This window comes from Taudactylus pleione, unplaced genomic scaffold, assembly GCF_031769625.1.
Source record: "Taudactylus pleione unplaced genomic scaffold, aTauple2 ptg000290l, whole genome shotgun sequence".
NCBI classification, from domain to species: domain Eukaryota; kingdom Metazoa; phylum Chordata; class Amphibia; order Anura; family Myobatrachidae; genus Taudactylus; species Taudactylus pleione.
In genome coordinates this window covers 6,669,138-6,957,495 of record NW_028284692.1, presented here as the reverse complement: position 1 = coordinate 6,957,495, position 288,358 = coordinate 6,669,138, and the positions used below count along the sequence as shown (strand labels likewise).

Below are 288,358 nucleotides of genomic sequence, written 5' to 3'. Positions count from 1 at the left end.
GCTTCACCCCTGCTTAAAGGAACTTATTATGTACAGTGTATATGATTGTAAGACACTACTAGGGTGACTGAATGATATTTTGGGATCTATTTATCAAAGTAAATCTGTTAAAGCATGGTTTCACTAGTGCTTCCTAAGTAAAGGAGGACTTGCAAAACCTTTGTGTTGCTATTTTTAACTATTTTTCTTCAGTCCTTACATTTGTGGAAAATACATCAGTATCAGATTAAATCTCAAAACCAACTTTCCAGGGAAATAAGTTCATGAGGGTGTAATGGAAAAAGAGCCACTTGCTGGTTCTATAGTAAGCAGTGCATAGTTCTCCATAAAAACCCAAATACTCACATGTTCAGCACTATTATGTCTATATTAAGTGAATCTCACAGATGCAGAGGACCGGAGCCAGATCTCAACATTGTGATTTCACCTGCTGCTGCCAGATTAGCACTAATAGTTTATTTTGAACCTTATACGAGTATGTAACTTCTCAAAATAATGCTGATCTCAAGTTCAAAGAGGTGAAACCAGTCTACAGAGAGAGGAAAAATAAATGGTCTTACAACTGTACAGTACTTGTGGAATAGCAAAACATTTCAGCGATTTTAAGTAAGTGGGCTAAACTAAAATAAAGTATTTGGTATTTTCATACAATTACATCATGGTTCAAAAATTATATATAATAGTAACAATGCACAAAGTGCTTCCTAAGGACCTAATTCAGAGATGGAGGTAGATGTGGCCACAGCCGCATTTGTTTGCCACAGTTGCGTTTGCATCTTTATGATAATGTTGCTACAAAGTCCTTCCCTGGTGCATCCGCACTGCGCATAAATCCCAATTTTGAACGTACAGAGTCGAGGAACGAATTTAGACGCACGGTATGAGGCGTTCCTGGGCAACTCTGGTGAATGCACATATGAAAAACATTGTTCCACTGCGTCTGACATTGTTACTGCATTCTACTCATAATCAGGCTCTAAGGGCCTGATTCAGAGCCGGACGCTATTTGCACTTGCTCGTTCAGAAAAAGGGGTTGGCTATTTAAATTGAGCGCTCGCTCTTTGCGGTCTGTTGACGCCTCTATGTCTGAGCGAGCGAACGAAACATGCGCTCGCTATTTTGTAAAGACGCCCCCTGGCCACTCGCATCCTACGTCATCTCCGCTATTTAGTTGATTAATCGAGTACATCGAAAGGCGTATGAACTGCTCGCAGTGCTTGTGGTTTGATTTTCCTACCGCAACCAAGTGACGTGGTCGATGACGCTGCTTTGTTAATTATGCACACCCTTAAAACGCCCGTTTGGCACCCCTGCGTTCGGATCTCCACTCCCCGTTTTCAAGCACCTTCCCCTGTTACCACCCACAAACGCCTCATCCTGTCACTCAAATTAGCAGGCACTCGCTATTTTTCGAGCCCTCGATTTCCTACAGCAGTGACTGGTTGGCGCATGCGCATTACGACCCATACGCATGCACAGTTGTGCGAACATCGCTCGGAGCGAACGAGCGGCCGCTTACGAGTGGCTCTGAATCAGGCCCTAAATGTGCTATTTTTTGTTTTGCTTGTGTACACAGCAAATGTAAAAGTGATGTAGTGTAGGTTAACTGAATCATATCAGAATATGTGTCTTGATCTTTAAAGCATAAAAAGCATTTGGTCTTTAAGGGGATAATAATAAGAAAAGTTACTTATTTTTGTGTAAATGCAAATATCCTTTTGAAGTAGTCTTTTGTGCTTTTCTAATTGTAAAAAGGGGATTTTGGATCTTAACTGATAAATTCCTTTCTCCTAATTCCATGGGGGACACTGGAAAACGCTGGACATAGATGGTGCTGGAGGAGTTTGGGCACTAAACCTTGACAGCACAGTATCCTCTTCCCCTATGACGCAGGGGGCTCAAAGCAGCCAGTTATTACTAAAAAGGATATAAACAAAGTGGAAGGAATGCTTGTTTGTGTTTGTGTTTGTGTACTTCACAAACAAGTGCTCCTTCCAGTTTCTCTGTTTATATCCTTACCCAGCAGGTAGCAGATCCTGTTTGTTAGGAGCTGCCAGTTTGGAAGCTTTGTATTGATTGGTTGACAGGCGCACCTTATTAAAGGTTCAAATGTCAGAGAGTAGGAGGAGAAGAGGAGAACCAGGCACACAGAATACACACACAGAAAGACAAACTAGTGGACCTGGACCAACCACAACCCAGGGAATCAACCCAGAGGAAAGCCAGGGGTGTATGGGCATCCAGTGTTCCCCATGGATTTCAGAGAAAATTATTTATCAGGTAAGAACCAAAGTCTCACTTTCTCATTCATCCATGAGGAAAACTGAAAACCTAAGAGAGAGAACACCCCTGTGCTGTTCATAGAAACCTTTACCCAAAGCTAGCATCCCTAGAGGCAAAGGCATTGAATCAGTAGAATTTAATGAAGGTGTGTGCCAACTGACCAAATCAAGTGGGCTATCACCAAGTCTGGAACCAAATTATTTACCAAGAAGTAAGTCTGGAGGATGGCCAGTTTTATCCAATGAGCAATGGTTTTCTTGGAGCAGACCAACCTCTCTTGAGGACATCATAAGTACTAATAGAGAATCCAAATGTTGGAAGTCCTTGGTCCTGTCCACATAAACACAGAAGGCCCACACTACATCCAAGGAGGCAAGAGATGAGCGTGGATCCTGCTGAGCTTCCACTGGAAGAGAATCATTACAATTTCCAGGTTTATATAAAACAGAGGCCTCCTTTGAAAGAAAATCCATCCTGGTGCATAGGACTGTGTAGTCCGGGGGAAAAATCAGAAACAAAGATTTAAGACACAAGACACTCAAGTCAGATACAATCCAGGCAGAGGAGATAGCAAGAAGTAACATTGTCTTCCAAGTGAGCCATCAGAGGTCTATTGACTATAAAGGCTCGATAAGATTGTTCTGAATATCCCGCAAGACCAGAGCAAAATGCCATGGGGCATCCAAGGGAAGAAAAGGGGGTTTTATGTGAAGCACCCACAGAAAGAAAGTCTGCATGGCAGGAATAAGAGCAATTTTGTGCTGAAAATAGACAGAGAGGGCTGAGAGGTGAACCTTGAGGGAGAAGGGATGGAGACCCAAGTTCAAACCTACATGTAGAAAGGACTGGAAACTGGCAAGGTGGAAAACTGCTGGAGCGAGCACCATGATGGAACACCTGGTGAAAAAAGGTTTCCTGGTGCAAAGCATGGTTCACACAACTGAGTCAGCCTTCAAGAGGAGTGTTTCAACTTCCACCTGGTCAAAGCTAGGTGAGGGTGATCCAGATGCAGGAACAGGCCCTGAAAAAGATCCAGGCTTAGAGGAAGATGCCAAGGGGGAGCTACAGACATCCGTCAGAGGTCCATGCAAGGCCAGTGTGAAGCCACCATTATGGACGACTGACTCTCTATTGTCTATGCTTTTTGTGGAGAACCACAAAAAGCATAGACAATAGCGGAAACGTCCATAGATTTGACAGGGCAACCACTAGCAGTGCTATGGCTCCCAAATTCTGAAGCAGTACTGGCCAGCTTACGATTTTAATAGAAAGCCATCATGTCGATGGAAGGATGGCCCCAGTGATCCACCAATGTTTAGAAGGCAGACCCCAAGAACGGAAAGCCAGTCCCAGCTGTGCCTTTCACGGTTACTGGACTACTCCTATACCTTTCATTGGATATAGACTGGACTGCTGTGATGATACAGTACATTAATATATTCTCCAGTCTCACTGAAGTCCTAACATTTCAAGAAGCAGGAAATACAGGAATTTCCCAGGAGGGACTGCACAGAGCTGCAGGAATAACCTTGCAGCCCCGGGTATCCTACTGCCGGTCAAACTAAACTATTTACAGTGGACATGATAATTTATACATCTTCTATTTACCTGCAAGCCAGGAACATTTTTATGCAGCCAGTGACCTCTCATTTAACAGCCAATCGGTTGGGTCTTTTATTTAACAGGTTATGCACAATGAACTTAATTTTATTGTGATTTAATTACAGTATACTATGTATTTTTACGCGATATGTGAAAAAATGTTTACATTTTAAAAAAAAATACACTTTCTCATATTGTGTATTAATACCGATCCATATTATTGTGCTGTTCCCTAACACATGTACAAACATTTGGAACACTATGGGATGGAGGGTCCACTCCCACGTGTGAAGTTACTGGTGACTGAGATAGTCTGCCTTCCAGTTTTTAACCCCCGGGTTGTAAACTGCCAACACAGCTGGGAGAAACCATTTTCTCATGGCTCCCTGGCTTCTTGCACCGCCCTGATGATTTATATACGTGATGGCAGTCACGCTGTCCAACACTACCTTTACCGCCTTGCCCTGAAGAAGTGGCCTTGCCTGCAAAGGGCCATGTAGATTCCCCTAAGTTCCAGACACAGATACCTGCAGCCAGGGCCGGCCCGAGCCTAATTTGTTTGGTAAGCGGATATAGATTTTAGCGCCGCCTGTTGAAATAATCCAGATTTTCCGGCGTGAGAAAAAGGCTATTTAATTGTACAGCCTTTTCCCATGCAGCGGGGATTTTTTACGGTAATTAGTCACGGGGGAAACCCTGTGGCTAATTGAATACCCCCCATAGGCTACCCATAAAGAAAGAAAAAACACATTATCCCCTACGTGAAAATAATTATGCTTTTATGCTCGCAAAAAAAAAACAGGCCCCACATGAAAATAATTAAACACACACATAGGCCCCCACATGAATATGTATGAAGTCCTTATACAGCAGGACCACCCTGGGTGCTAAGATACAATTATACCCAAAGATACATATTCAGGGACAGGGAAACAGCACTGGGTGATGGGGAGAGGGTGACAGCACTGGGTGACGACAGGAAGAGGGTGACAGCAATAAGTGACAGGGAGAGGGTGACATCAGTGGGTGACGGGGAGGGGGTGACATCAGTGGGTGAGGGTGACAGTAATGATTGATGAAAGGTAGAGGGTGACAGCAATTGGTGACAGGGAGATGGTGAGAGCAGGGTGAGAGCGACAGCACAGCAGTCAGTGTCAGGGAGAGGGTGACATCCAGTGGATGACTAATATACAAATCAGGCCACAGTATTTATATTTTCTTACCTGGGCCCAGAACTCTTCCTTGGACTTAACTCCGGGGCCGGTCATGAGATTGATCCCTCCATCCGTCCCAGCCATGCCTGTACTCAGGGCCGGTTCTAGACAATGTGGAGCTCATGGCGGAAATTCCCAGTTGCCCCGCCCCCTGCAAAAACGTCTTTGCAGATGTCGTTCCTCTGTGCAAGCCGCTTTCAAAAAGGGGGAGTGGCCGTTCGGTGATGGGATTTATTCCTTGCGGAACATCCCCAAATGATCACCCTTTCTAATACATTATTCCACACACGTGTAATGCCCTTTATAATGAATGATGCCACACATATAATGCCCTTTATAATAAAGTATGCCACACATATAATGCCCTTTATAATAAATGATGCCACACATGTAATGCCCTTTATAATAAATGATGCCACACATGTAATGCCCTTTATAATAAATGATGCCACACATGTAATGCCCTTTATAATAAATGATGCCACACATATAATGCCCTTTATAGTAAATGATGCCACACATATAATGCCTCCCCCCCTCTCCTCAGCATTCACCGCCTCCTAATCTTCCCGTTCCCCCAGTGACTTACCTGCGGTGGGTCCCTCCAGGCAAAGGCAGCTCTTCCGCGTCCCGGTCCTGCAGGCTGCTCCATGTCTACAGTTCTCTCCCCTGTGTCCCGGAATGCCAGGCGCCGCCGCGATGACATCACACGGTGTGCCGCACAGGCTTTCTGGGAGACAGTGGGAGGGACTGAGAGGGAAGGAGGCAGTGGTCATCATGGCGCCGCCGGATTAGCTGCGACCTGAACACTGTCAGTGATTGACAGTACAGGCTGTACTGTCAAACACCGACATTGTTTAGGCCGCAGCACGGGTGGCGCCGGCGCACAGCGCGGTGGCAAATGTGGTGGACAGCTGCGGGACACTAGACACGGTGCGCTTACAGCTTGGCGCCGTACGCAGCTGCGTACTTTGCGTAATGGGTCGGCCGGCCCTGCCTGCAACAGACCCTACACTGGTTGGGATAAGCTCTGAACCCAAGTAGGTTCAACTGGGGTCAGCTGTGGAGTGACTGGTAAAGTGGAGGATCCAGCTGGGGGACCATCTGCAGGGGACAGCCTGGAGCAGGAGTTTAACTGTTTTTCTAGCTCCAGCATAGCTTTGGACAGGGTGGAAGCCCATGCTGGCTGTTGCATTGGCCCTGATACAGGGAAACCCAGCTATTGAGTAGCAACAAAGCACTCATCACAGAGCCCACCATGATCCTGGGCTGCATTAGTGAATTTGTCCTGACAGTTTTTGCAGGAACTGGACTGTCGGCAGCGGAAGTCTGGTGGGATTTGGGTTTTTTGCCTGAACTGACTGACTTATTCGGCTAATTTGCAATAATAATTAGAATTCTTATGTCTCTCAGCAGGGTTTTGGTTTTACCTCCAGCTGAGTTTACTTGTACTATCCTTGCTTTTCTCTTATACCCACCCACTCCTCCACTCTCCTACTCTTTTCTCTTTCCATCTTATTCCTAGTTTACCCTCATATGTCTTTATGTTGCTAAATCTTATACATAATATGATGGTACCTTCTAGTTCAGGGTTGTAATGCAGTCCTACATTTACCTCAGTATTCATATTGTTACTACTGACCACCATCATAATTTCATTCATTCGGTTCACCTTATCTTTAAATTTTCCACATTTCAACACAGTAGGAACACACCTGACACATGAGCCAATTACTATGATGACAACCAGTATGAGGATCAGGAGTTTACCTATACTCGCAATCATTTCCTGGACCCACTCTCCTAGACAGGAGAACCATTTCACTGGGTTCAACCAAGAAACCCATTCCTCTACCTTTTCCTCTACTTCAGCCACTGAAGCATTATGGTTCTTTCGAAATTCCCATTTCAGCTGCAGAATTTCATCCATCTTCCGGTCTATCACCTCCTTGGGATCGCTGGTATCTTTTGGAATGTAAGTGCAACATTTTACACCAAATTGGGTGGCCAAAGTTACGCAATACCCTCCAGTGACAGCTGTTAAATAACTTAACACTAATCTATGTTGCACGAGTTCTTTCTTGTAAGCTTGCAGCTCCTTACCTGTATACCTGAATGTGTCATCATACATCTTGGTAATATTATCTATTAATTTAGCAAGATCTTGGATATATCTAAAATTTAGTGTACCCTAAGCGATCTTGGTGGGATCCAATGCTACCAAAACTTGAAAGCCAGTTGTCTCACTAATTAACTGTGTGGCTTTATGCACATCACCAGGTATCATATTTCTTTTGTCTCTGTGTTCATACTGTGTGTGAAGATATGGTGATGGTGTGTTTTTATGAATACCAAGCATTTCATCATGTGTAAGGGTCATAACTTCTGAAACTACTCTTCCCAAGTAACACAAACCTTCGGAACTCGGAGAGAGCCACTTATACGCTTTTCTTCCACATATAAAATATACATCATCAGGGAGGACATAAGGAATAGAATGCATCAGGATCATCCAACACATTTCCCTCACAAATGATCCTATCTCAGGTTCTCCCATCTGGCTAATACATGTTTCTGGTTGTATAACCCTAGCACAGTACCCATCTGGTATTCTGCCAACCATTTCTTTGGTGGAACTTAGTGTATATTTATACCGGAAGTGTCTTCCACCTGACCTAATTGTGCGTAACAGTTCATAATTCACAGGCTCACGATCAGCTCTTAGTGAGAAGGTCATTGTCTGGTTATTCCCAGTCACCTCCCAAATTCCTGGTTCATTGGAGTTGGTGATGTTTAAACATAAAAGTGTTTTAGCTACCTGGTACTGGTGGAGTTTAAAATGGGGTGGTTTGGTGTTGAGAAATTTTCCATCCAGTGTCTTCCGTTTTTGTAATTCTAAAATTTCAGAGACATTTAATGCTGTCCTTGGGGCACGTGAGACCACACCCAACAGTCGGTTTGGTTCAAAATTTTGCCCACCATGGTATGATAATCCTCTAAAGGATACCCATCCCAATACTGGTTATACTCAGGTTGGCACTGTTGGATGCATCTCTCGTTGACTATGGACCCACAGAACTCACACATACAATAATCCTCAGATGATAGACCTTCACACTGTCTCCGAGTATCCAGAATAGCAGATCTCTTAACAATTACTGTACTGGGTTTGGTCAGATACTCTCCTGGTAGGTTTAGCACTCTTTCTCCTGTTTCCATTTCATTGATATCACCATCAGCTCCCCTCTCCATCCTCTGTCCTCCATCACAGAAACCAGGGATCCTGAAACAACCCAAGATAATGAGAACTCTGGGAGAAAACACAAAGATAACCACAGCAGACCATTGCTGAAAACAAGGATCTACAAATTTCTTTAGCTCAGGTATCTCACTGTGACCTTTAACCTTCCCGGAACAGACTCGCAATTGACAGGTCTACGTTATCTGTCTCGATTGCACCTTGTTTCTCCACCTGTTGGTTGACCTTCTTACAGTGAGTGGAATGGACCCAGGTATCTCTCTCCGCCACCTTCAATGAAGTTGTACTCGTCAGCAACACCTGATAGGGACCTTCCCACCGATCAGTCAAACAACCTGAACGCAAGAAATTTCTGATCATAACAAATTCTCCAGGTTCAACATCATGACAGTTTGTTTCAGGAATATCATGTGACAACAATTTCAGTTTCTGCTGGTGCTGTTTTAACTGTTTACTCATTATTATGAGATACCTTACAGTTACCTCATTGTTACTTTTCAAATTTTCCTCGGACTTATAATCAAATGAGCTTGTCTAGCAAACAGTATTTCAAAGGGGGACAGATTGAGAGGGGGTCTAGGAGTTGTCCTGATACTATAAAGGACAAGTGGTAGTGCTTCTGGCCAACCCAGTCCAGTTTCCACCATGATTTTACTTAATTTGTTTTTAATAGTCCCATTCATCCTCTCCACCTTGGCACTGGCTTGTGGTCGGTAGGGGGTATGAAGTCTACTATTAATACCCATCAGCTTACACATATTTTGGAAAACATCACCTGTGAAATGAGTACCCCTATCACTCTCAATAATTTTAGGGATACCGTAACTGCATACAAACTCCAGAACAATTTTCTTGGCAGTAAACACAGCAGTATTAGTGGCAGCTGGGTATGCCTCAACCCAATTAGAAAACACATCCATGCACACTAATACATACTTGAGATTCCTGCAGGGTGGTAATTGGATGAAATCAATTTGTATTACCTGAAATGGTCCGTCGGTCAGAGGAATGTGGGTTGGTTCGGTAGGGATCGTTTTCCCAATGTTTTTCCTCAAGCAGGTCAGACAGGACAATGCTCTCTTTTCCGCTTGAGAAGAAAAACCTGGTGCACACCAGTATGCTCTCACCAATTTGCACATACCTTGCTTTCCCAAATGAGTCAGACTGTGCGCTGCCTCAGCAAGGCTTGGGTAGTACGCCTTGGGAGCCACTGGCTTACCTTGTCCATCTCTCCAGAGTCCAGAAGACTCCTGCCCACATCCCTTGGACCTCCAGACTGCCTTTTCCTGAATTGAACACAAATTTTGCATCTCAATTAATTTCAGCATGTCAGTCGTTTGAAAAGTCATCATTTGTTCAATTGGTATATTAATTTTTAACCCTGCCACCCATTTTGCAGTTTCGTCTGTCCTGTTGTTGCCCAGTGACACCGGATCATCCTCACATGTATGGGCTTTACACTTAATTACTGCCACTGTCTTAGGAAATTGGATTGCTGTCAGTAGTCCTTGTATATGTCTGGAATGTGCAATTGGTGTGCCTGCTGCTGTCATAAACTTTCTCAGATGCCATAGAGTGCCGAAATCGTGTACTACCCCAAAGGCGAACCTAGAGTCAGTGTAGATATTAGCAGATTTACCTTCCGTTAATTCACACGCTCTCTTTAGTGCCACCAGTTCAGCCACTTGGGCCGTGTATGGTGGGCCTAAAGGTTCGGCTTCTATAACGCCCTCGTCATTTACCACAGCACAACCTGTACATAACTCTCCAGTGTCAGTTTGTCTATGACAACTCCCATCCGTGTAAAATGTCACATCTACTTTTTCTAAAGGGCTATCCCGTATGTCAGGTCTTGCAGTAAAGGTTTGATTCAGATATTCCATACAATCATGTGCATCAATATACCTGCAGAACTCACCTTTCGCCAGCGACTCACCTCTCTCCACCCTTTGTGTATCATGTTGCACATATGGTATATACGTAGCTGGATTTAACGTACTGCACCTTTTGATGGTGATGTTTGCAGGTGCTATTAAGGCTAGTTCCCATTTTGTGAATCTAGCTGAGGAGACATGTCTGGTTTGGGCAAAGTTTAGCAAAGCAGATACAGCATGGGGAGTATAGCCAATCATATCATGGCCTAAAACCACATCCTCACTCTTACTGACCAATAGAGCAGTTGCTGCTACACTTCTTAAACATGTTGGGAGAGATCTTGCCACAGTGTCCAATTGTGCACTGTAGTATGCTACGGGCCTACTGGCATCACCATGTTTTTGTGTGAGGACACCTGCTGCACAACCATCAGCTTCCGTACAATACAAATCAAAAGGTTTTTCATAATCAAGTATTCCCAATGCAGGTGCTCTTGTCAGACTATCCTTAAGATTAAGGAAAGCCTGCTCTGATTCCTCTGTGTATATGACACGATTGGTCTTTGAGGTAGAGACTAAGGACCTCATTCAGAGTCGGTCGAAGAGGCCGCACGGTCATATGGGAAAAGGGGCTGGATATGCAAATGATTCCCTCGCAAGTTGCATCCCTAAGTTCGGATCGATAGCTGGCCGACCAAGGGGAGGAAGCGGCCGGAATTCAAAAAAATACGCCCCCTTCTCGTACCCATTGCACATCATCTCCAGGCATATAAGGATTAATCGAGACCATCGGGAACCATCGGAACTGGTCGTAGAGCTTAAGGTTGACCATACACTCTCTTAAGCTCTACGATCATGTCAGTGTAAAAACCTCCCATGTCACATGTGCCATGACGCTACTTTGTTAATTATGCACTCCCATAAACCGTATGCACTACCATAAAATGCCGTTCGCATAATTAGGCACGCCTGCGTTCGGATCTCCACTCCCCCGTTTTCAAGCACCTTCCCCTGTTACCACCCACAAATGCCTCAATCTGTCACTCAAACTACCAACCTGGCTGTGTTCAAGGAGAGAGAAATTTCTGATCGTAGCGGCAAGTTTGCGCATGCGCATTGCGAACTTTACGCATGCACAGTATAGCGAACATCGGTGGCGTACGACCATGCGGCCGCTTCCACCGACTCTGAATGAGGTCCTAAGTCCTGTAATGGCAAGGCCAAAATAGAAAAACCTGGGATCCACATTCTGCAATATCCACACATTCCCAAGAAGGTACGAATTTGCTGTTGATTCTGCGGCAGTGTCATGGTTTGTATGGCTTGGATTCTGTCATTTCTCAGATGTCATAACCCCTGGGTTAGGCAATGTCCCAAGTATTTAACCCTGGATTGGCATGGCTGTAGTTTGTCCTTAGCAACCTTGTGTCCTGTTTGCGAGAGATGAAGCAATAAAAGTTTAGTATCATTAAAACATGACATAAACGAATGAGAACATAACAATAAATCATACACATATTGTATTAGAACATATCCATTGGCAGGTTGAAAAGATTGTAAACAGTCATGTAAGGCCTGGGAGAAGATACTGGGGCTGTCTATGAAACCCTGGGGCAATCGTGTCCATGTGTATTGTACACCCCTGTATGTAAAAGCGAATAGGTACTGACAGTCAGGATGAAGAGGTACAGAGAAGAAAGCAGAACAGAGATCAATGACAGTGAAATGGGTTGCATTTGGTGGGATCTGCATAAGAATGACAGCTGGATTTGGCACTATGGGAAATTGGCTCTCTACTACCTTATTAACCCCTCTAAGGTCTTGTACCAGCCTATAACCCCTCCCACCACTCTTCTTCACCACTCTTCTTCACAGGAAAGATGGGACCGTTGGCTACACTTGCTGTATGGACTAAAATTCCCTGTTGTAATAATCACTCAATTATGGGATAAACCCCTAACTCTACCTCCTGTTTTAATGGGTACTGGGGAATTTTTTGAGCTTGCCTACCGCTTTTAGATTTACCATTACGGGAGCTACATTTGCCATTAATCCAGTGTCCTGTCCATCCTTGGTCCAAAGTGAATCTGGAATTTGGGATAACATTTGATCTACCTGAGATGGATTTTTACCTGAACCAGTAGAGTGAAACATTAACCTTTGGGGAGTGTTCAGTATATTCCTCACCTCATGCGCAACTCTCTCTGGGATATCTAGAAATATACCATCAGGGGTACAATAAATTACACATCCCATCTTACATAACAAATCCCTTCCCAGTAGGTTAGTAGAAAACGCTGCTGCCAGGAGGAAAGAATGCCTGGTATGCAATGGCCCGATAGCGACCTCTGTGGATTTGGTTAAAGGATATTGTTGCACTTTACCCGTTACACCCATTGCTGGTACTGTCTCGCTGGTCACCTGTAAAGTAGCTGGAGATTTTATCACTGATCTGGTCGCCCCTGTGTCTACAAGAAAAGGATATTTAGTACCAGCTACATCAACCATCATCACCGGTTCTTCCCTAGTACTTCCCGTTAACCTGACTATCTGTAGACTACAGGTATGCCCTGACCCCTATCGTTGACTCTCACTCTCCAATACAGCATTTAAGGCCACAATTGGAGCTGGTGGCTGTTGGAAATTTCCTGTACTCTGTGTATATCCCTTATGTGGATATCCAAGTACTCCCTGGATAGGGGGTCCTACCTTCTTCACCTTACAATTCCTACTTACATGTCCCACTTGGTTGCAGTTAAAGCACCTTTGTGAGTGGGGTGGGTGAAAGGATTGTTGTGTGGGTTGAGCGGTAGGGAAAGATTGTGGGTGTGGATAAGGATTTTGAGGGTAATATGGTGGTTGTGGATAGTATGGGTTTTGTGGCTGTGTGTGATAAGTGGGGTAGGGTTGTGTTTGCGGTGTTGCAGGATTGGTGAGGACTTGTAGCTGTACAGGTGCATGTGTGTCTGGTGGCTATGATGTTACAGTCATTCCTTCTAGAGCTTGAATACTAACAGCCATTAGCTTCTCGCTCTGGGTCTCTCTCTTTTTGAGGATGTTTTTATCATGTTCAATAGCGGATTCTATGAGTGTGTCTCCAGTAACTCCTCTCCAGCCAGGTAGTGAGGTCTGTACTCGGGTCTTTAGATTATCTTTTAGACCATCCATAAGTACCGTGATGATCATTCCCCTGTGATGAGTGCTATCTTTAATATCCTCTATCCCAGTGTACTGGGTGATAGCCTGCAGAGCTCGGGTACAATAATCCTCTGCAGATTCACTCTCTGTTTGTTTTATGGTGAAAATTTTACTCCAGTTAACTACTACTTTAAAATATACACCCAATTGAGTTATTATGCAGGTAATGTTACCTTGGTTACTCTCGTCTGTTAAGGGACCATCTCCATCCAATACGCAATCCATGATAAACTTTTTCACGTCGGTATTGTGTGGAAGATGAGCCCTTAACACCACTCGCCAATCTTTATTGGTTGGCTCGTGAGCGCTACCCAAATTTTTTAAAAATCTTTGGCATTTGGCTAATTCCTTTTTAGGATCATGGAAATCATTCATTATGGAATTTAGCTCCACTCTTGTCCAAGGACAATGCATTGCTACCTCCCTTGTGGGCACTACACTGTTCGCATCCGCATTCCCATTTGGAACAGTTATTGTCCGGATGGGATGCAGACCAGCCGCACTGCTACTTTTGACCTTGTTACCTGGCTGGGGATTGAGTCTATTACTGCTATGTATGTGGTTAACAACTTCCTCTACGGGTACAGTGGATGTTAACACTTCCTGTACTATCACTGATGAAGATGGGGCAACCACTTGTGCTTGTTGTGAAGGAGCATCTAACATGTGTACAGCATGGGAAATGGCAGACATAACAACAGGTTCATCATCTGCATCATAAACATTTTCTTTGTGATTACTCAAGAGGGTACAAGTTACTTGTTACATTTTTATGAATTTTTACAACGATTGTACCTGCACCCCCATCCGCATAGGGCGGTGGTGGTGCACGTGAACCACTGGCAATACCTTCTGCAACGCTACCTTGCTGCACATGCGCGCTATTTCGCAGCGCGCATGCACCACAGTTTAGTGCTGCATGTGCACTCTCCTGTAACGTGCTCGCGACGCTAGTTTGCGTCGCGCGCACACCTTTAAGCCACGCATCCCCCTCATGCTGCCATAACTTTAAACACTCGTTATATTTTACCTTTTTCATTCGAGAATGCACCCTACAGATGCTATCTCGGACATTGTTCAATACCTCCTTATCAAAGCTGCCAATTCTGGGGAAAGGTCTAACACTCTTCATCGTCATTTTAAACCATACATCACAGTACCTAGTTGCATAAGCACCGTACCTAGTATGCATAATATGCCATGCCGACCCAAGCGGCACTTCCAACAGTAGCTCATCATCTAACATCTCTAACGTTTGCTTGGCCCCCATCTGGGAGAACCCTAAGCTTTTCAATAGAGATTTAGACTGGTAAAAGACAGTCAAGATACTTTCACTTACCTGTGGATGATATTAACAGGATGCGCCCACACACCTATGGAAGAAAAACCAGGCTGCTTCCACGCACCTAATCCCTTTTTGACTACCTTTCAACTGCTAGCATGTAGGCATTCCAATAACACCTACCCTTTTCAGTGATTTCATCCACCCTGTACTCAGTTCACAATCACAATTTAGCCACAACTGTGCGGTTCAATTATAATGCTCAAATAACCCTAAATGATCACTGAATACTGCAATCACACTGAGAGCCGAAACTACAACAAAGACAACAACTACACCTGCTTATGTGTATAGACTACGGCATCTGCTACCGAGCCACTAGGTCGACACCAGGAGCCTAGCACTTAAGGGTCCTACGATACCCTTAACTAGGGAACATGTTACCCCTACCAACAAATACTCAATGTTGCACACCTTTTTCCTGCGCAGAAAAATACACGTTTTCCCAGACTATGGCAACACTGATCAAGAAACAAAACGTATTATTACCCTTACGCTATTGTGCGACTTCCCCTTTTTAACATAAAAAAAATCTATCAATGATGGAAAACAAACTTTTCCCTCCCTTGTCCTTGGATTCTAATCAGTGCTCCTTAAACCACAATAACGGATAGCGGACTCTCAGCAACAAAGTGGTAGCAGATTTTCGAAGTCACAATGCGTTCTCCTGCTATGGTGCCTCCACCCTTTTGCTGCGAGACCACTGACCCCGAGTGTTACCAAGTGACCAGTAGCGTGATTCACACTGCGAACCCCCAACTATCGATTCCTGCCTGTCTATACCTTCTAAAATTGTTGCTATTTAGCGTTATGAGTCGCATAAGAAATAAATGCTTTCAGACTTTGAGTGTACTTCCAAAGCACAAAAATGATTATTCAATATAAAAACAGATGGTTACACGCTGTGATCTAAATACAATTAGCGCAAATAAATTATACAGACCCAAGGTACAGTTGTTACATAGGCACGCGCTCTGGACCCAGATCCCGGCATCAAAGTAGAAACCTCCGTCAGCAGCAAAGCAAGCAGACTGGCATCCAGGTTTAGAGAGCCCACATATATACTCTAGCAGAGATAGGCAATACAATAGAACAGTTTGGCATGATTCCTGGTTCTTCTGTTACAGTACAGTTCATAGGTCAATTCGAATGGACACAACCCAGCCTCCAACAGCTCTTTGTGTCCTGTTTCCCGCTGCATAATAAATCTAAGCTGGCTACATTACAGAGTGTTTAACTCTCTATGGTCCATAGTTTGCAGACACATGTTGCGATCTTCTCACCGATGATACTGGAAATCTGCAAAGACACAGTGGATCAGTACAACACCAAACACGGTCTGCTAACCATGTACTAAACTTTAGATATCAAATTACATTTATTTCACAACATTAATAATACTGAATAAACCTTGAATATTACACTTTAATGCTAGGGAACCTTTTTATGCAAGTGTGCAGTGTGTAAGTATTGGGGTATTGAAAAAAGACACTAGTTAGCGTTGTGCGACTACGTGTTTGTGGAGTACACCAAAACCATGGTACGTGTTTTGCAGGGTTGATCATTTTATATGTGTTAATGACTGTCTGTATTTATATGGTGAGGACTTTTAACTTCTTTCTATTGCATGGAATCGCACAACGCTAAATAATAGCATCGCTGTATGTAGTTATAATGGGCGAGATTCACTAAAATGGAGCTGGGCGGCCAGTCACAAAATGGCGTCTCATTGTCATTCGCAAAATGGCGTCATGCAGATTTCATTTTAAACCGATCCTGTCTCAGCCAATTATCCGGCTTCGACGTTCCAGTTCTGGCATTGTCTCCAGTCATCCAGTCGAGCTCCAGTTCTCCTGTCTACTGTGTATTGTTATTCTGCCATTTGTGTCATCCAGGCGACACAGTTCGCATATCATCTACCTGCTGTTCATGTCATCTAGGCAGCATGGTCCACATATCTCTCCTCTGCTGTTTGTGTCATCCAGGCGGCACGGGTAGTACTCCATGTTCAGAGTATGCAGCCCAGCGTGCGCTGCTTGTGTCAACCCGGCAGCACAGGCCGTACTACAGAGTCAGCTGCTTGTGTCAACCCGGTGGCACAGGCCGCACTACAGCGTCAGCTGCTTGTGTCAACCCAGCGGCACAGGCTGCACTACAGCATCAGCTGCTCGTGTCAACCTGGTGGCACAGGCCGCACTACAGCATCAGCTGCTTGTGTCAACCCGACAGCACAGGCTGCACCACAGCTTCAGCTGCTCGTGTCAACCCGGTGGCACAGGCCGCACTACAGTGCCAGCTGCTTGTGTCAACACGGCGGCACAGGCCGCACCACAGTGTCCTCATTGCACAATCTTGCATACCAATGCCAGTGTCTTCATCACAGCACTTATCTTCATCTGCCACATTGTGCCAAGTTACTCCAGCCTTCAAGGCTGCTGCACGGCCCAAAGACCGCTTCATATCCTTCGGCCCACCAGCCACAGCAAGCCAAGGCATACCAGGCCTCAAGGTTGCTGCACAGCCCAAAGGCCGCTTCATATCCTACAGCCCTCCGGCCACAGCTAGCCAGGGCATACCAGCCCTCAATGCTGCTGCATGGCCCACAGGCCGCTTCTCATCCTTCGGCCCACAGGCCCATCAAGCCAAGTTACTTTAGCTCTCAAAGCTACTTCACTGCCGCATGTAGCCAAGAAATACGAGCCCACAAGGCTGTTGCAGGACTTTACCCTAAAGAGTCACGCCTATGGCTTAACAAGTGGCTGCTGTGTTGCTATTGCTGTGTCCATCCAGGGGCAGTGGCTGCTGTGTCCATCCAGGGGTTGCTGTTGCTGTGTCCATCCAGGGGCAGTGGCTTCTGTGTCCATCCAGGGGTTGCTGTTCCTGTGTCCATCCAGGGGTTGTTGTGTCCATCTAGGGCAGGGGCTGCTGTGTCCATCCAAGGGCAGAGGCTGCATGGGTGTATTCGTAAAAGTATATTGACACTATTAGTGGAAAGTAAATGCAGTGTATTCGTAAAAAATATTGTCACACTGTAAGTGGAAAACGCAGTGTATTCGTATTAAAATATTGACACTTTTCATGGAAAACGCAGTGTATTCATAAAAAATCTTGTGACAATAAGTGGAAACAGTGCATTCATAAAAAATCTTGTGACAATAAGTGGAAACGCAGTGTATTCATAAAAAATATTGTCACACTGTAAGTGGAAAACACAGTGTATTCGGAAAAAATATTGTCACACTGTAAGAGGAAAATGCAGTGTATTCGGAAAAAAAATTGTCACACTGTAAGTGGAAAACACAGTGTATTCATAAAAAATATTGACACTACTAGTGGAAACGCAGTGCATTCATAAAAAATATTGTCACACTGTAAGTGGAAACGCAGTGTATTCATAAAAAATATTGTCACACTGTAAGTGGAAAACACAGTGTATTCAGAAAAAATATTGTCACACTGTAAGAGGAAAATGCAGTGTATTCGGAAAAAAAAATTTCACACTGTAAGTGGAAAACGCAGTGTATTCATAAAAAATATTGACACTACTAGTGTAAACGCAGTGCATTTATAAAAAATATTGTCACACTGTAAGTGGAAAAGGCAGTGTACTCGTAAAAAATATTGACACTGTTAGTGGAAACACAGTGTATTCGTAAAAAATATTGTCACACTGTAAGTGGAAAATGCAGTGTATTTGTAAAAAAATATTGTCACACAGTAAGTGGAAAACGCAGTGTATTCATATAAAATATTGTCACACTGTAAGTGGAAAATGCAGTGTATTTGTAAAACATATTGTCACACTGTGGGTCATATTATTATGAAACACTTCATTCGTGTTTCATAATAATATGGAGAACAATCAGTTGAGAGGAGAGCAGGAACCACATACTAGTGGTGGAGCTGCTGCCAGTGCCAACAGTCATGATGATACTAGTCCATCCATAATCCTTTGCAATGGGGAACAAGTACAGTAGCAGACACCCAGTTGCACAGCGGATTACTGACGCCATAACAGCTATGCTGGTATTAGATGTGTGTCAAGTAACTGCCATTAATGCAGTGGGTTTTAGACAGTTAATTGAGGTCCTGTGTCCCCGCTACCATGTTCCTTCTAGATTCCACTTCTCTAGAATAGCAATTCCCACTGGGTAGGTGTATTGCCTCCAACAGTGCAAACAGCAGCAGCAGCATCTAACAAATGCCAGCTCATTCAGAGGCAGGCTACTCTGTGTATCACCGGTTTCACTAAGAGGCATACCGCTGAGAACCTCTTAGAAAAACTCAGGGAAATGATTGCAAAATGGCTTACCCCACTTGAACTCTCCTCGGGATTTGTGATTTCTAACAATGCCACCAATATTGTGCAAGCATTACATGTGGGTGAATTCAAACACATCCCATGTTTTGCTCACAAAATTAATTTGGTGGTGCAACATGTTTTTTAAACTGACAGGTGCATGCAGGAGATGCTCTCAGTGGCCCGAAAGATTTTGGGACATTTTTGACATTCAGCAACTGTGTGTCCTAGATTGCAGCACTAGCAAGTACTGTTGAATTTGTCTTGCCATCAGCTGAAACAAGAGCTAGTAGCTAGGTGGAATTCTACCCTCTATATGCTTCAGCAGATGGAGGAGCAACAAAAGGCCATCCAAGGCTACACTACAGCCTATGACATAGGGAAAGGAGCGGGAATGCACCGTAGTCAAGCGCAGTGGAAAATAATTTCCGTGTTGTGCAAGGTTCTCAAACCCTTTGAACTTGCCACATGTGAAGTTAATTCAGACCCTGACAGCTTGAGTCAGGTCATTCCCCTAATCAGACTTTTGCAAAAGCAGCTGGAGAAACTGAAGGAGGAGCTGAAACTGAGTGATTCCGCTAAGTATGTCGGACTTGCAGATCAAGCCGTTCATTCGCTTTGCCAGGATCCAAGGTCGTCAATCTCTTGAAATCAGATCACTATATTTTGGTAACCATACTTGATCCTAGGTTTAAGTCATACCTTGTGTCTTTCTTTCCAATGGACATAAATCTGAAAAGATGCAAAGAGCTGGTGGTGAAAAAATTCAGCTCAAGCGGCACATGACACAGCAGCATCTCTTCCTTCAGTTTCTGCGGTGCCAGGAAAAAACTCAATTTTCCTAAGAGACCCACTGCTGGTGGTGAAGAAGATCAGTCATCAAAACCTAATGACATCTGGTTGGGTCTGAAAGAACTGCCTACAATGAGTGACATGTCTACCGTGACTTTGTGTAATACGGTCACCATTCAGAGAATGGTGGATGATTATTTTAGGGATACCAGTCAAATAGGCATGTCACACAGAAAGCTGTGGTGTGTTGGTGAAACCGGGCGCTCCTGTTGAGGCTGAGCGAGCCTTAAATGGTAATGGGTTTTCTCTAGTGAAAACCAAAGGTTTGGAATGTTTGTCTGAAAGTGGGTATTACCATATGCCTAGACGCTACTCAAATATAAATGCTATGATGGGGTTGATCGTATAGACAATACTAGGTCAATGTAGACATAAGAGTACATTTATTTATGAATACAGGGAGGTGAATGAAACAGTAAAGCATATTAGTCACGAACATATATGGACAGATACTGTTAGTCCAATTGTAGATTTGAATGCTTTTTGTATCAGATGATGGATGGTGCAGACAATAATATCTGCCGTGGATATTAGAACATTGCCAAACATTTGTGCACTGGAATTATACGGTGCACAGACATTTGGTATAATGACATACACTTGTTAGGCAAAAAGTACAGGATGAAACAGTGGTTACAAATAGATAGGGACATATACTGTTGATCAAATGGCAGGTCTGATAGTTTTTTTAGCAAATAATGGATGTTGCAGAAAGTAGTATCTGCCGTGGATATTAAAATATTGTGCACTTAACATATATGGTACACAGATAAGTGGTACATAAATATACACGTATTAGGCAAAAAGTACAGGATATCATACCCGGTGGGGTTTTGAACTAAACTCAGACCTAGAAAACGCAAACAGAGAACCATAAAGAACAAACAAGAACCCCAGAAATCTACACAAAAGAAGAATCACTATAGTCAGATGGTCAAAAACATCTACTCCCTCAGATCGACACAATCCATGAGAAAACCCATCATTTGTAGAAGAAGAAAACACCTCCCAAGAAAACAATACACATAAAAGGAATGAGCTCCCTTTTCACAAAGAAAGGAAGGGCCAGAAAAAACGACGGTAGCAAAAAATAACAACAACAAAAAAGGAACGATGTGGCACAGGGGGAAAACCAAAAGAACAAGAGGCACAAGAGCTGGGAAACCAAAAACTAATAAGAAGAAAAAGGAGAATAAAACAAAAGAAATAACAATCAGAAAAAATAAACCAACCGAAGAAGGACAAATCATCTACAATTTGAGCTCTAGAATTCTCACAACAACTGAAGAAAACATGCTGAAAAAAGGCCTTAAATTCGCCCCAACTTGAGAAAAATTTTTGAACTAGCAATTGCGACGGGGAACAGCGCTTGCTCAGGCTACTAAGACCCAGAGCACAGTGATTGACAGGAAATGCCGTTTGTGGGTGGTGATGGGGGGTGGTCGGGCGAATGCAGGCATGCCAGTGTGTTCAATGCCATGGCAGGGGCATGCATAAAGTAGCCACTGCATGGCTATAAGCAGCCAAAGCACTAATAGCGTGCGTGGCTGTTAGCAATTTCTGAGTAAGGTCAGGGCTTGTGCAAGTGTGCATATGGGTTTGATGTCACTCGATGTTACTGATTGTTTCACTATGATCCCCTAGTATATAGATGTAAGGGACAGTGGGCGTACGTATGTTAGGATGCGATCGCAATGTGAATGCAAACATTTAAATAGCGCCGCTTTTATTAGTAACTGCGGTGCGTGCATATAAGCAGAATAGCGATCCATAGTGAATCAGGCCCTAAATTCCCATTTATCTATTTCGACCAGCAAATATTTCCGATTCTCCCAGCCTGTTTCTTATTATGTACCTTACAATAAATATTGTAGTCAGTGTGCTGGAAAGGCTACATGATTTGCTAATGATGTTAATGAATCATACAGATTAATAAAATGGGTTTTGGATAAATTATTCTGTTGTAAAGAATTCACTTGTACCTACAGTATCTGAATGACTGTAAGCTCCTTATATAAGGTGATAGACAAGTCAGATTTGCTTAAACTTGCTGATAGACTTGTCTACAGTTCATGCGATTGGCCATACTTTTCAATGGGCTGTAATTATTAATCAAATTAATTCACTAATAATAAATTTCTGAGATTTGTCCAAACCAGTTCCCCCAACACCACTGGAAAACGTTTTCCGAATAGTGTATCAGATGTCATATCAAGTACATTATAGACAGCTCTATTTTCTCTGCTAGTCCGTAATGGGCTATAAAGGATCATAATGTTAAAAAATAATTAGGTCTCTCCTGCTATCCTCTTGACTTATCGAAGTAATGATCACAGCAAGAGGTGAACAATGCCGACCCCAGGGTTCTGTAGCAGTGTATATATATACATATATATATTTATATCATTTTTTTAAAATCTATTTTGTTGTGCTCTGTTTTACATGTGAACACTTAGAACTGTGCAGAATAGTAACCTGTTTTACTTATTCAGTTTAAATTACGATAAAAGCAAATTTGTGACTTGTGAAGTGTCAAATTTTGTGCCCCAGATTCTGAACAAATGGATTTCCAGGTCCCTAAGGAGCATCTGCTGCCTTACTGAGGAGAGTTCATGGAGGTTCTCCCTATATTTGGCAAGCTGTGGAACCATTAACAGATGAGAAAACATATCTCACCCATCTAATCTGCTCGGCATCAGTTTGCCTATTTGTGCAGAAAGCAGCCATTTCTGGTACAAGCAATGCAGAAAAACAGCCATAAACCTCATGCACAGATATTTTCTTTCTTATTTATCTGCCTACCGAGAACTTAATCTTGCCAGGATTAATTTATTAAGTAGTGGGCAAAAGAAGTTATTGCATTAAACTGCAATGCAGTAGTGCTTTTCAAAATTTCATGGATCTTTCTATACGACCCTTTGGGGCAGATGTAATTATCAGCAAGTTACTTACTGTACAGTCCCGCATACATACTGAATGCATATTTTGCTTAAACAAAAAAGAAACTAATTCAATTACAAATGTTGTGAGCATTGCAGCGGTATTGCATGAAAGAGTGGGGAAATCATCCTGAACCCCCAAAGAGTAGGAGGCATTTAGAGGCCATAACAGTAGGAGGCATTTAGAGACCATAAGAGTAGCAGGCATTTAGAGGCCATAAGTATAGGGGGCTGTTATAAGGTGCATACTTCCCAACATTTTAACATAGTAAGGAGGGACAGGTCGCAGCTTGCCTGTCCGAAAAGGGGGCGTGGTGTGTGCAAAAGGGGCGGAGACTATGGAAAATGGGATGAAGCCTCGCTGCTTCCCCCGTTTTCGTCACTTTGGGGATGTGCCCAGCAGCCCCCAGGCAGTCCGTACACAAGAGAACAGATGCCATGCGCATGCGTAAGGCATCTGTTCTCCTCCTGCATACCCGCTGCTCTGCTATGCTATGCAGCGGTTTGTGCTCTCCCCAACTGGAAAAAAATGTAAATAAAAAATACTATTCAGCACTGTAAAGGCCCCTCCAACAAGCTTGTGCCCGGGTAATTATACAACAAAGAAATGCTTTTCATTTGTTTCCTTTCTGAAAATAGACTACTTTACTAATTTAAGGTAAAGAAAAATGGATATATGACTTCAGAATGTTTTTATTAGCATTAGTTTTTGTGCTACACTACTTGTGCTATATGTACTTCATTAATACACAGGGCTGGCCCTAGTCATAGGCATTATAGGCAAATGCCTAGGGGCAAGTGGAATGCCTAGAGGCATCCCAAGACTAGGGCCAGATGTAGATTTTTATTTCTTTGAGCTGGCTCGGGTGTGGCAAGCCGAGCTAAACCAGGAGGAGAGGTCAGGAGGTTGCAAGACACTCAGGGGTAGATGTATGAATCTCTGGAAAATGATAAAGTGCAGAGTGATAAACAACCAACCAATCAGCTCCCAACTGTCATTTTTCAAACACAGCCTGTAACATGGCAGTTGAGAGCTGAGTGGCTGGTGGTTTATCACTCTGCACTTTATCACTTTCCAAAGCTTCATACATCTGCCCCTCAGTCTCACACAGGCAGGAAGTGTGGTTACTTTCACTTTCGGCTTGAGGCGAGGCCAGGAAGCACCCACGGAGATGCTGCCAGACCCTGCCCCACCACACAGCATAAAGGTAAGAGCTGGATGAGGGAAGGCAAATACATCAGTGGGGGCTGATGACACTACTAGGGAGAGGGAAACAAAGACATATGGAGAGTAGGGGCTCAGGGAGCTGATGATAGTTACTGATATGGGGAAGGGGGAGACAAAGACATATGGGGACTAGGGGCTCAGGGAGCTAATGATACTGCTATGGGGTAGGGGGTGGTAGATATATGAGGGGACTGATGACACTGTTATGGGGGCAGAGACAAGGGTGTGTGGGATCTCAGGGATGCTATTGGGGGGAGGGCAGGAGGCAGTGACACATGAGGAGTGGGGGCTCAGGGTGCTTATGACACTGCTATGGGGGGGAAATATTGGGAGTTGGGGCCCAGGGGGATAGGACACTGCAATGGGCATGGGTGGACTCCATCATCTGCATTGGTAAGAAGGGACCCAGTGTGTGAATTAGTGATGATGATGGTCACCATGATAGATGGGGGTAGGTAGTAACAACAAGCTGCAGCCATCGGCTACCATTCTACTGAGATGGATGTGCTACAACAGCCTACATGGGTGCCCTGAAAACTTATATGCAGCAGGTGGGGTGTGGGGCTATGTCTGTACTGTGAGTGATGGGTGCTGACTGTGCTGTGCTGGGTGAGGAGTGCTGTGCTGGCTGAGGGGTGATGGGTGCTGTGCTGTAATCAGTGCTGTGAGGAGTGTGTTGCTGGGCGAGGGGTGATGGGTGCTTGCTGTGAGGGGTGCTGTGCTGGGAGAGGGGTGTTGGATGAGGGGTGATGGGTGCTGTGCTGGGTAAGGAGTGTTGAGTGCTGTGCTGTAAACTGTTCTGTGCTGGGAGAGGGGTGTTTGGTGAGGGGTGATGGGTGCTGTGCTGGGTAAAGGGTGCTATACTGGGTGATGGGTGCTGTGCTGGGAGGGGGTGCTTGGTGAGAGATGCTGGGAAGGCAAATACATCAGTGGGGGCTGATGCTACTACTAGGGAGAGGGAAACAAAGACATATGGAGAGTAGGGGCTCAGGGAGCTGATGATAGTTACTGATATGGGGAGGGGGAGACAAAGACATATGGGGACTAGGGGCTCAGGGAGCTAATGATACTGCTATGGGGTAGGGGGTGGTAGATATATGAGGGGACTGATGACACTGTTATGGGGGCAGAGACAAGGGTGTGTGGGATCTCAGGGATGCTATTGGGGGGAGGGCAGGAGGCAGTGACACATGAGGAGTGGGGGCTCAGGGTGCTTATGACACTGCTATGGGGGGGAAATATTGGGAGTTGGGGCCCAGGGGGATAGGACACTGCAATGGGCATGGGTGGACTCCATCATCTGCATTGGTAAGAAGGGACCCAGTGTGTGAATTAGTGATGATGATGGTCACCATGATAGATGGGGGTAGGTAGTAACAACAAGCTGCAGCCATCGGCTACCATTCTACTGAGATGGATGTGCTACAACAGCCTACATGGGTGCCCTGAAAACTTATATGCAGCAGGTGGGGTGTGGGGCTATGTCTGTACTGTGAGTGATGGGTGCTGACTGTGCTGTGCTGGGTGAGGAGTGCTGTGCTGGCTGAGGGGTGATGGGTGCTGTGCTGTAATCAGTGCTGTGAGGAGTGTGTTGCTGGGCGAGGGGTGATGGGTGCTTGCTGTGAGGGGTGCTGTGCTGGGAGAGGGGTGTTGGATGAGGGGTGATGGGTGCTGTGCTGGGTAAGGAGTGTTGAGTGCTGTGCTGTAAACTGTTCTGTGCTGGGAGAGGGGTGTTTGGTGAGGGGTGATGGGTGCTGTGCTGGGTAAAGGGTGCTATACTGGGTGATGGGTGCTGTGCTGGGAGGGGGTGCTTGGTGAGAGATGCTGTGCTGGGTAAGAGGTGATGTGTGCTGTGTTGTAATCTGTGCTGTGAGGGGTGCTGTGCTGAGTGAGGGGTACTGTACTGGTTGAGGGGTGATGGGTGCTATGCTGTAATCTGTGCTGTGAGGTGTGCTGTGATGGGTGAGGGATGCTGTGCGGTAATCTGTGCTGTGAGGGGTACTGGTATGAAATACCACCGGCAGCGGCAGCCCGACACTGGAACAGATCCCGGCAGTGGCAGGCCGACAGCGCTGGAAATCCCAATCATCGTAAGGTAAGTAATGACTAACCTAACCCCCTTGATCCTAACACTCCTTAGGGGTGCCTAACCCTAATCCCCCCTGTATGTGCCTAACCCTAACCCCCCCTTCCCCGCTGCCTAAACCTAAGTCCCCCAGGAGGGTGCCTAACCCTAAGACCCCCCGTGGGTGCCTAACCCTCCTTCCCCCTAGCCTAAACCTCCCGGGGGGGTGCCTAACCCTAAGTCCCCCCCGGGTGCGCCAAACCTAACCCTCCCCCCGTGGCTGTCCACTCGCAGCCCCCAGCATCCCTTCGATTGGGATGCCAGGCATCGGTCTCCCAGTGCCGGTGAAAATGAGCGGCGTCTACATCTAGACGCCGGGCATTTCACCCTCGCCGGGATATGACAGTCGGGAAGCCGGCTGTCGGTATAATGTCAGCCGGCTTCCCGATTGCATCCCGTGCTGGGTGTGGGGTGCTGTGCAGTGAGGGAAGAGGAGAATTTTTCCTGTAGAATGACTTCTGAGGTGGGGGTATAATGAACTTTTCCCTAAAACCAGCCCCTTTTTTCTTTAGTTACAGCAGTGTGCTGTGAGGGGAGAGGGGTGCTGTGAGGGGAGAACCTGGGATTTTCTGATGGGGGCACCAGACAAAATTTTGCCAAGGGCATCAAATTGGTTAGGGCCGTCTCTGGTAATATAGACATTGTGACAAGCAATTTTAAAATAATCTGACATTTTCTTGATACAACATACAGTAAATAACAGTTGTTTTATTTCAATCAATCACAAATAAGAACAAAAAATTAAGCAACATGCAGCAACTGAAAGTACTATTCCAAATAGTGGCCTATTCGTGACAGAGCTTTTTTTTTGCTTGTTGCTTGTACTCCACTTCTGGGGCATCTCTTGTCACTGTACGGTGTACTACAGCAGTCAGCAAGAATAGAAGCGTTCTACCTACCCTGATAATCGTCTTTCTGTTGCTGAAATGTCTTAGTGGAATCGCTCACTGTGCTCATCACTCACTGCAGCGCATTTGTCAAAGAAGTCCAGATTACAATCGAAAAAGTGGATTTTGAGTGACTTGTTGCAGCCTAATTGATGATACTTTTCTAGAAGGTTGGTCACAATCTCAACATAGTTTCCAGCTCTTTTGTTCCCCTAGAAGCCATGAACAACACATTTAAAGGCTTCCCAAGCTGATATCTCAGCTTCCCTGGATGCTTTGGTTTAAATTTTTATGCTTAACAAGTCAACAAATTTACTGACCAACAAAGATTCCTTCCTTAACTTTAGCATCACTCAGAAGTGGAAATTTTCCTCTCAGGTATTTATAAGCTTCTCCATCTTTGTTCATCCCCTTTACAGGTCCGAGTTTGATGTGTAAAGGGCACAGAAGAATTTTACTTCAAGCAACCAGAGGACTGTGATGGACATTTTTTTCCATGGCCTACAATGACTCAGCATTCCTGTGTTCAGTTTTGCCAACCTTTATTTTCTCTAGATGCCAAAATTCCCTTGTATTTAACAAAATACCCCTACATCATCAGCAATGAGCTGAGATTTTAAATGTCATAATCGTTCTTCACATGCTAAAATAAATTAGAAGTGACTATTTTCATGTCAGAAATATTTTTCATTGTTGCGCAGTGAATCAATACACACCCTCTCCGCTCCCCAGGAGGTATGTACCAGAGCTACAGTACTGCACTGTGTTCTGACATTTTTACCTTTAAATTAGGACTTTTACAAAGTTATTACCTACTCTGGAAGTGTAAACTAAAAGACACAATTTTTCCCATTGAAACCTGTGTTAACTTTATTTTCAATAGAAAAAACTCACAGCCTCGGTTTTTGCTGTGGGAAACGTTGAACATCCTAGTTCGCGGTTAATTGAATCTGCTCCTTTAAGTGCTTACCAAGATTATAAGATCTCAATTAGTAAGTAGTTTTTTTATGCATAACAGAAAACTTTACAGAAGGTGAATAACTGATCAAAATGATCAGGACTATAACTAGGAGCACGTGACCGCTGCCACCGCACCTGGCATTGCAGGTGGCACCATCGTCACCCTGTAGCCCTTGCTTCTGGTTAGCAGGGTGCCTGGAACGGTACCCGACAGCCAGGATCACTGCTGTGGTGCCATCAGAAGCCCCAGATAGGCGTCCTACAGTCTGTGCAGTTGATTGAAACGTTCTCAGGATGCTCCAGTCAGCGCTGCATTACACGTGACGTAATGATGTCACGCTCCCAATGTCATAATGTCGGGTGCTAGGAGGCGGCCTGGAACAGGGCGCATTTCAGCCCTGTTACTGCTCTGTAAATGTTGGTACCATTTATAAAGCTATAGAAACATACAATTTGACAATAGAGAAGAACCTACAGGTCCAGCTAGTCTGCATTTTTTTATCTTTCTGTTTTGTTTTATTATAAGAGTCCAGACCAGTGCTTATGTTACCTTTCAGTCTTCCTCCCACCAATTGCAAAGTCTGTATCTTGTTGTAAACAATCTCTTATCATAAAAAACCGGTCCATTCTCTCATCTACATTGTACATGTTCAGCTCTTGAAACTTACCTAATAAGATTTGTTATGCAGCTAATGCAACATTTGAGTGGCCCATCTCTCAGTTCATTCTTATTTTATTGATGTATATTTCAGATAAGACTTCCACAACTGTACATAGTACTTTTGGCGAGTGACTTTTAAAGTAACAACGGGGGATATATATTATTACAAGAGATGTGCGGTTCGGTTTTTCCAGAAATCCGAATCCACGCGAATTTTGTGAATCCGGACAGATCCGAGTCATGGTTCTGATTCCCGCTGGCTCCCGCTTTTCGGAATTCGGATTTTAAATGTGAATTTCGGGTTTTGGATTGCAAAAATTAAATTACATGATTTTAGCTGTTTTTGAAAACCCAGATTCAAAACTAAAACACTTGAGGGTGGTGTTGCAAAACCAAAATACGAAGATGAATCCAGATACAAAACCAAAACACAGGGGTCAGTGCACATCACTAATTATTACAGCACGTATTGTGCAGGTAAAGTAGCTCCAGCTTTGCCGTTTATCAGGTGATGCAAGAAACTATAGTATAGCACAATATGTATTAACATCTCAGGTGCTAGAGTGGGGGAAAGAAACCAACCATGCCCTGCGGTGATCTCTGCAAGTCCTGTAGTGAATCATCTTAGTTCTGATGCACGGTCATTGCTTTTGTCTCTTAATAAGTGCCCCATAATTCTATGGTAGTGGCGATATTTACACAAGCTAAGGTGCCACTGGAAAAATAAAAGATTTCTCCACGGTCAGTCTGTTTAATACATATTCGAGAATCAGTAATAACGGCTTCATTATTTTACATTGTCATATACAGTATCAGATCTATATTGCAAATTTGTATCTTCTTCAAAAAGACATACCTTCCATTAGAGATCACATATAGACTGGGCACTGTGGGTTGCACCATCGCCACCCACGCCCTTGCTTCTGGCTAGCAGGGTGCCTGGAACGGCACCCGGCAGCCAGGATCACTGCTGTGGTGCCACCAGAATGTCTTTTAGAAGCTCCAGATAGGCATCCTGCAGTCTGTGCAGCTGATCGAAACGTTCTCAGGATGCTTCAGTCAGCGCTGCACTTACGTGTGGCGTAATGATATCACGCGGCCAATGCCCAACGTCATAACCTCAAAACAATATATCGTCTAATGTGTACCCAGCCTACGTCCACATTCATACGCACAGATGTACACCAGGGAAGGGTTTTGTATTGGCATTTGCATAAAGTCACAGATGTGTGGCCGGCAAAAGACACAGACATGGATGCGGTTGCGTCCAACTCAGAATAGGGTCCAGCGTGTGTAAGTTTGCATGCACACTACATAGATCAGCTTATATACACACACACATCATGCATCCGGGTCTGATGGCATATAAGGGGCATGTGGAATATCCAATGGGCATGTAAGGGACGTGTGGGGGTCTGATCGGCATGACAAGAGCATGCCACAAAAAAGGGCTGTGGTCTCATGATAAAGGATGTGGTCTCACAATAGTACATCCAATTCAAATTATGCCACATAGTAGCACAATCTTATTCACATTACATATATACACACACGCACACATCATGCATGCGGGTCTGATGGCATATAAGGGGCATGTGGAAGATCCGATGGGCATGTAAGGGACATGTGGGGGTCTGATCGGCATGACAGGAGCATGCCACAAAAAAGTGGTGGCCTCACAATAGTACAGCCAATTAAAATTATGCCACACAGTAGCACAATCTTATTCATATAACATCACACATAGGGCCTGATTCAGACCCACTCGCAAGCGGCTGTCCGCTCGCAAGTGGGTCGATGGTGTGCACTGCGCATGCGCACGACGGAGGGAGCTCCGTCGTGCGCATGCGCGAGACGCGACGAGCGAAGACCTTCCTTCGCTCGTTGTGTCTGATCAAAGGGGGCGTGCTGTCGATGTTGATTGACAGCACGCCCCCTTTGGTGGGCGTGCCTGCCAGACGGAGGCGTTCCCAAGGGAACGCCTACCGTCTGAAGCTGGCCCCACTGACATCACTAGTGATGTCAGTGGGAGTGATTTTGGCTCTGATAGAGCCAAAATCACTCCTGACCTTGCGGTTGAGAAACTCAACCACAGGCTTCTGCTCGCACTGGCGATGGTCGCGATGGTCAAGACCATCGCGACCATCATCCTGCACGCTCATATAGGCTGTGGGTGGTGACCCACAGCTATACGAGCGTCCAGGAGGACGCTCCATATTTATGGAGGTGGGCCCTGATTCAGAGCGAGCGCTCTGGTCAGAGCATCCGGCTCTGAATCAGGGCCATAGTGCCCCTTATTCACATTATGCCACAAAGTAGTGCCCCTTATACACATAATGCCACAGTGGTAGTGCCCCTTGCACACATAATGCCACAGTGATAGTTTACCTTATACACAAAATATCCACAGTAGTACCCCTTATACACATAATGCCCACAGTAGTGCCCATTATACACATAATGCCACAGTAGTATTGCCCCTTGCACACATAATGCCACAGTGGTAGTGCCCCTTGCACACAATGCCACAGTGGTAGTGCACCTTATACACATAATATCCACAGTAGTTCCCCTTATACACATAATGCCCACAGTAGTGCCCCTTATACACATAATGCCACAGTGGTAGTGACCATTGGACACATAATGCCACAGTGATAGTGCCCCTTATATACACATAATATCCACAGTAGTGCCCCTTATACACATAATGTCACAAACTAATGCCTTTTATACACATAATGTCACACAGTAGTGCTTTATACACATATTGTTACACAGTAGTGCCCCTTATACACAGTGCCCACAGTAATGCCCCTTATACACATAGTGCCCTCAGTAGTAGTGCGCATTACACATTGGGCCTCATTCAGAGGCGGTCGGAGGATGCAAGCAGTCGCTCAGAAACTGGGCGGCCACTTGCATCCTGACCGCCTGCCTCTGTTGTGGTCGTTAGGCTGTGGGTTAACACCCACAGCTCTAACGACCGCTCGGGTGATGGTCGCGATGGTCAGAGACCATCTCTACCATCAGGGCTTACGACGAGACCTTAGGGTAGGTTCTCACTTGGCGTAAGCCCCGGAGAGCTTCTGGCTCTGTCTGAGCCGGAAGCTCTCCACTGACATCACTAGTGATGTCAGTGGGGCCTCCCCCAAACGGTAGGCGTTCCCATAGGAACGCCTCCGTTTGGGCTGCCACCCCCCCAGCCCGCCTTCCAAACGGGGTGAGCTGTCAATCAACATCGACAGCTCGCCCCCTTTGGAAAGAGATCCGCTATGAACAGCGATGTCGGTCATAGCGGGTCTCACGCATGCGCACGAGGGAGCCGGCTCCCTCGTGCGCATGCGCACTGGCAAAACATTGAGGCGGCCGTGCGGTCGTAAACCGTACGGCCGTCTCTGAATAAGCTCCATAATGTCTTCAGTAGTAGTGCCCCTCACACATAATGCTTATAGTAGTAGTGCCCCTTACTCGTAATGTCCACAGTAGTAGGGCTTCTTGCACATAATGTACACAGTATATTATAAAATGCCCACAGTAGTAGTGCACCTTACATAATGGCCACAATAGTGCCCTTTACACATAATGCCTACAGTAGTAGTGCCCCTTACACTAATGCCCACAGTAGTATTGCCCCTTACACTAATGCCCATAGTAGTAGTGCCCCTTATACAATGGCCATAGTAGTAGTCTCATACACAGTGCCCACATTAGTAGTGCCCCTTCCACAAAATTCCCACAGTAGTAGTGCCCCTTACACATTATGCCACACAGATAAGCAATACTGTACTTACTGTACCTGAAGGCCTGTTCCTGGCCCACCGCTGTCCAACAGCTCTTCGTGCTCGGTAATATGGGACATCATGAGGTCTCACCCTACACACACGGGAACCAGAAGGTGGAGCTCAGGAGTATCTCATGGACAACTTTACATGGCCCTTTTGCATGTCATATCAAATCAAGTTTTGAAGTGCAGCCTCCTGGTCGCTAGCTAAGCTGTGGGTTACCACCCACAGCTTTAGCGACCGACCAGGTTGATGGTCGCGATGGTCAAGACCATCGCGACCATCGGGGCTTGCCACGAGACCCTAAGGTTGGGTCTCAGCAACCGCAAGTCCCAGGGAGCTTCCTGCTCTGATCGAGCAGGAAGCTCCCCACTGCCATCGCTGCTGTCAGTGCGGCTGCCCACAAAACGGCAGGCGTTCCTTAAGGAACGCCTCCGTTTGTGAAACCACCCCCCCGCCATGCCTACAAAACGTGGCAAGCTGTCGATCAACATTGACAGCCGCCCCTTTTGTAGTGATCTCTGGCGCAAGAGAATTTCTCTCTCGCTCCGGGGCAGGGCCTAAACATCGACCCGCTTGCGAGTTCTCGGCGCTTGCGAGCGGGTCTGAATGAGGTCCTAAATCTTTTCATGTTGACCTCAAGAGAAAAAGCAACTAATGTCATCTACAAGGCAACCTCATAAGACCTCAGTTAAAAAGACTATTGCCGTAAATTCAAATTTGTTCCCGTGCAAGGCCGGAATGGCTTGCTAGTTAATATATAAAGTTTTCATTAGAATTCTCGCTGGAATTCTCTGGGGAAAATTCAATTGTTTTTGCGAGTGCCCATCTATAATGAGAAGGCAATATTCAATCATTTCAGATTTTGCGTTTGCCGCCAAGATAAACCGGGTTTAGCTGCGTAAACGGGCTATACCCATATAAAGAGGGACTTTTTGTCAAATTGTGCTCGCCACCTCAGGAAGCAGTGAGCAGAAATCTTGCATTTGTGCCCATCGTCAGAAACAATTGACTACCTACGATGGGCCCGTAAAAATAATTGAATATCCCCTATGTTAGTTATGTTTTTCCATGTGATATAAGTTAACCTAAATTGACCTTGATTTTAAGGAATAAACAACAATAATCTGTAAAAACCCAGTAAATTAACAATTTGTTCATTTACCAAAAAAAATTATTATGGTATCCCATAAATGAACACACCCCTCTTACCTTATTTAACGCTATGCACATAGTTTCTCACCTCAGAGTATCCAATTCTAATGGTGCGTACACACCGGACGATTTTTTGAACGATTTGTCGTTAACGACAAATCGTTCAAAAAATTGTTCAGTTTCTGAGGTATAACGATGAGCGAAAACTACAGATGCGTGCTCCCGTTTGTAGTATTCGTTCATCTTCCGAACTTCCTGTCCAACCTGACGATATTGTCAGGTTGGACATGTTCAGGGATGAAGGAGGGAGCCCGGCACTGAACGATTTCATGTTAACGACACTGAGCACAAACTGCCGAGGACACACGGGACGATGTTTGTTCAGGGAGCATCATCCCGTGTGTATGCACCATAACTCTTTAAAAGCCTTTACCCACTGTACATTGTAATATCATAAAGTGTTCAGTACAAATTAGGCGGCACATTACCTTAGCATTTTAAGAGCAAAGCAGCTCAGACTAGTTCAAACCAGAAACAGAACACCCATTTGGAAATTAGTCATCCAATCAGAATCCACCATGGCTCAAAAGCATAAAATTAGAAACTTTTTATGATTATCTGAGAAAATGAATGTTTTTTTTAATACTTTAAATCTTTAAATGTTCATTCACTGGTAGTGTCCACTCACTGGCTGATTCACCCTATATGCTCTGTAAATGGCCGTACATTCAACTCCATATTCACAATATTGGATTGAATTACCAGAAAAAATCTAAATACTCAGTGATACTAAACAATTCACCAGCAAAAATTAAGCATCAATTCAGCACCGTAACAGGACGGAAGTGCACCCAGTTCCAGGCCCGCCCCATAAACCCATAAACCATAAGCCATGACCTCACCCCATAGGGACGGGGTCGCCAGCTCTGGGAAGCAGAACACAGCCTGAAGTGTCCTAAAAAGCATCCTAAGGTTGCAGGGTGCCTACCCGGAGCATCCATTGGACGCCACAGTAGCAATACTGGCTACAGTGTGCGGTTCCAGGGACCATGCTAGTCACATGTAGGTGCCGTGGGGCAGTGATGTTGCTTCCTCCAAGGTCCTGTGTGACGGCACTGCTCACCCTGCAGCCATTAAGATGGTCAAGATTGCAAGAAAAAAAAGTGAGTTTATAAGATGTCTGTAAATGTTAGCAAATAAATGTTATTGAAATTTATTGTTGTTTTTTTGAGCATTAAGTATATATTGTGGAGATGAGCGGGTTCGGATCTCAGATATCCAAACCCACCCGAATTTTGAGATCTGGGCTGAGAACCGAACGTGCGTTCGGTTCCCCCGCCGGCCGCGGATCTCAAACCGCGAGCTTTTGTCTCTATATATAAGGGACCACGTGGCGGCCACCATTTCACTTCGGCTGTGGAGACTGAACAGGGAGGGTGGGTAGTGTAGGGCTGGGAGGTACTTACCTGTGTGTGCTGGTGCTGTGCTGTGGCTGTGCTGTTTGTTGTGTCCTGGGCTGGTGCACTGCTGATCCATCTGGTGCTGTCACTCCTGTGCTGTATTTTTTTGTCTAATATTTTTCTGTGTGTGCGTGTTAGGCTTAGCCGCACAAGATACAGCAAGTCAGCAACGCAACCTAGTGCTGCCTGACTCTAGTCATCATCAATCTGTGCTCTGGGCCCAAGTTCTGGACGAAAATTTTATTTTTTTTTAAAGTGTCTTTTTTTGTCTAAATATTTGTGTGTGTGTGCGTGTTAGACTTAGCCGCACAAGATACAGCAAGTCAGCAACACAACCTAGTGCTGCCTGACTCCAGTCATCATCAATCTGTGCTCTGGGCCCATGTTCTGGACGCAATTTTTTATTTTTATTTTTAAAGTGTATTTTTTTGTCTAATATTTGTCTGTGTGTGTGTGTGCGTGTTAGGCTTAGCTGCACAAGAAACAGCAAGTCGGCAACGCAACCTAGTGCTTCCCAACTCCTGTCGTTATCAATCTGTGCTCTGAGCCCTCTGTGTTCTGGACCTGAAATTATTTTTTTTTTTAAAAAGTGGGTTTTTTGTCTAATTTTTTTTGTGTGTGCACAACTGCACATGTGTAAATTTTGTAACCATACCTTGGCCACACTATTGGTGCTTGTGACACTGCTTCAAGACCACAGAAAATATGGAGGGCTGTCACATGACAGGAGAGCAAGGCCAAGAACCACATGTTGTAGCTGCCGCCAGCAGTTCAAGGCCGTCAACCTCCTCGTCCTTTATGAAGGCCCATGCCCCAGGGCTTAAGTCACACCATTGATATGGTAAAGGTACACAAAGTGGCAAGGAAAGGATAAGGTCTTGGCCTTTATTTTGATGACTGCTGGTTCTGATTCTGATAGCCCTTCTGCTTGCAGTAGTAGTGGTGGTGGTACCATTAAAAAATTGAAATTTGTTAAGATGAGTAAGACAGCTGGAGAAAAACCAACTGTGTGCCCTGAGAAATTTAAATCACAAATCCCTGAGGAGAGTGCAAGTGTGTCCGCGGTTGCCATTTGTGAGCCAGACCTAAATACTAGTGTACTGGAGGATCCTCCAAGTTCCAACATTTGTGTGCCCTCTGTAAATGTCAACATCTTGCAGACTTAGTCAGTGAGGATGCTTCTGTGGAATTGCACATGGAGGAGGAGGATATTTTGGTAGTTGAAGGGGCAAAGGATGATGAGGATGTTGATGATGAAGATGTTGGTGATGAGGATGTTGATGCCGAGGATGTCCTTTGTGTAAGTAAGGCAACAGCTGTTGCCCATGGATTGAAAAAGCCAAAGCCCATTGTTGTCATGCTGGGGCAAAAGACAAAAAAATCCACTTCTCACATGTGGAATTATTTCCACCCCAATCCAGACAACAGTTGTCAAGCCATATGTAACCATTGCAAAGCAAGAGTGAGTAGAGGGAGGGACCTAAACCACCTAGGAACCTCCTCCTTGTTACATCACTTGGAGCGCATTCATCAAATATCAGAGTGTATGTCGCCAAGTTCCAAAACTCAAATGTAACAAGTCCATTGTTACCTACCTGCTCCCTCTCTGTGGGATCCAAGCGCCTTCGATCTCCAACACTAACACCTGCATCATCGACATCCTCATTCGTCATCAGGAGTAGTCCTGCTGCATCCAATGTTGTTATTCGAAGCATGATTGACTCCTCTCCTATCCGTGATTCCTCAGAAGGATCTTTGATGACTACGCCTGTTGCTGCTGCTGTTGCTGTGAGTGGATCTTCATCCCAGAAGGGGATCAGGAGGAAGACTTCTTGTAACATATCCTTCAAAAAACAATTAACTGTCAAACAATCGTTTGCAAGGGCAAACAAGTATGACAGCAATCACCCATTTGCACAGCGGATTACTGATGCCATAACAGCTATGCTGGTATTAGATGTGCATCCAGTATCCACCATTACTGCAGTGGATTTTCAACAGTTAATTGAGGTCCTGTGTCCTCGCCACCAGATCCCTTCTAGATTCCACTTCACTAGAACAGCAAATCCAAGTCTGTATAAGGACATAAAAAAAACCTTATTAATGTTCTCAGAAATGCCGTTGTACCCTCTGTCCACTTGACCACTGATATGTGGACAAGTGGGACAGGGCAAACTAAGGATTACATGACTGTGACAGCCCACTGGGTAGGTGTATTGCCTACAACAGCAACAGCAGCAGCAACATCTACCAAAAGACAGCTGATGCAGAGGCAGGCTATTCTTTGTATAACTGGTTTCACTAAGAGGCATACCGCTGAGAACCTCTTAGAAAAACTCAGGGAAATCATTGCTAAATGGCTTACCCCACTTGGACTCTCCTCGGGATTTGTGATTTCGGACAATGGCATTACGTGGGAGAATTCCAACGCGTCCCATGTTTTGCTCACACAATTAATTTGGTGGTGCAACATTTTTTTTAAAATAACAGGGTCGTGCAGGAGATGTTCTCGGTGGCCCACAAAATATCCGGACATTCTAGACATTTGGCAACCACTTGTCGAAGATTGCATGACCAGCAGGTACTGTTATATTTACCCTGTCATCAGCTGAAGCAAGAGGTAGTAATTTGGTGGAATTCTACCCTCTATATGCTTCAGCGGATGGCGGAACAGCAAAAGGCCATCCAGGGCTTTACAATGGCCTATGACATAGGCCGTGGAGGGGGAATGCATCTTACTCAAACGCAGTGGAGAATAATTTCCATGTTGTGCAAGGTTCTCAAACCTTTTGAACTTGTCACACGTGAAGTTAGTTCAGACACTGCCAGCTTGAGTCAGGTCATTCCCCTCAACAGACTTTTGCAAAAACAGCTGGAGAAACTGAAGGAGGAGGTGAAACAGAGTTATTGTGCAAAGTGTATCGGACTGGTGGATCAAGCCCTTTATTCACTTCACCAGGATCAAAGAGTCATCAATCTATTGAAATCTGCAAAATATAGTTTGGCGACCATTCTGGATCCTAGGTTTTTTCCAACAGACCGAAATCTAAAACTGTGCAAAGAGCTGTTGGTAAAAAAATTGTCAGCTGCCTGCCGCACGTGAGACACCATCATCCCCTTCTTTCGTTTCTGCAGCTGCCAGGAAAAAACAATTTTCCTTACAGAATGCCTGCTGGTCATGCAGATCATTCACCAAAAAATGGCCTGAGAGAACTGCCTACTAGTGACATGTCTTCTACAGGTGACTATGTGTGATACGGTCTCCATCCACAGAATGGTGGAGGACTATTTCAGAGATAACATCCTAATAGGCATGTCAGACAGTCCCTTTCAGTACTGGCAGGAAAAAGAGGCAATTTGGAGTCCCATACACAAACTGGCTTTGCATTACTTAAGTTGCCCACCCTCCAGTGTGTACTCCAAAAGAGTTTTCAGTGCAGCTGGCAACCTTGTCAGTGATCGGCGTAGGAGGTGACTTCCTCAAAATGTGGAAAAGATGATGTTCATTAAAATGTATTACAAATTCCACAAGGAAGACCTCTACCAACAATTACATGAAAAAATTACAGAGGTGTCTATGGTGGATTCCAGCGTAGATTAATTAATATTGTGTGAAGAAGAGGAAGTACACACTGATGGGGATGATGAGGACGAGGATGATGACAACTTGTAATGTAAAGCCAGTTTGTGTATGGGATCATTTTCATTTCCATGTCCAATACACATTGGCAGCTTGCTTCATGGGGGTCCAAATAAACCAATCATTTCAGCCACAATTGACAGTCCTTGTCGCTGAAATGATTGGTTTGTTAAACTGTGAATGTCCTGTTTCATATACAACATAAGGGTGGGAGGGTCTAAGGACTATTCCATCTTGCACCATTTCCTTTCCATTATGTGCTAGTTGGTGCATTGCTGCCTGACATTTTAAATTAATTTTATGGTTGGTTTAGGAACCAATGATTTGTTTTTTAATTAATTTATTATCAATTTTACAGCCAGGGGCTCACCAATGAATTTATTTTTATTAATTATTCAGCCAGGGGCTGCACCCAATGAATTGTTTTTTAATTCATTTATTATCAATTTTACAGTCCTGGGCTGCACCAATGAATTTCTTTTTATTATTAATTATTCAGCCCGAGGCTGCACCAATGAATTGTTTTTTAATTAATTTATTATCATTTTTACAGCCAGGGACTGCACCAATTAATTTATTTTTAGTAATTATTCAGCCAGGTGCTGCACCAAGTTAATTGTTTTTTAATTAATTTATTATCAATTTTACAGCCAGGGGCTGCACCAGTAAATTATTTTTTAATTAATTTATTATCAATTTTACAGCCAGGGGCTGCACCAACTATCAACTATCAATTCTTCAATTCTCAAGGGTATCCCAACCATCATCTATGCACAGTCCTCAACTCTATTAATAATAATATCAATCAGTTTTGAGCCAGCAAGCTGGATGCAACCTTTAGGCCCTCTAACTAGATGAAAAAAAATCAATATCGTGAGCTGTGAGGTGGTCAAAATTGACTGGAAACAACTGGAAATAAATGTTATTGAGGTTATTAATACTGTATGAACAAAAAAATGCCCATTTTATGTAATTTTAGCTGTTTTTTTTTTTTTTTAAAGAAAAAAATCCAGATCCAAAATCAAAACACGAAAACAAAACACGGAGGTGAGGTTTTGACAAAACCAATCCAGATCCAAAACCAGGGGAGATCCAGATCCAAAACCAAAACAGGATCAGCGCACATCTCTAATATATTGTCTCCAATTTATTTCCAAAAGAGACTGTTTTCTTTTTAGTTCATATGTAGACCTTCTTTTAAGATAGGGGTCGATTCAATTAGAACCGTGCAAGTACGTGTGGCTATATACTGCATGTATGGTAGCTCTGATTTATGCAAACAAATCTGCAAGTCCATGGAGCGATCGGGATGCAAGATGATGTGCCATTGCAATGGTGTGGAAACCGACCCCTCTTGCAGCTAATTGAATCAACCACCTAGAATTCCTTTAAAGTTAAAAATACATTTCAAAACTTTGGAAAAATTAAAAGTCTATATCACTGTTTCACAGGTGAATTGCTCCCATCTGATGTGAACACAGAGTAAAATGTGATTCAAATCATTGAATGAAAGAAAGCAATTGTTCTTCTAAAGCAAAACTCCACTGTTCACTTCCAGATTTTAAAATTATTATTACAGCCACAGGAATAAAAAAGGGAGAGCAGGCTATAGATGTATAATTTTACACATATAAATGAATTCGGCCATAAAATATAATTAAACTTTTTAATAAACAATATTAAATATATCAGTCACACACATAAATTCAAGAACTCATTCCAAATGCAATATAGATAGAATCAATTTAAACAAGACTTGTCTTTTAATAGTAACAAGCTCAACTGCAAATAATGGGGCTGATTCTGAAGCGCACACTGCTTTGACCACTTTAATGTCTTATGCCATAGTAAAAGCGTCTGTGTACGCAACAGCGACACACCCACAACACTCCCATAATACACCCATAAAAAAAGGACCATCTCTGCGGATCTGAATAGCCACCTCCTAGTCACAGCCCAGGAACACTCAGCACATTTCCAGTACATTCCTGATACTGTGGGTCTCCTCAGTGCGCACACACAGTGTAATGCATTTTTCAGGTTTTTCATGCACACACAGTAGCATAAAACATTCAACTCGCAATCAGGCCTAATATTTCATGCAAAGTATATACAGTATCTGGCTGGCTTAGGGATAACAATTCAATGCGTCAATAACAGCATTCTCCGCTGCACATGCACCATGCAAATGATTATAGACCACCTGAGGGACAGACAGGGCCAATGTGGAGTCCAGGGTGAAAATGAAAAAAAAAATGACAGGAGAATGCTTTCAATGGTATGCCTCTTCCACCAAAATCGCTCTTCTCAAATGGGAAAACGCATATCTATTGTACAGTATGTATATAAGTTACAATATAATTAAAACATTAAGATGTATTCGGCATAAAGGAGGCTCCAACAAGCAGTGTGCTAGGAAAAAATTGGTACAGTAACAAAAAATAAATAAAAGGGATGGCCATTAGCATTAGTTATTTTTTCTGCCACTCAGTTTTTTATGGGGACCCCTGCAACAAGTTTTTGTCACTGGAGTACCCATTTTTTTATATTTTGCAACCCCTGTGTATCCCCTGTGCACAAGAGTCTTTTCTTACATATATAGTGGTTTCTCTGCACAGTAGAAAATTAGCCTCCCTGGGCAGACAGTGCCTTATGCCAGTATTCAGTATACGTTTAGGTGATCATGTAGTACGTAAGCCACCTGTTTGCGTCGGAATAATATGTCGTCTTTATACAACAGAGGTTCAATCAGATAATACATAGTAATAGAAGTTTTAGGGTTTGGCAAAATGTGAACTAATCAAACATCCTGGAGAGACGCCATCCTCCAGCATCATCCCTTTGCATCTTTACATCGCCATCATGTGTCTCTATAACGCCATCCCCTGTGTCACTCTTCTTTTCCCCACTGCATCTCTCCAACTCATTCCCCCTATGTCTCTCCAGTGCTATCTCCCATGTTTTATCCAGCACCATCCTCCTGTGTCCCTCCAGGACTATCCTCCTGCTTCTGTCCAGCTCAGCTCCCTATGTCTCTCCAGCTCAGCCCCCTGGGCTCTAAAGCACAGCCTCCTACATCTCTCCAGCACACACCCCTGCATCTCTCCAGCTTGCCCCTGTGTCTCTCCAGCTCCCCTTCTGTCTCTTCAGCTCACACCACTGCGTCTCTCCAGCTCAGCACCCTGCATCTTTCCATCTCCCATTCTGTTTCTCCAACTCAGACCCGTGTCACTCTTGTTCACCATCCTGCGTCCATCCAGTGCCCCCCACTGGTGTCTCTTACCTTCTTGTCTTTGGACCAGCACAATGACTGGACAGGTGATCCCTTCTCATTTTCATGGGAGCAGCATGGCATCATGACATCATGTATGCCACACCATAATAAACTGAAATCCAAGGATCCACTGTGCCTAGAATGGCACCCTGCAGCCAGTAGCACTGCCTCCTGGCAGTTCTAAACTATTTCCTGGTGGCAGCCCGTCCCCTCACATGACATAATGGGTTCAGGGGCAGGGCAGGCACAGGGCAGTAGTGAGCCTTGCTCTGTCACTGGTGAGAAATGACATTAACCACTTTAAGAACATCTTTATTGCATATTTCACCATAGCTAGTTGCTTCTGGTTAGTACAGTAACAATGTAAAGAAACCATGTTGTCACAATTGGTGTCTGTGAGTTACCTGTCTCAGGTGATGAGCTGGATTCAGCAGGGACCGGCTTGGCTGGAATCATGGATTACATTAATAGCTCTATTGCATAAGAATTGTGTAGCAGTTAAAACTGCCTTTGATGATAAATGACAGGAACTAGAAACTTGAAACGTAGGAGTGGGACCAGTAGGAAACTTGGAGGAACTGGACCGGGACCAGCTGGGAAGTTTACTGAGCTGGACGGGGTACCAGCAGATGGGCTTGCAGATGGACAGTAGGAAACTGATGACAGCATGGGACTGTGCTGATGTAGCAGTGATGTGCTGATGTCACTGATGAAGTGATGGTAACTCAGGAGCTGCTAGGTGTGGCTAGGAAGCCAGAAGAAGGATGATGGTAGCACGGAACTACTTGGTGTGGCTGGGAAGCTGTAAGGTGAACGATGGTAGCACGGGAGCTACTTGGAGCGGCTAGGGAGCCGTGAGCTGAACAACAGTAACACGGAAGGTACTTGGAGTGGCTAGGGAGCCGTGAGGTGAGTGATGGTAGCACAGGCTACTTGGTGCGGCTAGAGAGCCGTGAGGTGAACGATGGTAGCACAGTAGATAACTGGACTCCAGGTATAATGGAGGTCGGCTGTAACTCCGGATAGGACCAAAGGGTAACTGGACTCCACGTGTAATGGAGGACGGCTATAACTCCGGATAGGACCGGAGGGTAACTGGATTCCAAGTGTAATGGAGGATGGCTGCAACACCGGATAGAACCAGAGGGTAACTGGATTCCAAGTGTAATGGAGGATGGCTGTAACTCCGGATAGAACCAGAGGGTAACTGGATTCCAAGTGTAATGGAGGACGGCTGTAACTCTGGATAGAACCGGAGGGTAACTGGACTCCAAGTGTAAAGGAGGACAGTAGTAACTCGGGTTAGGACTGGAGGACGACTGGTAGCAGGATTGCTGAATGTACTGGTCTGGGAACGCAGCAGGATTTCTGGATGCACCAGAGGTTGCTGTCAGCAGGAGCCTGGGATACACTTGTACACAGTAGACAGCTATAGCACAAGCTGTACACCACGGGAAGTAATGAGATGTTCAGGCCCAGAATGCTATCAGAGGAGGATATATATACCCTGGGTCTGGCAGCAATTGGTGGATACGGACAGGTGGTCTGGTAGTAGCACTCTGAGTGGTGGAGGGCACAACATGCAGAGGAAGTGATCATTTCTGCAGTACTGAGAGTCAGAACCACACCTGCGACTCCAATCAAGGCTAGCAGTGTTCACAGACAGAGGAGAGCCAGGTGAATAATCACTGTGGAAAGGAGAGCACAGTCCAACACAGAAGTGTTACAGCCAGTATGATTCAGAGCAGATCTCCCAGGCGAATTGCACACAGATCCACAGAGCAGCTGGCAGAGGTAAGTCTCAAGGCAAAAAGTAAAAACTAGCCAGGATTGTGACACATGTTTCATGTAGTAGTGAACTGCAATGTATACAGGCAGACTACAATCTGACGGGAGTCATCCAATCCCTAAGTAGTGGTAATACAATGCCTTGGGTGAATCCCTTGTGTCAGTGGTTCCCAAACTGGGTGCTGTAGCACCCTGAGGTGCCTCAGGGCACTTGCAGGGGTGCCTCGGGATTGTGGTCAAGTACTAAACAAAATTATTTTGTCAGTTGTAATGGCTGCCAATCGAAAAATATGTGGCCAAAATGAAGTGCAGCCCTGTCACACCACCACATAACTGAACCTAAGGGTGATATATAAGCACAAGGGTGCCGTGGAAAAAAATGCTGATGCTCTAGGATGCCATCATTCGGAAAAGTTTGGGAACCACAGCCCTATGTAGCTCTCTGCAGGTCATTGCTACATGAAAGTTTGTTGCATTACATTGTTACTAATCAGAAGCAAGCAGCTACAGTATATTAAAATATGAACTTATGGTGCATACACACGGTCAGATCTGTCAGACGAACGATGAACTATGAACGATAAACGACAAAAGATTTGAATGATTTTACCAACGATTTCATGAACTACGAACTACGAAAGATTTTTAACAGTATTAAAATGAATGAAAATCAACCAAATCTGACTGCAAACACATCAGATGTCAGATATCGTTATCTGACAAACGGGATCGCGCATCGTTCATTGTTGCAGGGACACATGTTATATTTTCTTTCAGATATGAACAATTTTTAAAATTGTTATTGTACAAATCTGAAGGAAAATCTGACCGTGTGTATGCACCATAACACATGGTTCTTGTTCAGGCTCTACACAGGGGACCTCATTCAGAGTCGGTCATTGCAGCCGCATGGTCGTACGCCACCGATGTTCGCTAAACTGCGCATGCGTAAAGTTCGCAATGCGCGTGCGCAAACTAGCTGCTATGATCACAAATTTCTCTATCCTTGAACACAGCCAGTAGTTTGAGTGACAGAATGAGGCGTTTGTGGGTGGTAACAGGGGAAGGTGCTTGAAAACGGGAGAGTGGAGATCCGAACGCAGGCGTGCCTAATTATGCGAACGGCGTTTTATGGGAGTGCATAATTAACAAAGTAGTGTCATGGCACACGTGACATGGGTGGTTTGTACACTGACCTGATCGTAGTGCTTAAGAGAGGGTATGGTCAACCTTAAATTCCGATGGTTACTGATGGTCTCGATTAATCCTTATATGGCCGGAGATGACGTGTAATGCGTACGAGAAGGGGGCGTATTTTTTGTCTTACGGCCGCATCCTCCCCTTGTTCGGCCAGCTAACGATCCGATCTTAAGGACGCAACTTGCGAGTGCATCATTTGCATATCCGGACCCTTTTCCCTTACGACCGTGCGGCCGCAACGACCGACTCTGAATGAGGTCCAGGGTTATTATTCTAAAGCAGCTGTTAAGAAAGTAGTCAAACCTCAATACTCAAAATCACAAATAAAAAATAGCAGCTAATAGTTTGTCCACAAAGGTGCAAAAATGCAAGACCATACTTCCGCCATAAGCCTACTATCACCAAAGGATTGTAATGCTTTGCAGGATCCTACTCTGCTATTAAAGAATCCTTCAGCTTATTGGACTGGATGGTGGTAAATATATACAGCTAAATTGATCTATGCATTACAATAGAATTAGTATGACATTCCAATGACTGACGGTCAATTCCAGGAGGCTGTAATAAGAACAGGTCTTGCACTTTTGCACTTTGCATTTTTGTGAACAATCTATTAGGTGCTAATTTACCAGCTGCTGAGAACAGTCATCAGTTTAATTCACATATACTGTATACCTATGATTATTTATTGAGCTACTTGGCTACCTATTGGTGTTTTTATTGTATTTACTCTAATGTTATATGATTGCTTTTATATTTTAAATATATATATATATATATATAATATTATGATTAACAATCCATTCCATCCCATTCAATGTATTTATTTTGGTTAGCATTGTTTATTTTTTATTTAAACTACAGTATATTATTGGTGGCACTAGATGTGTCTCCACCAGCAAAATGGTACTGGAAATTAATGAGAATGGAATTGTTAAGTTCCTATTTGGCCCAAAGATACTAGTAACAAATAAGTCATGTGTACAGTACATCTATCCTATTGGATAAGTTCTACTTCTTAATTGTAGTAACATGGATTCTGCTCTGTGCCTACACCACTCTGCATGGAAATGTCCTGCATCACTATTGGTTATTTAATATAAAGAGAAAGCAACACATTTATTTAGGACACCTGAACGCTAACTTTCTAAAAAGTATACACAACTAATTTGGCTTGTCCATCTGTAGCGAGAACAGTTTGGAAATAAATGGCCAAAACCAGGAGCTAATAATTTATCTTAGTATGTGCGCCCACATGTGAAATGGTGAACACCTCCCAATATGTGCCATCTCCACCATTGCCAGCTCATTTAAATAATTCCATCCCTCAAAACACAATCTTTTTTTTGTTTTTCCATTTGGAACAAGTGCCAAAGCATCATAGGATGGTCATGATGACAGTGTAAATCAGCAATAACAGAAGATAAGCTTCCCTGTCATTAAGAGATATCTCAGGCACAGAAAATCTAGAAATGGTGTTGCTGATGCCATTTATTTTGAGCATACCTTGAGAGATCCCAAAATAGTCTCTAAGGGTTGTGGGGATTAGGGATAATATTGCTGAATGTGTATAAAGGGATTTTGTGGATGACTTCACTCTGTGACTTCAGTACAGTGAGCTCAGACAATTTGAATAGGTAGTATTAACACAGTGGGCTAGCAGCTTTTGTTCTAATCCAGTTCTCGACAGAAGAAGGTTTTTGTGTTACAGCTTTTATCCAATTAGAATACGAGCTGCTCACAATACCAAGCTCAATTCTATTGTTTAACCATTTTATTTATATTTAAATCAGGTGAAAAATAGTTCAGCATATAGTAGGCAGACTATAATTAGTGATATAAATCCATTTTAAAAATATTGATGAGGCTCCTTTTCCCTGGTCAAATAGCTGGGTACAGTAAGGATAGAGGGAGTCATGTTCCCAGTGTCAGGATGTGGCCTGGGATCGGCCGCTACTCACCTTTGCTCCGGCGTTATTGGGCTTAGGTGTCCAGTCGCTGGGAGTGGAGGTGAGTGGTGTCTGAGCATTCTCCCCAGTGTCTGCTAGAGCTTCCGTGCTAGCGTCCCAGTTTCCAGGGTGCTGGGCATGGGCGCGGCCATGTTAGTCTATATCACCTGACTAGTCTCTCCCAATTGTAGTCCTGTGGTCACTCAGCTGATCCTCTGATCCAGTGACCAGCTATCCAGGGGTATTTAAGTCTGACTCCAGGAACAGGAAACTGCTGTTCAATTTCGCTGTTCCAGTGACTTGTGATACTCACCAAGTGTTGCTCTGTGCTATTTCCTTTGGAGTGTTACTTCAGCCTACTCATAGTTCTCCAGTATTTCTTGTATTAGCTCCCATGCTAATTTGCAGTTTGAGACTTTAGTTCTCTCAGAAGTCCAGTGTTTTATGTTGTTTTTCCTGGGTGTCTTGTAGTGTGCTGCAAGCTCTTCTGCAGCTTCCCTGTGTTACTGAGGTGTCAGGTTTCCTGCTAATTTCTAGTTAGTTCTCAGCTGGATCTATAGCAATCCCTAGTACATGCCTGTGTCCACTTCTCTCTGTGCAAATCAGCACCTGAATCTGTAGCAGTTACCAGTACATTTCCCTGTGTTCTCAAGCAAACCTGCAATTAGGATCTCTTCATTCTCTGTTCATCACCAGTGTTCAAGTATTCCATTCATCACCAGTGTTCAAGTATGTAGTTCATCACCAGTGTTCAGGTATTCTGATCATCACCAGTGTTCAAGTATTCTGTTCATCACCAGTGTTCAAGTATTCAGTGCATATCCAGTGTTGAAGTGTTCAGTTCTTTGCCTGTATTCTGTTCATCTCCTGTTTACTAGTTACAGTGTCATCCTTGTTTTCTCGTCTCTCACAGGTACCTAGTCAGAAGGCCGCGACCTGCTCACTCGGTGCAGCGAAATCTACATCCCAATTGGAGGGGTCACTGGTAAAGACCACCAAGTGGGTTAGACTCCGCGCCTCTGGCTAGGTCTCGCCAACACCTTGACCTTTATTGGGGAAACTAGGATTGTCACTTCCCTAGCCATCTGAACCACCCGGCTCACCATCCTCCACAGAGAAACTCTTGCACCAGATTGTGACACCCAGTCACATGTTTTAGTAGTATAAGTATCATCATCAGCAATGTTATAGTCATAGACTCTAACACAGATGCACATTAACTAAGCAAGCATATGATAATATTACAATAAATCATATAGTTCAATATGGAATACAATATATATGGATAGTTACTGACTTTGTGTGTCTGAGGTCAAGATTCCAGGTGGTGCGGTATTATGCAATGCATCATAAAGCCCCCAAGCACACCCACCCACTTCACTGCAGAAGTGAACAGGATGCTCGATGGTTTTCTACTCTCCCAGGATCCCTGGAGAGCTCTGTATAAAATCGGGAATCTCCTGGGCATTCTGGGAGAGTAGGCAAGTATGTATATATGTAATTTAACAAGTTATTGGTAAAAATGTATATCATGTTTATATTATAGTTATCATTAAAACTAGCAGATATAAAGGTGTACAGTACATTAAAATGTAAAGTGATACCCTTTCTCTCATTTGGTTTAACCGACACTTCCAATACTACCCCATGATTGTATAAACTCTATCCACTGGTGTTTTAAAAAAATCCAGTATTTGTTTGGGGAATAAAAGTATTTAGGGCCCCATTTAACAACACATTTTATTACCAGTGGCATATTTAGTTTAGTATTGCAGTGGTACTAAGGAATATACAACTGCTATTCAACATTACTCCTCCAGGGAGGTCCAGCTACGCTCCCTTCCTCGGCGGCATCCACCACTCTGTTACTTGCAGCCTATCAGATTACCGCTTTTTGTTAAATATTGAAAGGAGGACATGACCCCTTTAACAAGTGCTAAATGGGTTAAGTCTCATTATTAAATGGTGCCCTTAGAGTTTTGAGTGAGGATGTTTGTTTAAACTGAATTAAATATACAGTATAACAAACCTTTTTTTCTAAGTTATAATTTCTAATTTTTTATTTTCGTTGATCAAAACAGATAAGTCAAAACTGCATTAGACAGGTAATAAAAAAGGAAACATCATGTGAAAAGTAATCATAAGCATAACATTGTTAATTCAGATTTTTCAGGTTCAACAGTGCTTATTTCATTATATTATATTCACCATATCTGTATCCACTGCAGTTGCAGCCCAAACATTGCAGATAACAGATGGTTGAAAAGGCTTTGTTTGATGTAACATCTCTACACAGCCATTCTAAGAGAGAGAACTCTTCCAAATGTCACACATTGCTCATACTGACACGTATGATAAGTCAGACTAATGTTGCTCCCTCCCAAATGGGGCTGTTCATGTTGTGTGATAAATGGTGGGTACATAAGCTTGTGATTAATAACTCACCTGCTAGCACAGAGCTATAAACTGCCTATACACGTCTTATACTGTAGGTGTAACTGTACTGTATTAGAGGTGTTACAGTAAGTTAACCTTAAATGCCTTAAAAATGTATAATACAAGTCTTTTTCAGTAACATAAATGCCTTGTGTTACTTAGTAATAAGACTGAATGTAGAACAGCAGGGTAAACGCTATTCATGGATTTCTTCGAAATAAGTTGAACTTTAACAACATTAAAAAAAGAAAACACAAAGGGGCTGAAATGAACACTCGAAGCGGTCTGTATTACCTACAGGGTGCTTTCTCAGATTCATTTGTATTTGAAGAATTAAAGCATAATTATGCATGTTATTCCAAGATATCCCTGTCTACAGCCTGTAAATGGAACATTTATTCTGCATTTGTTAGAATGACAGCTACACTTAACTTGTTAGTATTACAGTCAGGGCCTTAACTAGGGGTGTGCGAGAGGTGCTGTCACACAGAGTGCAGAGCTTTGTGGGCAGTTCCGTCGCTGCCACACAACCCCTGCATCTGGCTAGCAGCAAGCCAGTCTCATCTCACACAGTGAGTACTTAAGGGGCGTATACAATCGCAGTGGCTAATTTATGTAAGCCCATGAAACGGCGTTCAAATGGACACACGCCTGTATTTTTCTGACAACTCCTCCATTACCTGCCCCCAAATGCTCACAGCCTGTCACTCACTCTGCGATGGCTTCCTTTGTGCGTCCTTAATCGCAGTGCAGCTTTTACACATGCGCACTAGTAAACAATAGACACTTACCGGAGGTTTAGGGATAGACACTTACTCCGACGGTTAGGCACCAGGAGGGAAGGTTAGGGTTAGGCACTTACCGGAGGGTTAGGATTAGGCACTTACTCCGACGGTTAGGGTTAAGCACTTACCCAGACGGTTAGGCACCAGGAGGGATGGTTAGGGTTAGGCTTAGGCACTAGAAGGGAATTGTAGCCCTGTTATGGGGCTGTATGCAGCACACCACCACCTTACTGAGACACGTGACACCGTAGATTGAGGAATGTTGAATGTCCACACAACTTCGGAAATGGAATATCCCATCCGTCAGCCACCCACATGTCCCATTCAAACTCCGATAATTCACGTCGCCTTGCCATGGGTAGCCTAACCGGTGTTCAAACGGACTCTCCAGATGTCAGATTACAACTGATGCAAGTCTAGGATATCCAAGACCTCACAGTTTCACAGTAAGGTGACACCACCTACCTTATACATGATATAGAAAGATATATATATATGTATATATATATATATATATATATATATGTAGAAATAACGCCGGCACTCCACAGTATAATCAGTACCTGCCTGGGTGCCCTCTAATGGTACATGAACCAAGTATATAGAGAAAAACAGCGGCACTCACAGGACTTGAAAAACTGTTCTTGATAAAAGTCACACCGACTGAAACGTTGGACGCTGATCCTTTGGAGTCGTGAGTCTCATTTATTTTTCAAGTCCTGTGAGTGCCGCTGTTTTTCTCTCTCTCTCTCTATATATATATATATATATATATACATATATAGATACACTTACAGATATACATACTATATATATATATATATATATATATATATATACTTACAGGTATACATACTATATATACATACTTATATAACCATACACTTACAGATATACATACTACTTATACATACAGATATATACATACACTTACAGATATACATACTCACACATTAGTCATAAAGTGTTTTGAGCTACAAAAAAAACATTTGTGTTACCATGTCCATTTTAAGCCACTTTATTCATGTTTTCTAACTGAATGTATGTTTGCAGACCAAGTGCTGCTATTTAAGTTTGACACCTGTACATGCCATAGGGTTTGTGATTGAAAAGGTGACCACACTCATCTGCAGCTCAGTAGGCAGACAGGACTAATTACTGTTTTACACTTTGTTGAAATAATGTTACAGTTCTATGACATACCTTATTGCTACACATATGGTATGATGTAAAATTCAACAATTATATTTCAGCCATAAGTACGATGAATAATACTGGGGGAGATGTACGAAGCCCAGAAACGGTATCAGCGCACGTTATGTGCGCTGATACCGCTTCTCCCCGATGTATGATCGGGGGTCTGGGCGGTAAATAACAGGGGCGCTGTGCGCCCCTGTCATTATCAGCGCTGCTATCTATAAGGTAGCAGCGCCGACGGCAGGGCCATGTACGAACGGTCATAACGCATGACCGTTCGGCCGGCTGTAGCTGTCGTTATCGACAGCAACAGCCTGGCGTTAGCCTATCCCCACAGCAGGGACAGCGCTGTCCCTGCTGCGGCAGCTGCCGGCTCCAGGGCTCCACGCGGGGATCTCGCGATACTTGCGAGATCCCGCGCATGCTCAGTGGAGCCGGCCGGGAGAGAGACACAGTGCATCAGCACTAGGCTGATGCGCTGCTGTCTCTAGCGGGTAGCGCCAGAGGGGGGAGTTAACGATCCCCCTCTCCGGCCGATGAGATGTTTATACATCTCATCGGTAGTGCTTCCTGCTTCGCCTCGGTAAAGAGGCAAAGCGGGAAGCGTTATATCGGCACGTTAAGTGCCGCTATAATACATCTACCCCACTGTGTGTAAATCATGTTAATATTAGGTGGAGATAGTCAGGTTTTAGGATTTAAAATGGACACACTTTGTTTTAGCATTTATTATGTACAGCACTTCCTGAGCCTTCAGCACTGCATAGGAACAAGTATCACTTGCACTTCTGCATGTTTTGTGTAACAAAAAAGCTTTTCTGACCTGCCACATTGTAGGAGGGAGGCTGTATGCCCGTCTGCTATGTGACTTGTCTACTTATCCTGGTCCTAGGGTCCAGCTTTCTCATTAATTAGTATTCTCAAAACTCCACTACATAATTCATTGTGTGCTTCCCTCCTGAGGCATTGTAACACAGGCAGATAAGGCTTCTAGCTTTGTGTGCAAAACACATTATGGCATTTTTCATAATTATCCCTAAAGCAATTAACAGACAGAGAATTAATGAAAGGGAATGTGATGTGATACCAATAGAAACAGTGAAAGGTAACTGTGAAATGTAGAGCATATGAAAGATCTGTGCTGAAAATGACAGAACCATCGCCAATCTGTCCTAGTGGCTTCTAATAAGGACCTGTGGTGAGGAGAGTGGGATGATTCTGCAGATGATACATTATTAGGGAAGAATCTCTTGTTGAAAATTGTATATTGATGTTAATGAGCTCTTTGGGATATTTATGAAAACCTACGATATTCTGCACAGATTACCATTGGTCAGTGGGATAAGGAATGTTAATATGTTATGGTGAAAAGAAAAAACAGAATGCTTACCTTCATTTTTTCCTGTTTGGCCACTCCCTGAACCTCATCTTGTGGACAGTGGCGTAACTATAGAGGGTGCAGGGGGTGCGTTTACTCTGGGGCCCGGCAGGGGCGTAGAGAGCCCTGCCGGGTCCGGTTAAAGAGGGGGCGTGGCCTAATCATGGGAGGCGTGGCGACTCCCCCTTGAGCAAAAAAAACCCCCACTTCTGCAGCACCACGAAGCAGTGCTGAGCGCTGGGGCACTGTGAGCCTCTCAGCCTGGTGCAAAGCCAGGGGGCGTGATCCGTGTGATCGCTGCCCCCCACAGGCATAGGAGACTGCTGTGGCTGCTGCTCAGCAGCCACGAGCAGTATTCCACTGCAGCTCACCACACACTGTGTGCTGGGCTGCTGTGAGGGAGGAAGAAGGGAGGGGGGGTGGCGCCGGGCCCCTCAGGAAGCCCGGGGCCTGGGTAAATAGTACCCGCTCCACCCCCTCTCTGCGCTCCTGGGGCCCGGTGGCTTAGGGGGCCCCCAACCCAAAAAGCATCCCCCTGCACCCTCTGTAGCTGGTGCAACTGGGAACGCTGGTCTCTGAAGCGATCAGAGACTAAAGACACCTCTTCAGAGGCCAGCGTTCCCAGTGATGCAGTGCGCGGGTGTGCATCACCCGACATGTGAGGAGCCTGCATGCCTGCTGGATCTAGTTAGATCCAGTCAGCGGCAGGCACAGTCGCTGGAGTGAAGCTGGAGCACTGACAAGCGTGAAGACTGGTAAGTACTGCACAGCAGAGGGGCATTACCTGAGACACAGCATAAGGGGCATCACTGGGGGCTCAGCATAAGTGGCATACCCAGGGGCACAGCATAAGGGGCATTACAGGGGGCACTACTGGGGGCACTGCATAAGGGGCACTACTACAGGGGGTATTGTATAATGAGCACAACTACAGGGGCACTGTATAGGTAGACCTATGGGGGCCCCAAGGAAATTTTGCTATGTGGCCCCCGTACCTCTGGTTACGCCCCTGCTTGTGGGTTTTGTGGTTGTCCATCTTTTTAAAGGCCAAGTCTCTTTTGTTCTAGAACAAACAATTCATGATTATGTTGCTATACACAGTTTCATTATAAGATGGAGAAGGTAGCACAAAGGTGGTGTACTTACCATATTGATGTTTAAACAAAGTTTCTTGGTGTCCTTTGTTCTTTGTGTTTCAAGCCATGCCATCATGCTTGTTTCTTTTTTCCCCAAAATTTTGATCCAGGATGATAATGACTCTTTGATTGATTCCTTTTTTTGGTAGTTTAATTTGCAAAGGACTTCTTGATACATTCGTAATCGAACTTATCAAGAATTTAGACCATCACTTTCATCTCCCTGTCAGTCATGGGTAAAACTTTTTTAAAAATTGACTTTCTAGACCTCCTTCCTTCTGCGGTAGCAAGTGACCCACCAAAGACCTCATCTGCCTCTCTAACCCTCTCCTCAATTTGTTTTTTCTTAAGAACTCACTGTTCGTTATCAGACAGACATAGGTGTAAATGTAATAGCCTGCGGACTGAAGGCATTAGTGAGTTCCGTGTGAGACTATCGATGTTGATTTTGTCTTTTAAATAACTGCTACATTAAAACATCGGACAGTCTCTCTCTTCACAGGGTTTTGGTGTGAAATCAAGGAGCCATGACTCCAGTTTTCTGGTGCAAACTAGCCCACTAACAATCTAAGATTTATTTCTCACAAATGGAAACGTAAGGGCATATTTTCAAGATTCAAGAAACGTTTCTGGCAGTTTCGGTTGCTGGATTTAAAGGTGTAATATACTTCATAGTATCAAATAATATTGGTAGGAGGGTTCACTGAGTCTAGTGACCATCAGTACATGTGATTTAAAATACACATACAAATGCAGAAATGGACCAAAACAAAGATCTTAGATATTAAAAATGCTGACATAAATCAAATTAGAAATCACTTATGTGAATCTCTAGACTGAATGAAGAAGAGCAGGAGCAGTGAAGTAAACAATGCATTATTAAATGCAACAGAACTCTGCCAAATATTTTAAGGAAGAGAGAGCAGATATGGTTCTCCAATGAATTGGCAGTTGTACAAGTGCTAAAAATTAGGATAAAAAGCATGTAATGCATTAATGTAACACACACTAAAACAAGCTAATGCACAAACTGAAAAAATGTCCGCTAGCAAAATAAAGGGTGTTTAAACATTTATAAGGTACATTAGTGAGGAGAAGGGAGGAATAGTAAGGACTAAGGGGTCTATTTACTAAGCAGTGTTAGGAGACAGAGTGAAAAGTGATAAGAAAGTGATACGGTGCCAGCCAATCAGCTCCCAACTGCCATCTCACAGACTGTGTCTGAAAAATGACAGTTGGGAGCTGATTGGCTGGCACCTTATCACTTTATTATAACTTTTCACTCTGTCTCCTAACACTGCTTAGTAAATAGACCCTTAAAAAAGTGAAGGGGTGGATATGTTGAAGGAGACAAAAATCATGCATATAAGAGTTGAAGATCTACCCTACTGTACTGTAGATAAAAATAAATTTACAGCAAAATAGTCATTAAGGGGTCTATTCATTAGCCCTTAATTACTATATCCTAAAGTGAAAATTAACATATTCATCTACTTTGGTAGAAATGAAGTAACAGGCCATTCATTATAAAGGTAATGTCACAGATATTTTCTGCCTACCTTTCGGACCCGCTCTGGCCAGCTGTCTGCATACAGTAGTATAGGGACATAAATCAAGCTCCGAAAATACTAAATTTCCCAAATGTGACAGTGGGAATCTATGCAATCGTCAGATGATGTTGGTTCCCGGACCCCAAAAGAAGGTCCAGGTTGGGCAAAGGAATCCTATCAGATACCTCCGCCCCCATTTGAGTCCCTCCATAGACCATCGCTTATCTTCATACGTATGTGTGAACTGGTCAGGGACAGCAGTGCAAAGTTTTTCTGTTGCCAGAGCAGTGTCAGAGATCGTGGGGAGAGATCAGCTGTCCATGCACTGGAGCAATAGAATTGCTTCGGTAATTTAGTATCCCCCACTGCAACTCGCAGCAAGTTGGACACTGAATTAGCACTGTCACTCTGCTGGATGTGATGAATAGACCCCTAAAGATTAAAAGTAGAGCGTGGTTCAATAAATAAAATAACAAGACCTCTCATTGTGTTAATGTATTCAACTTGTACATAGAATTATAATGTATGGCCTTTCTTACAGTCCCCGTACTGTCTAATTCTGGGCATACACTATACCATTTCTTTTCAGGCTTCTGTCCAATCTGACTGGTTGGAATGAAAACCTGGTAGTGTATGGGAGCAAATGACAATCGACCATTTGCTCACAAACACTGGAAAATGGACAGCAACAATTGTTCAAATTGGTTAATTTCATTGATTTAACCAATTTTTCTGAGCAACCATTTTTGTTTGTTTTCCAGTATTTGTGAGCAAATGGTCGATTGTCATTTGCTCCCATACACTACCAGGTTTTCATTCCAACTAGCCAGATTGGACAGATGTCGGACAGATAATTGTATAGTGTATGCCCAGCATAAGCATTTGTTCCAATGGTGCACCAATGCATATATTCCAGCATAGAAGAAATCAATATCAAGCACCTGAAGCCAGGACATGATGGCTTGCTGAACTTCACTGTCGGATGTGAATCGCCTTCCACCCAGATGCTTCTTCAACTGAGATGTTCAGTTCGTCAGCAATATCACTAACTCGTATGTATCTGTCCTCTTGAATCAGACCTTGAATGCGGCACAAATTGTCACTTGTAGTGGATGCACTTGGCCGGCCGGATCGATGCTCATCCTGAACGTCTGTCCTGCTGTTATCAAAGGCAGTGCACCAAACCCAAACCTGTTTCCATGACAGGACGTTATCATCGTACACCTTGACAAGTTGGCGATGAATTTCAGCTGCTGATGTGTCCTTTAGATGCAGAATTCAGATCACACTATGCACCTCAATGTTTGGCCATGTTTCTGCCAACCCCGCCATCTTACAGCTGATGTTGGGACAGTGTGACTGATATGAAGCACAGTCTAATGGCCGTGAGGGGAAGCAGTGCTCTATCTGCTATGGTGGGAAATTAGACTGAAATAGAGAAGAATGCACACGTGAGAAGTCTTGTTACCTTACTTATTGAACCACCCTCATACATAAGGTCATTGGGTTCAGATGGTATACAAGAGTGCCACAAATAAAACTAATAATAATAGTTGCAGCACCATTACCAAACTTTTTAACCTATTGTTGCTGGCAGTGGCAGGTATAGTTCTAGGTGATTTGAGAATGACAAAAGCCCATACACTGTAAAAGACAATATGTAGTGTAACTAGATATCTTTATGTCTCACATTACAGTATAGAAATTAAATCACTGTAGAAAAATTACTTAGAGAGAAATAAATTCTGCTACAAGATATCTGCAATTGGCAAACGTTCCTCCTCATTCTAAACCCAGAATTAGCCATTTACTACATTTTTTTTTTTTTTTTTTAGAAATGTAGGTGGTGTTTTTTCATGACATCTACCCCGATAGATCCATAGCTCAGTTTCATTCACCACAGGACCTGGCAGGAGAATTGCAGACTGGAGCCCCTGCACATGCAAGGTTGATAACTACACAATTTATGTATAGCAGATACAACAAGAATAGCACTGTGTAAATGCCAGTTGATAGTACATGAAACCAAACCATCTCTCATTTTGATGGAAAGAAGGTAAACTTTACTTACACCCCTAAACTTAAAGCTCCAGCACAGTTCTTATTTGCACAAATACTTTCAACATTCTGTATAATATGTAACTGTTATTTAATAAGTAACTGTTATTTAATATGTAACTGCTTATTTAATATGTAACTGTTATTTAATAAGTAACTGCTTATTTAATATGTAACTGTTATTTAATAAGTAACTGTTATTTAATAAGAAACTGTGAAAAATGATATTCACCTATTTTTCTTGCAGAATGTGATGCACTTAATAATAAAATAAGCGATCTGCACTGTATGTAAAATGTAAGCTGCTCAGACCAGAAATATAACATAAACAGAAATAATTGAGCGCTAATGTATATAGTAAAAAAACCTGTGATTGCAATTTGTGAATGTCTCTATTGTTGACCAACAGAGTACTCACAGAGGGCCTGATTCATTACCGATCGCAACTGTGATTATACACGCAATCATCCGATTGTTGCGTACTGCGCATGCATCGCAGTGCACATGCGCCACTGCGAGCCAGCCATTGCGATCGGGATTGCGATTGCAGTGAGCATGCAGACCCATCGCAGAGTGATTGACAAGAAGTGTCGTTTATGGTTGGTGACGGGGGGTGGTCAGTGAAACGCAGGCGTGCCAGTGAGTTTGAATGCCGTTGCAGGGACGTGTATAAATTATCCACTGAGATGACTTACGCAGCTTGAGGACTCATAGCGTGCGCAGTTTCTGAGTAAGGTCAGACCTTGTGCAAGTGGCAAGTGTGCGTGGTGCTGCAATGGAACTCAATGTAACCGATGGTTTCGCAGCCTTGCTAAACATTACGGATGTGTGTAATGTAAGGTAGGCGTCCTTATGTTATGCTGCGACAGCATAGCAATCGCAATGGACTAGCATACTATAGCAGTTGAACTGTGTGCGTAATCGCTATTGTACACATTAGCGCTCGAGTAATTCTATTAAGTCCCCCTCCTTTCTGCCCAGGTCCCACCAATTACATTTCTGCAAGATCCCCCCAACTCCTCTGATCAGATTGAATCCTCCAGTCACTCAATTCTACCCCTAGTCCAATGATGTTTCACTCCTTGTCACAGAGGGACACCCTATCACGTACACTTAGTGTATGCCACTGGAGACATTGTGCCTCAATCTCATCACAAGTGAGGGTCATTACATAAACCTTTTAATGAGAGGGTCCTCTCTCCCTATTTTTTTGTCACAATTTTTTCTCAATCGTCTCTCTGTCTATTTCTCTGTGTCTCTCTACAGTCTCTAGCTGGCTCGCTCTGTTGCTCGCTGTATCTCTTGCTCTGCCTCTGTCTTGCTCTGTTTGTCTCTCGCTCTGTCAGTCACTCTCTCTCTATTCTCGCAGCTTTTTATAGAATAGTAGAATCAGTCAAACAGAACCAATAAGGGGAAATCTTACTAAAAGTTGAAGGAATTCTGTGCTAAATACCAAATTCTATCAGAAAAAATTTTCTGCAGAGTTAATAAAATGTTTCATGGACATGCTAAATTATGTATCACACTAATATGTATCACACTAATATTAACTTAAAGCTGCTGGACTGGTCCCATATCCTATTGGCAGAGTAGCCTAGCAGTGTGGAGTGCAATGGAATGATGCTAGATATATTTATTATCCAGACAGACTGCCAACCAGAATGAAATACACTTGGCCAGAATATATGTGGTGTTAGACGTATTTGTGCAGGTGTTTGGTGCTGGTAGCAGTTAGTTCATATGTGACACAGCTTAACCAGTTCTTAGGTTTATTGAACCAGGTAGAACAATAGGTAGCATAAGACACAGAGATATGATTAGTATAACAGGAGTGTAGAAGCAGCCAGAGCTTAAGGGTATTGATGGGCATTGTAGTACAGCGGGCGTCTGGGTGGTAAAAACACTGGTGGATGGTAGCACTATGCCTCTTAACTGTAGCAGAGTTGGTGCAGTATACTTGCGATGGAATTGGTATGATTTACCGCCGGACGCATGTCCAGCGGTTGGAATCCCGACACCAGAATCCCGGCAGCAGTGGAAATCCCGATTGTCCTCAGGTAAGTATTAGCTAACCTATTTCTACCCCCTAACCCTAACCCTCCCGTAGGGGTGCCTAACCTTAACCTCCCCCGGGGTGCCTAACCCTAATCCCCCCTTCCCCTAGCCTAAACCTAACCTCCCGGGGGGGTGCCAAATCCTAAGCCCCCCCGGGAACTCTAAACCTAACCCTCCCCCCGCGGGTATCTGCGCTCGGCGCCAGATGTCCCTTCGATCGGGATGCCAGGCGTCGGGCTCCCGGCGTATGTCTAATGACAGGCGTCGGCATATGCTGACGTCTGTTTTTAAACCCTTGCCGGGATATGACAGTCGGGAACCCGGCTATCGGGATTAGGTCCGCCGGCTTCCCGACTGCATACCCTCCAGACAACTTTACAGGCTCTGCACACAGCAAACTGAAGGAGAGTCTCAGGGTTACATCCATCCATGAGGAACGCCTGCGAGAACGAACACCTTCTATACTGGAAGGCAGAATAATGATGAAACCCTGGGCATCAGGGAGCCTAAGATCAAACACAAGGGTGCCCCTTGAGAAAAATGCATAATTAGAAGACAGATTCCTTCTGCCAGGTTAGGATATATATGATACACAGGAAATCAAATTATAAATAATCATGATTTCCACTTTGTTTCATTTCTATTGTGTCTCATCAGATTCTGGTTCATTTCTTCTCCCTGGATCGACTCAGGTTGGACAGATCAGGGGCTGACGCAGCTGTTCACAGGAGGCTCATTTATTAATCGTGGCATCAGAGCGTCCTGTTCCCTGCTGCTAACACAACTATTCATACAACAAACAAGCGCTGTCTCAGAAGTGGGTCAGTTGTGTTAATCCTCAACCAGAGAGGCAGCTAGATAAATGCACCTGACACTGCCAGAAAGCAGGGAGGGGGTGAGGGGGAAAAACAGCGATAAGAGAGGAAAGATTGGTTGATAGAGGAGTAAAGTAATAAAAACAAAGTTAGAAGGATCTGAACCATAGAGCATGAGATGATTGCATGAGGGAGAAAAAAATGTGATTGAAAGAAGAGCAGCAAGAGAAGTGAGGGGGAAAAGCAAATGGGAGAACGTTATGTAATAATAGAGAATATGATTATTAAAAGACTAGAGCAAACGCTTCAGAAACCTTTGGCATTCTACCTATTATACATGTAACATGATTGACGCCAACTTTCAGCAATTTAATTGTTGCTAATGCACATCTCACATGGGGACTGATTCAGAGATTAGAGCAAAGCAAATAAAAAGTAACTTTGTGCCTTGGTAAAACCATGATGCACTGCATGTGGGGCAGATTTAGGGGTCTATTCATGGTGTTAATTATCGCGGTCTGAACGGATCCCGATAATGAACATCTTAACTTATCGCGGACGCAGGAGCAATTCATCATTGCTCCGTCGCAGACACAGCTGATCCAAAAATCAGCTGTCCCCGCAAGCGGCTTCAATACTCCTTTTGGAGTAGTGAATCTTTTCACTGCTCCTTTCGGACACTAATGGGCATGCGTGACCTACAGGTCACGCATGCGCACAAGATCTCCGGCGTCTGGCAGAAGGAGCTTGATCCTTTAGGATCCCTCTTCGCAACCCAGGGCTCCTTCCCATAGGGAAGTAGCAGATTACGATCCCTGGAGCGGGAGCACTCACCATCTAAAGATTGTGAATTCTTCCGCACTCAAGCTCTGAAAATATTGTATTTTCGGAGCTAGATGAATTCTGTCCCCATACTAGTGTATGGGGACAGCGGGCCATTCCGCAAGAGGAAGCTAAGTAGGAGATATCTCCTGCTTTACCTTCTTGATAAATGGCCCAATAACTTAATTTCTACAATTGCAGGTGAAAATGTGCATTTTCACCTGCTTTTGTAGAAATTAAGTGATGATGAATATACCCTTTAAAGAGAGCTTCAGATTTGTCTAATCTCAAATTTAATTGCAAAATTAAAACAGTCCAGCATTTGTGGGCTATGGGCCTGATTCAGAGCCGCTCGTAAGCGGCCGCTCGTTCGTTCCGAACGATGTTTGCACAACTGCGCATGCGTACGGATCGTAATACGCATGCGCGAACCAGTCAGTGCGGCCGAAAATCGTTTGTTCGCTAAATAGCGAATGCCTGCTACTTTGAGTGACAGGAGGAGGCGTATGTGGGTGGTAACAGGGGAAGGTGCTTGAAAACGGGGAGTGGAGATCCGAACGCAGGCGTGCTTAAAGGTCAAAACGGGCGTTTTATGGGTGTGCATAATTAATACAGCAGCATCATTGACCACGTCACTGGGTTATTTTATAGTCAGAACTGCTCGCAAGATTGCGGTAGGAAAAACCAACCACAAGAATAGCGAGCAGTTCATACGCTGGTCGATGTACTCGATTAATCTAATAAATAGCGGACATGATGTAGGATGCGAGCAGCCAGGGGGCGTAGCTTTCCAAAAAACGACCGCATGTTTGGTTCGCTCGTTCAGACCTAGAGGCGTGAACAGACCACAAAGAGCGAATGGTTCATTTGAATAGCCACCCCTTTTTTCTGAATGAGCGAACGCAAATAGCGTCCGGCTCTGAATGAGGTCCTATGTGCAAAAGCAGCCAGTACTATTTACCCTGCATGCAAATTGCAAAAAAAAAATATATGTTTGCACCCCTTGCACTGTAAAATGGTTTGTTCCAGGTACAAAGTTACTCCTTTGCCATACCTACCAACCATCAAGATTTCAGCAGTTCTGCTTTTCAGCTACTGACCTGTTGTCCCACCTGCGTGCTGTAGAGTCCCACGGGCAGGGGAGGTTGGTTGGGCACTCTGTCACAGTGGCTCTATATAGCAGAGCAGCGGTGGATGGATGATGCACACATGCAGAGAGAGGCTGGGGACCTCCCCAGCATGACAAGATCGGGGCATAACACAGGGTTACATTCCCAAAATGTGCACAACAGGGGCCTGGCCAAGCACATCATGAGACCACACTATTTTTTGGGCAAATGCACAACATTCCAAACCCCGTCCTCCCCAATGTTTGGAGGTATGGCTTTGCTCCCAACTCAGGATCAGGTCCATGATGCTTAGATAGTGCCGTGTAAGTCCAGGAATGCTGAAGCTCCCAGTGCTCTTTATTATAGGGATATTGAGACGGGGCAACTAAAACTTAAGTGCAAATTGAATTAGACAGACAATGTTCAACAGAAGTAGAAGGGATGACATATGGATCATGAAGAATGAGCATTTGCAGACAAGTCTATCCAATACTGTCTGAAGGACACTTGTGAAGGATAAACTGTTCCTTGATGAGAATATCAGATTACATTTTGAAAACCGATATGGATGGGAGAGGAAAGATAAGAAATGAACAAATGGAAACTGACTAAAATTTTTGATAATATGTAGTAAATAACACAGTATAAGAAAAAAAAACATTTCATTGGCCATTACTAGTTAACAGCACTGAATCTTAATGCATAAAACAATTAGAACAAGGCAATCTTATCAGAGATCTATACTATGAACTGAATAAGATTTCATTCATAAAACTCCTTGGGACCATTTCCAGCAGCTACTTCAACACAGGTCATCCCTCACTGCTACCAACAGGAGAACGTAACAGGTTCCCAGAGGAGGGGGAGGTGGGGGCAGAGATGGGTGTAAACAGCATTGACACGTAGTCACAGCTGTAATTACTGCTGCAACAATCTATTCACCTGACAGCATGCGCTGTGTAATAGAGGGAGAGGCAGCAGCTGCTGGAGCAGCAGAAAGTAGGACAGCTGAATACAGTACATTAGACTGAGGGAGGGATCAGAGAAAGCCAGAGACAAATAGAGTAAGACAAAGGGAACAGAGATGAGGAAAAAAATTAAGATGCAGAAACTACTGTAGCTTCTAAAATAAGAGAGAAGGGAGAGGGATGAGATGCAGACAAAAATGTTTTAATATCAACAGCATGAACATGGAAGGATGGAGGGATATAGAGGGGTGTTCAAACAAGGGTAAAACTCTGGGAAGTCACTGGCATAGTTCTAGAGCTTGTGATCTCCAGGGGAATCCTCCCTGACCAATTCACCTGTGCAGTGACTTGTGTGAACGCTGCCAAATGCTGAGGCATGATTTGCTAAATTCAGCAGTTATGATACTGCAGGAGCTTCATGGCTGAACAGAATAATACCTGGAACCCCCCAGAGTGTGTGCTCACAGTCAAGCAGATTTGCGGATATGAGCAGCTCTCATCTGAAATGTACATGTGACCAGGAGAACTTATTCAAATTAGATTTGAGCAAGGAATTCAGACCGTGACAATGTAATTTAGTACCTGATACCACACATTACGGCTCATTTTCTAATAGTCCATATAGGTGCGAGAAACAACATCAGCAAATATCTATTATCTGTCTTGTGCAAGTTAAGCTAGGTACACACTATGCTGATCACTGGGCAGATCAGATAACGCGATTATCCGATCAGTGTGTACCCTGTGGGTACAAACTGCTCATAAGATGCCATTTATTGGCTAATACTCCTGCATACACTCGTACAAATATCAGGCGGATCAGGCGATATCGGGTGATTAGCTCACTAATTGTATAGGTGTGTACCTAGCTTTAGACAATGAAAGAAATTGAAAATAAAATAAAAAAGAAATTGAAAATAAAAGACTAGGGGGGGCAAGGTGTGTCGCAAGAGGAAAGTGAATGATGGGGACAGATCAAACAAGAAGGGGGAATATATGTGCGATGGGAAGTCAAATAGGATAAGGGGATAGAGGGGAAGAAAGAAAGAGACTGGCGGGTAGAGGCACACATGGGGAGAAGTACAGAGGAGGTAGACAGAAACACACCTGTGGAGGGAGAGCTGAAGCTCTCATGGGAAGGGGTGATAGAGACATACATGGAGAGGGGGGCATAGGTACACATAAGGTGGAGGACAAAAGCATACATACAAAACTGTTAGCAAACACAGAGGCAGAGACAGATGCGCAGTCGAAGGGGACAGATAGCTGTACACATAGAATAAGCTTACTCTGCAGATATTCACATTGCTGACTTCTTAGAAAGGAAGGAAGATTTAAGGGGTCCATGTACTAAGTGGAGATAAGGGGGCAGAACTAAAAAGGCAGAGAAAATCCTTGTATATATCGATTCTTGTTATGTAATAAATGATTTTCTCTGCCTACACAGACCCTCCAACATGTCGAAGCCAGATGGTTGGCTAAGACAGAATCTGTTAAAATCAAAATCTGCACGACAACATTTTGCGAATGGCTACTCAGCGCCATTTTGCGAATCCTATACAGTATACGGCACTATGTTATTAGTCGTGCATTTCCTACACAATAGAACACTGTTAAAAGTCCTTACAAAAACAATACGTACATTTATTAATACACATATATCAGTGATGACAGACAAAGTCTTGTAGACATGTCTGTGACAAATTATTAAGAATACACAAAGATACTGTGAGTGTTTGCTCCGCATATAGAAACAGTGTGGCAATTGAAGTATAACACAGACACTGATATGCTCAGAGAGAGTAGATTTAGAAACAATTATCAGACGTTTAGCTATCATTAGAAATTGTAGGCCTTGTGTCCCATGCTGATGTGGTTAAGAGGGACTGACAATTGTATTCTGAATAAACATAGGAAAGTCTTTTGTTAAAATTATCAGACTGTTTGCTAAGGCTTGCTCCATCTATGAACAGGACAAACCCCATTGTCTATCATTTTTTTTGGCTCAGACAGAAGTAATATTGATAGTAGCCAGTGACTGTTTGAAGCTGTATATATATATGTATACTTAAAGGATAGCATGTGCATCCACAATGCGTGCACACATATATACAGTTGCTATTGTAAATCGAAACACACACAGTGGATGTTTGGCGCTGTACAGCGCACCTTTTTACACTGCATGTAGACACACAATGCATCCTTACATATAACCATAAATATACACACACTCATAAAAGGTTCCTGCACATTATGGTTTATATTAAAGTTATTAATTATTATGTAAAATGCATGTATTTGATATTAATGGTATACAACATGATAGACATGGCATGTTTGGTACTAAACTGACACACTGGTTATTTCCAGATATCCAAATCCATCAACAAGGGAGCCGCATCTTGCGTTCGATGGTTATGGAATATAGGAAATTATTGGTTAGAATGTATACACTGTAATGTAGTGTCTCTATCTAGTTTAAATCAATTAAAGAAAGACAATGTAATCTGGAGAATTGGGACATACCCCTAGTGAACAGTCCTATGAACTACAGCGTACTACGAAGACCAAGAGCAAGAACCAATGGAATTATGTTTGTCTGTCTACATTGTTGTTATCATGATCTGTTAGGGTATATAGCCTGTGTACCGGTCCCAGTTAGTAGCCATTCTCTTGGATGACCACAGACCTCTGGATAGATGACTGTAACTGGGAACGGTGCACCTGCATATGTATCAACCGTACCTTGTTTATGTATAATCTTTGCGCTAATTGTATTTAGATCACAGCGTGTAACTAAATGCTTTTTATGTGAATAATAACTTTTTGTGCTTTGGAACCACACTCAAAGTCTAGAAAGCAATTATTTCTTGTGTGACTTACAACGCTAAATAGTGATTTAGGGGGTATTGATTATTAGGTATTCATAAACAAGACCCTTTCCACCAGGTACAAAATGCTCTGCTCCTGGACTTCCCTCTTAATATATGATTGCAGCCACCTGTGTTGAACTGATTAATTGATGAGAATGGAGTTTCAGCACAGGTGACTGCAATCATAACTTCAGTCCAGGAGCAGCTAATTTTGTACCTGGTGGAAAGGGTCACGTTGGAGGCTATAACAGATCAATTGCCACCATTCTGTGAAGTTTTCATCCAAATCAATCCAGTGGAAGGCCCAGAACAGGCTCCCTGGGTCAAAGTTCTGCTCAGCGTCCCCGGGTCAAAGTTCTGCCCAGCATACACCACCAGGAGGTCCAACTGGGACCTATACCCTCTAGTATGTCTTTTGAGATCCAATGTTACCACTCTGTGAAGTTTTCGCCCAAATGATGTGATGTCATCCAAATCCATCCAGTAAAAGGTCAGAACAGGCTCCCTGGTTCAAAGTTCTTCCCGGCGCACTTTCCGCTGTGAGGTTTGACTGGGATCCCAACCACTCTATTAGGCATCCCAGACCAATTGCCACTCCTCTGTGAAGTTTTCATCCAAATCTATCCAGTGAAAGGCACAAAACAGGCTCCCCAGGTTTAAGTTCTGCCCAGCGTACACCAACAGGAGGTCCGACCGGGACCTCAATCCCCTAGTATGTTTTCTGGGATCCAATGTTACAACTCTGTGATGTTTTCATCCAAATTATGTGATGTCATCCAAATCCATCCAGTGGAAGGCTCAGAACAGGCTCCCTGGCTCAAAGTTCTGCCCGGCGCACTCCGACGTGAGGTCCGACCGGCACCTTAGCCACTCCATTAGGCATCCCAGACCAATTGCTACCTTTATGTGAAGTTTTCATCCAAATCCATCCAGTGGAAGACCCAGAACAGGTCTTGACCATCGCGACCATCATCCTGGCCGCTCGCAATAGCTGTGGGTGGTCACCCACAGCTATGCGAGCGGCCAAGAGGCCGCTCCAAAAAAAAAAAAAGCCCGGCCCTGATTCAGAGCGAGCGCTCTGTCAGAGGGAGCGGTTCTGAATCAGGCCCTGAGTACATTAAAGAACAAATCCTGCCAAGTACCACTGTGTCACCATTGCTAGCTATAGCATATACTCCTCTGCCACCACTGGATGTACTGTATATACCACCTGCATTAACCCCACATGCTCCTGGCTGGACTCAGTTGCACTTGTATTCTTGAATTGTGTACCTACTGCATTAACCCTGTGTTAACCTGCATCCTGTGTTCAACTTGGTTAAAAAACCAATGCTGGTTAAGCTATCCATCATGTGGACTGACCTCCACCACTGACATCTATATTGAGACATGATCTATAGGTTCTGCCAATGCATCCACCATCTTTCTTTATTCTTTGTAAACGACTGCAGTAACTGATATTAGACTTGAACAGAATCCTACCATATTTATGAATTACAGATTTGCAAAACAGTGTACAGTATCAGTATTTACACTACAGTGTGATTTTTGGTTTAATAGGACTTTGGATTTTTCTTAGTAATTTGGCATGGTGCCAGTCGATTTCTTGGCTCATGAATACTGGAGGTTTGCACTTTTTAGCCAGAGAAGCTGTGTCCAAAGATGCAGACACTGGCCTCAGCACTTCCACGAAAATGGGGCCGATACACCCCTGTATTCTGGGACACTGGCTGATGCCGCCCCATCCCCATCCCCAAATGGCCACAGCATGTCAGTCATTCTGATACTGTACCAAACGGCACCCATCAAAATTGTATGCAAACCATATATCTATTATTTTGGTTTCATCCCCTCGGATGGTGCTAAACAGTGCAGTCCGGACCCCCCTAGTGATGCCACTGCTTGTGGCTGTGCCCGTTCCACAGCAGCATTTTCCCCACATGTCCCCTTGTGTGCCATAAATCCACCCAATGTCTCCCTGACAAACCCCCTCCACAGCAGTGTGTTCTCTACATGCCTCCCTGTGTGCCCCAAATGCCCTCATCATCTCCGTCACATGACCTGCAACATCATGTTCCCTATATGCCCCCATGTGTCATGCAAATACCCCAAGTATCTGTCACATGCCTCCTGTGTGCCCCACATGCCCCCTGAATCACCATGATATGCAGTATAACCGATGTCAGACTGAAGTTTGTTAAGTATAAAGGTCAAATGTAATCCTGTAGGGGAGGAGAGTCCATACAGCAATCAGTCTATGTGCAAAATAATTTATTTGCAGTGTTGTGGATAATGCTAGATACGCATTACAAACAATATTCTTCCAGACTGAATAACAATAGAGAGGAAAGAGGGTGAATGTGAGCTTTTCCGAAACAGTTAAATCTGGTATATTATAGCACTCAAAACAAGAGATGTGCGCCGGGTCATTTTTGCTGGTTTTGGTTTTGGATCTGTATCTCCTTCTTGTTTTGGACCTGGATTTGGTTTTGCAAAACTGCCCTTGCGTGTTTTAGTTTTGGATCTGGATTTTTTTCTAGAAAATCATAAAAATAGCTGAAATCATATAATTTGTGCCTGTTTTTGTTCCTACAGTATTATTAACCTCAATAACATTTATTTCCAATCAGTTTTGACCAGCTCACAGCTCACAATATTGATTTTATCAAGCTTAGGCCAAAATGTTGCACCGAGCTAGCTGGCTGACTAAGCTAAGTGATAGCAGTGGGCGTAACAAACATGCAGCAGTTCAACCTATAACATGGAACATCTAGGAAACAGAGTGACACTGCAGTGGTAGACAGTATGGCAGTTTAATAAACTATATGATCCCATAGAGAAACCAAGAATGTTTTCATTAATCAAGAACTAGATCAGAGACCCGAAGGAGGTGGAGCATGTTTATGGAGTAGTTGCAGGCAGGGAAAGAAAGGAAGGATTGATTAGTTTGTACATTTATTTTAATTTTAATTCACAGTACTTGTATGGATACACTGGGGTACAACCTGCAGATTCACAGCACTTATATGGATACACTTGGGTACAGCCTGCAGTGTCACAGTACTTATATTGATACACTGGGGTATGATCTGCAGCATCACAGGGCTTATATAGATACACTGGGGTACGGCCTGCAGCGTCACAATACTTATATGGATACACTGGGGTACGACCTGCAGCATCACAGTACTTATATAGATGCACTGGGGTACGGCCTGCAGCGTCACAGTACTTATATGGATACACTGGAGTGCACCCTGCAATGTCACAGTGCTTATATGGATACACAGGGATACGGAAGCATACACTGTGGAACGGCCTGCAGCATCACACAGTGCTTATGTGGATACACTAGAGTACAGAAGCATACACTGGGGTACGGCCCGCAGCGCCACAGTGCCTATATGGATACACTGGGGTACGGAAGCATACACTGGGGTACAGCCTGCAGCATCGCAGTGCTTATATAGATACACTGGGGTACAGCACAAAAAAAATACTTTTTAACTTTTTTTTTACTTATTATTTTTTTAATTTTTTTTTACTTTTCTTTACTTTTTTTACAGCCCTTGATGGACAGCACACCCCTGGATGGACAGCATATCCCTGTATGGACAGCAAAGCACAGCCCTGCATGGACAGCACAGCCCTCCCTGGACGGGGCTCAGCAAGCAAATGGCGCCGATCACCAGGGGAGGGACTTATATACAATCCAAAAACCACAAGAATCCAGCACGGGATTGATAACGTTTTGCCTCGTTTTGGGTTCCGAGTCAGGTGGGAAAACCCCCGAGTCTGACTCGGATCTGACTCTGAATAGCGATGTTCGGTTGAGTCCGGTTCTCAGAGAACCGGACCTGCTCATCTCTTCTCAAATATGCATTGTGTGTTTTTGAATATTCTGGATATTGAGAGATATATGCAGTGTAACCTGATTCAGAGGTGGATGCAAAGGCAGTTGGTGCTGCTGTTATCTTCGGTCACAGCAAATGTTGCAGGAGCATTCTTTTGTAAGAAGACACCCACTGGCAGCTTCTCAGATCCACCGCTTACATCCAAAGACGCAGCATCGGATGAACATCAAGAACATTGGTCACACCATCAGACCTCTGAAAAACCCAATGGTTTCTCAGAATATCCGTCGCAAGTGAGACACCAGGGTCAGAACGTCTGCTGGCTTCAAGACGCCGCCAAAGTGGAAGAGATACGCTTGCATTTTAGTCGTAATTCCCCATGACCTCCTCCAAATGGTCACTGGCTGTCAATCAAACTGTATCTAAATGTACCCTGTGACTGCCGTCGCAAGACCATCGCAGCACATGCGCAGTTTGCTCAGACGTATGCGCAGTAGACAAAATATCAGCCAGTTGCAAAAGAATCGAAACTGCGTCTGCCACTTAAATAGGCCCAAAGTGAATTAGAAAGGGACATATATATATATATGCACTAAGACACTTTAGTAAATATACCCCCTGGTGTCTCTCTCTTCAAACTCAGCAGGCTACTGTTTATGAAGTTTATTAAGTTTACCTTAAATTAACTACTCCTTAATGAAATTGCTGCAAGGCAGGCCACTGGTGACTCCTCTGATATTCAAGTTCCCTACACTGGCGCTGAGTTGCATCAGTGCAGCGGAGAACCACAGAGGAGCTGGTGCCGCCTGACAGTATCAGACTGTCACGTCTTCAGCAGCTCTGCTACTATCTGGGCTGTCATTGTGTATGAGCTAAGTGGCCAGTGCTCGTGCCCTGCTACTATATTGACCACCAGGGGGAGGGGGTGCCTAGAATTGTCAACTGCCCACTTAACCTGTACATAAAGACAGCCCTGCTGTCGAGTCAGGTTCGGCCGTGTTGATTTTCACAGCTACAGAGTAGCAGTGATAGGGTACAAGGACAGCTGATCTTGTTGAATTGTTCTGGAGTTTTAGTATCCACCGCTGCTACTCGCAGCAAGTTGGATACTTAATTATCAGGGTCCATCCCCACTAATGAATAGGCCCCCCTGATAAAAGAAGCACTTTGACAGTAGAATCTCTATGTAATAGGGGAACTGTGGGCTTGATTTATTACCGATTGCAACTTCAATTCCACACGCAATCGGCCAATTGTTGCATTCAGCACATGCGTATGCATCACAATGCACGTGCGCGAAGACTCCACTGCGATTGGACTGCAATTGCAGTGACCACGCAGACCCATCGCAGGGTGATTGACAGGAAGTGACCGTTTGGCGGTGGTGAAGGGGGGGTGGTTGGCGAAGCGGGCGTGTCAGTGTGTTTGAACACAGTAACAGGGGTGTGCATAACTTAGCCATTGCGATGCCATACGCAGCTTGGGCTTTCACTGTGTGCAATGAGGTTAGCAATTCCTGAGTAAGGTCAGGTCTTGTGCAAGTGTACGTGAGGCTCCGATTGTACTCGATGTTACCGATGGTTTAGCAGACATACAAAGTATTACGGATGTGTGTAGGGTAAAGTGGTCCTTATGTTAGGTTGCATATGGCATTGCGATCACAGAGGATTAACATATGATCGCTATTGTAATCGCAGTTGCGATCTGTACTAAATCAGGCCCTGTGTGCCTTATTTTCTTCCATCTTACACTGAGCAAGTGTATCTCAGCCTCTCCTTATATTCTCCTTATATTCAAACACTGGAGTTTCCTGGTCAAAAATGAAAGCTTTCTAAATCTTCTTAATGACCTTCCCCTTCTGGTGATTTGGCATTTGCAGCTAAATTTAACATCTGCCTTTCCCTCTACAATATTGTATTAGAGATGTAAAACACTCATGCAGAGCTGGAAAATGAGCTGGAAACCCAGAACCTACATAGACTTTAATGGCAGGGAAATGCTGTCATTTGCTATCTGCGAGGTTATGCCTGTGACATTACCTGCACATTAAGATCACAATAACTTTATCAGCTGTATTTTGTCCACCAGCATTTACATTCTTATTATAAGAATCTCCCCTATTAAAATGGAAGGGTTTTCTGTTCTGACAGCATTAAGGACCAGCAGCAAAGCAGATCACTCTGGGCCTGATTCACTACGGATCGCAACTGTGATTGCAGTAACGATTACGCACACAGTCTCACTGCGATAGTATGCTAATCCACTGCGATCGCTATGCCATCGCAGCACAACATAAGGACGCCCTCTTTACATTATACACATTGTAATCCTTAGCAAGACTGCAAAACCATCGGTAACATCGAGTACCATCGCAGCCTCACACACACTTGCACAAGGTCAGTCTTACTCAAGAATTGCTGACTTCATCGCACGCTATGAGGCCTCAGACTGCATAAGGCATCGCAGTAAATAATTTATGCACACCTATGCAATGGCGTTCAAATGCTCTGGCACGCCTGCGTTTCACTGACCACCCCGTCACACTCACCACCCACAAACGGCACTTCCTGTCAATCATTCTGAAATGGGTCTGCGTAGTCACTGTGATCACAGTCCCGATCGCAGTGGCCGGTTCGCGCACGTCCACTGCGATGAATGCGCACTATGCAACAATCGATTACGTGCGTATTACCAGTTGCGATCCTTGCTGAATCAGGCCCCCTGTTCTTTACAGAAGTCTGTTGTACCGCCTGCACCTGTCACACGTCACGCTAAACGGAAACTATGTTACACCGCCGGCCAAAATCCCAACAGTGGAAGTCCGGCAGGTGTGAAGATCCAGACAGCGGATTAAGGTAAATAGCCCTAATCCTACCCCCCCTAACCCTAATCGTCCCTTAGGGGTGCCTAACACTAACCTCCCCCCCTAAGTGCCTAAACCTAACCCCCCCATCCCCGCAGCCTATACCTAAGTCTCCTGGGGGGGGGTGCCAAACCCTAAGTCCCCCCGGGAGCCCTAAAACCTAACCTAACCTAAAACCTAACCCACCCACGCGGCTGTTCCTTGCCCGGCTTACCTTCGTTCGGTATGCCAGGCGTCGGGCTCCTGGCATAGGTATAATGACAGGCGTCGGGATTGCCATTAGTACCCTGCAGGGATATGACAGTCGGGAAGCCAGCAGTTGGCATTTCGACCTTGGGCTTCCTGACTGCATCCCCCCTAAACAGCTCCTGAAAAACTTATTGGAACCATACACAACATTTCAAGCAGTATATAAACAGGAGTTATTTCGGGCTGCACCCACTCTGTGGAGAACCACCCACAAAACCTCCTTAAGCTATCCCATACTTGCCTACCCTCCCGATTTGGTCGGGAGCCTCCCAAAAATCGGCTGCCGCTCCCGGCCTCCCGGAAAGGTACAGTATAATCCCCGTCAGCGGGGGGGGCGGTGACGCGATTCGCGCTGAATCGCGTCATCGTGGCCCCGCCCCCTGCTTCATAATGCTATTTATCTCGGCATTGTGAAGAGGGGGCGGGGCCACGATGACGCGATCCCGCTGTCACGCCCATGCCCCGCCCCCATTGTCGAGTCATTTTCTGGGCCACGCCCCCTTTTGATGTGGCACGCCCCCCTGCTGAGGACGTCCGACAGCTCCCTCCCGGAAGGAGGGAGCTAGAAGTCGGCAAGTGTGAGCTATCCTACCTAATTACATCCCCTCTATACAGTCCACACATAACTTTACATATTTTCTTTTTCTTCACTTTACATCATGTCGACTGTAGGACAACATTCCTGTGTGACCTTATCATACAGCCTACCAAAATCCTCTGCAATCTGGCTAAATCAATATGCACTTATCCTTGTGTATCAATTTCTATTTCCCCACAGATTGTAAGCTTGCGAGCAGGGCCCTCTTACATCTGTGTCTGCCTGTTATTACTAGGGGTGTGCACCGGCCACTTTTCGTGTTTTGTGTTTTGGTTTTGGATCTGGATTGGTTTTGCCAAAACCACCCTTCCGTGTTTTGGGTTATGGGTTTTGTGTTTTGGATCTGTATTTTTTTTTTTAAAAAGCATAAAACCAGCTAAAATCACAGAATTTGTGGGTTTTTCTGCTCCTATGCTATTATTAACCTCAATAACCTTAATTTCCACTCATTTCCAGTCTATTCTGAACACCTCACAATAGTGTTTTTATGTCCAAAAGGTTGCACCGAGGTAGCTGGATGACTATGCTAAGCGACACGAGTGGGCGGCACAAACACGTGGTCCATCTAGGAGTGACACTGCAGTGGCAGACAGGATGGCAGTTTGAAAAACTAGGCCCCAAACAGTACATAATGCAAAGAAAAAAAAGAGGTGCAAGATGGAATTGTCCTTGGTAATTATGTTGTATAAACAGGACATGCACACTTTAACAAACCAATCATTTCAGCGCCAGGGTCTGCCACACGACTGTGGTTGAAATGATTGGTTCGTTTGGGCCCCCATAAAACAAGCTGGCAATTAATCTGTCCCTGCACAAACTGGCTCTACGGAAGCAAGATGTCGTCCTCATCCTCCTCATCCACCGATTCCTCATCCTCTTCAGTGTTGTGTACATCCTCATCCTCACAGAGTATTAATTCTTCCCCGCTGGAATCCACAACCACAGGTCCCTCTGTACGTTCTGGAGGCTGGTCTCCCTGGAAGAGTTGATAATTCATTTTATGAACATCATCTTCTCCACATTTTGTGGAAGCAACCTCCTACGCCTTTCGCTGACAAGGTTCCCGGCTGCACTAAACACTCTTTCGGAGTACACACTGGAGGGGGGGCAACTCAGGTAAAATAGAGCCAGTTTGTACAGGGACCTCCAAATTGCCTCTTTTTCCTGCCAGTACAGGTACGGACTGTCTGACATGCCTACTTGGATGCTGTCACCGATGTAATCCTTTAACAGACAGACGCATGCTTGTCGCTGCTGCTTTGAGGATGCAGGTGCGGCTACTGCGTATACATTTCACACACAAAGACAGAAAAAAAGAAGAGTATTTTATTTTGGTTGGAGCGCTGCTCCTTTGTTGATGCACATGCAGCTACAGTGCACACAATTCACAAAGACAGAAAAAAAAGATTTTTTTATTTTTTGTGGAGCGCACTTTGAGGGTTACACCACCCTTTAACAGACAGACGCACGCTTGTCGCTGCTGCTTTGAGGAAGCAGGTACGGCTACAGCCCACACAATTCACAAAGAGAAAAAAAAAGAAGAATTTTGTATTTTTTTGGAGTGCACTTTGGGGGTTACAGCACCCTTTAACGGACAAGCCAGCCAGCCCTTTACTTATGACACAGGCGCACGCAGTCGCTGAATGGCAAAAGTGGGCTGAAATTTTTCGGGCCACCCAAAGCGTCTCCTGCACGCCCCTGTCGCTTTTCAGAAAATTCTGCACCACCAAATTTATTGTGTGAGTAAAACATGGGACGTTCTGGAATTTGGCCAGATGTAATGCCCACACAATATTGGTGGCGTTGTCAGATATCACAAATCCCCAAGAGAGTCTAAGTGGGGTAAGCCACTGGGCGATGATTTCCCTCAGTTTCTCTAAGAGGTTGTCGGCGGTGTGCCTCTTACTGAAACCGGTGATACACAGCGTAGCCTGCCTTGGAACGAGCTGGCGTTTCTGAGATGATGCTACTGGTGACGCTGCTGTTGTTGCTGCGTAAGGTGATACATTTACCAAGTTGGCTGTCACAGTCATATAGTCCTTAGTCTGCCCTGTTCCACTTGTCCACATGTCCGTGGTTAAGTGGACATTGGGTACAACTGCATTTTTCAGGACACTGAGGACACTTTTTCTGACGTTTCTGTACAGTCTCGGTATCGCATGCCTAGTGAAGTGGAATCTAGACGGGATTTGGAACCGGGGACACACTACCTCCATCAATTGTCTAAATCCCACTGCACTAATGGCGGATACCGGACGCATGTCTTACACCAACATAGCAGTCAAGGGCTCAGTTATACGTTTTGCTTCAGGATGACTGCTGTCGTACTTCATCCTCCTCGCTAAGGACTGTTGGAGGGTCAATTGTTTAGTAAAAGTAGTGGTGTTCCTACTTCCTCTCTGGGATGATGAACAACTCCCAGCAGCAGCAACAGCACTAGGAGGAAGTGGTTCTTGATCTTTCCCTATTTTATTTTTATCGGAGAAAGTTTGGTCTTCCATTTATGTTATATTGATATATACGTGCGACTAAGGCGCACACAAACACAGAAAATAATTTTTTATTTTTGTTGGAAACTAGTGCACTTTGTGGGTTACACCACCCTTTAAGAAATGAGCCAGCCGGCCCTTTACTTATGGGACACAGGCGCACGCTTGGCGCTGCTCCTTTGTTGATGCACGTGCAGCTACAGTGCACACAATTCACAAACACAGAAAATATTTCTTTATTTGGTTTGGAGTGCACTTTGGGGGTTACACCACCCTTTAACGGTCAAGCCAGCCGGCCCTTTACTTATGACACAGGCGCACGCTTGGCGCTACTTTATTGATGCACGTGCGGCTACTGCGCACACAATTCACAAACACAAAAATATTTTTTATTTGGTTTGGAGTGCACTTTGGGGGTTACACCACCCTTTAACGGTCAAGCCAGCCGGCCCTTTACTTATGACACAGGCGCACGCTTGGCGCTACTTTGTTGATGCACGTGCGGCTACTGCGCACACAATTCACAAACACAAAAATATATATTTTTTTATTTTTTTTGGAGTGCAATTTGGGGGTTACAGCACCCTTTAATGGACAAGCCAGCCGGCCCTTTACTTATGGGACACAGGCGCACGCTTGGCGCTGCTCCTTTGTTGATGCACGTGCGGCTACTGTGCACACAATTCACAAACACAGAAAAAATATTTATTTTTTTTGCACTTGGGGGGAGCACCCCTGATGGACAGAGCACCCCCTGGACAACACTACAGCACCCCTTTAGGACTGGGACACTGCACAGGACTTTGGAGTGGACACAGCCCCTATGGACAACTGACTGCACAACACAGTCCAGCCAGCCCCTATGAACTTTGGAGGAGTGGACACAGCCCCTATGGACAATAGCAGCACAGCACAACACAGCCAGCCCCTATGGACTTTGGAGGAGTGGACACAACACTACTCTACACTGCACTACACTACACTACACAGCCCAGCCAGCCCTAACTCCCACCCTCCCTCTTCACTGTCCACAGCCGAGTGAGAAAATGGTGCCGACGCGGGTACCTTATATAGGATCCAAAACCTGCGAAACCCGGAAGGTGGGATGATGACGTTTTGCCTCGATTTCAGATCCGAGTCAGGTGGGAAAAGTCGAGCCTGACTCGGATCGGCCTCGGATCGGGGGGGCTCGGGGGGGTTCGGATTTCAGAAATCCGAACCCGCTCACCCCTAGTTATTACCCAGTCTTGTTTCAGTATTTTTTTGTTCCCAATTATAAAGCGAAACAAAATATGCTGGCTTTATAATAAATAAACATCACCCTTATACTGCTTTTAGCCTTATATGTTTATATAGCAAAATTGTGGAAATGTATGGACTTGCTGAGTAACTAAATAACACCTGGAAAACAGTCATTGTTACATTTGATCTTTAGCTGAGACCAAACTACTTTTTCAAGACAAAACATCACTTACAGCACAAAACGATACAAAACAGTTCTGTGTCCACTAAAGATAACAAGTGACACTGGCTGCCTCGCAGGTATTATCTGATTATTTCAAGAATCACATCATTGCCTATGTACTGTACACAAGCTTACATTACTAGCTACTCTGTTAGCTTGGAGATAAATTGTGCCTGCGGTAGTTCAGGGGAATTCTTCTGGGAGACACAGCTTCACTGAAAGTATAATCTTAAAAAATTAAAGGTCATGCTCCCAAGTCTTGGACTGTAGTATGTAGGGGCTACCAGTACACTGAGTTGCAAGGCTCTTTGAAAATAATACATTTCAGGGAGCACATGTAATAAACATACCCAATAATCTACAGTATGGACGAAGGTTAATAACCATGTAATATATCTTGAATATGGGATACAGTTTTGCCACTGCATTTTAACCAAAACATATGAGTACTCGTGAGTCGTGAGTTTAGAGCCGGTCATCTTCATTGCAGAGGCGTAACTAGGGTTGATGGCACCCAGCACAAATTTTAAAAAATGTCCCCCATTGAATTTTTTTTATTATTTTTTACATTGTGTCTGAAATCATATATTAGTAATCATATAAGCACAAATTAGGGAAACATGAAAGCAAAGTAAAATATCAATACAACAGAGATCAATACAGTATTGCACACTTGATACTACTCACTTCCTTGGTGAGCTAGGAATAAAACCCCATGGGGCTACAGTGAGACTGCCCAGTTTTACAGCAATACCTGCTGTCAGGCAGTCCTCTCGGCATGTAGACGTAGATTGAGAACATTGCCTATCCTAGGGACTAGGACATGGAAAAGAGAGATATAGTAGGATGCCAGTGACCACACTATTGGTTAATACCCCAGCTTTGTGTCCCTGGCATGCATTTTAATAGGAACTGGTCAGCATTAGTTCCGAAATAAATAGCGGCAGCTGGGCTCTGTGATCCCCCACAGTCAGGGCTCATGAGTCCCAACCCCCAGAAAGATGCTTCCGTGCTGACAGACTAGAAATCCAATAGACCATCATCAGGCTGTTATTACTGAGCCCTGCCTGGCAGGTCTCTTTCCCATACTCCCTCTTGTCCACATCAGCTGAGCAGAGATTGGCTCCGACATGCTTAGGGACACTGCACCCATCAATGCAGTGACAGCCAGCCAGGAATTGGCAAACAAACAGTTTGAACATTCTACAAAAAGAAATGACAGAAGAATAACTTCCGGGGAAACAAGAATCCTGACAGCCTAGGCAGCTCAGTCTCACTGCTCCAGCTTTACATTGCACTGCATTGTAACATCCACCAGTTTTTGGACTGTGCAGTAAGTAGATGCAGTGAGCAGAGCTATGACAAGGGCACTGAGCCTGCTTCAACCCCTTTGCGCATGACATCCTGATGTCGCGCATAGGGGACAGGGCCGCCGGCATCCGGAACTGCAGCAGTACCCGAAGAGTCTTGAAGACACTCTGGGACAGTGACGTGCCATTTGTGTAGGAACTAAAGTTAATGGCTGGGGAGGTACACATGTATAAAAACAGTTTTTATATCAAAACTCTGGAGCATTACAGAGAGTATGATAGTGGAGGGAGTATGACCCCGATAATTAACATAATAAATAGATGAGTTCAAATATTCTAATGGACACTTGAAAAATACAGCAAATGCCTAACACTTTAAAGTCTCCGACTCTCAGCATGCATGTTAACTGAATTAGAAGTCTCTCTCAGAGCAAGATGTACAGTACTAAGCATCGCATCTGCGAAGCAGTACATCCCGCCTCTTATCGGGTATATATCAGGGTTAATTACGCGGTTTGTACTTAGGGATGCAATTTAAATTGCAAAGGACAGCTCTCCCGAGATAGCCTCAGCTAGAGGAACTTCCGGGTTTAACACCGCTGGCGTCCTTCTGTGCAAACGTAGAAGGACTCACGCCCACAGGGGGTGCTGGAAGGGATCTGATTGGATCCCTCTCAGAGGGCTTCCCAATAAGAAGCCCATAGGCTTCTATTGAGTAATGCCATCTGAAGATGGCGTTACCCACCGGGACGAAGCACCGGAATGCATCACATGAGGTGCTTAGGCCCTGATACAGAGCCGGACGCTCTGAAAGAGCACTCGCTCTGAATTAGGGCGTTTTTGGGGGGGTTTTTTTGGAGCGGCCTCCCGGTGATCACCCACAGCTATTGTGAGTGGCCAGCAGAACCGGCCCTAGCCAATTTGGTGCCCTAGGCAAAATTTTGGATGGTGCCCTCTAGCAGATAGTCCTACCAGAAAATATATATATATATTATATATATATCGATAAGGGGGAGAGGTGGCACCCAGGGGTTTTATATAACCAGGTAACAAAGCTGCTCGGTCAAGGCAGTGCCATTAGAAATATCCGATTTTTTTATATTTTTCATTGATGAGTGCTGGAAGCCTGCAGCGATAGATAGATAGATAGATAGATAGATAGATAGATAGATAGATAGATAGATAGATAGATAGATAGATAGATAGATCCCTGATGATGGGCTCCGGCCCAAAACTTTGGATTAAAACTTGCAGAATTTACATTAAGACGCTGAGTACCACTAAAGAGGGTACCGGTGCATCTTTACATGAGAATTACACAAAAGAGTGCCACAACTGTGCTACTATATTTTCTACTTTTATATCTTGTTATTTTACTTAGAGTGCCCATTTCTCATATGAATATATAGTATGAATATATAGTAAGTGTCCTGTTTTCAGCTAAACAGGATACTTTACTGCTTCATGAATAGACCCCCAAGTTTTCTTTATATATCCTTTTCATGAAATCCAGTGAGTGCCCATTGTGTTTCTTTCCTTGACTATAGTGGCACACGCTAGTATGTTACACATTTAATGTAATAAATGTCCCCCACCCCTTCCCCTATATATATTTAATCATTTTGTACCTCATGTACCCCTTCCCTTATATATTATATAACAGTGTATACCCTTTTATATATCTTTTTGTGCCCACCTCTCACACCTCATTCCCTCCTTAGCCTTATATATTTTATACCTATCTTCCTTCCCTTATATATTTTATACTGACCACCTCCCATTTCGTATATGTATTTTGCACATTGCCCCCCTATATATTTTTAACTACTCGTGTAACTTACTTTTTGCTGGGGGTTGTAACTTACTTTTTGCTGGGGGTGGATTGACAAGTTCCAGGGCAAGCGCTGCTGTCTGCACAATAGTCCACATTTCTTCTTCCACAAGCTGGACTCAGGAGGCGGAGCTGCCAGGATAGATAAAGGAGGAAGCCAGGGACTTGCGAGGGGTCAGACACAAAAAAGAGAGAGGAGGAGATTAATGGGAAGGAGAACTTGGTGGGAGGGGATCACATGATGCCGGAGCACTCGGAGCAACGGAAATGCCATGGGAGGAGCTGCTGCTGCAGTTTTGCATGCGCAGTAGCCTTCCCACGGCCATTCATTGTACCTTAGGTACAAACTGAGCGGCCCTGTACCGCTTCCCGATCGGAGCTCATTTGAGCTTCGATCGCGGTAGCCATCATTCAGCCCAGCAGCAGTGTGAGCCAGCCCACAGGGGGAGAGCATGTGACAGGCGGCCGGGAGACAGAGAGAAGAAGCTCCCCGGCCGCTCTGACTGTATGAATAACATAAATGGAGTGGTCGGGGAGCATCTTCTCTCTGACTCCCAGCCTCCGGACATGTGATGCAGGTGGCGGCCCCTAACTTTACAATTGTAGCGGTCCGGGGGGCAGATGTCACCCTGCCCCCCAGCACAGCCCGCCACTGGTTCGTCATGACGCAATTCATATGAGCAGCAGTGCGGGGACTGGACAGTGGTTAGCGCCGGAGAGGGGGTCTGAATGGGGGTTAGCAGAGAGGGGGACTGGATGGGAGGTTAGCAGAAGTGGACAGGACCTCCTGAACGAGGGAGGGAGCTGCAGAGCCGAATGCCCCTAGGCATTTAAGTCACCCCTAGGCATTTGCTTAGAATGCCTATGCCTAGCTCCGGCTCTGGTGGCCAGGATGATGGTCGCGATGGTCAAGACCATCGCGACCATCGGGCTTGCAATGAGACCCTTGTGGTAGGGTCTCGTGGCCGCAAGCCCCAGAGAGCTTCTGGCTCTAATAGAGCCGGAAGCTCTCCCACTGACATCACTGGTGATGTCAGTGGGGCCACCCACAAACAGCAGGCATTCGCATGGGAACGCCTCCGTTTGTGAAGCCACCCCCACGACACGCCTCCAAAATGGTGCGAGCTGTCGATCAAAATTGACAGCCGCCCCCTTTTGGTGCGAAACCCGGAGCGACGGAGCGCCCGTCGCTAGCCGGGTCTCATGCATATGCACGTCGGAGCCGGCTCCGATGTGCGCATGCGCAGTGGCCTAACATCGGCCCGCTCACGAGCGGGTCTGTATCAGGCCCTTAGTACATATGGGAGATGCAGTAAAACCCCAAAAACTGCATTTTGGGGGGTTTTACCACATTTTTTTTATCTCAGTACATCCTGCCCTCAATCACAATGTGATCACCGTTAACTTTATTGAAGATCTCCTGATGCTGTTCACCCAGCTGGATGAGCTCTGCATTGGCTTTCTCTAACAGTATCAGCTTCAGGTTCACACTGCTCACGATTGCTCCATAGCTTACTATGCCTGGTGCCACACTCTCCTCTGCAGATTTGCTCCTCAGAGGCATTTCTAATATGGCCCCTCTCCTAGGCAGGACTGACTATGTGACTGCAGTCAGCCTCCTGGCTTCTCCCTCCGTCTGTTGCTCCATACACCCCAATTGGCACCAAGGTAGTCCTTTTATAGCCTCTGCCCAGTGGTATAACTATAGAGGGTGCAAGGAGTGTGCTTGCTCTGGGGCCGATGGCTTAGGGGCCCGCCAGCCCAGCAAGCACCCCCTGTACCCAGGGCCGGATTAACAATGCCACCGTTCGGACCACGCATAATACTCTATCGCTAGCTAGGAGGTGGGCCATGTACTTGTCCGTGTCCTCCCCTCCACTGAGCCTGAAGCGAGCCCACGAGGGGCCAACTTTTTTTTTTTGGTGGACTGTGTGGGCAGGAAACTGCACTTTCGCCCTCAGTCCACATCACTTCTAGGTACAGCTACTGAAGGGGAAATATACCTTTCCAGCGTGCCACAGCTAGGTGCCCTGTTCCCTCCCTGGATCCTGACAGTCCCCCCACTCACTGGCTGCAATGTCCCAGCAGTGCACACGTTACCTGACATCTCCTGAGATGATACTGTATGGAAGAGTATAAAACCACTTCAGTAGCCGTACCTGGAAGTGACGTCTGTGAGGGTGGAAGTGGAGGTTTCTGCCCACACTTTCCAGGAAAATAAGAAAGTTGGCCCCTTGCAGGCTCACTTCGCTCACCATGCTGCAGGCTTGGTGGCTCGCTTCGCTCACCACATGATTATATTCCCCTTCTGTGCCCACTTGCATGGTAGGGAATGACACTGGCTGATGATGTCATCGTACAGAAACGGAAAGGGTTCTATCTCATTCCGATACTGTACCTCGAGGAGCGGCAGTTACAGCACAAGTCTGAGGTAACATATCGGGAAGGGGGAGGGTACACAACAAGGCATTGAAGGCAGGGAGAGAGGAGACAATACAAGACATAGAGGGCATGGGGGGGTCAATAGAAGACATGGGGGGAGAACAATACAAGACATAGAGGGAATGAGGGAGGGGACAAGTACAATAAAAAGACATAGGGGAGAACAATAATAGATGTCCAGATTATCTTAGTTACTGTAGGACTACATGGGATCTAATCTGACAACAGATCCAACAGTCCCACTTCCCATTTCACAATGGACACATCAAGTAGGAGGCCCATCGACAAATGGGGGTTTTGGGGTAAGTATTACCGGGCTGGGGGGCCCCAAGGGCCCCATACCTCTGGTTACACCTCTGCCTTTCTCTTTTCTGCCAGCGTCTTCTACACAATCTCCGCACATGTTGACCACACTGCTCTCTGCTTCACTCCCAGACAAAGCAATGCAAGCTCTATTGTCTCTTTGACGGTCATCTTGGGAAAGTGCTTGCTGGGCACCGCCATCTTTGGTAGACCCATACACAGTCAGTGCCTGCAGTCCCCTGGTCTTAAAGCACCCGGCAGACTGGGACATTTAGATACATAACTATGTAGAACTATATCAGGGGCAATACAAATGTCTGGCTAATAAGCTTTTCATTGGAATGTGCAGGTAACAAGGGAAAAACTTCTCCAACTGTTCCCCAACAGGATGCTCCGGGCAGGGGCTGCCTAGCAACTATTAGCCTGGGGGGCAAGTCCAGAGCACTAACCCATAAGTATGGGCCCATCCTTAAATGGAGGTTATTTTTATGATAAAAAGTGCACTTATTGTTTTTTGACAACATCTGTATGGTTTCCATCACCATACAATGGTGAGGTGAAGTCAGATACCATAGAGAAAAGTGATTTTTTTTTTTCTGCTACGTTACCTGCTTTTATACATAGGGGTGTTTAATGTAAAGGTCAAATAGCACTGGCTACAGATAACCAATATTGTCATTGCATTTCAACTGAATGCTGCATGAACAACCTCACAGTAAGCGTTACCAGAATAACAGTGAATAATTACATTTTACTCAATGCGGATAACATGATTGGCCACCTTTACAATAAAATAACAAATGTATATACAAATACATGTAACATTTTAAACATACATAATCTTTCAACACTGAAACCCCTGTCCAGATCACACTGTTACCAATATATCACAATTATGCAGCTGGAGAAATCTATATTACCAGTCTCCTCATAAAAGCAATGTAACTGCAGGGATAATAAATACATGTACAGTAAGGAGAATACATTCCACTAATAGCTCTAGCACACACTATTATAGGACGTCAGTGATGCACACTTCACAAAATGAAGCAATTTCCAGAGTACTGTCTTACTAGTGATCAATATATTTATATACACATTTGCTGAACACCACGCATCCCGAAAATATAGCAGTACCGATTTGTTGCTATCAGGGCCTGCCACTCGCATTGCTCAGACAGCCAGACCTCCCCAGTGACCCCTGGGTTGGGCAGGGTAGAGAGGTAGGCGAATGTAACAATGTAACATGGGTTCCAGTAGGATAATAATCACCTGCCAGCAATGCCTCCTGCAGGGTGAGGTGACCCTTGGCATTTGGGTGGGTATGTAGGGTGCTGGCTCTCATTAGTTTTGGGATGTAATGGGGTGCAATAGTATAACATGGGTACCAGCAGGGTTTTAATCACAGCTGCCAGCAATGCACCAGCAGGGTGAGGTGACCGCTGGCTTTGGGGAGGGGGTGCAGGAGCTAATCTCATTGGTATTGGAGTGTAATGTAACATATGGGCACCAGCTGGACCCCCTCCTCCTCCCAGGTCCCAGAAGGGAACTGTGCAATCCAAATTGATATAAAGGCCTGTAATTGTTGCAATACTACTGGTACCCCCTCCTCCTCCCCAGGATGTGTAACTGTACTTTTGCAGCAATAACAGGTCTATCAATCAATTTGGATTGCACAGTGACCCCATCCCGGACCCTCTCCCTTCCGGTTAGCTTGCTGCCCGCAGTTACCAACACAAGGCACACTGTAACCTGACTACTTACACTTTTGCGTGTTTGAGTGTAGAAGCCTCTGATGCTGATCCTGCAGCAGGCACTCATTCACATGCTCTGCTGCTGTGACTGTGAGGCGGCCACCGCTACGCAAACCCCCGCGGTGCATGGCTGAATGGCCGGCCTATACATGATGTCAGGCGGCCAGGCCACGCCCCCTGCATATGCAGTCTTGCGCATGTGTGGCCCAGATTTTTTACGGGCAGTGGAGTATCCGGGAGATATAATTATTTTTCCGAGGCAACAGGAGACTGTAATTACAGTAAGTGGGACTCTCCCGCGAGATAAGGGAGGGTAGGCAAGCCTGCCGCACATGCCGACAGTCACAAAGAGAGTAAGATCGTGGCTGCGGCCACATCAACCACTGGACCACCAGGGTTTTTTTACTGCTGAGGAGGCGGCCCAGGACACCAAGTGATAGTGCAGCCCGGGGGGTACATGGCACTCTGCTCCCCGGTCCAGCCCGCCTCCGGGGGACTATAAGGGCTGCAGTGTGCACATCTAAAACATCCTACGGACGCTCTGCTGCAGAGATTCTGGCTATGGCAACGTGTTAGCTGAATGCACAGACCATGGGTGAGGAATGGTACCGCCCACAGGGTCTGCTCTCTGTGCAGCAGCACTGCTCACACACCCCTTGCTATGGCCCTGATTGGTGAGGTGAATCTAAGGAGCAAATCCAATTGCCTTTTAAGAGGTCAGCAAGGATTTTTTTCCCCTGTATTGATAATAAATTGTAAATTGCCTAGCTGGTGTTTTGTCTGCCTTCCTCTGGATGCACACACTTAGTCCATATAAGCATACGCTGAAATTTATGAACTTTTGCCTTTCAATCATCCTGTTTGTCTTCCTTGTATTGTCCACATCAACCCATGCTGTATAGTATAGTACTGGCTAAGGGTTTGGGTTGGTCGACTTTGCTACCCTTTTACAATTTTTTCTTTGTTATTATACTGTTTAAAATTCCTATACTGCATATACAGATGTACATACAGATTACATCATAAGATGTTAGGAGCATTTCTACATAAGCACCACCTGCTGTTTTAAATTAGTATTGCAGGTCCAACAAAACACTAGCTCAGAGGTTCCCAATCACGGTCCTCAAGGCTCCCCAACAGTTCAGGTTTTAGAAATATCCATGGTTGAGCACAGATGATTTAATTAGTACCTCAGTCAATTTGATTTAACCACCTGTGCTTAACCATGGATAGCTCTAAAACCTGAACTGTTGGGGAGCCTTGAGGACCTCGTTTGGGAACCTCTGCACTAGCTAGTTGATCATGATACTGTGGGCCTGATTTAGAGATGCACGCAATGCCCATCGCTGCTACGATCCTGTACTCAGTTGACTGACGAAAATATGTTAATTCAAAGTGACAGCCACAATCAGCGTCTCATATCTGCCGCTTACGTACAAAACCAAAACCATCTAATATAACTCCGAGCAGTCTCAGATTGAGCGTCTTACCTAAATGCCATGGCCTCTCCAGCTGCATATGAATTCACAGAGGCTCTCTAGGGCTTGCGAAGAAAACAGACCTGACACAACTGCATTTTATTAGCCATCCCGTTACCTCCCCCAAACGCTGCCTACCTGTCACTTTGCAAAAAAATCCTCTCTGCGACCACTCCACCACATCCGGCATATGCACTGCGTGCATCGCTGCATCAGGTCCTGTATCTCTTAATGTGATATGGGGTGTTCTGAAAGGATAGTTAATGGAGGATACATCTGTAGCTGCATGCCTGAAAATAACTCTGCAATGGGTCAGATGCCAGAACTGTAATAAGAGGGCCTTTTCATTTCTAGTTTTGTGTATCCTCCAGATCAGCCTTGCAATATCCTTTAGTAGAGCACCACTGCAATTTTTACCAATGTAATTGCTTGATATAGCACAACTAGGTCATTTTCCTTGGGTTCCCAACATGAAAGGGGGGGGCCCGGGAAACTATTTGTCATAAATAAATATGCTGAGTCTGTATAAATATTATAATTTTTTGACTGATTCAGCTGTTCGAGTTTCTGTTCTATAAATACAGGGTTTCATTCTTATTGAAATTGAATGTTGAGGGTCTCAGCTTTTTTACCACTCTGCGCCTGTTCTAGCACTGTTCCTCCTTTTTACTTTTAGCTTCTTACATATAAAATATCCTTTCAGCTTTGACCTATGTTTTGGGTTTGGGGGCCTGTGATAAGAGTGGGGTACAAGGCAAGGCTAGGCCCACTTGTCACTTCCTCTCATCACCATTTTGCTCTTACATATGTTACATGTAAAACTTCTAATTACTTTTTAAAATGACATACAACAGCCATAGCCACCCTGGGAACTTTATATCCATCAGAGCTTCATAGGGTTCCTTTTGCTGAAGCCTGGTAGACACACTATCATTTCAGTTAACTGGACTTTACATACCTCAAAGCGGGATTGGGGAATGATTAAAAGGTGTGACCACGTCACTGGTAGGCAAGGCCACTGCCTCCATGGTGTACGGCACCTGTATTCCTTCCATCCCAATGCAAGCTGGGACTACGTCATTACTGTGAGACAGTCCTCCAAAATCAGAACTGTCCTGCCAAACTCAATACAGATGGGAGATATGACTTTACTGGAAGCGTCCATTAGCACAGAGTTCCAAAAATCACCAAATAACCACTACAAAGTGTACTAAAAATTATCAAGAAAGCCATCACTCACTCCTATCTGCTGTGACTGTACTCATTTGTGGTACAAAGATAGTGCCCACTGTACAATTCCCTTATTTCCTGACTTTAGGGAGCCAGATGGTCCATCAGGTCCATGTGCAGAGTCTGGACACTAAACCACCCACAGAAGATAAGGACAACCAATCAAGGCAACCAAGGAAATTGGCTTTCCCCTGACACTCACAACTGAACTCTGCAGAAACTGAAGGGGGTATAAAAACACTACCTAGAGCCAACAATAGACTCTTGGATGGATAGTGCTGGCTGAAGATTTGGGTTCCTGCTGGAGTGTCCAGAAGAGATAACTTCAGGACTGAGAGAGGATATCAGTAGGATCCTTGCTGAAACTTCTGAATCTCTGCCTATCTCTGCACTACTGAGTTCCAGCCAAAAGCGGTGCTTAATCACTGCCTTGCTGGCTGGACCAACACCTGAGACTGCTGCTGGAAAACCTGTCTCTGACATAAGTTTCCAGAGTAGCATGTTGAGTATGGCTCTATGTATTGTATGTTCACTACTTTTAGTGTATAGTGTATGCAGGAGTAGATTAAAGGGGAGATGTATCAAGCCTTGGAGAGAGATAAAGTGGAGAAGTTGCCTAAAGCAATCAGCACACAAATGCAGGTAAGTAGTTTTGAGAGATTATGACACTTCCAAACTTTTACGACTGGAGAGTTTGTACTGGAGAGGGAGGGGGTTTTCTAATGTAGTCCAAGGCCATGTCTGTGTAGTTGTAAACAAATGATTACTGAGAGTCAGACGTACACAGACATGGTGCAAGCCATATTATGTGTGTGTGCCTGGGGACTAATGCAAATGAATAATGTTGATGATGATGATGATGACTGTCACCAAGACTGGCGTACTGTTTCTGAGTACCCATACACTACCACAGACCGTGATAGCTCAGCCAATCAGAGCTCTCTGTCCTATCTGTGCATTGCTTACAGATGGCCAAGAGGGAGCGGCTGTGCATACCCAGTAGCAGCAGCTCCTTAAATTGTCCAGCAGCCAGTCTTCTCCTCTCTTCATCTCCATGTATGAGTAAGTGTGTATGTGTGTGTACTGTATGTATGCATGTGTGCATGTACGTATGTATCTGTGTGTCTATGCTACATATGTGTATGTGATATAGCACATATACAGTACTGTGCAAAAGTTTTAGGCAGGTGTGGAAAAAATGCTGAAAAGTAAGAATGCTTTAATAAATAGAAGTGAATGAACAGAAGAGAAATCTAAAGCTGGCCACACACTAGACTTACATCCAACCAGAAAACTAGTTGATTGGTTGGAATGAAAATCTGGTAAGGTATGGGAGTAACTGATGATCAGTAATTTGCTCCTAAATGCCAGAAAACAGATGAAAATGGTCGTTCAGACAAGTTTGTTAAATGTTTGATCTAAACTATTTGTTCAAACAACAGTTTTGGTCCATTTTCCAGCATTTGGGAAAAAATTGCTGATTGTCATTTGCTCTCATGCCTTACCAGATTTTCATTCCAACCAATCAACTGGTTGGCTGGTTGGACAGATAATCTTTAGATGTGTGGCCAGCTTTAGTCAGCTCAATATTTGGTGTCACCACCCTTTTTTTGGATTATAGTCAGGTGTATGATGAACCAATCATACCAAACAGGTGATAATGATTATAATGAAGGTTGAAACACAGTCATTAACTGAAACAGAAACAGCTGTGTAGGAGGCGTAAAACTGGATGAGGTACATCCAAATTCTGCTATAAAGGTTGTGGAAGACAGTTTCATGCCACAGGTCATACACCATGGCAACAAGACACAAGGCATCAGCAAGGTCACCCCCGGAAAAGATTTCAAAGCAGACTGGGGTTTCAAGATGTGCTGTTCAAGCTCTTTTGAAGAAGCACAAAGAAAAGGACAATGTTGAGGAACGTAGACACAGTGGTCGGCCAAGGAATCTTAGTGCATCAGATGAAAGACACAGCATTCTTACTTCCCTTCGAAATCGGAAGAGGTCCAGCAGTGCCATCAGCTCAGAACTGGTAGAAACCAGTGGGACCCAGGTACGGGTGTGGATTAATAGATCGTCCGTGTCTAGATAGACAATAAATAGGTCGACCACGCTAGTTAGACAGTGAGTGTAGATCGACTTACCGTAGATCGATAGTAACATTAGCTAGTCTGTAATATAGTCGAACGTGACAATAGATCGATATGTAATATATTGAATATCTAAGGTCAGGTATATAAGGGCGATAGTACTTAGATCAACAACTAATAGTTAGACAATGTAAAGTCTGACAGTAACAATAGATTGATGCTTCCTAGATCGACATATAAATAGGTTGACACTAGTTAATAGATCGACATATAAAAGATCAATGAATCCAAGTTCGACACCAAATAGTTCGACAGTTAATAGATTGACATATCAAAGATTGTTATTCCCAGAGTGATGACGTCCCCAGATCCAGGCATCCAGGCTGCCGTCTAGCTTAAGGCGCTGCCAGGGCAGCGTCTTAAGCTAGACACCTTGTTATTGCCGGGGTGCAGATGCCCCCAGGCATCCAGGAATAGCGGGAAGCACAGGGAGGGGGGGTGATGAAGGGGTCCACTGCAGAGCATGGGGGTGCCCAGCGATTAGGGACAAGGGCTGCAGGGTGGATGTTGGGCTTGCACTGCCAAGAGCGCTTGCAGGTATGTACGGGCTGGCTGGGACCTGTAGTGCCATGGTTGAAAGTAGCAGTGGGGGATGTTCTATTAGCGGGGCAGCATCTAGGATGTATACCTTTTTGTATTGTCTAACTGTAACGTGTCGATCATTTATTTGTTGATGTATTAACTGTCGACCTATTTAGTTTCGATCTAGGACACGTCGATCTTAGATATGTCTATCTATTAACTGTCGAACTATTTGGTGTCGAACTTGTATTCGTCGATCTTTTATATATCGATCTATTAACTGACGACCTATTTAGTTTCGATCTTTTATTATGTCTATCATGTGTGTTGTCGATCTTCATATTGTCAGTATACTATGTTTTGATCATATGTAGTGTCGATCTAATGTCCGTGTTGATCCCGTGTTTGTCGATACAGAGGTGCGGTCGATCTATAGTTTGTCAATCTATAGTACCTGTCGGCCTCGATGGAGTTAATGTACGGTGGTCGATGTATGTATTGTCGATCTAACTGAGGTCGATCAGACAACCAGATACACCCATCTACTATTCAGAGAAGTCTGGGCAGAAGTAGTCTTCATGTAAGAATTGCACAGTATTGTACATAACCCTATCACCACCAGCCCTACAAATACTGTGTTACCCCTGTTCTGACTGGCTAACTGAATGTGCTGCTAACACTAATAGGTCCTTTCCTTGTTGTTTGCAGACCCTCCAAAATGACCCGTTTTATTGGGTAAATATGCTCTGCTCCTGGACTTCCTTCTTAGTTTATGATTGCAGCCACCAGTGTTGAAATGCCCTTCTCGTCAATTACCTAGTTCAACACAGGTGACTGCAATCATACATTAGGTGCAGGAGCAGAGTGTATGAGATGAAGTGCAGAATTTACGAAACAGCTGCTTCTGTAAGGCGCTGCATCCCGGCGGGTTGCAGGTGAATATTTTAAACAAATTAATAAGAGGTGGTATCTGAAATTATTCACCTCAGGATGCGCTCACATAGACATAAGGATACATATAATACAATAAAATATTTTATTAAAAATACACAGTATTAACATTTATAAATCAGCATCTAAATGGCCATTCTCACATATTCATCATAATGGATCAAATGTCCACCTGTATATATAAATAAGTATATTGATCTCCTTTAAGGTTGTAATTATGTCCAAATAGAGCAATATTGCACTCGCGTCCCATCAATAATTATGCTCCTTATTAGGGGGGGGGGGGGGGTAATGAGATTTCCAAAGCAAGTTTCAGCTGTTAAATGTCCACTCCAGTAATACCTGAGGTTTGCCAATCAACACTCTCTGCAGCCAACCAACAGGTGATTCAAGGTAGCTATTTCAAAGAGGGTGAAGATTTAGTGGTACAGTCTCTGTATATTTACCCAGCTCTCCTCTCCCTGACGTCAGTAGGGGCACTGCTGGTCCGAAATGCTGCTGTTATCTTGCTATTGCAAAGGTGTAAAATTCCTTTCTCCGTATGGTTGCAGGGGGATAGATGTCTGTGTGTGCTCTCACCTCACACAGCAGGTTCCCGTTCTCACTGCAGAGCCACGGCTTGGGACAGGAGACAATGTTGTAATCCGGATATGTGAGAATATCAAATCCCTAACGCGTTTCCCCGTCACGTGATGGCTTCTTCAATAGGGTGGTATAATAGGATCTCTATTGGGGCACCTTATATACCCCATCTAGTTAGTCTTAAACCAATGAGATCACTGATTAGTTAATTGAAACAGATGTATCCTGGAGTCATTCTTCCATTGCTGTTTTAACACTTCATTTGCATTGTAATGATAAATTCAGAGTTAAAATAAACAACTTCCTGTTCAGTGTTTACAATACATAAAATATATCGCTTATACAAGGTTGATTAAAAAACATTACATTCATTATATTCCTAAAGACAGAGATGGGTCACTTCTATGAGAAACTGTTAAATACTCCAAATGGAAATAAAATGCAGCTATGGTATAGCATAGCTCAATGGGCTAATGCTCCATAGCACAGTGTGGATGTCCTGGGTTCAATTCCCAGTGAAGTGTCTTATCATTCTTAATATTTTTAAATGTCTAAATATAGACCTTAAAACAACATCTAATGTGATAAAGCTCAGTGGCTCAAGAGGCTAATACCACAGACACAAAACTCAGATGTCCCAGGTTCAAAACCTAGTAAGATAAATTTTATTTTCTATATTCATTCTTTATCTAAAATGGACAATTCAATTAATAACTACTAATCAAATACAATCCCTATTAGATTGGGTCCCATTTAGGGATAATAAAGGCACAGAAACACACTCCAGTGCTAATTATTATTCATCTCTATGTTTTCATTTAGACCCCCAGGTGTAAGAGTACCTAGGGCAAATATCCAAAATGCTTCTCTCCTTGATAGTTGGCTAAACCTATCTCCTCCCCTTCTAGTGGGTACAATTTGTTCAATGCCTTGTATAGACAAAGCGTTAATATTACCTCCATGTTCTTGCACAATGTAGCGGGATACACTATGAAGTATACTCTTCTTAAGGACATTTCTACTATGTTCCAAAAAACGTATGTTCATTGTTCTAATAGTACATCCGACATACTGTTTACCACAAACACAGGAGAGTAGATAAACCACATAGACCGATTGACAGTTAATGAAACTGTCAATGGTGAATTTAGCATTCAATGACACAGAACAAAATTCATTACCTTTCTGTTTAATAAATGTGCAGGTAATGCATGAGCTTTTACCACACGTGAAACAACCATTAGGTATTGTAGACAGCCAACCTCCCGTGGTTTGTCTCTTGGGCATATCTCTGACAAAAAAACTAGGGAATAGATGATTCTTCAGGTTTTTAGCCTTCCTAAAGACTACTAATGGGTCCTTATCCAAATAAGGTGCTAGTATTTTGTCCATTCTAAGTTGGGAATAGTTCTTCTTCACAATTCTTTTAACTTGATTGGAACAATTATTGAATTTGGAAATGAATCCCAGATTAAATAAAAAATCGGATGCTTCCTTTCTATTATTACCGGATGCATGTGTATTGTGATCCACACATACAAGCTCAGACCTATTCATAGATTCTACAGTTCTAAACGCTTCAAAAAGTAGGTCATCTGGATATCCCTGTTCTCGTAAAGCAATAGTTAATTCTTTAGCTTGTTCATAGAAATCTTTCACGTCTGTGCAGTTACATTTAATCCTTAAATACTGTCCCTTAGGGATATTACTTCTCCATTTTAAATGATGGCAACTTGAATAATTTTGATAATTGTTACAGTCCACTTCCTTTTTGAAGGTCTTAGTAGAAATACAGTTATCCCTGATCGAGAGGGCAATGTCCAAGAAATTGATGTGTGAAGGGTGAATAGTATGTGTAAAAGAAAGACCAAATGTGTTGGAATTAAGGTGTGAAACAAAAGAAGAGGCTGATTCTAAATCCCCAACCCAAATAATAAAGAGGTCATCTATAAATCTGCCATAAAGCACCAAGTTCACCCCGAATGGACCCCCCCACACGTACTCCTCCTCTAGGAGACCCATGTAGAGGTTCGTAAAACTCGGGGCGAACTTGGTGCCCATGGCAGTGCCAAGTGTCTGGAGATAAAACTGTGAGTTAAAAGAAAAAGAATTGTGTGTCAAAATGAACATAATAGAATCCAAAATAAATTCACGACGTCTGTCCCCCAGGTCCAGATCAAGATTCAAGAAGTGACAGCTGGCTCTCACTCCACCCATGTGTGGAATGTTCGTGTACAGTGACTCGACATCGCAAGTCATTAACACGTAGCCAGCTCGCCACTTCACATCACTCACTAGTTGGAGAAAGTGAGTGGTATCTCTGATATAGGACCTGAGGGAGATGACGTGTGTCTGTAAAAATGAATCCACAAAAGCCGACAGATTAGTTGTGAGGGATCCTACACCCGAAATAATAGGACAACCAGGAGGTGATTTGAGGGATTTATGTATTTTGGGTAGGTGATAATAGATGGGAATAAGGAGTAAACATATAGTGAAATTCATCCTTAGAGATGGCCCCCTCAATCAGGGCCCCATCCAACAACAATTTAAATTCCTCCAAAAATACCTTCGTAGGATCTGAGGGGAGTTTTCTATAAAATTTTCCATCATTCAATAATCTGTGAGCTTCTTTACAGTAATCTACTGTGTCCTGAATGATTATCCCTCCCCCCTTAGCCGCAGCTTTAATAATTATGGACCTATCATCCTTTAGAGCTTTAAGTGCCTTTCTTTCATTAATATGGAGATGATCAAATCTCTTTCTCTTTTTATTATTGTTTTTTTCACAAAGACTCCTTAGGTCATCAAGAGTTGATGTATAGAAAGATTCTATGTTTGCACTCTTGAATTGGGTGGGGTAAAATTCAGACTTCTTTTTAAAGATTTTAGTTGTATGTGGATTGTTTGTATCATATAATTTGATTGGTTCATTATCTAATGTATTATTCTCTACCAAAAGGTCCTCTAGAATTTGCAAAGCATTTTCATCTTCTATGTTTAATACCACAGGTGCCCCTTCAATTCCTTTCTTCTTAAGTGATTTGTTTAAAAAATATCTCTTCCGGCACAGATCCCTAGTATACTTGTTACGGGCTACAAAGAGATCAAAGAGATCCGGATTGGAAGTTGGGGCATATTTCAGGCCTTTTGTCAATACAGATTTTTCATGTTCTGTTAAAATTCTAGAGGATAAGTTGTAAATACCCCTGTTTCTTATCTTAGTTTTATATTTTTGGATCGATTTCTTTTGACCTCCTCTACAGCCCCTGACTCTTCCTCTCGAGCCCTTTTGGGAGAGTGTGTACTTAATACCTTGTATCTGTTGGCATGTCTGTTTAGAACCCGGCCTCGTCCTAGAAAATGATCACTGTGTGGTGAGCCTTTTGTATCATTAGCTCTGTTCCAAACAGTTCTCTGTTTGGGTCTTGCCCCTTTAAGATCATAGAGATTCTCTTGGTTAACTGTTTTTTTCCTCTACGTATTTGTAGACCTCATGGGATGCATATTAAAGGTTTCCCTATCATTCTTTGGTGATCTACCATCAGAGATTGTTAGGTTCTGAGGGTATTCCCCATAAACCTTTTTATGATCCCCTCTATCTGTTGGAACATAAGATGTTTGCTCAAACCTGTTAGATCTCCATTTTCTATCAAATGTTTGCTTATTTCTATTGTTATTGTATGTTCTTACTTGATCATTATCATAATCTCTACTGTCCCTTGCAAGCTTTTTATTTTTATTGGAAACTAGAAGTTTCTCATGATCCTCAATTTTTTTATTTAATAACTGATCTCTCTCTTTAAATTCTTTGTAATTTTCAAAGAGTTTTAAGAGGTTCTGTATTTTATTTATCTCTTTGGATAAATCATCAATCTTTTGTTCTCTATATGCAATCAATAATTTAATTAATGAAAAGGAGCAACATCAAGGGTTTTATTCCAATTACTGATCGTTTTGAAAAGAACAGGCCTTAAAAATACGTAGACCTCTGGGGATCATTTTGTTTTCCACATATTTGGTAAGCATTACTTGATCCCACCAGTGTCTAGTTTCTGCTTTAAGTAATGTCGCTAGATTGTTAAACAATTTATGCATATCTCTATTCACATTCTCATCACCGTTAATTTGTAAAGTACTTGAACCATCTAGCAACAGTTTCCTTCTCAATACTCTGTCTGATTTAGTAGTGAGTGACGCCATCTCTGTCTCTAAACTTTAAAACACACAATTACAAGTGCTGTACCTAAAAGCTAATTAAATGCACGCCCAGAAATAATCAGAACTTATACCATAAGAAAAAAATATATAAACATACAACACCAGGCGCTATTTTAAATATAAAATAAAAGTTGTTGGTAAATAATGTATAAAGAGTCGCTACCCAATAAATAGCTCTGATATTACTACTTCACAATATACAAATTAATAAGAGGTGGTATCTGAAATTATTCACCTCAGGGTGCGCTCACATAGACATAAGGATACATATAATACAATAAAATATTTTATTAAAAATACACAGTATTAATATATAAAAAACATTTATAAATCAGCATCTAAATGGCCATTCTCACATATCCATCATAATGGATCAATAATAGCGTGTGTGAACAATCAAATGTCCACCTGTATAAATAAGTATATTGATCCCCTTTAAGGTTGTAATTATGTCCAAATAGAGCAATATTGCACTCGCGTCCCGTCAATAATTATGCTCCTTATTAGAGGGGGGGGGTAATGAGATTTCCAAAGCAAGTTTCAGCTGTTAAATGTCCACTCCAGTAATACCTGAAGTTTGCCAATCAACACTCTCTGCAGCCAACCAACAGGTGATTCAAGGTAGCTATTTCAAAGAGGGTGAAGATTTAGTGGTACAGTCTCGGTATATTTACCCAGCTCTCCTCTCCCTGACGTCTGTAGGGGCACTGCTGGTCCGAAATGCTGCTGTTATCTTGCTATTGCAAAGGTGTAAAATCCCTTTCTCCGTATGGTTGCAGGGGGATAGATGTGTGAGTGTGCTCTCACCTCACACAGCAGGTTATTTGGATAAGGACCCATTAGTAGTCTTTAGGAAGGCTAAAAACCTCAAGAATCATCTATCCCCTAGTTTTTTGTCAGAGATATGCCCAAGAGACAAACCATGGGAGGTTGGTTGTCTACAATACCTAATGGCTGTTTCAAGTGTGGTAAAAGCTCATGCATTACCTGCACATTTATTAAACAGAAAGGTAATGAATTTTGTTCTGTGTCATTGAATGCTAAATTCACCATTGACAGTTTCATTAACTGTCAATCGGTCTATGTGGTTTATCTACTCTCCTGTGTGTGTGGTAAACAGTATGTCGGACGTACTATTAGAACAATGAACATACTTTTTTTGGAACATAGAAGAAATGTCCTTAAGAAGAGTATACTTCATAGTGTATCCCGCCATGTTGTGCAAGAACATGGAGGTAATATTAACGCTTTGTCTATACAAGGCATTGAACAAATTGTACCCACTAGAAGGGGAGGAGATAGGTTTAGCCAACTATCAAGGAGAGAAGCATTTTGGATATTTGCCCTAGGTACTCTTACACCTGGGGGTCTAAATGAAAACATAGAGATGAATAATATTTAGCACTGGAGTGTGTTTCTGTGCCTTTATTATCCCTAAATGGGACCCAATCTAATAGGGATTGTATTTGATTAGTAGTTATGAATTGAATTGTCCATTTTAGATAAAGAATGAATATAGAAAATAAAATTTATCTCACTAGGTTTTGAACCCGGGACATCTGAGTTTTGTGTCTGTGGTATTAGCCTCTTGAGCCACTGAGCTTTATCACATTAGATGTTGTTCTAAGGTCTATATTTAGACATTTAAAAATATTAAGAATGATAAGACACTTCACTGGGAGTTGAACCCAGGACATCCACACTGTGTTATGGAGCATTAGCCCATTGAGCTATGCTATACCATAGCTGCCTTTTAGTTACATTTGGAGTATTTAACAGTTTCTCATAGAAGTGACCCATCTCTGTCTTTAGGAATATAATGAATGTAATGTTTTTTAATCAACCTTGTACAAGCGATATATTTTATGTATTGTAAACACTGAACAGGAAGTTGTTTATTTTAACTCTGAATTTATCATTACAATGCAAATGAAGTGTTAAAACACCAATGGAAGAATGACTCCAGGATACACCTGTTTCAATTAACTAATCAGTGATCTCATTGGTTTAAGACTAACTAGATGGGGTATATAAGGTGCCCCAATAGAGATCCTATTATACCACCCTCTTGAAGAAGCCGTCACGTGACGGGGAAATGCGTTAGGGATTTGATGTTCTCACATATCTGGATTACAACATTGTCTCCTGTCCCAAGCCGTGGCTCTGCAGTGAGAACTGGAACCTGCTGTGTGAGGTGAGAGCACACACAGACATCTATCCCCCTGCAACCATACGGAGAAAGGGATTTTACACCTTTGCAATAGCAAGATAACAGCAGCATTTCGGACCAGCATTGCCGCTACAGACGTCAGGGAGAGGAGAGCTGGGTAAATATACAGAGACTGTACCACTAAATCTTCACCCTCTTTGAAATAGCTACCTTGAATCACCTGTTGGTTGGCTGCAGAGAGTTGATTGGCAAACTTCAGGTATTACTGGAGTGGACATTTAACAGCTGAAACTTGCTTTGGAAATCTCATTACCCCCCCCCCCCCTATTAAGGAGCATAATTATTGATGGGACGCGAGTGCAATATTGCTCTATTTGGACATAATTACAACCTTAAAGGAGATCAAAATACTTATTTATACAGGTGGACATTTGATTGTTCACACACGCTATTATTGATCCATTATGATGAATATGTGAGACTGGCCATTTAGATGCTGATTTATACATGTTTTTTATATGTTAATACTGTGTATTTTTAATAAAATATTTTATTGTATTATATGTATCCTTATGTCTATGTGAGCGCACCCTGAGGTGAATAATTTCAGATACCACCTCTTATTAATTTGTATATTGTGAAGTAGTAATATCAGAGCTATTTATTGGGTAGCGACTCTTTATACATTATTTACCAACAACTTTTATTTTATATTTAAAATGGCGCCTGGTGTTGTATGTTTGAATATTTTAAACGGCACTCAGTCAGTGTAAAGCACATCGGGTTTTACACTGACTCCGGGTGCCGTTTTAAATATTCACCTGCAACCCGCCATGACGCAGTGCCTTACAGAAGCAGTTGCTTCGTAAACTCTGCCCGAAGAGTTATATCTGCTGTATTAGAGAGGGTTTTCTTTGAAGCCTGTTAGCTATGGTGATGAATACATTTTAATTTATAAATAAATCTTTTGAATTCCCTTCAGAAAGGCAAAATACTGTATTATAAATGCAGCAATCCCTGCAATGTTCTGTAGCACAGATAACAAAATTGAAGTCACAGTGTATAACTTGGTGGATAGTGACACATGCCTAGAAGCTTTCTTTAATTTATATTCATCTATTGTAAATTGTAATGCTGATAGATGTGATCCACAGTCAGGCAGTTCTGTGTCATTTAGTCAACTCACTGCATGTTATTTAGAGGAACTGTGGGCCTGATTCACAGATGCACGAAATGTCGATGTTAGACGCAGTGGAGTGATTTTTTTTGCTACTGCGCAAGAACCAAAGCCGCACTGCGCACGTGCTGTAATTGGGTAGCAACAGCATCGCAGAGAGGATTTATTTGCAAAGTGAGTGACAGTTAGTCAGCATTTGGGGGAGGTAATGGGTGGCTAGAAAAACATGGGCTACAAGTACTGCTCAGTCTAGCCTCAATTACTGTAACTTAAACATGAGCGTAAGACAGGGCCTGTCCAAGCCTAATCTTTTTGGCTAGTGAATATAGATTTTGGTGCCCCTTAGTGGAATAAACAATATTATACACAGATAAAATTAAAACACTATGCGGACTATTTATCAAGACAGTTTGTCATAAAATTATACAGAAACTCCAGTTTACATTTTATGCATAACCGCTATGTATAACCGCTATGTATAACCACTACGTATAACCGTTACGTACTAACAGCCTAATACAGGAGGTTTCACAGAATTCTCCTGCAGAAGGCTAACTATCGGTGCAGATCGCAGTCCCCATTATTATCAATGGGAACTATGATCTGACCCATACGTACCAAGTTTGGTCCCACTGGTTTACATTATCCTGTCACTGTTGTGTTTGGATTTTTCTGTGGGTCAGGACTTAAGTCTCTGGTAGAAGTGGGAGTCTGGATACTGGCTTTTCTGATGTAGTTTCTGCTTATAGGACCTGGTTGGAACTGGTTGGAATATAACCAGAAGTTGATTTCTATGGCTTCTGAAGAGTAAGGATGCTGGAAGTATACCCGATATAACACTGGACTGTACTGGATACTGTAGCATCAGAATGGAACCGGAATGCGATCGGATAGCTGGATCACCGGGATGAAACTGATGGTGCTGGTTATCAGACTGGAACCAATAACACAGGATATCGGAATGGAACCGATGGTACTGGTTATCGTACTGGAACCAATGGTACAGAATATTGGAGTGGAACTGATGGTACTGGTTGTTGGATTGGAACCGATGGTAAAGGATATCAGAATGGAACTGGTGGTACTGGTTATCAGACTGGAACCAGTGGTACTGGTTTTCAGAATGGAACCAATGGTACTGGTTATTGGACTGGAACCGATGGTATAGGATATTGGAATGGAACCGATGGTACAGGATCTCCCAGATGGAACTGGATACTGGAGCTAGGGGTGCAGCGAGATGGAAATCTGCACAGGAATCACTGAGTAGGATAGAAAATCCTCAGGAGCTCTCTGTAGTGCTTCTACATCAGGGCTGGCAACAATGTACTGGCAAGTGCTGTGTGCAAGGAGAATCCTTAAATACTCCTGGCTTGTCAGGGATTGGCTGCAGACATAATGTGACCACATACTGGTCTCCTGTTGGTGGAGATCCAGTCACCTGATCCAGAGTGTCATGGCTGTGCCCAGCAGCCAGCACTGGAGGGAATGTTGCATGTGAAAACTGGGAAGACTGCAGGAGGGGAGAAGAAACTGCAGCTGTAGTCTGTTATGGAGCTGGATCATGGAGCGGGGAACCAGGTACTGTAAGTGACCTGGCAGCTAGTAACACATCCTTGTTATTAATTACAATGCAAATATGCTATAAGCTCTAGTAATGAGGGAAACTACATCCAGGTAAACTGAGCACAAAAGATTTTAATATGAATGATGCCCCTTAGGGCCTGATTCGGCAGTGGACGGAATTGCAAAGCTGCACGCAAGCAGCTTTGCAATTCCTTCCTTGCAATCAGGGTAGTGCGGCCGGTGCCATCGCACAGGGCACCACAGGTCAGGGGGTGCTGTTTGGGCCTGTCAAATTTCTGTTTATTATCATTCTTGCTTGTAGCTTCCTCTTATTTCATCCCCAGCATCTCCTGGCCTCTCCTATCTCTTCCCTGGCCCTTACCCATGAAGCCATGGCCCTTTTTTTGGTGCATTATGTCCAATTGAAAAATGAGGGGGGCGCCAATGCTCTTTCTTGCACAGTGCACCAAAAAGTCTAGTTACGGCTCTGCTTGCAATTATGGTAATGCAGCAGGAGGCATCATGCTTCTTGCATGCATTAATATTCCAAGCTGCATCCATGGACACAGCATCAGAACATCTGGGTGTCCTCCAGCCAGCTGAGTGACCATTGGGTCAACACAGGCTGGCAATCACAGATGAGCGAAAGAGGCCAGGTAATCTCTGTCAGCTGACAGAGATCCTGGCCTCTTCCCTCCCTCCCAGAGGCGACGACACGTCTCCATTTTGGCAAACAAGGCTGTCTCCCACCTGACCCCGAACGGCAGCAGACTGTCAATCACTGGCAGTCTACTGCCACTCTACGAACAATCACTCAGGGCGCATTATGCACATGCGCAGAACGGTCCTGCACACATGCAGATTCCCGATTATCTGCTGAATGAGGGCCTCAGTCACACAGATGCTCAATTTTGAAAACTTGCTCATAGAGATAGCTGTGTATCTGATTGAAACCAATTAGACTTTATATTTATATGATCTAATTAGTGGCGTAACTAGGGCAGGGCGAGCGGGGTGCGTGCCCTGGGCGCCGTTGGACCGGTGGCGCGGGGGGCGCCGCCGGCCATGGTACCGGCCCGCCCGCCCTAGTTCAGGGTTGCCTACCCTCCCAATTTGGGCGGGAGCCTCCCGATAATCGGGTGCAGCTCCCGCCCCCCCGGAAAGGCAGGCAAGCCTCCCGGCGGCCGCCGATCGCCGCTGATCCCCAACATCCCCGACATCCCCCCGCAATTTACACCTAACCCCCGCTGCGGGGGCAGCCAGTGACGCGATTTGTGTCATTTTGGCCCCATCCCCTGCCTCACAATGCCTGTATTATTGGCATTGTGTAGCGGGGGCGGGGCCAAAATGACGCGATCACGTGACCCCGCCCCCGTGACTCCTACAAATGCCAGGCTCCTGTCCGGACATGCCCCTTTTTTGGCCACGCGCCCTGCCGATCTGGCTGCTCCCTCCCGGAAGGAGCAGCCAGAAAGTCGGCAACTATGCCCTAGTTAGCCAGTGTAGCGCCGACCGCAATGAGTGCGGTCAGCGCTACACATTTACACAGGACTGTCGCTAGGCTTCCAGCGCCGGTCCTGTGCTTCACACCTGAGCCCGTTCCCTCCCCCTAAGCACTTGCCCAATAGCGCTAGGAGGCGGGCTCAGGCTGTGCATAACACACGCATCGCCGCCAGCGCTGGCGGCGATGCGTGTGTTAAACAGCAGCCAATGAGAGTCAGATAGACTCTCCATGACTGCTGCAGCACCCACTGCAAGAGCCGGACTTCCGTCCGGCTCCTGCAGTGGGTAATGGGACTGACGTCATGACATCTGCGAAGGCGCGTGCACATCTCAGGATGTTTGGGGGGGCTCCCTTTTCAAATTTGCCCATGGCTCCAAATACCCTAGTTACGCCACTGGATCTAATACACTTTCACTTCAGCCCTATATATGATATACATTCTCCCATACAGATCACAGGTGCAGGCTGTGGGAAGACGCTGGCTGACTTGATGTAGTTGGAGTTGATTGGTGGTTACCAGGACAAATCACCATATTACAGATTAGTACTGAACACTAGTTGCTGATTCAGGGCCTAATTCACTACGGATCGCAATATTGCGTATGTATGTAGTTCAACTGCGACAGTACGCTAATCCATTGTGATCGCAATGCAAACTCAGCATTACATAAGGACACCCACTTTACCGTACACACATCTGTAATGCTTAGCAGAATATCGAAACCATCGGTACAATCGAGTACCATCGCAGCCTCACGCACATTTGCACAAGCCCTGACCTTACTCAGATATTGCTAACAACCACGCACTCTGAGACCTCAGGCTGTGTATGGCATTGCAGTGGCTAATTTATGCACGTACCTGCAACGGCATGCGAACGCACTGACACACCTGCATTTTGCCCACCACCACCACCCCCATCACCTCCCACAAACAGCGCTTCCTTTCAATCACTCTGCGAGGGGTCTGCTTAGCCTCTGCGATCGAAGTCCTGATCGCAATGGCTAGTTCGCGCAGAACGCAACAATCGGTATGAAGGATTCCATGGTGCTGACAGCTCCAATAGGAAATGTATGTGAAATGCAAACACACCTATCTCTGTATACCTACATTCATTTTTAGGGGTGTGCACCGGCCACTTTTCGTGTTTTGTGTTTTGGTTTTGGATCTGGATCTTTCTTCGTGTTTTGGATCTGGATTGGTTTTGCCAAAACCACCCTTCCGTGTTTTGGGTTCTGGGTTTTGTGTTTTGGATCTGTATTTTTTTTTTAAAAAAGCATAAAAACAGCTAAAATCACAGAATTTGTAGGTTTTTCTGCTCCTATGCTATTATTAACCTCAATAACCTTAATTTCCACTCATTTCCAGTCTATTCTGAACACCTCACAATAGTGTTTTTATGTCCAAAAGGTTGCACCGAGGTAGCTGGATGACTATGCTAAGCGACACGAGTGGGCGGCACAAACACGTGACCCATCTAGGCGTGATACTGCAGTGGCAGACAGGATGGCAGTTTGAAAAACTAGGCCCCAAACTGTACATAATGCAAAGAAAAAAAAGAGGTGCAAGATGGAATTGTCCTTGGGCCCTCCCACCCACCCTTATGTTGTATAAACAGGACATGCACACTTTAACAAACCAATCATTTCAGCGCCAGGGTCTGCCACACAACTGTGGCTGAAATGATTGGTTCGTTTGGGCCCCCACAAAACAAGCTGGCAATTAATCTGTCCCTGCACAAACTGGCTCTACGGAGGCAAGATGTCATCCTCATCCACCGATTCCTCACCCTCTTCAGTGTGTACATCCTCATCCTCACAGAGTATTAACTCGTCCCCACTGGAATCCACCACCACAGGTCCCTCTGTACGTTCTGGAGGCTGGTCTCCCTGGAAGAGCTGATAATTCATTTTGATGAACATCATCTTCTCCACATTCTGTGGAAGCAACCTCCTACGCCTTTCGCTGACAAGGTTCCCGGCTGCACTAAACACTCTTTCGGAGTACACACTGGAGGGGGGGCAACTCAGGTAAAATAGAGCCAGTTTGTACAGGGGTCTCCAAATTGTCTCTTTTTCCTGCCAGTATAGGTATGGACTGTCTGACATGCCTACTTGGATGCTGTCACCGATGTAATCCTCCACCATTCTGTCAATGGTGACAGTATCATATGCAGTGACAGTAGACATGTCAGAAATTGTTGCCAGGTCCTTCAGTCCGGACCAGATGTCCAAACTTGGTCCTGCCTGCCCTGCATCACCGCCAGCAGGTTGCTTAGGATACCTAAGTTTTTTCCTGGCAGCCCCAGTTGCGGGAGAAAATGAAGAAGGAGCTGTTGACGTGTCACGTTCCGCTTCAGCTGACAGTGTGTTCACCAGCAGGTCTTTGCACCTCTGCAGGCTTGTGTCGGCCGGAAAGAGAGACACCACATAGGCTTTAAACCTAGGATCGAGCACGGTGGCCAAAATGTAGTGGTCTGATTTCAACAGATTGACCACCCTGGAATCCTGGCAAAGCGAATGAAGGGCTTCATCCACAAGTCCCACATGCCGAGCGGAATCGCTCCATCTTAGCTCCTCCTTCACTTTCTCCAGCTGCTTCTGCAAAAGCCTGATGAGGGGAATGACCTGACTCAAGCTGGCAGTGTCTGAACTGACTTCACGTGTGGCAAGTTCGAAGGGCAGGAGAACCTTGCACAACACGGAAATCATTCTCCACTGCGCTTGAGTCAGGTGCATACCCCCTCCTTTGCCTATGTCATAGGTGGATGTATAGGCTTGTATGGCCTTTTGCTGCTCCTCCATCCTCTGAAGCATATAGAGGGTTGAGTTCCACCGCGTCACAACCTCTTGCTTCAGGTGATGGCGGGGCAGGTTCAAGAGTGTTTGCTGGCGCTCCAGTCTTCGGCACGCAGTCGCTGAATGGCGAAAGTGGCCAGAAATTTTTCGGGCCACCCAAAGCGTCTCCTGCACGCCCCTGTCGCTTTTCAGAAAATTCTGCACCACCAAGTTTATTGTGTGAGCAAAACATGGGACGTGCTGGAATTTGCCCAGATGTAATGCCCGCACAATATTGGTGGCGTTGTCAGATATCACAAATCCCCAGGAGAGTCTAAGTGGGGTAAGCCACTGGGCGATGATTTCCCTCAGTTTCTCTAAGAGGTTGTCGGCGGTGTGCCTCTTACTGAAACCGGTGATACACAGCGTAGCCTGCCTTGGAATGAGCTGGCGTTTCTGAGATGCTGCGACTGGTGACGCTGCTGCTGTTGCTGCGTAAGGTGATACATCTACCCAGTGGGCTGTCACAGTCATATAGTCCTTAGTCTGCCCTGTTCCACTTGTCCACATGTCCGTGGTTAAGTGGACATTGGGTACAACGGCATTTTTCAGGACACTGAGGACACTTTTTCTGACGTTTCTGTACAGTCTCGTTATCGCCTGCCTAGTGAAGTGGAATCTAGACGGGATTTGGAACCGGGGACACACTACCTCCAGCAATTGTCTAAATCCCACTGCACTAATGGCGGATACCGGAAGCACGTCTAACACCAACATAGCAGTCAAGGCCTCAGTTATATGTTTTGCTTCAGGATGACTGCTGTCGTACTTCATCCTCCTCGCTAAGGACTGTTGGAGGGTCAATTGTTTAGTAAAAGTAGTGGTGTTCCTACTTCCTGTCTGGGATGATGAACGACTCCCAGCAGCAGCAACAGCGGCAGCAGGAGGCGTAGCAATGCAGGATCCTCCGGAGGAATCCGGGATAGGAGAGTCAGTCATGCCAGTGACATGGCCTGCAGGACTACTTCCGATCCTGACTAAGGAGGAAATTGACGAGGAGGGAGTTGACGGTGTGGTTTGCAGGCGCTTGGATACAACAGGACAACGGGATTTAGGTGTCCCTGGACTGCTTACGGTCTTAGCCAAAGTTTCTGAACTTGACAGTAACTTATTATGAACGCGCTGCAGGTGCCGTATAAGGGAGGATGTTCCTAGGTGGTTAACGTCCCTACCCCTACTTATTCCACCTTTACATAAGGTACATATGGCAAGACAGTTGTTGTCCGGATTTGGATAGAAATATTGCCAGACCAAAGAGGTGGAATGTTTGGTCTTCTGCCCAGGCATGACCGTGATGGGCTTTTTCATCCCACGAACAACAACTGTCTCCCCCAGAGCCTGATTTAAACAAACCACATCACCATCAGAATCCTCCTCGCCAACTTCCTCCTCAGCGCCAGCTACACCAGTATCCTCATCCTGTTGTACTTCAACAGTGACATCTTCAATTTGCATATCAGCAAGTGGACTGTGGGTGCTCCTTTCAGCACTTGCAGGGGGCGTGCAAATGGTGGAAAGAGCCACCTCTTCCCGTCCAGTGCTGGGAAGGTCAGGCATCGCAACCACCACCACACTTGGACTCTCCTTGGGGATTTGTGATATCTTCTTAGAAAGCACAGTTCTTCGCTGTGCTTTTGCCAGCTTAACTCTCTAGATTTTTTTAGTGGGAGGAGGGCTTCCATCGTCATGTGAAGCTGAACCACTAGTCATGAACATACTAGGGATCGACCTTAGCCATTCCTTGCCACTCCGTGTCGTAAATGGCATATTGGCAAGTTTACGTTTCTCTTCAGCTGATTTTAAATGTTTTTTTCAAGGTCATTTTCCTGAACTTTGTCATTTGGGATTGTATGTGCCCTCTATTATGACATTGGGCATCGGCCTTGGCAAACGACGTTGATGGCATGTTATCGTCTATGTCATGACTAGTGGCAGCAGCTTCAGCACTAGGAGGAAGTGGTTCTTGATCTTTCTCTATTTTATTTTTATCGGAGAAAGTTTGGTCCTCCATTTATGTTATATCGATTTGATATATACGTGCGGCTAAACACAGAAAATATTTTTTTATTTTTGCTGGAGAGTAGTGCACTTTGTGGGTTACACCAGCCTTTAAGAAATGAGCCAGCCGGCTCTTTACTTATGGGACACAGGCGCACGCTTGGCGCTGCTCCTTTGTTGATGCACGTGCGGCTACTGCGCACACAATTCACAAACACAGAAAATATATATTTTTTGGTTTGGAGTGTACTTTTGGGGTTACAGCACCCTTAACGGTCAAGCCAGCCGGCCCTTTACTTATGACACAGGCGCACGCTTGGCACTACTTTGTTGATGCACGTGCGGCTACTGCGCACACAATTCACAAACACAGAAAATATATTATTTTTTTAGCACTTGGGGGGAGCACCCCTGATGGACAGAGCACCCCCTGGACAACACTACAGCACCCCTTTAGGACTGGGACACTGCACAGGACTTTGGAGTGGACACAGCCCCTATGGAGAACTGACTGCACAACACAGTCCAGCCAGCCCCTATGGACTTTGAAGTAGTGGACACAGCCCCTATTAACAACAGCAGCACAGCACAACACAGCCAGCCCCTATGGACTTTGAAGTAGTGGACAACAGCAGCACAGCGCAGCACAGCACAGCACAACACTACTCTGCACTACACTACACTACACAGCCCAGCCAGCCCTATCTCCCACCCTCCCTCTTCACTCTCCACAGCCGTGTGAGAAAATGGCGCCGACGCGGGTACCTTATATAGGATCCAAAACCCGCGAGACTCGGAAGGCGGGATGATGACGTTTTGCCTCGATTTCAGATCCGAGTCAGGCGGGAAAAGTCGAGCCTGACTCGGATCTGCCTCGGATCGGGGGGGTTCGGATTTCAGAAATCCGAACCCGCTCACCCCTAATTTTTACATCGGTGTACCATCTATTGAAGAAATCACTTTGCATATAATTACTAGCATAAAGATTTGTGGCTATTTATTTTAGTGGTTCTTGTTGGATATTATTTAGAACTAATGTTAATATGTTTCTTATTTGAATCTGTTTTCAATACATGTGACCCCGGGCGTCTCTATAATTGTTGTTGTGTACTGTCATTTTATAGTAAGCTGATATATATTGTGGCGTAATTCACTAGCCACCTCACAGCATACAAGTACTCTTTTACTTGGCATATTATAAATGAAATGACTGCGATTTATTACAGTCATTTTCAGTATTTTTTTATTTTGTGAAAGAAATAGAATTGCAGTTCTCAGATCATCAAAAGAAAGCTTTGATAGCACTAACTGTAATCCCATCTGCTTTCATTAAAAGCAATGACTTTCCAAAGTCTCCTTAATTTCATTGCAAACTGTGACGATGACCTTCCCTCTCCAAGAACACTGAATGCTGAACTGTAGTTATGGAGAAAGTATTGGAAGAGTGGAAAGTCTTCCTGTTACTCCATTTAATCATATAATGATCTAGAGCATGCTGATTAATTGGCTTATTCCAACATTAATGCAAATATACATACATGTGCAGATTTTCTTGCATCTTTTGACTTTTGACTGGAGATGTGAAAATGAGACGGAAAGCAATGAGGTCATGGGTTCAATTCCCAACATGGTCCTAGCTTTGTGGAGTTTGTATATTCTCCCTGTGCTTGCGTGGGTTTCCTCCGGGTACTCCGGTTTCCTCCCACACTCCAAAAATATACTGGTAGGTTAATTGGTTCCCCACAAAAATTAACCTGTGTGTGCGCATGTGGTAGGGAATATAGATTGTAAGCTCCACTGGGGCAGGGACTGATGTGAATGGCCAAATATTCTCTCTGTAAAGCGCTGCGGAAAATGTCTGCGCTATATAAATAACTGTTAATAAATAAAGAAGTTATGCAATACTTTAGTGCCACTAGTTCATACTGTGAAACATTACAGTGACCCTAGTTCATATTATGTCACATTACATCACATCGTTTGTAATCAAAGAGAAGTTTACTCTGGCGATGGATCATTTCAGTGTGGAACTTTCCTGGAAGGAAAAGACAGAGATTGCCACCTATGAGTGCTCACAAGTTGCCCTTTGAAGGCCGGGCAGCAGAAAGGACCCAATTGCTTAGCAGGCAATTACAGGAATTTATTAATGACCTGGGTACGGAGCCCCCTAAACCACTGGGGCCCCATAACAATTGCACCCTCTGCACTCATTCTAGCTACGTGTATGCAAGCAGCGATATGTGCTGTAAAGGGGTCTCATTTTATTATTAGCCACCAGAAAGAAGTCTGTTCTGTATTCTAGCCATTAGCAAGTGTTGCATTGTATACTGACACAGTGGGCCTGATTCAGAGGTGGACCTAGTTGCAGCTGCAGTTGCAATTGCTTGTGTTGTACACTGATGTGCGTCAGACTTTCCAAGTCGTGAGACGCCCTCTTTCAATGTGCGTGGACAGTGTAACGCCACCGGTGCTTCTGAACACTCTACCATCAGTGCACCATGGACACTTGGACCAGCCCATGGCTGAAACAGTGTTTCCTTCTGCTAAACATGGCTTCTGTGGAAACACAGTCGTGTATCGTGTATCTAAAGGTCTGAGCGCCCCTGGCAAAATAGGGGCCTGGCGCCCCCCACCCCATTGGCAGTTAGTAAACAGACACCGTAATGGCTGTACGAGTGTCAATCGCCAAACCCCCCCCCCCTCCCCTCCCTCGCTGTCCAGCAGTGATGCTTATGACTGAGATCAGACTTTTAGCCGAACTGGCCAGTGGCGAACGCAGGATTTTTATTGGGGGGTATATATATATATATATATATTTTTTTATTTTTTTTTTCTTTACCTCCTTATTAATACTTGCCTCTGCCACTATAAGGCGCTTGTCCTTGTCTCCCTCTTTTATTTATATATATATATATATATATATATATATAAATGTATTAATAAGGAGGAAAAGCACACACACACACAACATTCAGTACAACATACACAGCATTCACAAAGCATACTTACAAACACACACACACACAGAGCATACTTCCACACACGTGTGTGGGCTATGCTGCTTGGACCTCCTCCAAGGTGCCGGGCTACTGGGCGGCCGTGATACTCCTTCTCCCACGATGACATGCTCCCTCAGAAAGACTGCAGCACAGGCGCGCTGCCCGGACCCTGCCGGTTCAGGTGTCAGTGCTTCCGCATCAGGTGGTATGACACGGAAGTGCTGACAGCTAAACAGGCATTGGCTGGGCAGCTCTGATTATGGTAGGTGGCCTGTGGCCGGTGGAGAGACGGAGACAATTGTCTCCTTCTCTAAGAAAACAATTTGGTCTGTCGGGGGAGAGTTCCGCTACTGCTGGCCGCGGGTGGCACTGCTGGGCGGTGCCAGCGCCCGCCAACCGGCTGGCGCCCCTGGCGAGTGCCATCCTGGCCAATAGGGAAATACGCCCCTGGTGCTCAATGACGCACCCGAGACTGCATTTATTTACGTTCTCTTCAGGCCACAGCACAAGAACTCCAGGGTTTGCCTCGTTGGTACCAATGCCAACGCCTCTGTACACAACAATGGTCCTTGCATACCCTCAGGGCAATGCATGCATCATATGGGGGCTTTCAGGACTTTTTTTTTTTGCATACACAGTAGCAAATAATCGCACAACTGCGCAAAAATCGTCTTTGCGCCCAGGAGTTCTTTGTAATCACATGTTTCCATACAGTTTTATTTGCAATGTTCAACTTATAGCTGATTTTAGCTTGATAGCAGGACGCAGCACTCAATATGCATGTATTAGCATTAGAGCAGGGACCTCTTCCCTCACATGCTTCTCATTACATTTTCTTTTACTCTATACTCCCCATAAGGGCACCTTACACGTGACTGGCCAGCTCCCGGCTGCTTATTGTGAGTGCTTTAATCGCTATTGCAGCAATGTATATAAGTCGTGTCCTTGTCCTGCACTGTAATGTACTGTAAGTTACTTGTTTCTTGTTTACTTATTAGTTTTATGTACTATGTAAGGCGCTGCAGAACACTTGTGGCGCCATATAAATAAAGGATAATAATAATAATAATAGAGATGTGCGGTGCAGTTCTCCAGAAATCCGAATCCACCCGAATTTTGTGAATCCGGGTAAATCCCAGTCGCGGTTCTAATCTCCTGAGGAGATCTGGGTAAATCCAGGTCGTAGTTCTGATCTTTTTGCGGTTGGGAATTCGGATTTTAAATTTCGAGTTTTGGATTGCATAAATTACATGATTTTAGCTTTTTTAAAAACATTTTATCTATTTTTTATTTAAAAAATCCAGTTCCAAAACCAAAACACTCGAGGGTGGTTTGCAAAACCAAATCCAGATCCAAAACCTTGAAGGAGATACAGGGCCTAATTCAGACCCGCTCGCGAGCGCTGAGCGCTCGCAAGCGGGTTGATGGTGCCCTAATGCACATGCACACGACGGAGGGAGCTCCGTTGTGCGCATGTGCGAGACCCGCATAGCGACAGCCAAGCTGTCGCTATGGGTCTCGCACCAAAGGGGGCGTGCTGTCGATGGTGACTGACAGCACGCCCCCTTTGGTGGGCGTGCCGGGGGCGTTGCTGCCCAGATGGAGGCGTTCCCATGGGAACGCCTACCGTCTGGGTCCGGCCCCACTGACATCACTAGTGATGTCAGTGGGAGTGCTTTTGGCTCTGATAGAGCCAAAAGCACTCCTGGGCTTGTGGCAGCGAGACCCTACCGCAGGGTCTCGTCGCAAGCCCGATGGTCGCGATGGTCTTGACCATCGCGACCATCTTTTTGGCCGCTCGCTATAGCTGTGGGTGGTCACCCACAGCTATGCGAGCGGCCAGGAGGCCGCTCCATGTTTAGGTAGGAGGGCCCTGATTCAGAGCGAACGCTCTGGTCAGAGCATCCGGCTCTGAATCAGGCCCAGAGATCCAAAACCAAAACATGGGGGTCGGCGCACATCCCTAATTAGCATGTGTGAGTAGCCCAGTTATTGTATGTGTATCTAATATGGACTTTTATTTACATTGTATACATTTCAAATCAGTATAATAAAACCTGAGATCTGATTTGCTGCTCTAGGTTACAGCGTGTCACTCTTCTTTGCACGATGTTGTCAAATGAGCTGCTGTGTATAGATGCACCTGTCCAGCATGAGGGAATCTCAGTAATGATGTATTCACATGCGTGAAATTATAACTATAACAAGCATGCTGATCTTAAGATAAGGATGAGATGAGATAAAATGAGGGATTTCCATATTAGGGAAGACAGATGTCCTTACTTTGACACCACCTTTTATTTATAGAGTAAAATTGTTTGTACTACCAAGCTTCTCATCCCCAGTGGTGTACCCGCCTGGAACAGCTGTGCAGAGCACTGTGTATCTGATACAGCCCTCTGGCTCCCCCTCTGGGATCTCATTAGTTTTACAGAAATGTAATTGCAGTGTGCGTTTCAGAGTCCAGGCAGCAGAAATTGGCAGGAGACAGCATATTACCTGGATTTAATATTGGTTAGATTTCTCTCAGCTATCCTTTTCTTATGCTTCTACCTCCTATGGAATTGTGCATGGAGAGAGAGAGAACCTCACCATGACCAAATAATTATAGCAAATTATTAAGTACAGCTACAAACTAATGACAAAATGAGTGGTAATTGCTGTGTGGCACTGAATGTACAGTGACTAAGATCTCCCATTCAGGGTTACAGAGTGCATATTACACATCAGACATGTCCCAAACGTGCTCATCAATTATTTTTAGAAATGTTTTTATTTACTACATTTTGTATCATTCCTGAATGTATGGTTTCACAGCAGGGGTCCAAGGGGGGGAATAATTATGCATAAATACTTACATTTAAACACATTCCCAGGGACATTTTGCTGTTGGGCATGTCACAGGTTTCATCGTCCTGGTGGGTCTTTGTACACAACAATCTCTAACATTAAATGTTTAGGGAACCCGGTTATAATAGATTTTCTGCCATCTAAATACCCTGTGGCAAATATTAAGTTATATAGCCCATAATAATAATAGATACTGAGCATTTAAGTCAATATACATGATAAGATACAGTTTACTATGCAATTGGACAATATTGAAAAATAGGCACATTTCCTTGGACAAATGTTTAAAACTTTGTATGGTGGCTTATCTGTATATACATTATCTGGCCCCAGTTTTATCCAAGCGCTAGACCCAAGCCCCGTCTGGCTCCGTCCCAAATAACATTTTACTTAATATCTGCCACAGGCAGAAGCTCATCATCTAATTACTAAGAGCAAAATTAATGGAATCAATCTTGAAAATTATTATTTATATTCAAAAGAATATCATACCATATAAAATATTGTTTTTTTTTCTTTTGAATATTTGTCAATTATTTTAAAAAGAACTAGTTCATTTATTTTTTCCTTAAAATTAAGATTTGTAATTAATTTAGCACAGGGGAAAAAATGAAAGGTACAGTAAGGCAAACTGGTTATTCAGATACAGAGATTTCATCTGGATCACTTCATTACAAAAATAATATATTACAAACTGACAGTAAGGTCAAAATTAATAAAAAATTAATCAAAATCTAACTCTACCGATTTGATAAGTCCCTCAGGGTGGAAGCTTCTCATTTGATGTATCCAATATGATTCTTTTAAACCTAATGTATTAAACTTGTCCCCTCATCTAATACTCTGTTGAAAGCTTTCAGAAATGCTGTTAAGTAATTCAATATGAGGTCATGTGTTTATAGCAGTTGACCAGGATAAGGCTTGCCCTTTCAACAGGGTTAATATCATGCCCACAATCAGCCAGTGGTGAATCCAGAGGGCACAGGATTCTCTGTTTGACCCTCGGGTGTCAGTCACGTCTATATAGTTTGCGGCCACAGACAGCCTGGCCCTGTTAGGGAGCGAGATTGCCCTGATCATCTCTCCCCTGGATTAGTCACTGCTTTCAAAGCGTGCTGAGGGCATCAGCTCCACAGGGAGGGTGGTGTGGAGAAGCAGGGCGGGATTAAGGTCTGGGGGGGGCCCTGAGCAATAACCTTGTGGGGGCTCTTACCAATTACTATATAATATACTGTACATTATATAATATGAGGAGGACTGGACTGGAGGCAGCGATATGCTGTACTTTGGGATCCAGGTACCAATTGTGGAGACAGTGTGTGTGGGCCCTTTATACGGTATGTGGGGGAGAAGCCCTCTCTACGGCCCTGAAGTCCTCATGTAAGTAAAAGTTTGGGGGGTATAAAATGATTAAATACATATAATAGATAAACATTTGATTTTATACAAATAATAGAATGGTGCATTTACAGTGTGTATATATACTTAAAACTAGAGAGAGAGAGAGATAGAGACACTATATATACAGGATTATTTTTCAGGCAGAACGGTCCAGAATGCCATTCCTGAAGGTCTTTTGAAAGATGACATCAGCTTTGGGATTCGGGTGGCATTGACATTCTTATTGGCTGCTAGTCTGCAAGCTGTGATTGGCTCGCGGTAGGCACCATATTCAAAATGCTGTTGCCGATGCGGCTGTCTCTTCATGACTGTCACTAGATGACTGCCTGTCCGCGACTGCAACCAGCTCATGGCCAACACCAATCCTCCCCCTTCCACATTACATGCATACTCCTTCAATTGACCATAGCTGCTCTGTGCTCCCCCTAGTCCCAGTGTTCCCTGCCATTTGCCCCCCCAGTCCAGCATTCCCTGCCATGTGCCCCCCCAGTCCAGCATTCCCTGCACTGTGCCCCCCCAATCCAGCATTTCCTGCCGTTTGCCCTCCTGTCCAGCATTCCCTGGCCTGAACCCCCCAGGTCCAGCATTCTCTACCCTGTGCTATCGCTGGTGAAAACCCTGACAGCAGTCAAATTTGCCAGTTTTCGTCAGTAAAGGCTTCCCCGTATGAACTCCATAAGTGTATTGGTGGTACTTGTATCGCCATAATACATATTTTATGTGGATCTGGCTTTTTCAATGTTTTTTATGTGGAACTTGGTTTTTCAAAGTTACTTTTGTGGATCTGACATTTTCAATATTAATATGAATCCTGATTTTCTTCTATATGCATTTTTGTGGCTTTCCCAATATATTTAGTATGGGTTCTGGTTTTCTGTGGGTGGGTGTGAATTTACAGCAGTTTTCTTCTCTCCTATATTTCTGTATTTGTAGTTATATATACTATATATACTTATATGATATCTTAATGTTATTATAACACCCACCCCTACAACTCAATCTTTGACATTTTTTTTAATTGGTTATGCATCAATTGATGCCCCACTGTGCCCACAGCTCAGTCCACCTCACTTGTTCCAGACAAGAACCATGTTGTGAAGAGCTCACTTGCTGACCCTATAAAGTGTACCATCCTGCTTTGCACATCAAACTTGGACTTTGTTAAAGCAATGGATAAAACGCAAACTGGATTCACAAACTAGAGAAATAAGTTTTCCTGGGTCATTGGTACAAAGATTAAAGAAGGTTTTTTTGAAGGTCCATAAATCAGAAAACTGTTAAGAGAAAGAAGATTTGAAGGAGGGTTAAATAAAGTTGAGAAAGCTGTGTGGCAGAGTTTCAAAGGTGTCTACACAAAGTTCTTGAGAAACCTGAAACAGTGGGTGATATTCTTACATCTTACAAAGCAATGTGGTGCAATATGTCATTAAAGGCTCTTTTCGTGGATTCTCACTTGGAAAAAGTGGGTGCGATTAGCGATGAACACAGTGATCATTTTCATCAGGACATTTCTAACCTGGAAAAGCATTACCAAGGCAAGTGGATCCCTGATTTACTGGCTGACTACAACAGGCAATAGAAATAAGAGAAATTTCACAATCACAAATGAATTCAGCACAAAATATACAATAAATAATAAAGCAGTGGTTCCCAACCTACCCGCGTAGAACTAGCAGGGGTGCCATGGGTTGGCAGTTCAGGACCAAATCAAATTATTTATGGGCATTGTAATATGAAAAACCAGTGCTGTGGCTAGCAATTATAAAAAATGTGGACAACCCCTGTAATACCTGAACCTAAGAATGAGAGATAAGCATAAGAAGGTTTTGGCCCAGGGGCTACATGAAAAAAATGCTATTACTCTAGGTCGACATGATTCAAGGATGTTTGGGAACCACTGCTCTAAAGATATTTTCATCCTTTGGGCACAATTTTTTTTTTTTGTTCTTCCGTGTAATAGATGGTAGAGACCATTGTAGTATTTCCAGGTGATTCCCAGAAGCAGAATGTGCCTAATGCTGGGTACACGATGTGAATAAATGATGCGATGGTCATTCCAATTTCACTAAATACCAGAAAATATATAATATACAGCGTACACGCTATCCAATCTTCCAAATGATGGCACAATATATAGAGTCAGGAGATTGTATCCAATTAATCGTATTTCCTTTACACTACTGTATGTGCATTCGTGCATACACTACATGATGCACACCACATTGTTCATCGCATCGTCCCATCTGACGAGCAGCATAGCAGATGGACCGATGCATTGACCGTCACATGGGAATGACGGATTTGGCATACGCACTTTACTATGTGTACGATATATCGTTTAGATATGCGACAGAACAATATATTGGATGATAGAATGTTTAGTGTTCACCTTGCTTAAGAATCCAAGGACAAACTGTAACACTGGCAAACACTACAGCCTAAAGTCTGATGCAAGAGGCAAGGTTAGATAGTGATGGTCAGTCAAAGCCGGCGTCTAGTACACAAATAGCAATAAATGAAACACTAGAAATGTAACAAAAGGAGACCGAACACATGGTCTAAGGGAGACTGCAGTCGGCAATATGATAGGCATGATGACTAAAGGTAGACATTGTTATATGAACGTAATAATCGGCAACACCAGGGCCACGCCCTGTGTAGAGCGGGAATGAGGCGCCCGTTAACCCTTTCCAAAAATGGGGCGTGGTCACACCCCCTTAATTACGCTATTTGGGGGCGTACCCGTATGGCATGCCTCCCATTTAATGTCAGGCTGAGGGCGAGCCCAGCACTTCTTCAGTAGCTGGGCTGCCCCCAGCCCTCTTCGAGCACCAATGCGCAAATCATCCATTCCTCTTCTCCTGGGTCCATCACTGCCGCGCAGCTGGGCGGTGGGGGTGCCCAACCTCCCTACCTCTCGTGGGACACTTCGGCCCGTGGGTGAAACAGCGGGGCAGTGCCTGAAAAACAGGACTGTCCCACTGAAATCGGGATGGTTGGGAGGGGTGAGCGCTCTATGGGCAGGGCCGTAGAGAGCCCGGCCGGGCCCAGGTACAGGGAGCGTGGCCTAATCGCGGGAGGCGTGGCAACACCCCCTTGATAACATTTTTTAAAAGAAATCAGATTTGCGGCACTGCACGCTGTAAGCGTAAGCCCCCCAGCCCGGCACTAAGTGGGGGAGGTGCGCGATCAGTGTGATCACTCTCCCCTATAGCCATAGGAGACTACTCCGGCTGCTACAGCAGCCGCGAGCAGTCTCGCACTGCAGCACAGCACAAGCTGTGTGCTGAGCTGCTGTGAGGGAGGGGGGGGGGGCGACGCCGGGCCCCTCTAGCAAGCCTGGGTAAACTGTACGCGCTCACCCCCCCTCTCGGCGCCCTTGTCTATTGGGTGGCTCCCCTGTTTGGCCGCACTTGTCGAACATGCCTTGAGCCAACCATGGGCAACATAGTGGCTGCGTTGCCGGGTATATAGTGGCTGCTGGTGTCAGTGATGATGTTACATTGGCTCAATAAGAACCCCTTTAGAATACCTATGTGATTTGTTCTGCCTCTTGAACGGTCACTACACCTCCCATGTTTTAGATTATACATCAACAAAGAACCCTTTCTGTGATACATGACAAAGAACATTTAATACAGATTGACACTGAGTGCACCTGTAATGTGATGAGGAGGCATAAAGGCTGGTCTGAGTAATGCTCTGATCTCTGACAGACTGTCTCCAGGGCCAGAGACCATTCTTGTTCACAGGCTTTGACCAAAATACATTGTAAGTACCAAAGGTCTCAGCACTATTGATGACCAAATACAAGATAGGATTTTGCAGAAGCTAAATTTTATCTAGTGCAGGTATAGGCATTTTAAGAGAAGAGGGGGCCTGTGTGCAGTCTCGTGCAGACTACCTATCTCACGCCTGGGCGCTGGCATTCAGGAACACAAGCATTAGTTACCCTTCTAAGGGATGTGTCTAATGGCATGCACTTTGCCACCTCAGCCCATCATCACTTAGGTAAATTGTTTCCCCTCACTGATGCTGTTTTCATGCATTTTCTGGATTTTAAAGATGGAAGATTTCAAGGTAATTAAATAAAACGACTGCAGTTGTCACCTGTCTAGACATCCTCTGCCGTGACCCAAGCCCCCAGCTGGTCACTTAGCAAAGTAAGTTGTTGTCACATTTTCATGCATAGATTATTGGTACTGAGGGGCCTATTCATCATCACTTAATTTATACAAAAGCAGATGAAAAATAGCATTTTCACCTAATTTTGTTTAATTTAAGTGTCAGGGTTTTTCATCATTCATGTAGCGCAGGAGATATCACAGATATCTCCTGGTTACAATTGTGCCTCGATAATTTCCACAGTCCCCATACTATTGTATGGGGATATAGAAATTATGAAATTCAGCAAGTTCCGAAAAAGCATTTTTTTCGGAACTTGACAGTGATGCTGAACGCCACTCTGAGATGGCGTTCAGCATCCGATACAGCAGAGGGATCTGAAAAGATCTCTCCTTACTGTGTCCACTTACCTTCCTGACGCTCCGTCCCGGCTCCCAGAGCAGTCCTTCTGTGAGCCGGGGCCAGGAGGGGGTACAGCAGCAGCTGTCAGCGGTGGCGTGGGTCCCCAGCGTGCAGCTGGTGTGATGGGGGCGGGCCAAGCCTCCGGCGGAGTGTGCAGCTGTGACGTGCAGCAGGGGGGAGACACACACAGTTTCCGGCGGCAGTGGCGGGTACGGCGGCCACAGCGGGGTGCATCCAGCAGCTATTAGTGGGAGGGGAGGGGGAGGCTTCGGCATTGGGGGTAGCCAACAGCTTTAGAGGGGGGGGTGTGACAGATGCCGGCAGGGTTATTTGGAGGAGGGGGTCTCAATCTCTCTTCGCAGCCTGTTTTTAAATTGCGCAATTGCAGCTTGAAGACAGGCAGCGAAAACTGAAGAGAGGCAACAGAAAAGTCTCTTTCTTCCGAAAACTGCTTCGCAGAAATAGCAGTTTTCGGAAGTGATAGTTTAGGGCAGGAGCCATGATGAATGCCTCCTAAACGGTGTTTGAACTCGCAACGAATTCAAACCATAATTATCACAAGTGATAATTATGCTTTGATGAATCGGCCCCCAAATGTTTTAGATGATACTAACTACTAGGGATGTGCAGGCTCGGATAGGTTCGAGTTTGCACGTGGAGTTCGGATTTTTACCTCCAAAAAACCGGAACTCAGAACGAGGCAAAACGTCATCTTACATGGACGAACATCATCATTCCTGGTCTTTTGTCCAGGAATGATGATGTTCGTCCATGTAAGATGACGTTTTGCCTCGTTCTGAGTTCCGTTTTTTTGGAGGGAAAAATCCGAACTCCACGTGCAAACTCGAACCTATCCGAGCCTGCACATCCCTACTAACTACCACTTCATTGTTTGCATTTGAGGATATATGGGGCATATTAGTTATCTGGACTACTATGGTGGCACAGTGGATAGCATTACTTCCCCACAGCGCTGAAGCCATGGGCCAATTAGGTGCTCCAGCTTCTTACGAGAATAAAAAGAAAAAACATACTTGTATTGTAGGCTATTTGGCTTCTTACAAAATTAACCCTAAAAAATGTGTGGTAGGTATTTAAGCTGTAAGCTCTCATGATGCAGGAACTGATGTGAATGATTAATTGTTCTCTTCATAGAACCCAATAGGACTATTTCACACACAACGGTTTTGACCGGCCAGCAAAAAACAGGCTGTTTTTTTGCCGTGTACTAACTTTAGTGAACTATGAAAGTAGATGGGTCCTTTCAGACGGCACAGACAAGGCAAGGTCGCCGTGTTACAGCCGGGAATATCCAGTGACAAGGACGGCTGCCATGCAGTGTCCATGCCGTCACTGCAAGTCAGTGTAGTACATGTTGCTATGTTTGTTTTCACACACGCACACCGGGTTTTCTGAGCTTCTACCCACCCACAACTCCATCTTTTCCAAGTGTTGTGGTACCTGAGTGTCAACATGAGTGACAGCTGTGACATAGATACTGAGAGGCTGATATCATTAGTAGAAGCCAGACCAGTTTTATGGGACAAAACGCAAGATATTTATAAAGATAGAAATGACACTCGAATGGTGTGGCAAGAGGTTTGCATTGAATTGAAAGAAGATTTCAATGTGTTGGGAGACAAGGATAAAGAGATATATGGTTAATACTTTTATTTGTAGTACTGTTTTCAGTTATTGTGTATAAACTAGTGCTATCTCTGAATAGAACTGCTGCTGCGCATGTCTACGACATTAAGAAAACAAAAACTGTTGCATGTGAAAGGCACTGATTGCCGGCAAAAACCGATGTGTATGTGAAATAGCCCATAATTATATAAATAAAACTTAGTAAATAAATGTGAAGCTATATGCAAATAATTTCACTATTTTGGGACATTTTGTCTGTATTTATGCATATGAAGCGAATATTGTGTCTGCATTATATTTCTTTTTGCCATAGTTTGTCCATTAAATATTGACATTTTTCACCATATTAAAATATTGTCCTCTTTATACAAAATAAGTGCATTGTTTTGCTATACTTTGTATTTCGGGTTATTTTGTATGATTACATTATTGCTTTAATAAAATGCTAATATAAAATTTAGGTGGCTGTAATGTATTTGCACATTCATTAAGCAGTGTGCAGGATACTACAAATATCTTATTTGGTCTAACAGCATGTTCATTTAACAGCATGTTTTGTGCTAATTTAATACATTTATTTAGTGGTAAACTGTGGTAAATGGGGATACAGTATGCTTTGTGCTCTATACTAAATTAACCCCATAGTGCCACAGCTCTGTATGTTTGCAGATGGTCTTTACTGTTTACAATATACAGTATGTCTTCTAATGTATGCATGTACCCAGAGCTATTTTTCAGCAGGAACTCAGGGCCTGATTCAGAGCCGGACGCTCTTTCAGAGCGCTCGCTCTGAATCAGTGCCCACCTATTGTTTTTTTTGAGCGGCCTCCTGGCCACTCGCATAGCTGTGGGTGACCACCCACAGCTAGTGCGAGCGGCCAGGATGATGGTCGCGATGGTCAAGACCATCGCGACCATTGGACTTGCAACAAGACCCTTGTGGTAGGGTCTCGTTGCCGCAAGTCCCAGTGGACTTCTTGCTCTTACAGAGCAAGAAGCCCACCCACTGACATCACTTGTGATGTCAGTGGGGCCGGCCCCAGACGGTAGGCGTTCCCATGGGAACGCCTCCGTCTGGGCAGCCACGCCCCCGGCATGCCACCAATGGGGGCGTGCTGTCACTCAACATCGACAGCACGCCCCCTTTGGTACGAGACCCGTCGCTATCCGTGTCTCGTGCATGCGCACGACGGAGCCGCCTCCGTCGTGCGCATGCACACTGGGCCAACATCGACCCGCTTGCGAGCACTCAGCGCTCGCAAGCGGGTCTGAATCAGGCCCTCAGTTCCTGAGCCTATGACGTAATGTCCCGGGCCAAAATGTTTTTTCCATAAGATACATTTATTTTAAAGGCCTTAATGAATGGCTTCTTTTCTAAATACTATACATATATATGTATATATAATATATATATAGGCAACAACCAGGGCCGCAACTAGGGGGGGGCTAGAGGTGCACGTGCACCGGGTGCCGGATTGTAGGGGGTGAAAAAAACTGACTCGAGGTGGCTTGGGGGCTGCAGATTCAGAAAACAGCCATCCAAAAATGGCCACCGCCAAAGAGGAGACAAATGCTAAAGGTCCTTACTGGCCCTCTAGTGTCTGTCTCCTCCTTGGCGGTGGCCATTTTCAGCAGATTCCATGCGGACTAGCCGTCCGCATGGACTCTGCTGAAAACGACCATCCTCTGCTGAAAACGGCCATCCAAAAATGGCCGCGCCTAGGAGGAGACAGATGCTAGAGGTCCTACTGGACCTCTAGTGTCTGTTAGGCCAGTGCAAGGCACACAGTGTTCCCGGCACCAGGAACGCTGGCGCTGCCGGGAGAAGAGGCTGAAAGCTGCATCTTCTCCCGTGAAATCCCCTGGCAAGGAGCATAAACTCCCTGGCAATGAGCATAAACCCCATGGCAACGAGTATGTAACCCCTGGCAATGAGCATAAAACCCATGGCAATAAGCATGTAACCCCTGGCAACGTGCATAAAACCCCTGGCAACGAGCATAAACCCCCTGGCAACAAGCATAAACCCCCTGGCAACAAGCATGAAACCTCATGGCAACAAGCATGTAACCCCTGGCAACGAGCATGCAAATGGTAATGAGCATAAAACCCCTGACAACGAGCAGGTAATTTTAAAGCAATTAGAAGCCTTACTGTGGGGTATAAAATGGTGTCGGGCACTTTGGTAACAGGGAGAGACAAGAAAACAAGAAAGAACATTTTCACTGTTCACAGAATCAGGGGAGGAAGTTATACCACTTTGTGTGATATAAGAGACTTTTTTGTCACGCACTACTTCACTATATATGTTCTTGTTCTTGTCTCTCCCTCATCTGCAAGATTTTATATAAGAACCACCATTTTATCCATCCCTATTGACAGCTCCATATGAGAAGAATTATCATTCCATCTATCATATTGCACATTTCCTATTGACAGTAAGATAACCCTATTTTGTTATTGTATCTTGTATTCCAATGGAGTGCGCAGAGTAATAGGTTTGTCCATTTTTCTATTTTGTGATATTGTATGTGGGGGCTGGTGATCCCCCCACGGTCAATCCTACCTTTGCAGCCCCTGTTTGCGCAGTTGTCCGCCGTACCTTTTTCTCGTTTACTTTGGTAATAGGCATTACAGTGTGTGGCATAATGTGTAATGGGCATTATGGTGTGTGGAATAATGTAAGTCACTATACCAGGGACGTCTGAGTAGTGCACTGTCTTATGGAGGAGCAAGGACAAACTCCAGGTACAGGAAGGGAGGGGGCGCAAAATTGCTGCCTTGCACCAGGTGACAGATATCCTAGTTTCGGCCCTGGCAACAATCATTTATTTTTACTGACTTGCAAGGACAGCAGAGCGAAGGCAGAGCCGTGGCTACAGCGCTGATATGGAAATCTACATACCTCCGCCTCTACACTGACCAATGCCACTCACAAGCTAGTGTCAGTCGATTACAACCCCTAGTGCCGCCGTCGCCACCCGCCTGCCAGTGTGTGCAGTGTGCCAGTCCCCTGCGAGCAGATTTCCCCCTGCCCTGGGCGGCTACAATTTTAAAGTTAGGGGCCACCGGATGGCTGCAGTCTCACAGTGCATCACAAGCACGGCGGCCGGGAGACAGAGAGAAGATGCTCCCCGACCGCTCCATTTATGTTATACAGTCAGAGCAACCGGGAAGCATCTTCTCTCTGTCTCTCGGCCACTTGTCACATGCCTGTCCTGCAGCCTCAGCGTCCGGCTGTGTTTGGCAGAATGCTGATTGGTGGCTCTAGTCCCATCCACCAATCACGGTGGTGGGTTGTCTCCCCACATTGATTGGTGGATGGCTGGAGCTATCCACCAATCAGAATTCAGAAGGCTGCAGGAAAGACGAGAGGGGCTGAGTGCAGCAAAGTAAGTATGGCTGGGTCGCCTCATAGATCTGCACTATTTGCAATGAAGGAGAGGTATAGATTTGGACCATGACTTTTAATAAAAAAAGGAGGCAGATTTTGAAGAGAATTGTGTGTGTGTGGGGGGGGGAGGGTGGTCATATCCAGTGGCGGGCTGGGCCGGGGCCCAGGGTGCCATGCGCCCCCCGGGCCGCAGCATCATACGGGCCGCGGGTCGCGGGTAGTCTGTGTCACTGTGACACCGACTGCACCGCGTGTGTAGCGCTGACCAGAGGGAGTTCGGACAGTGCTACACAGCACAAACAGACAGCCGCCGGAGCCGGCAGCTGTGTGCTTGCTGTAATCAGCAGCCGCTGAGAGTCTGTCAGACTCTCATCGGCTGCTGCTGCTCCCACTGCGGGAGCCATCTTCCGGCTCCCGCAGTGGGTAATGGGAGAGAAGTCTAATGAGTAATGACGTCTCTCCCACGCAAAGCGGCCGGAGGAGCTGTTAGCGGCGGGACCAGGAGCGGGAGTTTCAGGTAAGTGATTTTTTTTTTTTTTTATTGTCTCTCTACTGGGGGGGGGCTACTGGGGGAACTACCAGGGGGAGGATTACTATGGGGGCACTACCAGGGGGGGATTACTACTGGGGGCGCTACAAGGGGGGGGACTACTACTTATGGGGGCACTACAAGGGAGGGACTACTACTGGGGGAACTACAAGGGGGGACTATTACTACTGGGGGCACTACAAGGGGGGCTACTACTGGGGGCACTACAAAGGGGGGGACTACTACTACTGGGGGCACTACAAAGGGGGGGACTACTACTACTGGGGGCACTACAAGGGGGGGACTACTACTACTGGGGGCACTACAAGAGGGGGCTACTACTGGGGGCACTACAAGGGGGTACTACTACTACTGGGGGCACTACAAGGGGGGGACTATTACTAGGGGCACTACAAGGGGAGGGGACTACTACTAGGGGCACTGCATAGGGGGAGGGGACTACCACTGGGGGCACTGCATCGAGGGACCACTGCTGGGGGCTCTATATAAAGGGCAATACTGGGGGTACTGCATAGGGGGGAGACTACAACTGGGGCCACTATTTAAGGGGCATTACATAAGGGTTACCACTATTGGGGGCACTGCATGGGGGGTGGACTGCTACTGGGGGCACTATATAAGGGGCACTGCATAGGGGGTACCACTATTGGGGGCACTATATAAGGGGTTTACTACTGGGGGCACAAGGGGCACTGCACAGGGGGGACCACTACTGGGGGCACTATATAAGGGGCTTACTACTGGGGGCACAAGGGGCACTGCATAGGGGGGATCACTACTGGGGGCACTACTGGAGGCCTGCATAAGGGTGTTCTCTCCTGTGGCACACGGGGGCACTGCATATGGGCACTACGACAGGGGGCTGCCCCTAATCTTTATTTTACCTTACATTAATCCCATATGGACCCGCTTCCTCCCTGAAACATTTGAGGGGGGGGGCACCGTAGCACGCACGTTCTTCGGGCACCCTGGCTACACGCTACTCCTCTGCCAGGGCCGCCTGCATGCATTTGCCCCCCAGGCTAAAAGTTGCCAGCCAGCCCCTGGTCATATCTGGGGTATGATTTTTAATAATGGAGGTTTGGTCAGTGAAATCTGGGGTCTGATTCAGTGCTCAAAGTGTGCCGGTATACAACAGTATTGTATACCGGTACTTCAAGCACTGCGCTGCCCGTCAGAACATCTAGAGAGGTATATGGAGAAGGCGCAGCCGCTGCCTTCTCCATATGCCGGCCGGGCGCCCGCTGAGATTTTGTTACCAGCCCAGTGGCTCCCTCCCACAATTGGAGCTCACTCCTGATCTCCACCTTCCAGCTCCTACAGTGGGTGCTAGGAGAGACGTCATGTGCAGGGTAAGGAGCGCTCAGACGGTGGTGGGCGAAGGAGTGGGGCTTCAGGTAAGTACTGTTTGTGTGTGTGTGTGCGTGTGTGTGTTTGTATGTATGTCATTATGTGTAAGGGGCACTACTACTATTGTGGGCAATGTATAGGGGGCACTACTAATATTGTGGGAAGTGTATAGGGGGCACTATTACAAGGGGCACTACTACTGTAGGCAATGTATAGGCGGCACTACTACTATTGTGGGCACTGCATGGGGCACTACTACAAGGGGCACTACTACTGTGGGCAATGTATAGAGGGCACTACTACTGTGGGCATTGCATAGGGGGCAATACTACTGTGGACATTGCATAAGGCGCACTACTATTATGGGCCTTGTATAGGGGCACTAGTACTGTGGGCATTGTATAGGGGGCACTACTATTGTGGGCCTTGTATAGGGGCACTACTACTGTGGCCACTGTATAGGGGCACTACTGCTGTGGGCATTGTATAAGGGGCACTACTTTTATGTGGCATAATGTGTATAAGGGGTACTACAGTCTGGTACACTACACTGATGAAAAAGGGACACGCCTTAAAAACACGCCTCATTTTAATGGGCATGCCGCTTTTCCCGACGCGCACATAAGAACATCGTTAGATTTTCCATACCCCACTTAAAAATTTCCACTTTGACCACTATATATAAGTATATATAATGTATATATAATTGTTTATCTATAGCCCCAAACCCAGTAGCTCCACCCACAGCTCCTGAACCTATTTATCCAGAAAAATAGCCCTGCATGTACATAATGTGTTTGTCAAGTGTGTGATGGCAGCAACTACTGTGAAGGACAGGGAGGCAGTGATAAATAATTATATAATTACTGTACATACATACATATAGGGGCATATGTAATTGGGCGCGAGGTTTCGCAAGGTTAAAACCTCGCGTCCCTCGCGCCCATCTTAGAAATACCGCGGGTATGCACGCTCCCTATACCCGCGGTATTCAATTAAAAAAGTACCGGCGCGGGGTTTTCAGCTGTGAAAACCTTACGCCGCGTATTATTTAAAAAAAAAAAACATCCACCTACCTGGCAGGCGTTCTCCAGACGTCTCCACGGCTCCCAGTGGCCTCCCCTCTTTCTTCTTACTGGAGAGGGGGCTGCTGGGAGTCCCAGGGGCTGGTGGGAGGGGCAAGGGCTGCTGGGAGATGTAGTTCTCCCAGCACCCATTACAGGGGGCCACACTAACACTGCGGGGGCACATTGACAGAGCGACACACACACTCATACAGGGCTGCCATCAGAAATTGTGGGGGGGACTGAGTTCAATAGGCAGGCAGGTCCCCACCCCACACCTTCCCACATAATGCAGCCGCACACCTCTCCTTATGTACGCACTTCAAGATGCACATGCAGCATATGTGCCAATGATATGCCTCCAGATTTTATATATATATATATATATATATATATATATATATATATATATATACTTAGTGTGATATACAGTAACAGCGCTATTTTAGCGTTATGCAGTAATTTCTAGATTAAAAGTGACAATTTTAAAGGAAAACCAGGTTGGGTGCTCCAGTGTCTGCAAATAGCAAATAGCAAGCTGCTGAAATGTATTTGGTGCTATAGGTATTTGGTGCTCTGGAAAGATATGAACAAAACTTCTGTCAGTATGTAGGGAAGCAGGGACAGCCCTGTACACTAAAGTGAAAGCTGAAAAGGAGTAATAGAGGGATTGCTGCTGATTGCTGGTAGATGTATATTGTTTCTAATAGGTCTATGTGAGCAATAAAGTTATGTTCTGTCTCTCCAGCACGCTGTTTCCAGCCCCCTTCTGCCTATGAATCTACTTACCCATCTTCTTCTGTGCCAGACTGCTGCTCCTCAGGTCATGCCGCGGCTCCTCTTTCTCCTTCAGTGGCGCCCGGTGACGGCGCCAACTAAACTTTATTGTACGTCGGCAGAGGGGAGTCGGGGACAGTCAGCAGGGACGGATCTCTTTGACAGAGTTCTCCTTTTACCTCGACAGCGAGGCAGTAGCGGCTCGGTCAGACGGGGGGACCCTTTAAAATTAAAGTAGAAGCCCCTTTCACAAGACCGGTAGTAGTGACGGCGGGTGGGAGGTAGGAGTGGGCCGGGCCCCACTTTTCTATCGAAGTGACTGGGCCCGGGACAGTAGTCTCGACTGTCCCCCCCTGATGGTGGTCCTGCACTCATACACACTTAGATACACCACACACACTGACATACTCACCGCTGCTGTAGCCGCCTCCCGACGCAAGATGAAGAAGACAGCGCAGCAGGAGGTAAGTACTTAAGGACTAATTAAGATAATTGGATACTTCCAAATGCTTAATTAGTCCTCAGGGGGGGTGCCACGGGGGTGTCAGAGCAAGTCCCGGTGATTTCTCCTAAAATCATCATTTTTAGGAAAAATCACGCTTGCTCAGGAGGTGCGAGAATAAAAACGTCCCGGCGCGTGTTTTTAAGAAAACACGCACCTAATAGAATAGCAAAAAACCCGCACCTGCAGGAATAACCTTGCAGGTGCGGGTTTTTTGCTATTCTCGCACGCTATTGAATATGCCCCATAGAGTGGTATATATCTATATACGAGTATGTATATAAAATAAATGTCCTGACTGACTGACTGACTGATCAACGCCCAACCCAAACCCCTGGACCTAGAAACATTACGTAGATGCCCACTAATTCGACTATTAAGGGGGTGAAAAGGGCTAAAATGTTTCCTCCCCTGTGCAGTGTCCTCCCTCACTGTCTCATCGTGGCTGTAGCACAGTTCATATTCAAACACCAACTGTCACCCCAAGTACCGCCACACATCACTGGCAGTTGGTGTGGCTCCCCTATTTATATAGTTAGTGAAGGGTTGGGGGTAAAGATACAATGGCCCCCATTTAACAATGAGGTCAAATACCGGTGGCATTTTTCAACAAAAAACAAAACAAAACACTGTGATGCCAAAGAAAAATTCACTGGTATTTACCAATACTTACCCCTCCGGCGTGGTCCCGCAAAGTCTTCGTCCTCGGCGAGGTCCTTCACTGGGCTGCTGGCAGCCTAAAGCCACATATCCATTACATGATATAAATGAACAATTGAACGATAATGATATCATTATCATTCAATCATTTATTAATCGTGCAGTGAATATGCCGTCAATGACCAGCATTGCGCTCCCGCAGGTCATCGCCCAAACCTGCTGTCCAACCTGATGATATCATCAGGTTGTGCAGGTCCGGGGATGAGGGAGGGTGCCCACACCGTTCAGTGTGGGCTCAATGTCCACTGCACAATATAATGAACGATTGGACGATAAGAATGTCATTATCGTTCAATTGTTCATTAGTTGTGTAGTGGATATGCGGCTTAACGCTGTCATCGACGGGGTACAGTGTAATGCGCATGTGCGACGGTCTGTGTGTTCATGTGCATGACATTGGGACCCGGCAGTGCCTGGAAGGCTTCGCTGCAGGCAATGTGACCCGCATCTCTCTCGCCATCTAAAAGATGGCGAGAGCGATGCTTGACAAACAGCAGTAATCATATGCGGTAATGCCCAGATTACGCAGTGTGCAGCAGGGGGCTCAGCCATGATGATGCGATTTAGCACGAATCACATCATCGGCTCCTCCTGAAACACACACTTGTATTCCCCTGTGGAGGGGGGGGGGGGAGATTGTTCGGCAGCAGGAGGGGCCTAACTGATGTTCTGGGAGAGTAGGCAAATTTGACTATGCCACACAGTAGAAATACCCCATATACATAATGACAGCTGTCAAAGCACTCACCAGTCCACCAATCTGTGAGCACAGTCAGCCTCACTGACTCAGTCACTGTCAGTCTCTACTCTACCTGAAACTGCCCAGCCACTCCTCAATCAGCTCTGTGTTGCAGCATCAGTCGCACCACCCTAGTTATAGCCCTGTGTATGTATGTATTTATACTGTATGTATATATATATATACACACACTTGGATGCTCTCTGTACTGTGATGTGCTCATTATTATGCTCAATGTACTGTTGGTGGTCACTGAGATGCTCAATGTATTGTGTAGCAATACCTGGGATGCACAATGTACTGTATAGTGATCTGTGGGATGCTGTCTGTTCCGTATAGCAGTCCCTGCAATGTTTTCTGTACTGTATGGCGATCATTGGGATGCTGTCTGTATTATATGGTGGTCCAGGGTTGCTGTTTATATTATATGGCTCCTATTTGGATGCTCTGTGTACAGTATGGCAGTCACGATGATGTTCTGTACAATATGGCAGTCACGTGTATACACTCTATTGTATGACAATCATATGGATTCTCTCTGTATTTAATAACTATCATGTGGATAGTCTCTGTAGTGTATTGTGGCTAAGGCTAACAATTTGCTAACCTTGCCTACATATTTGCATATTTGTTGAGTCAAGCCTATTTAATTTGATCCTGTCTACATAAGGTTACTTTTATGTTTATTCTCATGGACACTTTAAACTCCTTCTCTGCCCCTGGTTAGGGCCTCCATGATAAGTTTTATAATTGAGTCAATGTATCTTTACCTACTTCATTTATACTACAATAACAGTACATTACTTATGACTTAAGACTGGATACTGCAAACTAGATGTAAAGTTTCACTTTTCCTTATAAAATCAACATAAGCCAGAGATTGATTTTAATATTAGTTTAGTCCCAAGTTTCCAATATATATGAAATAACATTTTGTTCATACTTACCGACATTTGGCCAGCCAGGTCAGTGCAACGGAGCGGGTGGAGGCGGTTTAGGCAGGCAGAGCAGGGGCTACGCTGACGCAATACAGGGCAAATCACGTCATCGCACCCCCAGACCGCCCACTTTCATAGCGATTCGTCGGGGGCCCTCCACCTTTCCAGGGACTTGCCTACTCTTGCAGGGTGCCGGGAGCGGCACCCGATGTTCGGGAAGCTCCCGGCAGTCCAGGGAGAGTAGGCAAATATGATTTTGTTGCATACACTCAGAACGATTTATGTTGGGGGGGGGGGCAAGATATAATTTCATTTTGGTGCCCCTTCTTGCCCTTCCTCCAATTTACCTGTTGCTGGGTGGAGATGGGTCAGTAGCACTGTGGAGAAGGAGGCCAGCACCATTGAAGAAGGGGAGGGCGGGACTACAAAAGAGGAGTAGTAGGCGGCAGCATAGTGGAGCAGGAGGCAGGGGCTGTGCATGATAGCAATAGGTTACACGGCCCCTGCACTACATGAAGGAGGTCTAATGTGCGGTCTTTTAACTTAAAGACACATTAAACCTCCCCTCTTTTGTGCAGTGCAGGGGCCATGCAGCCTATTGCTATAATGCACAGCACAGCCCCTGACCGTCCACGGCCGCCGCTCCACTGGCGCCTCTGAAATATTTTGGGGGGGTGAGCTGCACTCTTGCCCCCCATGATCCTATGCATACACTGGATAAAATGTCTGGCATTCCCTGCCTGTGCGAGCTCCTATCCTGTACATTTAGGTTATTGTTTTAGTTCTGGTTATTTTAGCCATTAAGTACCTCACTTGTAAATTTCAATTTGCAGTTATAAGTAGCTTAGCACAGGATTAGCAAAGGCCTTATTAGCCAAGACAGTCTGTCAAATGTGTGTACCTTTAGGTAGCATTTCTGTAAGAAATCAATGTGAAAGCCTAACTTGCAATCTGGGTCATGTGAAGAGAGCAGGAAAGAGTCTCTGGCTCTGTAACATAATTTGCCTTTTTATGATATCCTTTCACTTTCTCCCCCCTCCACATTCTCACTGTAAGGTCTGTGCATTGTCTCCACAAAGCAGATGGGAATGAAAAGCAAACAGCAAGATGTGATCGCTGTCTCTATAGAAACACAGCCCCAGGAGTGTGCTTGGTTTTATTTGTCCCAGCAGACGTCAGAGCATAGAAGCCAATATCACATGTGAAAAATGGATTAGTATACCGAGGAACTCCCCTCTTCTACCTCCTCTCAGGAGCTTTTCTTGCCCCGAGCCCTCAACCTTTCATTCAGCAAAACTCTGTCACTGCATCTCATCCTGACTCCACATGATATGGCAGAATGCTTTGTCTGCACAACCGAAAGAGCTGACAGCGGGAAATTCTCAGGTTTAGACAAAATATCTGCAGTGCTGAGGTTGGCATGATCACCCCTTTATTGTGCTCAGCTGTCTATCTATATTGAATAAACTGTATCTGGGACACAGCAGCAGTGAAGCACAATCATATGATGAGTACTGGGACCAAAAGTAAATAATTTAGATGAATTCCAAGAGGAAATAATAACGTATGTGTGTTCCTATTCCTAACAATCAATCAGACAGAAAACCTGCACGCTAACTAAACAGAAACTGTACTGAAACAATCCTTACATGGGTAGAAGTACAAATGTTGGATTGTGTTGTTAATAAAATATATATTTTTGTATATATATATATATATATATATATATATATACACAGTATATGGTCGCTGCCATTATTTTTATATATATATAGACACAGATCTCACAAGCATGTCTTACAGTAATAGGAGTGAAAAATATAATTTTGTAAATACATTATATAGAAACTATCTGAAACATTTAACAGGTGCAAAAATGTGATCTTGTGTCTTCAGTGTTTCCATGTTTTTATTTTGATCACCTGAAAGTCTTTTTTCCCTAATAGAAACTTGTCTTATATTATTTATAAATTTGTTTTGTGGTTCCTTTGTATGTGTATCCATGACCTGGATACACAAGCAACTTGTCAGATATATAAGGCATAAATTAGAGGTGCACGTAATGTCGATGACACACACAAGCGGCCAATGTTTTCAGTCTGCCCATGTGTAGGAGTAATATGTCAGCACAATAAGGCCTACCATTTTATACACTAGTCAACTTACTGCATGGAATGAGGGACTACTTTTTTAACTGATACAAAATGGGGAAGAGATGGGCTTTAGATCCCCCCAATCCGTAGAAAATTGTATTGTTTGTATACTGTTTCAGTTATTTTCTAGTGACAATAACTACTAAGGGGCCCCTTCCCCATCTACAGAAAACAATTTTTTTTTACCGTTGGGCAATATTGTCTGGTGACAATAGATGGTAAGGGGGCCCATCATTTGAAAGAGGGGAATCCCCTCTTTCATATGTGAGTGACTCCAGGTGTAATTTACAGGTGTCATTTTGGGTGTGATAGGGCACTATGGGCCTGATTCAGAGATGGGAGCTGTATAATAGCTGCTGCATCTTTGTTAGCAACAGCTATGCTAAAATATACAAAAGCCGCATGAGGCATCTTAAGTAATAAGACGCCCACTGCTAGCTTCTCTGATCTGATGCTGTTTCCGGAAATGCAGCCATCAGATCAACTACGTAACCCTCATACTCAGGATGGCCATGTATTTCATGCTGCCAGGGCCAGTGAAGCTGCGTCCAAGGACGCAGCCACTGATCTCGGCATGCCCCAAAGATAAGCCCCCTTTTCTTTGGGCCGCTGGTCATTGCCACCACTTCCATGACCCTAAACGACCACAGCATGTCAATCATGTTGCAGCTTAGGGGGCACTACGACCGTCTTCACAGACACTGGTCTGCACATGTGCAGTACAGATCTTGTGCATGTGCAAATTGCAAAACATCAATGTTGTAGGTAAACCATCGGGTTTGTGTACAACTCTGAATCAGGCCCTATGTGCCCTCCCACCTGTATATAATTATAAAAACGTTTATTTTCCGTAGTGCAGCTGATCACCAGACAATGGCCCTGATTCAGAGCCGGACGCTCTGACCAGAGCGCTCGCTCTGAATCAGGGCCCACCTCCATAAATATGGAGCGTCCTCCTGGACGCTCGTATAGCTGTGGGTCACCACCCACAGCATATACGAGCGTGCAGTATGATGGTCGCGATGCGAGCAGAAGCCTGCCGTTGAGTTTTTCAACCGCAGGGCCAGGAGTGATTTTGGCTCTATCAGAGCCAAAATCACTCCCACTGACATCACTAGTGATGTCAGTGGGGCCGGCTTCTGACGGTAGGCGTTCCCTTGGGAATGCCTCCGTCTGGCAGGCATGCCCCCGGCACGCCCACCAAAGGGGGCGTGCTGTCAATCAACATCGACAGCACGCCCCCTTTGATCAGACACAACGAGCGAAGGAAAGTCCTTCGCTCGTCGCGTCTCGCGCATGCGCACGACGGAGCTCCCTCCGTCATGCGCATGCGCAGTGCACACCATCGACCCACTTGCGAGCGGACAGCCGCTCGCGAGTGGGTCTGAATCAGGCCCAATATCTGCAAGCGGGCCACATAATTTGAAAGAGCGAATGCCCCTCTTTCAAATACGGGTGCCCACAAAGTTGCCAGTGTCAGTATAGGGTTGAGAAGGCACATTTACGGAAAACGTACATTTTCTGTTGCGCAGAGTAACATTGTCTGGTGATGATGTGTGATCACCAGACAATAAGTAGTAGGAGGCCACATTATTTGAAAGAGGAGACCCCCTCTTTAAAATGTGGATGACCCTGATTTTTTTGGATGCCAGGTTGGGGAGAGACCTTTTCCCATTTCTGGACTCCATGATTTTTTTTGTAGTATAAGGTTAATGCCTGGTGATTACACTGATCACCAGGCAGTAATTTGTATGGAGTCACCTATTTTGAATGAGCTTCTTTTTCATGTGAAGCCAATGTGTGTGTTTTTTTCATGCAGGGGCATCCATACCACGATGCGCTCGCGTCGCGGGATGGATGAATGTGGCTACATCTCTATGTGTGTTTTTTCTTATGTGGTTGTGAAGCCAATGTTTGTTTTTTTTTCTTATGTGGTGGCCTCTTATGTGGTGCAGGGGCCTTTGTGGGATTTTTTGTGCAAAACCAGTGGGGTATCTATAATGGGTGCAGTGTGTTCGGTGGGGGGGCCCCACACCGCACACCATGCACCCATATTAGTTTAAACCTAATCGGTTTAAACTAATATGGGTCGGTGGTCCCACGTCTGGTGCCGCGGCCATTTTTCCGGTGTTCTGTGCATGCATAGAATGCCGGAAAATGGCTGCCGTGGAGTATACTAATGCACCGGTGGCTTGCCCCCTCCTCTCTTAAGACGTGTGTTTTTTCTCATGTGTGGTTCTATGTGTGTGTTTTTCTCATGTGGGGGCCTATCTGGATCGTAGAGAGCGCCACCGGGCCCCGGTAAAGAGGGGGCATGGCCTAATCGTGGGAGGCATGGCCACGCCCCCTTGAAGAAGAAGAACAATTAAATAAAAAACATTTTTGCAGCGCACGCCGGGGAGGGGGCGATGTGAGCTCCTCAGCCCGGCGCAAAGCCAGAGGGGGGCGTGATCAGTGTGATCACTCCCCCCCTCAGGCAGAGGAGATTGCTGTGGCTGCTGCTTAGCAGCCGCTAGCAATCTCCCACGTGCTGGGCTGCTGCGAGGGAGGGAGGGAGGCGGGAGGAAGGGAGAGGGGGGGCGGCGCCGGACCCGGGTCCCCGCCGGGCTCCTCTGGAAGCCCGGTCCCGGGTAAAGTGTACCCCCCCCCCCTCTCGGCGCCCCTGGGGCCTATGGGCCTGATTCAGAGCCGGACGCTATTTGCGCTCGCTCGTCCAGAAAAAGGGGCTGGCTATTTAAATTGACCGTTCGCTCTTTGCAGTCTGTTGACACCTCTATGTCTGAACGAGCGAACAAAACATGCGGATGTTTTTTTGTAAAAAACGCCCCCTGGCCGCTCGCATCATACGTCATCTCCGCTATTTATTAGATTAATCGAGTACATCGAAAGGCGAATGAACTGCTCGCTATTATTGTGGTTGCATTTTCCTACCGCAATTATGCGAGCAGTTCTGGCTAAAAGACACCCAACTGACGTGGTCGATGACGCTGCTTTGTTAATTATGCACACCTTTAAAACGCCCGTTTTGACCTTTTGGCACGCCTGCGTTTCGGGTCTCATCCTGTCACTCAAATTAGCAGGCACTCGCTATTTTGCGAGCACATGATTTTCGGCCGCACTGGCTGGTTCGCGCATGCGTACTAACCCATACGCATGAGCAGATGTGCGAACATCGCTAGGAGCGAACGAGCGGCCGCTTACGAGCGGCTCTGAATCAGGCCCTATGTGTGTGTTTTTCTCATTTGGGGGCCTTCTTGCAGCAGCCATGCACACAGTCGGGGGAGGAGAGCAGCAGACATGAGCATAGTCAGTTAATGTGTCGGTAGGTGCATTGCTTTGCCAACGGCCTTCACTGCTATTAAGACTGCCCTAGGCACATATAAAGGGTCAAATGTAATAGGGTGAGAGTTTAGAAAATGTGAGATAAAACTGTCACATTTTTAAACTCAGCCAATGTAATAAAGTCACAGAACAGGCAAACTCGCATGTTTTTCTGACTCAAAAAACTGTCAAGATTTAAACTCTCATCCAGGTGTTTCCTGTTTTGAAAATTCAACACGATTAATGTATTAGTATGAGAGTTTTACTGCTACACTCTCACATTTTCTAAACTCCCTCCCTATTACATTTGGCCCATAGTATTTATGTGTGCCCCACATGCGGGTGTATTATCCAGCGGTAGTGAGGAGTGTGACCTCAGATTGGAGGGGAAAGGGATGCATCGTGCACATGTCTGTCATAGTGATCTGTGGGCCTGATTCAGAGCCGCTCGTAAACGGCCGCTCGTTCGCTCTGAGCGTTGTTCGCACAACTGCGCATGTGTATGGGTCGTAATGCGCATGCGTATGGGTCGTAATGCGCATGCGCAGACCAGTCATTGCGGTCGGAAATCGTGCGCTCGCAAAACAGCGAGGGGCTGCTAATTTGATTGACAGAATGTACTGTTTGTGGGTGGTAACAGGGGAAGGTGCTTGAAAACGGGGGAGTGGAGATCCGAACGCAGGCGTGCCTAACGGTCAAAATGGCGTTTAATGGGAGTGCATAATTAGTAAAGGAGCGTCATCGACCACGTCACTTGGTTGTCTTTTAGCCTGAGCTGCTCGCAGTGATAGCGGTAAGAAAAACCTACCACAAGCACTGCGAGCAGTTCAGATGCCTTTCGATGTACCCGATTAATCTAATAAATACCAGAGATGACGTGTGATGTGAACGGCAATGGGGCGTCATTACAAAATAGCGAGCGCATTTTTCGTTCGCTCGCTCAGACATAGAGACGTCAACAAACCGCAAAGAGCGAGCGCTCAATTTAAATAGCCGGCCCCTTTTTTGGAACGACCGGACGAACGACCGTCTGCAAATAGCGTCTGGCTCTGAATCAGGCCCTGTGTCTCCAGTGTAGTGCTCCCACCCCGACTCATTGTGTCTGTGTGTTCGGTCACTTCGGTGAGAGCAGTGTACATACACACATGCTCATCCCTGATGTGTCCTAATGAAGATAAAGGTCAAAGTAATTGTAAAGCGTGCTCCCCGGGGCATAAAATATATAAGGGGTGATGGGCATAAAATATGTGCATAGGACTGGGCATAATGACAAAGAAGAAGAGTGTGAAATTTGAAATGAAAGGGGAAAAAAAGGGATAGAAGAAGCAAAAAGGTAGGAATGGATACACAAAGCTATGACGTAAGGTCATTGCCTTAAAATGGGAGGAGCCAGGATTGCAAGTGGGAGGAGGAATAAGTAGAGAGGGGAGGAGTCATGATTCGTTCTTAAACCACCCCTACTAAAAGAAAAGTCTAGATCCTCCCCTGTTGTAGCCTCATTTTCATGTTGTCAAATGAAAGTATGTGGAATCCATTGCGGGGCACTGCTGGGTGTTTACTCACCTGGTTGTCTGTGAGGGCTGCAGCATCTTTCATTGCATTGTATTACAGGCCCCTGGAAGTACGCCAGCATATATAGCCAGGCAGACATAAGTATGGTAGGGTATAGGCTGGCGGTTTATATGTTCCCCTCTTTGCCCTTACAGGTCTTGGTCAAATTTTTAGGCTTTGGAGCTAGGTGCCCTCTACTCCTGGTAATCCAACTCCAGTAGTATCTGCAAACATGTGGGACAGCCCCATGGATACTCACTGGTGCAGAGGTACTTATACTACCTTCATCCCCCTGAAACACTAACTGCTAAAGGTACACTGGGGTCAGCCCCTTGGGCACTCACTGCTGAAGGTGTAGCTACACTGGGGCCAGCCCACTGGACTAACTGCTGAGAGGGTAATACACTGCAGTTAGCACTCTGGGCACTCACTGCTGAGGAGGCACCTATACTGGGGGCAGCCATGAGCACTCACTGCTGAGGGGGTAACTACACTAGGGTTAGGCCTCTGTACACTCACTGCTGAGGGCATGGGCGGATTGGCCATAGCTTCACCAGTAATTCCCAGTTTACTGCTTTGTGTTTTTATTTTGTATATACTATAAATAATATTTTTATGTTGCCCAGTGGTGTAACTTCCCTATGTGCAAAGAGGCTGCATAACACAGTCTGCACTGTACTGTGTAAATGTATCTGCCCCCCAGCTGACCACTTGTCCTGCCCCATTGAAGAATAAGTAGCCTTGCTTCTCCTAATCTTGGCTGCATTTAGGCTGTGTACACACATAAAGATTATCTGTCAGACCAGCCAACTAGTTGATTGGTTGGAATGAAAATCTGGTAAGGTATAAAAGCAAATGACAATCAGCAATTTGCTCCCAAACGCCGGAAAATGGACAAAACTGTTGTTTGAACAAATTGTTTAGATCAAACATTTAACAAACTTGTCTGACGACCATTTTCATCTGTTTTCTGGCATTTAGGAGCAAATTGCTGATCATCAGTTACTCACATACCTTACCAGATTTTCATTCCAACCAATCAACTAGTTGGATGGTTGAACAGAAAATCTTTACGTGTGTATGCAGCTTAAGGGCTACATGGGCCTGGGGCAGTAAATGTTCAATGGTCCATATTGAGAAGGGGAGAATCTGTGACCAGTGCTGTATGGGTGTGCCCAGTGCTGTGGGTGTGATCAGTGCTGTATGGGTGTGCCCACCTCCTACACTCTCAGCCCCACTGTCTCCCTATATACATAAAAAAAGAAAAGTTGCAACATTTTGTGAAAAAATTAGAAATACCATATTAATAGTTAAGATATATGGCCGAATATTTGATGCACCTGGTCATCATGCTGCCATGATGATAAACCTATTTGTATGTGGAGGCCTTAAGCTGTAGCTCCATCCACCCCATTGTTAATCTGGCCCTGCTGACAGGAGTAGAACAAACGCCCCAAGTCCAGCAGTTGGGAAACTCCCTCACAGAGAGGAAAGTCCTGTCTACTTGGTCACCAACCAGCTAGAGGATTCACCTCTGGGGATTAACAGAGTGGGTCCCAGCCAAGAAGACCTCCCCTCCTCTACATTTAATTGACTCCTCCTCTCTCATAAATGGGGTGAGGGAAATATTACGTAAACATCCAAACACACAGCGCACATATGAAGATTCCTTTATCAAACTAATAGAAACACAAACTATTTATGCCAGCAATGAAAATACAATTGTGATTAAACCAACTCAGGGATACTTAATTTGGCAATCTCGTACTCTAGTCTGCAAAATACTAAGTGTAACTAGTGGCAAGTTATGAGAAAACATACCTCTATATAATAACTTATATCAAAATACTAGCTAATTTTACTAAACTATAGGAAACAATTACTTAAAATACTGATGTAGACCAGAATAACTAGCAGGGTGGATTGGTCGTAGGCTTCACTGGTAGATGTATTACATCTGATTTGTACAACATGTAACAGGAATTGGGCAACAAGGGTCACTCAAGTATGGTGAACACCCATGCTGGTCTCCACACAGTATGTTGGACTTGGGCTATGGCCAGAGTGCTGTTCCATGAGTTTGTCATCCAGAAGTGATCAAGCTACAAGTCTGGGGTGCTATGTACATTATGATGTTCTGTATGGCATCACCTTGATGCTCAATGTACTGTATGACATTCAATGGAATGCTGTCTGTACATTATAGCAGTCACTGGGATGCTGTATGGTGATCATGGGATATAGTCTTTGCTGTATGGTGGTAACTAGGATGCTGTTTGTGCTGAATTGTCACTAGGATGCTCAACTTAATATGTGGCAGTCGCTAGAATGATCTATGTACTTTATTGTGGTAGCCAAACAGGTCTCTATTCTTGTGGTGGTGATTGAGATGCTCTTTGTACTGTATGATGTTTACTGGGATCAGGGGAGTAGCAAGACCTATGGGGACCCAATAGCAAAATTTCCAAAGGCCTTCCATTCCCCCGGGCAAATTATTTTGCAGTTTATCCACTTTGATTGTAAATGAGCTAATATCTACCTACTTCGCTGACATGCAGGATTGAATAAATGGTAATTAGCATATAGTAAGCATTATAAACAAAAAACATTACAAAAACAAAATATATATAGTCTCTTTATTCCTAAATGTTTCTTATACAACATGGTATATAAGAAGGCTATTATTCATTAATAAATCAGTTAATTTAGAGAGATGGAGGCAGAGGCAGCTGGGCCAGTGACAGCAGATGCCCTGGAGCAACAGGACAGGCTGGCCCCATAGCAGCCCCATTCTCTGTACCTACTGTCTGAGATTTGCTGCAAAATTGGACAGCTATGTAGACATATATTGGGTGTTTTAATCTGCGTCCAGGTCTCCAGTACGATTGTATTAATAGTCTGGCCTGGAGTTAAATCCTCAGAGGATTGAACAAGTGTATATCCATCTTAATGGAGCATACACACGGTCAGATTTTTCTTCAGATCTGAACGATAACAATTTAAAAAATCGTTCAATCGTTCATATCTGAAGGAAAATCTGACATATTTGTCAGATGAACAATTTGAATAATGCGTGTTCGCGATGGTCAGATAACGATATCTGACATCTGATGTGTTTGCAGTCAGACTTGGACAATTCCATTCATTTTAATGCAGTCAAAAATCATTCAAATCGTTCAAATCTTTGGTAAAATCGTTCAATCGTTCATCTGACAGATCTGACAAATCTGACCGTGTGTATGCTCCATAAGTCATGCAGTGTCATATCAGATGAAGATTTTGCTTTATGCATTGTTTCTAAATTAAAAACCATAGATACAATGGAGGGAGATGTCTGAAGGGGTAAGGATGACAGGCCAAATTTTTTTTTATAAGTTCCTTACCTGAATATGTTGTTCAGTTTCTTTTTCTGAAAATGTTGCTGTTCAGAACCTTATTGGGAGATATAATCCAATGTTCATATCAGTAGTCGTTATATAAAAGTCACCTAAAGCAGGAACTACTCAGAGAGTATCAATGTAGCAAAATGTCACCACAAAATGGCTGCCAGTAGCTGGGCATCCTTTATATAGGGCTGTGACCTGCAGTGTGACATCACAATGCATGCAGGCAGCATCTAGAGATGGCTGTAACTTGGATAATCTCTGGATCCTGCAGCAGCACTCTAGTGAAAATAGAAAAGCCTGGGCTGTGGGTGAGGGTGCCTGTAGCAGCCACACTCTCCTACTATAGCTACACCCTTGACTGGGATGCTGTTTGTATGGATGGCAGGCACAAAGGTGCTCTCTGTATTGTATGGCTATCAAGTTGGCTGTTTGCTAGCACAACTTCTGAATGTTTTGGGGCACCTGCAGTTTAAATTTGAATGTGGCCACTCTCAGAATTTTTTCCAGGGCCACTTTAAGTTCCCAATCCGCCCCTGTATGATATATATCACACCAACCCATGACATGTTAGCTCTCCAACTGCAATGGCAGTACAAGTCACAGCACATACTGTACAGCTGATAATGTGTGCTGGGACTTGTAGTTCCACTACTGCTGGATGGACAGACACAGGGAATTGACACTCCCAAACTTGCAGATCCCCATACTGCACACCCCTACATGCATCTGCTGCTGACCGGGCACAGTCACACCAATTACTTACAGTTACAGGGCTGGGATCGCATAACTCCTTGTAGCCGCGCCGCGGGCGCTGCTCAAATATGGTGATATGTACCATGCGGTGCATGTGCTGCTGGAAGGAGGCGGGACCCAGGGCGTGTGCAATTTCTCCGCCCTGGAGCCCAGACAGCCAGACAGTTCGCTGACTGCATTGTAACAAAGCAATAGGAGGATTTAGGGGAGGAGAGAGGCGGGTGGTGGGCTCTCATGCTGTGTTACACAGCACATGTGAGCACTTATGCTGACAGCGCAAGCACGAGCAGCCACAGCTCTGAGACCAGCTGCTGCTGGCTATGTGTGTGATAAAGGTGAAGGTAATGGCCTAGGCCACAATGGGGTCGGACGGGACAGTGGTTACTATGGCTTATTAAACACACGACCATAGCCAGTGACAATGGGCTCTATTTACTACAATCCGCATTTGTAATGCAGATTGCATACCCTCCAACATTTTGCAGGTAAAAACCGGTACATGGGCGTGGCCACATATATCAGGGGCGTGGCTACTGAAAAAGGGGCGTGGCCATGGGTACTGTACATTGGAGCAGCTGGTGCATATTGCTGGCTGTTTGTTTTCAGTGCCTACGATTATACATATATATATATATATCACTTGGGGTGTTTATAATTTATTTACATTATTATATGTAAATACTGGGCGGGCGGACTACCTACCTCTCTAGGGAAAAAAGTGCATTGTGATTGTGCACTGGTTCCCCTACAGCCACCGAGGAGTTGCAGCAGCCGTAGCTCTCAGCCTCGCAGTGAGTCATTGTCTCGCGGGATGATGACGTCATCATCTCGCGAGACTTTGACTGGAGAAGGTCCTCGGCAGCCTGCTGCAAGTAACAGCCGAGCTGAGAGAACACGGAGGTAGGAGCCGCCTGTCACTTAGCAGCGCTGCGGGAGTCTGTGTTCCCGCAGCGCTGCTATTGATATCTGGTCTTTTTACTAATTCGGTACAAACGGTACAGCCCCTGTTTGCCGGTACAGACCGTTAAAAAACGGTACTGTACCGGCTAAATCGGTATAGTTGGAGGGTCTGAGATTGTAGTGTGATATTATCGACTGAATTCGCATTGTGAATTCAGGCAATATCACAGGGATTTACTACAAATCCTTTGCAGGGACAGAGCTTGCGATAAAGCTCTGTCCCTGCGAATCCCCTCCGCACACTAGTCACGGTATTTTCGCAAATATACCACAAGGGGGGAACCACTACTGAAGGCACTGCAAGGGGGTGACTACTACTAATGGGTGCAATACAAGGGGGGGACTACTACTACTGGGGACACTACAAGGGGGGAACCACTACTGGGGGCACTACAAGAGGGAGGGACTACTACTGGGGGCACTACAAGAGAGAGACCACTACTGGGGGTACTACAAGGGGGAGATCACTACTGGGGGCACTACAGGGAGGGGGCACTACAAGGGGGAACCACTACTGGGGATTATAACTGGGGGGACTACTACTGGGGGCACTACAAGGGGGGGACTACTACTACTATGGGCACTACAAGGGGAGGGGACAACTACTAGGGCCACTGCATAGGGGGGAGGGGACTACTACTAGGGACACTACATAGGGGGGAGGGGACTACCACTGGGGGCACTGCATCGAGGGACCACTGCTGGGGCTCTATAAAAAGGGCAATACTGGGGGTACATAGGGGGGAGATTACAACTAAGGCCACTATTTAAGGGGCACTGTATAAGGGTTACCACTATTGGCATTGCAAGGGGTGTGGACTGCTACTGGGGGCACTATATAAGGAGCACTGCATAGGGGGTACCACTACTGGGGGCACTATATAAGGGGCTTACTACTGGTGGCACAAGGGTCACTGCAAAGGGGGGACCAATACTGGGGGCACTGTATAAGGGGCACTGCATAGGGGGGATCACTACTGGGGGCACTACTGGAGGCCCGCATAAGGGGGTCCTCTCCTGGGGCACACGGGGGCACTGCATATGGGCACCATGACGGGGCTGTCCCTAATCTTTATTTTGACTTTACATTAATCCCATATGGCCAGCCTCCTCCCTGGAACACTTGAGGGGAGGGGGGGGGCGCCGTAGCACGCACGTTCTTCAGGCACCCTGGCTACACGCTACTGTTCTGCCAGGGCCACCTGCATGCATTTGCCCCCAAGGCTAAAAGTTGCCAGCCAGCCCCTGGACCCGATCACCTGACGACTGGGCCCCAGTGCACCATGGGAGACCAGCTGACCGGAGGGAGAACATCACCGGAGCCCAGATCACCGGTCCATGGAGTCAGGTAAGTAATTTTTTTTTTTTTACAGTGTATCAGCTATCGGTCTGTTTAGACCACACAGCTGATCACTGGGACTGGCTGCGGGCTCAGCTCTGCCTTTTAGAGTATGGCATTATTATCACAGGGCTTTCCCCGGGATTTTTTTACAATTTATTTTTAGTAACTTTGGTCGGATCACATTTCCCATTACGATTATGGGAAATGCGATCTGCTTACTAAAAATAAGTGATACTATGGGTTGGAGTAGAATTTTACGAATTCTACTCCAATTGCCCTATAGTAACTGTAGGTGATACTAAAATAATGTGAAAAGGGTGTGAAAACACCCTTTTTCACTTTATTTTAGTAAAAATAATGTTAATAAATAGAGCCCAATGCCTTAATGTTTTAGTTATTTTCACTTTGTGGTCTCCGAAGCGCCCTCCAGTGGCCGGCACCCTTAGGCAGCTGCCTAAAGCTTCCTAATGGAAGCGCCTGAGAATTGTAGAAAGGAGAGACAAGAATTTCACATCAATGTTAAGATAGAAAACTGATAAAACATTGCTGGAGATGTGTTTATGCAGGAAATCTAGAGCCAGTTAGAAATTGATCCATTGTGACACAATCACCTTCTGCGTTAAGAACATAATTGCTTTTGAAAAAGTATTTCCTGGAGATTGTGAAAGTGACACCTATGAGCGCAGCGGTAATGCGGACATGTACTGCTACATCTGAGAGACGTGTCATAAAATGACTTACATCCACATGTAAATGAGCCCCAAAGCAGTTAGTAAGATCTACTTGTTGATGAAAACACACTGATACTCTTTAGGGCTTGCACATGTGTTGTGTGTTACAAGAGGCTCCATATAAGTGGCCAAGAGAAGCCTTATATGAAAATGCATGTAGCTATAGGGATCATTGGCCCTCATTCAGAGCCGTACGCTCTGAGCAGAGCGCACGCTCTGCATGAGGGCCGGGCTCCTTTTTCATGGAGCGTCCTCCTGGACGCTCGTATAGCTGTGGGTCACCACCCACAGGCTATACGAGCGTGCATTTTGATGGCCGCGATGGTCGTGACCATCGCGACCATCGAAATTGCGAGCTGGAGCCTGCGGTTGAGGTTTTCAACCGCAAGCTCTGGAGTGATTTTGGCTCTATCAGAGCCAAAATCACTCCCACTGACATCACTAGTGATGTCAGTGGGCCGGCTTCTGACGGGAGGCGTTCCCGTGGGAACGCCCCCATCAGGGAGGCACGCCCCCGGCACGCCCACCAAAGGGGGCGTGCTGTCAATCAACATTGACAGCACGCCCCCTTTGATCGGACACAACGAGCGAAGGAAAGTCCTTCGCTCGTCGTGTCTGGCGCATGCGCACGACGGAGCTCCCTCCGTCGTGCGCATGCTCAGTGCAGACCATCGACCCACTTGCGAGCGTACAGCCGCTCGCGAGTGGGTCTGAATCAGGCCCATTGTGCATTATAACCGATGCATTATAACCGATGCAGGGAAATTCTACTAATGACTCCTTTTGAATGTATGTATACTGTATATCTCTGTCGCATTGCAGAATGTGTCTTAATGGGTTAAACTGTTGTCAGATGATGGATGTAACCATAAGTTCTTTTAAACAGTATTTTCTCAAAAATAAAGACACAGCTTTATTTATTTGCAATAATTAGTATGGTGGCAGCGGAAAGAATGGCAAACCAAAGAGGCAGAATATCCTTACAGCATTACCGATACTCCCAGTAACCACTCCCCCTTAACAACAAACAACCTATCCCTGTGACTTTAACAACAACCAATCCTAAATTACCCCTCTTTTCACTTGATTTACCCCAGGTTTATATGCCCTCTGTTCTATGCAAACCTCGGTTATCTTAATGCACATAATAGTAAAACAATGATAAATAGACCCCAAATGTTTGTTTATTACTACTTCTACCATACTTCCTGCCAGGAGCGTAGTCAAAATTTTGTGGGCCACATAGCAACATTTTGAAAGGGACCCCAAACTAATGTTGCTAGAGAGACACCATTACTCCTTCACGGGTACCCTCCTCTCAGTCCGGCGGCCGGCAGCGTGGACAGCGCTGCACTTATAGACTGGGCACTAGAGTGTGCCCAGAGTCTATAGTGCATGAGCAGGTCACCGAGAAAATGGGCGCGGCGGCCATTTTCCCTGTACTGCGCATGCGCAAAACAATGGGGAAATGGCAGCGGCGGCCATTTTCCGGCCATTTTTACAGCCCTGACACCGGCTTCGCCATGGGACTCCAGAGAGGTAAGTATACTATGGCTGCAGGGTGTGCAGTGCAAGCCCCCCTGGACCCACACCCTGTACCCATTATAAATATGCCCCTGCTCATAGTAGTGACCTAAATCATGATTCAGAGTATCACGGTAAGCAGTCGCAGACACTACTTCTAAATTATACTAATGCTTGCAGGAGGTATCTGAAGGACAAACCACCTCCTGCCAGCATCATACTGTAGATCCAATGGCATAAGGCCTGATTCATCGCGGCTCGCAATTGCAACAGCATACGCAGATCAGTCGATGGTGCATACTGCGCATGCGTATGCACTGCAGTGCGCATACATACGCCGGTATTGCGATTCCACTGCGATCACATACGCAGATACAAAGCCATTGCAGAGTGAATGACAGGACGTTAGTGTTTGGGGGTGTGACGGCGGAGTGGGCAGAGAAACGCAGGCGTCTGTTTGAACACCATTTCCTGGGCGTGTATAAACTAGTGCTCAGTGTGTACAACAAGAATTGCAATTTCTGAGACAGGTCTGACTTGCTGTAATTCTGCGTGAGGGTCCGATGATACCGATGTATATGCAGGATTGCGAGGTATTACGGATGTGAGAAAACGGTAGTGGGCATCTCTATGCTTACTGAGCGGTTGCAAATAGTAGCATATTTTCACAGTAAAAACATTCATGAAGCTCGTTTGCACATCTCAACTTTTATTTAACTTACTTACTTGTACAGCAGCCTTGTGTGCATGGTCTTTCTCACATGGCAGGTATGAACATTTCTGCACATATGCAGTTGCAATTTTTGTGTGTGCAATACTAGAGGGAAACACCAAGTGAGGAGAGGAGACCAGTCGGTATATTTAAGCAGCAGGTTTTCAGGCGCCAATTGCCGATTTTGTCCAAGGGATTTAAAACGGCAATTCTATGTAATGCAATACAAGGTGTGTTCTGCATTCGATATTATTGTCATTTTAAATCGTGCTGGCATAACCACCTACAGTCGACATCTTTGAAAACCTTAAGTGTACTCCTATGGGCCCTACTTATCTTTAAATACAGAGCTGGCCCTAGGCATAGGCATAATAAGCAAATGCATAGGGGCGACTGGAATGCCTAGGGGCATTCCAGGGCTCTACCGCGGTTCCCCCCACCACCACCGGCGCTGCTTGCCCCTCCCCTCTACCCTGCTGCTGCCGCGATCGGAGCTCAGCTCCGATCGGGCAGCGCAGTGGCCAGTTGAGCCATCCAGGTCAGAATGAGCTTCAGTCCAGAAGCTCATTCTGGCTACAGGAGGAAGCAAGATGGCCACGGGAGGGCATGCTGCGCATGCCCAGCCACGTCCACTCCTCTCGTGGGCCTTTGCGGAGCAGAGCCGTGACTGACACGGCTCCGCCTCCGCCTCCATTTTAGCCATCCAGCTGCTTCCATCGGACCAGGCGCACGGCGGTAGTGTGGACCGCACATAAGTGCAGTCCGCACTACACTGCCAGGAACAAACACACAAGCGCCGGCAGCTGTATGTTTGTTTTAGCAGCCGATGAGAGTCAGAGAGACTCTCATCAGCTGCTGCGCCCACTGCCGGAGCTCACTCATGAGCTCCATATTCCAGCTCCCGCAGTGAGTGATGGGAGAGACGTCATGACGTCTCTCCCATCATGCAGAGCGGGCCGGCGTGGGAGGACGCTGGACGGAGGAGCAGATGTTGGAGCGGGGAATAAGGTAAGTGGAATTTTTTATTTTATTTTTTTCCGTGTGTCTGTCGGGCACTGCTGGGGGGGGACAGACAACTACTAAGGGCACTGCTGGGGGAGGAGACTACTAGGGGCACTGCTGGAGGGGGAGACTACTAGGGGCACTGCTGGGGGGGACCACTACTAAGGGCACTGCTGGGGAGGACTACTACTAGGGGAACTGCTGGAGGGTGAGACTACTAGGGGCACTGCTGGAGGGGGGAGACTACCAGGGGAACTGCTGGAGGGGGGACCACTACTAAGGGCACTGCTGGGGGGGGAGGACTACGACTAGGGGCACTGCTGGGGGGGGACCACTACTAAGGGCACTGCTGGGGGGGAGGACTACTACTAGGGGCACTGCTGGGGGGGACCACTACTAAGGGCACTGCTGGGGGGGTACTACTACTAGTGGAACTGCTGGAGGGGGGAGACTACTAGGGGCACTGCTGGGAGGGGACTACTACTAGGGGCACTGCTGGAGGGGGGACCACTACTAGGGGCACTGCTGGGGGGGACTACTACTAAGGGCACTGCTGGAGGGGGGACTAATACTAAGGGCACTGCTGGAGGGGGGACTACTACTAAGGGCACTGCTGGGGTGGGACTACTACTAGGGGCACTGCTGGAGGGGGGAGACTACTAAGGTCACTGCTGGGGGGAGGCCACTACTAAGGGCACTGCTGGGGGGAGGACTACTACTAAGGGCACTGCTGGGGGGGACCACTATTAAGGGCACTGCTGGGGGGGTACTACTACTAGGGGCACTGCTGGAGGGGGGAGACTATTAGGGGCACTGCTGGGGGGGACTACTACTAGGGGCACTGCTGGAGGGGGGACCACTACTAGGGGCACTGCTGGGGGGGACTACTACTAAGGGCACTGCTGGGGGGGACTACTACTAGGGGCACTGCTGGAGGGGGGAAGACTACTAGGGGCACTGCTGGGAGGACTACTACTAGGGGCACTGATTACTGGGGGACTACTACTAGGGGCACTGCTAGGGTGGACTACTACTAAGGGCACTGCTGGGGGGGACTACTACTAGGGGCACTGCTTACTGGGGGACTACTACTAGGGGCAATGCTGAGGGGGGACTACTACTAGGGGCACTGCTGGGGAGGACTACTACTAGGGGCACTGTTAGGGGGGGACTACTACTAGGGGCACTGTTGGGGGGGGGACTACTACTAGGGGCACTGCTGGGGGGGACTACTACTAGGGGCTCTGTTAGGGGGGGACTACTGCTAGGGGTACTGCTGGGGGGGACCACTACTAAGGGCACTGCTGGGGAGGGTTACTACTAGCGGCAATGCTTACTGGTGGAACTACTAGGGGCACTGTTAGGGGGGACTACTACTGGGGGCACTGTTGGGGAGGACTACTACTAGGGGCACTGCTGGGGAGGGACTACTACTAGGGGCACTGCTTTGGGGGACTATTACTAGGGGCACTGTTGGGGGGGACTACTACTAAGGGCACTGCTGGGGGGACTGCTTGGGGAGCTACTACTGGGGGCACTGTTGGGGGGGACAACTACTAGAGGCACTGCTGGGGGGGACTATATATATATGTATATATATATATATACACACATATATATGTATACACGTGTATATATACACACACATACTGTATATACATATATATATATATTGTGTGTGTGTGTATATATATATATATATATATATATACAGTATATATTCAGTATATATATATATATATATATATATATATACATACAGCACTCTGAATACATTTACTGGTAAAGTGATATTTTGTCACAAATCACATAGGTTCTGTTGATGTTTCAGGACCCATTGGTCCTGATGAAAAGACAGATGGGTCTTAAAATGTTGACAGCACCTACTGAGGAGAGCCACCTGTTTTTTTCCTGAGGGGCTGTTCAGCTCGGTATGGGAAGATGTTAGGGGGCACCAGTCAAAATTATGCCTAGGGCACCAAATGGGCTAGGGCCAGCTCTGTTTAAATATTTGCAGTATATTCACCAAAAATACCAGCTTTAGAGGGATACCTGCAAATATTGAGTATCCCCCTGATGTACTATGGAAGGATATCTGCTAAGGTCCTTCCAATCCTTACAGCAGCAGCCAGAGTCGTAACTAGACCCACCCATTTTTTAAATATGGACAGAAGATACTGCACCTGAATAAGGGCCATGGCCTCATGGGGAAGGGCCAGGGAAGAGATAGGGGAGGCCAGGAGATGCTGGGGATAAAAGAAGAGGAAGCTACAAGTGAGAATGATAATAAACAGAAAATTGATAGTCCCGAACAGCGTCCCCTGCCTCACGGTGCCCTGTGCCATGGCACTGGTCGCACTACCCTAGTTACGATCCTGGCAGCAGCAACCCCCATAGGCAGGGCCGGCTCCAGGCATGTTCCACCTGAGCAGCCACACAAGGGAGCCACCTACAGTGGGCACGCCGTTTTTCAGCAGCCTTTTCCCCTGGCTGGCCCGGCCCTGTCACTGTCATGTCGGGCTCTGCCCAGCCCACCCACCCCGCTGCTGCACTTTTGCCCTACCCTATAACACCACCACCAGCCGCTGAGCGCTGACAATCCCTCCTCTTCTAGATTGGGCCGGGTGTGGCATCACACGCCATCCCTGCCCGCGCAGGTGGTGGCGACTGTGTGGACGACATGGTTGACCGTGGATACCACAGTGGGCACTGGCTGCTTATGCTTCACAGCTAGCGCGGGCGGACGACCGGCCACCAGACTGGACGAGTGTGTGGGGCTCACCGTGAGTGCCAGCAGCAATTCAGCGTGTCTGAACCCTGGTCCCTGAGGCTGGGATGCAGAGGCCTGGACGAGGCGACAAGAGCGTCCGTGCGAAGGAGAGACAGTAAGTGAATGCGCTCATCACATCACCATGGACTCAGGCTGGCTGCTGGCACTGGCAGGGCAGACTGTGTGTGTGTGACAATGTGCCCGACGTGCCGCACCCCACCGCATACAACCTGCCTGTCAGTGCCAGCAGCCAACCCATGAGTAAAAAAAACGGTCCCGGAGTCTGAATGGATGCTGCGCGCATGCGTGCGGCTTCCATTCAGTGACGGGAGAGGGCTGGGGGAAACCCAGCTAGTGAGGCTCCCCCAGCCTGACGTTATTTGGAGGCATGCCATGTGGGCACGCCTCCAAATAATGTCACATCGGGGGGTGTGGCCTATGGTAATTAGGACATGCCCCCATTTACGGTCACACGCTCTTAAGAGCCAGCACAGGGTGCTCTGACCCCTGGAGTTGTCCCTGCCCATAGGTTTCTATGGAAAATGCAATGCTACTAGATTTACCAATCCCCCGCAGCTTATGCCATCTGTACATGATGTTGTGTTGCTGTAGCCTATGGGCTACACTTTGCAAAATTTACTGGGAAAGGGTTCTTCCTGGCAATGGCCGCCGTGCATGAGTGGTTTGTTGATCGCGCATGCGCAGGAGTCCCGAGAGGGGGAGTGAAGAGACGCTGATGTGGTCACTTCACTCCCAGCATATTACAGGGTCCCTGCGCGTGCTCTTTAATTGATTTGGGTGCTAATATCACATACTGCAATCCAATCATATCGCACCCAGACAAATTAAATATGTGATTATTGATAAATGGGCCTCTAAGTCCTAGATAGGACACCTTTCCAGACTTTCTATTAGCTGGGGTAAACTTGTAATTAACGGGAATATTATTGCTGCTGTTGTTGGCAACTTTAATTCAAAAGCATTCTCTCAGGGTCAATAAATATTTCTTAAAATGAACTTTTATGAGTAAATGTAAATCTTAATACAGGATGGAGGTACTCAGAAAGGATGTTGCTCTTAGACAAATGACATATACAAAACCTTGGTATTACAAAGCCTGAATCCAGTAAAATGATTGTTGCTGTGATTCAGCAATTATGTTAATAAGCTCGGTAATAATAGCAATTTGACAACTAAGTATTGTTACCCTAAATCTCATCTCTCTAAAATGTTCTGTTCCACTTAGCAGTGACCCAGATTCATAAATATTACTCATTAAAAAATAATACCACATAACGACCTCATAATTTTAGAAATAATTAAACTCACATATTGAACACGAAAAATAATTTGTTTCTATTGAAACATATAGTTCATGATTTGTAAGCTGTAATTACACAGATTTATTGCATTTACTTTCAGCCTGTAATAAGAAATGATATTTGCAGTACAATAGGAGATGCTCTCAGATACAGATAATAGAACCGACCCCACCCAATCAGAGGAAAGGATTATTAGCAGCATGAGCAGAGTTGGGGCTAGGCAGCATTGGTTGAGGTAAGGGGGCAGGAAGTTGGTTCAAGGCTGTCACTGGAACATATGGTAAATTCAAAGAGGGATAGAGGCTGACAGAAGGGGGGAAGTTATGAAGCTGCATCTGGAGCGGTGTGGCAGATGGCACTGTGAATCCCGGTATTGGTGAAACGGTCCTTAAAGTATTAATTGAAGTTTCCGTTGAGTTAGTCGGCAAAAGACAGGCATTCTGCATTGGCAGTGGTGCTGCTATAGATGTAGGCACAGGAGAGGCAGCCCTCATTTGGTTTAGTGAGGGTTTCTGATCTCCATATTGAAACGGGTTGGTAGGTGATGGGGCCCTCAGACCTACGAGACAATAAGAAAAAGGATTTAATTTAAGCATAGGAAAAAATACTATACATAATTTCAAAGGGCTAGCCACCAAGGCCATGACCTTAACTGCCCCTAGTGCAATGGTTCCCAAATGTTCTCAATATTATAAGGTTTGAACTTTTTTCACTACATCATTAACTTAAGATATTGTCATCAATAAAACCGTATACATGACAGAAATGTAATAACAGAGCTTTAGATAAATACTCTTTCCTCCATTCTTAACAATTGACCATCCTCATAACAATTTCTTCACCATCCTGCAAGACCTTCGAAGTGCATCAAGATTTATCCAACATGTTGGACTTCCGATGCCTGCTATATGGGGCCCATTACTCACTGACTGGGAATCACTGCTTGGGGAGATGTACTAAGCTCTGGAAAGTGATCAACTTGAAAGTGATAAACTACCAGCCACTCAGCTCCTAACTGTCATGTTACAGGCTGTGTTTAAAAATGACATTTAGGAGCTGATTGGTAGTTTATCACCTTCCAATTTATAATTTTCCAGAGTTTAGTACATCTCCCCCTAGACATTCCTTGCAAAGTACAGAGTAGGCATATTGGTGTGCTTAGATTTGTGAGCTTATCTAAATGAGATAAATGGGTATAAAGGGCACATATGGGTGTTACGTGCTGTGTGGAAGGCACAGAAAAGTAGGCTAGGGCTGGTTAAGCTTGAGACTAGATAAGAGTCCTGAATTTGTATAATTGGCTGGAGACTATGAACCCGTTACTAGTATTTTTTTTGCTATAGGTGGTTTTTAGCCTATCTTGGTAGGCTTGGTTTAACTGGGTTTATAAATAGGGGGTACTTCAGCAGTCACCATCTTTTTCAGTTTGGAAGCCTCACTCTCCTACCCAAAGCTATTACTTAATGTTAACATTTTGTTGTGTTTTTATTGCTCTCAGGTGAGGTGCAGCTAGGCGGGAAGACGCTGCAGATCAGTGGCCACATGTGTCGAAAAGAGGTTGTTGTGGGGCACTTGACCCTTAGAAGCCCAGGTGTCCTACTTATGTGGGGGGACCTGGGCACTTCTTTGGGGCGCTCAGTCTGTGCCCGAGCAAGGGGAGGTGGATCCTTTGCAGCACAGTTGCATCTTCAGGAGGGGCGTTTTAGTCATCCCTCACCATATGTATATTTTAATTGGCTGGAGCTGATCCGATAGCGTCTTCTTTGCCACCTCTCAGAAATATAATGCGGCCATAATTAATAAAAGTTGTGACCTTTTAATAGAAGCACTTGTTGTCCGTTTGGTTATTTCAATTTGAGCTATAAGGATTTTTTATCTCTTTTTATTGCAATAGTGAATGGACGCCTTAGACCACTTTAACTACAAAAATCTTCTAATGAAAATATACTATAGTGGAACGTTTCTTGCACCTTCTATTTACACTTCGGTAGGGAAGCTCATGTCTTTGTGAGCTTTGTCCAATGTAAAACAAAGCCACAAACACACAAAAGAGTAACATGTATGTAAGCTGTTCCAATGTAAGATAATTGAGCATAAACCGAGCACTATTTTAGCTGATAAACTGGAAAGTGCAATTTAATTATAAACTCATTCTTGTTTAATGTAGTTGACAAAATGTATAATGCAGATTAAGAATCTTAATCTGCATGCACTCACCGGAAAAGAAGGGGTTTTTGTTTTTGACAGTAGCTCCATGGCTGACGAGGCTGTCTAGGTTTATCAGTGACAGAGCAGCTGGTTCCAGAAAGGACTCTGGAGTGTTGCAGCGACTCCGAGGTTTGGCATTGGTATCAGGGAGAGAATCTTCAACCTTTAAATCCAGATTATCACTAGCTGGCTTTGTGGGAGGTACAAGGTCTCCAAAGAGGTCCATATCTGTAAGAGAAGGACACTGTTCTAAGCCCAATACATAATGAGTCACACACTGTGCAACTGGCACAAGATATCTTACCAAAAGAGTTTTCTGCTGTGATGACTGATGGTGATTTAAAATCTGTGCCAGCTGTTGAAAGAAAATCACAATTCAATTTCCAATAAATTGTTAATGCTGTATTACCAGCTAAAGATGTGTGAGGAATAGTTAGAGGGAGAGGACCCTTAAGAAGATGCAATGTCTGTGATTGTGTCTTCTCATTGGTCCTTCCACTCACACACCCCTAGAGATGTTACACAGCTCTGCTTTTCAGCCAGGATTGTGAAAACAAGGCAAGGAGCCCATGAAACATAGTTGTATGGACAGGCCCCCATTCACCATGGAGGGCGGGGCTATTATCTTCTTTTCCACCCTAAAGCTGGGTAAACATTAAACAACTTGCAAATTAAGCAATGTCGTTAACGATTTCCACTGAACTCCCAGGAACTCCTGGACTAACAATATAGTGCATACACACTGCAATTTTAACGTTCGGCATTAACGATTTCCAAATATTTAGATTGTTAACGATATATAGTCTGCTTGCCAAAACACCTGATGACCATCTTAAAGATTTCTTCAAAATGTAAATAATGGGCTGTACTATGAGACACAGATGCATGCATAGATCAGTGAGATCCATGCATGTGTGTAAAAGCTTGTAAAGTGTTAAAATCCCCCCAAAAAATTACACTGGATCCCCCCTAAAAGCACAACCAGCCCCAGACTTTTCAGAGCCAGTCCTGGTTGTAAAAATACGGGGGAGAAAAGACGTAGTGGTCCCCTGTATTTTGCACAACCAGCATTGGGCTCAGTGAGCCGGTCCTGGTTTTGGAAATACAGGGGGCAAAATGAGTAGGGGTCCCCTGTATTTTCCATAACCAGCACCGGACTCTTTCTAGCAGAGGTGTAATACCATAGCCAGGGGAACCCTCTCACCGGTTCCCCTGGCCAAAGCATTACACCTGACCACTAGTCAGCCGAGGCCGGGGGTCCCTGGGGAGTTGGGGACCCCCCAATAAAGGGGTCCCCTTTCCAGCGCACCCCAGGACTGGGCTGGTAGCTCAGGGCTATCCCCGGCACCCCTGGCCAGTGGGTGTCGGGTTAATTGTGTATAGTGTGGTGCAAAAAATAGATGTAATAACATTGTCTTGTACAGGAGAACTAGAGGCCCAGCAAGCTTCCACTGCATGCTGGTAATTGGAGAACCACAAGCAGGGCCGGATTAAGGGGGGGGGGCGACAGGGGCGGTCGTCCCTGGGCCCCCACACACAGAGGGGCCCCCACTAGCAGCGGTGCAGCCGGTGGCTGCACCTGCTGCTAGTGTCCCGCTGCTAGTGTAGACCGCGCAGGGAGCGCGGCTACACTACACAGTGACATACACACAGCCGCCGGCAGCTATGTGTTTGTTACAGCAGCTGATGAGTCACACAGACTCTCATTGGCTGCTGCTTCAACGGAGGGAGCCGGCTGGAGCTCACTTATGAGCTCCGTCTTCCGGCTCCCCCCTGGGTGATGATGGGAGTGAAGTCATGACGCTGACGTCTCTCCCATACTGCAGGAGAAGAGGAGCTCGAGCGGACAGCGGCGGTCGCGTCAGGAGCGGGGTTTCAGGTAAGTTGTGTTTTTTTTTGCGTGTGTGTAAGGGGCACTGCATAGGGGGGGCCGCTTCATGGGGGCACTGGGGGCAATGCATAGGACAACTACTGGCGGCACTGAATAGGGGTGGGCTACTACTGGGGGCAGTGTATAGGGGGGGACTACTTCTGGGGGCAATGCATAAGGGGGGACTACTGGGGGCACTATATAAGGGGCACTGCATGGGGGGGCCACTACTGGGTCTGGGGGCTCTATATAAGGGGCACTACTGAGGGCACTGTATAGGGGGACCACTACTGGGGAGTTATATAAGGGGCACTGCATAGGGGGGACCACTATTGGGTCTGGGGGCACTGTATAGGGGGACCACTACTGGGGCATTATATAAAGGGCACTGCATAGGGGGACCACTACTGGGGGTACTGCATAAGGGGTATTACTACAGGGTACGGTGGTATATAGGGGCCCCCACAAGTTTGTTGCCCAGGGGCCCCCACAGACCTTAATCCAGCCCTGACCACAAGTATTAGCATGCGGGGCATTAAGGGCCCGCTGGTACCTTTATTTCACCTGCAAAAGAAATATTAAACAAATACAAGACACACACACCGTGACAGTAGAATTTTATTACACTCACCCATACTCACCTACAATCCCTGGACAGGTCCTCTCCTCCATGTAGGCATCCACCGTCTTCTTAAAACAAAAAACGCCAAGTCCCGAGCCACGAACATAAGTACCGTACTCTGAGGACAGTGCTTCTCGAATGACAGCTCAGCCACTGAATTTCTCTTTAGAAATGCCTGGGCTGAGCGTTCATCGACTGAGAGTTGACTTCAATGGTGAGAACCGCTAGGTTACTAAAGTTTACCTAGAGGACAGTACTTATGTCTCTGTGGGTCGGCACTTGGCGGTTTTTTGTTTTAAGAAGACAGTGGATGCCTACATGGGACAAAGAGGACGTGATTTACGCTAGGAATGGGTGAGTATGGACTTTTTTTTACAGGTGTCGTGGATTCTACTTTACAAGGGAACGTGAATGGCTGAAGGGATTCTAGTTGAGTATACGTGAATGTAAGTGTGAGTGTGCATATATGTTTTAATAAACTTATACTATCACAGCGTGTGTCTTGTGCTTATTTTAATATTTATTTTGCAGATAAACTACAGGTACCAGCAAGTCCTTAATGCCCCGCATGCTGGTACTTGTGGTTCTCCAAGTACCAGCATGCGAGGGAGGCTTGCTGGGACTTCTAGTTCTCCAGCAAAAGACAATATTCTTAAATCTAATTTTTACACTACACTTTAACACAATCAACCTGGCACCCACCGGCCAGGGGTGCCGGGGATAGCCCCGGGCCATCAATCCAGGCCTGGGGTGCCCTGGTTAGGGCAACCCCCTTTATTGCAGGGGGTCCCCACCTCCCCAGGGATCCCCGGCCTGGGCTGACTAGTAGTCATCTGTAAATCTTTGGCCGTGAAAGGGTTCCCCTGGCTGTGGCATTACACCCCCACTAGAAAGAGTCCAGTGCTGGTTCGGAAAATACTTCCATCTTTTGTCCCTTATATTTTCACAACCAGGACTGGCTCTGAAAAGTCCAGGGCTGGTTGTGCTTTTAGGAGGGGATCCCACGTAATTTTTGGGGGGGGATTTTAACACTTTGCAAGCTTTTACACAGATCCATTCACGGATCTCACTGATCTGTGCATGCATCTGTGTCTGAAGCTGGTATGGGAGAGGAGTGTCTATGGGAATGCCTGTCAAGTGACGGCCGCATCGTGAAGGTCTGAACGTCATATCATTCGTCGTTCGGTAGTGCGTACACACTACACGATAACAGGGGAATCATTAACGGGATTGACAGATCTTCCTACATGTACAAAATGTCTGAAGATGCGACCAACGACTGGTGGGAGCACGCATCGGCATCATGACACACTGGATGATATAAACGATTTGTCATTCCAGTGCGTCGGAATCGGCCAAATCACTCAAGATATCGTCTAGTGTGTAGGGGCCTTAAGTGATAGCTGTAAGGACTGTGTACATTTTTCTTAAAAACTTAGTAAATAGGTCATAAGTTGAATAATGTCACAAGATTAGACAGCAAGTTTCTGGATGGCAGCAAAGAGAAGAAAATGTCTTTAAAAATAAATTTTAATTTTAGAAAGGTTACCTCCTACTATTTCACAGTTGGATAAAAGCAATGCTAATATGAAAAGGTTGGAAAAAGTAATACTAGCTTGAATAAAAAGGACATTTTTCTAGGCCTTCTGTTTTCCATGGGACATATGTATTCCCCAAGTTTTTCTATAGTATTATGGCTTTTACTATTTTTAAACTGTAATGGTCGAATCATTATGTTAATTATTGGGGTCCGTTCGGACTCCTTACCATATTTCCAAGAAAGCAATGTGGGCGCTTCTGAGGCCGACTTGCGTGCACACTACGAATTAGCCCCTTAGTATCCATCACTTACGATGTAGCCACAAAATAACAATACTAGCGGAGTGGTCTTAAAAAGTTTACCAGAAACGAAATCAAACAATTTTACTATGCATTCAAGCTCTTTTTTGCATGTATATTTTATTCTAGATGCTGCCATTAATACCAACAGGCTTAGTGCAAGCTTCATGCTCCAAATACTTTGCAGAAAAACAAAACAGGAAGAGCGCTCCTTCAAGTTTATTAGATTATAAAGCAAGTTCTTAGGCTCAAACTTAATTTATTTCTTGCCATGGCTGTACATGTACAAGTACCATTCAGGTATAACTTGGAAGATCTTGCATTATAACATAAGTTTATGCATTTCATATGTTTCTATGCAGAATTCTGGTCAGACCATTTATGATTAAACTGACAGCTCATGATGCAACACATGGATGTATCTATAATGTACACATCTATATCTAGTATCTATAATGTACACATCTGTATCTATAATGGGTGCGTCCTTGGATAGTCAGGGTGCCAGAATTCCAGTCCAAAAGTCTTTACTATAGTCTACTAGTTCTCATCTGGTATATAAAGAAACATAGAAGGTAAAAAAATGCACAACTAACGGTATTATAAAACAACATATAGTACAAATTGATTTAGGCCCCATAGTAGTTGGGTCCTTGAGCAGTTGCATGACCTGCATTCCTGGTTAAGCAAATAATAAATAATGCTTGTTTGTTACAGCAGATAACATGATTGCCCAATGAGTAGTGATTCCCTGGGCAAGAGTCGTAAAATCTATTAGCATAATCTAAATTGTTCAATAAAAGAGAAATATAAAAAAGGAGCAATCAAGTAAATGCCAAACATTATGCAAGAACATCTGTTTATGATACTTTGACGTTAAGTACTCCTAATAAATTCACATTCAAAAATCAGTGTCTAGTGAGGACTCAGGAAAGACGGAAGAGAAAGTGAAATGAATGATTTTTGGTGCAGGATTTAATGTGGAGATTTATGCTCTTTTTTTTTTTTTTAAATGCCCTTTTAAATTTCTGCGTCTTTCCATGTAGCACTACTCCAAGGGGAAGATGTATCAAACCTTCAATGGAGATATGCAGAATAAAGGGGTATATTTTCCAAAGTTCGATTTTACATTCGATTTGATCTCCGATTTATGTACAAATCCCTGCCAAAATTCTACATTTACTAAAATTCGATTTTAGAAGGCTTTTTTAAATTGAATTCAATTCGGTTCGATTTTGAACAGTGCTTTGAAACAGTGCAAATCGAACATCAAATCCCACTCAAATATACCTGCTTCATGCTTTTGTTTTTAGCATGTGCAGGTCTAATTGACACAGATGCATGCACAGATCGGTGAGATCCATGCATGCATCTTTGTGTAAAATGTTTGTAGAGTGTTAAATTTAAAAAAAAAAAATGACATGGAGTCACCCCTAAAAGCACAACCAGCCCCGGACTTTTCATAGCCAGTCCTGGTTGTGAAAATACAGGGGACAAAAGACGTAGGAGTCCCCTGTATTTAGCACAACCAGCACTGGGCTAAGCGAGCCAGTCCTGGTTTCCCCCTTAATGGTTAGCATTACTGCTTCACAGCACTGAGGTCGTGGGTTTGACTTCCACTACGGCCCTAACTGTGTGGAGTTTGTATATTCTCCCTGTGCTTGCATAGGTTTCCTCTGGGTACTCCTTTTTTTCCCACATTCCAAGAATATACTGGTAGGTTAATTGGTTCCCAACAAAATGAATCCTAGTGTGTATGTGTGTGCATGTGATAGGGAATATAGATTGTAAGCTCCATTGTGCCAAATATTCTCTGTAAAGCGCTCTGGAATATGTGTGCGCTATACAAATAACTGATAATAACAATAATAATAAGGAAGGTAATAATAATATCTTTACAATTGCCTTATAATACTGTAGGGTCATAATGAATGGCATGTGCGTAATATGGAGGTGGACGGCAGTGTGCTTAGAACAATGAGATGGTATATAGTTTATAATATATGGGTAATATAATTTTTCAGAATGCAAATATTTTCAAAACACATTATAATTATCTGTGCAGCGTATAGCTTGATAAATATAGCAAGTGTAGATATATTGTAGTAATAATAATAACTGTACCATAGAATACCTCCATTTATAGTTATGAACATTTTGGGATGGGTTGGGTTGAATTAATAGACTCACCACTGCTGTTATCCCCCCAAGGATCAGATGTAGGGCCCTTTACAAATGGAGGCTCCTGCCAGCCTGTTGGTCCTTCACAGCTGAAAATGATACTTTGACTATTGTGATCCGCTCTTAGCTGAGTGGCATGAGGAACTGGGTCCCAGGGCAGGGGAGAGCTGCTTACGTTGGCATAGTGATCTGAATTGAGAACAGGATTATAATTACTAACTAGAGTTATGCATCATAGAACATCAAGAGTTTGTGAATTTTCACACCTAGCAAACTGCAATAAATGATATATATATTACACCGAATTATGGGCAAAGAGATTAGAAACATCTACAAAGCAGTAAGCAGATCCCTGCAACTGGAGAAGGTAACTGAAATATATCCAAACATTTATATCTGTATTTATTGTTAAAATATTTAATATCTAAAAAGATCCCTGAAAACTGCCCATACTACAGTAATCATATACGTAAAAGGCAAGCATTACTGTGGCTTCTAGTTCAGACCACATAAATATGAGCAATGAGGATGAAAAGTAGGGCTCAAAGCACTCACGTCCATGTCCTCAATCCTTCCATTCCCAGGATAAGCAATCCACCTATATCCCAAACTTGCCTTGTCCATGGGCCTAATCCAGAGATGGACACTAATGCCGCTGCCGATGCGGATTTGTACGCAGGGGCTGTGCGAAAATATGCAAATGCCGCAGCCTCTGGGATTTGAATTGAGGCTCCCACCAGCAGCTTTGCAAATCCAAGTGACTGCGTACAAAGATTTAGCAGATCATTCGATAATCGGTCTTCTAAGTAACCCTATTGTCACGCCGAATGGCCGTGGGATCGCATATGCAGACTGTGATATGCTGCCACTGCGAGCAAGTACGGTAATGGAACTTAATGCATGTGCAGACTACGATAATCGCTCAACTGCGTGAACAGGGCCATTGCGTCCATCTCTGAATCAGGCATATGTCCCATCTAGTAGAGCTTGTCACTTTTGGCCGCTGTCATGTAAAAACAGACTTTAGAAAAATACGGTATGCTGTGGAATCCTGTAATGACTCTGGGCTGGTGACACAGCCCCATTCTAAATAAATGTACAATTGTCTGAAAGCCAACAAACCAATATTAGCAGTTGTTGCAAAAGATTCAGTGGATGCTCATTTCTGTGTTTTATATTGTATCGGTAAGTCTATTAAAAATACATTTACTTTGCTCTACAAATGCAACAAAGTGTAGTTATGTTTATATTAATATAGTCCCTCTCTAATCGTTAAAAGATTATAATGGTTGTTTACGTGAGTGCTATGTACTATATTCCATTTGCACTGGGCGCAATAAAAAAAATTCTACTCCTTACAGCAAATATTGGGAAGTAGAGGAAAAGCCAAATCAGGGTGGATCTTTCAAAAGTGCCAATATTTTAGCTATTTTGATGTGCAATTTAGAAGTGCAATTTTTATAGACAAAACCAAGCTGTGATATCTTATAAAGTCAAAATCAACCTGGTTTGCCATTAGGTATGCAGTCGATTAGTTAGCATTCACACTGTCAACATTCATAATGTCAACCATTGTGATGTTTACAGTTAAAATGTCAACATCATAAATGACGACAAATAGAAAAAGTCATCATGGACAGAATGTCCACATTGTGAAAATGTCAACATTAGCATTAGGGTTAGGTTTAGGGGTTATGGCTGGAGTTAGCCTTAGAGTTTAATGTTACCTAAAACACACATTGTTGTCATTCTGACCATGACGACACGGTGATTGATGACATAATATACTATCATGCCTTTAAATCCTGCTGCAAATTCACAGGAAAATTGCCAATTTTGCCAAATCGGGTTCTGCTTCCCCCTCAGGATTTAGCAGATGAGTTAGGAGCTGATTGGCTGATACTTTATCCCCATCCAAGGCTTAGTAAATAGACTCCTAAATCCTGTTCCAGTCTGTTACCTTGGACACTATGGACCCACTAACATCCACTATCTGGACCAGTCCACACCACGGTTATCAGCCTTCAGCAACTCTCACCATCAGCCACCATCATACTGCGAGATCTCCTGCTAATAATACGGTATAGACATTTCCATTCAACAAGCTGGTAATATCGATACCTTCTGCTGGTTATTAATGCGGATTAGTTTATACATTGTGTTTCTATCATCACATCTGCGACCAGTCCATATGGACTGTTGGATACAATTGTTATCTCGGGGTTCCCATTTGTATTGATTTTTCTTCTTCTTATCACTATGTTCATGTGTTATTTATACCCAATGTGTGGTTTAGTATTAAAAGGTTTAATCATATACATAACAAAGCCGTATACACTTTTCCTGTAATTAATATTTCTATAGAATATTTATAGCGCTGTTAATTCTTTTCCCTATTGATTACAATTAGATTGTAGAGTCTGACACACTCTTGTTTGACAGCTCCAATCTGCTTATTTCTGTAGCCTGCTTTGAGGGAAAAACATATATACAGCAGGTGGAAAGTACATGACATGAAATCACTAATATCAGGATGCAGGGGGCGGGCGCCAGTGCTCCATCTCGCCCAGGGTGCTAAATTGAGAGTTATGGCTCAACTAAAGCATAATGTAAAGGGATAATGAATGCTATCACTTTACTTCTGGGTTCGGACCTGGCCGGCCTGATGTGCATATCTCTATGTTAGGGCTTATGTATAAATGGTACTTACCAGAGAGGGATCCCTCAGATCCATCTACAAAAAAATGCATTACTGTAGCCCAGAGGTTACAATAGTTAATGGGGTAAAGCTCCGAGAACTTAGCTTTTTGGAGCTAAGTAAATTGGGTATAATCACAGTTCCTAAAGACAGCTATGGGGACTGATGCTGCTATCTTTAAGATGGGGACCACAGCAGATATCCGATCGCTGCTGCAGCACCCTCTTCTTAAATTGCCCAGGTCGTCACAGCAAATTGCAGCAATCCTTCAAAAACAGATGTCTTGTAAATGCCATATGCAATGCAATGTGCTAGTTCCAAAATACATACATCTACCAGAGATTGTGACCAACTTGTCTAATCCATGGATCCAAACACTTGGCAGACATCAGGTATGTTTGTAAGGAATATTGTCATGATGTCATATAAAGACTTTCAAACTTGATCACACAATCTGTTGACACTTACTTGCTGGTCCGGACGTTGGAAACAAAGAGGTTGTTGTACTGGGCAGTGGAAGAGAACTGACATCATGGCAATCCCAGGTGTTTGAAGAATTGGTTTGAGATGGGCCAAATATATCAATAAGTTCCGATATGTGTGTCTAAAGAATGATTAGTAGTAATAATCATTAATTACTAGTAACTCATAATAAAACTTTTTTCCCATGTATGAATATTGATCATTATCTAAATTATAATCAGAATTTTGTCCTGATCTCTAGAATATTAGAGTCCCAGGGTTTGAAAATATGAGCTCTCTTTCGCATACTACTCCCCCTTCATATTACTGCAGGGGAATAAAACGCTTTCCTTGGCATAGCAGAAATTATAACAGTCATTTTATAAACCATCATCAACATTGGGTACAAGGATTATTGCATAAATGTCACCATGTCATGCAGATTTAAGATACCCGGACACGCCACCCTATACAGACTATGTAGCTGAATGGGCTTAAAGTGACTGCTGAATCCGATCAGTGCTCTAGGGAACTATGAAATGTATATGTACTGTAGGTGTGTACACTATGGCCCTCATTCAGAGCCGTACGCTCTGAGCAGAGCGCATGCTCTGAATGAGGGCCGGCCTCCATGAAAATGGAGCGTCCTCCTGGACGCTCGTATAGCTGTGGGTCACCACCCACAGGCTATACGAGCGTGCATTTTGATGGCCGCGATGGTCGTGACCATCGCGACCATCGAAACTGCGAGCCGGAGCCTGCGGTTGAGGTTTTCAACCGCAAGCTCCGGAGTGATTTTGGCTCTATCAGAGCCAAAATCACTCCCACTGACATCACTAGTGATGTCAGTGGGCCGGCTTCTGACGGGAGGCACGCCCCCGGCACGCCTACCAAAGGGGGCGTGCTGTCAATCAACATCGACAGCACGCCCCCTTTGATCAGACACAACGAGCGAAGGACTTTCCTTCGCTCGTCGCGTCTGGCGCATGCACACGACGGAGCTCCCTCCGTCGTGCGCATGCTCAGTCCAGAACATCGACCCACTTGCGAGCGGACAGCCGCTCGCGAGTGGGTCTGAATCAGGCCCTATATCCAGTTGCCAATTACCACATCTGATGATGCCAGCAGTCACTAGTTCCAACATGAAGCTACGGCACTGGCAGGCAGCCCGTGGCTGGCAAAAATGCTGGCATATGCATGTCCTCCACAGCTGGTAAGCCATAAGTTGCTCAAGTCTTGACTAGAAAATGATTTATTTCATAAAAGTAGGCATCATTTTTTGAATATATTTATTTTTCTTATTAACTCCTTAAATGGCTAATACTTTTTCCAACAACCGGTCAAACTTTTTTTTATGATTGAATTAGGCCACGGACATTTATTTATAATTTATCCAACACAATTTTATAAAAAAAAATAAATGTAAACACATAACCTTAATATCGATCTTTTAATTATCGGCAATATATTGGAAAGTCGATCATCGCAACACTACATTTCCCCAGCGGCTGCTCCTCTCTGCAGCCACCAGATGAGGGTGCTGCCAGGCTGCGCGATCAGCAGAGATCAGCTGCACAGCAGATACTGGGGGAGTGTACAAGGATGCAGAGGGGCAGACAGGTCCCGCTGAGATTGGCGGCTGCTGGAAGATTGTCTTCTTATTACTGGGCGTTTCTGACTGGTCGCAACTAGATGTGAACATGTCAGGGAAAGCCCAGCCTTTGCATCTGATGCGACCACGCCAGGCAAGTGGTAATTGTTTACATTTGCTCTGCGTAGGTTGGAGCCTGGTAAAGACATAAGCAGAGCAGTAACTAGACTTTTTGGTGCCCTGTGCCAGAGAGAGCATTGATGCCCCCCCTCCATTTTTTAAATAGGGACTTAAGATAGTGCACCTGAAGAAGGGCCATGGCTTCATGGGGAAGGGCCAGGGAAGAGATAGGGGTTCTCCTGGGGAAGCCAGGAGATGCTGGGGATAAAAGAAGAGGAAGCTACAAGTAAGATGATAATAAACAATAAAATTGACAGGCCCACACAGTGCCCCCTGCCATGGCACAGGTCGCACTACCCTAGTTACGGCCCTGAACATAAGCCAGTGTTTTCGTCATCATATTGAAATCCAATAAAGATCTTAGAGCTGACAAATTTCCCACTACAAGCTGTAATATTGATACATTTTGTATGATAATCATAAATACAGTAGTAAGACTTTCACAAGTTTCAAGAACAGTCTAAAAGCAGGGTTTACCTGTAACAGTGAAAGAGATACAGGAATAAAAAGTACCTACAATGGGCCACATTCTATGTTATTATCCTTTTACATGTTTTTAACAGGGCATTGCATAATCAGGTGTAAGCTTGAACCCTTCACTATATATTATGGTCAATACTGGATTTTCGATTAAATCAGACTAGTCACATTCTAGTACCATGTGTCAGGAGCAGGGACGGACTGGGACTGTTGAGCCGCCCTGGCATCTCTCTGTGCCACATCTTTACTGTGTGCACACGGAAAAGGGGCATGGCCATTTCTCATGGGGAAGTGCTGAGAGACACGGGGCCTGGCTTTGCTGCACGCTCCTGTCTGCATGCCAGCCCAGCAGCCCCAGGAGCAGGAGAGCAATTGTCTAGGTCTCCACTAACTCAGTATATTAAACTATTCTTTTTTATACCCACATCCAGCAGGAACATGAAACATAGGGCCTGATTCTGAGTGGGGAGCAAAGTCTGAAAGAACAAGTAACTGTGCACCTTGGTAAAACCATGCTGCTCTGTAGGTGGGGCATATATAAAATGTTCAGAGGGATTTCGATTTGGGAGGGGTGTGTCCAAACTGAGATCTAAATTGTAGTGTAAAAATAAAGCTGTCCGGCATTTTTGGGCTAAATTTAATAGCAGCTGTATTTACCACACATGCAAAAATAACAAAAATGTATTGTAACATGGTTTGTTCCAGATTAGAAAGTTACTTGCTCTCTTTGCTTTACTCCCAACTAAGAATCAGCCCCATGATGATAACTTGGCTAGCATTATATTCCTGCTATCACAAATGCTATAGACACTTGAAGGTCTGATTTATCAAATGTGCTTGTAGACAGGTCTGTCATTACCTCCTGTTTCTTCTCTGCTCCCTGCTCATCATAGACTCCCGACAAGTGCGTCTCCATCAGAGCCTTCTCAATTAGGGATATCTCCCCTTGATGAATCCTCATTTCCTAAATGGAAACCAATCTGTATTACTGCTCATCAATCAATTTATATAGCAGACAAGCTGAGATACTGTGCATATAGGGCTGCGAGAATCACTATATAATTGTGTCATCCAAAACACTAAATAATGGTATAAAAACAACCAGTTAAAGACCACTCACTTTTAGTGTAATTAAATACCTTTTCATATTCCTCTTTACTTTGATTCAATGCTGCTTGCAGCTGTAAGTCTTCTTTTTCATCAGGTGCTGAAGGGACAACTTTCTGTAATGAAATACATATAGAAGTGATTACTATATTTGTTTATTTTACTATTGAAATAAAAAAAGGAAAAGTAAATACCGCACAATTGCAAAACTGAAAGTGACATACACATTTAAAATTATAATAAACAAATAAGAGTATTAAGTGAAACACAGTACACTGTGGGTCCTTTCTGTACACTGTGGGACACATACAGTTAACTGCAAACGTTTCTTCTGCTGCAAAAACTCACGGCTATAACTTTTTGCTATTGAAATAGAAAATTGCATTAAGTTAATGCAGGTTTAAAACAGAGAAATTACAACTATTAGTTTGCGTCTCTAAAGTAGGTAATGACTTTGAAAATGTCCTTCTTTTTATGTAATAATGTCAGGACACAATGCAGTACCTCTGGTGCACCATCCTCCTGATGAATAGAAATGTATTTAAAGGTGTTTAGGTAGTAAAATACGGCCAATCAAGACATTTCATTTTTCATGTAATTTTCTTAAAAAGCAGATATGGAGTTAATGTTGATGAACACATATGTTGTGGTGATGTATTGATGGAAACTGGGCTTTAGAACATGCATATGGGAGTTACAAGTGTTTTGTTCTCAATATATTACTAACTTGTATATACAAACTTATAAATCACAATAGATGCATTTAAATCTACCCCACAGTACTCAAAACACTTTTATTAAAGAGCATTAGCTGTTCCGGTTGTATTAGTAAAATGATCACTCGATACTTGCATATTATTAATGTGGGACTTCACAGTGAAGAACCCACAGCTAACTAAATCTGCCCATAAAGTCACATATAGGCTCCCAGGTATTTGCCACATTTCTTGCACATTATGCACTTATTAAGATGCATTTGTGTAAAGTAACATGTTTTTATTATCACTACAGATGTGTCCCCATATAACTAGCGTCTATAGTCCATACGGCATGAAATATCTGATGCGTCTGAGCCGAGAGGTGTACAGTAGTGTACCATCTTTTTCTTTAAATGTTGCATCTTATTTACATTGCAGTTGCAGCGAAACACCACTTGGCGTGACATACTGCCGCAGCTACTGCATGGTCGCACTTCGTATACGGAGTCAGACTCATTCGCACACAGATGTACAAATTTTGCACAACAGATTGATCAGTGTAATCTAGCAAAAAAGGCTTGTGGCTTCCAGTCATTTAATTTATGCAAATAAGATGCACAATTTGAGCGGCCGAGCCGCCCAGTACCTGGCATGCCAAGAGGGGCTACTAAGCGCAACTGAAGCCACATTATATATGGGCACATATCTGTATTTGTTCTGCTTGTCTCCTTACTTGTAGACTTGATGTTGGTAGTGAGAGCTCAGCTGGTAGCCAGTCAGATCATCACAGTGACTACACAACTTGTGTTAGCAAGGGCTAGCACTACATACCGTATGGCAGGGGCAATGTCATAATGTAAGGATAAAGTGGAGAAAGCCACATTATTTTATTTATTCTAAACATTTATTGCTATACTGTAGGGGCAGCATAATACAGTGGAAGGAGCAGTGTTTCCCTGAAAACACAGAGTAAACTGAACTTCCTATCAAGGCAGTTAGGTAGATCCTGTGGGATCAGATCTTGTTCAGTCCTATGACTCGGGAAGGACAAGGTTGCAAGCGATAGAGGAAGCAAAATCAAGATGTGTGGAAAGTAAAAGGTCATTGCAGTCATGGCCAACTTGGCTTCAGGTTCCAGACTTGGTCAGTCTGCCTTCCTGGGCCTCTGTGAGTAATTGGCAAGGATGCGAATGGCACAGATAAACTGGGATTTACTGATGTGAGAGCTGCAATAAAGACTAAGGTGTAGCCTATGCAGTTCCTTTGATTGGTACTTTTAGGTTCTTTGGTGCATGTATCGTTATAGTTCCCTTGATGTTTGATTCTGCCAGCATTTTCCCCTCCTCTCCTGGCACCCATCAGCAATAAATGGCGGGGAGAACTGGTAAGAGCAATTTTTTCTTACCGGTACTCATTTAGTGCTGAGGATGAGTCGGATTCATCCTGAGCACTTTTGGCAAGTCCCGTTGCTCCTCAGCACTGATGGGGTTAAACAACCATTCCTATATTTGACAGAGACTAAAGAGCTGTTCAGCTGAAACTTAAAGGGATTATATAATAATAAACTGGAAATCAGTAATTGTAATGTTTAGAGGAATTTATTGCATTGAATTTGTCTTTTTACACCTCAGAATCTTGTGTGTGCACAAGACAGCCGGCATTTCAAAGTTTCCATAGTGACTTGCAGCAATGACGGGGATGATTTACCTGTCACATGGGGAACATTATCAGCTGTAAGACCGCTGCTTATAGGCACAAGCAAGTTCTGCCACTTATATAATATAGGTATAATAATATAATATAGGTACACGTAAGATTCTATGGTGTGAACAAGGCATATTCATTACAATAATGTCTGCTTTTCATTTTTCATAATATAATCCCTTTTTCCCATGAGACAAAAAGGATGCTTTTCCCACAGCTGTATATAACATACAGTATAGGCAAACTGGTTAGATGCCTTGGCCAACACTGCGAGCAAAAAGTGTATACGTTTTACCTACTCTTTCTCTACATTCTCCTAAATGCCAAGTAAAAACAGTAGTTGAGCAATTCTTGGATACAGGGTCATGAATGTGTACACATACTACTTTAGGGCATACTCACAGTGCTCGGGGCTGCGTTAACCTGTAAATATGAACATAGTTATGCAAAATATGTGACCACCATATTCTGGAAGTGTGATCGTGAGCCAAAGTATAAAGCGATTTATAGCTTGTCTGTTCTTAGTATAGGCATACAGTAGTCATCCTATGCCTATCACTGTGCCACATTGCATGCACAGGTGCCTAGAACGGTATGCCCTCAGGTCCATGAGACACAATACAGGTCACACAGAGTTTTGTTTTCAAATGAAAAAAAAAAAAAAAAAAACCTCTTAATTTGCTACATAACATAAATCACACTATGAAATCCCAAGTTACTGTATAGCGACTTGTGCAATTATGGAGAGACATCACTGGGTGGTGTCTCTATTGAGCAATTGTACTTAAATTAGAATGATACATTGCACAAATAATAATTGATTATAATATTTCATAATTGTCAATGTTTTTTTAAAATGTCAATTCCCAATGATAACATTCAAAATAAACAACTGAAAAAAAATCTATATTTCCCCAAGATCAGTCAATTATTAGGACTTGTATATCAGACTTATTAAAACAAACATGGTGATGCGATGAATATCTGGACCCCACTGCTGTACAAATGTCAGCCAGCCAGACTGGTACTGACACTGATACTGAAGGTCACCCACAGTGAGAGAAGTCTCCATTCACAACTCCACATGTATTAACACATTTGCTACACTTGAGTCACCATCAGTGGGAAGAGTCAGGTGCCACATAATCCGAGAGGGGGATTCACTTAGCTGTGAGGGCTGCAAAGTGCCATTGGAATGGCTGCGGTTCGTAACAGCTCCCATAGAGATGCATAGGAAAATTGACGATATTAGGGAACTGTATTCTACCAAGATGTGCTGAGTTGAACATTGCAGAGAATTCAATATGGGCCAGAGACTCTAATGTGTAAAGTATCACAGTCAGCTACAAATGCCCCCTTCAGTGAGACACGGGAATAAATTTTGGTCACTGCATGTGCAACCTAGGGGGGATCTATATACTAACTTTACTAAGCATTGGAGAGAGATAACGTGGAGAGAGATAAAGTACCAACCAATCCGCTCCTGTCACTTAACAGGCTGTTTGCAAAATAACAGTTGGGAGCTGATTGGTTGGTACTTTATTTCCATCTTCTTTATGGCTTTCCAAGGCTTAGTACATAGATCCCATAATCTGCTGTAACTCTGCAGCCCAGGACGCGATGTGATGGTGTATACCGATGGCATCTAAATGACCACTCTCATATGATTTGTAATGCTGAGAGCCACTTGGGTAAACATATAATAATTAGGACACATTATAAAAGGAGGTAGAAGGATTGCTACTTATTCATTATACTGTAAGTATCACTTCTGCATTATTAATACTGCTGGGCACTTTACTACTGTTGGACATAATACTGGGACTACTATTACTACTGCTAGCATAGAACTAAAGTTCATTATTTTAATTGGTGTTACTAATATTGTTAGGCATATTGTTGGACATACAGGTATATACAATACTACTGCTGGGCGCAATACTAGTGCTGGGCCAGTTACTGGCAATTACTGCTATGTATTTTACTAGGCATTAGCATGTTACTGGGCATTATTACTACCAGGCATATTGCTTGGAAATTAGAAATGTACAAATTTAACAAAGCAGAATCAACTGGGATACTTCCAATAATGACAACACCTTGTAGTAAATACTGTACACCACTGCTTGAAGGTGTTACTGCTTTTCCTTGAGCCTGTTACTGCCAACAACAAGGACAAAAATACTTTTGTCTTTTAAGGTTTTTTTTGCATGCCATGAAGTATTGCACCTACAGTGCATCCAGAAAGTATTCACAGTGCTTCACTTTTTCCACATTTTGTTATGTTACAGCCTTTTTCCAAAATGGAATAAATTCATTTTTGTCCTCAAAATTCTACACACAATACCCCATAATGACAACGTGTAAAAAGTTTTTTTTGAGATTTTTGGAAATTTACTAAAAAAAACAAAACTAAGACATCACATGTACATAAGTATTCACAACCTTTGCTCAAGACTTTGTTGATGCACCTTTGGCAGCAATTACAGCCTCAAGTCTTTTTGAATATGATGCCACAAGCTTAGCACACTTATCTTTGGGAAGTTTTGCCCATTCCTCTCTGCAGCCTCTCTCAAGCTCCATCAGGTAGGATGGGAAGCGTCGGTGCACAGCCATTTTCAGCTCTCTCCAGAGATGTTCAACTGGATTCAAGTCTGGGCTCTGGCTGGGCCACTCAAGGACATTCACAGAGTTGTCTTGAAGCCACTCCTTTGATATCTTGGCCGTGTGCTTAGGGTCATTGTCCTGCTGAAAGATGAACCGTCGCACCAGTCTGGGGACAAGAGTGCTCTGGAGCAAGTTTTCATCCAGGATGTCTCTGTACATTGCTGCATTCATCTTTCCCTCTATCCTGACTAGTCTCCCAGTTCCTGCCGCTGAAAAACATCCCCACAGCATGATGCTGCCACCACCATGCTTCACTGTAGGGATGGTATTGGCCTGGTGATGAGAGGTGCCTGGTTTGCTCCAAACATAACACCTGGTATTCACGCCAAATAGTTCAATCTTTGTCAATCAGACCAGAGAGTCCTTCAGGTGCATTTTGGCAAACTCCAGGTGGGCTGCCATGTGCTTTTTACTAAAGAGTGGGTTACGTCTGGCCACTCTAATATACAGGCCTGATTGGTGGATTGCTGCAGAGATGGTTGTCCTTCTGGAAAGTTCTCTTCTCTCCACAGAGGAATGCTGTAGCTCTGACAGATTGACCATCGAGTTCTTGGTCACCTCCCTGACTAGGGCCCTTCTCCCTCAATCGCTCAGTTTAGATGGCTAGCCAACTCTATGAAGAGTCCTGGTGGTTCCGAACTTCTTCCATTTACGGATGATGGAGGCCACTGTGCTCATTGGGACCTTCAAAGCAGCAAATATTTTTCTGTACCCTTCCCCAGATTTGTGCCTTGAGACAATCCTGTTTCGGAGGTCTACAGACAGATCCTTGGACTTGTCGAAGTCAAGTAATTGGTTATGATCGTTTGTAATTATTATCTGATGATCTAGTCGTTTATGGGCTGATAAAGAGTAAAATCGGAAATCTGCGTCGGAAGCAAACCTATGCGCTCAAATGTGTATATATATATATATATATATATATATATATATATTTAAAAATGCAACTTTTAGCCAGTGCCTAGGAGACAGGTTCTGTGTATGTCTGTGGCAGATAATTGAAAAACACACACATACTGTGAGGTGCAGACGAGTGTTTCAAATGCAAAATTAGAAACCATAAGTCTGACTATCAATGTATGCCTAAAGGAACTAACGTTTACATTCCAAATAGGCAGAAGAGGCCTTTGATTAGCCATCAGACATTGTGACTCCATCACTCCATCAAGTATCTATCTGCAGGTCATCTCTGATCAGAACAACTTCATTGTCTGTCATTTGTTGAACTTAATTCAGACAGATATAACATCAAAAATACCAGTTACCGGATAAAGCTATATATATATATATATATATATATATATATATATATATATATATATATGTATATATATATATTAATCCATGACACATATTCAGACACACATTAACAAATAAAATACATACAGCACATATTTGCATGATACACGACCCATACACGCAGCACAACGTTTGCTCTGCATTCAGACGCACAACGCACACTGATAAATTCCTGTAAATATCTCACTATTACTTATGCAAGCACATATAGAAAAGGTTCCTTAGCATTGAGCGTAATAATAGAGGTTTTTGTTAGCTAATCATTATGGTGTAAAATGTACATATATGATATGTAAGGTATAGAACTTAGCAGACATGTCATGTTTGGTATCATACTGACACCCTGTTTAATTCCAGATATCTGAATCTATCGGCGAAGGAGTTGCATCTTGCATTCGGTGGTTATAGATTATAGGGAATTATTGGTTAGTATATGTACTTTGTAGTGTTATCTCGTCTGGAGGGATGGACCATATCCCTGTTGTCACCATATGAACTGTCATATGACCTGCATCGTACCAGAATGACAAGAACAAGAACCAATGGAATTATGCCAGCTCATTCCTATTGTGTTGTCCACTATATATTCAAGCGCTCTCAGGCCCTGATTCAGAGTCGGACGCTCTGACAGAGTGCTCGCTCTGAATCAGGGCCGGCCCTCTGAATTTTAGAGCGGCCTCCTGGCCGCTCGCATAGCTGTGGGTGACCACCCACAGCTACAGCGAGCAGCCAAAAAGATGGTCACGATGGTCAAGACCATCGCAAACATCGGGCTTGTGACGAGACCTTTGTGGTAGGGTCTCGTTGCCGCTCACGAGCGGGTCTGAATTAGGCCCTCAGTCCTGTAGTCAGTCATCTTCTTTCTTTCTTATGATGGAGGCTTCACGTTTGATGCCGGGAATCTGGATTCAGAGCGCTTGCGTATGTATTGGCTGTACCTTTTGTATTTAATTGGCTTTGCGCTCATTGTGATAGATCAAAGCGTGTACATTTCTTTTTATGCAATAAGAACTTTTTGTGCTTTGGAACCACAATCCAAGTCTGGAAAGCAATTATTTCATGTTTAGCGATATTGGGGTATTCATAGACTTCATGCTTGGTTTGTGCTCTGACATGCACTTTCAAGTGTGGGACCTTATATAGACAGGTGTATGCCTTTCAAAATCATGTTCAATCAACTGAATTTACCACAGGTGGACTCCAATTAAGCTGTAGGAACATCTCAAGGATGATCAGTGGAAACAGGATGCACCTCAATTTTGAGCTTCATGGCAAAGGCCGTGAATACTTATGTACATGTGATTTCTTAGTGTTTTTTTTTTTTTATTAAATTTGCAAAAATCTCAAAAAAAAACTTTTTACACGTTGTCATTATGAGGTATTGTGTGTAGAATTTTGAGGACAAACATTAATTTATTCCATTTTGGAGTAAGGCTGTAACATAACAAAATGTGGAAAAAGTGAAGCGTTGTGAATACTTTCCGGATGCAATGTATCGCAACTGCTGTAGACCAGAGGGTGCCATTTTATAGCAGAGTTTCAAAACTCCACCATTACAGTCCAAGTTTTAAGGATATCCTGTCATAAGCCGCTGCTGCATCTTGTCTGACAATAGTGCTCCGGACGGTTCTCTAAGGCCCATTGCTAAGAGATCGGGACGCCGGGCTGTCACTCCATGAGTTCCTTCTACATCGCTGCTCTGTCATCTCCGTCCTGGCCTGATTAGATCCCTCTCCTTTTTTACCTCTGCTGAATCCCTGCTCGGATGCCGGCTATAGCGTTCATTCGTGGCTTCCGGTTCCGTGTGTGGTATCATCCTTGTGGTGTGTTCCAGTCTCCTGTCTAGCGAGTATCTTGCCAGTCACTACCGTACTGTGGTATCTTAGGGGAAATAGAGGTCTATTTACTAAGCTTTGTTAGGAGATACAGTGAACTGAGGTAAGGTACCAGCCAATCAGCTCCTAACTGCCATGTCACAGGCTGTGTTTGAAAAATGGCAGTTTGGAGCTGATTGGCTGGTACCTTACCTCTGTTCACTTTATATCCTAACAAAGCTTAATAAATAGACCCCTTTATATCTACTCATCATGACAGTCTCAGCCTCACTGCAGTGTTCAGGTGGACTATTTGTTTTCAAATTAACAGCTGTCTCAGTCGCACTGCTGCATCTGACTGGACTATTTGTTATCAACTTTACAGCTGTCTCAGTCACACTGCTGCGTCTGAGTGGACAAGTACTACCGGCCCTCAAGGCTGCAACTTGGCCACATCCCAGCCAAGTTCATATCAGCCCCCAAGGCTGCAACTTGGCTTCAAGGCCACATCCCAGCCAAGTACATATCAGCCCTGAAGGTTGCAACTTGGCCACTTGGCCACATCCCAGCCAAGTACACATCAGCCCTCAAAGCTTCTTTATCAATAGACTCTTCATCAATCGATTCAGCAAAGCTTCTTTATCAAATGACTCCTCTAAGCTTCTTTATCAATCGATTCACACCTCTAAATTATGAGCTTTTTATTCCCGATAAACCATTCTTACTGTGAATCTTCCCAGAAATTCATAACATATCCATGCTTGAGTCCAGATGGTTAGATCACATTGAGGTACTAATTAAGTCACCTGTGCTCAAGCATGGATATTCTTAAAACCAGGACTGTAATGGCAGAGTTTGGGAACCTCTGCTTTATAGAATAGTACTATTCTGACTCTGCACCCTCATCACTACTCCACATTTTACTGGCTAAGCACTGCTTCTCCATATAAGGAAAACCTTCATTCTTTCATGTTTGTGGATTAACAAAGGGATTTCCCATTTTTACCATTATTTGTTTAATGTTCATTTGTTATTTGACTTAATAAGATATCTCCCAATACTTTAGTCATTATTTTTCTTTACCTGTAATTTTTTTACACTATATCCATGATTTTTACATAGATGTTATCTATATCAATAATTTTTATTGAGACAAAGAAAAATTTACAGTCATAGAGGAATATAAGATACAGAACATTCCATAAGATATGGGGGTAGGATAAACATAGTATTACAGTCACAGAAGCTATAATCACAATATATTTAAGATACCAATATGCAATAATAGAATTGAGTTTGATTGTCTTTGGTTTTACTATATGTTGTCGTAGTAATCAGACAAACTAGAAGAATAAGTCCATGACGTAATCTAAATTCCTCATGAGTACAATTAACATGAAAGATTTTTAAACTGTGTCTTCAATTTTGTAATTTTTGTTGATAAACATAACAAAAACAACGATTCCTCATTAAAGACATCAATACTCTTAAAGAGTCAACTGTTAATGTCTTGTTTGAGATTAGAAAACTTTGTAAGAAAGAAGAAGAGGGGGAGATAAGAAGAAGGGAGAGATTAAGATAGGGTAAAGAAATTGAGAAATAGTTAGGGGGGGGTGTCAGGGGAAGGGCGGGGAATAGGTCAGATTGATGCGGTGGACTCAGGACAAGGGACCAATTATGGTGTATGATAAAATAAAGTCAAGAAGCACACGCCATACTTCATGATTGAGATCTATGGTTATTAGAAGCTAATTGAGATTGTAGCCATTTTGTGGGTTGGAAGCATGTGAGTATGAGGCTCTTGATGGCGTTAGGTGGTAAATAAATATATTGTTCCCAGGTTATAGATGTTATCTAAATGAATACTTTTTTTATATAGAGGACCCTTTTATTTTATTATAATAATAATTGTATGACTATGGCATGTGACATGGGTAATTTAACTAAAAAACACACTGTAATTCAGATTAAAATATATTCCATAGCACATGTGTATTGATATATTATTTACTTACTATTTTTTGAACTTTTTATTTTGTCTGTGTGTTAGTTGTATAATATTTAGCAAGCATTGTTCCGAAGTCCTACATCTCCAGTATAAACAGAAACCATATAAATCAATAGTCAAATGTATGACCCAATCATACACACTATTATATACAACAAAGGAGATATTTCTTAAACATATTTATAAATCTGATGTAAATGTAATTAAGCTGCTCAATTCACTTAAATAGGAAACAACATTTTGTTGGTCGATTGATGTAAAGGGTCTGTCACTCATGTTTGATTTGTCTTGTATGTGGACATTACTGGAGGATAAAAATAAATTGCAGATTGGCGCTCTTACTAGTGGTACCTTTTTGAAACAGTAGGGGAGCAAGTTATTCTTATTCCCTGAAATATCAACAGCTCATTATTTCATTGTGTGATGGGAATTACTGTAGCTGAGAGAAACATTTTTAAATGGGGAAAAAACACAGCGCTAATTATGCTGGGACCATTGCCACTTCATGGGTCTCATTCCTGTTAATTACCCCAGCCCCAGGTGGAAAGAGCACTAGACCACTCAGCTGCTTGGCTATAAGAAGGCTGTCTACCATACCTGTACCACCACGTAACCCATAAAGGCTCTAGTCATGTACTGGCTAGTCTGGGCCTGAATTTCACCATTGCAGGTGGACCCTGTTCTTATAGTCTTCCTGTTATAGTATAGGCTGTTTAGCACTGAGACTGGTTAATGATTTTGGGACAAGGAAAATTGCTCTTTAGTTATCTTTTTCATTCTTTAAGCAGTGTACTATGCATGGGGTTTTATTACAAGAGATCATTTTATGTGTGATATATATAATTATTTAGCCTATAATATTAAAGAGCAAAGGAAAAAAGAAGGTACCTCAAAAGCTGACACTCAAGGTTCAGTTTAGTTATACAATTAAAAAATTACTTTTAATTGGATTAAGTAAAATATATGTTTCAGCGAAAACACCTACATTTAAAAGAAAGGTTGTGCTTAGCACCTAGCTGTCCTTTGTAGTATATCCTCCTTATATTATCATAGTTTAGATTAAATAATCAGATATATAGTTTATGATGGTGTGTATTTAAATATTCTTAGTCAATACCTGTACATCTGTGAGCTTTCAAGCTGTATGGCAATGTATATCATTCCAGATGATGTATTTAGGTGCAGTTTCTCACTTTATATTTTTCTGCTTCTATTTATTTTTGCTGACAATAATTAAGTAACTTTTTAATTTTAGAACCTTACTGAACCTTGTGCATCAGCTTTTGAGTTAGCTTCTTTTTTCTTTTGCTGTTTAATATTATATTGCCTATCACATGACCTCTATGGTTGCACCTTCTAATATATATTCAAACAATTAAGAATCTACAAAGAGTTTCGGATTTAGATGGTAAATTTATAACCTACACTGGGGCGGGGATTCCATTCATGAAATTATTTTAACAAAGGGTACAATTATAAGTATGAGCAGACTTAATCTCTGCTGACTTGGGCAAACAAATGCATTTCTAGGTGCACTTTGAGTAGCGTAATAGTAAGCTTCACACACACAAATGTTTCAAATATAATAAAAGCAGCCCTGATCTCCACTCACCGTCATGATTTATTTAAGACATAAATAAGACTAAGCTGAATATTTTAGGAGATGAACCGAATAGTTTATTTGAAAAGGGTCTTTAAGTTTTCACCATGAACAGAAATTAAGACCATTATAGCAAATCAGTATAATCAAAACTATGATTAATATATATATATATATATATATATATATATATATATATTGAAATAAAGCCGGCACGCCACAGGTTAAATAACATACAAATGCCTGGGTGCCCTCTGATGGTCAAGACAGGCCAAAATGGAACTTTTTTTTGAATAACCCTGAATTCAACAAGTCATTGGTGTTTTACATCCATTACATCGATGACATTATGGTCCTATGGTCAGGAACTGAAACAGATTTTATTAATGCTATGACCCATATAAACTCCATGCATAACCACATCACGTTTACGTTTGAACAAAGTTCCAGCAATGTGCACTATTTGGACATTAACATTTATTGGTCGGGCTCCCAATTTAGTACATCCGTCTATCACAAACCAACAGATAGCAATACTTTGTTGCACGCACAAAGCCATCACCCTACTTCACTCAAGAGGAGTCTTCCATACTCACAGTTCCTAAGAGCACTCAGAATCACAAGTGATCCACAGCTTGCAGATAAAGAAATTGACAACATGATTGTAAAATTCATACAACGTGGATACAAACAGAAGGATCTCCATTTAGCAAAACAGAGAGCAATTGAACGCAACAAACAGACTACTGTACCAAATGTTTCCACATCAAAAAATACGAATACCATGTTTTTTATTAACCAACACAATATTGCCAGTAAATTTATCAATTCCACTTCAAAACGTCTTTGGCCCATCATTAATACTGATGACTCTATCAAACCATTGAGGAATTCCAGAATTATGCTTGGATACAAACGTGGTAGGAACCTTAAAGATTGGCTAGTCCATAATGATGTGAATTATGGTCCGCGCAAAAGTGAACAGCATTTTCTGGCCAAAAAACCTGGATGTTACCGATGCACAGGTTGCACCACCTGTGGTTTTTTGGAGACAGGTCCGGATGTCGCACATTCTCACTCAGGGAAACGCATACCAATAAATCATGTGCTACAATGCTCCTCCAAATACATTATATATATGATCCGATGCCCTTGCAGTCTGGTCTATATTGGAAAAACTACATGTACAGCCAAAATCAGAATGGCACAACACAGATCCGCCATAAGACAGGCCCTTGAAGGTAAAGAAGTCGACCAGCCGGTGGCTCACCATTTTAAGAATTCAAGACATCCTTTATCCAGTTTGGTATACAAATTCATCGACCATATTCCACCCAACAAAAGGGGAGGTGACCGTGAAAAGAAACTTCTACAACGTGAGGTGTTTTGGATCCATAAGATGAACACTGTATCTCCTCATGGACTTAACGAACAAATATCCTTCTCATGTTTCTTTTGAAAATGAGACAATATTCATTATTTCATAGGGTCTATTGACCCTGCAATTACTCACTGGGTATTTATTACCCATTATCCCATGTTCTTTCCTTGATGGTTTTACAATCTGTTTCCTTTCTGCTTTTTTTCCATTTCTTCATTCTTTTTTTGTTCATTCATCTTCTTTCATTATTTTGTTCTTTTTTCATTCCTTTGTTATCTTAGATGGTAGGTTCAGAGGGATCAAGGACTTAACAATCTGGATTGTATACATTCTTGTTACAGTCATACTACACTGGATACGCCTTATACCGTTAGATCTTCGAAGCTATGCAGTGTAGGCCAGGTCAGTACTTGGGTGGGAGACCCCCATGGAATACCTGGTGCTGTAACATACTGAGATCCTTAGTCGTGTCTCATCTGCTCCATCCATCGTTTATTTCCTGTCTCCTTGCTTATTTTTTTGTTTTCTTCTGCTTTTACTTCTCAACGTCTATGGAATACAGATCCCTCTACTAAAAAATCTTTCTGAATGGATTAATTTCCGTTCACAGGTTGATCAGCCACTACTGGACAATCATTCTTTTCTTAAGACTTGACATATTTTGACTTACTATTGTTCTTTTACAGGTGACATGGCGCATAGCAGCATCACTTCAATATTGGGACATCCATATTGCATATTCCATGCATATTGATATGGTGTCCATTAGATGCACCTATGGTTTCAGCGGTCCCTTCCAACTGTTCTTTGGTTGTATTGCATTTTGACGAATTGTGCCACATCGTATGTATATGCAAAGCCTACCTAGATTTATCCAGTTAATACATTATTTACCATGTGCTTAGTCAGCACAGGACATGTATTTCAGATTTCTTTCTTCATCCTTACCTGGTGTTCCCAGTATTCATCATTTTTGTATAACAGGTCTTTCAGTTCGATGTATATCATTTTTTTACTATTGTTTTCAATGTTATGTATGTGTATGTACAGGTTTTATTGATGCTTCATTGCAAGTACTATGTTCACCTTTTTCTTTGGTGTATATGTGTATATTTTTATTGTCATAGCTATTGATCATGAGCACCTATTGTCATGTTAACATCACTTATGTTTTCACACTTGATAATAGCCTGCCCAGACACCCGTTTCAACACACAGGGTAGCATGCATTGTGTTTACTTTCATTGCATTCAATTGTGCTGTTGTTGTTCGCAGCGCTGTTCACTAAGTTACATTGAGTTACTATTCACTGCATGCGCTACATCCTCCGTCACCAACCCCGTCTGACACACAGTAAACGGACCTTGCTGGTCAGCTGAGGGGTTGGTCACATGATCGGCCTGACGCCTGCACGTAGTAAACTCCGATGCTATGGAGCATTACTATGGCAACAATGCGTCTGGTGGCCGCATCATCTAGAGGAGGCGGGTCTCGCTTTGATGACGTTACTTCATCCGGCGGGAGTCGCTGGGCAGGCTACACGTTTTGTCACTATGGGATGTATGCTGGTATATAGGTATGTACCTTTTCATTGATCTATGGTTCTTGATAAAAGTCGTTTGACTGAAAAGTTGAACTTGACCTTGGGAGTCTGGAGTCCTCTTTACAAAGTCCTGTGAGTGCCGCTGTTTTTGCATGTATATATATATATATATATATATATATATACATACAGTCAGGTGCCTAAACATTGGGACATTGACCGAAATTTCATATTTTGGCCTCTATTCACCACCACAATGGCTTTGAAATGAAACAGACAAGATGTGCTTTAACTGCAGACTTTCAGAGTTAATTTGAGGGTAATTACATCCAAATCAGGTGAACGGTGTAGGAATTACAACGGTTTCTATATGTGCCTCCCACTTTTTAAGGGGCCAAAAGTAATGGGACAATCCTAAATCTAACTTTCACTTTTTAACACTTTGTTGCAAATCCTTTGCAAGCAATTACAGCTTGAGGTCTGGAACGCATAGACATCACCAGATGCTGGGTTTCATCCCTAGTGATGCTCTTGCCAGGCCTCTACTGCAAATGTCTTCAGTTCCTGCTTGTTCTTGGGGCATTTTCCCTTCAGTTTTGTCTTTCATCAAGTGAAATGCATGCTCAATCTTATTCAGGTCAGGGGATTGACTTGGCCATTGCATAACATTCCACTTTTTAGCCTTAAAAAACTCTTTGGTTGCTTTTGCAATATGCTTCGGGTCATTGTCCATCTGCACTGTGAAGCGCCGTCCAATGAGTTCTGAAGCATTTGACTGAATATGAGCATATAATATTGCCCGAAACACTTCAGAATTAATTCTGCTGCTTTTGTCAGCAGTCACATCATCAATAAATACAAGGGAACCAGTTCCATTGGCAGCCATACATGTCCACACCATGACACTACCACCACCATGCTTCACTGATGAGGTGGTATGTTTTGGATCATGAGCAGTTCCTTTCCTTCTACATACTCTTCTCTTCCAATCACTCTGGTACAAGTTGATCTTTGTCTCATCTGTCCATAGGATGTTGTTCCAGAACTGTAATGGTTTTTTTCAGATGTTGTTTGGCAAACTCTAATCTGGTCTTCCTGTATTTGTGGCTCACCAATGGTTTACATCTTGTGGTGAACACTCTATATTCACTCTTGTGAAGTCTTCTCTTGATTGTTGACTTTGACACATATACACCTATCTCCTGGAGAGTGTTCTTGATTTGGCCAACTGTTGTGAAGGGGTTTTTCTTCACCAGGGAAATAATTCTTCTGTCATCCACCACAGTTGTTTTCCGTGGTCTTCCGGGTCTTTTGGTGTTGCTGAGCTCTCCGGTGCGTTCTTTCTTTTTAAGAATGTTCCAAACCGTTGATTTGGCCACACCTAATGTTTTTGCTATCTCTCTGATGGGTTTGTTTTGATTTTTCAACCTAATGATGGCTTGCTGCACTGATAGTGACAGCTCTTTGGACCTCATATTGAGAGTCGACAGCAACTGATTCCAAATGCAAATGTCACACCTAGAATCAACTCCAGACCTTTTACCTGCTTAATTGATAATGAAATAACGAGGGAATAGCCCACACCTGTCCATGAAATAGCTTTTGAGTTGATAGTCCCATTACTTTTGGCCGCTTAAAAAGTGGGAGGCACATATAGAAACCGTTGTAATTCCTACACCGTTCACCTGATTTGGATGTAATTACCCTCAAATTAAATCTGAAAGTCTGCAGTTAAAGCACATCTTGTTTTTTTTTCATTTCAAAGCCAGTGTGGTGGTGAATAGAGGCCAAAATATGAAAATTCTGTCAATGTCCCAATATTTATGCACATGACTGTATATACTGTATACTGTGAAGTTTTAGGCAGGTGTGGAAAAAATGCTCAGTCTTGCCATGGTGTATGACCTGTGACATGATACTGTCTTCCACAACCTCACCTTTGTAGTTTGGCTGTTCCTCACCCGGTTTTAAGCTTCCTACACAGGTGTTTCTGTTTCAGTTAACTTACATATGAAAATGATGATCATTATCAGCTGTTTTGTATGATTGGTTAATTGATTTGATTTAGATTTCTCTTCTGTTCATTCACTTTGCATCTTGTTAATTGACAAAAAATAAACTATTAACACTTCTATTGTTGAAAGCATTCTTATTTTGCAGCATTTTTTCCACACTTGCCTAAAACTTTTGCACAGTATTGTGAATATATATATATATATATATATATATATATATATATATATATATAAAATTAAATGCTACAGACATTTTAAAAGGTGTTTTAATGCTCAATTTCTTTACGATGTCTAAAGGGTTTTATGATACCTTCTCAGCTTCTTCTCTGCTCATGGCCAATGCCAGTTGCAGCTGCAGCTCTTCCTCTCCTGTACTATGAGGTCTTACTTGTTCTAAATCTGGGGAAAGAGATGAGTCAACAGAACCTGTGGTGAAAAAAAACAACAAAAATAAATCAAATCACAGTTAAAGTATTGCTGTTATTGTACTGAAATGCATGTCACCATGAGTCACTCGCTCCACTACTAATCACCTTCATTGTAGCGAAGCCTGTGGCTGCTGTCTATAGCTGAGGTTACTTGAGACATCCTTCTTCTCGTGGTCTGAGCTTGAGCTCTCTCTTGCTTTAACCGTTCCTCATCTTTCAGCAGGGAAACAATCTGCTTAGCTTTCTCCCGCACATTTATTCCATGGTCTTTACCATCACGGTCCAGGAACTGAAAATCTTTCAGCGTCTGCACAGCTATGAGATTCTCATGACAATCCTGTACCACTTTATTGGATCCATTCTTGATCAAATAATCCAAAAGGGTGAGACCTTTGTAGACGTGACGCCAGTTCTTGCCACTGTCATTTAGTCTTCTCCAGACCATCACCATTACCTCTGGGTTAGCTTCTGTATTGTATGTCATTTGAGAAATTTCAGCCATAAGGGTAGTGGATGGTCCCCATGGGTCATTTGAGGTAGCCTCTCGTACCTTGACTTCAGCATCGGAGTAGTTGTGGACAATATTCTTCACTTGACGACGTATAGAAGATGTAGCCATGGTGGAGCTTGCTGGGGCTTATAGAAATCCTGTAACGTTTGATCAGCCAGGTATTTTGTAAATAAGTCTATTTGTATGCTTTCTGATACCTGTAAAACAAATTGTGACAATGAGGTTATTTTGTTGTTCTCCTGAATAACATAAGAAAAATCTTTGAGCTTGTAAACTCCTTTTACAAACAATTATTTGACTGTTAAAAGTAAGACATTAAGAGTGAGGTAGATTTTCTCAAGCATACAAATGTATAACACAGTCAAAGTAAAGGTGCCCATTCACAGGGTGATCGGATGACTCCCAATCATATGTATGTAAGGCCATACATGTTTGTGGGCAAATCAGAAAGATGAAACCGTTTTCCATTGAGCAGAACAGCTGGATCATGGAGAACTTAATTATAGCAGTCAGATGATGATGGCATACACTTACAGCCATTGCTTGACCAGATTTACAAGCTATCCAAGCTAACATCTGATTTCACTCAGATTTCTAACCACTTTCTGTAACTTTGTCAATATCATCACTCACTTGGGCCTGGGTGACGTGGGTCTGACAGAAAGTAAAAAAAAAAATCATCTGATTTGTTTAAAGAAATCATGATTACACTCACAATTAATTATCGGGTTCCACCAGCACTTAAGGATTCCTATTTGGAGAAAGTAGCTCCTGAATCAACCTTAAGTTACATTGTGTCCAGTATCTCATGATCCACAACATAATCAGGATAATGTTCATTGTAGCTATCGGAGATCATGAAGTAATGTAATTAACATCTTACAAAAACAGGCAAATGAATGACACATCACCTTTTCCCACACACTCTGATGAGTTGCTTAATCACAGTATGAGTCACATAATCACAGTAGTGTCATTTGGGAAACTTCTTTTCTTTTTTTTTTAAATATAGGTGGGGTTGGCCACATGAGTGACTGGGTTGTCCATAGGAGGCTGCAATAATTCAGTAATACCCCTTTCAGACATACAACCCGGGAAATTTCCTGCTCAGACCCGGGAATTTCTCCTGTGCAAATTCCCGGGTATTTGGTCGAGACCCCCCTTCCACACTGCAGTGTCTACCCGGGAAATTCCCAGGTAGACCCCTTTCAGACATAAGCCAGGTTTTTTAGTAGTAGTCCCCTCCGCCCTATGCAGTTCCCCTAGTAGTAGTCCCCCCCCTTGTAGTGCCCCCAGTAGTAGTAGTCCCCCCCTTGTAGTGCCCCCAGTAGTAGTAGTCCCCCCCCTTGTAGTGCCCCCAGTAGTAATCCACCCCCCTGGTAGTGCCCCCAGTAGTAATCCACCCCTGGTAGTGCCCCCATAGTAATCCCCCCCTGGTAGTGCCCCCAGTAGTAATCCACCCCTGGTAGTGCCCCCATAGTAATCCCCCCCTGGTAGTGCCCCCAGTAGTCCCCCCCCCAGTAGAGAGAGACTTAATAAAAATAAAAAAAATCACTTACCTGAAACTCCCGCTCCTGGTCCTGCCGCTAACAGCTCCTCCGGCCGCTTTGCATGGGAGAGACGTCATTACTCATGACGTCTCTCCCATTACCCACTGCGGGAGCCGGAAGATGGCTCCCGCAATGGGAGCAGCAGCAGCCTATGAGAGTCTGACAGACTCTCAGCGGCTGCTGATTACAGCAAACACACAGCTGCCGGCTCCGGCGGCTGTGTGTTTGTGCTGTGTAGCGCTGACCGAACTCCGTCCGGTCAGCGCTACACACGCGGGCAGTCTGTGTCACAGTGACACAGACTGCCCGCGGCAGTCAATGTAAAAGCTCCTTTGTGCTGCCCGGGAGTAGTAAATTCCCGGGTAGCACCATTCAGACAGAAGCAGGGTAAAAACCCTGGTCGATTGCAGGGGCGGCTACCCGGGAACATGTTCCCGGGTAGGCACCTTTCAGACAGACTCGGGTACCCGGGAATTTGGCCGAGGCAGGCCAAATTCCCGGGATTCTCGAGATGTCTGAAAGGGGTATAAGTAACATGGCAGAAAGTTCCAGGTCAGTATATGCATGTTATGAGTGCGAGCCTTTATGTAAATAAGGCCAAGTACAAAATGGATGACCTGTGCCGCATACTTCTTTTCCTCTTATTGTGAATGAACCAATGTATACTTTCTTGTATTGTTAAGACTACAGTTTGCATGTTTGGTTCTATACATACTCTTCATACATACTATACCCATATTGGAAATCCCTCAGAGATAATTTTTTCAATAAAATATTCCAAATAAAGTCAATTCCTAATTAGAAGATAACGACATTAAAATCAAAACAAAGTGCATTATGTTACAATTTGCTGTTCCCAAGATTGAAATAAGAAGATACTTGGACTATTCCTGTGCTGTCTCCTTTTGCCCATCCTCGTCTGTTTATGTTGAACTTTAACTTATTGTATGAACCTGCATCTGAACTTAATTTCCTGCCCACGACTTTGCCTTGTAAACAAGAGCTGGATTGCTGTAGTTCCTATCAAGAAGCCACTCGTAACATTTATCTATGGCAGTGTGATACATGGATATGTTTTTCATTTACAAATTGATATCCTGTATAAGGACGCAATATACTTATATATCAAGTCAGTTGTATTAGGGCTACCCAGGCTTTAAAGTAGACCTTCCTGCCATTGATGGATGGCCCAGTCATGTTCTGTCATGAGGGTCATCATATCATCACACGTTTTGAATAAGATCAAATCTTCTTGATTCATTTGTTGGTGTCTTCTGTAAACAGAGCTGATACTTTTACCTTCACACTGTCCCTTTTGTTGTGTGTTACCAGGTATCCCCTTTCAGAACCCATATTCCTTGGCCATGTCAGATTACAATAAGGAGAATTTGGAAAAGAGACCCAAACTATAAGGGGCCCATTTACTATAATTGCATTTGCAATAGGATCTGGGTGCATTATTAGCAACCATGATAGCATTGTAGTATGCGATCATAGCGCCGGGATATATGAAAGAGCACTTGCAGGGACAGAAGCTCGGAAAGCAGTCCGTCCCTGCAATGTGCTCGGAGTAAAGTGACCTTCTCTTCATTCCTGTGCCAGACTCCTGCGCATGCGTGGTTTACAGACCATTCCGGAGCTTGGAAAATCCAATAGCATTGTATTCCCCATAGAAACCTATGAGATTGTGGCTGCTGTTGGAAATGAAGGGACCGCAGCACATACTGGCGATATCTTGTGCGGTCCCTCCATAACATATCTGGGGGATACTAAATATTTGCGGGTATCCCCCGAAAACGGGTCTTTTCGGGGAATATGCCGCAAGTATTAATGATAAATAGGCCCCTGAATCTTGCTTCAGTCTTTCTTCTTAGCAAAGAAAAATAATAATCTCTAAAACCTTGTATAGCAGGGATATTCAACATGCGGTCCTCAAGCTGCTGTGGAACTACGCATTCCAGCATGCCCTGTCACAGTGTTGCTATTAGGGAATGCTAAAACTGTAGCAGAGCATACTGGGATGTTTAGTTCCACAGCAACTGAAGGGCCACATATTGAATACCCTTGCTATAGACAGTTAAACATAAGTACTACACAGAATCTGTGCTCAAAACTACTTTTACTGTATTGAGAAACTACCATTTTGTTAAAGGATTATGAAGGGACTAGTGCTTACCACACCTGCAACTGACCTCTGGAATACATTGGAGTGCCGTTGGCCTCTGGCAGTCGCAGCATTTAATTAACAAGAAAACCATTTTGATTTATGTCTCACACTGATCCCATAAAAAAGAAACTGTCTTTCAGCTGAGAAAGTGACTTCCTGAAAAAGAAGCACATTCCCATCGCTGACGCAGAAGAGGCATCTATTTTCTTCAGTTTCTAAAGGAGGCAATCTGTCACGAATCGGGGTCTAAGCATTCCTTGCAGAATCAAACTTTAATTTATTTCTGCTTCCACGACATCCCAGGGACGCCTCCCTGTGATTGACTAAAGCACCTATGCGCTCATCTGGTCAGCCTGACCGATGGCTATTCACCACCTCCTATTTAAACCAGTTCCCGTGAGCAACCCATTGCCTGAACAACGTGTTCCCTCCCAGGATAGTTGTAGGCTCCAGGCCATACTAGTCTCCCGGGATGGTCGGGAGCCTCCCGAAAATCTCCTAGCCCCCCCCCCGGAAGAGTGGGCAAGTCTCCCAGCCGGCGCCACGCGCCCACACCTCCCCACCCCTTCCCCCGCCGTTCGTTCCCCTTTGTAATTGGTCGGTCCATGGGAGCCGATGACGCGATTCGTGCTGAATTCGTGGCCAAATTTGCATCACGCCCCCCTGCTCTGACGATCTGGCTGCCTCCTCCTGGAAGAGGTAGCCAGATTGTCGGCAACCCTGCTCCAGGCTTACTCCTGTATCCTGTGATCGTGTCCACTGTGATTCTATCTACTACTTTGTGGACTCTCACCATTTATCATCTGCCGCTAGTATCGTCAGGTCTCCTCCAACCATTTTGTCTTAGCCAGCAAGTATACAGCCTTTCATTTACCGCTGTGTATCATCACCTAACAGCGCGGCAGCTTCCACGCAGCATATCAACTTTACTTCTCCATGCAGAGCCGGTGAGTAAATAATTCCATCATATTGCTGGGACAGTGCATGCAAGTTACTTATGCTGTGTTAATCTGTGCTTAGTGGTTGTCCAGGTTATCTGGTTATATTGTGCTGAACTTGTATTAGTTTCCCTGTACTGTGTTCTATAGTCTTGGGCTGGTACAGCGAAGGATGCTGGTTCTAGGGATAGGGTTCAGTGGGCATTATACAGTCTGTACACTGAGGTGTTCAGTAACTGTATTACTAATAGTGACTCTCAGTTTCTGAGTTCTTCACTGGTACCAATTCCAGGTCTTGGGTCAGAGCGGAACCAGAGTCAGGGGTGCAGAGAGGGGGGGGATCGGGTACTAATTACCCTGGCCCGAGCTTGCAAGAGGGGTCCAGTGCCGCCCCCCTCTTCCTCTTATCTCACAGCAGGCGCAGCAGTCTCCTATGCCTGTGGGGGGGTGAGCACACTGATCTCGCACCCCTGTGGCTTTGCGCCGGGCTGAGGGGCTCACAGCGCCCGCCCCCAGTGCGCAGCGCCGCTACAGATAGGTTTTTTGTTCCTAAGAGGGAATGGCCACGCCTCCCTTGGTTAGGCCATGCCCACTTTTCCCGGGCCAGTTTCGGCTCTCGACGCCCCTGACCAGAGTTGCAGCTTCTGCAAATTGTACTCTACATAAGACACCGATTCCTGGCTTCAGTTCTGAGTTCCTATCTACCAGTACTATCCTGTTCTAAGTTCTGGGGTTCATCCGGATCCCTGGAGTATATTCCTGGTCTTACTGGCCTTCATAATACCATACATAAATAAATACATAAAACCCAGACGGTGACACAATCTCTACACATCCAGGGCTTAAACATCTAGACATGTCTCCCTCTTTCTACCTTTGTGTGGTGGAACAATAAAGGCACATGGACAACAATGACACATGGCTCAGTGGTTCTGTCACAGCATAAAAAGTCTTGCAAGAATCACTTTTTGGTTTCTTTACAATACAACAAACAAAAACCTCTAATACAACAGCAGTAAAATTATCTGTAGAAGAATAGAGACACTATAATTACCAGTTACATGGATTTTAAACGTCTTCAAATATTGTGTGTCTTTGGTATGCAGTCAATATCCTGGCAGTTAGGATTCCAGTGCTTAGAATACCTGTCAGAATCCCGGTGTCGGCATCCCGAGGACAAGTATTGGGGTTAGGGGGAGATTTGGGGTTATGCACTAGGGGGAGGGTTAGGGTTAGGCACTAAGGGGGAAGGGTTAGGTTTAGGGGAAGGGGAGGTTAGGTTAAGGCACTAGGGGAGTGGTTAGGTTTGGGCACCAGAGAGGGAGGGGTAGGGAGAGGGGGAGGGTTAGGATACTGACCAATAGGTGTTGGTATCCTAAACCTGTTGGGATGCCGACGTAGTGATTTTGACCGCCGGGATCCCGAGCGCTGGCATCCCGTACCCAACCCATCTACTGTTATTACTTGTTAACTCATGCAATCAAAGATCTTCTGAGTGCAATACTGTATCTGTCTAGTTTACATGTTTGAGCTGTAATTGAGTTTACAGCAGTTTGGGCGCCCTAACCAGGACTTTAGACAGGTCTAGCCAGTTTATATAGCTAAACCCGGTCTAATAGGGCTTGAAGACTGCAATAATTAATGGGAGCCCAAAACAATTGATTTGCCGCACTGGGCGCCCATTAATTATCGCCTCCCACAAAACAATTTAATTGCCCCCAGAGGGGCATTGCCAGCAGTACTCATAAGCATGATGCAGGCTGCTTATACTACAAGTAGTGAAATGAAAAATGCCACATAGGAATGAGAAGTCGTTACAATATTATGTCATGCAATAAATCCTGATCTTCTGATTGGTTCATTTTTGCCAATTTTATCAAATGTGCTTGCAGCATAATATGCAGCAGAATTCCAACTTAAAGTAATCACAGACTTCAAAACACTGAAACTTGTATAAACTTGATGAAACGTTTAACCCAAATACCTGCACATTTCTTACTAATATAATATCAGCTTTTGTATCAATGCATATCCATACACTGTTATATTTAAAACAAGCAAAATGAACTGCTCTTCTTAGGATTAAAGTAATAACTTATAAGGTTGTTTCAGTTGGTGCAAAATATAATTGTACCTCACTCTTCCTTCAGGAAATATCAGTTAATGTGTAACTAGAGATGTACACATCTCCGACATCTATAGAGACGGTGAGATTGCTTCTTTCATACAAGAATTTATGGATTGCAATAGTACCCCCTGGTGACCTGGTGACCTGGGGCCCTTCCGCATTGCCGATTTAGGGGTCTATTTATTAAGCAGTGTTAGGAGACAGAGTGAAAAGTGATAAGGTGCCAGCCAATCAGCTCCCAACTGTCATTTTTCAAACACAGCCTGTGAGATGGCAGTTAGGAGCCGATTGGCTGGCACCTTATCACTTTTCACTATGTCTCCTAACACTGCTTAGTAACTAATCATTTATTTAACTGCAAGTGGGAAGGTGAAGAAACAAGTGTATTACGGTGAAGAATTGCATTTTCTCAACCAGGATGATAAACAACTTTATTTACATGTGTTTTGAAGTTGTAAACAATCCTTGCCTACACATTTCTAACGCCTTTCCTTGCAATAGACACCTACCTGTCCATAGCAAGGAAAGGAGCTCCCTGTCCCTCACCTGCGGAAGTGGGTGCAGCCTGTCACACTCACTGTTCAGCAATGACCACAGGGCCTGATTCAGACCCGCTCGCGAGTGCTGAGCACTCGCAAGTGGGTCGATGTTGCCCAAGTGTGCATGCGCACGATGGAGGCGGCTCCGTCGTGCGCATGAGCGAAACCCGAATAACGACGGCCAAGCCGTCGTTATGGGTCTCGCACCAAAGGGGCCGTGCAGTCGATGGTGATTGACAGCACGCCACCTTTGGTGGGCGCGCCGGGGGCGTGGCTGCCCAGACGGAGGCGTTCCCATGGGAACGCCGACCATCTGGGGCCGGCCCCACTGACATCACTAGTGATGTCAGTGGGAGTGCTTTTAGCTCTGATAGAGCCAAAAGCACTCCAGGGCTTGCGGCAGCGAGACCCTACCGCAAGGGTCTCGTCGCAAGCCCAATGGTCGCGATGGTCTTGACCATCGCGACCATCATTTTGGCTGCTCGCTATAGCTGTGGGTGGTCACCCACAGCTATGCGTGCAGCCAGGAGGCACTTCTGCTCCACGGGAGGTTTCTGTCCTCCCTGAGCTCGCCTTAGGACACCTGCGTTACGTTTTGACAGGTGTACCGCCCCAGTCAAACTCCCCACCTGCCACTGAATGCAAGTTCTAGCGAAAGCAAATGTTTTTTGTTTCTTTTTAATTTTTCAAACCGAACATTAAACCTGCTGATCGGTATATCGGCTCTGTCAGAGCGTCCGGCTCTGAATCAGGGCCACTGTGCGGGCAGGACGTCAACATGGCATGAGTGACTGATTATGTCACGCCACCGCGTCTCCTTTGTCTCGGCCCAGGCAGCAGTCTGAGGCACCCGGAAGAGCCCAGCGAGCTTCTCAGGTGGCACACTTGAGAACCGCTCACGGCACACTAGTCCGCTGCAGCACAGTGGTTGAAAAACGCTGTACTAGAGCACCTGTAGGCAGGGCTGCAAGTTCATGCCGGGTCACCAGAGGCAAAATAGATGATTGTGCCCCCCCTTTATGTCTCTCCAGCCCCCCAGTTTCTCTCCTGCTCTAGCCAGCCCTCAGTGTCTATCAAGATCTAGCCAGCCCCCTTCTGTCTCTCCAGCCCCCCAGTGTCTCTCCAGCTCTAGCCAGACCCCTTATGTCTCTCCAGCCCCCCACTGTCTCTCCAGCTCAAACAAGCCCCCTCCTGTCTCCAGCCTCCCAGTTTCTCTCCTGCTCTAGCCAGCCCTCAGTGTCTATCAAGATCTAGCCAGCCCCTTCTGTCTCTCCAGCCCCCCAGTGTCTCTCCAGCTCTAGCCAGCCACCTTCTGTCTCTCCAGTCCCCAGTGTCTCTCCAGCTCTATCCCAGGGCCCTTCTGTCTCTAAAGACCCCCAGTCTCTCTTTAGCTCTAGCCAGCCCATCTCTCCAACACTCTTTGTCTCTACAGCCCACAGTTTCGCTCCAGCCAACCTCACAGTATCTTTCCAACTTAAGCCCCCACATCCCTCCGGCTCCATCCCACAGACAGCCCTCTTAGGTATACTGGCTGCACCTGCAACCTTTCTGCTCTGCAGGTCATCTGCCTTTCAGCGGTGCAGCATGACGTCGTGCCGTGTTGCAAATCTTCAGACACCGGTGGTTGGTGCAATAACGTTTACTTTGTTTATTGCGACTCACAATAAACAAACAAAAACTAATAATTGCACTAGCCGATACTGCTGGTGCCTGAAGACAAGAGACAGCGACTCCCCAGACCCCATAGATAGATCCATCTATAACCGCCGCCTGCACTGCTGCAGTGATCTGCAAGGCACAGGCAGTAGTTATAAATGGATTTATCTGTGTGCTTCTGTCGCCGGGCCTGCTCCCTATTGCCCTTGACAACTGGTGCCCATAGGCCAATGTCTCCACTGCCTCCGGGAGTTCCAACACTGCCTTTGGGATGTAATATGTGCCAGTATTACAGAGGCGTAACTCATAAAATAACCTCAGAGTGTATGTATCAATTTAATGATAGTTGAAACTATTTACTGGCAGAGTAGAAGTTATACATACAAGTATAGAATGTCAAATAGACATGTGGTCTAGTTTAGTCTTAAGTGCATCTTCAGAAACACCTCATATCTTCATATTATTATTATTATCTATTATTTATATGGCGCCACAAGTGTTCCGCAGCGCCTTACATAGTACATAAAACTAGTAAGTAAACAAGTAACTTACAGTACTTTACAGTGCAGGACAAGGACATGACATATACATTGCTGCAACAGCGATTAAAGTACTCACACAATAAGCAGCAGGGAGTTGACAGTCAAGTGTGAGGTGTCCTTATGGGGAGTAAAGAGTAGAAGAAAATGTAAAGAGAAGCACATGAGGGAAGAGGTCCCTGCTCGAGAGAGCTTAAATTCTAAAGGGGAGGGGCAGACAGACAGGCGTGACATAGAAGAGGAAGATAGGGAGGAAAGAGCATGGTGGGTTAGGATGAGAGCTGGAAGGCTTTGATAAAGTAGTGGGTCTTGAGAGCCCATTTGAAGATCTGTAGAGAGGTGGAGAGCCTTATAGGGAGAGGGAGAGCATTCCAAAGGTAGGGAGCAGCACGGGCAAATTCTTGGATGCGGGAGTGGGAGGAAGTAATCAGTTGGCAAGAGAGGCGGCTTACATTTGCTGAGCGAAGTGGGCGGGTGGGAGTGTGAAGGGAGAGAAGGTCAGAAATGTATGTGAGAGAGGATGTGATCATTGGCATCACTAGGGGGCTGCGGGCCGCACTGGGTGACACCTTCCAAGGGTGTGACACCAAAATAGCAGAGCTGCTCTACTATTTTGGTGTCACTCCGTCAGATGGTGTCACTGTGACATGGAGAGAGGAAGGGGAGAGATTGTGGGCTGCCCCAGCAGCTGCAGGAGCGCTGGGGAAGCCCGCTGTGGGCCAAGAACGGGAGGCATTAACGCCTCCCGGATCGGCACACATAGGGGGCGTCGCTTCACAGGTGAGGCCACACCCCCTTTTCGAACGCACACGCCTATGGCGCGCAAAGCTTTTCAATCCTGCCACACCAGGTGTCACAGAGGTAAGTGATGCCTCTAGATTTGGTGATGGCTTTGTATGTGAGTGTAAGAACCTTGAATTGGCATCTGAAAGGGAAGGGGAGCCAGTGTAGGGCTTGAAGGAGAGGGGAAGCAGATGTAGAACGTCTGGAGAGGAAGATGAGTCAAGCAGCAGCATTGAGAACCGACTGTAGTGGAGAGAGGTGATAGACTGGGGGGCCAGCTAGGAGAAAGTTACAGTAGTCCAATCTGGAGATGACCAGCAAGTGGATGAGGGTTTTAGTGGCGTCCTGGGTGAGGAAGGGTCTAATCAAGGAGATATTTTTTAGGTGGAAACGGCAGGACTGCGAGAGGGAGAAGACTAGGACAACTCAAAGACAGCGCACTTTGGGGCAAGATGAGATAGTTGTGCCATCAAAAGATAATGAAATTGTGGGAAGTGAGGTAGTGGAAGAGGGTGGGAAGATGATCAGCTCAGTCTTAGACATGTTAAGTTTAAGAAAGCGCAGGGACATCCATGAAGAGACAGCTGGAGATACGGGTGAGGAGCGAAAGGGAGAGCTCAGGGGTGGAAGGTAAATTTGAGTATCATCAGCATAGATGATATTAGAGGTCAATGGAGTTTATGAGTTCACTTAAAGAGGACGTATATAGGGAGAAAAGGAGAGGTTCAAGAACAGAGCCTTGGGGAACGCCTACTGTTAGTGGAAATAAGGGGGAAGAGGAGTCATGAGAGGAGACAGAGAAGGAACGATCAGAGAGGTAGGAGGACAGCCAGGAGAGGGCAGTGCAACGTAAACCAAGATATCAAAATTCTGAGAAGATATTTGCTTATGATGATGGCATCAACTCGTATTGTTACTGGTATAATAAACAAAATCTTATCTGTTGCATCCTAAAATAATAAACCAACACTAGGGCTATATCCAGGGCTGGTTACTGCTACAGTAAATCAGAGGGACAGCAAGTCTGCAAAAGACTATAATAGGGCTGGGCTGGTCACACTATACCAAGGATCCCTACAGAGTGCTGATTGAGATGACATGGATATGTGTCCTGATGACGTAAATAAACCCGAAACATTGAACTTATGGAGCTTGTCTGAAGTCTTCCTTTTATTTGATGTAACCCGTTGAGTGCCACCTCCTCGACCTGGCTATTTTAACTTATGACTGGCCCCTCAGTTATTGGCTATTTTGAATGGTAGTGCTGGCTCTGTGGATATAATTATATATATATATATATTAGAGATGAATCCGAACCGCTCCGAACATATGGAAATTAAGTCCACCCGAGCAGAGGCTCGGGTGCTCTCGCCTCACTCGGTTTTCACTAGAGGCCAAGTGTCAGCCTCCTGACGTTGGATTCTCGCGACACTTGGCATCATTTGTTACTAGGCACTCTGTAGGCTCAGGCTGTTTATTCCTCTGGACTAGTGGCTGTGCTGTGGATAAGTGACTGTAGGGGGCAGACTGCATTTTGAGCTATACTCTGCTGATTAAAGTGACTGTGTCCAGAAGACCCAGACTTACAAGTGGCTGTGCTGGGCTGGCAAAGTAACTGTGTATAGGGGGCACACTGCACGCTGATGTATGCTGCGCTATGCTTTGCTGATTAAAGTGACTGTGTCCAGAAGACCCAGACTTACAAGTGGCTGTGCTGGGCTGGCAAAGTGACTGTTTATAGGGGGCACACTGCACGCTGATGTATGCTGCGCTATACTCTGCTGATTAAAGTGACTGTGTCCAGGCTCACAAGTGGCTGTGTGTATAATTAAAAAAAAGTTTAAAAAAGTAAAAAAAAAGTTAAAAGTTAAAATAAAAAACTTTTTTCTTTGGTGCTGTACCCCACTGTGCATAGAAGCTAGCTAGTTATCTCATTTTACATATATACATATATATATATATATATATATATATACACAGTATATATACACACACACAGTCAGGTGCATAAATATTGGGACATTGACAGAATTTTCATATTGTGGCCTCTGGGCCTGATTCAGAGCCGGACGCTCTGACCAGAGCGCTTGCTCTGAATCAGGGCCCTCCTACATGAAAATGGAGCGGCCTTATGGACGCTTGCATAGCTGTGGGCTACCACCCACAGCTATAGCGAGCGTCCATGATGATGGTCGCGATGGTCAAGACCATCGCGACCATCGGGCTTGCGACGGAGACCCTGCGGTAGGGTCTCGCTGCAGCAAGCCCTGGAGTGATTTTGGCTCTATCAGAGCCAAAATCACTCCCACTGACATCACTAGTGATGTCAGTGGGGCCGGCTTCAGACGGTAGGCGTTCCCATGGGAACGCCTTCGTCTGGCAGCCACGCCCACCAAAGGGGGCGTGCTGTCAATCAACATCAACAGCACGCCCCCTTTGGTGCGAGACCTGGAGCGACGGAGAGCCCGTCGCTAGCCGGGTCTCGCGCATGCGCACGACGGAGCTCCCTCCGTCATGCGCAGTGGGGCAACATCGACCCGCTTGCGAGCGTCCTGCGCTCGCGAGCGGGTCTGAATGACCCCCTCTGTTCACCACCACAATGGCTTTAAAATGAAACAAATAAGATGTGCTTTAACTGCAGACTTTCAGATTTAATTTGAGGGTATATATAGATGTGGTCATACTGCCAGATGGAGAAACCATTCACTGCAGTTGGCTCAGATGACCTTCATCATTAATACGGAATCAGTACGTGTGTACTTAACTTTATCAAACATGACTTTGTCATGTTGGCTTATTTTTTACTGAACAAATAATGGCAACCTGTTATAGGTTATTTGTCACATGAATTTAGATTTATAAAAGTTTAGTACTTGATGTTTACTAATTGTGTCCTGATCTGTAAAAACAGAAATGTGACAGAGCGGGTACTTCAGTTACTTAGCCAACTGCCTACATGCTGCTTGGTGTAAGCAGCAATAAGCAAAAATAAATGGTTAATAAAGTTGATTTTACAAGTCTCTGTTGTTCATTTTTAAGATGAATGGATCAATGTGCCACACACACAATAACATTAAAGTCTTATCTTTGTTCGGATGCAGATGACTAATGATATCTTACCTCTACTGTAAATTACTGTCAATCCAGAGCATTAGTGGGTTAAGCTGACAAGAGCCAACAGATTAATACAGATGATTGTAAAATATTTCTTTAGATATGATTATTACATTCAATGTGACTAACAAGCAGGAGCTGAATAAAGATAAGGTTCCTGGCAGCAGCCTTCGACATTGGGACCAGGGCATTGACCTTGAGAAAGTTGTCTGCAGATAACACTAACAAAGGCCAGCACATATCAACAAATACAAAAACACTTATGGAAAACCAATATGATCTATACCTAAGGCCATATATGCCTCAGAAACACATAAATATGCATAGTACTGTATATTACTTCAAAGAAACGCTGACTGAACTAACTGTTCCAAAAAAGTGACACTTTAGGACACATATAAATACAAAAAAAGTAGTTACTGTATATTGCTTAAGGAGCAAGTTGGAGTTTCCAAAGATAACAATAACTTCCTAAGCACTGTGCGCTACTAACAAACTATCTATAAACTAACAACTTCAAACTGTTCTAAAGATAGCCATACTCTATCAGATAAAAGCCACCATCAGACAGACCATTATCTGACATTGCCATACACTGTCAGATATGGCTTGTCTGTCTGATGGAGAGTACATCTGAGCACATATGATCACTTCTGTCGTGCATGCTGAAAGATTTCCCATAACCGACAAATGGTGCTAAGTTGTGGCACTGTGCAATTATCGGCCTGATCAGCTGATAATTGGCTGACTTTAACCCATGTTCCTTTGATCACGGTGGGAATCTTAGTTATTTATATAGCACACATACTCTGCAGCACATTACAGAGGATATTGCCCATTCAGATCAGTCCTTGCCTCAGTGGAGCTCACGTTCTAGCTTGCTATATATATATATATATATATATATATATATATACACACAGGATTTACATTCATTCCTATATATTATGTAATATCCCCTAATTTCATGCTAGTTGTTATAAATGGTTTTACGTGAGAAAACTTGTATGGTTTATGTTTTAAAAGGATATTTATCCCATGTGTTTATTTTTATTGGAGCTTCATTGATTGACTTATCATTTACCCTTCCCATAGAGCAACCTTGTTTCCAGTTCCACCCCTGTGATCATTTTAATTTATGTGAATTTTTTGACATCATGAAAGACCGAACTTACGTCTTTGGGTTTTATGCTCTCAAATATATTTGCTAGTTTCATTCAATTTCCAAGCACAAAAAATACAAAATATTGTTTAATTATTTCTCCTTGATATTTTTTTTGTACAGTCAATTAAGAGAAAAAGCCTTTCACACTTAACTAGTATAAACACTTTATAATAGATTTCACAAGAGAGATATAAGGAAATAAATTGCATTACGTTAATGGTCCTGAATTTTGCAATTAATGGGAGGTTGGTGTATCAGAAAAGGGCATGGCACTGGCGGATTGGTGCAGATGGAAAATGTGGTGTGGTTTGTATCTAATCCGTCTGGTTTTCCAGATGTGCAAATTGCCAGGTAGGCTAGTATGTGTTCAAAGCAGCTACATTGAGTCAGGGCCTCGGCTACATTGAGTCAGGGCCTCGGCTACATTGAGTCAGGCCCCCAGTTCAATTCATTGCTGGTTTTATTAAATAAATTCTAACTTAGCTTTGCTTTGCCGTTTTATCCAACCCCCCCAATTACACATAAAAACACACAAAATGCAGAGGGTGAGAATTATATAGTGAATTTAAGAGTTAATTTATATGATTTGGGACATTTTTGGATTATTTTATTAACATAGCTTCACACAGAAACAAGAAACAATTAGGACAAAATAATTTTGATTAAGGAAGCTCCACTGTCCCCCCAATAAAATAGCAGATGGGGTGTTCTCTATTTATACACACTAACTGGTTCAGACTGAGCAATGACAGAAGCTGTTTCTAACCAGAATTGAACTGTTCTAAATATGACCTTTTTCTAGCTCACAAAACACTTGTAGTGCCGACCACACACGGTAAGATTTTTTAGACGATGTGCACGATTTAGATCGATTGTAACGATCAATCGTGCACATAGTGTGTGGTTTGGCATGCTGTACGACGGCGATGCGCGTCCCCACCGTCGTACATTGGCATTGTAGATCTGCGATCCGTCATGCTGTTAAATAGGTAACCGAAGCATCTTGTAAGATGCATTGTTTACCATTCACAGCAGCATGCGATGCATCGGGCTGAATTTGAAAACGTACCGAGGTGTTGTACGTTTTCAAATCGCCCCGTGTATGGTCCGCCTAAGGCAAGAATGAGAACATTTGTAAAACACAAATCCAATGCATAAGATCATTTCAAAGTCATAAGTACTCTAAACCCCAGCTCACAAGCACTGATCAAAACTAAAACAATCTATTTTTAGCTTTACATTTTTATATATATATTCCTAAACTCAACAGCAAAGGCATGTTCATATATGTTATTGTGCTACCCACCCTCCACCTCTGATCCCCAACCCAACAATCAAAGTTCCACACTCTGTATTGTAGTCATTGCTGCATTCCAGAACTCCCATCAGCACAGACACTCTGCATTCATACTGTATATGTATGTTTCTCTGAGAACAAACAACCTTACCCTGTTAAGTCAGAACACATCTATATAACTTAGGTGGAGGAGGAATTATATACACACAAAACCAGCCTGCATGAACACCTAAAGACAACAGTTATAAAATTTGGTAAATGACTATGAATCTGATCCTATCTATCTATCTATCTATCTATCTATCTATCTATCTATCTATCCACACACACTCATTAATAGTCAATTAAAATTCTGTAGCAAAAATAAATATATTTTCTTCATTCTTAAACCCACTCGGTAAGCACAAGCATTAGTAAAGAATGTAAATTAGTAACTCTTACCTGTTCCTCTTAAGTGTCCTTCAGCATGTACAGCAAATGCGGTAATCCATAGCTTGTCCAATAAGCCTTACAGAGATCCTTTTGGCAATATAATATAATAAATGTATGTGATACACAAGCTTTTATGTAGGAATATAAAATGCGCACTATATCATATGCAGCGCAGTAGATTGATTAAGATACATTTTCCATCACATACTGTATAGGACTAGGTTTCATTGTATATTTCTGTGCCTCCGTATGCTGGTAAAAGCGTTCATACATCTGCCAATCTTGTGTCCATCTGTGTGTATACAATATGTGTGTGTACAAACTTGTCTGTAACTTTACTACCAATTAAAGATTACCTGAAAAGTCTGTATAGAGTTTTAGTTTATATTCCTGTACATTAATATGTGTGTTTCTTACCACTGCCTCTGTCACAGTGTGTTTTCTATAGTGTCACCCAGACATGTAGTTGTAAAGCAGGTTAGGCAGGTCAAACTCTGAAACTCAGCCCACATTTAACACTTTGAGAACCGACATAACATCCCCAGGTAAATACACAAGCTGTCTCCGAATCAGCAATGGGTATGTCTAGTGAGCAAGAAGGATTTCTAAATGACTTTTTAGATTGTTAATCAAATAGTGATAGTGTATAGTAATGTATGGTGCATAGTAAGTGTGTATCCAATAGTGAAGGAGAACAGTAATGTATGGTGCATATTAAGTGTGTATTCAATAGTGATGGAGTATAGTAATTGTGTATCCAATAGTGATGGAGCATAGTAATGTATGGTGCATAGTAATTGTGCATCCAATAATGATGTAGTATAGTAATGTATGCTGCATAGTAATTGTGTATCCAATAGTGATGGAGTATAGTAATGTATGGTGCATAGTCATTGTGTATCCAATAGTGATGGAGTATAGTAATGTATGGTGCATAGTCATTGTGTATCCAATAGTGATGGAGTATAGTAATGTATGGTGCATAGTCATTGTATATCCAATAGTGATGGAGCATAGTAATGTATGGTGCATAGTAATGGTGTATCCAATAGTGATGGAGTATAGTAATGTATGGTGCATAGTAATTGTGCATCGAATAGTGATGGAGCATAGTAATGTATGGTGCATAGTAATTGTCCGTCCAATATTTGCCTCAAAGGGGGAAAATAGGATAAATTCCCTGGTCCCATAATATTCTAATAATTATAAATACATACATCACTTCTTGTAAGAGAATCCGCAAAGAACCCAAACCTATTCTGATGATGAAACCTTCCCTTCTTTCTCCATATATACCCAATGTCCTCTGTAGGGTCATTGATACGAAAAGTTCATTAGTCAAATCTTTGTACTGACCAAAAATATAACCATCGATAATTATTAGGAAGCAAATTCAATGCAAAAAAGGTATAACTTTACACCAGGACTAACCAAGTTGTAATGCAAGGGGTACAATTATATGGTATGCAGCTATGTGACCGGCGGTCACAATCCTAACGGTAGAATGCCGGCTAGGGATTCATGATAGGTGTCGAGATACCGACGCCTATCATAATCCTGATGCCAGAATCCAGGACGACGCGGGCCCGAACGAGGTAAGTCCAGGTCGCCCGTCCTCTTAGCCGCGGGGGGGAATGTTAGGGCATCCCGTGTGGACTTAGGGTTAGGCATCCCTCGGGGAGGGTTAGGCTAGGGGTAGGGGGAGTTAGGCACCACCGGGGGGTGGTTAGGGTTAGGCAACCCCCCCGTGAAGGTTAGGGTGCGGGGAGGGGGGGATAGGTTTAGGCACCCCTTCGGAGAGGTTAGGGCTAGGCACTAGGGGGGGGAGGTTAGGCACCCCTAAGGGTTAGGGGGGGAGGGTTAGGTTACTTACGTGCCCCTGTCGGGATTTCTTCCTTTCGGGCAGACGCTGTCGGGATTTGAACCGGCACCTAAACAGCCGCCGGCATTTCAATCCCATTCCCAATTCTATAAATACTGGCTGCTTCTGCATGTAGCCCACAAAAGCTTTCTTTTTACACTACAATATACATTTGAGTTTGGACATGCCCATTCCAACTCTAAATCGCTCTGGACATTTTAAATCTGCCCCACAAGCTGTGCAACATGGTTTTGTTTTGGTGCAGTTACTTGTTTATTTGTTTTTTGCTTTGCTCCCAACTTTAAATCAGCCTTTATGTATACCTATTGTGTATTTATTAATACTGCCCTGGTGTCATCTAAAAATTGCACTGTGTAATATGTATACTGGCCTACTGGGCCTGATTCAGAGATGGACGCTGTTGCAGTCTTTGTAAGCAGCGGCTGTGCTACAATATGCAAAAGCCGCAGGAGGTGTCTTAAGTAAAAAGATGACCACTGCTGTCTATTCTGATCCGATACTGCGTTCAAAGACGCAGCATGGGATCAACTGTGAACATTGGACATCTGAGTAACCCTCAGGTTACTCATGATGTCCGGCAAAATCAAGCTGTCAAAGCCAGTGACGCTGCGTCCAAGGAGTTCGGCATGCTTAGAAAATGGGGTTGACACATCCCCGTTTTCTGGAATGCTCCCTGTTGCCACCCTTGAATGCCAGCTGCATGTCAATCATGCTGCTGCTTTTGGGGCACTGCAACCGACATTGCAGAAACAGATCTGCACCTGCGCAGTGCGGCTCTTGCACATGCATAGATCTGCAAACATCGGAGATTTACGTAAGTCTTTGAATAAGGCCCACTATTTATGAGGGTGCCTACATCGCCTACCAATAGTGTTTTTCTTAGCATGGAGAATTTTTCTTGGGTCAGGATTCAGGACCTATATTAATCTTAACAAAAATAACACCTACAGTATGGGCCTGGAGATATACTGGATGTTTTCATGAGTAATACTCTGTAAGCAGTTATTATGGGAGTCTTACGCACAAAACTTTTGGAGTAAATTATCTATGACTAATCCGTATTACGTAGGAGTAGTTTATATACAGCAATGGATTTACCAGATTTCTGGAGCAAATTCTCTTGTTTTGCCTCAAAGTTGCACCACAGAGACTGTAATCGCTGACAAAGCACTAATACGGTCTTACTTTGGAAATGAGCATATTGTAAACAGGTTTATCTGGGCTATGACAATCTCAGATGAAAGGCAAAAGGGAAGGGCATGAAACATGGCATTACACCTAGTGTTCTGCAGATGTGGGTGGAAGGTTTCAGCAGCATCCAGTAACGGGCAGACAGGTCTGTCTTGTTCTTGCCTCCCCATCAACAGTGTGTGTCACCAAAAGGAATTCCTGCCTATTCACAATATCAACAGTGGAGTAACATCACAATTTACATATGTGGCAAAGATGTTTTACTCTGAAACGTATTATCAAGCCACAGTCAATGCACAAGTTAAGCCAGTGCTCTTTACATGCACAGACATGTAGAGTCCTAAGGGTCTTCTTGCTTAGCTTGTACAGTATATCTCTGTATCTATGTACCTAAATTCTCCAGCGTGTTCTAATTTCATCACCATCTGTGCTAGTAGGCAAATTCCTAGCCATGTTATGAAATAAATAAAGTTTCAAGCTTGATATAGAAATGATCCCAGAAGAGCTTTTATTACTGCATTATAGTCATACTGATTAAACATTACATGTTTCATTGTGTTGGTACAGTACCTCGCTACAACCAATATAAAAATACCTCTTCACCACTGTCTGCTGGAACTTGGAGAGATCAGTGACCGGCAATAGTCAATTAGGAATATTCCATGTATATCTGAATATTCAAATCTGAGAGATACAGAAAGCATTAGAGTTTTGGATTTGTCTACTCTCCCTTGGCTCCCCAGACATCAGCAATCAAAATGTGCAAAACTCCACCATATTACACCGTTATATTTATCAATTTGGAAATATCCCCAAAGACACTCCCCGCTAGCTCTGGCTCTTCTCTAATCTACATTAATCAGGATTTTTACCCAAGGCTGTACTCATATGAAATGTTTATATGATTTTTAGCTCTCCGTCCCCAGGAATGTTTACCAGATTAGACACTCCATCACACAACAAAAACACTCTGATCATCAGACAGTTTCTCTTTCTACTCTGGGCTTCCACAAAGGGTCTAATTGCTCTGTAATATGACTTAGCAATGCACCAAAAGACCCCCATTAGTTGAAATGGGAAGCTGATTTGGCAGCGATACTGGACAATGAATAGTGGTGTATCGCTATGGGACAATGTAAACAGGAGTACAATAATATACAAACTTGGATACAGGTGTTACTACATTCCCTCTAGTTTACACAAGCTTGATCCAAGTACTTCTGATCACTTTTCGATGTGCAAGGTCCAGCTGCTTCCTGCACATATGGTGGGAGTGTCTGACATTGCCCGCATTCTGGTATGGATGTTCCTTCTAATCCAGAATGTTTTCTTCTAGCAGCTGCATATCCATGGTTTCTTGCACTCACAATAGGCTAATTAGGCTTATTACCTTAGTTGTCGTCTGCCAAATTGCAACTAACAAAAAACATTTTACGCCAACTTCCTTCTAGGTGCTCTTGAATAGACCATGGCACATACAGTATACTGGATGGAATATAGAATCTGCATGTATTATTAAACTTTTTTTTTAATCTACTGACCACAAAGTATTATTTTGTCTTGACTAAGAGGAAACAAAATCTTTGCCATTAATGTAATTATCCACATATCACTGGTAATTACATGAAATAGACATGCTTATTTTACTGCGCACCCCTACAGGGATCAGAGGTAAGCGGAGTGAATTTGTGGACACGATATGCCACATTTACTAGTTTCCCATGTCTTTCCGAGTCTTAACTCTTATTAAATGGCACCCCACTAATATATTTAGTGCTATTATGCCAGCTATTTTTACCCAAATGACTATAGAGCTGATTTAATGCAATGTAATGTATATTGCACATGTAGCGGGAGCCAGGCCAAAGCAGTCACCCCTCTCTATATATTTCACTAATCATGACACCTCAAACCCCAGCCCATGTGGACAACCACCACTACTCCCACCAAGGCAGTGGATGTGCCCAAGGGACTACCTGTGCACTCGGGTCAGGCTGGGTTTATGTTAATACTCTTAATACTAACTGGGACCCATAAAGTGAAAGAGGTGCCGCACTACCTGTATCCATTTCAAATTAATCTCCGCAGGACCTGAAACTGGCTACAGCTAAATTTTATTTGTGTTTAAATAAACAGCTTACCTCACACATCTTAGGACACATCCTAGAAAACTGCATAAATCTTAGGACACATCCTAGGAAACAACTACACAAGTGGTGCTTGTCTATATTATATCAGGAATGACCTCCTTTCCCATTGGAAGCAATTATTTAGTGTCCCTGGTTTGTCTCACAGATGATGCAAACTGCAGTTCTTTCCAATGGGAACTCAAGCTGGATTCAGCCTTCCATGGGATTTCTGTAGCCCCCAGACAAGCTTAACCTCTCTTTTACAGTATAACATAATCTTTAAATAGTTTACTGCAAATGTTATAAGATGTATATGGTCCATCCTGTTAAAAACAGGCAGTAATTGGCTTAGTGTCAGAGATGGGTTACAATGTATAATCATATTTCACATTTTTAAAGAAAATGAATAATGCTCATGAGACTAGCATCCAGGTACATCTGATTGTATGTATACATAAAATGTTCTCTTATTTCTGATGAATACAGTGGTACTTTAGAAAGTGATGCTTAAAAAGAATATAGTGCAGGCCAGCAAAGGTCATCGATTAATAGCAAGTACTAGGCATCTGTTCCACTGAAACAACATAATAGGGGCATAACTGATGGATGGTGTACTGGAAGCATTCTGAATTTAATCTTCTGTCACAGATGTCCTCGACTTCAAGTCTTCAGCAATAAGCACCAGATTTTCTGCTAATGATCCCAGGATTCCATACATCTGAAATACAGAGGTAGAATTATAATAACACTTCATTATTTGCTAGTAACTAATCATGGGAATGTTATAATGGTATACAATCGGGAAACCGGCAGACTTAATACCGGCAGCCGGCTTCCCGACTGTCATATCCCGGCGAGGGTGAAATGCCGGGCGTCTATATCTAGACGCCTGTCATTTCCCCGACGCCGGGAGACAGGCGCCCAGCATCCCGATAGAAGGGATGCCGGGCGACGCGAGCGGACAGCCGTGGGGGGGAGGGAGGGTTAGGCAGCAGGGAAGGGGGGTTAGGGTAACAAACTTAGAGGGGGGATTAGGGTTAGGCACTTGGGGGGAGGTTAGGGTTAGGGGGTTAGGTTAGGTTATAATTACCTTAGGGACGATCGGGATTTCCAGCGCTGTCGGGCTTCCGCTGCTGGGCTCTGCTGATCTGTCGGGTTGCCGCTGCCGGGAATCGAACTGCCAGCCATGCGGCAGCCGGGATTCCATACCGATTCCTTTATAATAATGCACTGCTGAGCTAATATGTTGGCTGACGAGTGGGTGGGGAATTTGATGAATCCAATGGGTCTTATTCAGATTTTAGGAATAGAATAGGATAGAGCAAGTAACTGTGTACCTGGACAAACTACATGCAATGCAAGGAGTGTAAATACATATGTGTTTTGCATGTGGGGTAAATACTGGCTGCTTTTGCCTGTAGCACACACATGCTGGACAGCTGTATTTTTACACAGAAATTTAGATATTAGTTTGGACACACCCGGCCCAAATCTAATGTTGGGCACACACTGACAGATACATTGGCCGATCAATTGATCGGCCAATATATTTGCTGCACGTCGGCCAGTGTGTACCCGCGATATGTCGGTGAACGTCGTCGTTCACCGACATATCGCATTGGCTGTGCTGCACAGCCGATGGACAGATATGTCTGCAGACATATCTGTCCATCGGCAGGTGTGTACGGGCGGTCGGCAGAGCGCCTGTACACACAAAGCGGCAGCTGCGAGGAGGGGGGCGGGACATGCCCCCGCCAGTAGGACGCTCCATTTTCATGTAGGAGAGCCCTGATTCAGAGCGAGCGCTCTGGTCAGAGCGTCCGGCTCTGAATCAGGCCCTGTGTCCGCAGTGGGGGGGGATGCCGGTACTGGAGTCCTGTGCCCAGAGAGAAGGGGGCCCACCCACAGTGGCACTGTGTGGCTGCAATCAATCTCCCCTGCTGTCTATAATCTCCATATTCAAAACTAACAGGATCAAAAAATATGAGATATGGTAAGAACTTACCCTTGTTATCTCTATTTCTACGAAGTCCATAGGGTTCCACAGGATACCTTGGGGTATAGGTGTGACGTCAGTCGCAGGGCACCATAGAGTTAAGCTTTCAGCCTCCCAGGATGCACTAGGTCCCCCTCCTATACCCCGCCCCCGGGCCAAGGCACCTCAGTTAGTTACCAAGCCATAGGCCGGAGGAGGAGAAGGAAGAGAGAGAACAAAGATCTGGACACATACAAGAATCACATTCTCACCAGAGGGAGACGGAAAACCGGTGACCAGAGCAAAGCCCATCTGCAGCACAGGTGCGACAGGGCGGGAGTCCTGTGGAACCCTATGGACTTCGTAGAAATAGAGATAACAAGGGTAAGTTCTTACCATATCTCATATTTTCTACTTCAGGGTCCATAGGGTATCCACAGGATACCTTGGGGATGTCCCAAAGCAGTATCCTTTAAGGGTGGGGACGCTCCTGTGCAGAAAGGAGAATCCGCCGCCCGAAGGAAGCATCCTGAGAGGCGAAGGTGTCAAACCTGTAATACCTCACGAAGGTATGGACAGAAGACCACGTAGCAGCCTTGCAGATCTGAACTGCCGAGGCACCACGTCGAGCTGCCCACGAAGGACCCACAGACCTAGTGGAATGAGCCTTCAGAGAAGGAGGGACCGGTAGGCCTTCATGAAGATAAGCTTCAGAAATAGCCATACGGATCCAGGCTGCCAAAGTTTGCTTTGAAGCAGGCCAACCCTTTTTACAGAAGCCATAGAGGACAACAAAGCGTCCGACTTCCTAAACAAAGAAGTGCGGTCAACATAAGTCCTTAAGGCCCGCACAACATCCAAAGAGGCCTCACCCACGGAAAGACCCGGTGAGTTAAAGGCCGGAACAACTATTTCCTCATTAACATGAAACTGGGAAACAACTTTGGGAAGAAACTCGGGCCGAGTGCGGAGCACTGCCCTGTTCCCATGAAAAACCAAGAAAGGGGGTCTACAAGAAAGAGCCCCTAACTCAGAAACACGTCTGGCTGAAGCAACGGCCAGAAGGAAAACAGTCTTAGCTGTTAGCCATTTAATATCCACTGAGCCCAGTGGTTCAAACGGCGGTCCTTGGAGAGCCCTCAGGACCACAGCCAAATCCCAAGGCGCCACAGGTGGAACAAAGGGCGGCTGAATACGGAGAACACCTTGCATAAAGGTGCGCACATCCGGGATTGTAGCAATCCTACGGTGAAACCAGACAGATAGGGCCGAAACCTGTACCTTCAAAGAAGCAAGGCGAAGCCCATGATCTAGTCCCGCTTGCAGGAAGGCGAGAATCCGAGACAGACGAAACTCCCGCGGTGCATAACCTCTCGGTCGACACCACTGGAAGAACGTATGCCACACGCGATGGTATATCCTCGCGGAAGACGGTTTCCGAGCTCGTAACATGGTACGCACCACAGAGCTGGAAAACCCCCAGGACCTCAGCATGGCCGTCTCAACAGCCACGCCGCCAAAGACAGCCGAGTCAGGTCCGGGTGAAGACAAGGACCCTGAGACAGAAGGTCCGGTCGTAGCGGCAACCGCAGAGGACTGTCCACGGACAGACCCTGAAGGTCTGAGAACCAGTGCCGTCTGGGCCACGCGGGAGCTATCAACAGGAGCGTCCCTCCTTCCTGTTTGAATTTCCGGATTACCCGTGGAAGAAGGGAGACCGGAGGGAACAGGTATGCGAACCTGAACGTCCACCGGACGGACAGAGCATCCACCAGAGACGCCCCTTCGTCTCTTGTGCGAGACCCGTACACCGGCAACTTGTTGTTGTGCCGGGACGCCATGAGGTCGATTTCTGGAAGACCCCACCTGTCCACCAGTAGTTGAAAAACGTCCGGGTGCAGGGACCATTCCCCTGGATGAACGTCCTGGCGACTTAGAAAGTCCGCCTCCCAATTTAGCACTCCCGGGATGAAGACCGCTGATATGGCCGGAAGATTGCGCTCCGCCCAAACCAGGATCCGAGAGACCTCTACGAGAGCCGCCTGACTGCGAGTTCCTCCTTGCCTGTTTATGTAGGCCACGGTGGTAGCATTGTCCGACTGGACCTGCACCGGGTGACCCTGGAGAAACCGCTGTGCCTGCAGGAGAGCATTGAAGACCGCACGGAGTTCCAAGATATTTATTGGAAGCTCCGCTTCTGTCGGTGTCCACCTGCCCTGGAACAAGTGTGGACCCGAAACTGCTCCCCAGCCCCGAAGACTGGCGTCCGTTGTCAACAGGACCCAATTTGGAACCCAGAACGGACGTCCCTTGTTGAGGTGGGTCGTCTTTAACCACCACGCAAGGGACAGGCGAACCTCCGGGGTGAGCACAATCGTCTGGAACTTCAGAGACTGAGGCAGCCCGTTCCACTTGGACAGGATCAGGTGCTGCAGAGGTCTGGAGTGAAACTGGGCGTATTCCACCATGTCGAACACCGACACCATGGAGCCCAGTAACCTCATTGCCGAGTGTAAGGACACCCGGCGGCTGTGCAGACAACTGCGCACCCTTGACTGTAAAGCAGAGATCTTGTCCTCCGTCACGAAGATCCTTTGCTGTCCCGAGTCCAATAAGGCTCCAAGATGCAGAATCCTCCGAGACGGGATTAGAGTGGACTTCTGCCAGTTGATTAGCCAGCCGTGCCGTTGCAGCAGTGCAATGGTCAGGTCCAAGTGGTGTAACAGGAGCTCTGGAGATCCTGCCACCAATAACAGGTCGTCCAAGTACGGCAACATGCGGACTCCTTGCAGCCGCAGAGAAGCCGCCATGACCGCCATAGCGTCCTGTATGTCCAATGACACCATGTAGTCCCCAGGTTCCAGCGCCAGAATGATGGACCGTAGGGTCTCCATCCGAAACTTCGGGACCCGCAAAGACTTGTTGAGTGCTTTGAGGTTGAGAATCGGACGATATGACCCATTGGGTTTCTGTACCAAAAATAGATTTGAATAGAAACCCTGGCCCCTCTGGGAGAATGGAACAGGCACTATAACTCCAGCCTGGAGCATAGTGTGCAATACCTTCCGCAGCTCCGTAGCCTTGTTCCGGTCTGATGGTAGACCCGTGGTGAAGAATCGAGCCGGGGATCTGTGCCGGAAGGAGAGGGCGTACCCGTGAGAGACCACCTCCAGAACCCAAGTGTCTGTCGTAGTGAACGACCAACACCGGGAGAACTGCAGCAGGCGGCCTCCCACCCTGGGATCCCCCAAGGGGAGACCCGGACCGTCAGGCCGCAGGCTTGTCATCTGGCTTGGGGGCCGGACGTCTGGTACTCCATGCCTGTTTCCGGGGCTTGACCGATTTCTTAGGGCCAGCCTGTCGAGGAAACGACTGTGGTTTGGGCCTGCCCTGGGCCCTAGATGACCGAAAGGACGATGGTCCAGAACCAGAAGGAGCAGCGGCCGACGGGAGACAAGCAGATTTGGCTGCCGCCAGCGTGGCCACAATCTTATCCAGATCCGGACCGAAGAGAACTTCTCCGGTAAACGGCAACGCTTCCAGACCTTTCTTGGATCTGCGTCCGCCTTCCAGGATCGCAGCCACAAGGTGCGACGAGCAGCTACCGCTGCTGAAGAAATTCTAGACACCAGAGTACTAATGTCTAGAGCCGCCTCGTTGATGTAGGTGGCCGAATCACGGAGATTGCCAATCAACTCCGCCTGTTCGGCCGGACAGTCGGATTCAAAAGAAGCCTCTAATGAATCCGCCCAGCGCTCCATCGCTCTGGCAACCCAGCAAATGGCCATAGCCGGCCGTGCTGCCCCCCCTGCAAGGGAATAAGCGGACTTCAGGCAGATTTCTACCTTGCGGTCCATAGCATCCTTAAGGGAGGACATGGATGGCATCGGCAATGTGGCACTACGGACAAGACGGGTCACGTGAGAATCCACCTGTGGAGGGGATTCACACTTAGCAAAATAATTATCCGCGAACGGATAAGCCACCGCCAGGCGTCTCTGCGGCTGGTATCTTTTGCCAGGTTGTTTCCACGCCTCCTCTAAATGGTCCACCAACTGACCCGAAAGAGGAAAGACTGTGGCATCGCCCTTCACATCTTTGAAAAAGGCATACTTAGATTTAGCCGCTGGGGGAACTTCGTCCTCAATCACCAAGGCTGTGCGGACCGCCCGAATAAGTCCAGGAATATATACTTTGGACTTAGCATCAGCGTCCTTAGTATGGAAAGGTTCCTGATCGTAAGGATCCAGAATCTCCCCATCATCAGACGTCCCTTCGTCATCCTCATAAGGAGCGGACAGAGACGCCACCGGCCTTTTATGAGGCCGCATCACAGACTCCCCTTGCAACACATCCGACAAGTGCTGTACAGAACTCGTCAGGGAGTTAACCCACGCTGGCTCCTGAGAACCCGGGAGCGGGGAAATAGGGAGACTGTGGGGTACCACCAATTGTCGTGGGAACCCCTGCATGGGTGACGACACCACAGACTGCTGGGACAAACCCATCGGAGTAAACGCGGGCTGCGGAGCTAACTGGCCCACTAAAGCTGTTAACGCCTGAGCGAAACAAGCCCAGGGCGGCTCCTGTACCGGTGCTGTAACCGTAATAGGCCGCGCCATGGACAAACACTGCCGGCAAAGGCCCTCCGCGCTACCCTCCCCCTCCGCTAACGGTACTTTGCACGTGGTACACTGTAGCCGGAGGGGAAAATCACTTTCAGACATGATGGCACCACGTATGTGACCTCTCTCACCAATTAAGTATTAAATAGGCGAGAGACCACCCTGCAGCACCGCACCGCAAGGGCTTTAGCAGAAAGAACAGGGACAGTAATAAAGCTGACAGTTTAGAGAAGAAAAGTTACAGGCAGCGCTAGCACAGTCACAGCGCTGCATACACAGACCTGAGCCACAGCGGAGGAGAGGTATGCGGGGGGACCCAGACCACGATGCTTCCTTCTAGACTTCCAGCAGCGTTCACCATGCGTTGCAGAGAAGATGGCCGCCGAGGAGCAGAGAGAAGCTGGCCTGGGGGAGGAGCGCTGACACAGGACCAGTCAGCACAGTGCAGAGAGGGCTGTGTGCAGCGGGGGAGGCGCCGGCTGTGAGACAGGGAAGGCGCGCTCCCCTGGCATGCATTTAACCCCTGGGACGCCGCAGCGCTACCGCTCTGCTGCGGTCCGCTGTCCCAGGGGGTAGTGGAAGCGCAGGTTGGTCGCCTGGCTCCACGCTGCAGCCAGTCCCCAGGGAGCCCCCTGCCTGGGGACTTAGGACCATGTGATCAGCGGGGACCCACCGCGGGACCCCGCTGCTTACCTCTGTCCCCCTTGAATCCGGCCATGGTCCGGAGCATCTGGGGTCACCGCTAGCTGTGACCCCAGACGCCCACCAGCATCCCCGGATCAGTACCGGCGTTCTGGTACCGGCGGGGTGTAGGGAAGACAGCATGGACGTCAGGACTGACTGTCCATGCTGTTCATCCAGATGTGCAGCCACAGCTGCATGAAGAAAAAGCTTCAGGGGCTCTTCTAGCCCCCACTCCAACAGGTGCACCCGACTCCGGCCGGGCACCAAACTAAACTGAGGTGCCTTGGCCCGGGGGCGGGGTATAGGAGGGGGACTTAGTGCATCCTGGGAGGCTGAAAGCTTAACTCTATGGTGCCCTGCGACTGACGTCACACCTATACCCCAAGGTATCCTGTGGATACCCTATGGACCCTGAAGTAGAAATTGTGGATTGATTATTCTGTCTGCCACAGTCTGAATGTATCGGGTGCTGAGCTGCTCATGAGCCTGCCAGAGCATGACAGTCCATCAGCCCTAGAACCTGGTTAATTAAACAGTGTCTCGGTTTTATGGGATTGTGTGACAATGTGTGGCCCTGAGAAAGTTCAAACCTAGGCAAAAACCTAATCCTGGTCAAACTACACCACCCTGCCAAATTTGGTGGAGCTAGGTACAAAACTCTGGGTATGCATAAAGGACAAACAGACACACACACTTTATCGCTTATTGTACAGGTTAGAGGAAATATGACAAGATATGATGACTACAGTTTTCCTATGTAGCTGATTTCATAGATGTTGTCACCAGTGAAATCCACCACCGCACACCATCCCCGTCAGAATTCGCAGTGCAGATGGTCCTGGACCCTGCAGCAAATAGAGTGGCCCCTGAGGAGGTGTGTACAAGTAGTGGCTTCCTATTGGAAGCTCGTAGTGCTAAACTCCTCCCTCTGGGACTGCCAGTCCGGTATGCGATTGGCAGCACTAAGAGCTTCCAGCACAAAGCCCACACTGCTAACCACTGGGCTTATAGTGCTTCTAGGGGATGCAGACTATGCAGTTCCTAGAAACTTTTTAGTGTGACTGCGCATGTGTGAAAAGTGATGGGCATCTTGGCGGCGGCTGTCATCATGAAGAATCCCATGCATCGGCAGCTCTCCTCAAATCTAGGTAGGAGCCACTCGTTGCCATGAATAAATCTTCAGATATATCAGTGCATCTGGCTGTGTGTACAGGTGGTTGGCACACTTGCTGCAAGGACTGACGCCACAGCTGAGCGGGCAAATTTCCAGCTGTGACATCTGTACGACATGTCGAGTGGCCGATTGGTAAGTGCATATACTTACCTGAATCGGCTGCTTAACCTAGTGAACCGTCAAGTCAACCTAGTGTGTACCCAGCTTAAGTCAGAACATGCCTCTGGTATGGGTGTCCAACTGGTATGTAGGTGGAACCCACTAAAGAATGGAAATAATTTGGTTTATCCATAATATCATTCTTTTGCTATTGTGCCTTATTGGTTTTTATTTTGCCAGAAATAGAAGGTCGTCATCAGAAGTGGGAGGTGTAGGAAAGACAAGTTATTCTCCCGTAAATGTCAATGTGATGCATGCACACGGGGAGAGAGGCTGACAATGGCATTTAACGTATTGTGCAAATATAGACACCGAAAGCACCACCAAGAAAACACCAACTGTAAATATTTGACTAAACACATTTGTTTTTTAATTGAAACTTTTGGCTGGAGTTCTCCTTTATTTGACACTGATACTATACTTTTCTGTATTCTTGTATTGGGAATTGTAGACCTGCACACTGCTCATTGATTAATGAAAACCTGTTATTCCACTGGAAATGGCATGCAGTCTAGGAATCGGTATGTATGACCGGCGGTGGATCAAATCCCGACGCCGGAAGGCCGGAAGATGAAGCTCCCGACTAAGGTAAGTAACTACCCTAACCTTCCCCTCTCCCCCCCTAACTCTCCCATAGTATGGCAGTCATAAGGTGCAAATTCATAATGTGGTCAGTTATTATGTCAATCTTGTTGAAATGGCACCATACTCAGGAAATCAACATGTTCACAACATCAACATCTAAAATATCATTATCAGAATGTTGACATTAGGGTTAGGCTAAGGTGTGTGTGTGTGGGGGGGAGGGGGTAGTTTTAGGCACTAGGGGGAGAGTTGGAGATTGGGGGTAGGAATTAAGGGAAGAATAGTCACCGGAACGCCGCTTGTCATCACATGTCTCCACCAGCACTGCTACTCACGTGGCTGTTGGGACCCGGAAACCGTTGCTGGGGCCCCTGAAGCTGTGGGGACCAGGTAAGTCACCACTAGACCACCTGGGACTGTTTGTTGACATTTCAGCAATGTGATAAGTGTTGACCTAGTGAACCACCACCCACTAGAAACCCCTCTCTACTGACATACTGGAAAGGACTGTGTGAAAGTGTGATTGTATTATTATTATTTGTTTCTTGAATTCTTTTAGGTAAAATACAACAAAATATTCTATGTAACTGTTAGTAATCTGTCTTTAAAGGACATGTCCAATTTGCAAGAAGTGGAGAACTTTCAAATGCTGAGCAATGTAAAAACATATTTAGAAACAGAAGTTGATAATAGTCAGGCTTCTGTATGCCCTTTTCTCTGCTTTTTCAGAAGATGCTTTTGGTTGTCTGCTTACAGAGACAACTATAAACAATTTGTGATTCCTAGCTACAGGTTGTCCAACCTGTTCCCCACCCTGGACTGTTGTTACAAGTTATTCTACACGTGCCTGGTGTGGTTTCATCAGAACAGTCAGGACCGCCCATTATTCGGCTGCTGGAAGATACATAATCTTCCAGCAGCCTACAATCCCAGAGCTCCTGGCCACTCTGCACCTTCGGATCCTCGACCAGTGGCACCCCCACCCATCGGCGGCTGCTGGAGGAGGTTTCCGATATATTGATATGCACGATTGTTCACTCGATATATAGCACAGAGGCTAATCTTACCGATGTGGTACCTCATTCACGAAACAGCTCTTATGTAGATTACAACTGTGTAGCAGTAAATATTGATATTTAGAAATATCAATATTTATCATTTGTCTATGCCGATCCCATATAAAATCAGGAAAATCAATATGGGACCGCCGATTAGGAACGGTCAATTTATATAAGTCCTAAATAATTTTTAGTGGTCAAAGTTCATGTTTAATTTACATTTTTTCATAAAATGGTGTCGAATACTTTTTAAATAGATGTTCTTGATTTAATTTAATCATTAAAAAAAGCAACAATTTCTGAGCGATTTCTGGAAAAGATATTAGCCAGATGTGGTTAAAGTAAATATCACAATGATGCTATTACACTGGTAATCTGGTGATGTCCAAAGTGCTCCTGTACGAATGATCATAGGTCAGCTACCCACTAGGAAACCGGCCTAACAACCTGGTTTGTGATGGTCACAGCTTTCCTGCTACAGTATTATGTAGACCAATTTCGCAGCGTAATCAGGTTATGTTTAATCAATAAGGCCTGTCTAATTATATTAAATTTGACAAATTTGGACTCATTTAGAGCTAGTTTACACCTAGACAAGCCACTTTGAAAATACTACCTGCAAAAATAGTGTAGCATACTAATATTGAGCATTGTTTTTAAACGGGTTGGGTACAGGATGTCGGCACTCGGGATCCCGAGGCCGGCATGCCAACAGGGTTAGGATACCGACACCAATTCTATAAACAAACAAAACATTACATTTTTGTAAGTATAATTACATATCATATAAAATTCACTTTCAACAAGACCACAAATAAAGACATGCTATATACTACAATCTGTAAAGCTTGAAAAGTCACGAATGAAGAGAATATAACATTAACACTGGCACAAATATTACAAATTTGCACATAAACTTAGACAGTAATTGTGTAATACATTAAAACTTAGTTAATAATGCTTGGACTCTCATGGGCACCTATGACTCTAAAGTCATGTAGAATGACTAGATTCCAAAGCACAAGGAAACATCTGCCATCTGACCATATTTTTCCAAATTTCAGGAGACACTTTCTGCTATCACAAAAATCTCTCATGACCAAGAGTTGAGTTAACTAGGGCCACCCATTCTGAGAAAGAGGGCATGACAGAAGCCATCCATCGTCTAGCTATGCAAACCGTTGCCAACATACATATAGTTAACGTATATGCTGGAGCACAGATGTCAGAGTCCTCCATGCCAATCCCAAATATACATATCTCCAGTTGAAGAATAGGATATGTACTCCTCGTTTTATAATACAGTCTACTACTAAACACAAACATTTGGAACTTCAGGACAAGCCCATAACAGATGGCAAAAATATGCCCGAGGAGCCACACTTAGGACAATTAGTACTTACTTCCCTCCCTAGTTTAGCCAGTCTAACTGGAGTCCAGCAAACCCTATGGAGGATAAACGCCTGAATTTGTTGGAATCTCACTGACGCAGTGGCTTTATGGGGTGAACCCAAAATAATACACAAATCCTCATCCCTCAGTAATTCCAAATTAGATTCCCATTTATCACAGAGGCTTCGCAATGGGTCACTAGCCTCTCCACCCAACAAATATGAGTAAACATTAGATACAAATTTACGGGCAACTTAGAGAATGACGGAACAATCTCAAATGGGAGATGGAAAAGTCCAGAGCAGCACCTACAAACTGCTTACCCATCACATGTCACAGTTGAAGATAGCGGTGAAGAAAATTATTTGGTTGTCCATAAGTAGATTGAAGGGTTTAAAAACTGGCAAAAATACCTGCTTCATACAATTCTACTACAGCCACTATCCCATTTTGTCTCCATAAGCTCCCACCCTCCAACAACAATAATTTGTGAAAGCCTGAATTGTCCCATAGAGGGGAGCCAGGGTCCTACCTTGAATCAATAATGGAGGATATCCATTACCCTATCCACATATTTTAAATTTGCCCCCCCCATACCCCCCCTCTGCAGCACAACTTGGCTTCACCAAGGTGCAAGATTGTACTTTCTAACTTGCTTTACTCATACCTCTCAATCAGACTCAGTAGGGGTGATTAAATTGTTTTGTATGAAGCTGGGCGTTTATACGAATAGGCGCCCAACGGAGCAATTCAATTATTTTTCAGGACGCAAAGCGGCTAAACCAGTCTAAAGAAGTGTTTCGGGCGCCCAAAACATCAGACTTTTCACACATTTCTTCTAGTACTTCAGCAGGCTGCAAGAAGAAATATGTGTCCCAGTGGCTTTAGGCGTCTGAGCGGAGCAGAATTGAATTGCTCCGTCTGGCACCTATTCGTATAGATGCCCAGCATGGGGCACGCAAAACAATTGCTAAGCTTTATAGGGCCGTATTCAATTAGAAGCGAAAAGCCGTTTTCGGGGAAAAAGTTTCGCTGATGTCGTCATTTCGCCAGGCGGAAAAGTATCGCCGTATTCAATTCCAAATACTTTTCGCGGACGCGAATACGCAATGCAATGTACTAGGCGAAAAAGATTTGCCTATAATAGGTGGTGAAAAAAAGTGCAGAATTGCTGTTTTGGGGAGCAAACGTCGGGAAAACACTCAGCACCCTTGGGACAGCCCCCCAAGCATAACTGCCTCAAAAAAAAATCCTAAATAAAATGAACCCCAAAAAATTACTTTGAAAAAGTGGGCGAAAAAAAAATCAAAGTCGGGGTACAAACTTAAAAACTAGTGAAATAAGATTTTGGGGGGTCTGTAAGTATGGAGGAGGTGTTTTTTATTGCAGGTGCTTGCTGAAGGTGCGTTTTTTTTTCTCGTTTTTTAAAACTTCACTTTTGCGATTTTTAATCATGCTTGCACCCATTTTCATGTAACCCAAATTTGCTGGGGCTAGTTATTTTCTCCAAATAAAACCTGCTAAATGCTATTCTTCACCACTTGTGCAAAGACGCTAATTAGCAGCTATTGAGAGCATTTAAGCACCCCAAATACCTTCAGCAGGGCAATTCGGGGGCATCTAGATTGATTCCCCAATGTTAGTGTATCTTTTGGGGGTGTCAGGCCGATTTCCCCAAATCGGACAGCACTTTTCGCCTGTTTGCGTTTTGCCGGATCCCGTTTTCGCGTCCTTTGAAATTGAATAGGGCGAAAAGCGGAGCTGCGCACAAAAAGTTTTCACCTCTAAAACACGCAAAGTCTGCGAAAAGTACATTCCGCCGACGGCTGCGAAATTGTCGTGGCTAATTGAATACGGCCCATAGTATTTACTTCAAGGTAGTCACAGCAGCAAAAAAAAAATTATCCTACGCCATTGGATTACCCATTCTAAGCCTACAGTACAAGAGGTAAAACAACTATTACTAAAATTGATGTATTTTGACAGGTACTCATCGCTCCCAGATGTTGAGACGGGAGTAATCACTTTTTACCGTAGATGGGGTGGATTCATTGAAACACTAGACCTGACTACTCAAAATGGTATATTTAAGTTATTCAAAAATACTGAATGGTATCTCCTCCGTAGAATATCTGCGATGGAGAACAGTGATACCTCAAGCTGAGTCTTCTTTGGAAGGTTTTGGTGGATATACCGGTCTTGGGGTACTTCACCTTGAAAGCTATATTATTATTTGCATACATGACATTTGAGATGTACTCATATGCAGGCCGAGGATTTAATTAGACTTCCCCCATTTCCTCCCCAATGTTCTTCCCCTTTGTATGTCGTTTTCCCCTGTTTGTCCAGAAGATTTATCTCTTAAAAAGACAAGTAATTTAGAATATATAAGATGTAGACTATATTGTGTGGTTTATTCATTGCGACCTATAAATAGGATAATGTTCTTTTATGTTTCTTTTCTTTTTGTTTCTTCTACTCTCCATGTTGATTACTATCTTAATATAGTTTGTTATGACCTTTTAGCTGGTCGAGGTATACTCTGTTGTCCAGGAAACATTGTTGTACAAAGATCTATTTCATGCTGAATCTTTTCATTTATAAAAACTTTGTACCATATACTTTTTTGGAAGAGCTATATGAACAACAAAAATCAATAAAAATTGTTTTAAAATAAAGTGTTTGTATTTATTATTTGACTTTTTAGTGCCAACAGCCTAGTTAAAATAATTTAAATAATTTATTATTTATGTTATAAGAACTGAGTTCAAAGAAATATTTATATCTTATATATGGAATTTAAAATAAAATACATTTTACTGAGTGAGTAATAAAGTCATACCTTGTTCCTTGTTCTATGCTTCGCTAAACCTGGATTAGAGCCCACAATATTCTCAGGGCTTGAAAATTTGCATGTTTTGAATATAAATAATTTAGAGTAATCCATCCGCTGTCACTAGTGGCATACTCATTGCTGCTACCCTTAGGGGTAAATTTACTAAGAATCGAGTTTGGGAGAGTTTGCAATCTCTGGAGAGTTTTGCCATTTTTCCCACTCGCAAATTTACTGTTAAATTCGGGAGAGAGATCTCCTTTGTTACAGGAAAATACTGGAGAGTTAGCAAACTCTCTTCAATTCACCGTCGGCAAAACTCGAGAACCTTTTCACTAGTGAAGATAGGATTCGGGAATTTACCAAGCAGAGAGTTTCTAAACTCTCATGAGAAGGGAGAATTCTCCTGTAATAACTTTCACCTGCCTGTGATCTGCCAGTTTGGCAGAAACATACACAGATCACTGTGATCCATGTATGTTTCTGTCTGTAACTAGAAAAAAAAGGTTAAAAATAATTTAAAAAAATGACATAAGGCCCATCCCCCCCTAAAGCCTAACCAGTCCCGGACTTGCCAGCCAGTCCTGGTTCTTAAAATGACAGGGGAAAAAATGTGTAGGGTTCCACTGTAATTTAAGAACCAGCACCAGGGCCAGACCTGGTTGAAAATATAGGGTGAAAAAAATTTGGGTGAGGTTTCCCCTATATTTAAAACCAGCTCTGGACCCTTTCTAGCGGGGGGCTTATGCCACAGCCACGGGAGCCCTTTCATCGGGCCCCCCAGCCGCAGCATCAGCCCTGACCGCTAGTCAGCCCAGGCCAGGGATCCCTGGGGAGTTGGGGACCCCTCCAATAAAGGGGTCCCCCTCTCCAGGGCACCCCTGCCCTAGGCTGATAGCCCAGGGCTATCCCCGCCACCCCTGGGCGGTGGGTGGCAGGTGATAGTGTATGTAGTGTTAAAAATAGAATTATAAACATTGTCTTTTCAGTGAAACTACAGGTCCCAGCAAGCCTCCCCCGCATGCTGGTACTTGGAGAACCACAAGTACCAGCATGCAGGGCATAGTTCACCTGTAAAGAAATGTGTAAAAAACACAAGACAGATATACCGTGAAAATAAATATTTATTACATCCATGCACACTCACACATACTCACCTGCTGCCAGAAGGTGGTTCTTAAATGACAGTGGAACTCTACACATTTTTTCCCTGTAATTTTAAGAACCAGGACTGGCTGGCAAGTCCGGGGCTGGTTAGGCTTTAGGGGGGGGGACCATGTGTAATTTATTTTTTTTTTTTCTTTACTTTTAACCCGTTTTTTGACAGGCTAGAATATAAGCAGCCTTCACATATCTCATTGATATGTGCAAGCTGCTTGTTCGGGAGAATTTTGCAGAAAGAAAACACTGCAATCTCGGGTGAGTAATCTCCTGCAAAACCTGCTACTCGGGGGAGATATCTCATTTGGACATCTCACTCTCAGCTAAACTCACTTCTTGGCAAATTTTAGAGTTTCAAGAGCCTCAAATCTCCCCAGTTTCGGCATAGCTAATTGAGTTTAAAAAAAAGCAAACTCTCCCAGACTCGATTCTTAGTAAATTTACCCCCTAGTCTCTATATTTCACCGCTGGAGATTACCTCTTATGGTGTAAGTCCCTCTTTTTCAACTGACTATGCTCTGTATAGTGCAATTTGGAGATTGCCAACACTGATCATGCTTTACCAAATGAATACACTTGTTTGCCTGTACTTGACATTTGGTCTGTATACAAATGGAGTAGTTTTCAGACAAAATAAATGAAAGGGCAACAATTGCTATCCCTACCTTTAGCCATGTCACCCTCGCATATAGCTAACTCAGGTGTAATTGGGTACGTTTATTTCAGTTATATAAGCACTGGATCACACTACTGCATAACCACTTCATCTGTGTGTACTTCTATAATAACTTAATTTCATGTATATGTTCCTGATTCAGAGATGTACCCTCATCCGAGGATGAACGCACATCTCCGATGGTTAAGGGTCTGCGTCTGCGCAGGACTCATTCTGCACATGTGCAGAATAGGTCCTGCGATCTTGCTCGCAGACCCCCCAAGCACAGCATGATTGACATGCTGTGAAATGCTGAGTAAGGGCATGTCTGGGTACCGTTCCCAGGAAACGGGGGCATGTCGTTTTCATTTTCCGGGAGGGACGAGGCCAGGGTCTGCGTCGACGGATGCAGACTCCTGGCCTCTTGCGTTACCGGGCACCGGCCAAACTGCGGGGAGGCTTCAGCTCGCGCAGCCTGACCAAAGGAGCAACCATTGTGACCATCGTTCATGATGGTGATCACAGCCTGTGATGTGTGTCTGACACCTCCTTTTGCACTTGCATCGGCGATAAACGGATTTGCACAGCTGCTTGTGTGTGGCTCTGCAAATTCATTCATCTCTGAATTCTGAATCAGGTCCTATATTCCTACGGTTCTTCCAGTTTAGTGTACTATTTATATGGCTTTTCTCAGCATATATATATGCATATATATGCGTATATGCATTTAGAATAAATTGTAACCTTAACACACACCTCAATACACAGCCGCTCCTGATACTTTTCCTGTATAACTGGATCCACTTGGATGAGTTGGGACTCTTGGGGAGTAGAGTCCAAACTTTCTCCTGAAGACACCAATTCTTTATTCTCTTGGGAGAGGACTGTGGATTTCATAGATTTCTTATCTTCTTTGCCCTTCCCTTTTCTGCTGCTAGGACGTTCCTGTGAGGAATAATAAGACAAAGCATTTTATTTATCATGACTTGTAAAACCATGTGTTTTACAAGTCATGTGTAGAGACCTGGGAAGTGGGATGGAAGGAAGGCAACTCATATTGCACATTATGGTAGCACTGGAAGCTGTCAATTTGGTAATGAAGAAGGTCACTGATAACAATAGATGCACTACTTTATAACTTACATTATATGGCATTAGAGTTAAGAGTAAATCCAGCTAGAAGGTGCAATTTTACATATTGGCAAAATCATGTTGCTCTGCAGAGGGAGCAAACCTAAAAATAGTGGACCGATTTTAGTGATGGAATATTTTTTTTTATTTATACAACCCAATATATATGGGGGTAGATGTATCAAAGCTTGGAGAGAGATAAACTACCAACCATTCAGCTCCTGTCATGTCACAGGTTGTGTTTGAATAATGACAGTTAGAAGCTGACTGGTTGATACATTATCTCTCTCCAAGCTTTGATAAATCTACCCCATAATAATGGGCCCATACATCTGCAAGTAATTGGGGCAATTCCCCGTTCTGCAGATAAATGGGTTAGGGGATCGTGAATATCCAACATGATGAACAATCTCGACTGGCTGCTTCTGACGCAAAAATTATCAGAATTGGCGAATCAGAGCAGAGATCTTAAACATGTTGCATTTTTCCAACCCCCTTCCTCCCGCGAGAAATCGGCGAACATCCGAGTGATCGGTGAATCAGATCCCTGAATGGCGAATTGGCATCGGGGAGTTGCCCGACATGAGTATGGCATACATTATATGATTTTAAGGTTCCACTACCTTCTGTTGGAAAAACAGGTAAACATTAATGTTCTCTTTACCAGTGAATTAGAGATTTCAACTAACATGTATTTATTCAGTGTAAAATAATATTACTCTGAACTCTCACCCTACTCACTACAACAGTACTACAACAGCATTCAGCCATGACTGTTTTTAATTTGTGGAAACAATATTTTTGCACTTGCTAAACAGTTAAGCTGCAAGCCTCATACACTGTAGCTTTAGTTTTCCGCATTTAACTACTGTTCTTGAAGCCTAATAAACACTTTTTGTAGCGGATAGTCAAAGGAGCATGTAAGCTAATGGCCCTGTACACACTTTATGATAACTCTCCAGTTCACTTTGCTTCATGTCCATTTTGGCACTGCCTGCAGAGTGCAGAAATGAAAACACTTAGTGGAATATAATGGAGATCTATGGGACCGCTTGGTAAGTACATAGGGGGATATGAAGCAAACCTTGAATTACAGTTAGAAGATGATTGGTTGATACTTCATCTCTCCCCACTTTATCACTCTCCAAGGTTTGATCCATCACCCACATAGTATGCTGTGTATGGAAGATGCTTTAAAACTTGCTTCCAGTATTCTGTTAAAAGCAAAGACAAACACAAGGTTGTCCAGTCCCCTGTGCACGAGCCCCTACAGGGAAACTGCTTACATTGTTTTTCTGCAAACATCAGATAGGAATCAATATGTAGTACCGGTGGCACGAGAAGCCCAACAGCAGCAGATCCCAACGCCGGCTGGTACAGTAAGTGCCCTAACTGTCCCCTGTCCAACCCTCCCTTAGTGGTGTCTAACCCTAAAACTCCCTGGGTCGTGCCTAACCCTAAGTCCACCCCGGGGGTGCCTAAACCTGTACCCTAAAGCTAACCCTCCCGGGGGGGTGCCTAACCTTAACCTACCCCCCGGGGGTGCCTATCCCTAAACCCCCCCTAGGGGTGACTAACCCTAACCTTCCCCCCCAAAACCTAACCCTAACCCCGCTACACTCCCTAAACCTAACCCATCCCCCCGCATCTAACGCTAAGGACGCACCGGACTAACCTCGTTCGGCCTGACGTCCTTCGGCGTTCCGGCGTCGGGATTCAGATAGGCATCGACATTTTGACGCCTATCTGAAGTCCCCCATCGGGCTTCTTGTGTCGGGATATAAACCGGCGGCATTTAGTCCGCTGGTCTATAAACTGCATCCCATCAAATAGCAGAATTGAAGCCAACTTCATTAGCTTGAAGTGGATATCTATGTTAATGATTGAAACAATTTAGAAAGGTGCTACGATGGAGCTCTCCACACTATAACAAGTTGATATACAGTATGTCCTAAGCAAATTAGTAAAATGATTGTTCTATATCATGTGCAACGCTGGCTAACAATATACCTCCTTCTCCCGTACTCCAACTCTTCCACCTTTTTTTTCATCTTTTTCCTTTCCGCCAGTTGTCTTCTTCTCCTCTTTCAGCCCTCCTCCTCTCCTGTCATCTTTGCCTCCTTTAATGCGCTTCTGATCCACCACTGGAAACAAGACTGTCAGCAAAATTAAATGTCTGAAAAAATCAATTTACCTGCCCAGGGCCAATGTGTTACATTCACAGTAGTGGTTAATATTACTATGTGTCGTTGGGGTGGGGGTTTGCATTGGATTTCCAGCAATTTTGAAATCCAGATTTACTAAAATCAAAAGGTAAGAGGAGTCCTCCCTATGGATTAAGTGATCAATAAATGGGAAAAACGAGGGTGTGTGGGGGAGTGTTTATTTAATAAAATACTTTTTTTATGGTGTGTGTGTACTGTCATAATTTTAATATTTTTTACAGGTGTCAGTGGGCCCTGGATGTCTGGGCTTGCTGGCATTTGTGGTTCTCCAAGTGACATTATATCCTGGCAAGCTTGCAGGGACCAGTAGTCTGACTGTAAAGAACAATCTTAATAATGAATATTAATTACTATAACCTCCGCACCAAAGGCCCAGGAGTGCGAAGAAGGGCCCTGGGCTTTCAGCCCTAGACTGGTTGTCCTCAGGACTTGGAAGTGCTTCCAGAGATTGAATTCTCCTACTGTGAGTGTAGGGGGGCATCACTTATTACTTTTATCACTATCATACATACAAACATAAATGTTTACTAAGATTAGTCAAAATGCTCTTTCCTGTATGAAGTGAACCTTGAGAATCCAAAAGGCATTTCTAGAGCTGCGTACACACGGTATGATAAAACTGGACGATTTGAATGATAATGATATGGCCCCTTCCAACCCACTAACGACCTGCGATGCGCGGGCACGGATGGACGATAGTGATATCATCCATCGCCCATGCATGCAGGTCAACTTGGTCGATATCGACCAGTTTACTATAGAGACCCGCGATCGTTATAGTTGTTGGCTTGTTGGTGGTGTGCTGGATGATCAATATCGATCATCCAGCACACCAGAGATGACGCAGGACGATCAGACAGCGATATCGTTATCTGATCGCTGCGTGTGTATGCAGCATAAGTCTCATCTTCGAGCACGTATAAAAAATCAAATACTTTTGCAGGGGATAAAAACTAATTTTGTAGCTATACTTAATATTATTATCCTTTATTTATATGGCACCACAAGTGTTCCGCAGTGCCTTACACAGTACATAAATAAATAAGTGAACAAGAAGCCAGTGACTTACAATGTGAATATAATGCACATGGTTTATATACATTGCTGCATTAGAGATCATAACACTCAAAATAACCAGCAGGGTGTAAGCAATCAAGTGTTAGGTGCCATTGTGGGGAGAAAGGAGTAAAAGAAAGTATACATACTGTATATCAACTTGTTATAGTGTGGAGAGCACATGAGGGAAGAGGTCCCTGCTCGTGAGAACTTACAATCTAAAGGGGAGGGGCAGACAGACAGGCATGACACAGATGGGGTAGACAAGGAGGAAGGAGCATGTAGCAGTGGGTTAGGATGAGAGCTGGAAGGCAATGATGAAATGGTGGGTCTTGAGAACTCATTTGAAGATTTGTAGAGAGGTGGAGAGTCTAATAGGGAGAGGGAGAGAGTTCCAGAGGTAGGGAGCAGCACGGGCAAAATCTTGGAGGTGGGAGTGGTATGATGTAATCAGTTGGCAGGAGAGGCAGCGTGCATTTTTTGACAGAAGTAGGCGAGCGGGAGTGTGAGAGGAGATGAGGTCAGAGATGTAAATGGGAGAGGAATGGATGAGGGCTTTGTAAGTGAGTGTAAGAACACTGAATTGGGTTCTGAAGGGGAATGGGAGCCTGTGGAGGGCTTGTAGGAGAGGGGAGGCAGATGTAGAACATTTGGAGAGGAAGATGAACCGAGTAGCAGCATTGGAGTGAAGAGAGGTGGGAGTCAGGGAGACCAGACTGAACAATATAGAACACCCTCAATGTGACAAAGCCATTTTAAACGTTAATTGGCATTTGGCAATATGAAAAGGTCATGATACGTGTAGGTAATGGATATTTAATTATTTATTTTGAATGAAAGTAGCCTGTCTACCTTTTACGTTCGCTTTTTAGAGCGCAAAATTAAAAAATGCTTTCAGCACTTTTCACCAAGCCATGCATATACTGATTTTACTCATTTAAAGGTTTGCTTACTCAAATAGTTCCTAATTTCTACTGTTAATTTTGATAATGTAACAGTACAGCTTCCTAAGGTATTATCAGATACGTACCTGACTCCTCTATGACAAATTCAGCAGTCACATCCTTATCTGGCATCTCCAGGACAGAGCGCAGCTTCGTTGAGCGTCCCACCAGCTCATCTATGGCTTCACGCCAGAGCTGCAAACTGAAGACAAAGATGTCAAAATACTCTCAGACTATATGTGGGGAATCCTCTGAAAAGGTTTATTTGTCACAAACACAGAGGATAGATGAATACATAAGAATAGCATAGAAGTGCACTTTTTTTTCTTTTAATTTGATAATAGATGATGGCAGGTGACACAACTCAATCATCCTTCTAATAGAAAGCAAATCTTGCCCTTGTTTACCACCAAAAAGGATTTTTTTCACATTTACATCCATTTTTCTGTGGCTATAAGGACACACAGTGGGTTTAGCTTCACCCCTAGCAGACAGAGCACTGGAAAACAAGCTAACGGCTATCCTCCTCCCTAAAACCCAACAGTTCCCTTTTTCTAAGCTTACAAGTAGCCCAGCAAACCAACAAGGTCAAGAAGCAGAGTAAAACAGTGGGAAATGATCATGTCTGACGTGCAGCTCCCATTCGGGACAGGACAGATGACTGCATTATGCATTGTCAGAAGTTTGGAGAACTTTGAAAAAAGAAAAAATATAATACCCCCAAATGACAATGGTAAGTACCTAGGACTCAGACACTGAGGAGTATATTTGCTAACAGCTTTGGCCGGTACAGATACGCCCAAGTTCATTGTGGCTGATCGCGCCACAAAAGTGCACACGCATCGCGCTATGCGCCACGATATGCTATGGCACGTCCCCGATCAAGAGAGTGCATCTCCTTTCAGTCCTATGGAGACGTGAATGCGAGTCACCGATCGCAGGAGTGGGTCTCCCATTCATTCCGATGGAGACCCAAATGCGCGTCTCCGATCGCAGGAGTCCGTCTCGCGCCACGCATGGCGTAATTCGCTGCGCTACAGGCACGGATGTATAGCTGGGCATATCTGTAGTTTTAAAACATCAAATAGAATCAATGCTAAACCAGGCTTGTTTAGTATTGATCCTTGTAGTTGTTTAAAACGGTATGTAGTTATGAGACCAGTGGACGCATGGCAGTCGGTCTCAATACCGACAGTGTAATCCCGGCAAGGGAGCTAACATAGGTGTCGAAATACCGACGCCTATGTTAATCCCGACTCCGGAACTCCGACAGGACGCCGGACCGATCATCCAAAGCCGGGGGTAAGAATCCACATAGCCGGGGATGGGGGGGGGGTAGGTTTAGGGACCCCCCGGGGGGACTTAGGGTTAGGAACCACCTGGGGAGGGTTAGGCTAGGGGAAGGGGGAGTTAGGTTTAGGCACTAAGAGGGGAGGTTAGGGCAAGCCCCCCTAGGGGCGGGGAGGGGGGGGTTAGGCACTAACGGGGGGAGGTTAGGGTTAGGCACTAAGGGAGGAGGTTAGGGTTAGGCACCCCTAAAGGTGGGTTAGGGAGGGGGGAGAGGGTTAGGAATAGTAAATTTACCTCCGCTGTCGGGCTCTCCTCCATCGGGCTGCTGGTATTGGGATTTGAACCGCCGGGCTCACTTCCGGCGGTCAAACATACTGATTCCGTTTAAAACTATTAAAACTGTAAAAGTGATTGGTGGATTTGCTAAACCATCCATTAGTAAATATACCCCCAAGTGTAAACAGAAGGCCACAGTTCATTCCACCCCCCAGATATGTTGTCACAAGCTTTAGAGTTCTCATATTTAGAGGACAATAAAAAAGTATATTTTCTTTTTATTTGGCTCTGCTGCACCCAAGAAGGCGGCCTCTAGTCTTGAGGTTTTGCTGCCCAGAGATTAAAAGGAGCCCTTGAAGTAAAAGTAACTTATTTTGATTTATCATAAGGAAATGGGAACTGTTCCCACCAATATTTTCCTTGATTATTGTCTCCAATTGTGACCTGAAAGAGCTTTGTCTAAAACAACCAGCATTAACGATGACTTTTTGGAAGTCTTGAATGCAGAACCAAGAATTGAGCCAGATTACCCTGTGTGTCAACAAGGAATTTATTGAATCAAGGGGCATGTTCTCTGTGCAGGATGATGCATCCAAGGTATTCGAGTCAAGCTGCATCATGTTCTCACTAGGAGTGCCATTTTGCAACCCCTCCAGAAGTTGTTGTGTCCAAGTGAAAAATGCTTTTGCCATCCAAGCAGTTACATAGACTGGTCATAGAGGTGGAGAATATACTCTTTAGAAGACTGTCTTTCTCTTGTTCAAGGGGTACTTGAAATATGCAGCGTTTGGATGAGAAGCAATTGTTGTCCTAGACTGCATTGAAACAGAAGGGTTAACAGCTGGCAGGGCCGAAACTTGGATATCTGTCACCCGGTGCAAGGCAGCAATTTTGCGCCCCCTCCCTTCCCGTACCTGGATTTTGTCCTTGCGCCTCCATAAGGCAGTGCACTACTCAGACGTCCCTGGTATAGTGACTTACATTATTCCACACACCATAATGCCCATTACACATTATGCCACACAGTGTAATGCCTATTACCAAAGTGCCACTTACATATTTGCCCGACACCATTTTATGCCCCACAGTAATGATTCTAATTACTTTAAAATTACCTGCTCGTTGCCAGGCGGTTTATGCTCATTGCCAGGGGTTACATGCTCGTTGCCATGGGGTTTCATGCTCGTTGCCATGTTCATGTTCGTTTCCAGGGGGGTTTATGCTCGTTGCCAGGGGATTTCACGGGAGAAGATGTAGCTTTCAGCACCTTATCCCGGCAGCACCAGCGTTCCCGGCACTTTCGGGAACACTGTGTGCATTGGACTCTGCTAACAGACGCTAGAGGTCCAGTAGGACCTCTAGCGTCTGTCTCCTCCTTGGCGGTGGCCATTTTTGGATGGCCGTTTTCAGCAAAGTCCATGCGTACGCTAGTCCGCATGGAATCTGGTGAAAACGGACACCAAAAATGGCCGCTGCCAAGGAGGAGACAGACACTAGAGGTCCTACTGGACCTCTAGTGTCTGTTAAGAGAGCGCAATGCACACAGTATTTGTCTCCTCTTTGGCGGCAGCCATTTTTGGATGTCTGTTTTCTGAATCTGCAGCCCCCAAGCCACTGCGAGCCAGCTTTTTTCATCCCCCGCAATCCGGCACCCGGTGTACGTGCACCTCTAACCCCACCTAGTTGCGGCCCTGCAGCTGGAGAAGATTCCAACAACTCCAATCTTGCAGGGAAAACTGGCTATAAAACACAAAGACTCACAAATGCTTGGATTCACCCATTCTGCTGACACCAATGCATTGAAGAGCTGAAAAATAGAATCCTAAATCATCATTCATGGAATGAGGACACCGGAAACAAGAAGTAGGCAGAACTTCAACTTTATTCAAAAGTACTGTAATTGACTGAAGTAAGAACAGGCCCAAGCAGGTGTAGGACAGAAGTGAATTCTTGCCCCTGGCCCCAACAGGATAGGTAGGCAGATAATCTACAGGCTGTGAGAGGAACTGGGCCCTCTCTGGCTGAGGTACTGTAGGAGGGATCAGCTTTTGTTGGTGCCATCTGAAACTGCAGTTAACAGATAGCAGTGAATGTGACTGAATATCGCAAAGGTAATTAGTCTGGAACTGAGAAAACATGCAAACTCCACACAGTTAAGGTGCCTACACACATAGCGATGTGCTCACGATCAGCCGATGTGTACGATTTCCCTTGAAACTCTCCCCGGCAGCTCTGCACACGATTTGCACATGATTTGGTGTCCAATCGTCATACGATCTCTCCTGTATCCAGACCTTTTACAGTGCATCGCGTCCTAGATTGTCAGATCTGCCCTACAGCACGGCAGATCTGGCGATCCGATGTGCGACCAGCGGGGTCGCGCATCGCATCATGATCATGAGTGGGGACTCACGATTTGGGCATTTTTTACAAGATCGGTCGTTCCGATGCGTCGGAATCGGCCAGATCGTGTAAAAAATCGATATGTGTGTAGGCACCATTAGTGTCTTGGTCTGAATCAAATCCATGGCTCCAAGCTCTGCGAGACAGCTATGGTCTTAAACATGGATTTATGACAATGGACCATTCCTATTCCCAGAGGCTAAAAGTTCATTCCTGGACTAGCCAGTCACCCTCTAAAGTACGTCTATGAGTTACAGGATCCAGAGATAGGAGGACCAGCAATGCTGCAAGAGCTCACAGCATTGACTAGCTTGTCATTGGCCTAGGAAGCCATGTCCCCACTTTACCAGAGACAGGAAACAGAAGGGTGGGTGAGGGTCAGGTACTGGTACAAATGAAGTGGTGGAGGGAGTGTGTGAAATCACGGCCCTGCTACGCATAAGGGAACAGCAGAGATTGGTTCTAAATTGGTGTAAACATAAATAAATAAATAACAATATAAAGTCAAACATACCCATGCTCACTGCAGTGCAGTGGGGAATCTACTCAAGAAGGTGCGGGGTTCAGGGGCTTTATAAGAAAAAGGATAAGATTCTTCTCAACCCTCCACTATCCTGCCTCCTAGGGGTGAATCATTACTCATCAACTGTGTCTCTCTAATTCTGAAGGTGAGATTAAAATGTGAATAAATCTACAATCAATTTAGCGACTCAATAGGGAACAATATAGCTTAGCAGATACTTGTTGAATTATTTAATGGAGAGGTAGCAATGATAAATTTAGACAACTATGAAATACATTGTTAAGCAATTTGCTGGCAAACTAGAGCAGATAATGCAACCTTTCTACTCCCCATAAAACTGGACCAAATTGTGTGTATTTTACCTCTCTCATAGATTTCTCTTTCCTGACCAAAAACACATATTGACAATCGTGACTTGGATAACTGTAATGTAGGGATTTGACACTCACCAAGCTTGATGCAACAAGTGTGGAGAAGCGTCCTGAACTGGTTCACTCAGTTCAGCGATATTTCTATTCAGATTAATCAGGAAAGTCTCTCTTGTTTCATCATCACGAATAGCATTTGAGATCTGGAGTTAAGGAGAGAACAAGGGAAATATAAAGATCAAGAAAAGCAGAAACAATAGATATTACCAATTATAACTTCCTTATGTCAATGGGAAGTATAAAACGATAATGAAAACAGTTTAATTGATCTTCAAAACAAAAAAAACTCCTAAACTGAAAGTGCGCCTACAAGTGCCAGATGACACATATTTTTAGCAAAATGTTGGAAGAAATTTAATCTGGTCAGATTGAGGCAGGAAAGACTCCTCATTCCCTTCTTTCTTGGAGCCCAATTCCCCTGGAATCTCTAGCTCAGTACTTTACAAGATCACATATTCCAGCAGATGACAGCAAACTGATGAAGGAGCCTTTCCTTGCTGGTCAAACCTCACCAGAACACATAGCTCTCTTCAGCAATATTAAGCAGTATAAGAAAGTGTAACCTCATCTGTAAAGTACAGTCTAAATGCTATGCAAAGGCTGTAAAAAATAAGATAAGCATGGATGCCGCCATGAATTAAATATAACCAAAAACATACAGTATGTCACACTTTCCTGAGATGCAGTTTGTGCACCAAATCTAGCCCCAAAAATCACAGAGAAGACTTTGGTTTAGCCATATTGTGACAACCCTAAGTGTACTTACATTAATTTAATACTTGTGCTTTTCGCTATCATATTCTAAAGCTATTTATACAATTCTTTTAAACTAGTTAGCAATCATTGAGCTACTACAGAAAATGTACAATCAATGAAGGTTTGACTACTAAAGTTATTCCAGCTCCCCTGAACACATTGTGCTTCCCATATGTAAACGGCAGATTTGCACATGAAGGTTGTGTTGTATAACTGCTCTCACAGCACCTGTTTCAGATCCACCACTGGTAGATTCCATTCATCCTCTGCCTTCTCTTCTGCTAGTGGTCCATTGGTTTCCAGAAGTTGTGTGGCCTCCGTTAAATGATCCTGAACCTCTGCAGCTCTGTATTCCTTCCATAGCTGATGCAGCTGCTGTACAGTTTGATGCTTATAATGTAACTGTGGTAAAACAAATCAAGACAATATCAATATATATATATATATATATATATATATATATATAAAAAACTTACTGATCTAATAAACTAGTTCTGCCCATCTGAGAAAAAATACCAGAAAGTGTATTTTTAAATCAGAAAGATACGAGTTAGATTAGTCTATCTCTGCAATTGTCACATTAACTTACACACAGCAACACAAGAAACAGTTAAATGAAATTATGCACTTACAAACTACGGGAATTTGCATAAAAACAATAAGTTAAAAAAAAGAAAGATAAAAAGCGCTGGGGAATTCCCTGTAGCCACAAATATGAATATTAGATTTGATCCCCACGACCCCAGATTGTGAGAATGCCAATTATGGCCCAATCACCAGGATGTAGTAGACTGTTTTTGATTCTCTCAGCCGTGGCGATGAGGTGTACATTACAGCAATGGATACATTCTTCCCCTCCCTCTATACAAATGTACAAGGAAAAGCTTTTTAAAGTGTTCAAAAGGACTAGGTAGAGACGTCCTTACATAAAGAACAACTTCTCTATATGGGAATCTATTATTGATACTACTAAAAAAAATCATAACTGTTTTCATTCTACGTTATGGTAGGAAACTGCAGTGTTTCTATCTGATCTTCCGATCCAATTTGGTTACCCTAACGGCTCATGTTAGTTGGTAATGGGCTACAAGCGAATTTTATTATTCTCTTCCTTCTTTTTCTCTCCCCCCCTCCCCTTTCTTCTTCTTTTCCGTATTTTCTTCTTTCCCTCCTTCTCACCAATACTGTAGTGTAATTTATACGTGTGTTACATGCTTTGTATAATTTTTTGGGTTAAGGTGGAGCTGGATGAGTCTGGGCACCAAAAGGTTAAGCTTTGCACTGCCTGGGCTAATCCTCCTCTAAACCCCACCCCTGCCTGTAGCTTTCAGCTATTACAAAGCTCAAAAGGACAGAGAGTAGAAGAGGAAGAGGAGGAAAATCAGGCTCCCCAAACACACATACTGAAAGAGAGTGCAGAGATCTGGACCGCCAACACCCAGGTAACACCGCTCAACAAAGTCAGGAATGTAAGGGCAGGGGTCCAGCATCCTCCATGGACTTAGAGAAAAGTATTTATCAGGTAAGAACGAAAATCCCATTTTCTCATCCATGGGGACACTTGAAAATGTTAGGACGTCCCAAAGCTGTTTCATTAAGGGAGGGAACACACATGTGCTGTGCAAAGGACCCCTCGCCTTAACCTAGCATAACCAGAGGCGAAGGTTTCAATTGGCAGAAATTAAGGAATTGTGGTTGGAGGACCACACAGCACCATTGGGAAAATGATACACCAAGGTGGCAAGCACACATGAAAAGACATGCCTGACAGAAGACTGACCTAATCAGACAGGTCATCCTTTGCTTGAAGGCAGGTCCACACCGTTTGTAGATGTCATGGACCACGAACAAGAGTCTGCGCCTCCGAAATGTGACCTATCAACACCACGTCCAAAAACCTGAAGGCCATCTGATGATCCCGCTGGTCCACCACAGGAAGAGGCGGGACCACTATGTCCCTGTCGAGACAGCCAAGAGTCGAGTGGAGAAAAGGCCATGGGGGCCACAGGACCACACAGACAAGATGAGACATCTCTAAAGGGAGTCTGGAAATAGGGCAGAAAACTCAGAATCCCACCTGGCAGAAGAGGAACACTGACATCGAAAGACCATCAAGGTCAAATATTAAAAGAGAAAGTGTTGAAGAACCCGTAGACCCAAAAAAGGCCTTTGGGGAACAAAGGAGGGCTGGCTTAGAAGCACCCCTGGAGGAAGTTTGTACTGCACGACGACCCTGTTTGCGTATAGATATTAATAGGGCACAACACTCTTACTTTAAGGGGAAATCTACGAAGAGTCCCTTGGCCAAATCCGTCTACAGGAAAAACTAACACATACATCTCTACAGTCCGAAATGGAGCGGATACTAATTTTTTTGTTTTGCCAAGTCCAGGTAGGTGGATTTTTTTTTTTCACAGGTAACCCGTGCGAATTCTTCTGGAGAAGGGGACGGGAAAATCTGGTAGAAGGTAAGTATGTGTGAGTGAGTGAGTGAGTGAGTGAGTGAGTGAGTGAGTTAGGTATGTAATAAACTTTTACATTCTACGGTGTGTGGGAACTGTCTTTTTTTTTTTACTATCTTTTGTTCAGTGGGGCTTTGGGTGCCGGGGCACATGCTGGCACTTGTAGTTCCACAAGTGCCAAAGGGCAGGCATGCTGGCAACTTTAGTTCTACTGTAAAAAACAATAGTATAATTCTATTTTTCACTCTAATGGGTGCAGGGAAGAGCCCCGGGCTTCAGCGTAAGCCTGGGGTGCTCGGGAGAGGGGGGACCCCTTTATTGGGGGGGTCCCCACCTCCCTTGATACTCCCAGCTAAATAGCTTGGGGTGTTAATGCTTTGGCCGGAGAGACCAGGTGAAAGGGTCCCGTGGCTGTGGCAATACACCACGGACAGAATTGTGTCCGGTAGTGGTTTTAAAAATAGGGGGAACCCCACTTTTTGCCCTATTTTTAAAACCAGGACTGGCTCTGGGAGCCAAGCGCTGGTTCCTAAAATATGGGGAACCCTACATGTTTTTTCTCCCATATTTTTAGAACCAGGACTGACTCAGAAGCCTGGGGCTGGTTATGCTTTGGAAGGGGGGGCGGGGGGGGGGCACGTCAATTTATTTTTTAAAATTAACCATTTAGTCACAAATATACACACACAAGCAGCCTGCACGTATCTCACTGATATGTGCAGGCTGCTTGTTCGGCGAGGGAAACACGGGTAGGAACGATCACATACACCATGGAGAAACACGACCCTGACAAACATGGGAGCTTGGTAAATTCCTGAATTTATTTTAACCCCCCCACCCCCCTGATTCTGATCGTTCCTACCTGTGTTTTAAAACGGACAGACATGAGCAGGACACTATTTTTAGTAAATTTACCCCAAGAGGTCAATTTCTGGAGTCAAACTTGATCGTATGTAAAACACAATTCTTACATGAAGTGCCGCTGTGCTCCACTAATGAATCACTGCAGTGGTTCAGAAGATCTATGTACACAGAGCCTGCAAACTAAATTAATAGTACTCATCTCTAGTCAAGCATCAGTATTCTCTGCAGGTACATTTTCCAGGCTTCTCCCTGCACCTTGTTGTGCAGAAGTTAGTACAGAGTAAGGGGCACTGTGAGGCTACAATTCATCAGCACATCTATATATATCTTACACTTTTCCCCAAGTCAAGTGTGAGGCGGCAAGTTGTAGTTCAAAATGCATCTCACTGTTTTGGCTTCCATACAGCAAAATACAGGGAGAGGACAGGAGACAGACAGGCCTGCAGAGAGGAACAGATGGTGGAGCCAAATAGAGATGATTACTATTATTTTAATATGAGCAGTACATAGCTAATCATTGTTATAGACAAACCCTTTAAAGCAAGCTCACATTAAATATAAAACATTTATGTTTGTTTCCAGTAACCCAATGCTTGGCATAGGCATTTGCACTGTCATTTATCATGATGCCAGGACATAACTTGATAGAGAAATTTACAGGTGGTTCAGGGTGCTGAATAAATAAACTGCTACATGTAAAATGTATGGTGTTCAGTGCTTTCTTTTAAATGTCTTCCATAATGGGATGTCTAACAGAATATCTATGCAGCAGGGGTCATCCAAGCTGTCTCATTCTATTATTAGCAGAACAACACGGGAACCCTGCCACTACAAAATACAGCCACACAAATGATGTATTCTGGGTACATTAATTACCAACAATAAAAAATAAAAAAATATATGAAAGAAGTATAATATAAAACTAAAGGTGGCCCTCTGGTGGTGTATAATAAATATAGCTGTCCTCTCATGGCAATCACAGTGGGAGTGAACAGGCAGGGCTATTGAGTCGGTACACCAACTGTCCAACTTAGAATCCTTTATAAATTGTAAATGTATATTAATTAGTAATAACAAATTTGTAGCTATTTTTTTCATGTTTTGAACAAAGCTTTGTTTTCCGGACAGAGACCAAATACTGCTGTGCTGGTCTTTGCTTTTGTTTTGTTTTTTGTCTTTTCTCCTCTTGCCATTTAGTGTTTCTTTTCAGCAAAATACTGATCAGGCTCATGAGTATGAGACTGATCTGGAGGAGTGACTGGGAAATGACGAATCAGACACATGTATATGAATATGATCACTGATATTTTATATCTTACCCCCTGTTCCCCCTGTCTCTCTATACACCTGTTTTTCTTTCTAGCCCACTTTTCTCTCTCTGAACTGTGACTGTATCCTGTACATATTACAATAATCATGCTGAAATGCTACTGTATGTGGTAAACTGATACTCAGAAATACTTTAATACATTAACTCCCTTCAATGCTGTTTGCAAGGGGTTCACTCAGCTAACCCCACAATTAGTAATTCAATATAACCTTGCCTCACAATACATGCATAATGTATTCAAAATATAAGCACACAGCTCAGAAGCACTTCTTCAATGGCGGCATATACATGTGCTGCGTGGAGAAATGTTATTTAGATTTGACGTTTTTATTTTGAAGCTGGAGCCGGTGCATTTCTCCAACCCCGACTCCACAGCCCTGAGAACAGTTAGGTTTAATGCAATCAGTTTAAGCAGAATGCAGTGTAACAGAGCACACCATAGATATAATATGTAATACCTTTGGATTCTTTATATGGAACAACTCCTCTTCTGTTAGGTGTACGAGAGGTGACGGTGGACGCTCTGAGCTACGCACTCCATCCAGAATCTCCTGCACCATCATCTGAGCAATAAACACGGCCTCACGGGACTCCAACTCCCTCTAACAGAGAATGACACAGAGAAAAAACACAAGCATACAAAGGGTAACATAAGGATAGCATCGTGACACCTGCAAACACACATAGACACATATAGGCACAGGTGTGTGAGTCTGCTATTACAAGAGACACTTCAGGTCTGACAAGCAACTTAGGGCCTGATTCAGAGCCACTCGTAAGCGGCAGCTCGTTCGCTCTGAGCGATGTTTGCCCAACTGCGCATGCGTACGGATCGTTATACGCATGCACGAACCAGTCAGTGCGGCCGAAATTCATGTGCTCGCAAAATAGCGAATGCCTGCTAATTTGAGTGACAGAAAGAGGCGTATGTGGGTGGTAACAGGGGAAGGTGCTTGAAAACGGGGAGTGGAGATCCGATCGCAGGCGTGCTTAAAGGTCAAAACGGGCGTTTTATGGGTGTGCATATTTAAAACAGCAGCGTCATTGACCACGTCACTGGGTTATTTTATAGCCAGAACTGCTCGCAAAATTGTGGTAGCAAAAACCAACCACAAGAATAGCGAGCAGTTCATACCCTGTTCGATGTACTCGATTAATCTAATAAATAGCGGACATGACGTAGGATGCGAGCGGCCAGGGGGCGTAGTTTCCCAAAAAACGACCGCAAGTTTTGTACGCTCGTTCAGACCTAGAGGCGTGAACAGACCGCAAACAGCGAACGGTTCATTTGAATAGCCACCCCTATTTTCTGGACGAGCGAGCGCTAATTGCGTCCGGCTCTGAATCAGGCCCTTAGATAGCTTCAGCCAACTGATCCTATGCCCTCCAAATAAAGATTGAAAAACATTAAATCCTCAACAACTTTACCTAATTCTACTATCAGTTATATCATTAGCCAAACCCTAATATCTAAATAAGGGCCTGATTCAGACCCACTCGCGAGCGGCTGTCCGCTCGCAAGTGGGTCGATGGTGTGCACTGAGCATGCGCACGACGGAGGGAGCTCCGTCGTGCGCATGCGCCAGACGCGACGAGCGAAGGACTTTCCTTCGCTCGTTGTGTCTGATCAAAGGGGGCGTGCTGTCGATGTTGATTGACAGTACGCCCCCTTTGGTGGGCGTGCCGGGGGCGTGCCTCCCAGACGGGGGCGTTCCCAAGGGCCGTCAGAAGCCTACCGTCAGAAGCCGGCCCACTGATAGAGCCAAAATCACTCCGGGCCTTGCGGTTGAGAAACTCAACCGCAGGCACCGGCTCGCAGTGGCGATGGTCAAGACCATCGTGGCCATCAACCTGCACGCTCGTATAGGCTGTGGGTGGTGACCCACAGCTATACGAGCGTCCAGGAGGACGCTCCATAATTATGGGGGACGGCCCTCATTCAGAGCGTGCGCTCTGCTCAGAGCGTCCGGCTCTGAATGAGGGCCTATGTCCCAAGTCTTTACCTCGTACCGAAGTGTAGTCCAAGCAGTCCAAACTGTAGTTCAAGCACATTTTCTATGCACCAGAACACAAGTTCTAGCACCTACTCCTAGTAGCGTTAGAAGATTTCCCAACATAGGTTCCATTTATAGTTAGGAGCTAATCTAGTTAACGGGGCAAATGCGCCCAGACATACCAGCAATGCAGTAGCACACAAGTACTGGGCAGCTTTATTTTCTCTCTGTGATTTAGTCAAGCTAGGACGCGCACCCTTTACATTTCCAATTCCAAATGTGACTGCACACTGCATTTGCAGCACAACACAACTGCATCTTATACTTGGATTTACTCATAACTCTACATTTAGAGACCACTGTGCTCTGATAGAATATGAGAGCATATGTTTATGTTGTACTGCTACTTTGTACAATCTTGATCTGCCTAATATTGTATAGCATTTTTTTGTATTGCAGACAAGAGGCATTAATGTTATTTTTGCTTATGTTTAATTGTAGTCCTGGAATCACACACCAAAATATTTATACTGTATTAACAGGTGTCATAAACACCACAATATTGCATCTGTTTTCTCACAAATAAAATGCTCAATAACTAAAAAGCACCAACACTTTACTACACACTATATATATATATATATATATTTATATATATATATATATATATATATATACACACATACATACATACACACACTTATACACAAACACACACATGTATTTTTGATATATATGCTACAGACCTGTAGAGCCTCCCTGAGTGGGGCAGTCTTGTCTTCATACAGAGAAATTCCCCACAGGGACACCTGTATCAGGGCCCCAGCTAGTAATACAGGATGAGTACAGAACTCCCAACTTTCCCCGAAAATCCCAGCAGTCGGGGACTTGAAGTGAAAAGGGAAGATCTGTGTTTCTCCTGGCAGGATCACACCTGGGAATAACAAAGTTCAGTAAGAACATAGCTGAAGACACGGTTTGTAGGATGAGGACTTACTACCAGGCCAGTTTATTATCAACACCTGTTTTTCCTCCTCCTCAATCTCTGGAAGCAATATAGAGACAGGACTAGCTGCTGTAGCCAGATATGTAGGTAACAATATAGTGTATATGTGTAATTGGAATGGGTATGATATACCGCAGGCCATGCCGATTCCCGTCAGCGGCAGCCCGACAGGAGCAGAGTGCGAAGCAGCGGAAGCCCGACAGCGATGGAAATCCCGATCGTGGCTAGGTAAGTATCTGCTAACCTAACCTAACCCCCCTAACCCTCCTTAGGGGTGCCTAACCCTAACTTCCCCCCCCAAGTGCCTAACCCTAATCCCCCCTCTAAGTGTCTAACCCTAACCACCCCCTGCCCCGCTGCCTAAAGCTAAGTCCCCCGGGGAGGTGCCTAACCCTAAGTCCCCCCGGGGGTGCCTAACCCTAACCCTCCCTCCCCCTAGCCTAACCCTAAGTCCCCCCCCCCCGGGAGCCCTAAACCTAACTCTCCCCCCCCGTGGCTGTCCGCTCGCGGCGCCCGGCATCACTACGATCGTGATGCCGGGCGCCGGTCTCCCGGCGTCGGGGAAATGCGGGCGTCTACATCTAGACGCCCGGCATTTCACCCATGCCGGGATAAGACAGTCGGGAAGCCGGCTGCCGGTATTTAGGCAGTCGGCTTCCCGATTGCTTCCCGTGTAATTAGAAGGAATAATGAGATTGCCCCCCAATTTTACCCACTACGGTTGAGTCTCGGATATCCAAAATCCTCGGGACCAGGGGTATTTTGGATAACGGAATATTTCGTAATAATTGCATACCATAATGAAATATCTTGGGAATGGGACCCAAATATACACACAGAATGCATTTATGTGTTATATACACCTTATTATTATTATTACCAGTTATTTATATAGCGCACACATATTCCGCAGAGCTTTACAGAGCAAATTTGGCCACTCACATCAGTCCCTGCCCCAGTGGAGCTTACATTCTATATTCCCTACCACATGTACACACATACACACATACATACTAGGGTTAGTTTTTGGTGTGAGCCAATTAACCTACCAGTATATTTTTGGAGTGTGGGAGGAAACCGGAGCACCCGGAGGAAACCCTCGCAAGCACAGGGAGAATATACAAACTCCACACAGTTAGGGACGTGGTGGGAATCGAACCAACGACCTCAGTGCTGTGAGGCAGTAATGCTAACCATTACACAATCTGTGCTGCCCATATACACACAGCCTGCAGGTAATTTTACACAATATTTTCAATAATTTTGTGGCTCAAGCAAAGTTCGTGTACATACATAAATTTCAGTTATGTTTCATATACACCTTATACACACAGGCTGAAGGCAATTTTTTACAACATTTTTAATAATTTGTGCTTAGACAAAGTGTGTGTACATTGAACTATGAAAAACCAAAAGGTTTCATTATCTCAGTCAAGCGAAAAATATTTTGTATTACGGAATATTCCGTATTTCGGAATATTTGGATATGGGAGACTCAACCTGTATTAGCCTGCTCCATCTCCTCGCCAGAACCTAGGGGTTGCTCTATGTATTCTCTTAGGGTTCAATGTTACATCATCCCTGGGTCAGCCCGTCGATGCATGGATGGTCTGTGAGCTCAAAGACAACCTCTGGATGCATTTTAAAGTGATGAACTAAAATGTTCTCCACAGTGTGATGGCAATGCTACTTTCAGTGACTTTGAATATAGCAGAGTAGGAGACCTGCACGGCCGCCATGAGAGATTTCGGGACCCGATACTTACAGTAGAAGGATGTGGCCAACCATACAATTGCATTCAACTAATTTTCTTATGCTTAGAGGTCCTTTATTCTTTCTTAAAGATAATTATGTTTTTTCCACTTGCCAATTATTTCAGTTAGTATAGCCAAAACTTAACTTTTTTTTGTTTTTGTGTAAGGTGTCTTTACATTTAGTGTATATTTACTAAAGTGAGAGTTTTTACAAGTGGAGATGTTGCCCATAGCAACCAATCAGATTCAACTTAACATTTAACTAGCACCTTCAAATAATTAGGATCTGATTGGTTGCTATGGGCAACATCTCTTAGTATGTTGACAAAGCTACCAGTGACCTGTCGCAAATATGTTTTGTCACCACCATTATAAAGTGTAGCAACCAGACCTCAAAAATGCAATGATGTAAAAATAAGTTTAAATAAAAACACAGCATAAAAACATCAGTTTTCGGTTCTTATATTTCTCATTAAATTACATTTATACTGCTATTTTCCCAGAAGGTACAGTTGCTAGCAAAACTAATATTGCAGCAATAGTAAAAAATACAATAATCAGCATCCCTTAAAAGTAAAGATCAGCAGTTTGGTTTTGACTCGGTTCTTTTCGCCAACTAAGCGCAAGTTTGGATTTATCTTATTGGCTATACAAAACATGTGAGCACCGAATAGCCAATAAGATGCCATTTTTGAGATCCAAACATAACCATTTAAAACTCAACTGCTCATCTCTACTCTAAAGTAGATTTTAAACAAATTCCAATGTCAAAATCTCTGCAGTGTGTATCATAAATCACTGCAAAAAAATTAGAAGCAATATGACTTGTATCTTTGGGTGCACGAAAAATCAGCCAGCTTATTTATATGCTTTATTACAATCAAAATGTAAGGTCAGGTGCACTTTGCTAGCACACAAACATATTACATGTCTTCTCACCAGCACTAGTGTTGAAATAGAATCGTTGTACTCGCGGATCTTTCCGAACATCTCCTAGACTGTTATCATGTGGTAAGCGCCTCCATTCATACCACAATGCTGCACTTCCATTATTCAAAATCTCTAGGTCTGATGAAGCTTTTTCCCCTGCGAGGGCTTCAAATGTGATGCGTGTAGAGATGCCGACTTTATCCTACAGGAAGAGGCGGCAGAGCAGAAATGCATGACTCGGTAAACAAGCGGTAAAGGCATGCATGTCTTATCTAAGGGCACAATTCAATTAAGTGTGAGTTCCTCACATCCACGAGTAAGGCCCGTATTGAATTAGAGGCGAAAAGTCGGAAAGGTTTCGCCTGGCCAACTTTCCGCCTCCTTCGTCTGTGTCAGAGGCGAAAAATTTTTTGTGCGCTTTCCCGCTTTTCGCCCTATTCAATTCCAAACCAGGCGAAAATGGAAAGCGGTGAATGCGTAACAGGCGGAAATTACTGTCAGAAGTGGGGAAGTCAGTCTGTACCCCAAAAAAGATGAACTAACATAAGGAATCAATGTACATGTGTACTAATAGCCCTAATATAAGTGTTTGGGGTACTTAAGTAGTTTAAATAGCTTCTTATTAGCGTCTATGTAAAAGTGGTGGAGAATGACATAAAGCTGTATTTTTTGGTGAAAATAAGTAGTCCAGTCAAATTTGGGGTACTTGAAAATGAGTGCTAGCATATTTAAATGTTTCTAAAGTGAACTTTAAAAAAATTTCAAAAATGCTCCTACTACATGCACCTGCAATCCTAAAAACACCTGACCCATCCTTACAGACTCCCAAGAAGCCTATTTCGCTAGTATTTATGCTCGTCTCCCCACTTTTTACTTTTTCACCCCAAAAATGAAAGTACTTTTTTTGGGTTGTTCTTCGGATTTTATTTTGCACCCCAAAATAAAGATTTTGCACTTCTTTTCACCTGCTATTCATAGGCGAATCTTTTTCACCTATTACATTGTATTGAGTTTCCACTTAGGCGAATGCCGGCTGGAATTGAATTTGGAGACCAGACGAAAAGCGGAAATAGGTGAAACTTTTTCGCCAATTACGGCTTTTCGCCTCTAATTGAATACAGCCCTTAGTGCGGCTGTATGCAGCACTTATGGTATCTCCTGATTCGCATGTTTTTATTCGAAGCCCCATAGGGCAACTCGCCCCCTTCACTCCTAATTGGAACAAGCCCCAAGACTGATACTGTATATGTTCAATGATGTTGTGTTCCTGTTTGCACTCTGTCACCCTCTTACTTGCATACATCTGTAATCAACTCTCTCCCATGTTCAGTTGTATGTTCATTTTTACCTGTACCAATGACCCAGTGCACACATGTCTGGACATCACCATATTCTTCCAGCCCAACATAGCTTATTCTAGGTTTTAAGAAGCATCATACAAATACCTTTGGAACACATGGCTCGATTCAGGCCCGGTCGCTAGATGCGTATACAAATTCGGCAAGGCAAGCGATCACACGGCAAGGCATTAGCACGCCCACTATGTCTTGGCGTGCAATCGCTTTGTGTATGCAGGCGCCTACCAGCCTGTCTTAAGATGCCCACTTGCGCACGTCATCTCCAGGAAGTGTATTCAACCGTCGGTAAGATCGAGTACCATCGGATGCATACGCAGTGCTTGTGGTTGACAATACCCTACCACAAGCACTGCGAGCACTTTAGTGTAAAATACAGCCTAGTGACGTGTACTATGACGCTGCCTCTTAATTATGCACACCTCTGAAACGGCGTTGAGATGCTCAGGAACGCCTGCGTTCGCACCTCCACTCCCCCGTTCCTAGCGGCCAGCCCCTGTCATCACCCAAAAACGGCCTCTCCTGTCATTCAGCCGGGCTGTCTATGTGCAGCGAGCGTACGCTTCCCGATTGCTCGCACTGGTTTAGGCACACGCATTGCGATGCGTACGCATGCGCAGAATGCAAACAATCGGTTGGCTGCGTGTGAACGCATCCTACCGAGCGGGTCTGAATCAGGCCCACAGACATTTTGAACTAAAGAGATTTAGAATTCTGTGAAAAAAAGGATTGAGGCTAGAAAGAGAAAAGCAGGGAGACAGAGTAGTCAGCCACAGCTCTATTGCTGGAGATAAAACATTTGCATTGTGGAAAAGGTTAGAAAAAAGGAGGAAAAACTAATATACACTTGGTGACCAAATGTATCTTAAGGCACAATACCCTGTGGGACCCAGGACTTTCCACCCAATGTGCTTGCTGCCCGCAGAAAAGCAGTGAAGGACCGATGACGAAATCTGGCACAACATCCGGGAAATCTTTCAGTGGATCCCTAAAACAGTCATGTATGATATCACCGTGAAGTACACAGGTATGACAATATGGAATTAAAAGTCTTCTATCGTAAAACAATAAAATCTAGCTAGTTATCTCATTATATATATATATATATATATATATATATATATATACATACATACACACACACACACACACACACACACAAACACACACAGTCAGGTGCATAAATGTTGGGACATTGACAGAATTTTCATATTTTGGCCTCTATTCAACACCACAATGGCTTTGAAATGAAACAAACAAGATGTGCTTTAACTGCAGACTTTCAGATTTAATTTCAGGGTAATTACAACGGTTTCTATACGTGCCTCCCACTTTTTAAGGGGACAAAAGTAATGGGGCAAACTAAACAATCCTAAATCTAACTTTCACTTTTTAATACTTTGTTGCAAATCCTTTGCAGGCAATTACAGCCTGAAGTCTGGAACGCATAGACATCACCATACGCTGGGTTTCATCCCTGGTGATGCTCTGCCAGGTCTCTACTGCAAATGTCTTCAGTTCCTGCTTGTTCTTGGGGCATTTTCCCTTCAGTTTTGTCTTCATCAAGTGAAATGCATGCTCAATTGGATTCAGGTCAGGGGATTGACTTGGCCATTGCATAACATTCCACTTTTTAGCCTTAAAAAACTCTTTGGGTGCTTTTGCAGTATGCTTCGGGTCATTGTCCATCTGCACTGTGAAGCACCGTCCAATGAGTTCTGAAGCATTTGACTGAATATGAGCATATAATATTGCCCGAAACACTTCAGAATTCATTCTGCTGCTTTTGTCAGCAGTCACATCATCAATAAATACAAGGGAACCAATTCAATTGGCAGCCATTCATGCCCACGCCATGACACTACCACGACCATGCTTCACTGATGAGGTGGTATGTTTTGGATCATGAGCAGTTCCTTTCCTTCTCCATACTCTTCCCATCACTCTGGTACAAGTTGATCTTTGTCTCATCTATCCATAGGATGTTGTTCCAGAACTGTAATGGCTTTTTTAGATGTTGTTTGGCAAACTCTAATCTGGTATTCCTGTTTTTGAGGCTCACCAATGGTTTACATCTTGTGGTGAACCCTCTATATTCACTCTTGTGAAGTCTTCTCTTGATTGTTGACTTTGACACATATACACCTACCTCCTGGAGAGTGCTCTTGATTTGGCCAACTGTTGTGAAGGGGTTTTTCTTCACCAGGGAAATAATTCTTCTGTCATCCACCACAGTTGGTTTCCATGGTCTTCCAGGTCTTTTGGTGTTGCTGAGCTCTCCGATGCGTTCATTCTTTTTAAGAATGTTCCAAACAGTTGATTTGGCCACACCTAATGTTTTTGCTATCTCTCTGATGGGTTTGTATTGACTTTTCAGCCTAATGGTGGCTTGCTTCACTGATAGTGACAGCTCTTTGGATCTCATATTGAGAGTTGACAGCAACTGATTCCAAATGCAAATGTCACACATAGAATCAACTCCAGACCTTTTACCTGCTTAATTGATAATGAAATAACGAGGGAATAGCCCACACCTGTCCATGAAATAGCTTTTGAGTTGATAGTCCCATTACTTTTGGCCCCTTCAAAAGTGGGAGGCACATATAGAAACCGTTGTAATTCCTACACCATTCACCTGATTTGGATATAATTACCCTCAAATTAAATCTGAAAGTCGGCAGTTAAAGCACATCTTGTTTGTTTCATTTCAAAGCCATTGTGGTGGTGAACAGAGGCCAAAATATGAAAATTCTTTCAATGTCCCAATATTTATGCACCTGACTGTATATATATATATATATATATATATATATATATATACACACACACCTATACACACTTACTGGTTTTCTTTCTCTTCTGGTGGAGCTTCTTGAAGTTTTTCACCTAATGGTAATTTTTCAGCAGATACTGACGTAAATGGCTGTCCTCGTCCGATGACTTCCAACCCATCTATATCCTAAAAGAATGACAGATAAGACTTCAGTACAGTATATGGAATATCTCAATCAGTGCCAGTTTCTATTACTATCTATCTAGTGTAATAGGAGGTAAAAAATTCTATTTATACTTAGGCTTAAGTCAAGCTGCGCCGTTGTAAAATTGTCAGTAACCAAGTTAATAATTCTATCTGGTTAACTGTTTGCTATGCAAAGTCTAATAATTACAATATTATAGCACACTGATATATTACTAGTTATTTAGGAACAGTTATTTATATAGTATTTACTTATTATGAAGAGTTTTTCCATATCAGTATATGCCCCAGTAAAGTATATTATGGGCCTGATTCAGAGGTGCATCTGTCTTTTAGCAGAGCCATGACGGCGATAATATGCAAATGCTAGTTTCGGCCCACTTTCAGCGTTGGTGCACACTGAAACACCAATGGTGATTCAAGACACTCCACCATCAGCGCAACTATCGCATGTACTATTGACACTTGTACCTGCCATATGGTGAAACAAATGACAGGTCCCAGGTGGTTTCCTGCTCCTTAGCATTAATTGTCTAAGAATCAGACCACCCTCAGCCAATCGGCGGGCAGTCTCTATGACAGCACCCGCTGACTGGCTGAAAGCAGTCTGCCTCTTAGACAATTAGCGCTACGGTGCAGGAAACCACCTGGGTCCTTTCATTCGGTTCTCTATACTGTATACAGTATAGCATGTCCGTGGGCACCCGAGATCACTTTTTTTGTTTTAAGAAGACATTTGGTTCTCCAAGTGCTAGTTACAGGAAAAATAGGGGGAACCCAACGCCGATCTTCCTGTACCAGACCAGGCTGATAGGTCCAGGGCTAGTTATGGATTTAGGAAGGGGGGGGAACACAGTTTTTTTAAAGAATTTTAATTACTTGCTTTTAAGCCTAAGAAAGCCTGTGCAGTGCTTCTCCCACACTCACCTGCCTCGGGCCTATTGTCTGATCAAGTGCGATTTTCAGTCGATTTCAAAACCAACCATTAGTAAATCTCCAGTTTCCATATTTGCCTATGAATGATTTATGATCTGATGTTTTAACTTGTTCTAAAGTCTTTATTTTTGGTCGATTTAATGTTGATTTTGACTCTCCAATTTGCAAAATCGAAGGAATAATCGACATGACCAAAAATCGACATTTTTTAAATTTACCCCTAGGAGTAAAATTCGATTTACAGAAAATAATGAGACAACTACATAACACCTTAGTAGTCAAGCAGTATAGAGAAATACTAAACCAATATGATGGTGGGTGTAAAAAAGAATAGTAGAAGGTGCATATAAACTGTGTTAGGGAGATAAAAATGCATATAACTGTTAGCTGTGAGATAAAATACAGAGCGACTTCTTATAGACTGAAAAGTAGAGTGAAGAAAGTAATAGAACCTAATTAAGCATTTCAAAAGAGGATACATAGTATAGATTGTATTTCAGCCATACCCTAGAGGGGGAACTGGCACAATATAGCAGTTTTATGTTACATGAAATAGAGGGAGAGTAATCTAATCAGATGGCTAGAAACCTGACATTTAGGATGAATTACTGTATTACTGATTGTGATAAGGAAGTGTATATGTGGGACTGCTGGATAATAGCACATTCCTGCCTCTGAGAAACAGGTAGAGATATTAGGAGTGCACAGCTAGAGCAGGATACCATCTGAGTAAAAGTGATATTTGAAGCCAGATGATCTAAGAAATTGGCTCAGCTGGGTGTTTAAATGGCAAAATAGAAGTGGTCCAAACACAGAAAGGCACCAGGATTTATAGGTTGAACTTGATGGACTTAGGTCTTTATTCAACCTTACTATGTTAGGACAAAAGGCAGGGGCAAAAGGACAGGGGACACTTCTATTTTAGATGGTACATTGTAAATGTTTTAATTCCGTGTGGAAATAGGTTCTATAGTCTTGTAAAAAATTTCAAACAAGTGCTGCAAAAGTACTGAGGCCAGGAATCCCCAGGACACCCCTTTATCCACAGCACAAGCATGGAAACATCACTGGCGACTGGCTGCAGGAGAAGGGGAGTCCTGGTAACTCTCAGTCACAGTCATGTCCTGTCTACATCACGAGCAAGTAGTGCGTTCTTATGGGGATTTTTCTAAGTTTTTGTTTTCATGCTCTAAACTACATCACATCAGAAAATAATCTGAAAGTCTGCATTAAATAAAGTGGTGCACAAAGATCTTGAGGAGTTGTTTAAGTTTATACAATTAAAGATTATTTTCAATTTCATGTGTTATTTGCTTTTACACTTTTGATATAATAGGTGCTGTATGGAAGCTTTTCCATTATACTGGGATTAATTGGTACAGATATTGGGACATAGGCAAGACAGTGCACTGAAATACAGGTGGAGCTTCTGCTTTAACCTCCATGACTGTGTGATATCTTACTGGTTAAAAAACAGATGAGGCCCTTCAACTGCTGTGCAAACTAAATCTCTGCGACGCGCCCATCTTTTCAAAGGACCATCCCCATGTAAGTCATCTCACTTCAGAACCCCTATACTGGAATGATTTGTGGCCTTTTTTGTTTTGCTAAAGTCATTGTTGGACTTCTTTCCATGACCCCCTGATGGAAATGTAACTACATCTTGCAGAGGGCTGTTTATAAGCCTCCTAAAGTAGTTGAAGAATCCTTACAGTAGGTTTATACATCTCGAGAGGTCTAACTCCATCATCCATGACTCTGACTTACTTTACACCCTCCAAGTTAAGAATGTGCTCCGATAAGATAACAAGACCTTTCACATATGTAATGTTCTCTATTTAATTCTAATTTCCCAACAGGCCAGAGCAGGTAGACCACTGCTTCCCCTCACTGCCATTAGACGGTCATACTGGCCCAACATCAGTTGTAAAATGGCAGGGCTGGCGGAAACATGGTCAAATATTGAGATGCGTAGTGTGCTCAGATTTCTGCATCTAAAGGGCACATCAACAGCTGAAATTCATCCCCAACTTGTCGAGTTGTACAGTCGGTGATAACGTCATGTCATGATAATGCCAGTTCACATTCATCCAGCCACACGCGTGAGTTGTTATGGCACGACCATTGGGAGGTACTGACCATCCTCCCTACAGCCCTAACCTGGCACTGAGTGATTTCCATCTCTTTGGTTCATTGAAGAAGCACATTGGTGGAAGGCGATTTTCAACCGACGGTGAAGTTCAGCAAGCTGTCAAGTCCTGGCTTCAGGCGCTTGACACGGATTTCTTCTATGCCAGGATAGATGCCCTGGTGTATTGCTGGAACAAATGCTTAGACTCCGGGGCATCTTTAGAGAGGAGGAGGCCCGTGTGCATCCCCCGACACGGGTCCTCTCCTCTCACTCCGGTGGGCGGCAGCCGACTGACGCGGCTGGCCCGGCCACCGCAGAATCAATAGACTGGGCACTAGAGTGTGCCCAGTGTCTACTGCGCATGTGCAGATCACCGAAGAAATGGCGCGGATGCCATTTTCCCAGCGATCTCCTCACAGCGCATGCGCAAAACGCCGGAAAAAATGGTCGCGGCGGACATTTTCTGGCATTTGAACAGTGCTGGGAGGCCCGACGCGGAACTTCGGAGAGGTAAGTAATACAAAGTATGGGTGCAGGGTGTGCGGTGCGTGCCCCCCCTTGACCCAGGGGCTCATGTGCACCGCACACCTGCACCCATTATAGATACGCCCCTGCTTAGACTAGTATGGGAAGTATGTGGAAAAATAATCTGTACCAAGGTCATACTATTGATTATATGTATATGTACAAGTTTAATAAATTTACGCAATGAGAGGTCTTGTTATCTTAGTTACTGAACCACCCTTGTGCAGTGAACAGTTAAGATACTGTGCATTATGCATTTGTTTGTTAAAAGGTTGCAGGTGCAGTAGCGTCCGATTGTGTGAGCGATGCTTCTGTTATTGCCAGAGGTTGAGGTTGTTGAGAGGAAAACATCATAGATGGAAGTTTGTTTGCAATCAAATATGCACATTTTAAAAGATTGAAAAAAATCATGGGAGGCCGGTTGTGTGTTTGAGATTTGCTGGATTTCTATACCGTTCTGAATCACTACATGTATGGGAGGTGTGCAAGGGCCCTGATTTTCTGATATATCACCATCTTACAGAAGCAGAGGAGAGCAAGCTTAAAAAAAGACCATTGCAGTTACACAAACCGCAGGAAAACCAGTATAGAAAAATGACAAAAGAAAAAAAGAAAGGTCTTTTGTTTTTCTGTTTTAATCCCACAGATTATGCTGTATCAAAACAACAGGAGACGGGTAAGCAAGTTGTACACTATAACCAGCATTTGGGAGACATTATAAGAAAAATATGAGTTACGTATTGTAAAAGGAATTACAAATATTTAAAATAAATTGGCCATTATAAATATTTTTAAAATAAAGAGTACACATATTGCATTTTGCAAATACCTGGTGCACATATTTATTGTTAAACAGGGGCAATGTGAAAGCAAGGGAGGTTTATCTTTTTGCAGTAATAATGACAGTTTATCCTAAATCACAATCAGTTGTAGCATGTTTCACTAGAGTATATTTACTAAAGGTCAATTTTAATCAATTTTGATAGATTTAAAATAGATCAACACATTTATTAATACTTAAAATAGCAAATCAAAAAACTGTCTGTTGGTAAATGTGTGATTTAGCCCCAGAAACACAACATTGATGTTGATCGATTTCCAATTCAAAATCGACCTTTAGTAAATATACCTCACTGTCCCTTTTGGTTCTGGATGGTCTCTCAGTAGGAGGTACTGTGCTCTTCACTGTTGCAAGAAAACTAATTATATTTTCAGACTGCATAATATACACCAATCAGCCATAACATTAAAACCACTGACAGATGAAGTGAATAACATTGATTATCTTGATACAACAGCACTTGTCAAGGGGTGGGATATATTAGGTAGCAAGTGAAGTTAATATGTTGGAAGCAGGAAAAATGGGCAAGCGTAAAGGCCCCTGTACATCTGCGATAGATTGGAGCATTTTGCAGATGTTTTGGGGGGGAAATCATCAATGTATGGGGTACACCAATAGTCGATTCCAACCAAAAAGTGTAGATTGCTAGTGTATGGAATTGATCAGCCGATTTGCCGACCATAACTAGGAAAATGATGAGTCTTTCATGATTGGTAGATCTGCCTTTCCTGAAAATGATCTGCAAATCACTGAAAAATATCTGTAATCTATGGGCAGAGATTGGTGGATTGTGGCATCTTTAAATCAGTGAAAAAAAACATAGAATATGTGAATAATTTGTTTGTGATTGCTTATATACAGATGTGTCCTCGCATATCTTTGCTGCAGTCACGCCAAACAGCCCGTTGCGGCACGCCAGGTCTGTGAGACTGTGCTAGAGACTGGGTCAGAATTGTTTTGGCGACACAAGGTGGACCTACACAAAATTAGGCATGTACTTAAGATGTACTGTGCTATGTTGCTAACATACACTGCGACATCACAGCCCATGGAATTGGTATGAAATATCGATTCCCGTCAGCGGCAGCCCGACAGGAGCAGAGTGCGACGCAGTGGAAGCCCGACAGCCCTGGAAATCCCGATCGTGGATAGGTAAGTATTTACTAACCTAACCCCCCTAACCCTCCTTTGGGGTGCCTAACCCTAACTTCCCCCCCAAGTGCCTAACCTTAATCCCCCTTCTAAGTGCCTAACCCTAACCACCCCCTTCCCCGCTGCATAAACCTAAGTCCCCCGGGGGGGTGCCTAACCCTAAGTCCCCCCCGGGGGTGCCTAACCCTAACCCTCCCTCCCCCTAGCCTAACCCTAACCCTCCAGGGGGGGTGCCTAATCCTAAATCCCCCCCGGGAGCCCTAAACCTAACCCTCCCCCCCCCCCGCGGCTGTCCGCTCCCGTCGCCCAGCATCCCTACAATCGGGATGCCGGGCGCCGGTCTCCCGGCGTCAGGGAAATGCGGGCATCTACATCTAGATGCCCCGCATTTCACCCTTGCCGGGAAATGGCAGTCGGGAAGCCGGCTGCCGGTATTTAGGCAGTCGGCTTCCCGATTGCCTCCCCAGCCCATATTGTACAACTGTTACAATACTGAGCATGTGTAGCCCAAAAACAACAGTGATACCCTATTAATCGGATCACTATTGTTGGTAAATGTGGTTGGAAGATAATCACTAAAGGACCTTGTGGGCAGTGATTTTAAAACTGCACTAATAGGCTATAGACATGGTAATCTGGCTGAACAGCTGGCTCTAAACCAAATTAGCTACTTTATGCGTGGCCCAAATGGCCCCAGTGCTTGTGATGAGCGAGAGGACTATATATAGTTTTATTTTAAACTAACTGTTGCCCGCAATGAAATCGCTTCTGCCAACATTTTTTTCATTTGAGGTGTTCTAGTAGTATTGCATTGCATAGGGGCCCTTTCACGGGAGTGGCCAGCATCGCCTTTATCCACCACTCACACCAAAGTCACTGTTTGCTCTGTGCACAGACTGCTATGTAGCCTATCCTATCCAAGTGAATGCGGGCCCAAAGCCCCTCTCCCCCCACCCCTTACTGGCTGTGAGCATAGAGCCACACCTATCGCTTGCATTGAAGATGTCAATAAATGTTGTTTTTGTTATTACTAAGTTTTTACTTTACCGATGAAGATGAAACAAAGTGCAGTTTATTTCTAGGAGTTTTCACTACAAAATGGTGCAGTTTTCTTTTTGGTTTAGAAGTTTTTGTATCAACTTGGAACACAGACACAACGTTCTTGTTATATTAGTATAGATATAGATTTGAAGAAACCAATTTATTTTCTTAAATAATATAAGTGTTTTCTTAAAATACTGAAGCATCCCAGAAGAAATTAATACAATTCCTCACCTATTCAAATTTATTTTTCAGATTTATTTTAGTTTAAACTGCTATAGAAAAACTGGCAAAAACTTGAATTATTATGTAAAGTATATCTTTATCTGATAAAATATACAATGTGGGCACAAATGGTGCTTCATCAATACCAGATCTAATGGAGCAAAACTCTGGTCAATGCACCGTGATCTCAAAATTGGCCTCTGAATTGGCTCAGGAATCTTAAATTATACTATGCCTGTTACAATTAAGAAAACTTAAACTAATGTAAACAATTTTGATGTAAGAACATTTTACATTCTTTGAAAGTATCAAGGCATCAAGCTGACAAATGTTTTGGAGGAGAGCATGTGATGTTTGCTGAATTTCACTAAAGTGGCTTCAATAACAATCTTTTGAATGAGAATTCAGAATAGAATAAAATTACAGGTAAAGCGGTAGGATAAACTATGTAATACAACTGAATGGCTAGCATAATTATTGCTAGCAGTAACAAAAGCATGGTTATTTCATAACTCATGAGGGTACATTTTTCAGAATCCTCTTATTTTGTTTAGCTGAACAATTTTTCATTTGAGCACAATGCTACAGTCTTTGTAAAACACATTGCCCAATAACATTTAGAGCTTCTGCTTTCACATTCAGTTCTCCAGCACATTACCAATATAAATAGCTTCCCACTAGTGAAGCACAGATAACATGCAACCGTCTTGACAAGAATAATTTTGATTTTCCTTCTAATTTTTGTTAAACAAATAATTTGAAGATAGAAAAGCACCACTTATTTGTAGAGATGTGCGGGTTCGGTTTTACTCGGTTCTTTTCGCCACATTAGCGCGAGTTCGGATTAGTTCGGATTTATCTTATTGGTTGCTATCTGGCTTTCATGTGTTTTGGATAGCCAAGGAGATAAATCCGAACATGTGGCGAAAAGAACTGAGTAAAAACGAACCCGCACATCTCTACTTATTTAGTTCTTCTAGTCTGCCTATTTTTTTTATACATGATAACCTCAGACCATGTTTGAATAATTAGCTACTTTCAGATTTAGAATATAATTTTACATAATGTATACAATGTATGCGGGAAAAAGTCCCATAAATTCCTCTACTGCACTGGCCTCTACCACCTCTCTTGGTAGGCTGTTCCACCTATGCACTAACCCAGTGGTCGGGGAACAGGGGTAAATTACCCCACATGGTGTAAAAATGAAATTCCTGGGGGTAATGGACGGACAGCCAGGCATGCATATGAATTTGACACGTATAGAATGATTCATATGCATGCCCGGCTGTGTCGCAGGGAAGCTCTAAGCCAGACGCCCGCTGAGATGTTATTACCAGTGGGCGCCCGGCTTCTTCCCTGCAGCACCGCGTTAGCCGGAGGCTGGAGTTCTCTTCTGAACTCCAACTTCCGCCTCTCTCCTTGTGCACTATGGGAGAGACGTCACGACGTCTCTCCCATAGTTCCGAGGAGCAGCCGGGCAAACAGGATGGCTGCAGATGCAGGAGCGGGGATTAAGGCAAGTAGGGTTTTTTTGTACAAGCGGCACTACAGGGGTATTATATGGGGGCACTACTACTGGGGCACTATATGGGGGCACTACTACAGGGGCATTATATGGGGGCACTACTACAGGGGCATTATATGGGGGCACTACTATATATCTCCTTCCTTTCAAATCAAAGGGGTAACATCGGCGTATCTAAATATATTTTGGGGTAAAATGTAAAAAAGTTCCCTGACCCCTGCACTAACCTCTCAGAGAATACATTTTTCCTTAAGTGTCCAATAGATCTACTATCCTCCACTGATTCAATTGATTGAATCCAAGTCATTAAACAAGGAAGACAGTCGGGCCTGAAACTGTCTTGATCAATTTGAGGTTTCTTATGCGTTTCCCTGACAGTGCCTTCTGGATAGATGTACCGTAGGCTCATCCATACCTTGTTAAAACCTTTGTTGGAGATTTGGAAAGCACTGTCAATATAAGATAAAACCTCCAGTAGTCCAGGTAGCTTGCTCATAAAGCATAACTAAAAATGGACTTACAAGGGAGGTTAGATATCACATTGGAACAATCTGAAGCTGTTTCTCCACCATAAAAGGACAGCTCCCGGACAGCAATCTGCACTGTGTTCCAGGCTACTCATTTCAGTAGTTAAAGTTATCTGCTTTAGACATGTGGAACACATGTGTAAGCCCTAGATTGTATCTTTCAATGACAGAGCCTAGTGACTGAACATAACAACTTTCAGCAGTATGGCAGTCACTTATCAGCAAAATGAATGTGACAGGTGGTGAAGCTGCCTTATGCGTTGTGATAAGATCTCACAGGTATTTGGAATATTACAGTTAAGCTATTTCATTTCTGAGACTTTCTGCTATATTGTATGACAGCAACATAATATACAAAATTAGTTGTGACTTTTTACCCTTGATATAATCCAAGCTTTTATCAAATTCCTCTTTTTCATTCTCTTCTGCAATCTATACATAGTTAGATCCATCACAATTTTCATGGTAAATTTTGTAGTTTATACTTTGTGGTTTACACTCACAAATAAATGTACTGTATGTGCTTCTGGAGATATGGCCAGCAGCAGTGGACACAGTATTGTAGGTGTGAACTCACCAATGAGCTATATAGTAGTACTATATATAACGGTATGCAGTCAGGAAGCCGACGGTCCAAATGCCGACCGCCGCCTTCCCGACTGTGCAATCCCGACAGGGGACTAATGATAGGCATCGAAATCCCGACACCTATCATTATCCCTACGCCGAGAGCCTGACGCCCAGCATACCGAACGAAGGTAAACCGGTGGGGTGGTTAGTTTAGGGGCTCCCGGGGGACTTAGGGTTAGGCACCCCCCCAGGAGGGTTAGGCTAGGGGAAGGGGGGATTAGGGTTAGGCACCCCCGGGGGGAGGATAGGGTTAGGCACCCCCGGGGGGAGGATAGGGTTAGGCACACCCCCGGGAGGGTTAGGTTTAGGCTGTGGGGATGGTGGGGGTTAGGTTTAGGCACGTACGGGGGGGGATAGGGTTAGGTACAAGGGGGGAGGTTAGGTTTAGGCACCCCTAAGGGAAGTCATCCTTACCGATCCCCTATATAACACCTCTCTCCTCTTCCCAAGCAATCTAGCACCAGACTGGCCTCTCTTGTTAATTTATCTTCACACTTTATAGGGGGGTAGTCAATTAGCCGTGGGGTTTACCCCACGACAAATTGCTGGCCAAAATCCCAGAGGCGCGGGGAAAGGCTATTCAATTAAATAGCTTTTTTCCCGTGCCAAAATATCAGGACACGCACGGAAACACACGGATTCTCATAAACTGTGGAATTAATGTTTTTCTTTCCCCGCGCTAGCCGGATTTGGTGATTTTTCTACGGACTTTACCTCGAAGCTGAGAGGTTCAGTCGGACTGTGGGGACCCACTCGCAGGGAAGTCTCGGCTAATTGAATAGCTCCGGCGCGGCAATTAGCCAATTGAATACCCCTCATAAGTTTTTCTAATAACTGAAAAGATTCAGGTAAAGAAAGGTAACACAAACAAACTCTTATATCCAGATATGTGTATAAATATGAATGGTTTACCATCATTTTAGGTGATATTATAATGATCTCTGTGATTGGGATCTCGCCATACTGCATGTGCTATATAATAATATGCTTTATTGTTAATGTTATGTTATCACGTGCTCTGCTTGTTCAGCAGTAAGACCCTGTGTATCTGGACACTTTGGCATTGTATTGAGTGGAGGATACTTCTTAAAAAAAAAAATGATCCAAAGGAAATATGTGATGTTTTCCACGGTAGCCAATGGGTTTGTTACTGGGTGCCATGGGTAACAGTATAAGTATATATTTTCCTGTTTCCTGCAACTAACATTTAGGAACTGGATTTCTGTGAGGAAACAGAATTTTGCAGTCTGGCTGTGCTTCTATGAGCCACGCTTTTCCACTTACTGGTTTGGCGAAGTTTAGTTCCTCCATGACTGCTTTAAGCTTGTGCCTGCGATGTTGCAAATACAAACTTTTATCCCAAGTGCGGTGAAATGGGGGCCTCTCTGTGGGGCCTGGGAAGACATCACCATGTTATGAGAACACATCTATAGTTTAGTAAGAACAACACCAAGCAGCGTTTATTAAACATTTGACATACCAGTCTCCTGCTTGATGCTATGTGGTTGACCTACATGAGTGACAGATGAAGGGTAACCACGCTCGCTTTGAGTTAATGATAAGGTTATGCCACTCAGTTCATCCCCAATGTGTTCAGACACATTCCAGAATTCACTTCCAATGCGGTAGCCCTTAAGGAAAAAAAGATGAATCAAAGCCCCTGGTCTAAATCCAGTTCATCATTTCTCATGCATGTATTTAACCAACCTTGCCATGCTCCAGTGCTGGAATACAGTGATCTATTAGCTGTCTTTCCTCCTGGACTCTGCGGAAATCTCCACAAAGGCTCATCACAAGCTGTCCCCTGGGTTTACAAAGCTGACCTGTCTCAGAAAATATTGTTAATAATAGAGAAGATAAAATATTATGAAATTAAAAGACTATCAGAAGAACAAAGAGAAATTATAATAAAAAATTCCATGTAATTCAACTTCTTTCTTCTTACTGTAATTATAATACCCTTATATTAGCTTATTGGACTGTTTAATAATATGCTTTAAAGGGAATCGGTATGATTTACCGCCGGACCCATGCCCGACGATTCAAATCCCGACAACGGCAGCCCGACAAGGATGAAAATCCCGATCGTCCCCAGGTAAGTATTCACTAACCTATTCTACCCCCTAACCCTCCCTTAGGGGTGCCTAACCCTAACCTTCCCCCCTAGTGCCTAACCCTAATCCCCCCTCTAAGTGCCTAAACCTAACCCCCCCTTCCCCGCCGCCTAAACCTAAGTCCCCCGGGTGGGGGTGCCTAACCCTAAGTCCACCCCGGGGGTGCCTAACCCTAACCCTCCCTCCCCCTAACCTCCCGGGGGGGTGCCTAACCCTAAGTCCCCCCCGGGAGCCCTAAACCTAACCCCCCCCCGCGGCTGTCCGCGCTCGGCGCCTGGCATCCCTTCGATTGGGATGCCGGGCGCCGGTCTCCCGGTGTCGGTAAAATGACAGGCGTCTAGATTTAGATGCCTGTCATTTAACCCTCGCCGGGATTAAGCAGTTGGGAAGGCGGCTGTCGGGATTAGGTCCGCCGGCTTCCCGACTGCATACCGCTTTAAAGGATCACTAAACACACACTGCAGCTCTGATATATAGTTAAGGATTACGTCCATACAGATAGCTGAAGCATCTCCCTCGGGTGGTTCAAAATGTCAACATTGCCAGAATGTCGACAGTCGACATTCCATTAACGAAGTATCCCTAACCACAGACTAACCATAAACCCATTCAAAAAAATCATCTGTCAACATTCCATTGGCAAAATATTCACAATGTCCATTTGAAGCTCACATCTAATTGTCTGGAGAATAGGGGGAAAATTCATCCTGAATAAATCAGGAATATGGTTGGTGATAGCAATCCTAAAGTATTTAATGTGAGAAGGGTGCCAAGTGTAGGTCAATTAATGTTGGGGAGTGTCCAGGAGAGGTGGAGGGAAGGGAGTGGGGAGTAGAGAGTTTTACTCTAAAGTGATTGACTTAGAAAACTTCTTAAAATTAGAGAGCACTGAATATATGGAACTCACAGGCAGTTCCGGATTAAACCCTGTGGAGGCCCCTAGGCAGTCGAAATCTCAGGGCCCCCCTTGCAAATTATCTCCTATTACATTTTTAATTTTTACCAACCAACAATTTTAATAAACCGCACATAGGTTGCACGAAATTTGTTTTACAAACTGACAGCTGACAGCTGAGCTTTTAAGAGACAAACTGTAATATGAATCTGTTGTCTATGGTTTATGTACTTTAAATTGTTAATTAGTACATTACATTAATACAGTATATTCTCTATAGAGTCTTTAATGTAAAGTTTTTGTTTCTTTGAGTTGATTCATTCTTTCTATCTATCTTTTGGAAACAATTTAAGAAAGCTTGATTGTAATTTTCTTTCAAAGATCAAATCAATATTATTTTGATCCCCTACAAAAGGCGCGGGACACATAGGGCAGTGCCTACTCTGCCTATTTGGTAATCCGGCACTGTTTACAGGACAGATTAGGGAGGGAGACCACGGATAAGAAATCACCGCCACCAAATCATCTGCAAAAATAGCCAATTTGTGGTAACCTGCTCAATTGAAAAGCCAGAGATGTCAGGAATGGACCCAATTGCCCTAGCCGAAGTCTCCATGGAAAGGATAAAGATAATGGGAGAAAGGGGGAACCCTGTATAGTGCCGTTTGATATTTGAAAGGATTCAGACAAAATCCTATTTACCCTAACCCTAGCTGAGGGACAATTATAAAGTGCTAGAATGCGGGCACGGCACTTGTTTCCAGACTCAAGTGCTCCAGCACCCTAGATAAAAAGGTCCATCCCAGGTGGTTAAATGCCTTTTCAGCATCAGTTGATAGCAAGAGTGCGTGAATTTTGTGTCACAGAATACAAAGTGTCTCTCTTTGCCGATGACATTCTCCTAACTGTAACTTCTTCTCATACATCTCTTCCCAAATTCTTTCAGACCTTGTTTGACTATGGTTCACTCCAGGGCTATAAGATCAAAGTTTTTTAAAACGGATTCCCTCCGCCTCAATATCTCATCCACGGCCCTAGACCTCCTGCGTCACAATTATAAATTTTGAATGGCAGCCCTCTAAAATCAAATATTTGGGAGTCTTTATAACTAGCCGGTACAATACCTTGTACACAGCAAATTTTTCCCCTATGCTTAAAGTCATTAAACTAGACCTCATTCGTTGGCAGGATCTCACTATTACCTGGTTGGGCAGAATAGTAGCAGTTAAAATGAACATTTTGCCCAGACTACTCTACCTCTTCCAGACCCTACCTGTTGCTGTCCCTAAACTGACTCTATCACAAATACACAGGTGGTTTGTCCAATTTGTATGGAGATTTAACTCCACATATTAGCTTATTCACTCTCTGATGCCCCACTACCAATGTTGGCAACGGGTTCCCAGATGTTACTCTTTATTACTATGCTACCCATTTAAGTCGGGCAATTGCATCTTCCCAGATACCTAGGTTAGTAGAAGTGGAAGCCAACTCATGCGGTATCCCTTTTGTGTCCCCTATTGTAGGACCGCCTTTGTCTGATAGACCCAAATCTACTTGTTCACACTTGGTTAGTCTTCACATGCTCTGTTTGGGATCACTGTAAAACTCACTACGAAGTCACTTCCTATCCATCCCCCATTACTCCTGTGTGGTTTACATTCTCTCCGGGTTTCAATTCCATTAGTTTCTCCTCATGGATTAAGGGAGGTGTTAGAGTGGTATCTGATCTCCTCGATATGGGTGGATGCGCTTCTCTGGGTTCCTTACAAAGTAAATTTAGTATACCTTCTATTAACTCATTTACTTCCATTTAAGTCCGACATTTTATCAACTCCCTCCCCCTTATCTCTATAAACAGATCCTTAACTCCCTTTGAGTCTCTGTGTCTCCATAATCCTTTTATGAAGGGTATCATATCTGTTCTTTATAATCTCTTGCTCAATGTTAAATTACCAGACATTACGGGCCATGAACTCCAGTGGGAAAAGGATCTAGGTAGCCCACCTGATGAGGACACATGGTCTGTGGTACAGCAAAGGGTATCTAAGTCCTCTCTTTCTTCCTCAATCAAGGAAAATGCATAAAAGATATACTATATACTATAGTTGGTGTGAGGTTCTGGTTTTGTTGTGGAACCGGGGTGGTGACAGGAGCAGACACAGAAGCAGATTTAAATGAAAATGAGTGACTTAGTAGACATGGATATGGCAAAGGAAATAGTCCAGGTATAGCACTGAAGTGCACTTCAGAACTGTAGTGAAGAAAATGGGAGAATGTCCAGACTCTTGTACTCAGGCAGGGGAAGGTAAATGGAGGGTGCAGGGAAAGTCCAGAGGTTGGAGCAGGCAGGGTAACAGGCTAGGTAGTGTTTCCAAGGAGGCAGTTAACCAGCTCAGGAACTCTCTCTCAGCTGCTGCTGAGAAACACGTTGCACTGGCAAAGAAGGAAGGATCTGGACTTTCCTAAATACCAAGTGCCGCGCCTTGACTGGCTGGAGAGAGCACATGACCCACCAGGATTGGGCAACTGAATCACATAGCCGGAGGCAAGATGGCGGCGCCCATGCCGAGCAGAACGGAAGCACCACAAGGCCTCACCAGCCAGAGTGACAATGTGTCCGTACAGAACCATGTGCAGCCAATGCTCCTCGCCAAGCACCAGCGCCACCGCCAGACACCCCCCGCCACAGTGACCTCACAGGTATTACACGTCAACCACCATGCCGAGAAACCCTGGTCGTGACAGTTGGTACCTGGTACCTTACCATTTACACAGAATGTATAACTCAAATCAGTGTTGGAGAGGTAGGCACTTACATATATGATGGTCTTGCCCTAAGATAGTTCTATTCTGGGGGTATGCAGTTGGGATGCCGACGGTATAAATGGCGACCATCGGCATCCCGACTGTCTAATCCCAGCAAGTGTCTAATGACAGGCGTCAAAATCCAGACACCTGTCATTAGACCTACGCAGGGAGCCCGACACCCGGCTTACCGGTCGAAGTAAGCCGGGTGTGGACAGCAGCTGGGGGGCGGGGGGAAGGGTTAGGCGCTCCCGGGGGGATGTTAGGGTTAGGCACCACCCGGGAGTTAAGGGTTAGGCTAGAGGCTAGGGGAAGGGGGAGTTAGGGTTAGGGACCCCCCCCCCCCGGGAGACTTAGGGTTAGGCTGCGGGGAAGGGGGGGGTTAGGTTTAGGCACTTGGGGGGAGGTTAGGGTTATGGGGGGAAGTTAAGATAGTAAATAGAAAAAATACTCACCTGTCGGGATCTTCACTGTCATGCGGCCGGCGGTAAATCATACTGATTCCATTCTGGGATAAGGTTACCCATCTTCTGTTAAAAAGTTCTTGGGGTACATTTGACTAAGTCTCCTTGGTCTTTTCTCCTTGGCTGTCCACTTGAGGGCTTTACCAAGCATGCAGATAAGCTCTCTTCACATATTTTAAATGCGGCTCGATGCTTAATTGCAAGACAATGGAAGTGCACTGACCCTCCTTCTCACCAGCAACTCATAAATATAATCTGTCATGTGGCAGCCATGGAGAAAATATCAGCTTACCTTCACAACCTATAAGTTTCTTATGGTCTGGGGCGACTGGTATTTATACAATAACACCATGACACATGGGACCCTACCCTTTGGCTTTTCAGACCTCCTGCTCTGATGTTACCTCTTCTCCATTCTACCATGGTGATTTCCCTTCTTTAGAATTTAGGGATCTATGCTTAGGCTCCCCTAATTTGTAAAATTGACTCGGACTAGGCTTCTCCTCTACTTTCCCCACCCCCCCTACAACCTTTTCTTTGTCCTATTTCTTCATCCTCCTTTCTCCCATGCTCTTACGATTTCCATTTGTTCTCACTTTGTTTTGTTTTGTTACTTATGGTTCATTTTAATACGTGTCTTGGCATCTGACGGTTCTCTTCTCCCTATATTTGAGCTCAGATTAGTCTATTGTTAAATTTGTACCTTCATGTTCATATGCAACTCCATGTATTTTGTTTTGGTATATTCTGAATATTTTATTTGCCATTGCATATATTTTGTACTTCTCTTATCATAAAATTTTAAATAAATACGTAAAAAAAAAAAAAAAAAAGAGTGCGTGAGTTTTGGCAGTCGAAATTGAATGTATTAGGTCTATAATTTAATAGTATTGTCCTTGGCCTCCCTGCCTGGTACAAAATTGGCTTGGTCCGGATAGGGAGCCAAGACTGTAGGCGATATGCTATCAACTTCACAAAAAATTTCACATCGACATTCAAGAGAGCAATCGAATGGTAACCGGAGAACTGGGTCTTGTCATTAGTAAAGACAACTATATGCGCTTCCAAGGCCTGTGGAAGCAACTGATGGGAGGCGGATATTTCGTTAAAAGCTGAGACCAACAGAAAAACAAGCTTCTCCCAAAAATATATTTAGTAAAAAATTGTGAACCCGTCTGCCCCAGGACTCTCTACTGTCGGGGAAGATTTAATCACCTCCTCAACCTCACCCATCCATCCATCAGGGCAATGTGGGGTTGTCTCAGGTAAACAGAAGTGGATTTGGGCAGAGAGACGCCCTGTCAGTGGAAGTTGAGGGAGGTTTTAGGTTGTTCAGTTTATTACAATACTGATGAAAAAGAGATGCAATCTCCTCAGATTAGTAAACTAGAGCCTACTGATCCATTTTCATCTTGTGGATAATGAAGGTACTTTTTTGTTTTCGCAGAGCATGAGCAAAAAGTCTGCTAAGCTTGTTGACCCCCAACAAAAAAAATGTATACTTTCATCTTCTAAAGGCCCGCTTAACCTTATTGTTGAGGAGTTTATTAGATGCCTTACAGACTTCTGATGACTCTAGTTGGACATATTTGGCGAGTGACTCTTTATGTTTCAGTTCTAACAACTTGATGGTGTCCAAAATGGTAACGATTTGGGCTGCTTTTAGTTTCTTGAAGCTGGAGCCCAGTTGGATGAGCTTGCCCCTCAAAACACACTTGTGTGCTTCCCAGATAGACATCTTGGAGACATTAGGAGTAATATTATTGAGAGCAAACTCATCCAAGGTGGTCAGCAGTTCACTTTCAAACAGGGTCCTGTAAAATGAGCTCTTTAATTCGTCAGGACCTGGGGGGGTATAATGAGGAACCTCTAGCATGAGGGACACTGGGAAGTGATCTGACCAGGCTGTGGGGCCAATGAAAGTATCCCATAGGATATGGAGAATTCTATGGTGAACAAAATAGTGATGTATGCTATAGACTTGATGGATGTTGGAGAAAATAATATAATCCTGGTCTAGGGGGTGGTGAATGCGCCACGTGTCAACTGATGGTCCAGAAAGGTACATGATCTCTATGATGAATGTAGAAGGGATGCAGGAGGGCTCCCTAGAGGTACAGATTTGTCCTTACATATCTTTGCTGCAGTTGACCTAAAAAGCCCTTCTCGGCGAGCCAGGTCCCGTGAGACTCTGTTAGCGCCGGGCATTTTTTTTGCATCTTTTTTGCTGAAAATGCATCTACAGCAAGATGCAATGTGATGTGACTAGGATGCACCATCAGACTGTGCTGATTAATTTTATATACAACACTTGTATATCTGTGTGCGGCTGAGTCTCTGAATCTGTATACAAAGAGCTACAATGTAGTGGTCGCAGCTTTTTCATTCCAAGTGCCATTGTGCTTCATATACAGACTCAGATGCACACAGATACACAAGTGTTGCATATCAAATTAATCAGCACAGTCTGCTGGTGTGTCCTAGTCCCATCGCATTGTGACTTTTAGACGCATTTTCTGCAAAAAAGAAGCCTGAAGCTAGCAGAGTAGCACGGAACCTGGCAGTTCACTCACACCAGACAAGTCAAGCTGTGTGGCGTACTGAGGCTAGATTTATGAGGACACATCTGTATGCACCATGTGCCAATTCAAGTCGCCTCTCCAAATTGCAATACCCTTCTGTAGTTTGGCAACCCAATCTAAAACCTAGGCAAAAAAAGCAGGCTGACTAAAATTAGTTGCATAAGGTGAAAACAACAAAGTCTTTTGAGAATATCTTGCATTGTACCAGTAAACCCCTCCGCTCGCAAACTGCCAGGGGGCAGCCCATCCACCCAACCTAACACAGGGTTATCAAATTAGATATCCTAAAACTAACCTCATATCGCCGAGACACTATACAACAGTGATATAAGTAAAACTGTAGCCACAATGGAACAATAGACAAATCTCAATAAGCAGCCTGATAATGACAATAAAACAATAAGAATCTATGGAGAACCAAGAAAGAAACCTATACTAGAAAAATATAGAAAAGTCAACCAGGATCATCAGAGCTGGACTGAGAGCCATGGACTTTGGTGTATTTCTGCATATATCTGGATCTGGAAACTGTCTGCCATTTCTCAGCATGAAGCATCAGGGAGTCTCGAGTCACAAGGAGAAGGCTAGCAGTCAGAGAGGGACACCATTTGGATTTCAAGAGAACAACAAAAGTCAGGCAGGTCAGGGGAAGACATCAGGCGTTTGCGTTCCCTTTCTACATTAAGACTGAATGGAAAACCCTATCTGTATTTGATATTCTTCTTGCGTAGCTCATTCAGAAAATGTCTTTGCAGTAAATTGTGCCAGGAGAGATCCTGGAAAATTGGAGTTTTGCTGTCCTCAAATTCTAACCGTTGGACCATGGCAAGAATTTGGTCTTTCGCTGTAAAATAATGAAGACGACAGATGATGTTCCATGGTGAGTCTGAGGGCCGGCCGCGTGGACTGAGGGCCTGGTGGGATCTATCAAACAAAATCTGCATGTCTGGGTCATTAGACAGAATTACGTAAACCTGTTTTTGTTTATGCCATGCTGTGAGATGTCTTCCGGAACACCACGTACCCTAAAATTATTCCATTGACCCCTGTTATCCAAGTCCTCGAGTCGAGTCTGGAAGGCACATAGCTCTGCGGACTGGCATTTCACCAAGTCCCGTAAGGAGTTGTCGGTCATCTCTTTAGCAGCCAAGGCCAGGACCCGTCCAGAGATGTCAGAGACGTCTGTGTGCAAAAGGTCAAGTCTGGAGCTGAACTTTTCCTGCAATTTGCTTTTGAGTTCCTGAAAATCAGACTTGTAGTGTCTTAAGGAACTGAAGGATTTATGAATTACTGGGCTCAGTATCAGCTGGACAAGGGGGGGGGGGGGGAAACACCCATTTAGAGGAAGTCTGTAGGGAGGTCTTGAGGATATCAGGACCAGGAACAGGGCCCCTATGGCAAAGGAACTGGTGTGTATTGGAAGTTGAAGAAAGGTCCTTGCTCTTCGCCAGGTCTTTCTTAGGAAGCATTATGAGTAGTTAGGAATACATAATAGAACAATAGAAGCTTGGCATCCTAGTAAACACCAATGGTGACTAAGGGCCTGATTCAGAGATGTATGCTAATTCAATCACAGCTGCAATTTTGCACAGAATGCAAATGCAAAAATATGGTAATGACTCACTCGCCATCCAGTGCTTACAGACGCCCACTGAAAGAATCTCACATCCGCCGCTCATGCACAAAATCGGAAACATCGAACGCAGATCAGACGGCCATCAGCCTTCTAACATGCCGCAGACACAGCAGGTCACCAGACACTCAGAGGGCTCTCCTGCTGCGAGCAAAGACGCGGTAGCTGATTTATGCACGCCCAGAAAACAGTGTTGGTCAGACATGCCTGTGATTTTCAAACCACGCCCCCCGTTAACTTCCCCAAACGTTGACTACCTGTCACTCACTTTGCGAGTGATTCCTCTGTGTGAGCGTAATCACAAATCAATCGTGCACAGTGCAGCTTACACGCATGCGCAATGGCAAACAAACGCTCGAACTGCGTACATTTCGACATGGCTTACATCTCTGAATCAGGTCCTATGTATGTTGGGGCAAAAGTTAGACTATCAACACGGGTAGCCGAGTAAGGATCAGGACCACGCATAATATATTTAGGACCCCCACTAGCTTCCAAAAGCTCCCTGATATTTGTAGGTGCAGGATCTTAGGTGCGAATGGACCTCTCCACCACATCCAATAAATGCTCGACTTGGTTCATGTCGGAGCGAATGTGGTGGCTACACCATTTGTTGGAACTCCCCAGAATGCTCCTCGAACTAACTAATTCTGGAGAACTTGGGACTAATGACATGGAGCATTATCCTGCTGGAATATTCCGTAGTTGTGGGGGTACATGAAGTCCATGAAGGGCTGCATATGGTCTTTAAGCAATGCAACGTAGCGGTCACCGGTCAATGACATATTCGGGCAGACCAGCGGACCCAACCCATACCCCACACCATTATGGAACCACCACCAGCCTGCAAGGTGCCTTGTTGACAACTGGGGTCCATGGCCTGAGGTGCTGTGTCCGGTGTCATAGTGTTAACAGGGGGACTTTGGTGGGTCTTCTGCCAATATATCCCATGGAAGATAAATAACGCTGCACTGATCTGCTGGATGTGTGTCTGATACTTACTGCATTTAATGTGGATTTGAGCCAGTGTCATTTGTCTGTTACCACGGACAATTCTGGCAAGATGCCGCTGGTCACGATCAATAAGCACCCGTGGTTGGCCACAGCAGTGTCCATGGTGGGTGGTAATGCCTTCCATGAGGTACTCCTGGTATACACGTGACACTGTAGATCGAGGAATGTTGAATGTCTGCACAACTTCGGAAATGGAATGTCACCCACCCCATCCCTCAGGCACCCACTATCATGCCCCGTTCAAACTCTGATAATTCATATCGCCTTGCCATGAGCAGCCTAGCCAGTGTTCAAACTGACTCACAAGGTCTCAGATTACAACTGATGCAGGCCTGGGCATTTCCAAGACATCATAGTGCCGTGACATCACCTACCATTACCTTTACATACTTCTATCCATGACTTTTGCCACTTCAGTGTATATGTATAGCTTTGCTTGGTGTCTAATATAGAAGCTCACTTTATTGCCACTTTTGATGTGTTTAAAAATGCAAAATAGACCAAAAAGGTATTTCTAATTAGTACCCCATTATAGCACATTCTTGAAATGCAGAGAGTTTGGCATATGCAGTCCTCTGTCCACCGTACATTACCCGCAAACTCAACATAAGCAGTGTGGACAGAGTAGCGTTGAAACCTTCATTCAAATTCTATTGCAGGGGTAGGCAACCGGTGGCAATCCAGCTGCTGTGGAACTACACATCCCAGCATGCCCATCACAGTTTTAGCATGCCCTAACAGCAAAACTGTGGAAGAGCATGCTGGGATATGTATTTCCACAGTACCTGGAGTGCCACAGGTTGCTTACCCCAGCTCTATGGCATTACATTTGTGTTTTCTCAAAAAGGTACTATTTAGATAGACAAGACTCTGTTAGAAAGTATATCTAACCATCTTTTAGATGAAGAACTGGGAGTATAAATGCTACAGACTTTGAAATGCCTCCACTTAATAAAAGAGGTCATCTTTTTAAAATGATTAAACTAATAATTTTTCTATAATGCCCGCACTTTCAAAGGTAACTCATCTTACTACATGTCGCTAGCTATACTTCTAACTGCAGTTCAGCGATAACCGCTAGCACTAATTGCTGTTCCCACAGTCCCTGGAACACTATGCTATTTACAATGTGCTATATCATGACCGCAAATTACAGCATTTGCTGAAGAATGTATTATCATAGTAATTAATAGCTAGCAGGAGAAAGTAGGAAAGCCAGAAACCAGGAAATCTAATAAAGGCTGTAAATATAATAATTTATAGCTATGGCAGAGACATAGAAAGTAAGATTATACTGTATATATTAATAGCAGAAGGACGACTTTTATGAGTGACATATTTCTATGATGCCGTTGTCTGAGCAGGGCATATCATATACCAAATTATAGGTTCTAGTCTGTAGATTTGTAGAATAATATTGGTGTTGTAATTTGTTGCTTCACTGCGGAGTTAAAATGTCCGCCCGCCATTTACAATACATCACCATTGTGCTCTGGAAAATGTGACAGTTGGTGAACTCTCTCTGTGCACCTGCTGGGTGACCTGGAACATGTGACCTGCTGGGTAGTCTGTAAACTGTGACAGTTATTTTCAGCCACATACTGTATATCAGCGCATCTTGCGGGGACCTCAATCACCGACTGCTGTGTTACTTCATTATTCACTTCACTTCGCATTGTTTACACCAAACATGCCTAGAGGCCGGCCTCGAGGACGTCGATGTGGTAGAACCCTTACAGGTCGCCCAGAGCAGTTCAAAGATCTTAGACAACATATAACAAGATCAACTCATACTCCGCTTACAATGCACATGACATATTCGTCACAATACTACTCTCTGGGTCCTATGAACGTGCAATGTGTGAACTGTGGTGCCCTACATTTCTTGGGAGAGGAGATTAAATGGCCATTTTTCAGGTTGCTTTTACAATGGAAAGGTTACATTGCCCACCATATTTAGCAGGACTTTTTATGACAAAATTACAGACTCATTATCTCCATAATATCCTCAGTAACTAATATCCATAATAACCTCCATAACTAAGGCGGTTAATGCCGGGATTTCCTGATATCTATTATTTTGAAGAAATAAAAGCTACTCTTCAAAGTAAGGCGGAAATGTAAAGCAAAACTTGGACAACATTTAAAAATGATATTAAATGATACTTCTCCTTCTAAGATGTGTGTAAGCACATACATGAAAGTGAGAAAGTGCATGGAAGGATGACAGAATTTCAGACCACCATGTTACTACAATAGAAGTACGCGCACTGCTGTTATAAATGACTATTAGCGTAAAAAACAACTATGAAACTAACGTGATAATGAGTCTAGCTGCCGCTTCCTCAGATGCATGTGGTACTGCCAGTTATTAAGAGCATTGTCCTGTTTCTGAGACGGTCTGAACGTTTCCTTTTTCTGTTCAAGTTTTCCTTTTCCATCATGTATTCCAAGAAAATCAAAGTGTTGGGGCTCTGGTATAAGCTGAGCAACCTAAGCACATAGAGAATGTAGATTAATAGCTAGTTAGCACAAATATTCTGCCTGTAGGGATATTCAATATATCATCAAGAAGTATTATATTTTAAAATTACATATTTTAAAGGCTATACTAAAACTATTCCAAGAAAGGGTAACTAGAATAATCTGCCTCAGGATCATAGTAAACATAAAGGGCTTGGGAAATAAAACTCACCTGCAGGTTTCCTCTTGCTCTAGCTTCTCGGTTCAGTTCCTGCAGACTCCCCAGGATATTATGCAGCTGAAGCGGACTATGTGTGTCACACAAAGGTACTTCTGCCCCTAAAACAGGATCTGGGTTAAAACAATTTTGAAGAAATGGATTTCTGGTAACGTCAATTACTGAACATTGAATATGCAAAGGATTGCAAGATAACTGTACCTGGCAAATATTTTATTTAGAATTTCTTTCACTTTTGGTATTTAACCTAGAGAATTGTTTACACAAATAGACATTTTTAGATGACCAGACTAGATGAATCCATAGTCCTTTAGCAGTTGTATGTCTAGTGAATAATGTCATTTCAATAATTTCAAAATGATCACAATATTTCCTGTAATTATATGATGAACAGTCTGTTGCTGAGTAACCGGATGTCCAAATTCTTATTCTGAGAGCAAAGTAGACAATGCTACAGATGATTATGGGGTTTGTGTATCAAGTAGTGAAAAGCGTGGAGAAGTGGACTAGTGGAGAAGTTGCCCATAGCAACCAATCAGCTCCTACCTATTATTTTATAGACTTTACTAAATGCTACTTCAAAGCTGATTGGTTGCTATTGGTAACTTCTCCACACTTTTCACTGCTTGATACATAAGCCCCTTAATTTTTGGTATTTTGTTACAGAAGTAATGTTGGTATATGCATAACGCCTGAAAATAATATCTTTATAAACAAACAGTGAGTGCAGACATCAGATCGGTGTTCTCTAGAACAATTATAAGGGTGATTTAATATACTCTGGCTGTCCCAGCTATGGACCATATCCAATTCGAAAACTTTTTGCACTCTTCAACTGAACTTTTCGTGCCAGCCGTTTTTCATGCAATCCTATTGCAAAAGAAACAAGACGGCATTCGCCTGAAAAATTTCCTTGGCGTTAGCGGTGAAAAGTGCAGGTGAAAATGGGGAAATCTGCCTGTACCCTCAAAAGAAGTAAACTAATATAGGGTAATAGTGTACAAGTGTATTAGTGGCTAAAATCAAAGGGTTTGGATTTTTAAAATTGTGTGAAATGGCTGTTATATGCACTTTTCTCTAACAGTTAAAAACAATGATAGAAAGCAATATATTTTGGGAAAAAATAAATGCTGTGGTTAAATTGGGGGTACATTAAAATGGGTGTAAGTATGTTTTTTTGTCATAAAAGTGCAAAATATTAAAAATACACCTGTCACTTGCACCTGCAATCCCAAATAGATCTGACCCATCCATACAGACCCCAAAATACCTACCCCACTACTTTAAACCCATTTTCCACGTACATTTTCACCCCAAAAATAACATGACATTATTGGTCGAATTAAGCTAATTAACATTTTTTTTGCCTAATAAGTCATTGGGGAGGGTGTCCAAGGGGTTCTGAACCAAGTCCTGACATTTTTAGCCAAAAATTGAGGTTTTGCAGAACTTTACACTTGCTCTGAGATGGTGAAAACTTTTTGCCGTTTTTGACTATAAAGTATTCGCATCTGCGAAAAGCCGCGGCTAATAGGATATTGCGATACGCATGTTTGTCGAAAAACTTTGCACAAGTGTAAACTTTTTGCACAATTGCGGCTTATCTTGACTAACTGGATATGGCCCTAAATCTTATACAGATGTGTCCACATACATCTAGCCTCCTTGTGCGTTAAACATCATTTCTTTTTTATATCTGCATGCAAAATGCTATGTTACAGTGTCAGCGGCTGTAACACTGTAACACAGCATTTTGCATGCAGATGTAGCCGCAGTCGCACACTGAATATAGGCATGTCGCATATCATTTTAATTAGCAGAAGCTACTTGTGCATCGTATTCACATTGCTTTGTGAATAAGATGCATTTTAAGGTAAAAAGTCACAGGAAAAGACGCTCTGCGCTACCGAGATGCACGGAGGTCACGCGTTATGTGTAACGAGACTAGGATAAATGTATGTGGCCACATATGTAGCTTTATCTTGACTAGCTTAAGCATCTACCTGAAAGGGCCTGGCCTTTGGTTGCAGACTCCGGTGGTCCTGGACGAGCTACAATCAGCCGTCTCTTTTTACTTTGCTCTTGATCGTGAGGTTTCCGAATTAGGATAAGGCTTGTACCAGGAGTTTTCTGTTCTTCTTTGGGGTGTCTTGGAGGATGAAGCTATGAAATATGAAATGAAAGAATATTTGGCACGGCAAGTTGCAAAAAAAATACTGTAAACCTCCCAGAAATGCATAATGGCTTTTTTCATATGAAACATTTCGGAAGAGGAAAAACCCACATAATAAAACTTTGCTTTTATCGCTTTTGACATCAATTCCCCCAGAAGAAGTTGAAATCAAATGTTGGAAATGTTCTCAACTAAAATGCCATATGAATTTATAAGTGAGCTGTGGCTGTCAAATCTCAAAAATCACCAATCTCAAAATATCACAGTCTGCCCTTCCTCTATCCCTGCACCAAATGTTTCCTGCCCTTCCTCTATCCCTGCACCAAATGTTTTCTGCCCTTCCTCTATCCCTGCACCAAATGTTTCCTGCCCTTCCTCTATCCCTGCACCAAATGTTTCCTGCCCTTCCTCTATCCCTGCACCAAATGTTTCCTGCCCTTCCTCTATCCCTGCACCAAATGTTTCCTGCCCTTCCTCTATCCCTGCACCAAATGTTTCTCGCCCTTCCTCTATCCCTGCACCAAATGTTTCCTGCTCTTCCTCTATCCCTGCACCAAATGTTTCCTGCCCTTTCTCTATCCCTGCACCAAATGTTTCCTGCCCTTTCTCTATCCCTGCACCAAATATTTCCTTGCTTTCCTCTATCCCTGCACCAAATGTTTTCTGCTCTTCCTCTATCCCTGCACCAAATGTTTTCTGCTCTTCCTCTATCCATGCACCAAATGTTTCCTGCTCTTCCTCTATCCCTGCACCAAATGTTTCCTGCCCTTCCTCTATCCCTGCACCAAATGTTTTCTGCTCTTCCTCTATCCCTGCACCAAATGTTTCCTGCCCTTCCTTTATCCCTGCCCTAAGGGCCTGATTCATCACGGATCGCAACTGCAACAGCGTACGCAGATCAGTCGATGGTGGGTACAGTACATGCATATGCACCGCAGTGCACGTGCATAATTTAGCATTGTGATCGCACTGCGATCACTCACGCAGATACAAATCCATCGAGTGAGTGACGGGAGGTCAGCATTTAGGGGTGGTGATGGGGCAGTGGTTGTAGAAATGCAGGCGTACCAGTCCGTTTGAACGCCGTTCATAAATAAGCAACTGCGACGGCATACGCAGCTTGAGTACCCACTGCATGCGACGAGGTGAGCAATTTCTGAGTAAGGTCACACCTGCTGTATTTCTGCGTGAGGGACTGATGTTCACGATGTATACGCAGGACTGCAAAGTATTACGGATGTGAGATAGCAGTAGTGAGCGTCTCTATGCTGGCTGTGCAACAGCTCTGCGATTGCATTCATTAGCACATTATTGCAGCAGACCTGGGAGAAGATCTTCGCAATAGCGATCCGTATTGAATCAGGCCCTAAATGTTTCCTACCCTTACTCTATCCTTGCATTAAATGATTCCTGCCCTTCCTCTATCCCTGCACTAAATGTCTCCTGCCCTTCCTCCATCCCTGTACTAAATGTTTCCTGCCCTTTCTCAATCCTTGCACTAAATGATTGCTGCCCTTCTCCTATCCCCACACTAAATGTTTCCTGCCCTTCCTCTATCCCTGCACCAAATGCTTCCTGTCCTTCCTCGATCCTTGACCCAAATGCTTCCTGCCCGTCCTCGATCCTTGCACTAAATGTTTCCTGCCATTCCTCTATCCTTGCACTAAATGTTTCCTGCCCTTTCTCAATCCTTGCACTAAATGTTTCCTGCCCTTTCTCAATCCTTGCACCAAATGTTTCCTGCCCTTCCTCTATCCTTGCACCAAATATTTCCTGCCCTTTCTCTATCCTTGCACTAAATGTTTCCTGCCCTTTCTCTATCCTTGCACTAAATGTTTCCTGCCCTTTCTCTATCCTTGCACTAAATGTTTCCTGCCTTCCTCGATCCTTGCACCAAATATTTCCTGCCCTTTCTCTATCCTTGCACTAAATGTTTCCTGCCCTTTCTCTATCCTTGCACTAAATGTTTCCTGCCCTTCCTCTATCCTTGACCCAAATGTTTCCTGCCCTTCCTCTATCCTTGCACCAAATGTTTCCTGCCCTTCCTCTATCCTTGCACCAAATGTTTCCTGCCCTTCCCCGATCCTTGCACTAAATGTTTCCTGCCATTCCTCTATCCTTGCACTAAATGTTTCCTGCCCTTCCTCTATCCCTGCAACAAATGTTTTCTACCCTTCCTCTATCCTTGTACCAAATGTTTCCTGCCCTTCTCGATCCTTTCTCTGGGAGCGTGATCACTTCTCTCCACCATTATGTGCCTCTGCATGTGCTGCAACTACTTGTGACCTCCATCCTCTGCTGGGTTGCCTGCCCTGGTGTGCGCTTCAGCTTCCCTCTCCAGGGCTGTCTGATGTTTCTGCCTGAGGACCACGCGAATGCATCCCGGCAGGCTGCTGCTCCCGTCCTGCTGCTAGTGCTCCAGGTCTCCTTGGAAGCTGTACCGCCTTCTGCCTTCCCCGTTGTCTGCAACTGCTCTACCTTTGGTCTCTGGTGCAGAAGATCTGTGCTGCCCTCGGCAGGTCCTGGTGACCCCCCCTCTGCTACCTGTCTTCTAGTCCTGCGGCTGCAGCTGCCTCCATGGTGACGCATGAGCGGGTGACCCCACAGGCCAGTGTCCGGGTCCCTGTGGTGCTGATCACCTGCCACCAAGCTACTTCTACACAACTGCAGCAGATCTCTGACTTTGCAGTGACTTCACTCTTCAGAACTGCTATAGGGACGCCAGCCTCTGAGTTACCTGGGTGAGTCACTGCTTAATTCTTCACTTTCTCCTGTTACTGCTGGAGATTATAAAGGGTCCACTCACTCTGGTTCCCCACTTTCTATAAAGCACTGCCTGCTCATCTTAGAGTTCTCCATATCTGGGACATTGCTGATTACTATACAGACATTTTGTTCTGGCCCCTGAGCAGGACCCCTCACCGGATCCTCAGCTACAAATTGCCTGCATTATTTAATCACTGTGACTGTTGTTTTTTGTTGGGGGTTGGGGGCTTTTCCTTTTAAACTCCTGTTTGCTCGAGGCTACAACCCTGTCTTTAACTCCTAGGCACTCAATAGCTCTCTTTTTACGTCACTTTACATTATCTGCTGCTGCCATCTGCTGGGTATACAGTAAATTTCTCTTCTGGACTATTTTGGTTGTCTTACTCTAGCCACCCTAGCTTGCTTGTGTAAGATCCATCTTATGGGAGTGTCATAGGCATGTTTGTGGCATGCAGACGGAACTGGGACCCCTGTTTTAGACAGAGCTTTTAAACCTAGTGTGGGGTAGGTGTAAGTGCAGAGACTACTGAAAGAAGCTGAAGACAGAAAAAAGTTAGCATATAGGACTACCAAGGACGTTTGTACTTGCGTTAGATTTCAGTCTGAATCAGAATCAGCAACTTTATATTTAGTGTTTTAAGTAAACTCAGGCACGTCTAATATTAAAATCTATTAATAGAAACTCACAATATTTATTAAAGATGAATGATGTATATGCAAATTATCTAGAGATCATTTCTAGAGAATTGTTCTTTCCGAAAAATGCTTATACATGAGATAATGTTAGGCATAACTGTACAGCTGCGGAGGAAGTGACATCACAGAGTTGTCTTGTTGTCATTAAGACCTGTGGTTATAAATGAGCAATTCCATTGGCAACGGAATCACTTTTTTACTGTAATAAACTCTATTCATAATACAACTGCCACCGCTAATGTGAACAAATCATCATAACCCAACAGCCCACAATAAACCCCATATATGATTCTATCAAAATAGCTTAAGTGTTATCTTGTGTATATAATTCTTGATAAATCAGGCTACTTTCAAAGTCAGTAACAGAATCACCATTCATGAGGAATGTTACTAGGTGTGTATACAAAATTAATAAATTCAGCTTCCAGAATTAACTCTAGATTTTTACAATTTTAATACAAGATGGGGACATCGAGGGAATACATCTACATAAATTTGGTAAAAGTATGAAATTTTCTGTAACCTGGGCACATTTCTTTAATAAAGCACTGTAATCATCATGCTGTGGGTAATAATTAGTAAAGTGTACTGATTACAGTACATTTGCTACCTACTAATGCAACTACTACTACTTCTATTCCCTACTATGTTTTACTAAATATTTAAGGAAATACTTAAATGACAATACTTGGTATGTATCAACATGACTCAATATGTGGAATATTTGTGAATAAAAGTTGAAATAAACATGCAAACATAGACTCAGATAAATAAAAGTGCAAATGAATTATATCAACTACAAATAGGTACATTCAAAACAAAATCAATACTAATAAAGTAGTACTTTCATGAAATATAGCCTTTACTAAGCCTCTGGAACAGGAGGACTAAAATAATATTGTCCCCTGTTATTGATGTTGGGGTGTTGCAACGACTTTAATACTTGTGTTTCATCCACCCAACATTTGTCCTCTCTTTGTGGGAAAATAAATACAAACTATTGAGAATAATATTAAAATACTCTTGTTCAGGATTATTTAAAAAAAAATTACTCAGCACATGGTTCATTGCAGCCCATGCAATCAATGACTGAGATTAGCTGTATAAATGGTGGCACTTGCTCGTTAGATCTACTCCGGGCATAGCCAGAACTTTGTGGGCACCAAAGAAACATTTTTGAGGGATCCCTTTCCCATACTTCTAGAGAGACACCTCTCTCCACAGTCATTGATCATTCTATGCCAAATAATATTGTCCTAGTTAATTTTATGCACCATACAGTAATAGTGCCCTAGTTAATTTTATGCCCCATAGTAGTGCCCTAGTTAATTTTATGCCCCGTAGTAATGCCCTAGTTATAATACACAGTGCCACCAGTTCATATTATACCACATTGTATTGCCGTTCCAGCCAGGAGTAAGGGCCGTGGGGCTAGCCAGGAGCAAGGGCCATGGGGCGGCAATGGTGCTGATCACAGAGCCTTTGGCTTCTGTGCGACGGCACTAGTCGCTCATAGCTAGTTACGGCCCTGAGGGTAGGCTCTAATAATCACAGTGGAACATCCGAGCTTCTTTACCAATCTTGATTTGGAGCTACATTTGCTTCCTTTGTCTTGAGTCATCCTGTTTCCTAAGATTGCTAGCCATGTTACAAGTAAGGCCCTCACTACTCTTCATTTATAGTACATACATACATTTATTCTATATCCCTCATATGCCATTGTGCCCAGATCTGCAGAGCACTGTGATGCCTTACATATTAACAACAATCTGAATAATATTAGCTACGTATATTACGTATATTAGATACTTGCTAGCATATTGGCTAAATTAGATATATATATATATATATTTATATTTATAATGCAGAACCTGGGCACACACTTCGCAAAACATATTAAATCTACGGGCTCGAATTACTATCCATTATTTTTGCAAAGACAACGAAGATCGGCCGCTATGATCGATTGATTTAAAGCAGCAACAAGAATAAATGCTAAACCAGGCATCTATTTCTGCTGTCACTTTAACTCTGTTAAAGCTGCCTATCATCGTCGGCTTTGAAAAACTGATGGATATTAAATTTAGCCCTACATCTTAGTTTGATTGCACGTGTCTCGCTAGAATGCCTTTTTAAAATTGCCCGATCATTACACTTTTGTAGTGCTACCCCTGAAATTACCAGGGCACTTGTGAGGTCTGAATATAGAGTGTGAATATTATTTCAACAACAGCAGGAGAAGCACAGATTGCATAAACCTCATTACATGACAAACTAGTATCTTACCTTCTCAAGATCCCCGAGTTTAATTGCCAGCGCCTGAATTTCATCTCCTTGCAGCACACTGCTTGCAGTCGGCTCTGCTTGTTCTTGTGCTGGGGTGGAAGACTGTTCAAACCCCTTCAACTTCTTTTTCTCTAGAACATAATAAGAAGATCATATTTCCGATTACATTTGGGACAATAATTCATGTGAAAGAAGATAATCGAACCAACCTAATGTTGCTGTTAGAGATACTTTACACAAGAATTTATTTGTAGCATTATAGAGAATTTGATAAATGTCTTTGTTAAATTGATATAAATAATATACTTGAAATAACTGAAATTTACACTTGACTTAGTTGGCAAAGTATGCTACGAGGGTTGTTCAAAAAGTAATGCTTAAATGCTCACAACTCAAATTTTATTATAGATACAGATTTGAAAATTTGCAGTAAAATACTTTGAAGTCTTAGTAACAGAATGACTCTACTCAAAAAATTCACCATCTGCCCTCAAGCATTTTCTCCACATCTCAACCCAAGCTGTGAATTCACTTTGGAAAAATTCCAGTGGTTGGTGTTTGACCCAGGAACGTATGGCGTTTTTAGCAACCTCTATGTCTTCAATATGTTGACCCCGTAGACAGTATTTGAGAGGGCCAAACAGAAGAAAGTCAGAAGGGGCCAAATCAGGAGTGCATGGTGGATGTGGCATTATTGCCCACCCCATTTTGGCAATGGCCGCAGATGTTGCCATCGAAGTGTGAGGTCTGACATTGTTGTGGTGTAAGATGACATTTGACAGTGGAATTGTTGACCTTTTTTTGCGTATGGTTTCTTTCAGCTTCTTAAGTGTAATAATGTATCAATCACTGTTGATTGGTTTGGTTCCAAGTAATCGATGAAAATAACACCTCGGCAATCCCAGAAGAATATGGCCATGACTTTGTTTACGGATCGCTATGATTTAAACTTTTTTGGCCTAGGTGAACGTGGGTGTTTCCATTGCTTTGATTGGGCCTTTGTTTCTGGTTCACAAAGGAATATCCAGGTCTCATCTCCTGTAATGACATTTTCCAAAAATGTCTCAGGGTTGGCTTCAAAGTTGGTCAAAAGGTCATTGCACACTTCCACTGTCTGGGCCTTATAATCCCTGGTTAATTGCATTGGAACCCATTTAGCACACACTTTGCGATATCCCAAATCATTGATCAGTGTTTCTACAGTGCCATGGCTACATTCAAATTCATCACTGATATCTCTGATGGTCACACGACGGTCTTTCTGAATCCTGGCATCGACTTTTTGTCTGTTCTCTGCTGTCACTGCATTTGATGGTCTGCCACAACGTGGTTTGTCGCACATGGACGCTTCATCCACCTTCTGACATTGCTATAGTCATTTGTACACTCACCATACACTTTTTTCAGTCTTCTGTGGATTTCTGTAGCACTGCAGCTTTCTTTTTTCAGAAATACAATGACGGCTCTTTGTTTCATCTTGGATTCCATGGTATTTCTTGAACTACCTAAACAAAACTACATATATAGTTAGCAGACATATTAAACTACAAACTGACAAAGTTTCAAATAAATGTTGCTTATTATTTCAGAGTTATGAGCATTTAGGCATTACTTTTTGGACAACTCTCGTATTTGTCCAATTTTTTTGCTGACAGCTTCTTAAAGTTGCAGTACCAGCAAGTAAACATGTGTTACTTAGTGCAGATCCAAACAGAAACTGGGTAAAGTGATAATAGATTGTAAGCTTGCGAGCAGGGCCTTCCTACCTATATATCTGTCTGTAATTACCCAGTTTTGTTCTATTAATGTCTACAATTGTAAAGCGCAATGGAATATGCTGCGCTATATAAGAAACGGTTAATAAATAAATAAAAAATAATACAAATACCAATCATAAGCCACAATCACAGGATTACGGCTTGTGATTGGTCCTCCCGCTGAATCGTTTCATTTAATTTAGTTAAAACACAAAACGTACATATGCTCTCTCAGTTTGGTGGGTTCACTGATGCAGGTAATGGTCTAATGCGGGGGGTCCTCTAGGCGTGCTTGGGCAGCCTTTTTAAACTGACAGTATAGTTTCAAGGTCCCTTTCCATCAATTTAGTATGACAGAAGTTCACAGGGGAAAAGCTTCATCAACCTGACCGGCCAGTATAAAAAAAAGAAACAAAGGCCTAGCCAGGCAGGAGATCCAACTCCAGTGCTGGACTGCAGCAATAGAGAGACATACCTCCTGAAGGGATTGCAGGAGCTGAAGTAAGATTTGGGGGGGGGAGCAGACTCCCTGGGTCAAAGTTCTGCTTGGCGCACTCCACCGTGAGGTCCGTCCGGGACCCCAACCACTCCGTTAGGCATCACAGTCCAATTGCGACCCCTCTGAAGTTTTCCTCCAATTCCATCCAGTGGAAAGCCATGAACAGGCTCCCTGGGTCAAAGTTCGGCCCACACTACACTACACCAATGGGAGGTACGAATGGGACCTCAACCCCCTAGTATGTCTTCTGGGATCCAATGTTACCACTCTGTGAAGTTTTCAAACAAATTATGTGATGTTGTTCAAATCCATGTGGAAGGAACAGAAGAGGTTCCCCGGGTCAAAGTTCAGCCCAGCCAACTCCGTTTCACGGTACGATCGGGACCACAACCCCTCCATTAGGCATCCTAGACCAATTGCCACCCCTCTGTGAAGTTTTCATCCAAATCCAGAGTGGAAGTCCCAGAACAGGCTTCCCGGGTTAAAGTTCTGCCCAGCATATTCCAACGGGAGGTCCGATTGGGACTTCAAGCCCCTAGTATGTCCTCTGACATCCAATGGTACCACACTGTGAAATTTTCGTCTAAATCCATCCAGTGGAAGGACCAGTTCCTGGGTCAAAGTTCTGCCCTGCGCACTCCACCGTGAGGTCCGACCGGGACCCCAACCACTCTATTAGGCATCCTAAACCAACTGCTACCCATCTGTGAAGTTTACATCCAAATCCATCCAGTGGATGGCCCAGATAAGGCTCCCAGGTCAAAGTTCTGCCCAGCATCCCCAGTTCAAAGTTCTGCCCAGCATACACCAACGGGAGGTCCGACTTAGACCTCAACCCCCTAGTATGTCTTTTGAGATCCAATGTTACCACTTTGTGAAGTTTTTGTCCAAATCGATACAGTGAAAGGCCCAGAACAGGCTCCCCGGGTCAAAGTTCTGCCTATGGGAGGTCCGACCGGGACCCTAACCCCCTAAAACCTGGCTAGGATCCAACTGGACGCATTTTTATTGACTGGTCTGTTACATGCGAGGTGTCCATTTTAAGTACAGTCACTAACCCAATCGGTGCAGGGGTGTCCGAATGCATAACCGGACAAACAAACCAATGAATTTGATATTGAAGATGCAAAGACACCAACTGATCACATAGCCAAGGTACATTTACTTTTCTTTTTTTTTTTTTTTAAATACATGTGTTCTTGAACATTTTGGGACCATAAAATTATCTATTTTTGGAAAAACTTACTGTACAGAATTACTGTCTACTTGAGCGAGGAATACAATATTAAGTAGAATATACACAGAACCAAAAATCTTATCACTGTATCTGAATAGAATACCAAGTATATGTTGTTACCCTGTATTTATGTACATAGAAGAGCACATTACCATCTTAAGTCCCGTGTCTGGCTTTCACCGTCGGGATTCAGATCGGCTGCATGCTGTCCGCCGGTCTGCAAACTACATCCTGTTCTGTATAAGTATGTATCCCCAACATCCATGTACCCCTCATCATAGGAGCTCCCACCATTATTTGTTTCCAGTCCTTTACTGAGGACAGGGAAAATTACATTAACAGACTCCTATGACCTCTTGAAAATACAGGGAATTTGCGACCATACCCTTGAAATAGAATTGAGATTATAACGTTGAAGGAAGTCTTTTTGTTTTATTTTTTTTTTACATTTTCTAGGACACCTTGGACTGAGATGAAAGTTCTACATTCCAGACCCCATTTCTAGCAAATGTAGCAGTGTCCCAGGGAAATAGGCCCTTTATTATAACACCTTGGCAGCCACACTGCTTGTATAGGCTGAAGATTCAAATCTGTGCTCAGTATGTGCCATCAGTATATATTGTTTATTTAAGCCAGCTCTATGTTTGGGAAATATTATTTCTTCCCACAATAACTTAACTTATTTCTTCTCATCTTTTGCTTTGAGCATCTTCTTATTCTGCCGTCTGCTGCTTTGAGACTTTCTTCTGGGCTTTACTAATAGATTCTTCGAGAAGGGTCTCTTATATGGATCAGTTTCTGATTTCTGACTGGTTAACACTGTAGCCTCAACCACAAGTGATTGGGAATATGATAATGATTAGCTCACCACACATAGGGCCTGATTCAGCAGTGCACGCCAGTGCACTTATGAACGCAGATTCACGATGTTCGTGAATCCACGCAGGCGCATTACCCATTCTGCGCAGACTGGCAGTGATTGACAGTCTGCTGCCATTTGTGGATGGGGAGGGAGCGGCAATGGCCTCCGTTTCCTGATTACACTGGATCAAAAAAGAGGACTAGAATTTTTTTCCCCAAAATGGACAACACCTAATCATAAAAGGATTAATGGCTTCCACCATGGTACTCTCTGGATTACGGGATGTAGTGAATAGGCCGGCGGACGGGATGCCGGCTGTCGATATACCGATGCCAGAATCCCGCCGGCCGGCAAAATGCCGAAGCCGCTAACCCAAATGAAATCAGGATACTGGTGTCGGCATCCCGACTGCCGGAATCCCAAACGAAAGATCCGGGGTAAGTATGCACGTTAGCCCGGGGAAGGGACGGGGTTTAGGGACCCCCGGGGGGAAATTAGGGTTAGGTAACCCCTTGGGAAGGTTAGGGTTAGGCTGCACGGAGTGGGGGTTAGGGACCACCGGGGCGAAGTTAGGGTTAGACACCCCCTTGGGAGAGTTAGGTTTAGGGTACGGGAAGGGGAGGTTAGGGATAGGTACCACCGGGGACATGTTAGGGTTAGGCATGTGTGGCTTTCCAGCTGTTATTGAATGACAATTCCTTGCATGCATTTCCATGATGAGACTTGTAGTTCCTCAACATCAGTAAAGTTACAGGTGATTTAAGCCTACCCATGGGAGACAGAAAGAAAAACGGATATGACATTGTCAGCACTGGAGATCATGTATCCTACCCTATGCTACACCAGAATGCAGGGTTGTCTTAACAGCAGTGTGGGCCCTGGGCAAAGCAATGTACTGGGGCCCCTACCTACCCATTCACAGGAAAAAAAATTATATGGTCAATAAAATTAAACCCTCCTGCATGCCCATCAGACCTCCCACACATGCAGAGAGACTCTTTCTGACTGGTCTGAAGCCGGCGGATGAAGTGAAACTGGGACTGAGATGAGTACTTGTCATAGGGGGGTGAGTGGGGGGGGGGGGGTAGATCAGAATACAATTCACTGGCGGCCGACTTATAAATATATCACAAATTTACCAACTGCCTGCGGCTACAGGGGAGTGGGTTGGCGGGCCCCTACAAGCTTCGGGGACTTGGGCAACTGCACAACAACCCCAATGGAAGAGATGGCCCTGCCGGAATGGTCAGATAAATACCTCAGCACTAGGCTGGTGTAAGTATTCCATTCAATAACTAAAAACACACAATGTATCAGTCCTGCAGCGCTGCGATCCCAAAGCTTGCTATGTGGAGAAACAGAGTGTTCGCTAGCACACACTACACATTTACAAAACGCATAAGAAAACCTGATATGTCATACCATAGCAGCCAGCTGTTATTTTGAAACATGTCACTTGTGTAGTGGGAAATATAGCTATAGCAACTGCACAAAACATTTGGTGTGTGTATAGGGATCTAGGAGAAACAGAGTTTTAGTCAAACATGACCAAGGGGACTAAAAAATGTGGTCAACTAGTTATTTTCAGAGAGTTCCTGCATTTTAGATTATCAAAGTCATATCACAAGGGGATACCGCAGCGGACATCTCTGGTATCTGCTGTGGTCCCTCTTCTTTAAGCTTGCAAAAGCAGTTCCCATAAATACTATGGGGTCTATAAAAAAGTCAAATTTATCAAATTCCCTATGGGCTACATGTATGAATTATTTTTTGGAGAAGAAACCTAAGGATTTTGCTTCGTTAACTTGCACTTGCACTCATAAAGCCCAATGACCATGCATGTGCATTAAACAAACCGAGTTTGAACTTAGAAGCTGTGATAGTGTTAAGCCTGGCCTGGCCTGGCCAAACTGTACAGCTGTCCAGCTGTTGTGAAACTACAAGTCCCAGCATACCCTCCCAGTAATCAGTTGGTAAAGCATGCTGGGATTTGTAGTTTCACAACAGCCAGAGAGTCACATGTTGGCCAGATCTGGGTAAGCCAAGATTCTAAACAGGCGCAATATGTAACAATATGGAAAGCTTATTTTCAGAGCCACACTGCAATACCTCATAAATAAACCACAAGTGTGTAAAAGATGTACGATATAGGGATGGCAATTTTTTTTTAATTAATATTCTATATTACACGCAAAGTTTGCCATCATTATCATGGAAGGAAACAATAACCTGCTGTTTCCATTATTGTATATTTTATCAACAAAACGTAAATGTGTCCAAAGAAACCAGCGGCTAGTTATCAGATGTGCAGCTGTATCACAGTACTGTCATCTATTAGAAGCAGCTATAAAATATATAGAGCCATCCCCAGTTATGTGTTCCGGCGCTGGTGTCTGCACAGCACTACCACAATCTTATAGCACAGCTCTAATAGACATTGGTTACCCGGGGGGGTCCTCGACCGAGACTCCTTCTTTCCCGGTTTGTGCGCCATGCTCCCGTCCTTACAGTGCGTGCCTATGGCAACGGTACACAAGTTTTCAGTTCTCCCCCTGTCACTAACATAAAGTCAATAAACTACAACTACCAGCGTGCTATGCGCACTACATCTCGCGAGATATAAGTTAATACTAATACTATTATAGCCGTCCCACTCCCAAGTCCCGCCCATATGGAAGTAGTGTGTCGTGACTAGTGTCCCCTTGTGGTAATGTCTAAATCCCCTTCACCCTGACGTCATCAGCCAGTGTCTAGCGTCATTCCCTCCCCTTGTTGGTGCATGGAGGTAGGGGAGGAAATGTAGCGTAGTCAAATACAAAAAAATGATAAGGAGGTGCACAGCAAGAAAATGTACAGGGTGGGGGAAGGTCTAGAACGAGGTGCTTTTCAGGACCTCTGATGCCACAACCACGTGACCGGCGACAAAAGGGGAAGGGGATAAAAGGGGGAGCCAGAAGTTTCCCCTCGCAGGCTCGGCACGGGTTTATGGGGTCTATTTATTAATCCTTGGATGGAGATAAAGTGAACGGAGATAAAGTGCCAGCCAACCAGCTCCTAGCTGTCATTTTTCAAGCACTGCCTGTAAAGTGACAGGAGCTGAGTGGCTTGGACTTTGGCCCGTATTAATTACAGGCGAAAAGTTGGCAAAGTTTCGCTTGTCCGACTTACTGCCTTATTAGTCTGTTTCAGAGGCGAAACCTTTCCGTGCGCGTCACCACTTTTCGC

At 44.2% G+C, this 288,358-nt stretch overlaps 2 protein-coding genes and 1 pseudogene across 3 annotated transcripts; 1 reads left to right on the top strand and 2 right to left on the bottom strand.

The window, feature by feature from the left end:
• Positions 1-152,368: 152,368 nt before the first annotated feature.
• On the bottom strand, positions 152,369-202,353 carry EPN3 (epsin 3). 2 transcript variants are annotated; one of them, XM_088482618.1, is made up of 10 exons: positions 201,913-202,353; positions 185,190-185,792; positions 184,967-185,082; positions 167,960-168,043; positions 167,680-167,784; positions 164,576-164,711; positions 161,419-161,598; positions 155,202-155,252; positions 154,907-155,125; positions 152,369-153,248 (listed from the first exon to the last, which is right to left on the bottom strand). In XM_088482618.1, the coding sequence occupies exons 2-10, from the start codon at positions 185,701-185,703 to the stop codon at positions 152,866-152,868; spliced, it is 1,788 nt and encodes a 595-aa protein (XP_088338744.1). In that variant the 5' UTR covers positions 185,704-185,792; positions 201,913-202,353; the 3' UTR covers positions 152,369-152,865. The 2 variants fall into 2 exon arrangements, with proteins under 2 accessions (XP_088338744.1, XP_088338745.1); XM_088482619.1 differs by lacking the exon at positions 155,202-155,252.
• On the top strand, positions 181,432-181,549 carry LOC148511864 (5S ribosomal RNA; annotated as a pseudogene).
• A 3,124-nt stretch (positions 202,354-205,477) lies between the features above and the next one.
• MYCBPAP (MYCBP associated protein) lies at positions 205,478-287,650 on the bottom strand. The gene is made up of 19 exons (XM_088482713.1): positions 287,579-287,650; positions 280,779-280,909; positions 274,861-275,020; positions 272,852-272,958; positions 272,475-272,649; positions 260,354-260,469; positions 260,127-260,277; positions 259,931-260,040; positions 248,977-249,092; positions 247,013-247,121; positions 244,788-244,980; positions 241,835-242,022; positions 239,553-239,696; positions 234,667-234,840; positions 233,704-233,825; positions 228,849-228,964; positions 226,548-226,693; positions 224,163-224,351; positions 205,478-207,823 (listed from the first exon to the last, which is right to left on the bottom strand). The coding sequence occupies exons 1-19, from the start codon at positions 287,625-287,627 to the stop codon at positions 207,737-207,739; spliced, it is 2,583 nt and encodes an 860-aa protein (XP_088338839.1). The 5' UTR covers positions 287,628-287,650; the 3' UTR covers positions 205,478-207,736.
• Between the last annotated feature and the right edge of the window lie 708 nt (positions 287,651-288,358).

What these genes read in the sequence shown, in the direction of transcription:
- EPN3 (XM_088482618.1), bottom strand. Translation starts at nt 185,703, where the DNA reads ATGGCTACATCTTCTATACGTCGTCAAGTGAAGAATATTGTCCACAAC. An exon ending in TCCAACGTCCGGACCAGCAA is followed by an intron (nt 161,599 to 164,575) that starts GTAAGTGTCAAC and finishes TTCTCAATTCAG; the next exon opens with ATCACTATGCCAACGTAAGC. An exon ending in TTGGGGGGATAACAGCAGTG is followed by an intron (nt 155,253 to 161,418) that starts GTGAGTCTATTA and finishes TTCTTTCAACAG; the next exon opens with CTGGCACAGATTTTAAATCA.
- MYCBPAP (XM_088482713.1), bottom strand. Translation starts at nt 287,627, where the DNA reads ATGGCGCACAAACCGGGAAAGAAGGAGTCTCGGTCGAGGACCCCCCCG. An exon ending in GAGCAAGAGGAAACCTGCAG is followed by an intron (nt 272,650 to 272,851) that starts GTGAGTTTTATT and finishes CTATGTGCTTAG; the next exon opens with GTTGCTCAGCTTATACCAGA. An exon ending in CAGCACTGGAGCATGGCAAG is followed by an intron (nt 260,278 to 260,353) that starts GTTGGTTAAATA and finishes TTTTTCCTTAAG; the next exon opens with GGCTACCGCATTGGAAGTGA.